This window comes from Eleginops maclovinus, chromosome 2 (assembly GCF_036324505.1).
Source record: "Eleginops maclovinus isolate JMC-PN-2008 ecotype Puerto Natales chromosome 2, JC_Emac_rtc_rv5, whole genome shotgun sequence".
Classification (NCBI taxonomy): domain Eukaryota; kingdom Metazoa; phylum Chordata; class Actinopteri; order Perciformes; family Eleginopidae; genus Eleginops; species Eleginops maclovinus.
Window position 1 is genome coordinate 8,672,975 of NC_086350.1, and position 240,478 is coordinate 8,913,452.

General features: G+C 40.4%; 16 protein-coding genes, 2 long non-coding RNA genes and 1 other non-coding gene across 39 annotated transcripts; 13 read left to right on the top strand and 6 right to left on the bottom strand.

Moving 5' to 3' along the window:
• Positions 1 to 15,241: 15,241 nt before the first annotated feature.
• On the top strand, positions 15,242 to 19,849 carry tmpob (thymopoietin b). Its single transcript, XM_063912564.1, has 6 exons — positions 15,242 to 15,875; positions 15,994 to 16,111; positions 16,846 to 17,001; positions 17,085 to 17,194; positions 17,282 to 17,385; positions 17,941 to 19,849. The coding sequence occupies exons 1-6, from the start codon at positions 15,642 to 15,644 to the stop codon at positions 18,323 to 18,325; spliced, it is 1,107 nt and encodes a 368-aa protein (XP_063768634.1). The 5' UTR covers positions 15,242 to 15,641; the 3' UTR covers positions 18,326 to 19,849.
• Positions 19,850 to 21,947: 2,098 nt separating this feature from the next.
• Positions 21,948 to 28,392, top strand: ldhbb (lactate dehydrogenase Bb). 3 transcript variants are annotated; one of them, XM_063876252.1, is made up of 8 exons: positions 21,948 to 22,172; positions 23,923 to 24,059; positions 24,881 to 24,998; positions 25,173 to 25,346; positions 25,437 to 25,610; positions 26,305 to 26,422; positions 26,756 to 26,879; positions 27,422 to 28,392. In XM_063876252.1, the coding sequence occupies exons 2-8, from the start codon at positions 23,931 to 23,933 to the stop codon at positions 27,587 to 27,589; spliced, it is 1,005 nt and encodes a 334-aa protein (XP_063732322.1). In that variant the 5' UTR covers positions 21,948 to 22,172; positions 23,923 to 23,930; the 3' UTR covers positions 27,590 to 28,392. The 3 variants fall into 3 exon arrangements, with proteins under 3 accessions (XP_063732322.1, XP_063732314.1, XP_063732305.1); XM_063876244.1 differs by having other exon boundaries at positions 21,952 to 22,182; XM_063876235.1 differs by lacking the exon at positions 21,948 to 22,172 and adding an exon at positions 23,390 to 23,572.
• A 3,260-nt stretch (positions 28,393 to 31,652) lies between these two features.
• On the bottom strand, positions 31,653 to 33,883 carry LOC134882441 (vesicle transport protein GOT1B). The gene is made up of 5 exons (XM_063910125.1): positions 33,721 to 33,883; positions 33,004 to 33,095; positions 32,739 to 32,917; positions 32,557 to 32,638; positions 31,653 to 32,191 (listed from the first exon to the last, which is right to left on the bottom strand). Exons 1-5 carry the CDS (start codon positions 33,743 to 33,745, stop codon positions 32,153 to 32,155), a joined length of 417 nt encoding a protein of 138 aa, XP_063766195.1. The 5' UTR covers positions 33,746 to 33,883; the 3' UTR covers positions 31,653 to 32,152.
• A 452-nt stretch (positions 33,884 to 34,335) lies between these two features.
• slc35b4 (solute carrier family 35 member B4) lies at positions 34,336 to 38,777 on the top strand. Its single transcript, XM_063910113.1, has 10 exons — positions 34,336 to 34,760; positions 35,244 to 35,357; positions 35,456 to 35,558; positions 35,664 to 35,713; positions 35,824 to 35,905; positions 36,026 to 36,086; positions 36,480 to 36,589; positions 36,697 to 36,772; positions 36,849 to 36,924; positions 37,416 to 38,777. The coding sequence occupies exons 1-10, from the start codon at positions 34,684 to 34,686 to the stop codon at positions 37,663 to 37,665; spliced, it is 999 nt and encodes a 332-aa protein (XP_063766183.1). The 5' UTR covers positions 34,336 to 34,683; the 3' UTR covers positions 37,666 to 38,777.
• A 959-nt stretch (positions 38,778 to 39,736) lies between these two features.
• LOC134879759 (proline-rich protein 36-like) lies at positions 39,737 to 45,737 on the top strand. Its single transcript, XM_063906262.1, has 10 exons — positions 39,737 to 39,938; positions 41,038 to 42,830; positions 42,919 to 43,104; positions 43,377 to 43,469; positions 43,764 to 43,944; positions 44,052 to 44,066; positions 44,289 to 44,372; positions 44,582 to 44,652; positions 44,995 to 45,130; positions 45,216 to 45,737. The coding sequence occupies exons 1-10, from the start codon at positions 39,867 to 39,869 to the stop codon at positions 45,237 to 45,239; spliced, it is 2,655 nt and encodes an 884-aa protein (XP_063762332.1). The 5' UTR covers positions 39,737 to 39,866; the 3' UTR covers positions 45,240 to 45,737.
• Positions 45,738 to 47,886: 2,149 nt separating this feature from the next.
• LOC134859439 (uncharacterized) lies at positions 47,887 to 50,885 on the bottom strand. Its single transcript, XR_010165101.1, has 4 exons — positions 50,762 to 50,885; positions 50,524 to 50,621; positions 49,228 to 49,256; positions 47,887 to 48,778 (listed from the first exon to the last, which is right to left on the bottom strand). It is a non-coding gene; the product is annotated as an uncharacterized LOC134859439 (long non-coding RNA).
• Positions 50,886 to 56,058: 5,173 nt separating this feature from the next.
• On the top strand, positions 56,059 to 59,615 carry LOC134875044 (uncharacterized). The gene is made up of 2 exons (XR_010167157.1): positions 56,059 to 56,173; positions 58,447 to 59,615. It is a non-coding gene; the product is annotated as an uncharacterized LOC134875044 (long non-coding RNA).
• A 1,710-nt stretch (positions 59,616 to 61,325) lies between these two features.
• LOC134858703 (neuroepithelial cell-transforming gene 1 protein-like) lies at positions 61,326 to 68,605 on the top strand. The gene is made up of 12 exons (XM_063874732.1): positions 61,326 to 61,622; positions 63,566 to 63,632; positions 63,730 to 63,789; positions 64,256 to 64,363; positions 64,466 to 64,633; positions 64,724 to 64,786; positions 64,885 to 64,981; positions 65,631 to 65,707; positions 65,798 to 66,055; positions 66,192 to 66,362; positions 66,453 to 66,639; positions 67,640 to 68,605. The coding sequence occupies exons 1-12, from the start codon at positions 61,483 to 61,485 to the stop codon at positions 67,969 to 67,971; spliced, it is 1,728 nt and encodes a 575-aa protein (XP_063730802.1). The 5' UTR covers positions 61,326 to 61,482; the 3' UTR covers positions 67,972 to 68,605.
• A 2,822-nt stretch (positions 68,606 to 71,427) lies between these two features.
• asb13b (ankyrin repeat and SOCS box containing 13b) lies at positions 71,428 to 80,322 on the bottom strand. Of its 2 annotated transcripts, XM_063906928.1 has the most exons (7): positions 80,167 to 80,322; positions 75,697 to 75,767; positions 74,639 to 74,838; positions 74,399 to 74,549; positions 73,494 to 73,628; positions 73,021 to 73,212; positions 71,428 to 72,927 (listed from the first exon to the last, which is right to left on the bottom strand). In XM_063906928.1, exons 2-7 carry the CDS (start codon positions 75,737 to 75,739, stop codon positions 72,779 to 72,781), a joined length of 870 nt encoding a protein of 289 aa, XP_063762998.1. In that variant the 5' UTR covers positions 75,740 to 75,767; positions 80,167 to 80,322; the 3' UTR covers positions 71,428 to 72,778. The 2 variants fall into 2 exon arrangements, with proteins under 2 accessions (XP_063762998.1, XP_063763007.1); XM_063906937.1 differs by lacking the exon at positions 75,697 to 75,767.
• tasor2 (transcription activation suppressor family member 2) lies at positions 78,496 to 97,704 on the top strand. 2 transcript variants are annotated; one of them, XM_063906908.1, is made up of 22 exons: positions 78,496 to 78,998; positions 79,247 to 79,395; positions 79,722 to 79,817; positions 79,910 to 79,982; positions 81,647 to 81,738; positions 82,109 to 82,246; positions 82,403 to 82,536; positions 82,657 to 82,673; positions 83,147 to 83,246; positions 83,362 to 83,456; positions 83,593 to 83,699; positions 85,264 to 85,336; positions 85,449 to 85,520; positions 85,627 to 87,768; positions 88,174 to 88,921; positions 89,121 to 89,574; positions 90,376 to 93,939; positions 95,622 to 95,744; positions 95,827 to 95,980; positions 96,081 to 96,186; positions 96,484 to 96,665; positions 96,943 to 97,704. In XM_063906908.1, the coding sequence occupies exons 1-22, from the start codon at positions 78,965 to 78,967 to the stop codon at positions 97,038 to 97,040; spliced, it is 8,751 nt and encodes a 2,916-aa protein (XP_063762978.1). In that variant the 5' UTR covers positions 78,496 to 78,964; the 3' UTR covers positions 97,041 to 97,704. The 2 variants fall into 2 exon arrangements, with proteins under 2 accessions (XP_063762978.1, XP_063762986.1); XM_063906916.1 differs by having other exon boundaries at positions 78,499 to 78,998; positions 88,609 to 88,921.
• Positions 97,705 to 101,359: 3,655 nt separating this feature from the next.
• Positions 101,360 to 109,733, top strand: taf3 (TAF3 RNA polymerase II, TATA box binding protein (TBP)-associated facto). 2 transcript variants are annotated; one of them, XM_063910611.1, is made up of 7 exons: positions 101,360 to 101,729; positions 102,562 to 102,804; positions 103,283 to 105,114; positions 105,195 to 105,277; positions 106,082 to 106,352; positions 106,578 to 106,684; positions 108,838 to 109,733. In XM_063910611.1, the coding sequence occupies exons 1-7, from the start codon at positions 101,564 to 101,566 to the stop codon at positions 108,950 to 108,952; spliced, it is 2,817 nt and encodes a 938-aa protein (XP_063766681.1). In that variant the 5' UTR covers positions 101,360 to 101,563; the 3' UTR covers positions 108,953 to 109,733. The 2 variants fall into 2 exon arrangements, with proteins under 2 accessions (XP_063766681.1, XP_063766690.1); XM_063910620.1 differs by having other exon boundaries at positions 106,082 to 106,337.
• A 3,984-nt stretch (positions 109,734 to 113,717) lies between these two features.
• LOC134879881 (CUGBP Elav-like family member 2) lies at positions 113,718 to 142,174 on the top strand. 14 transcript variants are annotated; one of them, XR_010167881.1, is made up of 14 exons: positions 113,719 to 113,947; positions 123,979 to 124,175; positions 127,412 to 127,494; positions 129,121 to 129,169; positions 129,636 to 129,770; positions 130,644 to 130,723; positions 131,917 to 132,078; positions 132,589 to 132,652; positions 134,741 to 134,881; positions 135,527 to 135,649; positions 136,318 to 136,524; positions 136,982 to 137,128; positions 137,479 to 137,657; positions 138,540 to 142,174. XR_010167881.1 is itself a non-coding variant. In XM_063906458.1 (13 exons), the coding sequence occupies exons 1-13, from the start codon at positions 113,835 to 113,837 to the stop codon at positions 137,604 to 137,606; spliced, it is 1,626 nt and encodes a 541-aa protein (XP_063762528.1). In that variant the 5' UTR covers positions 113,718 to 113,834; the 3' UTR covers positions 137,607 to 142,174. The 14 variants fall into 14 exon arrangements, 13 of the variants coding, with proteins under 13 accessions (XP_063762528.1, XP_063762509.1, XP_063762520.1 ...); XM_063906458.1 differs by having other exon boundaries at positions 113,718 to 113,947; positions 134,744 to 134,881; positions 137,479 to 142,174; XM_063906439.1 differs by having other exon boundaries at positions 137,479 to 142,174.
• Positions 142,175 to 145,017: 2,843 nt separating this feature from the next.
• dhtkd1 (dehydrogenase E1 and transketolase domain containing 1) lies at positions 145,018 to 157,053 on the top strand. Its single transcript, XM_063906428.1, has 17 exons — positions 145,018 to 145,281; positions 146,076 to 146,228; positions 146,880 to 147,091; positions 147,587 to 147,781; positions 147,955 to 148,224; positions 148,982 to 149,153; positions 149,313 to 149,511; positions 149,863 to 150,175; positions 150,815 to 150,899; positions 150,979 to 151,118; positions 151,252 to 151,402; positions 151,489 to 151,595; positions 152,078 to 152,242; positions 152,325 to 152,407; positions 153,169 to 153,335; positions 155,788 to 155,873; positions 155,964 to 157,053. The coding sequence occupies exons 1-17, from the start codon at positions 145,110 to 145,112 to the stop codon at positions 156,063 to 156,065; spliced, it is 2,772 nt and encodes a 923-aa protein (XP_063762498.1). The 5' UTR covers positions 145,018 to 145,109; the 3' UTR covers positions 156,066 to 157,053.
• Positions 157,054 to 158,154: 1,101 nt separating this feature from the next.
• camk1db (calcium/calmodulin-dependent protein kinase 1Db) lies at positions 158,155 to 179,865 on the top strand. Its single transcript, XM_063912652.1, has 11 exons — positions 158,155 to 158,841; positions 168,401 to 168,532; positions 170,352 to 170,426; positions 172,634 to 172,772; positions 173,531 to 173,657; positions 173,910 to 173,985; positions 175,314 to 175,426; positions 176,113 to 176,191; positions 177,256 to 177,343; positions 177,447 to 177,603; positions 177,974 to 179,865. Exons 1-11 carry the CDS (start codon positions 158,744 to 158,746, stop codon positions 178,120 to 178,122), a joined length of 1,233 nt encoding a protein of 410 aa, XP_063768722.1. The 5' UTR covers positions 158,155 to 158,743; the 3' UTR covers positions 178,123 to 179,865.
• ucmab (upper zone of growth plate and cartilage matrix associated b) lies at positions 179,397 to 188,071 on the bottom strand. Its single transcript, XM_063912662.1, has 5 exons — positions 187,956 to 188,071; positions 187,765 to 187,827; positions 187,587 to 187,682; positions 180,819 to 180,917; positions 179,397 to 180,736 (listed from the first exon to the last, which is right to left on the bottom strand). Exons 1-5 carry the CDS (start codon positions 188,014 to 188,016, stop codon positions 180,639 to 180,641), a joined length of 417 nt encoding a protein of 138 aa, XP_063768732.1. The 5' UTR covers positions 188,017 to 188,071; the 3' UTR covers positions 179,397 to 180,638.
• Positions 188,072 to 189,440: 1,369 nt separating this feature from the next.
• LOC134874807 (cyclin-dependent kinase 17-like) lies at positions 189,441 to 221,075 on the top strand. 2 transcript variants are annotated; one of them, XM_063899020.1, is made up of 18 exons: positions 189,441 to 189,777; positions 200,783 to 200,931; positions 206,238 to 206,402; positions 207,315 to 207,448; positions 211,799 to 211,924; positions 214,056 to 214,112; positions 214,237 to 214,351; positions 215,121 to 215,215; positions 215,500 to 215,562; positions 216,020 to 216,143; positions 216,400 to 216,520; positions 217,046 to 217,143; positions 217,303 to 217,408; positions 217,569 to 217,619; positions 217,844 to 217,886; positions 218,062 to 218,152; positions 218,309 to 218,386; positions 219,700 to 221,075. In XM_063899020.1, the coding sequence occupies exons 2-18, from the start codon at positions 200,805 to 200,807 to the stop codon at positions 219,735 to 219,737; spliced, it is 1,632 nt and encodes a 543-aa protein (XP_063755090.1). In that variant the 5' UTR covers positions 189,441 to 189,777; positions 200,783 to 200,804; the 3' UTR covers positions 219,738 to 221,075. The 2 variants fall into 2 exon arrangements, with proteins under 2 accessions (XP_063755090.1, XP_063755098.1); XM_063899028.1 differs by lacking the exon at positions 217,569 to 217,619 and having other exon boundaries at positions 189,444 to 189,777.
• elk3 (ETS transcription factor ELK3) lies at positions 221,063 to 229,067 on the bottom strand. Of its 2 annotated transcripts, none has more exons than XM_063899046.1 (5): positions 228,677 to 229,067; positions 225,802 to 226,010; positions 224,723 to 225,466; positions 222,828 to 222,950; positions 221,063 to 221,819 (listed from the first exon to the last, which is right to left on the bottom strand). In XM_063899046.1, the coding sequence occupies exons 2-5, from the start codon at positions 226,006 to 226,008 to the stop codon at positions 221,721 to 221,723; spliced, it is 1,173 nt and encodes a 390-aa protein (XP_063755116.1). In that variant the 5' UTR covers positions 226,009 to 226,010; positions 228,677 to 229,067; the 3' UTR covers positions 221,063 to 221,720. The 2 variants fall into 2 exon arrangements, with proteins under 2 accessions (XP_063755116.1, XP_063755109.1); XM_063899039.1 differs by having other exon boundaries at positions 228,673 to 229,065.
• Positions 229,068 to 230,405: 1,338 nt separating this feature from the next.
• On the top strand, positions 230,406 to 236,994 carry hal (histidine ammonia-lyase). The gene is made up of 20 exons (XM_063876055.1): positions 230,406 to 230,795; positions 230,973 to 231,033; positions 231,328 to 231,355; positions 231,443 to 231,517; positions 231,598 to 231,670; positions 231,787 to 231,853; positions 231,951 to 231,988; positions 232,104 to 232,229; positions 232,782 to 232,921; positions 233,101 to 233,148; positions 233,375 to 233,522; positions 233,620 to 233,715; positions 234,138 to 234,196; positions 234,380 to 234,460; positions 234,639 to 234,704; positions 234,783 to 234,948; positions 235,212 to 235,346; positions 236,075 to 236,183; positions 236,316 to 236,385; positions 236,464 to 236,994. Exons 1-20 carry the CDS (start codon positions 230,549 to 230,551, stop codon positions 236,593 to 236,595), a joined length of 1,965 nt encoding a protein of 654 aa, XP_063732125.1. The 5' UTR covers positions 230,406 to 230,548; the 3' UTR covers positions 236,596 to 236,994.
• A 1,218-nt stretch (positions 236,995 to 238,212) lies between these two features.
• trnay-gua (transfer RNA tyrosine (anticodon GUA)) lies at positions 238,213 to 238,299 on the bottom strand. Its single transcript is given in 2 exon segments — positions 238,213 to 238,248; positions 238,263 to 238,299. It is a non-coding gene; the product is annotated as a tRNA-Tyr (tRNA).
• Between the last annotated feature and the right edge of the window lie 2,179 nt (positions 238,300 to 240,478).

Sequence of the window (240,478 nt, forward strand, 5' to 3'; positions counted from 1 at the left end):
TATAATTTGCAGTCTATTTAACATTTTCTTAAAAGGAGCTGGTGGAGACCAATACAGAGCTTAATAAAACGTGACTCCTAATGGACGCTCATATAGCTCCTCGTTTGCTAATGTTCATAATACAACTTTACTGGTACATTGTCACTTTAGATCAGTTAATGCAGCTTAATGTTATTTTGATTTTATTTTAAAAGGCCACAAAAGAAAAATTACAAGGAGGGTTAAAACAGTAAAAGATGTTGAAAGATTTATTTTAACACCTCCACAGATGTAGATTTCTGTTCCCAATCAGGGATTTTCGTGTAAGAGCACACCAGCTCTCTTCTACAGTAATGAACCACAGCGAGAGCAGTCCTGTGCTGTTTAGAAGTGTGTGTATGTGCGTGTGTGTGTGTGTGTGTGTGTGTGTGTGTGTGTGTGTGTGTGTGTGTGTGTGTGTGTGTGTGTGTGTGTGTGTGTGTGTGTGTGTGTGTGTGTGTGTGTGTGTGTGTGTGTATGTGTGGGCGGGCATACCTGAGGTTGCTGAGCCTCGGCCTTCTCCTCAACATTAATAAGGACTTCCTTCCTACCAGACAGAGTCAAACACCTGATCACTTACCAAGTAGGACATGCCCACGCATCCCTCAGTGCTGGCAGCCTTCAGCCACTAATAAGGATCGGCCTGTGTTCTTTAGCTGCCCATCAATCAAAATGTTCACATGCCGGACATCCATACACAAATCATGTTTTCTCTTCGTACTCCACCCCTAATGTGTGAGAGTGTGTTTATGTGTAAGCTTAGCGTTACATATCATGGGTGGCGACTATATCCAGGGAGACAGAGCAAGAAATAATCCCACTTACACACACACCACTTTAAAAAAAAATACATCTTTTCCTCCAATGGCAATAAAGTTTGGCTTCTTTTTAAAAGATGTCGAGCCAAAACACACCATGTGAAATGTGCATTTTCATGATGTGCATAACTTCTTATTTTTCCTCCAAATATCAGGTTTTTGAAATGTTTTTTTCTGTAATTGAATTAGAGTGCCTAGTCAAAACTGACTCAAACACACATAATCAGCCCAGATGCTGTCAAAGTATCACCTGGCCTGAGCAACAGAACAGAAAATTGTCTTATTCACAGAGCCCAAGCTTGACACTGTAATCAGAATTACTCCAAAGAGTCTCTCAACTGCAATACAAGGATTCGATTATCACTTTTCTCTAGATATTAGATTAGGGATATGTGATATCTCAAGTGTGTGGGCCACACATGCTATCTGTCAATAATCTGAGGTGTTCAGAGTAGTTACATGGTTCATATTCGGTCGACATACCGCACAAGAACGTTATGTTTCAGCAATAAAAGCTACTTTAATCAGTTTGTGCTCAGCAAAGCTAACAGGGAACAAAATCTAAACCTCCTTCACTCCTTCAGCCAGGGAGTTGAAGCTCAATATAAATGATTGGCTCCGATATAAATATTACAGAGCTTTTTTTATTCATATTTTAGTGTCATCTGGTTTTCATGTTCTGAACACATCAGAAACATAGCAACACATGCAGTTGTTTTATTTTTGTGATGTGATGAGAGCATTTATGTTATGGTTGGACATATAAAGCATACAATTATTTGGCCTCCTCATGTCTCATTTTACTGTTGACGTAACTGTTGTTGCATAACAGAAGGGTGGTGTACATTTAGCCTCTCATTTTAAGGACACAGTACATTAAGTTAAGTATTGAACTAAGATTCCTTGTTTCTGTGATAACGTTTTTGGCACAGTCATTGCTGTTACTAATGTTTGAGTTGTTGCTTAATATTCAATTTTTCTTATTCATCATACCTCTATTTTAAACACTGTTTTATACCACGTCTGCTGTTTTGTCCTCAAGTCCTAAAAAATTACATCTTCTCTGTGTTTTACTATTAAAGAAAAAAAGTGCTCTTTTATATAAGCAAGCAGGTGTGTGGCAAATGTGAAAATGTAAAGGACTAGACCCCCCCCCCCATTTCCACCATTGGGGTTGGTGCAGCTCACGTGGTAGAGCACAGTTAGGGTTGGTGTTTTGATCTACATGGTCGAGGTCATTGAGACAACATGCTAAATAAATAAGCTGCTTTGGAGAACGTTTTTTGCCAAATGGATGTTTTATAATATAATGTAGACATACCTTATCTCGCATTTGGTTTGCATAGTGGAAAAGCTTCTTTACAATAAAACTGACCATCTTCTTCACCTGCGTGCATTGAGCAATCAAATCTTGCAGCAAAAGAGAAACTTTATTAACTTTCTCCAGCAAGGAACCTCCCTGTCCGGAGAGACCTGGGCATGTCGTCACTTTGGAAAGCATTACAGACGACAAATATGTCACATCATTTGTGAGGAATTAATTTTAAATCCTTCCCTTGAGCTGCTTGAAGTTAGATCTTCCTTGGTACGTGCTCATTTTATGTTCAATCTAAAACCACAAAACTTACTATCAAAGTGAACCAAAACAAAACTTTTATCAATCTCTGTTTCCATAATGTACTCTGTGTGGGTTTTCTACAGTACAAGTCTGACCAAATTCAGGCCCGGCTGTTCTACGGTGCTAAGGTCCTCAGCGCTGTTTGATTAGGGCTACACACAGGAGGTCCACTGCACGGTGTTTTCATTACCTGGGCCCATAACTCTTAAAAACACACAAACACTTGGGTTGTAAATGACCTGTTCATCACACAGTGACAGGAGAGGTGATTCTGGACTCTTGGTGGGCCAGGTGTGCAGATCAGGACAGCCCTGCCGTGCCAAGACCTGTTGGCATGGCGACGCGGGACCATGGAAAGTTCTGGGATCTGTCGCTGCTGGCAGGCCCGAGCTCCTGAACGGGACTGGTGTTGGCTTTGCCTCCAGCTGTTTCTTTACAGACATGCTCAACGCCAGCAACAGCCGGGGGCCAAGATCAGCCCAGCGAGTCTGGCCACACACAGGCCACTCACTCACACACACACACACACACACACACACACACACACACACACACACACACACACACACACACACACACACACACACACACACACACACACACACACACACACACACACACACACACACACACACACACACACACATACACATACACCCCCACAGTTATATAAGCCTACACAAACAAACACACAAGCATTTTTTCCAGAGCAACAAGATGCAACAGACATTTTCACACATTTCATATTCCCCTGTCATTATTATTTAATGTATACATGTACTTTTTACAATTGATTAGTTCTTTATCCATTCTTTAATAACTAATATGTTTGTATTGCTAATAATGATATCTTGGTCACGCATAGCTGCCTCCCAGATCACTTTTTCTCAAATACATTTTAGTATCGCATCTTTCTGCAGATTGTGTTTTAGTTCTTATATAAAATGCCATAGTTTGGATTAAATATTCATTCTTATTGTATCACCTATTATGTAGCTGAAACGCACTTCATAACTTGGTACTAAGTGCTTTATAATTACAGTTCAACTGACGTACTTTTTTCCTGTTTAGTTTGTTTTTTCTTGCTACGTGGTGTTTGCTAGTAATCAGACGAAATTGACATTTGTTTGCACTGAATCACTGAAATAATCTTGGCCAGCGATTCAAAGTTGTTGAACCAGCTGAACTGTGTGCTGCTGAAAAAATATAATCTTATCTATGATTACATAATGAACAATACGCTTCTTTGTGTACAACTGCTTTAGAAAAAACGACTATCATAAACACATTAGTAGCTTGAAATCATACATTTAAACAGCTTGCCAATCAGCTTGCCAACAGCACTGAAACCTTTCTTGGACAAACACTTTACAGGTGTTACTTTTTCCTGTGAAAAAATATACAAAAGATACCCTTCCAGTTCTTACCTAATTATAATGTGACAATGTAATACACAGTGCAGGAATGTTCCCGCTGCAGCTCAATACCATCAATGGTGCTTGAAAGTTTTGATTGAGGAACCTTTGAAGGTGGTGTCAGTGAATAATCGCTCTGTTGAAACGGCCCCACCACAGGAAAATAAACTTGCCATCTTTTATTTTCTTTGTGTGGTCGAAGGTTATTCATTGAGTAAAGAGAAATGGGAGAGAATTCTTTCATGGCTTTTGTTCGGTAATTCATTATGTTCAAGAACGGGAAAGTGGCTGCGGAAATGAAAATTTATTGAAATCTATTTCAGTGGTAAAGTTGGCCATGCTTCTCAGAGAGTCTGGCTCTTTTTTTTACCTTGCACAGTGAGTTTTGGTCAATGAGGAGGTGAGCTGCTTTTGTGGCTTTCATTGGAGGGAGAAACGGGTAGGTTTGTGGCCGGTAGAAACCTGCAGCTAGAGGAACTGTCGTAATGGGAAGGTATAGACTGACCATTCATGTTTAAAATGAAAACATTGTGATTTTTATTCCCGTGGATAAGTGACCAAATAATGTCCAGCAGAGCTTTGAATTGACTGCCAATTTGACTGGATAATGGAGTATGACAGCACACATTGGGTTGATCAAAGGCATCAGTAATACAACATGAAGTGCTAGGGTACAACAACTATAAATCCATTATCAAACAATGAGCTCTACTGTGTTTCACTAAGAGCCACAACAGTGCCCATAATGCATTGCAGCTACTGTTTTGAGTGACCCAAAATGCTTTTCGTCTTGCTTGTTCTATCACATAACTGTAAAAGACTCTCTCACTGATATTTAAGGTAATTTAAAGTAAGGCTGAGCTTTGCAGAAACTGCCATCATGTCATAGCAGATTTAACACAATTATCGTAAGAGATTTCCGCAAAACAATCCTTGTTATCAATATTGACGCAGATAAAATAAGTGCTGTTTTGTGGTTGGTCCGCCTCAACCTGCTATGTTTGCATTGTTGCTCTCCTAACGACAACCAGGCTTTCAGTCAAGCTGTCCACTATGTATTTGAATGAAAATAACAGTCAAATTAATATTCTTTCCTCAAAGTTTTCTTTTCTATTTACTGTCTGTGATATTGAGCACATTTTGGTTCACACAACTGTAACTGTATGTGCTGTGCATGCATGTTGCGCTTATTAGTTGTGTAGAAAAAGAAAATAAGGTTTGTTTCAACAAAATGTTTGTGTTTCTGCACAAATTTCTTTGGTGCAGAATTCTAGCCATACAGAAAAAGCGCTTTGTGCTTTAGATTGATCACATCTGTGTGTAGTTGGTTGGATAAAGTGCCTTGTGCTGTGAATGAAGTGTGTGCCATTTGGTGCAAAAGTTTGGTTTTGGTAAGTGTTTATTTAGTTTTAGGTGCAGTGCTTCATTTTGCAAGATATATGAGGTGTTTTGCACTTTGAATATGTGGTTTTGTGAATCGTGTTTAGTGGTTTGAGAAAATTAACCCTGCTTTCCAAAAAAGTGTTTTAGCAATTGAACAAAAACTGTAAATAGTATCATCAACAACAACTGCTGTTTTAAGAGTCATTTCTGCAGGTTGATTTACAACAACCTGTATGGTTGCATTAATGTCATTCACGCTTGTAACCATGTTCATGGAAACTTTTCTGTCCCTTTTTTTCTGGCTCTGACATAGGAAGGTGACGTGGCCACTTTGAAACCCACCTGCAAAGCTTTTTTTGGCCCGGAGCCGTGGATCAACCAGAACTTCCTGGTTGTCTGAAAAAAATGTAGACAGCTATTCAGAGGTCTGAAACCACGCTCATTTTCAGCTTCTAATTTTGGTCAAATACTCTGTACTCAAATGAGTTAACAAAAGGAAATGCCTTGTTAAATTGTGTTGACCTCTGCAGGTATTCCTAATGTACAATGACTTCTTTCCCACCATGCATTGTGTCACCAGCAGGTTTCAGGAAGTTTACATTAAAGCTGTCCATGGTCCAGCAGCTCAATAGCCTGCTGAGATGAAGTACGACCTGACTGACTGAAAGACTTCCTCTCCGCTGTCCCCCTCTCTGGGCACTGAGTGGGTGGATATGGTTAGCAGCAGTCATAACAAGCATTTTTCAAAATGAGTTTCATCTGATGACAACCACGGACATATTGAATGCTCGACAGTGCTTTCCTGTCCAAGTCTCTGAAGATGTTGTCCAACAAAGACTCAGCTCTCCAACTTTATAGATGGAGGAAATCAAATAAATGTATATCTTTTGGAGAAATGTAGCAGACATCCAGGACAATAATGTCTTAAGCATCTTACACACAGCTGGACATGTAAGGCTTCCTCAAGCTGCTACAGAAATGTTCTCTGAATTGACCTCGAATCATTATGCTGTCACTTCAAATTCAATCTCCACAAGGCATTATACGTCTTAATGCATGTGGTTACTACATTTATTACATTAGCAGAGTGTGTCCATCAACTCGCAAAGCTTCACCAATTAACTAATTTCCATTTACTGTCTACTGCTGATGTTGTTAGTAGCTGTACGTTTTTGCTTTTCATATCCATGGTGACTGCCAGCACTTATCCAACCCACCCATCTGGTCTCATTTTGACACCCAAGGTTGCCATCTTGTAAGTCAAGAAAAGTAAGAGCTATAGAGAGGTGACAACAGTTTTCCCTCCTAGCTTACCTCCCTGCACCACACTGAGTCTGACAAGCTGCTGAAAAATAGGACCGGGTCACATTTCAGCCTCTAAAGAATGTGCAGGGGCTGTGAGTAACCCTGTGGTCTGCGTCGGCATGTTTGGTCTGGCTCTTCATAATATCATGTAGTGTGCCATTGAGGGCCGAGGGCATGAACACCAAAGAGAAATGCCCAGGGCGTTCCTACTTTGGACCAAAATTCAGGCCAAAACCTAATAGAAGAACTGTAATCAGTCTTACCTCTAATATTAGCACCATGGCTTTTTTCTCCGGGGTGGCGGTTGGTGTGATGGGCTCAGTGCATCCTGTGTGACCTTAAATTCAGTCCTGTGGCTTTATAAAGCACCTCTTGGCATAAACAGCATTCAGCACATTAATAAAGTTCAACATTTACCTTGAATTGGATACTTTTACCAAAAAATAATGATACTAATTATTTCAATAACATCCTTAATTTAAATTCTAAAGCTCTTTAACAACAAAGCGGATTACTAAATTGATCCGTTATGCTTCTCAGCATGTCAGATATATTAACTTTTGCCACATGGTTTTATCATTGAAGTCAGGAACTCTCATGAAACTAGTTTCTCCTTTATCAAAGCCAGAAGTCTTGGCGATGGTGGACTGAAGCAGGCAGAGTCCAGTTACAGAGAGGAAAGAAAGTACAGGTCCCAAAAGGGCTGGACATGAACATAAAGATAACTCAGTCAATGCTCTTCAAGTCATGCTTGATATTTAATATCACCCCCACTGGCATTTGTCACAACTCTCACACTGCAGGGTTCCCTTCTACTATCGCACCTGTGCTGAATCTGCAGGAAAACTCAACCAACAGGAGAGGAGTTTTTCAATTAAACCAGAAGCCGATATCTGGTCAATCAAGCCACCCAGTATGCGCTCTCACTGTGAATTAAAATAAAAATTGATATCCCCAGCAAGGCCAATATTTTTTGTTCTGCCACTAAATGTCGGCGATTTATCATTCAAACATCCTAGGGTTTTGTGTAGGTACTTTTGGACCTCAGGTTCAGTGGGTTTGATGCTCAGCCAGGTACAATATCGAATCCATGCCAAGAGTCCAAGCTGTGAACGCTTGTCTGAGAGTTACCGTAAATCCTTCTGCTCGCACCGCTAAGAAGCTCAGAAAGCCACAGCCCTGCTATTTGCCACCCCTGTGGTCCTTACAGGTAGCCACTGAGACTCCCCAAATCATGATCTTCGTGTATAGGGGAGCAAAGCAGGAACAGAGCTCAATGGATAAAGGCCTACCTGTTGCCCCTTATTTTCCTCAGTGGATAAGGCTGTCAGTTTTCCTCTGTGTTGATTAATACGGCTCTTTATTGGATATGATACTGATGATTAATGGCATATTATCTTGAATGTGTTGCACTGCTGCTAAAAACATTGAGATTTGATGAATTTCCAGGTGAAACATGATATTTATGGCTGTTATTCCTTAACACACTTAATGAATTGAATGTGATTTACACACAATATCTCACTGTAGAAAAAAATATTCCAATGTCCAATTGTTTTATGTAATTTCATTTCATATTATTTACTGTCTTTAAACTTAGAAAATCAAAAATAAATTGCCCACAACATGCATACAACCTTTTGATTTTTCTTTCATCTAACCATGGTAATTTAACTGTAATTTGTTTAATATTTTCCTATATATATTAAATCTTAAACAATTTACTGATGGTCAAATCCTATCAATCACAGCCTCATGTGAACCATGGTTATTGAGATCATGCATCCTGACATGAATTTGCATAGTTCCAGTCAACATGATTATGTTCTCAATTTAGACTTCTTTTTTCAGATGGAAAATGCTCCGTCAGAAGGTGAAGTCCAACACTGCCCCCACCAGGAGTTCCCAGCAGGGTTCTGGGATCACACATCAAGGTCTGTCGCTGGCCCTCGACCCCTGCAGAGGCCTCTGTGACGGGGAGGAGCCCAGATTGAGTGGGCCGGAGGAGACAACACACCATAGCTGTGTGCAACTGCACAGTGAGTCCTTTCGCCCGCTGCCATGCTGTAGCTGACCGCAGGATTGTAGTGTTTACTTAAGAGCCGGTGCATAAGAGAAAGACGGACCACCGGCAGTCACCACCCGCCGGGCCCTGGGCAGGACCTGGGGCTCATCTTTGTTGAAAATGGCTCTGGAACCTGCCACCTCCCACCGGGATAGCCTATATTTAGCAACAAACTGAAAAACCTCTTCATTCTTAAAAAGCTGTTTAGGTTTCCATTGAGTGGGGGGGTTCAGAGGAGGACAGGCGGAGATGCTGTGGTCTGAGAGGTGCTTCTCTTTGCCCTGGACTCACCTGTACAACATATTTATGTTATTAACTCACCTAGGATAGAATTTGGCCTTTTTTTCCAAGGAAAATGTGGTATAATAAGAAAATGGATCCTGGGAATTTCAACAAGAGACACTGTTATCATTACAGCTAACCAGCGGCGTAAAATCAGAAGGTGAAAAATATAAACACATGTGAGCACACTGCCTATGCACTCCCTTTCTTAGACTATTTAGTCTGTGCATATTTAAGTCAAATTACCCATAAAACAACTCTAAGTCCAGACTCACAACACAAACTGATGGAAAAGGTTAAATATAACTATATTTGTATATACTGCATATAAGGTGCAGGTGTATGGAAAAAGGAATTCACATTGAAAAGCAGTTACATGAAACAAAACTAACCTTAACTTAGAAATGAATAATTAAATATAGATATATTGTCAATGATCCTACTTTTTTTTTTTTAACTATAATCTAAGATGTCTGTCCTAGGTCCAGGTTTCTGCTTTCTAGATTTCCTAAACCAATTTATTTTACTGGTCTGAATGTTAAAGACTTTTTTTCATAATTTGCTAAAGAAATCCTTATAAATTTGCTGACTCTGACTTTTTCTGTTTGCGTGCTGTTCTCTTCCCCACTTCTCCACGTCTCATTGAACTCGGGAGGAGGGCAAATCCAAGACAGGACATGCGTATTACATGTTTTCATTTGCCCTCATATATGCCTGAATAGTGAAACAATCCCTCTTTTCATGCCCATGGTCTCATTCAGTGGGTGGCGAGAGCACCACTATGATTGAGGATGAGGGAGCTTGGTGATTTTTTCCAAGGTGAGCACCTCATGGGAGATGACTGCTCGCTGCCATTAGTTTAAGTGCAGGAGTGTCAGTTAACCCGACACTGGCACCAGGAATACTTAATGCCAGATGGAGGGAGCTGTCCTTGAAGTCGTAACAAGCAGGCACAGAGAAACAAGCCTTTATTCAGTGTGAGAGAACATAGAAAAAATTGATAACTTAGCAAGGTTACCACAAAGTGTACGTTAAATCCCACATAGGAAAGGGAGGGATAAAGGAGATTGAAGGGGGTGGGGAGGGGCAACAGTCCAAAGTGGATAAAAACACAGTTTAGATGTTGCTGACTGTAATTTTTGATTGCGTTCAAAATACGCAGGAATATAAAACAAAGCAGCGGTTGTCATGCTAAAGCTGCTTAAGAGGTGTCAAATTATTGTACCTCAGCTGGATACATCAGTGTTGGAAGCCAGGGGGGGAGAAAAGAGCCAAACCCAGCAAACTTTGGCACATTTGTCCTTCACCGCTGGCACGGATGAGACACGCTGTGAGGCTTCAGAGCATCGATAGACCCCTGGGGTTTTACTACCCAAAACTATGAGCTGCTACACGAGCCGAACCTTCAACGCTACCTCCTGGAAGGACAGTAAACATGACGACAAGTGCTTTTTCGACACCGTGCGCCTCCTCGTCCACTGACCAAATAGTTCTGATGTAGGTCCAGCCTAAGAGCGGTCCATTCGGGCGGGCGAGACACTATGAGGCCTAAAAGTTTCAATTTTCAAGATTGAATAAATAAGATTATATCAGCTTGAAGTACCAGGTTTTTGGGGGAATGTATCCTGGCTGCAGCAGAGACGGAGCTGAGAGCTATTACTTAAAATAACTCAACACCAGGACCTCAAAACGACCAGTAAGGAAATTACAAACACAGTCATGTCAGTCTATGGAAGCACCTCACACAAAGGTCCCCAAAGAGCTTTCTTTTTGTCAGCTTTTATAAAATCTATTCCCTTTTCCTTTTTGATACCTAATTGAAAATTGAGCTTGAATCCTGCCAACAATTGCAATAAAATGCTGAATGCACTGAGCTGTTGGCACGTCCCCTGACCTGGCACTTCCACCCAGGAGAGCTGCTGAGTCTCTGTTGATTGTCTACTTCTCGTTCATTAGGGTATGGTTGATGCTGACGCTCCCTAACAGTGACTCCTCGCTTGAGTGAGGGTCCTATGAGCTCAGAGCCCAAGCATCCGACTAAGAGAGGAAACATTCGAGGGGCATGGCGGTGTCACAATCGACACATCACTGGAGGCTTTTGAGAAGTAGTTGGCTCTTCCCATACTGGTCCGGTACCAGTGTTCAGCCATGCGGACAGAAAAACTAAGCAGAGGCAGGTCTGTTGAGAGCTTCAGCCAAGTTAAGCACGGAAATATTTCTTTCCTGTTAACTCAAGAGTCTGGCAGTCACCTGTGTGAGGTTGCCCTTTCTTATAGTCGCCACCGGCCATTCGGTTCACTCGTGTCAGACGCGTGGAAAAAGGTCAACCCGGTGATGAACCATGAGCAAAGTTAAATAAGGGGTTTTTGAAATTGAACAGAGTTTTAGTATTTTGACCCCGTGCTGCACTGCGTATCGTTGGAGAAAGTGTTCTGTTTGCTGGTTGTGTTGGCTGAAATAAATTACCTTTGTTGTTAAAGGGTAGAGTTACAATGAGTTCCTGAAGACGCTGTCATGCAGGAGCCAGGTCTGCATTCAAACAGTGGATACATTTCTGTTTGGGCAAGGCTTGTGATTGTGTTTGGCGCACTGTAGCTCAATAGCACAAGCTCTACTTTGAATTGCAATAAAATATGTATTTTCCTCCACTTGGGGGCAGCAGAAACGAGCTGAGAAAAACATTAACATCACCTTGTAATGTTTATCTAGGGAACTTGTCAGCAGACATTGGATTATTTGCATTTCCAGTAGATGTGTTTCTGGACAGTTTCTGATGAATTGTCGGTGTACTATTCATTCTCTTCCTAACTCCTGTGGGAAATATCTGGCTCTTCAGCTGCTCAATGCTGTACTTTGTTTTGTTTTTTGTTGTTTGATGCAAACCAGAAAGGATGTTTGCACCATGACGGGTATTTGATCCATTGGAAGTATAACATTATTGATGATATCCGCTTTAACTATCCACACAGGGTGAATAAGTGGATAATGCGTTTTAGTGCATTTGCAGAAGAGGCACTTTCTGTCAGTGCATTACATTTTTAGGAGATGGATCTCCTACATTAAGTTTTCCCCCCAGTGTTCCAACATGTCGTCCCAGTGGTGCCTCACTGTGGAGCCTTAATAGAAATTCCTCATTCACTACCTGAAAGTTCACACACAGTAATTTTTGCCTTAAGTTCAGTGAGGACATGAGCAAGAAAGGCTCTGTACTGTCTCAATGGCCAAATAAAACGGGAAAAGCCCAAATCATAATAGTAATGCAAATATATGGAGGAGTACTTATGATACAAACAGGCAAGCGGCCAAATGGGCATCAACAAGGGCCAGAGAGGGAGTCTCATTTTTCCTTCTGACAGAAATGTCTACAACTAAGCTTGTGTCCTTTAGGTAGAGTTTGGATTGTCAACAGATGAAAATATACTGTGTGTGAGCACTACTGGATGGCTGTTTCCAGGCCAGGACACACAAATCTCAGTTCCTTTTGAATTACACTGCTCCCACTGCCTGCATCCTACCCTCCCTTTTGTACAGGAAACTGCCCAGGATTTGATCTTAATTAGTTTGGCACTGTGTAATAACATATTCTGAGGATTAGAGATTGTTGTAATAGACTAGTACAGGAAAACACACCTTTTCTTAGTTTTGGATGGCACAACAAAATGCTTTGGTTATGTAAAAACTCTTAATGTGGATTTTGTCACACTAAATTTAATGAAAATAAATGAAATATACAGCTGAGTGTTTAGTTATAATGTAAATCTGGACCATTCAACAGATGTGTGGCCATTAGATGATCATACGATGTGCTGAAATGTCATAACTAGGTATAACTAAGTACGTGTTTTGTTGTGTCAGTGGAATTGGATCAGACATCATCTGGGTGGTAAAGGTTGACTTTTCCTAAGCTACTTCTGCGGTTGGCTCAATTGGGATTTAGAAATGTTTAAAATCCAAGATAAACTTTACTAAGGAGCCTGTGTTCAACATTTTTCTTAGTGATCAAGAAACACTTTTAGTACATGGAAGTTTTAGTTTGAGATGTGCCGTCTTTCCAAACGCTTACCATTTAACAGCTCAATCCAACTTTCTTTAAGCAACTGGCGTTTATTTTTCCATAACTTGCTTTTTGTCTTTCACCTGCCAGTTGTTTCATTTGTTCCCTTGACTTATTTTACAATCATCCGTCAAGAAATGTCGTTGATTATACTGACCGGTCAACATCAGGTAGAGCGGTTCCATTTAAAATGAACTCATTCTGAAAACGTGAATGTTGACGATTAAAGAGCGGGCTTTGATCATTTTTCAGAGGCCATGACTGTTATGCTTAAAGAGGCACTCTCTATGATTCTTGGCCCATGCCTTATTTTCTGTATAAATTACATACAAAGAAAGCTTAAGAGGTGTTTCTCAAGGGCTCAACCTTTTTTATGCTTACACTCCATTGGCAAATACACTATGGAAAAGCTGAACTATACTTGAAGTGCTGTATTTTAGTGTGGTTTGGAACCGAGGTGGGGATCAATTGCTTGGTTTCTGCAGCAGCATCCCAGAAAACCCCAGAGAGGCAGGTCTGAAGGACAGGTGGGGAGCCACACAGTGCCACCTCAAACCGCTGTCCCCACGGTGGGAAGGGGGGGGGGGCTTCACCGCAGAGTTAGAGGCCTGAGACAGGCAGGAGGTCAAACACTGCCATGTCTGTGTGCAAGTGTGTAGGGCTGCAACTTAAGAATATTTTCATTATTGATTCATCTGTCAATTATGTGCTTCTACTTTTAATTTGGTCTTTTATTACTGACTAAAGGTATAAAGTTGTCAATAGTATGACAAAAGCAGGGACTGGGAGAAAGGTACTTTTGTGTCTTCTGTCCTTGATTTTACTTTTACTTCTATTACTGTAACATATGACTGTTCAGGTATAAAGATGGACCCAGGTCTAAATTAAAAAACAATGGTAATCTTGCTGATGCCATTGTGTCCCCTCAACTCTACTACTTTCGAAACTACTCTAAAACAAGTCTTGATTTTATACGTTTTATCTGAAGGTTGTACGCTCATTTCTTATTCTGTCTTTTACCATTTCCTTCTTCCTACAAAGTACGTATAAACTTCTTAGCGACATAGGGTTAGATCAAGTTTGCTTTCTGGCTGGTTTGATATTGAACTTGAAAAATCCCACAAAACTTGACCCATATTTCTTTTGAATATTGTGGCTCATGCTGCCCTCTTCTGTTATGGAGGCAAACTTCGTTTCAATAGCTCAACATTAATTCACTACTACATGATGTTATATCCTTGGTTATAACTTATTAAAAACACTCCTCAGTTTCCTTGGGACATTTTTTGAATCAACAAAAACATTTACAAAACGTTAAGGGCTATTCTTAAATCAATCTGTAAGAGCAGAAATGAATGGATCATATGCAAAATCCTGTTGAAACAATACAAAGTTACACAGTTACTGTGTGTACGAGATGGATTTCAAAAGATTGGACAGGATTCACATTGATGCCTTTACTGTTTTTACTGTAAACTGTCGACAGCCCATTGCAGTACAGAAAACCAAAAGATAGGATTGTTTAACAAAACTGCAAAGCCCACATTTTAAAACATACATACAAAATATAATAGCAATAAATCAATTCACAACATATTTAGTACATGAAATGACTTATGGTATACTATGAAGTGATCGCTAAATGATATTTGGGCTAAGGCTTTTGAATGTGTAAAACAGAAGTACATGATAATAATAATAATATTCCTTGATGAGCAAAGGGACTTGCAATTTGTTTTTTACAACAGATAGTATACACCATAAACAAACACATGTTGACTCTTAACACACCCACCCTCCCTTCTAAAAGTGTGACAAAAAGTTAAGGAAAATAATAAAAGGTGAAATGTAATAATGGACACAAAACTACAAAAGGGCATTCGAAAAATGATTTTATGATGTGAAGAAGTGACAAGATGATGTGGATGATAAACAAATTGGGTTGAGAATTGGAATGGTCATCTAAGAAATGCACTGAAGTGAAATGAAACATTGCTAAATGCTACACAGACTGAAACTCCCGGTATCAACCACTACAATCGAACCACTATTAGCATTGTTCTGGCGTCAATCAATGCTACTCAAAGGAATTATTTAAACTCGTATTTGTCTACTCCTTCAAAACACTCACGCCAGTTAAATCAAATACTAGTGTAAATAGCTTCTGCGGGATTTAACGCCCATTGTAAGCACACGGCCTGCTGCTGTTTCTTTGTGGCCTTCTCAATCAAAGCCAGCCAATCAGAGCGCAGCTTACTGGCATGTCTAGTCCAATAGCAGGGTTGGTTGTTGTTGGGGCCCTGTTGAGACCGCGGACAGACAGAGCACAAGTAGACCGGTGTCAAGCTAAGCTAATTCAATCAGATTTGCGCTTTTTTAGTTTTGATTGTTTGCATTTGTCCCGACTGCGGCACATGATCGTATCAGAATAAGAAATACCAAAGCTACCTGTTCATATATCAGCCAGCAGGCTAACACTTAAACCCGGTATTTACTTTGGTAAGCCGCTTCTTTGCTATCGAGCTAAATTGGCGCCAGTCGGGTGTTTGACAACAGCGCGATTCTGTCACGTTTCCCGGTGTTGTTGTTTGTAGCGGCTAAAGTGAACTGAGCTAGTTTCCGTTTAGGCGCAAACTGCAGAATAGACGAAAGCTCCACGATAGCTTAAAATAAAAAGTTGAGCATGGCTGAATTTCTGGAAGATCCGTCGGTCCTCACGAAGGATAAGCTGAAGAATGAGCTCACAGCCAACAATGTGGCACTTCCCAGCGGAGAGCACAAGAAAGAGGTGTACGTGCAGCTGTATCTGAAGAACCTCACCGTGCTGAACAATAAGAAGAGTCCGCCTGTAGACACCTTCTCCAGCGATGAAGAGTTACCCACTCCCGTGGTGTCCAACAAAAGTCGATCTGGAAGAGTAAGTTTTATTCAATTGTTTCCTTAATTCACGGATTAACTGTGAGGTGGTGCTGAATGATGGAATACGTTTAAATGACGAGTTGGTGAATGAACTGCAACCTAAATCTATCTTGCAGAAAGCTACCAAGAAGACAGATAAGCCTCGCTCAGAGGAAGCAGAGGTGACAGATCTCACGGATGAAGATTTAAAACAACAGCTGGCCAAACATGGTGTGGAAACGGGACCCATTGTTGGTGAGTTCATGGAGCCCTTTCTCACTCTTTTTCGGAACAAATACTTTTCCAGTATGGGTTTCGATTTCAGTTTTTTTTTTAAATACAAAGACATGAAATAAGTAATATATTTATTCAGCACTTGTGAAATCAGAAGTCCTTTATCCCACAGCGGGGACATTTACATTTCAAAGTAACAAAGCAATTTGCATAAAGTAAAACGGAAAATTAGTACTTTTAACTTTGTGTGGGCGTTTTTTAGATCTAGTAACCCGCATCAGTAAACAATACATTCACATTTTCACCAAGATAGTTTTAATAATGTTTTTTCAGAAATGTTGTGTGCCAAAAAGGTTGAAAGTTTAGACAATGCTTAAATTTAACTGTAGATTTTCAAGGCTAGGAATATCTTTGTATATCATTTATGGAAAATCTTGATTTTGCAACATAATCTGGTGTCTAATCTACATAATTGCATATGTAAAGCATACTAGCAGTGTTAACATGAACAGCCTGTCAAATAGGTGACATCATATATTGACATCTTTGGGCATTAAGACATTCTGTACACTTTGATTTTCAATAATTGCATTTGTAGTATTTTTTTAGATATGAGGAAAACTGCTTTTAGACTCTTAATTTGGTGCAAGTTATCAGGTTTATTGCATATAACTAATATGAACCAACTTATATAAAATCCTTCAATGTGTTACATGTTATTCATCCTTTATTGTCCCTTCCTCCTTTCCATACAGCCACCACCCGTAAGCTGTATGAGAAGAAGCTGCAGAAGATTTTGGAGCAGCCTCCAGCTGAGCCTGAAGCTCCTACAGCGGTCACAGCTCTCCCCAAGGCCGACAGTAACCAGAACGGAAACACAAACTCTGACCAGTACAGTGACAAGGAAGATGGTAAGCTGAGCTGTCAAAGCTTCACTCTTGTTGTTTATTCACTTAAACTTTGTTGTTTGCTTAAACATTACGTGTGTTTTCAGAGGAGATTACTACCCCTGAACCAGAGCCCATTCCTGTGGTGGAGAAGTCTGTGAGAAGCCGAGGGAAGGTTCCAGTCACGGCCAGAACCAGCAGCAGACGACAAGCTAAGGTGAGACATATTTAACAATTTCCAATATTAGAAATAGGAGTGTATTTTAAGTTTGATTTAACACTACCTTTCCAATGACACTGACAGGTGGTGGTGGAGGAACTTCTTACTGAGGAAACCCCGAAGAAGGCCAGCGAGGGTGTGGTTGAAGATATCCTTGCCAATGAAATAAACACACCAACAGGCTTGAGGTAACGGGCATGAATCATTTACTGCACATTGTTTGTTGTGATCCAAGCAGGGTTGGTCTTTGTGCCAGATGTGACTGCTAACTCCGTGACAACTGAGCAAATGTACACTTCAGCTCTGTATGATGTGCTTGAATGAAGAGCTGCTACAATTAGTTGACATATGAATATACAGTATGTTTTATAATTGGCAAACCTTCATTAACTGCCAAATATTTAGTCAATTCTTAAATTAATTTTTCATGGAGAAATGGCAGCTAATGCCTTTTTCGGCCCCTCAGATACGAAGACTTGGTGCCTTTCTCTGTTTTGACTCTTGAGTATGTTTTGGTTTTGATTTCGCAAAAGAAGACCGCAACTATGCTTTCAGAAATAGGGATGGAAGTTTTTCAAATGTATTTTAGAAGATTTTCTAAAACAAACGATTACTCTGAAAAATAAATGGCTTTATTATTTGATAACAAACCTAGTTTTTGGTTACAAACCTAAACAAAAGCTCCAGAAAATCTACTTTGTGTGTCTCCCCTAAAAGATTGATTCTCTTGTTTCCCTGTTCAGTGCAACCTGCAGGCGTCCGATCCGAGGGGCAGCTGGTCGGCCATTGCAGCCAAGTGATTACTGGCTGGATGAGTCCCGTGTGCAGCGCAGCGTCCACTCTGAGACCCGCTCTTTCTCCGAGTCTTTCTCCAGGGGGGGCAGCTCCGTCTCCACGAGCAAAGCGCCAGCCCAACGAGGCTTCCTGTCCATCTTGCTCAAGCTCCTGCTCCTTGTCGTGGTGGGTGGTTCTCTCTTCTATGCGTACCAGAACCTGGATGCAGACAACATCAACACCCTCAAAGGTCTCCTGGACAGCGTTATTGTCCCCCTTCAAGGCGTTGTGAAGAACGCAGCCAGCTACCTGGGCATCGGCAGCAGCGGTGCCCCGAAGATCGCCGGCAAGTAAAGACGCTCAGCAGTCTCTCACACCCACACCACCTCCCTGCCGCCTGCCACACACACCACAGCCCACGCAGTAAACTTGGCTTCTCTTTACCCATGTGTATTTGGACAGAGGTTACAGATTTAATTGTAGCCATGAACTTTCTCCTCTCTGGACTGCAGCATCCTTCACACCACAAGAGGGACACAGTAGCTTCTGGATAACACTGTTTTGTGGCAGTCAGAAGAGACTCGTTTAATGTTGATTTTAATCTGTGAATTGTTTGTGTCTGTGTGTATTTAACCCCTTGTATGTAGAAAAACCGGTGCAAAATGGAGAGGCCAGTTTATCCATGCATGGTTGTAGTTTATGAAGGTCATACTGTAGTTTCTAACTCTGTGCCAGGCTTTTTTCTGACTGTGAAGTGCCTGGACACGCTTAGCACGTAGTGCCCTCCCAGTTTCAAGCACAGAGCAGTGCTCCTAAACCAGAATGTTTTTGTGTTTCCCAATTAATTTGAACACTTTCTCTGTAGCCATACAGTTAGGTAGTGACTCATTATTTCAATGGTGCTCAGGTCAATTCAGCTCATAGTTTTTAGGGGTTTTTTTTTTATGTGGGCCGCGCTGGGTGGAGACTCGGTAATCAGGTTGTATCACTGTATGAGGAAAATCCGCCCAAGTCCAGGCTAAGGTATATTTGAAGAAAAAAAAAACCAACTGCTGATCACAGCTGTTATCATTGTAAATGGGGCTCTCTTTAACCATGAAAACAAGTATTTTCTGTTCACTTCCTTATCATGATTATTTACTTTTATCACAATATTCTCATCAAGTTCTTAATGAAACGTTTGGTTATTGATCATGTACCGCTTATTTGACATTTCCTCCTTAGGGAAACTGAAGTTGCTGTGTTCAATTTTTTTGATTTGTGATTTTCCAGCCCTGCCAGTGTGCTGATTTGAGTTTACATGCTTTGGGTTTTAGTGCTTTTGTGGTGCTTTCTTTGTTTTGTTTCTAGATTTCTGATCCTTCAGTCCTTGGTGCAGGATTGGCTGTTTATAGAGCACCCACATAGCCCCCCTCAATCACTGCATGTATCTGCAGAGGCGACACATGGAGAATGTGACTCCTTTTTGGGACAGTAAATCAATGTATCCTCTTCAGACCTCTTTGACGACTTCTGCCTGAGCAAATACCCACGATGAAGAGACTGTTTGTTACCTGCAGGGAGGGAGGATGCGTTCACATGAAGTGATGATGGGCGTGGAAAGATTTCTGAGGCATCTTTGTTTCTATTTTGATATTTTTCTAAAATGGAGTGTTGAATTTTTTATAGCACATTTTAAGGTAACATTTGAAAGCAATATGTAAAACATGAAAGTGATACTGTATTTTAATTTTGCTGACTTAACGCGAGTGATTAATTATCAGGCAGCTCCCACAAAGGACAGAAACAACTAGGGTTATGTGGTTAAGGATTTTTAATCTGTTTATTTATGATGATTATGAAGCATTTTATCATAAAATAAACGTGGCTGTTACCAGATATGTGTTTTTCTTTGTCTTGTTTAATCCTGTCTGGGAACCCCAGCGATTTGTGTGTCTTGTAAAACATCTATACAATGCTACGAAACATTTTCCACACTCATCTATTGTATAGGCAGCGTGGTGTGGTTAGGGCGCCGGCTGCTGGAGTGGCGGGAATGGCCAGACAGCTGATCAGAATCAGGTAATGAGTCACTGAATAAAAGCATGGTTGTAACCTGGTTCTGGTATTTTTTTTGCAGTAGACTGGGTCCTGAGAGCGGACTGTCTCCCCTCCCACGCCCGACGAGAGCGACCAATTCTTTTCCTGATTTAAATTGCCCGTTATAAATGTACACAAACAATGTCATGCTACTATTTACACACTACTATTCAGGGGTTATGTAGAAGATGCGTCTAAAAGTGGAAGTGTCGCATGCCATCTCAAATCAAAGTTCATTTAAAACCATTTCAAATACAATTTTAAGAAATCCTCTTAAAACAGAATATTAATGAAGCCAAGAAAATGTTGTTGAGGGTGATTAACTGTAAGTAAGGTTTCAGATCACATTTCCTCACTGTGCTACATTTTATTCTATTCTTATGACCTCTGTCCACTTTAAGGTTATCTAGCATGACAGCTTGACCGGGCAAATCTTCAGCCCCCCGCTGTTCACCCTGTCGGGGGCTACCGAGGCAACGGCAACATTGAACGTATCAGTTTATAGTGAATTTAAAGTACTGTTTAATCTCTTAATGTCACACATTTCTGTTTCTCAGTGCCCACTAGTGTCTCCTGTCCAGTGATTCCCTCCAGGTGCTGAGGGAAGAAGAGCTGCTCCTCTGCTTAATGTGAATGAGACAGACCTCCATTGTCTTTCCATCGAATACTGATATTAACGTAGCTGTGGGACCGACTACACACACTGCTGAGGCCTTTCGTTAAGTCTCGGATGGTTCAGGTTGACCTTACATGACCTGGGTCACATAGCATGAATCTCTTTGGTCTAGTCTTAGCGTTTTTAAAACCATGAAATAATAATCTAGAATATATTTAAATACCATACTTAGGTCATTGGATACTAAATTGAGACCCAAATACTATGTTTTTGTTTTACCTGTGGGCAATTCCTGAGTGCAACACGTACAATTGAATCATTTTTAATGAGACGAAGGAACTTTTGACTATTCTGAGGTGGGCCACATGATTTTCCTCAAACACTAATAGCCATTATTTTTGCAATGGAAGGCTGACAGCTATCTGAGTGTTGCTGTAGAGTTCATCAGATGTTTGTTCTACACTTTCCTCTGCAGTGGTTGTGCTCTAACTTGGATTCTCCCCCTGCTGGCTCGGTGGTGTCTCTTCTTTACTCAGAAATGCAGCTCAGCAGTCAGTCTCAAGGCGCTCAGATTTCAGGGAGAGTAACCGGATGAAACCTTTTATCCCAACCTAAAATCCATCTGTTCTGGAGGAGCTGTTGTTATTATTATTTATTTTTTGGTAAGAACGCAATAAATGCAAACTGCAGAGCACATTTTAGAGCTGACATGATTTAGCAAAAATAATGGTGATGGCATTTTTCTCAGGATTAATGTTATTAGAAAAATATGAAAATAATTAAGTTATCCTTTTATTTTACAATGTTCAAATAATTGAAACACTTAACCCACAAAAAAAAGTAACAGCATCCCATTTTTACATTTGATGTTGGATGCACCACTGTCTAGACTTTTGTTTGGGAATTATTGATTTGGATCCCAAAATGTCTCTCTTTTATTTTAATTTCTATGTCTGCAGTCCTTTTTATACAGATTGGCAGGGGGCCAGCAAATGAGGAACAATTGGAACATGCTTTCATTACAAGGACAATGGGATTCATCTTGATAACACAGATACAAACCATTCTGCTGTTCGTTACACATCATGAAAGTCGATTTTCTTAAGAACCCATTGAAGAACAGATTTAGGATAGTACTGGTGATTGAGGCCCAAGCAGTATAACAAAGTAGGTTGATGTGTTTCTATGTGGGTTTGCACAAAAGGCACACATCTAAATGATTTAGTAGTGTGTGGGACCTTTGTTTAACCATATTCTTTTTTCATTCTGTTTAACAGGAACTATGTGTTGCTTTTGGTGGGCGTTGTAAGCAAGGTGACCCTTGGATCTCCAAACGGAGACTTTGTAAAGGATGGAGAGGCTTAGTCAATTAAATCCAGTAGGCTGCAGCCTGATCACAAAACAGGAAGGGGAACAGGCACAAAGTACTTCACGCTGAGGGTTAGTGTTACCGAACTGAAGAAAGGACAAGGACTTGAACTCAAGTGGACCCTCAACACAAAACAGGTGAACAGAGGTGGGTTTCTTTGAAAAAATCAGCATGACACATTTAAAGTGGATTTAGGTCTGTTGTGTCTACCTGTGGGGAAAGTTATGATGTGTAATCTTCTCTTTATAAAGTGATAACAGGTACATTTCTAGAGACTGTTTTCCATGCAGATTTGGTCCTTTTTTGTCTTTGTAGAATTCAAAGGAAATCTATCCATCCACTTTCTATGATAACACCCTCTCAACTATGCAGAAAAATGTAGAAAAAATCAGAAATGGATTCACAAAAACAAATAAAAATATCTCGTTTGCAGGTTTTTGGGAATGCATCTTTCTTGTATGTATTTGGCTTTAAATGTAGTTTATCTGCAGCCCTTTTCACTCATCCAATAATTACCTATATAATAAAAAGGGGTGTTTTGACATGTTAAAATATAGTTTTCAAAGTGAATGTATTGTCCCTTTATTGAAGTGGTACTAAGAGTGTCTGTTTTTGGATTACAGTTCTTAATGTGCCCTCTTCTCAGCGCTGTCTTAGTTCAAGTTCACTTAGGTCCCTTAACTTTCTTAGTCGCATACAAACAATCGGCAGCTGAAACTTTGGCTCCTCGATCATTATTCAGGTACCAACAATGTTTTCACTTTGCCTAATTAAAGGTTATGACACATTCTGGCCCTTTGGTGAACTTGCAGGCTTAAGCCACCTTATTACCTCCTCATGTTTACTTGCTCTGAGTCCATAGCGCTTTCTCCTGCTAATCCAGTTTCACTCAAGGCTAATGAATGTACACTGCTAGTGGGACTTGTATTTTCCTCCAGAAATGTTTAATTATGAGGGAGATTGCTGGTTTTTGCAGATGTGCAACGTATCATATAAATATTTCAAAATGTGTAATGTGCTAAAGACTCAGTGGCTACCAGAAAATACATCATTCAGATTTCTGCCTGTTCTTATTAAACTGTGGCAATATTATAGCTGTAAAAGAGAAAGTGCATTTTACTCCACATTTGTAAAATACTTCAAACAATGTGTGTGATGTAAGTAATTTGTTATTGTTCTCTATAGACTTCCTATAAGAGGCAAGGTGCTCATCTGTAGTTCAGGTGCAGCAGATGGAGGCCGCGTTAACGGATTACCGTAACTCCTTTAACTGTCTGCAGTCAGTCAGTGAAGTTCAGCATCAGATTACAGTGCTCTGTCCTAGGTTTGGGGAGGGGAGGCGGGAGAGAGAGGGGGAGAGGAGAGGAGCCGGCCCTGAGTCACATGTGCTACCACTGCAGCTGACCGGATTGCAGACAGGGAGTGTGGGAGGTGTTGTGGATGCAGGCGGTTACACACCTTTAGGTATCCTGTCACTCTGCCATGCTGATTACATGCTGGTATTTATACATCTCAGCTCGGAGCATCGCCAAACAATGCAAGTATTGCTGCTGTTTTTCTTAGTCAGGCTGCTTGGCATTTCAAGGTGAACCCTGTAGAAAGGTGTAAAGGAAAATGTGTTTGCCTTATTTGTTTTGTAATGGATTGAGAAGATAGCAACGTCAAGCTTCTATTAGAGCTACTAAGATCAATGTCATCCCTCTACACTGGAGTCATCCTGATTCTAAATGCAGTATTTATGAAGTTAAAGCACGCAGCCTGCTTTCTGGATGCAGGACTGTTCCCCTTACTTGTGTCCTTGCTTAGTGTTCCTCACTTCTCTGCAGTCGACATGTTTTTTGACCAGATGCATTCTTCTCTCCCCTTATATTATTTTACCTTCCCCAGATTTGAACATGGCCTCAATTATGCAGAAGCTGATCACCCCTCTGTTCAGCGGTCCTCCTGAGCTCCCCAGGAATAAAGTGACGGTGGTGGGAGTGGGCCAGGTCGGCATGGCCTGTGCTGTCAGCATCCTGCTCAGGGTAAGAGCCCCGCTGGGTTTGCAGCTGCTTTGATTACCCTCGCATCTGCTGGTGTGGTAGGACAGGGTAATAACTCACAGGCACCAGATTATGACTGATCTCTGGGTGTCTGATCTTGTAGAAAAGGCTATGGACTTTTAGGTTTACAAGTGGTTTTCCCTGTTTATTTAATGCAGGTTTTAGTTTGATATGTTACAATTAGACATAAAGGTTTATTTTATCTGAATTAAGTTTGAGAAATATTACAAATAATAATAACTTTACTTTGAATTAAATTCAAGTGTTTACAAACCGAAAACATCAAATACACAGTTCAATTACAAATAAAATAACAAAGTAATTTCAAACTTAGCCTAAATAGAAACCTAAATGCCAGCAATTATATCATTTTTAGATTAAATAAATCAACAAAGGCATGAAACAACAATAATAATATTATTTTACTCAAAAGAAAGCTTTTTAAAGAGTTTATTTTATCCTTTTTTTAAGAAACTTTTTTGTTGTCAGCCATCTTGTCTTGCATTTTCACACAGCAATCCTTCAGTGAAATAATTATCACAATTTGTGCTCCATATATAATTGAGTTTCACCTGTGTAAAAGTTTCAAAGCATCATAAGCTGTGGCCTTATAGGAGAACAGACATGCAGAAACAGGGTTTAAATGAGCAGTGGTTGTGCCAGGTGGAGGTTATACCATAACAGTGGGTGAGGTAGATATTCAGTCCCTAAAACAGACTGAGTCTGAAACTTCCTATTGAGACTTTTTCATTGATGAATGAGTAAACTGTGAGCTGTTGTTCTGAGCTTCCTGGTGTGTGCAGGAGCTGACAGATGAACTGGCACTGGTGGATGTGATGGAGGACAAGCTGAAAGGAGAGATGATGGACCTGCAGCACGGCAGCCTCTTCCTCAAAACCCCCAAAATAGTTGCAGACAAAGGCATGTTTATACGTCAGATACCCTATGAATGATATATGAACAAACTCCTCTTTAACATGTTTTCATTCTACTCACGAAAAATATCTTTTTGCCTGTAGTATCTTGATAGCTGGGATTAGATATTCATCTGAGGACACTTAAACATTCACATCATGTACCGCTCCTCTCTTTCAGATTACTCTGTGACGGCAAACTCTCGCATCGTGGTGGTGACGGCTGGAGTTCGTCAGCAGGAGGGGGAGAGCAGGCTGAACCTTGTCCAGAGAAACGTCAACATCTTCAAACACATCGTCCCTCTCATCGTCAGATACAGCCCCAACTGCATCATCATCGTGGTTTCCAACCCAGGTGCGGTCCACCACACATTTCTACATCCTGTTTTACTCTCTCACACAGCAGTCACAGTGCTCAGCCTCTAATGCCAACTCTCTTCTACAGTCGATGTGCTGACCTATGTGACCTGGAAACTGAGTGGCCTTCCCAAGCACCGAATCATCGGCAGCGGCACAAACCTGGACTCGGCTCGCTTCCGCTTCCTGATGGCGGAAAAACTGGGAATCCATCCCAGCAGCTTCAACGGCTGGATCCTGGGAGAGCACGGAGACACCAGTGGTGAGGAGGCAGAGGATTTTTGATTGGTCAACCCTCTGAATGCTTTTATGTCGTTGTGAAACACTGAAAGTTATTATGGTTTTGAAATTTCCATTTGTGTTCATTTTGTTTATTTAATTTTAGTTAGCTTCCAGAGTTTTAGCCACCATTAGTTTATTTATTTAGTTTGATATTTTTAGTTTGTTCTTTTGTTGGGGATAGGTATAATGTCTCAGAAGTTTGTAGCTACTCATACATACAAAATACATGGTAAGAGAACTGTGTATTAACAGCAGTAGTTTTTAATTATTTTAAATTAGGAAAAGTCTTTCTCTACCACACTCTGAATAGTTTGGTTAAATAATCTCCAATAAAATGTACATCATGTTCTTGTTTTCACACAATTAGACTTCTAATGGAAAACTTGGGGATCAATTGGTGGGTTATAGCATCATAATGTCATCTCCTGTAATAGCTCGTCCATTCAGTTTTTGAAGAGTTGACGAAAATGTTGTCCCCTTTCTTCATAGTAGAGAGATATTATAGGTTAAAGATGAAATTCATTTACGATCATGCTGATTTTGTTTAATTCCCTCTTTAGCTAGATGATATCCTTTCGGTAGAGTTTATGATTTTCTGGAAGGATTTATAATCCCTGTGCAGAGTGTGGCTGTGTGAATCGATGAACGGAATTTGATGGTTGTGTGTGTTTCAGTTCCTGTGTGGAGTGGAACCAACGTGGCCGGGGTAAACCTGCAGACGTTAAACCCGGAGATCGGCACTGAGAGTGATGAAGAGAACTGGACGGAAACACACAAGATGGTGGTGGACAGGTCAGTGTCTTGTCTGATTGGATGGTTTTAATTGTGATGTGCTTTAAAAAGTAGTTGTAGTTTAAAGAAATTAAAATAATGTAAGAGAATTGGATGGTGAAAAGATATTAAAGAGTTCACTATGCATTCAGTGCTATCTCTCTCTTGATGTCTTTTTCATCAGTGTAGAGGACAGAAGCAGCTTTCCCCAGGGAAATCAGCTTCTTCTTGTTGCTTCAGTTTAGTTTTAGCATGTCTCATCTGCTTTATCCCCATAACTTTAAAAAATCCAAACTTTAAGCAGTCTGAAATCTCAGCCCAACCTTCTCTGTTTCTGGGCCTTGTGCCCCTCAGTGCCTACGAGGTGATCAAACTGAAAGGCTACACTAACTGGGCCATCGGTCTGAGTGTGGCCGACCTGACAGAAAGCCTCATCAGAAACATGAACCGGATCCACCCGGTCTCCACCATGGTGCAGGTAACAGCTTCTCACACTCTTTCAACTTCCCACGACACAGCCTGAAGCAAGCTGTGCCTTTACGTCTCAAACCTTTTGTATAGTGAATTCATGTGTGAAGAAACAAATGAAATACTTATTATTTGTAGTTTCAAGCCTTTGCATTCAGACTCTCATTGTGGCTTCCTTTGCAGCTTACATTACACAAGTTGGATGACAAAGAAATGTTCACTGTTTCTCCAATTATGTAATTGTTTCTGTGTAAATGAAGACACAGTATAGCAGACAGTGGACATGTGTGTCCTCTGTAATCTTATAACAAAGCTTTGTTGAGTATGGGTTCATTCACTCTCACTGGGGGAAATATGTAGTTTAGGATTTATCTGATAAATCTATTTACTTTGCCCTATAGGTGGTTTAACAGCTGGATAGATTAATCTCACTTCTCTAGGTTCATACTTTTTAAATATGAGCATAAGGTTTAACATTGTTGTTTCCTCTCTATCTGACTTTGGGCTGCCTGTTCTCATACAGACACTGACGTTGTGTTTCATTATCTGCAGGGCATGTATGGCATCAGTGACGAGGTGTATCTGAGTATGCCCTGCGTGCTGAACGGCGGCGGCGTGGCCAGCGTTGTCAACATGACCCTGACAGAGGATGAGGTGGCCCAGCTGCAGGAAAGCGCCAGCACACTGTGGGACATCCAGAAGGACCTGCAGGACGTCTAGCTGCACGGCAGGGGGCGACGTAGCTGAGCCCTCCTGCTGTGTTAACACTCTGCGTTCACTAACACAGCTCTACCTTCAAACCACCGCCCACTGTAGACTCACAGGGATGTTAATCCCGTCAGATTTAGCTGTAGCTGTAGCTGTCATTGTCTGATGGAGGGGAGTGCTGCTCTGACTCATCTGTCCCCGGCTGTGCTGCTGTGTGGGAACATGTGTCACTCGTGGCGTTTCGATGTTTTATAAAGCAAGTTCAGTTATTCAATAGTGAAGGGAAAACCAAAAGGTTTATCTAAAAGGGTGAAATTAATCCTATAATGCTATGCACACAAAGCTCATGAAGGCATTTCACTGATTCACTCCCTAATAATAGTTTTATTTGGACGTAATATCACCGACAGAAATCCTATGAGTCTTTATGTGTATAATCCAACGAGAATAAGAACATTTGGACAAATATTAAAACAGCTGTACAACAGAATAACGGAGGATCATGATTAAAGCTGTGAACAGGCATGCTGCAGCTATTTCTACAATGATATAGTATATATGTTATATTTCTGTACATCTTTAAAGATAGACATTTGCATAACACCTGCAGTGGAAAAGTGGCATTGATCAAACGTAGAGGAGACACTGTTATGAATAGTGTGTTTAATGATGGGATTGTCTGGCACAGATATTTATGCACACGGTGCAAAATAAAGTTGATACCATATTTCCTCCCACATTAATCAGATCTCACATGTCTGGTAAGTTTATTGTATACAAATATACAAATAAAATAAAGGTGTTTAAAATACTGACCCTTTATTGTACTTGTGTCTTTTCAATGACAATATGTAAATGTTTAGCCAGGTTACTTCCTGTGTGTCCTCCAGTCAGGTGATCATGTGGTAAACATAGGAGGCATATGCATATACAAATTAAGTATTATTCAGAAATATATCAGTCTAAAAAACATGATTCAAACTCTTCTCAGCTTGTGACCTTTGTTTGACTTCAGGCTGCCATTTACAATACAACTAATTGTGCCCCTTCTCTCAGAAGGCGTGATGATGAATGGCTGAATGGTGTTCATCGTGGTGTTGATCGTGGTGTTACTCTCTTGTGGAGTGTGAATTCATTAGTTGTTGCCCCAAGCTGACACAAATCTGTTTTATAATCAATGGAAAGTCATGCAACGGTAAAATACGCCCACTCTATGTCACCTCACATACAAGGCAAGGGAATTTTATTTATTTCACACGTTGAATTACAAGTGAACTCAAACAGTAGTAACACATAGAACATCGTAATGAAAACAAGACAATAAAAGGAGAAATTGTCTTCACAAATAATTCAGATTCAGCTCTTGTTCATCTGGGTAATTATATGGATTGCCTGTACCTGAGAAACACAAAGAAAGAAACAATTATAACCTAAAATTGCTCAGATGAAGTGATTTGGCGGTGATATCTGTCAGGGTTTTACCTTTCTCCACAGCTCGCAGCAGAAGCTCCAGAAACATGGAGGACAAATTCAAACCCAGTCCATCTCTTTGAGGCACTGCAGAGACATTGTGACACAAACCAAGATAAGAAAAACATGCCCTAGGAAGGAAAATTTCACCAGCATAAAGATAGATAAAGATGCAATAAATCTGATTTATACTCCCTGTATATGAATATTAACATGAAGTCATAGTATCGAACTGAAGCATGTTTTTAGGTGACCACTTTCTGACAAATTGTTATAAATAAAACATGTGTAAGTCCATTTAATAAGTGGCTTTGTTCATTGTTAATAAATCATATACCAACTAGAACAGTCAGTTACACTATTAGCCATTAATAGGAACACATTTTGAGTAGCCAGGTTATACAAAAAAAGCTGCTCGCTCACCTGGGTGTAAAGTCTCTCCCTCCTCTCTGCTGGTGCGCTGCAGAACTGATCGAGGTCCTTCTGCAAAACATCAACATCAAACACAGTTTCCTCCCAATATGACAAAGACCTCTCAAAATCAGACAATTGTACATTTGTCTCTCCTTACTTGCTCCGGTTAGGTATAACATGGCCTGAGGAGTCCAGTTTCTCTGCTGAATTTTAATGTAAAAAATGTTTCCATTATAATTATATTCCTTAACGTTTGAATATAAAAGTAAAATGACTTTGACCCACCTGTGGTGCACTCCAACACTGAGCAGCCAAAGTCACCACAAGCAGCATGACAATTAGAGACATGGTTGACCTCTGAAATGACAGGATTACAAATAATATTACTACTAACAATAATTGAAAAGAAGAAGAGGAAAGCCACGCCATCACCATTATTACAACATGATGTAGTTATAAGCAGATTTTAGGACTTTTAGGGAGCTTATTAATGTAAAAAATACTTTATATTCATGAATATATCTTTAAGATCACCTACAGTACAGTGTGATATAAACAGTTTCATATGCTTATGACAATAAAGGGGCATAAATCAAAGCGTATAAAATTACTTATTTTAACACTAAATTTTCTGATTCATTGATATTTTAAGGAAAAGTACAATCATATTTTTTTTACTTGTGTGGCAAATTTCAAAACTGACATTTATTGCTTCATAATAGCAACAGAATCCAATAAATATCTTTATAAAAGCAGCATAAAATTAACTTTAAAAATCAGTTAAATTATAAGATATTAAAATAATAAAACTGTATTATTTATTAGAAGAAATACACAGCAGGAATTTATCACGTAAGAATACTTACACCCATACACAGACAACATCACCAATACTTATAATAAAAACAGTAGGACAAAATAAGAAGAAGCTTACCTTTGATTAATTAATGGGATATTAATGTTGTCGTGCTCTCCTGCAGGATGTGTGATTTGTGCTTCCTCTCTCACTTCTGTTACTTTATAAAAAACAATCAGCTCATTAATATGCAGCGTCGTCACTGAGGCTAATTGGTCTCATTACGTCTCACATGACGAGAGTGACAGGGGATGTTGAAACTGTCGCTGGTCATCAATCGCAGACACACGAGTGATGGAAACTTTTAAAGGCTCCCTCGAGCAGGGCAGGGTCTTCCTGGGGTCACCTAATGAAGACGACACCGGTCGGGTTTTTATGAATGAAAGCTGAAGTGATGACAACGTGTCAGTGGAGATTGATGTGGACACCTGCAGGAGGCCGGAGGCTGAGAGGAAGTGAGACTGCAGTTGAAGTCAATGAAATAAAGTGTTGATGCTTTCCACGAAGAGCTGCGGGTCATATTGTACAAGTGTGTCTTTCTCTCCTCCAGTGCATGAACAGGGATCTATTTTTATTCACTGAAACTAACAAGTTAGAATCTTTTTTGTTTTACTAATTTAGGCTTTGTTAATTTATAATAATTATTTGCCCTCTTGTTGCAAATCATAAGGGAAGATATGCCATCTTCCACCAGCTTTCATCAACCTCACAAAGGCCTTTAACTTTGTACCCTAATATGCTCGTTTTCAGGTTCATATTTGTATGTTGTGCCTCTACTGTGACATGTTTACATACTTTAATGTTCAAAAAGGTCTTTATTTTCCTCATACTGCCTCTGCTGCAGCACCTCTTTTCACCCTCTGTCTGAAACAAGAGCCCAGTCTGCTGTGATTGGTTAGTTGGCTGGTTCTGTTGTGATTGGTCAACCATTTTGAGACTTCCCCGCACCTTAGGATATCACATATAATTAGTTGGAGCGTTAGCCAATATAATCGTGAGTGTTACATAGTAATGTCACTATGGCTATTGGAGGGAAACTCCCTCTGGAGGAAACAAAGGGATTTTAGCCTCTGCAGACCATTTACATGCACAAAAACTTATATAACACACTACAGGAAAAGGAAAACCCCAATAAGCATAATCGGGCCTCTTTGAGTCATATGTGACTTCTCAGATATTTTCAGGCAGGATCTAATATGTTGGTGAATAACAACAGAGGCTGTTGATTGAGAATATCACCGTACCCTAATGGGAGAAAGTTCAAACTGAATCCAGGGTTATTATACATTGACAGATTATCCTGGGTGAAAACTGGGGGGAAATATAACAGAAATGTATAAAAGACACACTTTATTCCAAGTATGCACTTACAAAACTTACAGTAAAACATTTCCAACACAAGCTTCGTAAAGCTTTTCCACAACAGTTCAGGTTTCTTTGCCCGAGTAACATTTATCTCATCATTAGTTTCTTGAATGTACAAAGTTCCAGTAACACGTCATCGAGGGACTCGTAACAAAGCTCTCAGTGTCTGTCGAGGCACGGTCTGGAGTAGAGGACCCTCAAAGAGCCCCTGACTCTCCGCAGAGTCCATCCAGTGGTCCCATCTTATCAGTCCATAAATATCAGACAGGAATGGTACAAAATAGGAGACCTGCTTCCAGCTTTTTAAAATAAAAAAATCTCTTGGCAGTCAGATACAAAACATTACATGTCAGTCAAACATACATGTTGTTCGGATTCACAGTTCTGGAGTGGCAATGACCAAAATAAACAGTCACTATTAGAAGCTATGATAAATACTGAATCTCTCCTCTAAACAAACACAGTCTCTGTTATACCATGTTGTTGCTCTCCCCAATTTTATCCACCAGCTGAAAGAGAAAAAGACAGGAGAGGTTTTTATTAGCTGCATGTCTTGACTGCATGAGACAAAAAATAGCTACACTAACAATCAATGTTTTAAGTATTCTAATCCAGTTTCAAAATGTAGGCTTTTTTGTGAGAAAAGACAGAAGCATTCTACCTGACATGTAATTTTAACTGTCCCATGACTACTTGGAGACATAACGTGAGTGACAACAGCTGATTAATACAATATTTTTTCGAATATAGTATGAAGTTGCAGTTTTAGATACACATAAAGACATTATATATATATGTCAGACGAAGGCCTCTGGAGCCGTTTCGAAGCATGCAATAATTTAAAGGGACATTTATTTAATGTTATGATACTTACTCGACTAATCCCTGGTAAACTGAGCAAAGAGCCGAGCACAGGTACTCGTCTGATGAAGCCCACTGCCACCGGGAAGAATCCTCTGTTACAAAGAGAGAGAAGAAGACGAGGATGAGTCACTAAATTCAGATTCTGAGATTCTGGATAATGATGAAATTTGTTTTCCTTTTGTCTGAGCTGACCTGAATAAGAGGAAGAAACCATAGATCTCCAAAACAACTCCAATAATCGGCCAGCCGATCAGGACCACCAGCACTCCTCCCAGGAAGAAGCTGGTGGCTTTCACTTTGTGTCGTTGGAAGAAAAACTTGAACGTCCGCTCCAGGCCGATGACGAATGACAGGCCGGCCACAAACAGGATCTGCACCACGAGAAAAGACATGATTAGAGCTGAGGGAGATGATTGAATGTCATGCAGTGTTGTTAAGGGATTATTTATCAACTCACATTTCCAATGGCGAGGAGAGCTTTATCAAAAAACAGCACCATCCCAAAGAAGAGGAAAAAAACACCAAACCCTGTCAACCCCATCCCGATTTCTGTAAAAGACAAAAACATTACAGATAGAAATACTATAATGGCTATGTGCTAATGATGTTTCATCAGTTGCTAAGATAAGAGATTATTTTCATATAATAAATAATTAATCATTTCAATTATCTGCCCATTTCTTTCTTGAGTCAACAAACAAAAAGTTATGTTGCCAGAAATCTCAGTATATCAACACAGATGTCAATATTTTAAACTAGTTATTGAGGTAATATAAACAAATATATTAAAAGATAAGTATTAATATATCAAAATAAAGTATTGATATCAAATATTACAAAGGGAAGGGTATGTGAAGAAAATAAAGTTATTTCTTCATTAAATCTTTTAACAATATACTTATGTTTATAAACTGTAACACTTTCAAATAACAGACATTTGTAAATACATAAAAGAAAACCAAGGGATGAAAATCAACGCAATTAAGAATATGAAGAACAGTCTCCCGGTTTTAATATTACAAATGCTTCATGTACGTGCAGCTAGGTGACGTCATGACGCTCTCAGCCAATGGTGTTTGAGACGCTAACATCATCCATTCCGCTAACAAACCGGGTTTTAACACAGAATGAATACAGAGACAGAGAACAGCGGGGAAACATGAACAGCTCTTACTCTGTGAATCCGTGAGGGAAATCATGTTGGCGGCTGCAGGAGGATATATCAAACAACAAAAAATTCGTAACGATTAAACCTGCGGCTTTCTGCCGTTAGCACAAACTGATACAACAGGAGCGGAGTTACGCCACGTCGTCCGGATACACGCAGCACGCATTACAACAAAGATCGTATATTGGAAAAGATGAGACAACAATATTTAAAGCCTCAAATATTTACTTTTCGACTTTAGAGATTATATATTGTGTAAAACTAATTATGATATAGAAACTAAATGTTAACATGTCCTTGTATATTTTATGAAATTATACATATATCACTGAATTTGTTCTTGATTTATTAATACAACTTGAATGTGGAGTTTAAAGAATATACATTAAGAATAAAAACTAAAAATATAATATATAAACGTTATTGTCACTTTTTCTATGATTTGTAGATGTGACTTGGCCTTTTCTGTATGTATTTGTTTGTGAGATAAAAGGTGTAGTAATATTATCAAGAGTGTTGAGAGGAGTGAGACCTCTCTAAATATTCTAGTGCCATCTGATCTGCGCATGCGTTCGAATGTTTTTGCGCTTCACGGTTGCGCAGTCATTGCGCTGTTAACGCAAAAATGTACATTTTCAATTCATTCTTTTTCACATATTTTACCTATATTTATTCGTAATTTGTTGCCCAGACTGTATTTTAATTTCTATCATAATGCTTCACTAAATACAGAGAATATTAAGGACAATGCGTATCTTCTCCCCCGCCCGTGATGCCAGAAAATAACTACATCTCCCATGAGCCCATGCCATAAGGAAGTTTCATTCTCAGACGTGTTCAGAGTCAGTGTATAAGCAGAATAGCTCTTGCAAGACAACAAACTGGTGTGTATTTGCAAATATGCACCGATCAGAAATCCGCTTTATTAAGTGACACTTTTCCCACAGAGTTCCTGTCTGCTTCTCCAACATGGGGACTGCTTTCGCGATTGTTCTGGTGTTTGTGGGATGTTGTAGTAACGTGGTGTCTCTGGAGCTGCTTGTAAGGTCAGTGACAAACTTAAGAGTGTTTATAAATTCGTGTGCACTTCACTAGATTTAAGTTTTCACAGCTGTGTTTGCTTTGAGTGTGTGTTCGTGTATCCAAAGTGTAGCAACTGAAGAGTCATATATTATCAAATTGTCAAAAGAAGGCTTCTCATGTAACTGCCATTAGGAGTTTACCTTGTTCTTGTGTATCGCTTTTTATAGATGAAGTGCTCTAAAGTGACTGGTGCCTTTTAGAGTAAGATAAGAGATAAGTTCATTTATCCCAATGGTCATTTTTGTGGTAACATCTCTTCATTTTTATCATAGTAGAAATACATACATGTATATACATATTTATTATATGTTTCATTAATAGAAATGTAATAAGTAATAGTAGGAACGTAAATACAATCCTAAGAGCAAATGTCTTAAAAGATAAATTGAAGATTAACATCTTTAAATCCGTTAAACCTGGATATTTTCTGTTGTTGTGTCCTGCAGACAGTTCCCAGGATGTGGCAACATAGTCACCTTCGCTCAGTTTCTCTTCATCGCATTAGAAGGTTTCATCTTTGAAACTAAGTTTGGCACGAAGAAACCAGCGATCCCTATCAGGTAAAAACTCATCCATGAGGTTTGAACATCCTGCTGCAGGAAAAACTTGTAGAACGGACAATAAAACAAACCTGGCATATCACATCTCTTTTCCCCAGCAACTATGTGATCATGGTGACCATGTTCTTCACCGTCAGTGTGATCAACAACTACGCTCTCAACTTCAACATCGCCATGCCTCTACACATGATCTTCAGATCGGTTAGAGCTGCTTTTAGTCTGCTTTTAACCTTTTGTTTTTGAGTTTCTTCTTTATGACATTACTTGACATCGTCTGAGTCTGATCTCCATCTTGTTTCCTTGCAGGGATCACTAATTGCTAATATGATCCTGGGAATAATCATCCTGAAGAAAAGGTACACCAGCTTCCTGAAAACAATGATACTTCAGATATTATATATATAAAGCCATGTCTTCAAGTTGAAAAGCACTAAAATCTCTGTCTCCCTTTCTTCTCCACCTGAAGGTATACAGCAAGTAAATATATGTCTATAGCTTTAATTTCAGCAGGTATCTTTATCTGCACCATCATGTCGGCCAAACAAGTGGTGAGTCCTCTGTTGCGTCTGTTTTTCTTTGCAGCATGTTTTATCAATACAAGACTTCTTCTCTTTCAAAATGCACAACATGAAATATCATTTAAATCCATTTTACTTTTGTTTCTGCAGAATTTGGCCACCGAGGGATCAGAAGAGCAAGGCTTTTACCCACTGATTCACTGGCTTATAGGTGAGTTGCACTTTCAATTAACAATTCAAAATTAAAAAGACTGCTACCATTGATTATTGTCATTACATTGTGAATTATTTAGTCAATACAATGACAAGAGACTGTGTAAATCTCCATCATAGCTTACCGCAGGCCAAAGACATCTCATAAATTTCTTATTTTTTCCAACCAACAGTCCTAAACTCAAAAAATGTAACCAAATCATATCAATAAACCTTCTGTCGATTGAGTTTATTGGAATGAGTGTGACAAAGCGTGCAAAGGGCATAATTAGATTAACAATGAAAAGGTACAATCATAACATCAAGAGACGGATTGAGATTAAACATCTCTTCCATCACACATGATCTTGTAAAAGTGATTTTATTTTTTTGATGATGTCTGTCCCTTCAGGTATCTCCATGTTGACCTTTGCTCTGCTGATGTCTGCGAGGATGGGCATTTTCCAGGAGACGCTGTACAAGCAGTACGGAAAACACTCCAAGGAAGCCCTGTTCTATAATGTGAGTTTTGTCCCTGCTCCGACATGATTTGGCTCTTAGTAAATATTATCTCTTGGAAATCAATTATGGCTTCAACGGCTATTAATCTATTTTATTTCCATCCATAGCACTGCCTGCCTCTGCCGGGCTTCCTGCTCCTCTGCACCGACATCTACAACCACGGCGTTTACTTCAGTCAGAGCAGTGAGTATTATTATGTCAGGAGAGCTTTGCATCTTTTCTCACAGAGGAAAATAAACTTCTCTTTTCTCCTTCTCAGCTCCTACAGTTGTTCCTGTGGTCGGACTGACTATGCCAATAATGTGGCTCTACCTCCTGATCAACGTCATCACACAGTATCCTGAAAAACAAGTGTATATCACTGGCTTCTATTTATCTAATTAAAAAGTGATTACACTAGTCTGCAACCTCTGTAAGATGTTAGAGGTGATTAAGAACATAGAAGGCAAAAGTATATATTTTTATGTCTATCTAATCTCTTGCTTTTTTTTGTAAAATATTGTATAGTTTTGCTGTTTTGGGCATCTTATATTATCCTATTTTTCCACAAAGTGTCTAGTGTATGTGGGTTGCTAGTAGACACACTGTTTTTGTCAAAATTAGCACTGGATATCAAACATTTTAATAACCATTGTTTGTTGGTTGTCTGATAGTTTGAGTGTCCCAGTGTCTGCGGTAGTGACAAATATATGTAAGTATTCCACTAGAGAACAGACAAAACAACGAAATATGGTTAAGGCTGTCCAAGACTTAAGCTTTTATGTTAATTGCATTCATTTTGCATTGTCTCACCCTCTTGTTACAAACTTTAACCAGTTTTTTCCAGGTATGTGTGCATCAGAGGTGTCTTCATCCTGACCACAGAGTGCGCCTCGCTGACCGTCACTCTGGTGGTGACTCTGAGGAAGTTCCTCAGCCTCATTTTCTCCATCATGTACTTCCAAAACCCCTTCACCACGTGGCACTGGGTGGGCACGGCGGTCGTCTTCCTTGGGACGCTGCTGTACACCGAGGTCTTGAGCAGTGTGTGGGCGGCTCTGCGTGGATCAGGCGTAAAGGCGAGGAAGGCCGAGTGAAGAAGAAAAAGAAGAAGAAGAAAATGATAAGGGTCTAATGGTCGGATAGAAACACAGCCACTTTGATTGACTTAGAGATTGTGTTTGGTCAAACGTCCTGCAGCCATTTTATGCAGTTATGTCATTTTCTTAGGCTGTAGTAACACACACACACACATACACACACACACACACACACACACAGTTTAGAGGATAAGACTGGTGATACTTTATATGTTCATTAACATCAGAAAATCCCAAAAGGAAACTGAAATAGGAGAATTTGCTGCTCTTTGGATTGGTCTAACATTGAAGTTAATTCAATATTTTTGTGCTTTAAACTGTTGTTTCTGATCTTTGATAGACCATAATATTAATCGGTAAAATCAATCACAGTTTAATCAACACAAGACAAGAATTGTTGCTGCCTTATTGTAGATTCTTCCCCCAAGTAGCCAATTAAAATCTGTAATTGCAGTAAAACGTGGTCACATATTTTTCAAATGTTAAATAATTTCCTGAAACAATAAGTCACTGAATTTTTTGTGAACGTTATTCAAACATGAGACTGTATTGAATTTGTTAAGGATTATTTTCAGCTGTGACTTAATACACAATTTGTGCAATAATGGAGGGGAAATGTGTTTTTAATAGTTTTTGGAAAATAATGAGGCTCTAGAACACAGAGAGAAAGTTTTGCTTACATTTTGCCTACTTGTTTAAAGGGTTCTTTGGTTGTTGTTGTTTTTTTTTTTATGGGATTATTGATAAGAAAATATCACCAGCCATATTCTTAAATATTAGTACCCGAGTAGTATTTACAGCTGCAAAATGATGGTGCAACTTTCTTGTGTCTTTAACAGTTTTTAATATTTATTTCTCAATGTGACAGCTCATTTACTCCATATTAGCACTGATACCAACGTTCATCAGTACAGTGAACCCAAGTATGTGCTGTTGGATGAAATGTTTAGGAGCAGCTGGAAACACTGTTTGTATACAGAGGGATAACTTATTTGGATGTAGATGCTGTAATCCTTTTTCCTCATCTGTCAAACTGTCTCAGGTGTATTTTATCAGTTTTTGTCAACAGGAAACATCGCATAGTACAATAAACCTTTACACTCCCTGCACACTCTTTTAAAATGACAACCTGCTATAAATATACAAAATATAATAGAGTATCTGTAGCGAGCAACAACAACAAAAAAGGCAGAGGACAGAACTGTACGATTTTGAAGTACTTGTATTAATAATTGAACCTCTATATTTCTACTCTTCTGCATTCTGAAGGAAATAAAGTTCTATTTACCCCTCTCGCATTATCCACAAAATATAATTAACAAATCAATTACATTGTATTATTATAGATGAGCAACCCAGCAGTAAACTATAATAATATACATAATTATGAAATGAGCCGTTCTGCATTAAAAGTGCTTTTACTTTTTGTACTTTAGGAATATATTGTGACATTTTACTTAACATTTACCTTAAGTACTACAGCATTTCTACATGCTTTCATTGCTTCTTTTACTTCAGTAAATTATGCGTACTACCACTAATTTAAAATAAACTTAAAGTAGCAAAAGTATGCAGAAAGCCCCATTTCAGAATAAAAATATATCATAGTTTTGGATTGTAATTTATATATTGCATTTGATGGATCAATGCATGTATGATGTTAACCTTGCAGTAAGTAAAGGTGAGGGCCATTTTAAATGCTTTAAATAATGCTGTGTATCTATAATAAGCATAGGCTTTATGATATTATGTGTGGATTTTGTATTGAGGATTTTAACCTAGTAACTAGTATCTGAATTTAGAAAATATGTAGTAGACAACATACAATAAGTAGTCATAAAGTCACATACAATATATATACTCAAGCCAAGAACAAGTAATTAATAATGCACTTTCAATACTTGCTTAATGTACTTAGTCATGCTACTTTAAAACACTGATAAATTGTTACTTTCATAAGTCTTGTTTGCTGGGACACAATGTTCCTTCACATCTGACACGCTGTTAAGCAAATGGACCAATCAGGAGCCGCGTTGTTCAGCCGCATCCAATAGCAACAGCTCTTGCTGACAGTCGGAGTGGGAAGGGCAGATTGTTGCAGCTGTACAGTTGATATCACTGAGCGCTCATCCACCTTGTGGATTAAATAATATCGTAAATACTGAAGGTAGTGAATATCTGCTGCTGCGGGAGTGTTGATGGGGGGAAACAGCCCGAGTCACCTCCCTGGAGAGGAGGGTGGAGGAGTTAATTTTGTGAAGGGCATTCGGGTGAGTTGAAAGCTCAGGGAAAATGGATGGGTCTGAAAGTGGGAGAAAGTATTCAAAGAATGACTGCACACTGTTTCAATGCACAGACCCTCGCTGCACAGTGCACGTGTGTTAGGTTTTATTTGCAAAACATGCAGATTTTTACTTTTCAGATTTTTAGATATGTAGTATATATTGAACTGTCCCTCGTGTTTTTGTCACTGCAAAAATGTAGGCTTTCACACTCTGCTGTGGTGTTAAATCTAGAAAATGGTGGGCTGTAACATGGACGACCAGGGAAATACAAATACTTTGACCCCTGCTTAAATAATCTGAGTTTGGACTGAGTTTTATTTACTTAAATTCAATTAAGTTTTTAATCATAAAAGGTTAAACAAATATTCAATTAAAGCCACTTCTAAATTTGTGATGAGGTATTTTTACAAGCCCCAGAAGTTATTCTTAGGTGGTTATCAAACTGCGACCTTTGTTGATAGACCACTATTGGTGACCTCATGCAACATCAAGGAAACCTTAAAACTCTAAGGACCGAGGGGCCAAAGTTTTTATTTTTTTAAGTAAAGAACATAAACCTGGTACACACATAATTATTTATAACTAATCAGCCACAGGGAGCGACAGGTTTGGGCAGCTCCAGATTGTGTAATAATTGAAGTGATTGTAAGACATGTTTATGTTTGTTCCTGAATTGTGTATTTTTCTTTAAGATTACACACTGAAACACTCCTACTGAATTTCCTCTCTAGGGATCAATACCTTTTTACCTTTTTGTTTTTAGTATTTGGAGACTTTTTTTGTTTGTGGCCATCAGATCTCAGTTAGGACATAAAAATAATGTAATAAGTAGGACATCCTTGGCACCTGCGTTATGCTTCTGGACCCAGGCCCCTCTCTTAATTTAAGAAATACATTAGTAGGAACTAGAACTGAAGCTGACACATCCCCATTTCTTTTGATGGATGTAGTCTGGTCTCATCTCCCGCTACTCAAGCCAGACAAAGAAGAAGACGCCAAAGGCACTTAAAGAAAACCCCTTAACTATAAAAACAGATTCTTAATAAATCCATTTAATTTAAGTGTTTCTCTTGTTTCTCTCCAGCTGTCAGACAAAGTGATCCACCGGATGAAAGAGTCTAAGGTTGTCGCTCCTCCGCCCTCACAGAAACCACGTCCTCCTCAACCTGAAACACAAACACCACCTCCCATTCCCCCCCCCTCTGTCGAACACTTACTCCCTCTTCTGATACCTCCACCTCAGTTGATGCCTCCCCCACCTCTTGAAGCCCCACCCCCTCCTCTAAAACTTGTCCCTCCACCTCCTGTGAAGTTTCACTCTCTGCCTCCTTCCTCGCCAGAAGCTCCACCTCTAACCGACCTTGATGTCTCAGCACCAACTCCACCTACTACGCCTCCACAAGTACAGGCACCTATAGAGTCTCCTCCTCCACCCGCTGTAGTGGAGCCAGTAGTCCTGGCTCCTTTGGAATCCTTCATCCCACCTCATGTACAGCCAGAAACCCTGTCTCCATCTCCAATAGCAGAACCTGTTGTACTACCTCCACCTGTGGATTTGGCTGTTGCACCATCTGAGCCTTTAGCTTCCACTTCGCCCTCTGAAACACCCATTGCTGTATCTCTGTCTGTTGAACCTCTTGCTATACTGTCTGCTCCACCAGTGGAAATGGTTCAGGCTCCACCCACTGTTGAATTAACATCACCCTGTCTTGTTGAGGCTGCAGCTTTCGATCCAATGCCTGCATGTGAAACGCTTCTATCTCCACCTCCTCAAGAGCCGCTGGCAGCACCCACTCCTCTTTTTGAGTCAGTGGCAGCACCATCTCCTCCACCAGAGTCCATGGTAGCACCTTCTCCTCTTTTAGAGTCCATTGCACCACCCTGTTCGAAACCAGAGCCAGTGATAGCACCATCTCCTACCTTGGAGTCGCTGGCAGCACCCTCTCCTCCACTAGTACTTGTGGCACCACCACCCCCTGCCCCGGAGCCGATGGCAGCACCCACTCCTCTTTTAGAGCTAGTGGCAGCACCATCGTCTCCCTCTGAGCTTTTGACACCACCTGTTCCTCCTGTAGAGTCTTTTGCACCACCCGCTCCTCCCTTAGAGTCAGTGGCAGCACCTTGTCTTCCACTAGAGCTTGTGGCACCACCATCTGCTAACCTGGAGCCAGTGGCACCACCCACTCCTCTTTTAGAGTCTGTTGCATCACCCGCTACTCTACCAGAGCCAGTGACAGCACCAGCTCCTTCATTAGATTTGGTGGCAGAATCAGTTCCTATTTTAGAGTCGGTAGCAGCACCGTCTCCTCCCCCAGAGTCTGTGGCAGCACCCTGTCCTCCACTAGAGCATGTGGCAGCACCCTGTCCTACACTAGAGCATGTGGCAGCACCCTGTCCTCCACTAGAGCTTGTGGCAACACCATCTTCTTCCCTGGAGTCGGTGGCACCACCAGCTCCTCTCTTAGAGTGCGTTGCACCTACCACTCCTCCACTAGAGCCTGTGGTAGCACCTTCTCCTCCCTTAGAGTCGGTGGCAGCAGCATGTCCTCCCCCAGAGATTGTGGCAGCACCCTCCTTTACTCCAGAGCAGGTGGCACCACCCTCTCCTCTTTTAGAGTGCATTTCACCAACCGCTGCTCTAGCAGAGCCAGTGGCAGCACCTCTAGAGCTTGTGGCAGCTCCATCTTCTCCCCTGGAGTCGGAGACAACTCCAACTCCTCCCTTAGAGTTGGTAGCACCACCTTCTCCTCCCCTGGAGCCAGAGGCAACACCCTGTTCACCCTTAGAGTCGGAGACAACACCATCTCCTCCCTTAGAGTTGGTAGCACCACCTTCTCCTCCCCTGGAGCCAGAGGCAACACCCTGGTCACCCTTAGAGTCGAGACAACACCATCTCCTCCCTTAGAGTTGGTAGCACCACCTTCTCCTCCCCTGGAGCCAGAGGCAACACCCTGTTCACCCTTAGAGTCGGAGACAACACCATCTCCTCCCTTAGAGTTGGTAGCACCACCTTCTCCTCCCCTGGAGCCAGAGGCAACACCTTCTCCTCTTTTAGAGATAGTTGCTGCACCCTCTCCACCCCCAGAGCCCCTGGAGGCACCTTCACCTCTACCAGAGCTCACTTTCGAGGAGCCCCCCCCACCCTGTCACTGTGTGGAGTTGGCCGTTATACCCTCTGATGCACCTGTAAGCGAACCCTTCTTTGAGTCTCTGGCACCACCTCCATCTGCTGAAGAGCCCACCATGACGGCGTCTCTTCCCCCTGTTATTGAGGCTGAAGTTCCTGCTGTCACCACAGCAGCACCACCTGCAGCAGGTAAGCTGATCATCTTGATGAAGATTGTCGCCAGAGATTTAAATAAAAATAAACATTTTCCTATCACTGCATGAATGTGTTTAAAGCCCCACCTTTTGCTCCTGAAGTGGTGGAGGAAACCCTGAGGCAGAAAATCAAAGAGAAGATGCAGATGAGTCTGGAGGAGGAGATCTTCAGAGGAGGCAGGAGCTGCAGCGACAGTAAGGAACCACTGTTTCTGTAGCCTGTCATCTTATGTGGGAAGACTTTGTGTCCTGTTGTACAGGAGAGATGAGCTCTGTGTTATTTTCAACTAAAATAAGATGTTGGATTAAAATCAGAAAAGTCTTTCTCTCAATAGAAATAAAAAGTGGGGAAAAAGATAAATAGATGAACTGAAATTGCAGTTGTTGAAATGTCTTTTTATCAACATATAAGTTATTATCTGTTCAATTGCTTTAAACAAATGAATGAAGGATGCACGCGCGCAACCAGAAAATGTGATCTGTGTGCAGGCTGGAGGAGATGAGGGCTCAGGCTCATGCAGAGGCCCAGGCAGCCGCTCAGAGTCAGGTGGAGGAGCAGGTGAAGAAGACACTGCAGGCGGAGAAAGCGGCATACGTGGAGAACCTGACGGAGGCCATCACGAAGGAGCGAATGAAGACTGACGATGAGAGGCTGATGGTGCAGCTTTATGTAAGCAAACGATCTTTACATGCGACAGGATATCTCGTGTAAATGTGAAAATCCTTCCTCCTCTTACTGTGAATCTCTTTCTTTGTTGCCCTCTTGTGTTGTTTCAGCGGATGGAGGTGAAGGTAAGAACTTTTATACGTGCATGACTCACTTTTCACTTTCATTCTACTCTAATTGCACTGAAGCTGCTGTGTTTGTGCTGTGCTGCTCTTCATTTCTTTGATGAGACAAGGAAAAAAAGTTGTATCACATATTGGAATTCTGTTTGCCACCCACAATATATGAAACCATGAAAATGTCATTTTGGCACTCTGATTTAGCTCTAATCAAATGTAAACTCACAGGCTCATCAGCTGGAGGAGAGGGAGAAAGAGTTGAGGAAACGAGACGCCCTCTACAAGGAACACGTCACAAAACTTGAAAAAAAGGTGAGCACTATGTAGAGAATCACCTGAATCTGAAGATCTTATTTTGTATAGCTTCAGATCGAGTTTTTGGTCATTGTTTAGCTGTCCAGAAACATTCACCTTCTATAGCTCTCATTGTGTCGTTGACAGCCGAAGCATGCAGCTTAATATTTCACATTTTGTTATATTTGACCTTTTATGGTAATTTTGTGAGTTTGTATGTTTGACAGTGCACTGAGTTTTATAAAGTGACGGCTGAGAGCTTCCAGAAGGGCAAAGAAGACACTCACAACCGTTTTGCGTAAGTTTACAATCATTGTATTTGTATGAATGCAAGGATGATGTTCAAATGTGCGTGTCTTAATCTAGTCTTAAGGCGACATGTTATGTTCATCATCACTTTCATATTATATATTGTGCCTCTACTGTAACATGTTTACATGCTTTAATGTTGGAGCGGTAGACAATAGATCGCAGCTGTTACGTAGTGATGTCATTATATCAACGAAGCAAACAAAGGAGTCCAATAGAGGCGTTTCAGGCAGGGGGTGTTACGATTTTAGCCTTTGGAGTCCATTTACATGCACAAAAACCTATTTGTACCTAACCAACATGATTCTTTATTATTGCATGTGTCTCTCAGGCGTGTTGATATCCAGCCGGTGTGCGGTGACCTGCAGGGTCAGATTTTGAAATGCTACAGGGAGAACACTGGAAAGACTTTGTCCTGCTCGACTATCGCCTCGGCCTACATGCAGTGTGTGGACAATGCCAAGAAGGTAAATCTACAGCCTTCAATCTTCAAGACATTTCACAATGATTTATTGTTGGTAACTTTTGCCCCCCCCCCCCCTCCATGTACAGAATAAACTGAGCACAGGAGGGTAATCCGGAGACTTCATGAGGAAGACATCGGACGATGGAAGAAAACTTGATGAAGAGAATTCAATTAATGAACAATTTACTGGAAACACAGGAGAATCAACTCCAGCCTTTACACTAGTATGGAACAAGTGCAAGTAGTTTGAGGATCATCTTAAGTCCTATTGTGCCACAACAGTAGCAAATGGATCAAAACAGTTGCAGAAAATAAGGCAAATCACAACGGAGCAGACAATGAAATCTTCTGAATTCAAGTAAGGTATTTGTATAAGCTATAAGAAGTGCTGTTGATCATCATGTGTGTGTGCCTTGAAGTTATGAAAGCTATTATTATCAGATTGCAGCTGCATGAAACTATTGTTCAATGAGCCGAGTGTGAAGTGACACACACCTGTACGTGTTTGAGGTTATTGTACTGTACATAAATTATTTCACGGGTTATTTCTGGTGCACGCACACAGATATTAGTACAATCTCAATAAACTTTGTTGTGGAATCACAAAATTGCTTCTCTTTTTTTGAGTTTTAGACAATATTGGTACGTGTTTGCTACCCTCTTGTGGATAAATCATGTTATCAATCTGGAGTCTATAAATTACTGAAAACATTCACTTGCAGGAATATTTAAATGAAATATGTTTTCTATAAGATAACATAAAATATGAATTATTTAAAAAGTAAGATATTTTTTAATGTTCATAGCATTTCACTTTTTTGTTTGCAGTTAGTACAAACTGTCAAATAACATATCAACTTTACAAACCTTTCAGATGACACGACTCCCTGTGTTTGGTCTGGTTTATTTCCGTCATTCACACAAAACACATGTGCGTTTAAAGTATACTGTCATTTTCCCCCTCAATGCACAAGGATAAAATGAGCTGAAAAAGAATACCTTAGTACTAATTAAAGCAACCAAAGAATTCAATGTGAGATCTTTACAATTATATGGCGCTCTATTTTAAAATGACTGACAAGTCATTTAAATTATAAAGAAAATGTTTTTAACAATGTACAATATACACTGCCGATTACTTAGGAGTGTACTGTGTATGTATACAATTAATAGTATTGAATTGAGGACACTTTGTCTGGCACAACCTGCCCTTAACATACTATTTTTTTTGGTCATAAATATTACTCTTACACTCAACATCAGACAGGACACTGATATTACCAGTAGAGGTCCCTCCACCTTCAGACTGCTACTCAAACTGTTTCCGTATCCATCCGTTATTGATTAAAGGGAGGATGGCCTTCCCTGTTGTTAGTGACTTATTAACCATTCTTCAAACAACATGGTGGGTTTGTTGACTCTAATTTGAACTGTTTAACATGTGCACTGAACTTTTCTACACTAATGAACTGTCTTTGTTTTTTTCTTTACAGCCAGTTGCATAAATTTGCCAGTTCTCAGGTGAAATAACGATTTAAAAGATGAGCTATGGGTCATGCTGATGTAATTAACATGTGTTAGGTTGAGACGTGGAAATTGATTTATTTGCAACTGTATTAAAGGGAGGTACATTTTAAAGTGGTTTAGTTGCATTTCTTATAGATCTCGAGTCTTTCTGCTCCTAATTTCTGGGAAACCACAGTGCTACTAAATCAAGTACTTGCGTGTCTGTAAACATGTGAGTGTTTGTCTCATCTAATTTTAGTTCCTCAATCTCCTGGTTGATTTGAAGAGGAAGTGAGTGTTTGCATGCATGTGTCGCTGAAAGAAGGTTCAGGCATTGACCGAGAGATGGTGATGATCATTTTTCAATTTTCATGCAAGAGATTACAGTACATCAAAGCATTTGCTCTTTGCTACATGCAACTTGTGTACGGTGAGGAAGTTCTACAGCCATGGAAACTATCTGGAAAAAAATAGTTGCTAAAAATAAGGCCGCTTTTGTTGGTTTCTTAAATGTTTAACATTTTGGAGGTACTCGACTGTGTTTTACCCTTCTTATATTCAGTCTTACTGCATTAGTCAACTTTGCTTTGAACTCACATAGACTGAATTTGATTTGTCAAAACTTTTAAAAGCGTATTTATTTATTTGATGTTAAGATATTGTAATAACTTCCCTTCACGCTGAAGCCTAAAAGGACTTCAGACATTAAAGTGTTTTTTTACACCCTTTCAGTTTACATTCTCATCCACTAGATGTACAAAAAAGTCCAGGAAAGTAAAACCAAGGACCAGCTTTGCTCTGCAGACCAAGCCTGAAGTACAAGTCTTTCATTAGCCACAGAGGAAGCAGCTGCCACAGCCACTAGTACTTGTCTGTGGCTTTGTGTTTATGCACAAGAGTGGTGTGTGTACTAAACATTATGAAACTGCATTTGAGTACACATGGTTTTTGACAAAGCACTACTCTACAAGCATATGTGTTTTTTGTGTGTGTTTGATCTGTTTTTACTATCAAATGAAGTACAAACATCCACGGCAAGTGCAAATATAAAGAAATGCTCCTCTGTTTCCACCTTCTCAAGAACACAGTATGTTGTTAGTTCTGCTAGTTTTCTCACTTCACAGGAGTCATTGATTGATGAATCTTTCAACAACTGTTTATTGGATTGCCATGAAATTTTGTACAAATAACATGGTAAATATGCCAGCTATAGGCTACATGCATTCTTGTTGTTGTTGTTAGCATGATGATATTAGCCTTTAGCGTAAGTGCAGCCTTGCCTAGCTTCTATGCTGTAGCCCTTTTGTCTTACTTACTATTCTTGCTCTTCTCTGGGATAATAATATATTTCCTTTGGGAATTTGTGAAGAACCAAATAAAACTACAAGGATATTTAATTTAGAAAATCCTGTAGTCATGGATGAAAACACAACTCCAAAAAATGCTTATGTTCCTTGTGGCTTTTTGATGTGTAATTAGGCGACAGTTTGCAAAAAAGTTTCCTTTACACATGTCAAAGTTGTGCTTACAGTTTGGTCTTGTTGCCCACAAGTGGCCAAAAATAAACACACAAAGCAGGTTTAATAATAAGTAAAATAGTCATGTTCTCTGAGTCTTTGTGCAGGGGTCGTCGACTCTGACTGCCAGCTCTCTTCACATTTCGATAGTTCAAGGTCCATTTTCAAGGTGCAGATCACAGACATGATCAACTGGCCCTCAAAATTATAGTCAGAAACTTTCCATTTGTTCTTACTCTGTGCTGCCTCAGGTAATTGAACCAAACAGGTGACTCTCACAAACTCTCTCCCCTCAAACTGTATCATTTTAAAGTGATTCTTGGTGTTAGCCAGTGTCGGTATGTCGATCTGATCAGGGTGGATTTGGGTCAACAGCAGCGTCATCCGTTCACTTTCTTCTTCAGCTTGTGCTGCTGAGAGTGGGATTATTGAAGTTGACCTTAACTGGCCCACCACTAAACTTTCCTTGCACCACATTTGGTCAAAACTCAATTCATCAGTTTTCGACCCACACTGGAAGGAAGGTAAGAAAAGCGCCAACGCTGTTATCTGGCCTTGAGTCAGGGCCGACGACTCGAGGTTTGTCACTTCCATCTTAATGATCCTTCGCATTGGCCTGACTGAACCTGTTGCCAAAACAAAGAATGTAAATTTGCCTAGTATTACTTACACGACATTTCATTTAGCTGATGCTCTTTTATCCAGAGAGGCGTCCAGTAAACCATGAAGATACAAACGCAGCATGAAACATATACATTTCCTTCAAGTTAACCAAACCATTTCTAAGTGCTAGTGCATTTGCTTCAAATGGGCTAAACCTTTTAAGTGCTACAATTATTTAAAATATTTGTGTTGGGGTTAAGGGCCAAGGTGTAGACGAAGTGAAGTTTTGGAGCCAGAGTAGCTAACAGGTGTGTTTTTATTTTACCTGAGCCCACCTTGCAGTGATGGAGCAGTGATCTTATTACCAAACGCCAATATGTCTTATATTGACCATTTTCAACATGTTTCAAATAATGCATCACCCAGAGAGTTTGGATTCTATGTTAAGTGTACATAGATAACATAGGCCTACCTGCAGATTGACCCATGTTGTTGAATGTCCTGTAAAAAATGGTCAAAAGATTTATTTCGTCCTGTTCAGATATAAAATGTTCATAAAAATCTGCCATTTTACTTAGACTAAACAGATCTCAAGATAACTTTATTTGCATCTGATTCAGCACAGTATGTTGAATCAAAACAATGTTAACATTCTGAATTCTCACAGTCGTTTCTAAAATATACGCCTGTTTTTTCCTACCTCATCGTGTAGCTAAGATTTTAATGTAACAATTGTAAATTGAACTTAGTGTTGGTTGAAACAACATCATTTTCAGTGAAAAAGATTCAAATCTTGGGGGCAAAACAATGTTGACGCTTGATATTTCTGCCTTTTGAGATGTTAGCAGTCTGATATGAACCCTTCTGTGTGCTCTGTCTGCCCACCATGCAGGTAAAATTTGAGAAAATGTAGCTTTGAAATATTTATGTAGGTAAATATCTTTGGATAAAGGGTGAGTAAATGAATGTAAGTTAGTCAAATGAGTCCTGTTGGTTCCACAGAGAAACTCCCATACTGTTACTGTCACACAGACTTTGTATTCTCCTTGTCCTGGCCCGTGTCTTTCCTGCTCTTTTCCCTCAGGCCGCGTACCCCTCACTCCCCAGACCGACCATTCTCAAACGATCCAGCAGATGCCCTCAGACTCACCTCCCACCTACACACCTGCTACCATTTCCCTCATCAGCTCTGCCTGGCCTTTCAAGCCTCCTCACCTGTGTCTTATTTACTCATCAACTGACATCACCTTCCCACCAGAAAACGCCTGCCTGTATTGGACTTAGTGGCAAAAGTTCAAAACAACATCCTGCGTCATGGCTATCATAAGAGAAAAGGTGAACAATACAAATGATTATGTGCTGAAATCAAAGGCAGTTGGACTCAACACAGATTTTTACACCATACAAAAGAACTAGTTGTCAGTGGATATTGATATGTGGCCAGGAATCGGGTTTCCTGACATTTATGTGTGCCTGATTACGATGCAGGGGAAATCCACAAAGCAAAGCCTGAAGTCTACAAAACGCTTGATGCCTCGACGACTTCAAGGCAGGATTTGTCTGGGAAATTTAAATGACTAGGACATGATTAATATTCTGGCTGTTTTACCACACCTTTTTCATTTAAAGAATTGTACACTTGCTTGGGCCTAACCAACACTGTCAGAGAGGTAGAACACCAAACTGACAAAACGTTGCAGTTACACAGAATATACTTATACACATCGAATTGGGAATAGTTAACAATATGATGTTATATTTTACTCACCTGATGCAAAATGGCAATTGCAAATCCACATTTCGCTGACTGGATCCCAGTTGTTTTTGCAGATCCATTTAAATCTGTTTTCTTTAGCCTTCGACAGCCTATTTGAATAGTGAAATGCACATCAGCTCTTTCCCTTTTTAGATGAATGTTTAAAACATTCATGCTGAACTGCAATTACTTCTGCATAGGGTTAAGTAACGTGCATTGAATACACTTGATGAATGTGGTGTTTTGTTACCGGTTTTTCCTGTCCCCCGTCTAACCTTCTGCCTGTTAGAACCTTAGCCACCTGTAAGCTCTACTTTTTTAAATAACTTCAGTTATCTTGCTCCAACATCGTGTTGTATTTAAATGTGATTCGGTACAGTAGCAACCTCGGCCAAGTCTCTTTCAGATTTTTGGTCTCAATGGAATTTCCTAGTAAAACAAATTGCACACATTCTCCTTATGAAGGGTAACTATTCATCTCAGCTGCTGTTAGTGTGGGCGGTGTGTGTGGCTTTGATGAAATAATTTTCATTTTGGGTACTGAAACATATACAGTGGGGCAAAAAAGTATTTAGTCAGCCACCAATTGTGCAAGTTCTCCCATTTAAAAAGATGAGAGATGCCTGTAATTTTCATCATAGGTACACTTCAACTATGAGAGACAGAATGGGGGAAACAATCCAGGAAATCACATTGTAGGATTTTTAATGAATTAATTGGTAAATTCCTCGGTAAAATAAGTATTTGGTCACCTACAAACAAGCAAGATTTCTGGCTCTCACAGACCTGTAACTTCTTCTTTAAGAGGCTCCTCTGTCCTCCACTCGTTACCTGTATTAATGGCACCTTTTTGAACTCGTTATCAGTATAAAAGACACCTGTCCACAACCTCAAACAGTCATACTCCAAACTCCACTATGGCCAAGACCAAAGAGCTGTCAAAGGAGACCAGAGACAAAATTGTAGACCTGCACCAGGCTGGGAAAACTGAATCTGCAATAGGTAAGCAGCTTGGTGTGAAGAAATCAACTGTGGGAGCAATTATTAGAAAATGGAAGACATACAAGACCACTGCTAATCTCCCTCGATCTGGGGCTCCACGCAAGATCTCACCCCGTGGGGTCAAAATGATCACAAGAACGGTGAGCAAAAATCCCAGAACCACACGGGGGGACCTAGTGAATGACCTGCAGAGAGCTGGGACCAAAGTAACAGAGGCTACCATCAGTAACACACTACATGGAGGTGGAAACATCATGCTTTGGGGCTGTTTATCTGCAAAGGGACCAGGACGACTGATCCGTGTAAAGGAAAGAATGAATGGGGCCATGTATCGTGAGATTTTGAGTGAAAACCTCCTTCCATCAGCAAGGGCACTGAAGATGAAGCATGGCTGGGTCTTTCAGCATGACAATGATCCCAAACACACCGCCAGGGCAACGAAGGAGTGGCTTCGTAAGAAGCATTTCAAGGTCCTGGAGTGGCGTAGCCAGTCTCCAGATCTCCACCCCATAGAAAATCTTTGGAGGGAGTTGAAAGTCCGTGTTGCCCAGCGACAGCCCAAAAACATCAGTGCTTTAGAGGAGATCTGCGTGGAGGAATGGGCCAAAATACCAGCAACAGTGTGTGAAAACCTTGTGAAGACTTACAGAAAACGTTTGACCTCTGTCATTGCCAACAAAGGGTATATAACAAAGTATTGAGATGAACTTTTGTTATTGACCAAATACTTATTTTCCACAGTAATTTGAAAATAAATTCTTTAAAAATCAGACGTGATTTTCTTTTCTCATTTTGTCTCTCATAGTTGAGGTATACCTATGATAAAAATTACAGGCCTCTCTCATCTTTTTAAATGGGAGAACTTGCACAATTGGTGGCTGACTAAATACTTTTTTGCCCCACTGTACATCCAAGCAGCAAATTCTTTGTATCACCTGGGTTAGTATCTGCTGCATTGAGCTGGCATTCGAAGGCATTGAGTTTGTCGTTATGCAATCCTGTCCTTTTCTTTAGTGGTGCTATAGTGATTGTTACCAAGGATGCGTCTGAAGCCTGCAGACTACTTTGTTAGTTTGTTACATAACAATATTTTCTGTTTTTTTCATTGGTTGATTTCTCTTTTTGCCTGCTGCTCTTGAAGGTGTGTAACATCTTTTGAATGCAGGACATTGGTGTTATATAAGGTATAGGTGCAACAAAAAATACTCTGTAATGCATAGAGACAAATGATAATCATGCACCAGTTTCTTTATTACAAACGGCAAGGTTTTCTGGGTAATATAGATATTACATAAGGGTTCATATTTAACAGTCAGATGAGAGTGGCCTCAATTTTCTCATCTTGCTCTCTGCCGGAAAACCAGAAAGCATATTTCCCAACATTTCAAACTATAACTTTAGTTCCACATTTCAACTTGTGCTTTATGTTCTTCACACAAAAGTAACACCCACCCAGGCAGTCAGGCTGTCTTGATGTCTCTCTAAGTTCAGCGCAGTCGGAAAAAGTTAATCTGAGCATTTGACAGTTCAGCAGTCTCGATATAGCTCATGTCTGTTTGCTGGTTGTCAGAGTAACACAAACAGAGAAGAGAAGAAGAAGGTGCAGGGAAGCTCATTATTGCCAGGAAAAGTAAAAAAATAAAATGAAAACATGGCCTTTTGATGAAAAAAAAAAAAGATCTCAGAAAAGAAATAAGAAGTATCTCAAAGTAAGTTTGCCTTTACGCCCAACTCCAAGTCATTACTTTGAGAAACTATTTCATTATCTGGGAATGAAGTTATTACTATTTAGAGAGAAAAAAATGATGTATTTAGTCATATTTGAAAAATATGTATTTAGTCATATTTGAAAAAAATTATGTAAATATTTCCAAAGTATTTGGAGATATTTAGTCATATTTGACAAAGCTTCCCTTTTTGATTTTGAGACGGTTTCTCAGTCATTTGCAACATTGCGCCAGTAACTTGGGGAAGTGTCTCATCATTCTGACTTACAGGGTCTTTTTTAAATCACATTGGCGGATATGGTCTGTCATATGCATCAGACTGAACAGAGGAGACATATTTTCTGTTTCTCTGACTCTTCATAGATTACTCCTACAATACTCCCCGGGCGGCGTACATATGGCAGCCCATTGCTCCTAACACTAGGATGGGTCAAATGCAGAATGTAAATTTCCCTCTGTGGGACGATTAAGGGTATATTCTATTCTATAACAGATATGTCCTGTTGTCAGGATGGTCAGGATGTTAGGTTAGCGGGCGAAGGGCAGCTGCAGGACTGGGAACATCTGGAGTTGAATCCCTTTAATGCGGCGGCTGTGGATTCACACACAGCTGGAAGAAAGCATTAGAGCAAAAGAGAAGAGGGTGGGAGGTCCGAGGAGGAGAGAGTGGCAGCAGGTGCACACAGCGCTGCAGGAGGATGCTGGACTGCTGACAGCAGGATCAAAGTGTGGATGTTGCTGTAAAGATTATGATGATGAAGAGGAGGGAGGAAGGGTTGATGTGACTCAGCTCTGAGCCACTTCCTTTGGCATCTTCAGGATGGATAGATGAAAGGTGGAGAGGGAGCGACTCATCTTGTGGTCATCTGACTCACTATATAGGAACGGATACTGGGAAAGGAAGCTTGGTGATTGTGGCGGTGTGGGCGGGGCTTATGTATACATGTGTATGAGTGCTTTATGCCTCTGGTGTTTGACAGAGGCGCAATTATTCCTTTTCCTGTCACACCAGAGGAATGCAGGGTGAGATTCCTGCTCTGTGAGTCGTGCCCTCTCACCTGCCATCCCCATACGGATACTATTTCATCCTTCCCTTTCCCCCCTCGGCCGGGAAATTCCCCAGTGTGTGTGCTTTTACTCATGGAGGAAGTTACAGGGCTTGTTTTAAGCTGTGTTGTTCTTGCAATCATTACATACAAGTTGCGGCTTGGTTTAACAATATGTTCCTGTTTTCTCTACACTCTTCATTCAGCTCAGAGGACAGGAATTTATTCCAGTGATTAAAATGACTGGAAACAAGGACAAATAGTGAACATGTAAGGCTGATCACTTACAAGCATGGAGAAAATAAAGCATGAGGATCATGCCGATGAAGTGGGAAATGGAGTAAATTGCATGTTTGCGTTGCTGAGAGAGAAAGGATGCTTTGTCATGCTGGGTGTGTTTTGTTTGTATAAGAGAGAGTGTGATTTAATGTAGATTCTATTTCCTGTATGGTTAGTTATCTTGTGAGAACTGTTTTGAAGATAATTCATTTTCACTGTTTATAACTGACTGTTACAATGGATAGTGTGTGTGTGTGTGTGTGTGTGTGTGTGTGTGTGTGTGTGTGTGTGTGTGTGTGTGTGTGTGTGTGTGTGTGTGTGTGTGTGTGTTCTCATGTTGACTCACAGTTACAATAGTGACTCTGGCAGAGCATTTGAACAGCTCACACTGACTGTAAGGAGCAGAGAGAGAGGAGAGGGGGCTGTGCTCTCGCTGGCATCTCCATCTCATTACTCCTCTGACGCCAAGTGTGTTCAGACACACACACACACACACAAAAATACACACATCCATGCAGCCTGGAGATCAACCCTGAGGACTACAGCACCTGTACAGTTCAGGATAAAAGACTTCAGTGGGAGCAGTGTGTGTGAAAACATCGCAAGGAGGAAATAATGAATCGTGTGGTAAGTGACGGATCATTTGCAACAGGTTGGTGTTTGTTAATTACTGTGATCGTGTGTATGCTCATGTCTTTGCAGTTTAAAAAAAAAAAGATTTTACTTACTCTTTTGTGGTTTTTCTGTTTGTATGTTATAGCATAATGTTATGACGTGTTACTGAGAGTGACGTAGCAGTTTCACTTTCAGTCTATTTTTGAACCACTGTCAGTCACCTGTAGCCAAGCAGAGTGATTGCTTTCTGTCATCTCTTGAAAACTTGTTTGGCATCAAATGTATTTTTCTTGATAAACATTTACTAGGAAAAAGTGAACAACTGTGCCAAAATGGGTATGTTTTTGTTGCTTGGTGGGAGTGCATTAATCAGCTGGCTTACCAGGAGAAGAAACACCAAGGAGGTTTCTGTCTAGGTTAACGTTTAAATTCAACAACAAAGTATTGGTAGTTCTCACTGTCACTCTGTCTGCATTCACATAAAAATGTGATGATAGTGAGATGGATTTTCAAGGATAAACATCTTTCTTTATACTGAAGTATCTTATGTGTACACCTTTCATTTGCTCTCATTTTGAAGTATTATATATGTGAGTGCCAGGTGTATATATATATATATATATATATATATATAAATATATTTAAATAGAATTTATATCATTTATATTTAAATGAGATACATATATATACACATACACCTGGCACTCACATATATAATACTTCAAAATGAGAGCTAATTAAAGGTGTACACATAAGATGTGTATTTTAATGACAGAATGAGGTTTGCAGAGAATATGCACTGTAGCTATATTGTATATTTAGCTACAGTACATATTCTCTGGAAATCTCATTCTGTCATTTGAATCCTGCGTGTGATGTAGTGTTTCTTTGCCACTGCTCTCAGGCAAGGCGATAAGGTCCAGACTCATTAACGGCAGACTGGCAGGCCTCTAAAATCCCCTAGTGGTTACCCATCCTCCAACATCAAATAGGGTAACTGGTTTTTCCCTATTTTTGGACATAAGTGACTCAGTTTTTGATTATTTTATGCACTTGACTTCATACATAACCATAGCCGTGCAGAGACTGATATATGATTTAATAAACAGGAGACCGTGGCTGCCTTTTGAAAATGAAAAGCCCAGGGAAAAAAACTCATCTGTCACAAGATGAAACACAAGTTTAGGAAGCAGAGCTGTTGTGTTGGTACATGACGCACAAGTCAGTTTATCAAGTGTTGACATCATAGACCCTGTGGAAAAGGAGCTGGACTGACTCATCTGCAGCGCAGTGTCATAAAGTTAATGACAGTTTGGTTTCAAAAACGTTACTGTTTTTTGAGGTTTAATACTTAAATTTGTGGCACCCAAAGGTGTGCCTAGTCTGTGTAATCCTATCCTGCTAAACTTCTAGAATCTCAATGTCAATTCAGCTTCCCTTGGGTCAACAAGCCTCCGTGTCCATGTCCATGATGAATAGGAAACCTTTCCTCTAGATTCACTCCCTCTTCTCTTCCTCATCTGTCTTCATCACGAGCACATGATTGCACATATTCAAGGGGTTATACCTTCCACCATTAAGGATAATTGCCTGCCATGCCCTAAGCGTGAACTCACTTAAGCATGCTGGAGAGCATGAGTGCAATACGAAAATCAAGTTGCAAACAGAGACGCAACAAGCCTCCAAGAAGAGCTCCAATAGAGGAGGGGCATATGCATATGGGAGGCCTGTATGTATTGTTCTTAAAGTAGAGTAAGCCTCTATCCATTAAATATGTTGTTCCTTTTAAATCAATGTAACCCCTCAAATACAAAGCAGTGCATTTTTCTTAAGGAATGGGACAAATAGCCACATGTTTATACAAATAGCTAACACATACAGAACAAACAGGATTGTCAACTCTACTGATATGTCTATTCACAGTAGATAATTAGTTACATTCACTGTGAAATCAAAACCAAAGTACTAGTGACTGATTTTATAGAGCTGGAGTGAGGGGCACCTTCATAGCCCATCTGATCTGAGCAATGCACAAAGTCTGAGTCTTTGCAGCATTGGCTCCTAGATCAAAACTGACTTGTGGTTCTTTTGCATGTCATCCTGTCTCTCCCCCTTTCCCTCTAAGACTGTTTTAACATTTAGAGGCACAAATGATGGCCAATATGCAACAACGACATGAAAGGAATTTTCTGAAATTCAGTTATGGCTTTTGGTTTTAGTGTGCCAATATGAAAAATGTGAAGGAGCTCAGGGTAATGATATCACACATCTTGTCTCCCTCCATGAGACTCCACTAAGTTCAGCTCCTCATATCCAACTGACTCATGCCTGCTCTGAATTATTGGATGCTTAATGACTGCGGACATGCATATTGATGTTATGAGAGATAAATTGATGACTAAAGTCTCTATGGATGCCTACTGGGCTTATTCTCAGTAAGCTGCGACTCAGTCATCATTCTGGTTTGATGATGCATAGCATTTACCATCAAACCCAGAGCTGGGTGGAATTTAATTTCCTTTTACTTAACTCTTCCAGGATTGTATTATTTATCTAATACAGCAAAGATTGCACTGTAACAAACCGTCTCCTGGACTGGAAACATGATTTATTTTGCATCTTTTTGTCTCTGCCTATCATTTTATATTTATTTAGATGGGATTTGGCCCATGAATGTGGTACAGTAGGAAGGGGAAGAGGAGGTGTGATGAACACTGTGTCATATGATAAACCTTCACCCCCTCCAGCTCCTGTTCAAATTAAGCCATCTGGGAACAAACATGAGTCACAGCATTATTTATTAGACCTGCTGGACCTGATACAGTTTATGCTGCACATTTATTGCCAACAATATCTCTAGAGCTCAGACCTCAGAATTCAGTCATAATGCGCGATATTTTTCCCACATGTCTCTTCTTTTCCTGCTGTTGGGTCTTTGCAATCATGTTTTATTAAAAGAATATTAAGACAGTAAATTTAACACCTTTTTTTTAAACAGGGTTTACCTTAGTGGTTCATTTGTCCTTGTAAGATTGTGACTGAAGCACTGCCCTGACATGAGAGGTGCAGCACTGAGGTGTCCATCCTACTTCTCCATTTACTTTTACTGCAATGTTTGTTTGGGCGTGTGAGGAGCTTGGTCTTTTAAGGTGGAGTATTGGAAGACCCTAAATAAATATCCCTTTGAACTTTACTTTACTCTTCCACATGCTCCCTGATTTGGCTCTGTCTTTCAATGTAACCACACCCTCTGCTGTTCACTTTAGGCCATCGTGCAGAGGGAGGAGCAAACACAGGACGGCCTCCCTCTTCAAACAACAGCTACTTTTGACCTACATCTGCAACCAGTTAGCTGCACAGGTCCACGTTACACAACATTAGGATCTCTTTTCTGTGTATCCAACATGTTGCATGCATCAAGAACAAAGCACTGTCTATCAGAAGACTGCACTCAGAAACTGATTTCATTTGGTGATGTAGATGTTTGTACCCAGTGTCTAGCACCATATGAAATCAGAGTTCTGGGAGGTGGATGATCAGCATGTTCGGGCGCTGTACATGAATTAAACTGTAATATGAGATGCCACAAAGTAGGTCATATTTGTAAAATGTACCCTCTGCCCCCCTTCATTCACTAACTGGTAACAGCTGCTGCTCTACTTCTTGTTGAATGTTGTTTCTCTCTGATTGGCTCAAACATACTTTCATCATGAATCCAGTTTCATTGATACATTTTAACCCATAAGCTTTGTCAGAGGCCGTATTGTACTTTTGAGGTTTTCCGTTTCCTGTAGTCAAAGTCAAAGTCCACTTTATTGTCAAAGTTTCCACATGTGTTATACATACAGAAAATTGAAATATCGTTTCTGGCAGTCCCACCGTGCAAATACAAACAAGAACATATAACATAAAAACATAAGAGCGTACGTGTGTTATATAAGATTTTGTGCATGTAAATGGTCTGCATAGGCTAAAATCCCACAGTTTCTCTCCACCCCTGCCTGAAACGCCTCCATTGGACCCCTTAGTTTACTTCAGTAACATAATGACATCACTATGTAACACTCTCACTTCTGTTGGCTAGCACTCCAACACATTGTAGGTGATAGGCCTGGGGGGGCATCTCTTAGCAGCTGACCAATCACAACAGAGCTGGCCATACACGACCAAGTAAGTTATGTAGCTTTTCACAGTGAGACAAATTAAAAGGTCTTTCTAAAGCTATCATTTTTTTGTTACACCTACTGGCATGCTTTAATCAGCTCACTCTACTTATGTGTAGTAGAAGTTTTGTTTTGACTGTTTAAGAAATCTACTGTTTAGAATTGACAGTTATCATACTGGGATTTTGAGGCAAACTGGATTTGCTTCACATACTGTATGTATAAAATACTGAAAATAACCTGTATTTTGTGGTAATAAATTGTAAAATGAGTCTGTGTGTGTTGTGTCTTTAATAGACCTCAAAGCAACGGTCACATAATACCTCAATCCGATGAAAGCTTTTCATTGCAGCTACTGGTACATTTTCACTCATCTGTACTCAACTGAAGATAACTTCTTTGCTTCTTTATTAGTGCTCAAGGTCAATTGAAATGTCTGAATTGAAACCATTGGCCTCATTTAACCATACTCAGTCCGATATATTTTACATGAGAAAGCCTGAAAAAGCCCTACCATCCCCCTTTGATGGGTTTTAACAAAAAGAAAGGACATGCAAGTTGAGAGTGCAAGTTCTCCTTAACATTAAAAATGTATTTAGTGGTTGCTTTGGATCACTCAATCTGAGTTTGCCCATGTTGAATGGCTGCACTTTTCTTCTTGGTTACAAGGTGAGATTAATTGTATTTGATTAAAACAGGCTCCAGAACAGCTACTGAATGGTTCTTCTAAGTCTCAGCACACAAGGAGTCTATGAAAGAAGAATCTCGGATACACACTCTTATATATGGTATGGAAGCACCCCACCCCTGACTTCATGAAGACACTATGGCAGTGACATCAGGCGCCATTTCTCATGTGACTGACTGGTATGTTGATTAAAGTGAAACGGATGGCTGTACTGAAGAGATGATGTTCTCCTGAAGGACAGAGCTGCAGGATCTCACCACATCCAGTTGACTGATGGGCAGGTCGTCTATAGGGGACGGTCTAATAGGTTTTCAGAGTATACATAAAATTTGAATCCTGATCATTATATTTTAGTCAGTGATGTCCATTAAATTCCTTTTTAAAACACACTTTTAGGAGAGCCTTTCCTGATTTAGTTTGAATGTATTTTAATTCCATGCCGTTTTTAAAGCTGTTTTCTGTTTAAGGGAATACATATGATGTTTTATTCAGGTTTATATTTCTATTTTGTGTTTTCATTAGAATATGCTTCAGTATTAAAAAATATATATATACTTATCTTGTACCATATTTCAAATATAATCAAATGTAGAAAAAAAGCTTTATTAGTCGCTTTATACTGGCAAGAATGAAAATAAATATATGTATTGAATCACTCTTGGAGATATAATATAGAGCAGCTATACACGGTTCAAATTGTTAGTGTTTACATAAGGTTGTGGTCTGGTTGTTAATGTGTTGTAGCCGTAGAGTAGTGCATGGCTAATGGAATAACTATTGTATGAGAATGCAATAAATGGATCTATATTCAGAAGTGGTATGTGCATTATTTGATGTATAGAGTTTATGTAGCAAATTATGGATGCCTTGTGTTCTTTCTTAAGAGGTTCAATATGTAATATGACTGTAAGGATAAATTAGAAATGTCATTTGAAATGTCCCTGTTGCATGGTATTATCACTTTTATTTGTGTGCTTGTTATCAAAATTGTTAGGGGCAGGAAAAAACATGATCAATAAATGTAATTAATTTCAATCTCATGGATCTGATTTTTTTAAAATCGAGTATAGGTTTGAGAGAATAGGTTGTATGCAACAAGCTGCTGTGTGTTATTATGATTTAATTAGTATGCATATATTATAACATGACTCACGGTAGGTTGGTTTCCCATCATCCCCGCTGTTAAAAACAAGATTATTCTACATTCAAGTCCGATTCGTCTCACTGGCCCCTCCCACCTTATGGTATCCTAGCAGCCGAGCTGTGAACCCTCTCCTGATTGGTCCGTTTCACCGAATCCGCCATATTCAAACTTCCGTCGTAGTGTGTGATCTGTTGTCATCGATCCTCCGCTTTCTTTGTACACATCGGGCCAATTTTCATACGTCTGGAATTAGTTTTTTTGTTCGGTTTATCAATAACCACTTCTCGGTATAAGTGGCTTCTACAAAATGGAAGAAAATGAAGAAGTTGGTGTGACGACGGTGGGTAACAAAAAGCCGAAACTTCGCAGGATGTCATCGAGGACGTCAACCACATCAGTTATCAGCGCCGCTTCTCCACACACACTGCGGAGAAACAATTCCAAAAAGTGAGTCGAAAATACGTGATTTTAATATAACGTTATGTATTTATTTTATATATGAAAGCTCGCTTTTTTCTGTAGAACGAATTTAGCACATTTCGAGCTAACGTCATCTGGTTGGGCCGACCGACCGACAGGCTGTTATTGTAACTGGCAAAGGCTGCATTCAAGTGCACCTCGGAAGACATAACGTCGGATTGTGTCACCGCGATTTGCCATGCTTTAAGACTTTTGTGTTCAAAGACTTTATCTAGTTTGATGAAGGAGAAATGCCGCAAAAGTTGTTCTGATTGGTCTGTAGACTTGAAATCTGGTGTGGCCATAATATGGGTAAATAGCAAACAGTATCACTTTGATATTTTGAAATCACATGACAAATCACTCTTTTGTCTATGGCGGAAATCAGGATTAAAAAAGAAAATCCAGCAGACTATATTAAGCCTTTTGGCACACAGGACTACTGTTTTTTTTACTACAAATAATAGGAACTGTATAGAAACTTAATATAGATTGATAAGAAACGCTTTATTTTCAGCTAAATGTTCACCAGAAGCTAATTAAACTCATAAGATCATAAACGTCTGTTTTGTAGCATTATTTTGTTTTAAGTTTAAATGATTACCACAACAAGAGGCAACATAAAGGCAATTATTTCTGAATCTGATAGTAATTTGTATTACTGATTAATAATACCAATACTAATAAAGTCTTTTAAGCTGTGTAAAATTATAAAATACCACACACCATCCCAAACCATCTGTAACTAGCAGATGTTGTTGCAAATATGACAATATTGCCTGATACATTTAAATAACATATCAGTCACTTCTGTAAAGTAAAAGATTAATTGAATAGTATTTTCAGCACTAATGTAAGATGCAGTTATCATCATTGCCATTTTGGGATTGTTTTATTATGCTGATACTGGGCACTGTGGAGTTGGTATTCAATGTTTCTCTTTAATACCAACACAAAATATCTCATAGTCTTTCTTAGGGACACTCAAAAGGCATGTTTGCATAGTTAAACCTGTACTGCACCTGTGTTTGTTTTTTCATGCTGGAGATAGGGTTGTAAAAGTACTTGAATATTTGTGTTGGCTTCAAATATACAAATCTCAATGATTTGGCTTTCATATATCATGTAACTTCAATTTTGAATCCTGGTCACTTTCTTTTATATTTTACACCCCCCTTCCTCATAATTTGGTTATTATGTGCCTTGAAAGCAGGACAACAAGCCGTGTGTTCAGCTGACCTTGGCCGACAGCAACCTCAGGGAGTGTTTCACATAGAAGAGGACATTGACATTAACCTCTTAAGCTGCAGTGTGTTGTCAGAACATTACTGACTTTTTTTCTTCAGCAGAAGGAAGACGTCCAGTTTCTTTTATGGTTCAAATGTTAACGTCCCGCAGGCGTCATCCAAAGTGTTTGACACATTTGAAACATAACAGCGATAGGAGCAAAAAAGGCAAACAAAACGCAGCCATCATGAAAAAAGAGCTGACATTGATTCCCTGTGAAAACAAGGATTCTTTTAAGCTGTGTTTGTATTAGGGCCGCACAATATATTGCATTTTTTATCGTCATTGCGATGTTGACTTATACGATATACACATGGTAAAACACTGCAATTTTTTACTTGTATTCTTAAGGTTAGCATTAGAACTAAAAGCGGTAGAATTTAGTTCACATTTATATCTGTTTCGTTATCCTTTATATTATGACATTGAGAAACGTTATCATTGTGCAGCCCTATTTTTTCATATTTTAACTGCTATTAGTGGTGCTTTTTAGCTGCCAGCATTTGCACGTATGATCAGAGTCTGTAAATATTTAATCAATAGAAAGAAACATCCTCAACAGAGAAGCAGGCAGTCACACTGTCATTTAGATTTAACGTGTTGTCATTGTGCGTGACCGATGCTTTTTGTCTCTTATCCTGTAGACCTCCACTGCAGAGAGGAGGCTCCTTCACCTTTCTCACGCCTGGGACCCCGTGGGATTTCAGTCTAGTAAGTTAATTAGTTATTAAACGTGTATCAAAAATATGTGGAAGTATTTTCCAATGGGTTGTGAATGTAACATCTTTTGATTTTTCTTCTGCTGCAGAAGAGAAAACGCAAAGAGAAGGAAGATGACACAGTCAGTCTGTCCAGCTTCGACCTGAAGGTGAGAGTCTGGGCAGCTTCCGGTCTGTCTGTTTGTTGTGAGACTTTCCCCTCATGCTAAAGAGCCCAGAGAAGACAGGATGTGGATTTGACATTATCAAATGTCACACTGTGTGTGCCATCATGGGTAAAACCGTCATTTGGCACGCATGAATAAATGTAAAATCGCATATGAAACCAGTACCTGTCATGGCTGGCCAGTTTAAGAGGTTTGGTTGTATTGCTACACAAAACAAAGGCACTGATTAATACTATACTGTTGTATAAGTAAGAAAATGGACACTTCGTATTTTTTATCAGCATTTCTATCCGTTGTTAAACAATATCATTTGGTAAAAGATTCATTCATAATATTTGAGAGCCTTGTATCAAACTGTTTTTTTCAAGGTATTTTTTTACATCACTACAGTCTACATCTCAATACAATCCATGGAAAGTGAAGACTGCTTTTTCTCCTTTATTCTCAGGAACCAAGTAACAAGCGCGTCCGGCCTCTAGCCAAAGTTTCGTCCCTCGTCAACTTGATTTCTCCTTCAAAGAATGGAGCTGTGCGGCGCTTTGGCCAGACCATCCAGGTGAATGCCATACTCTTGTGAACCCCAGTGTACTAATGTACACGTAGGTTTAAATATAAATAATTAGTGTTTGGATATAAATGATCTTTTTTTCCGCCTTAGTCTATGTCATTGCGTGCTGACAGTAAGTCACCAGGGATGTCTCTAAGAGGTGGGAGCAGGTATGCAGGTCCGACTCCCACTAAACGCAGGAACAGCACGCTGTGGTCCGAGACGCTCGACGTCCATCAGATGAGCACGTTCTCCACCAAAGAGATCAAGAGACAGGAGGTGAGTCAGTTCAGTCTTTTTAAAGTTAAAGAAAAAAAACAGAGAGCATAAAACTAATATCTTCTCCTGCTGTGTGTGTTTCTTCTTCAGGCAATTCATGAGCTTTACAGGGGAGAGCAGGATCTCATAGAAGATCTCCAACTCGCACGAAAGGTTAGAAAATCTTTATTTAAAACCATACAGTACTCAATACATTTATCCTGCAGTTTAAAGAAAATGTGTGATGACACTGCTACTTTTCTCACATCTAGGCATACCATGATCCGATGCTTAAACTCTCCATCTTGACATGGGAGGAACTGGCTCAAATATTTGGGGACTTGGACTCGTACATCCCCCTACATGAGGGTACATTACCATTAGCCATTCTTTGCTTAATGTGTTAGCCATCAAAGCTCAATGCAATGCAAATTTAAGAAAATGCATTCAAATGCACTCAACACTAGCAAATGAGGAAACACCCATTTGACGAGAAGGCACATCATTTAGAGAAATCACAGCTTGTTGGAAACTGTTTCCAGGGAACACTGCAAGGTGAGGCATATGATAGGGTGACCTAGTTGTTGCCCGGATTTCTGGAATATGACATTTTTGACACCGGTTATTCATTGATGTGATTGCATTATTCATATTATATAAGAAGAAAAAGCCTAATATACGTTTTGCTATCACAAAGTTGAAATAAGATAATAAATCTTAAATGTAGGTCATTTTCAAAACCACTGACAGAAAGCTGACTAACAATTTCCTGATCCATAAACGGCAACAACAAGCGCTGCATTTCTCAGCCGTGTGCATCACTTTTAGGAGTCACTTGGTGTGTTGTGACCTTCTTGCAGTGGTTTGTCTAAAAGCTTTGCCTGTTCGTCAAATGGCTAAAGATGCTAACTCATTTGCATGTTTATTGACTGTTAGCATGGGTGTTCGCAGTGCATTGAGCTCTAGGATCCACCATAGTTTTTGACTGTGATTTTTTAATTTTGTTTTCTATCTGCAGACTTATTGATGAAGCTGACAGAGGGAACTGGCCCAGATGGAACCATAGCTCAGATTGGACAGATAGTTATAGACTGGGTATGTGTGTATGTTATTTACACACATTATCTTCAAATATGACAAAATTCAGAGTGTATAAAGGTTGTTACTGTCACTGTGTCTTCTCAGCTGCCTGGTCTGAATGGTTACAAAGAGTACTGCAGCAACCAGCTCGCAGCCAAAGCCCTGCTAGACCAGAAAAAGCAGGACAGGCGGGTCCAGGACTTCCTGCAGCGCTGCCTGGAGTCACCCTTCAGCAGGAAGCTTGACCTCTGGAGCTTCCTAGACATCCCGCGTTCACGCCTGGTGAAATACCCTCTTCTGCTGCGAGAGATCCTCAAACACACTGCTCCCGATCATCCAGACGTACCCAGTCTGGAGAGAGCTGTAAGTTATCCTCATCACAGATAGTGCTGTGGCTTTTATTTTGCTGTTGAATCTGAAATTAATATGGCTTTTATTTCACAAAGGTTTAAGACGTGTGAGTTTTTCCATACTAATTAGTCTTCCCTTGATTATCTAGATCACTATTATCCAGGGGATTCTGTCAGATATCAACGTGAGAAAAGGGGAGTCTGAGTGCCAGTACTATATAGACAAACTGGAGTATCTGGATGATAAGCAGCGAGACCCTCTCATAGATAACTGTAAGTCCCTGCTCTGTCATGGCGAGCTGCGGAACAAGAGTGGCTCGGTGAGGATTACGTCCCTTATTCTAATCATCTATATCCACGCCTTTTTTCTTGTAATATGTTCAATTCTTTACTAATGTGTTTTTTCGCAGAGGCTGCATGTGTTTCTCTTCTCTGAGCTCCTGATCATGAGCCGACCGGTGACCCGGAACGAGCGGAGCTGCTTTCAGGTTTACCGACAGCCCATCCCAGTTCGGGACTTGGCTCTAGAAGACCTGCAGGATGGAGAGATCCGCATGGGGGGATCCTTCAGAGGAGCTTTTACCAATGGAGAGAAAAGTGAGTTCAGTTGATTTTCACTCCGTCTGCTGGCGAAGTGTGGCTGAGGCAATTTGTGTCACCCATTATTTTACACAAATTGTGCTTGGTTGTTTCATTTATCCAGAAAAGATTCTTAACATTGACCGAGTTCAACCTCTCCGGTGTCAATTTTTGCCGCTTTTGTGTGTTTTAATGTTGAACATTTAATTTAATTTTGTGTCTTTTACTATAAGTCCGAAAGTATATTTTGAATATATCATTCTGGGCTCTGAACTTTGACTAACTAAAGGATGAACAGAACAGTTATTCACAGATACATTTATGATTAAAAACCTATCCAATTTTCAGTGTTTTTAAGGAGTGCTGGTTAAATAGTTACCCTCTGAAAAAGGCACTGCCGGATGGGGCAGGTCTTAGTATTTCACAGTAAAATAAAGCTTGACTTTGATCTTGTATAAGCTGCAACACTGGATTTGTTGTTGCACAGGCAGGTCTAAAGACACAGGGATGTTTGAATATTTGTAGTTTTGGGAATTTAACTTTACAACTTGACATATTTCACAGTTTTCACTACATATCAGATCAAATCACAACAGCTGTTGGCACATTATGAGCAGCAGAAATGAATTCGCTACCATTTGAACAATAGCATAAAAAAACAAAACAATCAAGAGCCATGAAAAATAATTTACCATCCACTTAAAGAACATAACCTTATGCATCAAAAAGTCTTATTATGCATTCTTTGTTCTCTTTTGTTCAACAAAAAAATATTTATGTAACCCTTTTAAATAATTCTGTAGAGAGTTCCACAGTTTAATGCCAACCACAAAAATCTGCTTGAAAGTAATCTGATGCTGAAAATGAAATACCCTTCTATGGTCCTCTTAAAATCAAACAACAATTTATTATATGACTCTGTACATAGTTATTAATGTCTGCAACTCAACTAAATCTTTAAGTATAGTATAATAGTCCTGACCTAATACAGAATCTGCTGACTTTTGTGTCCCTCTAGCTAAGAACGTTTTCCGTGTTCGCTCCCTGGATCCCTCTCATGGCCAGTCCCACACACTGCATGTCAACGATGTGTACCACAAGCAGCAGTGGCTCAACTGTTTGCGCACCGCGATGGCTCAACAACAGGAAGCGGCACCAAGGGTTCAGCAGGCAGAAGTTACCAGGGCCAGGCGTCGCTCCTCCACTGTTTCAGCCAGCATCTCTGATGAGGAAACTGACGAGAACTGTCCACCTGTCTCTGGCCCTAAACTCAGGCCTCAGACTCTCTCCAAAACCAGACTGGACCAGAAGTTACAAGGCTCGCTAAAGAGGAAGGAAACTGGAGTGTAGACATTGAACCCGTCACAAGGGATCCTCTCAGACAGACACATGTACAAGTCCTGTTTAGTCACATGTCTGTCAATGAATTTTCATACGACCACTGTTTTTATGCTTTTGCTTTGTCCTTGTCTGTAGCTGCACTGAAAAGGCCATTTCAATCTTCTCCGTCCAAAAGTTTTGTCGTATTCTAGTCTTTAAAAAGTGTAATTAGTTTACAAAAAAAGTGATTTGTCAGTGTGACTGAGATGCATGTTTACATCTGCTAAATGTGTGGAATTGGGGTTTTATGTGTTAACCTATCTATGTTTAAACAGCTTTATACCACTTTTAGCTGAAGTGTTGTTTAAAATGTCATTCCAGTGTTTTTCTGCTGCACTCAAAATGCATTTATATTAGGCTATAGGCAACATATGTGCAGTTGTCAGTTATGGTGAGTATTATCTGTGCCAAGAAAAAGGGATCAAGAAACTGTGAGACCAGAATTGTTTAAGATTAGATAAAAGATAATGAGCTAATGTTGAGCAACAACACAACCATGAAAATCATAAGGTAATTTCATTTCTTGGATGAAAAAAAGGATATAGATGTGCTCATTGAAACATTGTAAAATAGCAAACGATAAAACATTTTGTACGTTAAAAGACTCCAGAGTATGATTGTTTGAGATTGTATGTTCCAACACACCTCCTCTCTTGGTTGTACTTTGAACCCCTCAGTCATTTCCGCTTACTGTTGACATAGCTGTCCGACAGTCTGTCGCAACATTTGTGAGGCAAATTGAAAAAAAGGAATACTCTGAAGTGTGCTCCTTTCCAACTAGTGTGTTGAAATTCTGCATATCCTTTTTGTAGTTTTTATTAATTTCTCAATCCAGATTGGTACGGTTGTTAAGGCCCTTTGAAATAACGATAAAAAAACATTTGAAACCTATTGAAAGGGAAAGAAGAAACGTTACTTATTTTCAGTTCAGGAACACTTGACTGCCGTTTTCTACGTTCTTACTGTAGTGCTTACAATGGTGGCTGCTTGATGAGACTTGTGGATATAGGATATGCCCTCCGTACCACTCAGACTTTTAATACTGAAGGGAGTACACAAGCAGTGCTTTGTAATCATACTTTCAAAGCTATATTTACACATGGCCCAAAAAGTCCTTTAGTTTAATGTTGAAGAAGGTGGGGAACCATGCTGTTTACAAGTAAGTATACTACAGATAAATATCTCTGTTAATGCTTGAGTTTGTCCTTGCGGTAAAACCACGATGATATCAACATTTCCTTGAGTGACTTACTAAAACTCCAGATACAAAAAGGAAATGTTGATTTAAGAAACCTTCATAATGCAAAAACAAAATTTGTTTATATTTGTCTTAAATTCATACAGACAACTAAATAAATAAGAGTTTCATTAGGAAATAACTGACTGATGTTTTGTGCATTTTCAGTTCCACCAAAACTGAAACTGCACAAAGAGGAACGACATGTTGAAATACTTCTGTCCTGGTGCTAAAATGGGGTGCGAGTGCTTGGGTCATAAAGTAAAACCAACAAGTGCTATACTTGACAGTTTCTTTTTGAACTTGTTGCATGGCATCTTCCTTTTCACTATTGCCTTTGTCCTGATGCCTGCCAGTACAACCATGACGGTGGCTGCACGCTGTCAGTTGCTGAACCTGCAGTATTTATAGCTCATGGTAAGCCACAAACACTAACTGCCTATCAACAATCTAGCTGATACCATCTTCCTCAAATGTATTTTTCTGCCGAAGTTAGATGTCGTTGGAGTCTTTGTTTTAGAATATATACACAGCCTTAAGTTCATGGAAAACCAACTGACATTTAATTCAATTCACCATCCCTGATTATTCTTGCTGTCAAGCATTAGTTCAATGTTGCTCCAAGATACATTGGAAAAATCCCCTACAATCCCCGATACCCTTCTCCAGTAAACATTAACACCTGCTTTTCTAGAGCTGGTCAAAAAAGACAGCTGACAGAGCCACTGTGGTTCATGTAGGATCACATTACAAGCACAGGGAAGTGAAAATGTTTTACATTTTCAACACCTTCACCAGTTTTCTTTTTCACCATCAAGCCCTGCCCTTGTACAATAACTTCCCAACTTTTGAAGTGTTAGCCCATTTCTGAAAACAATTAAACATGTTGAAGGTTTTAGTAGAACTGGTTTAACAGGTTGTTGTAGTTAGCCGTGTAAAGAAGAAGTCGAATCGGGCTGAGGCTAGCCACTAAAGACACAATGGTATACCCAACGAGCCCCACCCATTTACTTAACTGTATATATACGATAGGGTTTAAATGTTGTTATGTTTGTTTAGCAGTAGGTTTTTGTGTATTTTCGTTTCAATATTAAGGGCTAGTCAGAACCAGGGACACACTCCTTACCTGCCTTAACACACATGGCCAAGCTGACTGAGTCTAAATCCATTTTCAAAAACTTTTATGAACTCAGGAATCAATTGGTGTGGAGAAATACTGCATTGTTTTTACGACAACAGATTCATTTTGTTAAATGAATGTTTCTAATCACCAACATTTCTATTGAAAGTTTAAGCATATATATAGAGAATACCCTCTTCAAGTCTATATTTGTAGAATGTTAACACCCCTAAGTTGCGTAAACCATTAAATTCCAATGAAGCATTACTGCATAAAGATATTTATAACTGTGACTTCTAGAACACAGTTCCAGTTCATTCAAATAATCCCCATTAATAGTGTTTTTGTTATGGTCACTTCTTCAAATTATATTGGTAATTTTCTATTCTATTTGTATGTTTTGACTTTCTGCAGTACTATGCCAGTATTTCAATTTAATTTCAATGTGTTTATTGTATGCACCAAAAACCATGTTAAGTGAATAATCTATTGAGCAATAAACCTTATTCGGATTCTGATCAGTACAAAACATTATACACCTGAAACCTGTCAGGCTCTACAGCAGCGGTATATGTTCAGACATGTGTTTTGCACAAGTCATTCATCAATGCATTCCGACTTTAGTGTGTGCTTCTCATGTAGTGTGTTGCTGTCATCTAATCTTCAGTAATTTAATCTCTAACTCACCACCCTGATATATGCACTGAGTCCTGGTATGATCTTGACATGGATCGTGTTTGTGTCAGTCTGTTTTCTCCTTCTTCTTTTTTCGGTTACCTTATATTTTCGCTCCAAACTAATCTTTGCCTTCTAACTCTGTGGATAGGATTTTGGACCAGCCAGTTATACTACTATATTCAATGGTTTTACAAACAAAGGGCTTTCAGAGAAGTCTTGGTTTTAAGCCCTAGTTTCCGCTATTGAGATTACAGCAGAAACTGCACTCTCACAGAAGTTACACTGATTTGTTTCATGCATTGATAAGCAGCCCGTTTGAAGCAATATTTCCCAACAATAACTAACTATACATGTTGATACTTGTAGTTCAGGTACAAAAGAAACACAACACTTGAGAATTATCTTTAAAATACTGAAGTGGTCTTTTCACTTAGACACATTTGATCGAGGTAGAACCATCTGTATTATTTACACATTTACATTAAAAAGTAATATGCAAGTTATATACAAATACATACAGTGATATAACCCTAGTTATAAAACCACTTCATGTTCCCTCTGAGTTTAGCTAAATATTACAGGATCTATAATAACATCACACTTACTTGATCATATTGAGCTAGATCAGTTCAAATGTATACATTTTATAATATATAATGTCCGCTTAGGTGTGGCTGAAGAGGAATGTGCTCAGGGTAAAGGTGGGCTGTGCTCTGTTGGCCATCAGAGTCGCTATAGTTACAAAGATAAAAGTTGTTGGTGTAACAAGTGGGTGGAGAATCTGTGGGTCTCTTCAAAATCAAATGCCAAATTACTATTCATACTGGTATGATGCAAAATGTATTATATTTATGTTCCACCTGCATAGTTTGTGTATTTTGTTTATGTGAGAAACACCAGGATGTTTTCTAGAATAGCAAGAGTAAGAGACGTTAGGTTACATACCTGACTGACCCACAAGTTATCAATAAAACACTTAATAACTTAAATTAGCCTTAAATGTATGAATATTTTATATAGAAAATATTGAATTGAGTAGAAAAGGTGATGTCGATTTACATTTGTGAAAAACTATTTTAATCTGGAACGCAAGTTCGGACAGGTAAAGTTGTGACCGTTAAGTCATGTGATGCAAATAAGACGTATTGCTCGAGTTTACTTCGTGTGAACAGTCTTTTGGTCATGGCCTACCTGATTGTTAATTTAGTAAGCAGTATGTAGAACATAAAGATGGACGTGATGTGGTATGCAGTAAGTTTGTATCAAACACAGCCCAGGCCTAATCTTTCTTAAACACCAAAAGTAAACCTTTTTCATCCAAACAGGCTTATGACAAACAGCAGAGTTGAGTTTGAGTAAAATAATGGCTGGTTAGAACATTTTCTGAGTCAGTAGATACAATTAGAGTTGAATGCAAGTAAATAATGGGTTTAACATTTACTCCTGTTCCTGTATGTGTTCCGGGGGTGTAACTAGGCAGTGGTTTGTTGACAGGTAAACCAGAACTTCCTGATGAAATTATGGTACAATAATCAAAGTTGCCTTAATTTGATTTAGTAAACATTCTGATTATTGATGTTGTGAAATCCCTCTGCACCAAACTAGTTTGGCAGGGTTAAGACAACTCATCTGTGCTGCACTTCTGCCAGCTTCAACATCTTGTCATACGAGTTTCTAAGATCTGCAGTCAGCAGATATAAGCGCTCCAGATTTTTCTGGAAGCTAAAATTTCTCATTGCTAACTAGATTTCAATAACTGGAGTTGGCATGTAAGAAAGGAAACTTATGATGCGATTGGGCAGGTCCAACTTGGAAACAACTTCACATGCTCTTATGCCAAGAGCCCCTCTCACAGCCACTCTGCTGATCTGCTGTAGACTTAGAGGGGTATCTATGGAACAGAAAGCAGAAGAGGTGACATTTTATCTGTGCTCTTAGACCATCTATATTTTTAGCAGCGACAGGATGCACACTTCAAACTCACTCTCATAGTACTCAAGGCAGAGATAAGAGGGAGACCCCTGACTGGTGTAGTGGATGGGCTTTTTTTTCAGATTATCCCTCGCATACACGTTGCCCCCAAACTCCACAAGTAGATCGATCAATTCAACACTCTTTGTTTTGGCTGCGTGATGAAGAGTTGTCTCGTGTAGCTTGGCAGCATTCACATTTGCTCCTTTGGGAAAGAGAGACATGCAAAACTGTATGTAGAAAACACTTTACTTGTCAATACAATCTTTGACCTGACATCCAGTTAAAATATAATTGGCTGTAAGCATGACACGCCAAGGTGCAAACAGTTTTAGGAAATTGTGTACATCTCAATAAATGTTAGTCAATAAGAGGTTTTACAAGATAAATCCTAAATAAACTGTATTTTACAGTGATCTAATCCAGGTTTTGACCCAGAAATACTGTTACACTTACCCAGCTCTGGGGTACGGAACACAGACTCACCTGCATTGAGGAGAACTTTGGCGCAGTCGTACTCTTGCCTTGCACAGGCTACATGAAGCGGTGTCCCATAGTGGCAGTCATGAGCATCGATGTAAGCTCCTTGATCAACCATGAACTGGACACACTTTGAATTACCTATTGTGAAAAACAGTACAAATTATGTCTACAAGATACATTGCTCCACACCAAGTATTTTAAGTATATAACAATCAGTTCCCATAGGCTTTAACGGTGTCTGTTCCTTTTGTTTCATCCTACCCAGGGAACTGAAGCTGTTACTCAGCATTTATTGATTTTGGATGAAGCCTTGTCCTTGCAGTTTTTTTTTTAATCAATACTGTAATCAAACAAATGTGTTCCAATGCTTAACAAATTATAGTCATGGCCGTCGTATAGCTCAGTGGGTAGAGCAGGCGGCCATATACTGGGGTTTGATCCCCATGCGGTGGACCCGGATTCGAATCCGGCCTGGGTCCCTTTGCCGCACGTCTTTCCCTCTGTCTCCCTGTTTCTGACCTGCACAGTCACTATATTAAAGGCACTGGTTTCCCAAAAAATTTATTTTAAAGAAAGTATAGTCAGTGCATCAGTGCAGTAATAGTTTACTGGTAATTGTGTAATTTGGTTTCCGTGTTATTGTTACATTTAGAAAGGTCTATAATGAATATTCAAGAGTTCTGGTACTGCGTGCTGCGTTCTGCTTCTGGCACTATAGAAGAAGTACACTGAGGAACCTAGTGTAGCCAAGGCCTGCCTTTATAATTAAATCATTCACTATTAATTATTTCACTCCCGCCAGCATTTAAACACTGTTTGAACAAAGACATATTCGTGGGTAGATACTTGGCTTAACCTGCAGTACATACAGTACATTCCTATGTGATGTAGTTTATAACAACACGCACCTCCCATGCAAGCTTCATGAAGCGGCGTGAAGGTAAACATTGGGGGATTAACTGTTGCTCCGTACTCCAACAGCAGCTTGACACATTCAAGGCTGCCGGCTGCACAGGCATCACACAGCGGGGTGCTGCCATCAATGTTCCGAGCATCTACCTGAAAGACAAAAGGCCATAATGTAGTCAAAGCTAAAGTAAATAATGCTCTGATGAAAGGAAATATCCACATCAATCATACCATCTCACCTGTGCACCAGCATCCAGCAGCAGTCGAACACATTGGGTATGTCCCTGTATACATGCCTCATGCAGGGGGGTTATCGAACTGACTGCCATGATGTTAACTGCTGCACCCCCTTCAATCAGCTGCTGTAGCTGGAGGGTCCTGCCCTGCGCAGCTGCCTCATGCACAGCGGACCGGTCCGCCCAGAAGCCAAGACCTTGAGCTGCAAATAATGTGAAACCAGACAAGACTTAACCTTCACACTCATGTTTCTTCATGATGATTAAAAAACACTTGACGCTGTCTTTCCTTCCAACAACTATAACACTAGTTAAACCTTAGTTATCTAGTTAACAAAAAAAGAGGCCCCGTTTCATATAGTTCTACGCATTATGAATTTATTTAATGATTTCTATAATGTCATTTTAAGCTAACAAAGCATACGTTATATGCTGCCCACTCTGACTAAAAGATCATTTTGGTTTTAACTGACTATTCAATGGCTGACTCAATTTTAAGGCCTTTGTTCATGGTAAACAGATAATATTATATTTAGTTTGTTTATTTACTTCTTTTTTTTATCATAGAACATACAAATACATACATGCATAAAAGTACTTTACCTTTAAGTTTGGACAATTTAGAGCAATTTGCACATGAAATATAATAAAACCAGTCATGTAAACTACAACAGGATCAAAAAATTACAAGTTATAGCAAAAGTCTATTGTGTTTCATTGTAAGATGTGTGTTATTGGGCCAAATGACATGCACATTCAAACAGTGCACATGTTTTGTAATGTCTTTAAGTATGTCACATTTGCTGCTACAGAGCAAAGCTAGGTGCATGAAGTGCCTGCTGGCCTCCCTAACGAGCTCACAGCCTGCTGTCATGATCTTGAACATCTATTTAGAAAATGTGCTAGTTAACGTTGACCTAGCCTCTACCTCTGAAAGACTCTTAAAAGAGATAGCCACGATTAAATGAAATCGGAAGAAAGCTTGACATAGCAGCAACCAGCTTTATCAGGTCAACCTGTCGTCCTGGGTTACTGCTGGTCACCACCGGTAAGCTACTTACCGATTTCTCCATACAACGACGGTCTGGTCCGAGTCATCTCCATTTCATGGTACCGTTTTCTTCTCCGTTCACTGCGTTTATTTAATCAAAACTGTTATCCATCTTTGAAGTAAATTAATAAAGACTGAAATGGCTGCATTACGGTAGATTCTGTAGAACACTGTGGGGCATCATGCTGTTCATTGAGTGATGGCAGCGGAGGCGGTTCAGTCAACATAAACAAAGGCCTGGAATTCTGGGATATGTAGGCTACGGACCTAGCAGTCATTGATACATCCGAATCAGAAATCCTTTATTCGTCCCGCAGAGGTGACATTTACATTTGTGACAGCAAAAGTGGCATAGCAGATAAAAACATAAATATTTTATTATGTACATTCTACATTCAAGCAGAGGTGGAAAGTAACAATGTACATTAACTCAAGTACTGTACTGAAGTACACTTGTTATGTACTTACTTGAGTATTTCCATATAATGCTACTTAATACTTCTACATTTAAAAGGGAAATACTGTCATTTTACTCCACTACATTTACAGCTTTAAATACTTTCAACAAACATTAAACTAGTGGACCTTACAGTCAAATGATTTAAATATTTGACAAAAAGTCAATCAGAACTTTGTTGGTCTACAACAGTAAAATTCTACTTGATGCAACAATATTATCTAGAAATGTCACATATATAAATATAATTATATACACACATAACGCAATTTTTATGCACAGTAATTCCTTTTACTTTTTATACTTTAAGTACATTTAACTAATAACACTTTTTTAAATTTTACTTTAGTAAGATTTTGAATGCAGAACTTTTACTTATAATGAAATATTTTGACCACAATGTATTGTTACATTTACTTAAGTAAAGCATCTGAATACTTTGTCCACCACGGCATTCAAGCTATACAGTGGAGGAAATAAGTATTATCTGCCAATTTAGTTAGTTTACCCACTTACAAAGAAATGAACAGACTGTCATTTTTATGGTAGGTTTATTTTAACAGGTCTTCCAGCATGACAATGACCTAAAACATACCGCCAAGTCAACTAAGGAGTGGCTACAGAAGAAGCCCATTAATGTGATGGAGGGGCCTAGTCTCCGGACCTCCATCCCATAGAAAATTTGTGGAGGGAGCTGAAGCTTCCAGTTGCCAAGCGTCAGCCTCCAAACCTTAAGGATTTTTGAGAGAATCTGCAGAGAGGAGTGAACCAAAATCCCTCCTGAGATGTGAGCAAATCTGGTGAACAACTACAAAAACCATCTGACCTCTGTGCTGTCCAACACGGCTTTCTCCGCCAAGAACTAAGGCATGTTTTGCAAGGGGATCAAATACTTATTTCCCCCAATGAAATGCAAATTCATTTATATCTGTGTACATTTCTGGATTTCTTTTTTGATATTCTGTCTATCACTGTTAAAATAAACCTACCACAACAATTATAGACTGTTCATGTCTTTGTAACTGGGTAAACTAAGTAAATTGGCAGGGGATCAAATACTTGTTTCCTCCACTGTATATTTGACTAAAATAGACAAAAACGAAGACTATAACGTAAAAATGTATTTAATTATTTGTTAACCTGTGCTAATCTCTCTCTAATGTTAGCTAGCACAATCAGTTGCTAAAATGTTAACATTTCACCCTTTAAAAGAAAGCTTTTTAATAAAGCTAAATCATACATCCCTATATTGATGATGTTTCCAAGTATAAAGGTAGGAATCTTTTTTTGTTTGCATGGTTGGACCATACAGTCTATCGGTTGAACTAGGTAACATCGCTAACTTCAGCTAGTGTTACACTAATGCTAATCTTGATGTGTTCGACTTGGATTTGTTCTGGTTTTACCATAGTTGGAATACAGGAATTGTATTAAATGTTCGATGTGAATGTGATTAGATTTACAGACTGGTTAATCAAAAAGAAAATGTCAACAGACATGGACAGTTACTGGTATAAAAAACCTCAATCAGTTGTGCGATCATTTTATGCATGTTTTCTAAACTCTTCAGTAAATACAAAAAGACTTCAAAAATATTACCATGTCATTTAGCTTACTCAATTGCCAGTATGGCTGGGCAGTAGACTCTAACCAACATTTTTTCTTACATAAAGCCTACTGAACTTGTCTTATTAAAATACAATTCAACATTGTCCCATATGGAAAACATGAGAACATTTATAACTCTGGTGGAAAATAGTCAAATCTACATCTTTTGAAGACAGGGATTGATCAAGATCGAAAGACTAATCAAATATCCTTTTTTTTTATGGATGTCAATGGGGAAATATTTTCCTTCAGGTCCTGAGTGTCTCTGCTACAAAGTTGAACAATCATTCAAAGTATTTTTACATAGCCCATTATTACACAAAACAACATTTGACAAAATCTTTAAACTTGGACTGAGAAACTGAGATACACATTGTCCAATACTTTCTAGACCAAACCATTATTCTTGAAAATAATGAAATAACTGATTGCACCCCTAGTTTATATTCTTCACCTTGAATGATATAACTAGCAGAGATAAAATGGGGAACAGCGTGGTGCTGCTTCAATATGAATGCTAAACTGTGAAAGTTAAATATGTGTTAGCAAAAACAGCCAACTTCCCCTGCAGTCTGTAGTTACACTCAACTAGGTTCATTGCAGCCTACTAGCTTCCATATATAGATACCACATTATAACCTCCAAACACGGCCAGGTTTATCGTGTTGTGGGTCTAAACGTAGTCCTTCTTCCATGTTAGTACGTTTAACAGTAAGCGATCATTAATGTTTCTTCCTGCAAAAACGAAAAGGTATGGGAGGAGAAGCGAGGAGAAGCGAGCCGCAGGCGCAGAGAGGCTTTAACAAGCAGCGCCACAGTTTGGTGTTCCACACTTTCAAGATGGATGCTTTCGCCCTCGATAGGTTTCTGTTTCTTTTTCGTGACGGCATCGTGTGGGTCGGTCACCCCTTCGTGAAGAACTGAAGATCTTTATAAATAACGAGAATTTACTGATCTGTTGAACGGTTAAAAAGTCGATTTGAGAGGATATCTTTGTGTCTACGTGTTCGGTCTGTCGCTTATTTTGTAACTTCCTGGTTGGTGTCGCATAGATAGTCTATCGGAGCTGCGGCGACAGCTCAAGTTACTTCGGAAGCTTTACTGGACACAGGATACATGGGACTTTATATTTCTGTTGATATGTATAAAACCAGATACAACTATCGTCAACGAAGGGCAAAGGGAGAAAGACCGATTTCATAAGTGCTCAGCAATGGAAATTGGGAATGCTGGTGCCTCGAGTAAAGGTGACGAGCTTCTTCAGTTTTTTTCTCCTCGTGTCTTTCACTTTTAGGATTACCAATATATGTGGATCGTATATACTTCCTGATAGATATACTGGAGACAAGTTGTTGATGATTAGACGGAAAAAAGGACGTGGAAATATAAGTTACATCTCACAGTACAGATAGGCTAGTCCTCCGAAACTTTTTGTTATGATGTTCGCATTGTCGATTAGATTTGATGCTCATGGTTGTTTTTGTCTCACTTCTAGGTGTTTTAGTACCTGCCTCAGAAAGTTCTCTCGTCTTTCAGAACAATATTCTGGCTCCAATTAAAAGTGCGTACTTGTATGAGGAGTCAAATCAGTCTTTTAGTTATAAGTCTGCTGCCTTGGTAAACAATCCTGCACTGGAAGAAAAGGTTAGTCAAAATCTCATTTTTCATGTCCCAACATTACATTTCATTACATTTTAAACCACACGTAATTCTACACCTTAAATCTGGTTACGTCTCATAAAAGCTGCACAGGGCTTGAAGCCTTTAATAGGAATGATAATTAAAATATGTCCTTTATTAATACTGCATCCTTTAAACATTATCATTAACTACTAGGATACTTAATTTGTATACTTTATCCTTCTGTGTAAGAAATATAAGGTCAAAGAATAAAGTGAATGCATGAACACAGAAACTGCCCTTTAAAAAGGACATCACAGGACAATATGTTTTTTCTTCTTTCACAAAAGTATTATGCCTTCCGAGCAAAGAGAAGAGAAATAGGATATTCAGAGGAGGATCTGAAGGAATCCTATGGGTTTTTGCTGTTTGACGATGTCAACAAGGTAATACACTTGAAGCGCTGGCACGGCTGGCAAAGACATGATCCAACAAATCTACAATCATGTCCGTAACTGATTTTTGTATTTATTAAAAGGCTAATGCACTTGGGGAAACTGGTGTGCTCACAGGAAACGGCACATGCACAACTCTGGGAGATCCTTCAAAAGGTAAAATACAATGATTTTGTTTCTTCCCCTCTGATACTGCCTCTATGTTAACCAGCAGTGAGATCACAGTGACATTTCAGTATGGACAGCTCAACCACGACCAACAAACATGAGGTCATCAGAAAAGTCTGAGTTGAGTTTTGTACACAACACTTTCTGTGAAGTATAACATAGATATACTTACTGTAGTTGGTAAACAGGCAAAGAATAACATTAAGTATATATCCCAAGGCGTTATCTGTCCAGTTTTGTTCATTTCATTACATTGCATGCAAACTATTCAAATGATTTGTAGTTCAGCTCATGCTCCAAGAAAAAACGTGTGTTGTTGTCTGGTGCTCCCTTGCCTTTTGAAAGTGAAAGCAAGTTGAGGCTGTACTAGTTTATACAAATGCAAATGAAAGTGGAATCATTTCTTAAGGGAAACAGAAACTGTAAGATAGTGCACAGCAGTTCATGATATGCATTGAGACTAAAGCAGTTAGACAATGAATCCAGCTGTATTTGCTGCTACTTCTATTCCTGCAATATGGAAATGTTTCCTTTCAGAGATATTGTCTGTTTACGCTCAACCCACCTTATTTTGTGATTAGTGTTGAAGGCAACATGTATAAATATTAGTCAAAGTCCCAGGTTTTTGTAAACATTCGAATGAAACCACACTCTATTGGCACATGAAAACAAGAGCTCCACTGTCTCACATGTCATTGCATGTAGCAGTGTGGCATGGGGTCGAAATCTGTGTTATACTTCACATCCGTGCCTGTTTCAGTGTGCTTCCTGTACAGCAGTGCTGTTATTACATATTTTCTCATCAAAACATACACAGTTATCCTTAATGGCAGAAAGAGACATTTGGAAAGCTCATGCAGTTAGTATTTCGGATATGTCGTATATCACTTTGTCTGCACATTGCTGGTGGAGGAGTATATACCTACCAGACTGGCTCATTGTTTGCCACCCTTTGTTCAGATTTTCAAACTTGTCAAGTGACTTTTACGTCTCATTTTTAATCTCAAAAATGTACCTTTTTTGTAAAAGAAACTGCAATATGTTTGCCAGACATGAACATGCCTATAAAAGTGTGTTTTAGTGAGGAAGCAGCAACACCGACAGATGACCAGCTTATGTGAACAAGATTTAAATCCTTACTGAGATGCATTGAAAGTAGTGAAATGAACTAGTATAATACCATCATTACAGGTGGTTCGTGCTGCGGGAGGAGTGGTTTCAATAAAGTTTATTGATATACAATGCAATACAATTATAAAAACAAGCCCAGAACGATATATTAAAAAAAGCTTTTAAGTATCTAGAATGAAAACACCTTGAATTTGATTTTTAACAAAAAAACTTGAGTAAAGTAGAATAATTCATGTATATGGTTTAGAGAGAACATTATGTACAAAAAAGCATAATGTAACATTGTTCAACTGCAGGGAGTGAGGTTATTCAGATAGTTGTCAATCCTGTTGTTTCTGACTTTGACCGCCCATACACTTTAAGGTGTGGCCTCGCTGCTGTAGGAGTGTCAGTTGTTGGGATCAGCCTAAGTTAATTATTGTAGTTGCCGATGATGTCCTTGAATCTTGATAAGAAACCTTTCCTCTAGTAATTTTTTACCGACCGCACATTAAGTTAATCTTTTCTGTGTTTTTACTCAGGTGTTTACATATCAATGTACTCTGACTGTTTGGATCTGAATCGCTGGTATCATGGGAAATCTGGATACATTGCCATCATCAGGTTGACAAAGGTATTAAAATAATACAAATGAAAGTGGAATCATTTCTTTAGTGAAACAGAAACTGTAAGTTAGTGCACAGCAGTTCAGGATATGAATTGAGTCTTAAGCAGTTAGACAATGAATCCAGCTTTTTTATTTCCTGTTACTTTTATTCCTGCAATATGGAAATGTTTCCTTTCAGAGATATTGTCTGTTAACCCTCCACCCACCCTATTTTGTGATTTAGTGTTGAAGGGAACACGTATAAATATTGGTCAAAGTCCCCGTTTTTTTGTAAAATACAAATATGAATCCTGAAAGGGAGCATAATAGGGCCCCTGCTCCTTTTTTCATTCAACAAAAACATGATCAACATCATTGTGCTTTCCTTTTACCACAGGGTAGAGTTAAAACCGTCTTAGAGAACTACACAGAGAATCTCACTGCACCCACTGCAGGGTTCGACTGTCATGTGTCAGAGCAGTTGCCTTCAGTATCTGCTAAAACCAGCTCATTTCTCGCCTTTGAGAGAACCCAGGTAAGAATGTGACTGGTGATGAAAATCATCAGTGAGGATAATGTGTGCATTTCTTATTTTTCTGTGTAGATTAATCTGTGCGAGCTAAATCTCTTTGAGTTCCTATTGTAGAGTTGAAACAAGGCATTTCAAGTCTGTTTATTTTTGTCTTTGCAGTATTACATGTATGAGCTGCTAAATGATGAAGCCAATGGTACAGCTCAATCCCTGAGCGGTGCCTGTCCTTTTGCTATTGTATCATTTTCATATGCGGATACCAAAGCAACACCTTTATCACCCCAAGAGCAAAGGTACTGTGTCGTTACAGCAAAGCATTACTCAGCCCTGAGTTATATACTATACCAATTCTTACAAGTTGAGAATATTTAAGTCAAATCAATTAACTGTTTCCCTGATTTCTCATTTTTTAGTGTGGAAAGAAAACTTGGTAAGTCATATGTTATCAAAATAACACATGATAGTGTTTCTCCCTACATATTGAGGTCAAAAAGAAGCTCAAAATGATTGCCCTAAACTGCCATCAAGTAGTTCAATATAATAAACAGCTCATATTGACCACTGTTGAAACGTTCCATTCGAACACTTATCTGAAAGCTGGGAACAATTTTTTTTAATTGGGTTCATTCATTGGATGATTGAGTTCTAAGCCAACATCTTGCCCAACTTTGGCGCCTGACAAGACAGCATGACATTATGATTACCAATTGATCCCTTACATTTATTTTGGTTTTGTTGTTTCCCACTTTACCAGTATTTTCACTTCAGTTATAAACGTGAGCCTACTAAAGCCCGTGGTAAATAATAGCTGAGCCTGTGGGCAAGCTTTCAGATTGAAAATGTAATGTCATGAATATCCTCCCTTTTTAAAAATAATTATTGTATTGTTTTTTCTTCCTCCAGTTCCTCATTACATTCCGTGGAGGGGTCAGCTTGAAATAGGGGCCCAGTTTTATGAAGTTGGGCTCAGGTCTACAGCCGGGGCCTTGATTCCTGCAGAACTGTAAATTAAATGTGAAAATAGAAAAAACATACTTTTTTTATACTGAAATGTCTTTGAAACGTTTCATTCTATAGTCTTTTTTGTTGTGCTTTTATCTTTTCTTTCTCCATTTAAGGCCACCAGTGATAAACATTGGTAAAGCAATATCCATGTCAGATCTGAGACAGCTGTTGCCGAAGGCTGTCTTTGAAACATGCTTCTCTGGTGAAGGTGTGCTTTTAGAATACATAAGAAAAACACAATCTTTTTGTGCAGAGTTCCAAATTTCAGTGTCATTTTGCGTGTCTCAACACATTGCTTAGATTTTCATTCGATTAATGAATTGTGTCTTTTGTATGTCTCTCAGTCTTTCTAGATGGCTTATACTGCACTCTGTGTGAGTTTGTCTCTTTGGGGGCAGTACAAACCCAGTCACTTTCTCTGCTTCTGCGGGAGGTCAAAGAAAAAGATCTTGTGAGTTTCTGTTATCATTCTTCTAGAGATAGTGGGTCTTTGAATTAAAAAGTAAAAAATGATTACAAATGTCAATTATAGTTGATCAAAGCCAAAAGTGGCTAAAAATCTAATTTGGGTTGACTAGTACTCGTAAACCTATATATGGACCAAATCTGATATCCCGGTATTTTTAGTCCGATATACGATATATATCGGTATTTTAAACAAAACGTTTTTTTGTGTTTAGTTTTAACTCATTGCCACAAGTAATCATCATAAACTTGTTTTATTTAGACTATCAAAGTCAAAACCTTCCAGGTTTTCTTTTTCTGCTCAAATAACAGATATATAAACGAAACATGCACAGTAATATGTTTAAAAATAAATGAAATCTATTGTTCAAATAGCCTACGTTTTATAACAATAGACATAATTCTGCTCTTACAGAGCTGTGCAAATAACAAAAATGTACCCAGTAGTACAGGCCTGACCTGTTTGGAACAGACGCACAGTAGTATGTAAAAAAAATAAGCTCTTAGAGAGTTGTGCAAATAATGAAAATGTCAACAAAATGCGTCACTTCAGCAAGCCTTTCTGCTAAATTCTGTCAGACCGTCGCGTACATTTTGGGCAGAACTTCCCTGGAAAAGTGATGACGGCTGGGCAATTGGTATCGCGGGTCAATTGCTTTAAGCATATTTATGAATCCCTTCTGTTTGACCACCGATATAGGGACCATATCCTTGGCGATGTGATATGCCACGGCCTTGGTTATGTCGCGTCACTTTGTGCTCTTTCGGTCGTAAGGCACAACACTACTAAATGATGCTTGCAATGAGCTTTGTTTTGAGAGAGAGGCCGACACATGCTGCGACACCTTGGCCACAGCAGCACCACGTAGTTTAATACTCTTCATACAGCAGTTGGTTGTTCTGCTGTAGATGGCGCAACAGATTTGAGGTGCTTCCACCTTTTTTAGACGCGATCAGTTTTCGGCATGATTTGCAAAACACGTCAAGTTGCTCGACATCTGCAATACGAAAGCCGAAATGTCTCCAAATGACAGAGCCACTATTTTTTTTCTTGGGCCCTAACTGTTCGCCGCTATCCGCCGGCACCGTGTCCACCATGTTTTCTTTTAAAAGTTGGTTGTGATGCGTCGTTGTGCGTACACATGCAAGGGGCGGGGTTGAGCAGCAGAGTTTTGTGCTGGCACAGAGGAGCAAACGGCCTTACAAAAAAGCGGTCGTAAACCAACATCAAAACATTCTAAATATCGGTATGGCGCTATTTTCTCAACTACATATCTCTTTCTAAAATACATCGGTATAACTCCTAATACCGATATACCGCCCAGCCCTACGTATAACAAAGCAAACATTTACATTTGTACAATCGTAACCAGCAAATTATTGATAATTTTATATCATAAGATTAATTAACAACCAAATTGATCAATGGACTAGCACTGGAAATGTGCTTGAAACAGATGTGTTCCTCCTTCAATGACATTTTTGTTTAATGTTACTTGCTACACACCATCCAAAAACGTTATCTGACAAACTCGCTTATTTATTCACAGGCTCTCACTTTTCAGCTGCATGATGGTGGTTCTCTTGTCCTGTTGCACTCTTCTCATTTCCTCACATATGATGGTAAGATATTGAAATTGATGAACGTTCTAAGTTTTCAGTCCTTTAACAAAAGATCTTTGTTCATAATTTACCTTCATATCAGCCTTATACAGTATCTGCGTTTATTTACCAGATACTGGGTCCAATGGTACTGATGTCCTGCAAGGCATGTTTGTGTTTCCAGTCTCACAAGTTATACGGAGAGGTGAATACAGCATATGTTTAACAGTTGATATTTTCATTTGATATGTTGAAATGGTCACGAATACAAAGAAGATATCAAACGATTAATCTTTCTTGAATTTCCACAGACACAAAATTTGGACAACGAAAGCCTGCCATCTCATCTGACATCCTGCAGGTTCTACCAGTGCTAAGTTATGCAGAGTGTGAAGTCGAGAAAACCACCATTGACCCAGGCGAAGAGTTGTGTGAAGTCTTGGCGCAGTATATGCAGAGTTACGCAGCACTAATAAATCCTGGGTTGGCATTAATTCCGTCAAGGGAAGTCAGCATCTTTCCAGATCAGTATGATGTACCGGATGCCCACAAACACCTCTATTCATCCCCGGAGTGGACTAACAGGGCATGGCAGAGCTTAAGGACTTACCTGAGCAAACCTGCCTCTTTTCAACTGCCAGTGTCCAAGGCTTCAGAAATCCTGGCAAGTGGACTAGAGGATCGAATGGAAGACCTTGATGATGATGTCTACATCATTCCCTCATCTCCTGAAGAGGCACCAGCTAATTCTGTTAGCATGGAATCAGTGGATCACTTGAAAGAACGGAGATCTCCTGTAAATGTTAAAACACTTGTTGACACTTGTATAGAAAATGCTGAAGCACAAGTTGATTTTACAGATGTCTCTCAAAATGTTCTAGCAAATGATTTGCAACCTAGAAATGCTACCAAAGACACTGGCAAATGTGACCTGACTGTGCTGGTCAAAGCTGATGAGATGGCGTCAAAAAAACTTCTGACTCCCTCTAAATCGGATGACCTTCCTGCAGAGCTTATTGTAAGCATCACCTCTGCTGAGGGAACTGTCACTGAGGAAGGTTTAAGTATAATCCATACTGTATCTGCAACAAAGCACAATGACTTTCACCTGTCTGGTTGTACAACAAACAAATTGCAAATGGCAGGAGTGAACTCTCTGAATGATGAGACGGTTACAAACAAAAAGATTTTGGATTTCCAAGAAGTCACCAATCTCTCAAAAGCTGAACGGAAGAAAATACACAGGGTACATTCCAAAGGTTGGAAAAAAGTATCTAAAGCTTGTATTCAGCTTCCCAATTTACAAATACCAGAAGAGGATGACAATTTGAAGAGTCAGAAGGAAGGCCAAGCCAAGGAATCATCAGCCCACCCACAGTTAGGTACTTGTTCAAAAATGGATTGGAGGAAATTTCGGCAAAAGTGCAAATTAAGAAAACTGTCAGCAAAAAATGAAAAGGTTATATCTGCTTCTGTTGGATTAGCAGCACCAGAGGAGAAAAAGACAGATCCTGGACCGGAGAGCTTGGAAAGCAACATTTTAATGGAACTTCAAGCTTTCCCTTTGAGAAAGAGAACTGAGCGATGGGACTTGAAGCCAGTCATCAGCGAATGTGGAAGAATCCTGGTTCCTCATGGTTCTGTTGATATTGCAGATCACATTAGGTCTTTAAAGGATAAATATAAATCTAAAAAAGATGAACCCATACCTGAAAAATTGTTGGCTGGGGCATCTGTGATTGCTCATGACAGAGTCGAAACAGTGGGCAAAACAGAGGCCTCGACATCCAAAGATGGAGGGAATCTTCAAAGCGCTGCTGACAATGATGTCAATCCTGAACACAATATCTTTGGAGCATCGGATGATGGCAATGGTTTATTGACATTGAATCCAGAGAGTAGTGACCATTCTTCAAAGACTTATGGCAAAGCAACCCCTCCCTCAGAAGCTGTTAAAAGGAAATACACTCATACCCTTTCCCAAAAAAAGATTGCCACAAAGGGTGCATCTCTGTTGAGTAAATTAAAGTCCGTTCTTCTAAGAGGAAAGAGAAAAGCTGCTCTTCTATTGCCAGACGAAATGACTGCAGGTGGTGCCGAAAACAGTGAGCCCTGTCCCAAGAAGGGCAAATTTGACACTGGGGGTAATAATGCAATAACAACTGTCCAGGACACCACTATGGATGCTGGGGAAGTTTCAAAGAGGCTGTCAGTTGACCCTCTGTTTGCATATGCCCTAGGCCTGACCCCTAAAGAGACACCAGATAAGATACAGAAAACAGAGGATCAAGAAAATCAACAAAGCAAAGACTCATCAGGGACCCAAGTACGAACTGTTTTGGACAATCAACCTCAAGTCCTACAAAGGCCTCCATCAATCTTTCCGAGAAGGGGAAGGATTAAAATGCTCAAAAAGCACCAAGGCATCCCCACAGAGTGTGTTAAAAAGAAATGTAAGTCTTATTTCAAAATTCTAAAAATCTAATGTTTGTTTTTTGTAAATAATGGGAAACATCTCTTCAGTATTATTCACACCATTTAAATTGACTCTTTTCTTGGATCTTTCACCTTTTGCATCTGTCCTTAGCATTCTTTCGCTGCCTTTTGATAAGTCTTTGCTAGTTCTTTGTTTGTTTATGCTTTTCTTTTGCTTGTGCCTCATTTTTGCCTGTGCATCTGCACCCAAATGTGGTGGTGTTGGCCAAATAAACAAACCCCCTTGTTTGAAATAATGACCTAGTTTACAATTTGGTGGCAGGTTCCTAATAGATCTACATTGGTATGTTTCAAATGCTTTCAATGTGCTACTTTTTATTTTCATGCTGTTTTCTTTTTTCTCCTCTGTTTTGTCTTCACAGGGTGGTTGCATTTTCAAACCCCAGCTTGTTATGCCAGTGAACTCAAATACAAAGAAAGTACTAGGGATAAATCTGTCAGGAAGACTGTTAAGGAAAAAAAGAAAAGTACTTGCTCATCTACAGATGCTTTGAACTTACTTGCTGACTTGGCACTCAGTGTCAGTAATGACCAGGTTCCACCACAACCAGATCCAGCTCTTGAGAGAAAACAAGAAACAAGTTTGAAGAAATGTGACCTTACAAAAGATGTTACCAGTGCTGAACAAGAGTCAGTTCTTCATGCTCTGCTTAGACAGCCTGCTGCTAGACCCGTGCAACCTCTTGAGTGTCCTTCTCCAAGCAATCCTGTGGGATGCACTGAATTGGTTGATTTGGTATCTAAAGAACATGCTTACTCATTGCCACCGTCTTCCTCTCTACTGTTGGGTCTGCCAGGTACACCCTTCCAGGTTTCACCTTTAAGTGGTTCTACCAGACTGCTGCACCATCACCAGACAATGTTTGGCGATGGAATTAAAACACTACACCCTACTGCCAAGAAATTAGGGACAGAACCAAACCACAGAACTCCTGAATATCTGAAAATGAACAAGGTGTGCAGAATAAAATTCAGAAACTCCCGTACCTTTGATAACAAGGATGGATCTATCCAAGTCACAAAGCATTGGAAAGAAAACTATGACTTTGATCTGGACAGCAAGTTTACAAATGACTCAAAGGATAGAACTATCATCCGAGCCTTGCACGGGTATGTACATTGTTTAACTTATTTTCTTAAGGAATATCAACATCAAAGTAAATGTTTCCTTTCACAGTTTAATTTCTATACATGTATCTTGCTAAGAAATGTTGGCTATGTACTTTAAAGTGTTATTTTAGTTCTGATTACATTATTATCAGTTATTCAATTGAAAGTGTTAATTTTGGTACATTTACATCTTCGATAGCCCATGGAATTTCTCCATTCAAGACACCAGTGAAGAGGTGCGACTGATCGTCCACATGTGGATAGGTCTGTTCTACAGTCGGTCAACAGCCAGGTTTTTTAATATTGACCCATACCCATGTCCAGAAGAGAGTGATTCTTTGGAAAGGTCCTGTGGAATGGTATCAGCAACAGCTCAGCCTGAGCTCATGGCCAACTCATTGGTTCCTCTCCCAAATGTAACAAACACTGCAGACCCAAAAGCTTTGGATCTCAGCAAAAAAGATGACTCTGTGTTACAGCAAGGATCTGTGATTTTGGACTTGTCGCTGAGAAACTCCAATGCAGAGATTGTCGCTTCAGATTCACTGATCAACAGAAAGGAAACGTTTGTATCCAGTAATCAGAAGGAAATCAGTGATGCCTTGAACCCATTCAAGGCATCTGAGGGACGAGAGAAGGCCATCACAACTCCGGTATGGTTCTGATGTTATTGCTTCTGCAAACTAACCTGCATTTGATGTTTTTGTCATGATTTATACATGGTCTTAAGAATAATGAACCGTTAAACGATCTGGTTGGTGTGTTTGTCATGTTATCATAGACATACAAACATAGTAGTTAGAAGGGACAATCTACTGTTTTACAGCAGAATGCCTTTGCAAATGGCTTCTTAATGAGAGTCACAGGCTATCTTAAATTTCTCTGAGATCTTTTGGCCACAACTCCAAACCGTTTCAATTGGGGACTTTGGACAGACCTCATGTCTCAAGCCTCCTGGCATGCTGAAAAATCTGAGGTTCTGGACAGACATTCAAAGATCAGAGATTTAATCCTGATTTTTCTCTTTAAAACTATGGTTTTGTTCCACTAGGGAAACATATGCTGCTATATACAGCTGGAACTGCAGTGACAGCAACATAACTTTAAACTTAATATTCACGGCAGCACCCGGTTGAGGTTTTGTTGCTTTGTAACCGAATCTTTTACCAACTAAAAAGTAATGAACTGAAACATGATGCATGTCAGGTAGCAAATATTATTTTTAATATCTAACTTGTTACAATGCTGAAACAGGCTCTTTTAGTATTTAGATTTTCAGTTTTTATTGTTTTAATTGCCGATGTATTAATGGCAAAATTGAGCTTGAAAGATAATGCCATTTTTTTTTTATTATGAAAGACTTGCAAAGAGAAATCTATTTCACAGTTTTCACTGAATGAAAGGTATTGTTATAGATAATATTTAATTCTTACTCTGTTTTCTCACATTTGCAGTGTTACAAAAAGATGGTACAGTCCACAATGATTGTCAATGAGATAAATGATCTCCGAAGCACTCATGAAAATAAGAGGACTTATACACCTTCGCAAGAGACCCTGGAACACAAAGTTCTACACATTTTTCAAGGTGATGGAACATTCATTCCTGCACAAGAGATGAAAATAATATTCTTCCAGCCAGAAAATGATAACAATGCTCCACGAATTGGCCACTTGTTATTTGGATGCCAAAATGAGAAGACCAACGTCATAGATGGCATTGACAATTCAGAGGCTACAGAGATGAGTTTCGTGCAAAAACACGGAAAGGATTCCTACAAATCTGTGAGGGATAAAAAGGTGGACCTTAACAAAAAAACATCTGATGTGGGTACTAAAATTGAGCATGATGAAATTAAAGCCAAAGAAAGAAAGAAAGAAACGCCATGCCAAGAAAGCAATGAACCTTCTCCAAAAGTAATTCATTCGAATGATGGTTCTACAAAGAAAGAATCAGGTATAGTCTGCAATGGAAGTCTTATAGAACATGAGAAGCAAATGTGTGTGAAGGAAGCTTTAGTAGTCTCACCAGGCAAGGATGAAAATGTTAAAGATGTGGAATGTTGTACTGGACAAAAAGGAAAAGTGATCGAAGATGCCTCCGGAAAGACGAGTGGACTTGATCAGAAAGACAGTTGTATTTCACCTGTGGACTCGGTAGAGAAGGATTGCGTCACAGAGTGTAATCACAATCCATCATTGGTTGAGCAACAACCTGAAGCCAACCAGGTCTGCCAGGATTTGCATTTCAGAAAGCTGTGGGGAAATGACAGTGCATTGATGGGTGAATATGCAATTTCAGAAAAATCTTCTCTCGCTCAATTAGAAATTAAGTCTATTTCTAAAGATCCTACAATTGAGGACAATTCTGAAATTGATATTGGTTTGGAAAATAAGGTGCATTATCAGATGGCAGCATTACCCAGTTCTGATGAGAACAACTGTTCATTAGATGGGTCTAATGCAGAGAGGCAACTTTTACTGACAAAAGACCAATGTAAAAACGGAAGCAATAACAAAGTATTAGCAAACTTGACTCTGGGTAATCACAATTATGAAGACCAAGAAACCAAATCAATTGAGGCAGAGGAAAAGGTTGTTAACACGACTGAAAAAGAACTACTTCCTCATCAGTCTCAATCCCCTCAGTGTGAAGCGGAAGTGACACTGATAAAGGAAACAGGTGACAATCAGATCTTCAAAACAAATGAGGGATTGGAAAAGATCTACAAGGGAGTTGTAATTCCATTTATTGGAATCGACATCTCCCAAGAGGTTACAGAACAAACACACAATTCAAGCTCACTAGACAATATTAAAGAAGTTGTCAAGGAAGTAGTACCGATTATCAGTGTAAGTACCTACCCTGAAACTGTCGTTTCCAAGGGGGTATGCAGTACATCTAAAATGAACAGTAAAAAGGCAGTACTGTATGCTGACAAACTTTCCACACTGCTTCTTGACGTAATCAGTCAGACAGTGGCTTCTGGAAGTGAATCTGACGACCGGTGCCCTACCCCAACTATGGATGAGAAACCATATCAGCACCTAACCAGCTCTGGACCTAGTAGTACTAGTGTTTCAGCTTTTTGTGGCAGTGCAACCTCCAAAAACATCACTCTGAATTGTCCTAGCAGAAGCTTAACATCCTTACAGAATGAGATGCCTAACAGGTCTACAGTTAACAGTGATGCCAACCGACATAATGACCTTGACCCTGATGTTGAACTAAGAACTCTTAGAGTTTTAAAATGTATAGACAAGTTCTTCTCCAAATCAAGCAATGTTGACACATCCAGCCAGAGTCAAACAGCTGATATGAAACACTCTCCGGATAAAACCTCTGACCTCGGAAGCAATTATATTTCCTCTGGCTTAATGCCAAGCCACACCTCATCTGACTTTGACGATAAGAAAATAAGCAATACAACGCCAACAATGGCGCCAGCCTCTACCTCACGAGAACTGCACACAGAATCAACAGGTCACTTTCTTATTTCGCCTTTCAAAAGCAAATTAGAAGGAGTACTTGGAGTAAAGTTGCAGCTACAGGAAACTGACTCATCAGTTCAACAGCATTTCGAAAGACCGGATAAAGTACAAGAAACCTCCGTAGAGCAAAACTATTGTCATCCCTCCAGATCTGTTCCCTCTGCTGAGAGTTTGCAAGACATTAAACTAAATATTGACCATGATGGACATAAAACAACATCCCAGACCAATTTAAGTCAGGAACCACGTTCATACAGTCAGCGTCCTATCATGGCGGTGAAACCTTCCAAGAGTGATGAAAGTAAAGGAGATTACATTTCTAAAGACAGGCAAATTGAAAACACTGCAATGTCTATTATTTTGAAAAATGCAAAGACTCAATCCCCAGTAGTCTCAATCAACAAAACCACTACAATGCTCTTGGAGAAAAAGACAGAAAGTCTTAAAAACAATTCTGAAGGACTTAATGATGATAAGCAAGAGGTTAGTGAGCTTTCTCGCAGTTTGTTATCAAGTGTTAGTGACAGTAAGCCCAAATCAGATAAAGCTGAATGTATACTTCTAGATTCCATAAGTCAGCACCAAGGAAGTGACATAACACAATTCAACAAGATTCCTTCACCATCTCTGTCTGTGCACTCTTGTGATTCTGAACAAAATTCTTCTGGACTTGTGACACATGTGGAGAAAGGGGGGCAAGCTACTCAAGATAGCATTGAAATGGATCAGAAAAACTGCTTAAATGCATCAATTTCAGATGCAGATTCCAAAGAATGTGGCAAGCAAGATGACAGTCTTTCAATGGGACCTAACAGCTCACTAATGTGTACGGTCTATAACACTAGCCAGGAGAGACCTCATTCTTTTCTGGAGCAGGTTTCTCATAGGTGCCTTCAGGATGACCCTACCGAGGGGTCAATGGAGAAGGAGTGCCTAATCTTCTCAGAACAAATGAAACAGCTTTTAAAAAGGAAAAACAAGGAACCCATCTGCCAACAGGACACACAAGATACATTGAATGTGTCATGTGTCAGTCCCATGACTGTGCACTTTAGCAGTCTAGAGGAGCAGGAAGATTTTATCGATCCCTTAATGGCACATTTGGATGCTACGTCATTTATTGGACACAAAATCAAGGTGGACCTGTCTGAGAGGAAAGATATTGCAGGCTCTACTGAAGAAGGAAATCATTTGCATTCTCAGAAATTATCTCAAGGAACAGAGAACCCTATGAAACATCCTGGAATTTCTGGTTTGAAATCAGATTATGCCAGACTGTACAAGACAATGATGAATGAGGTCTGTGATTCCAAAAAGGTCCCATCTAGACCTAAGCACTTCAGAATGGATAGAGGATACCCAAAGACTGAACCAAGTAACCATTTTGACTTCTGTGATCAAATGAAGAGAGAGGTGGATGAGAGTTTTCGCAGCAGTCTGAATTCAGTGGTGAAGAAATCCTGTAAAACAAAATACAGATTCTACATAATGGTGACGTCAGAGGATGCCTTCTTTGAGGAAACCAAGGTAAGACTCATTTAAAAAAATGTCCAATTGAGTATTTCTATAAAGCTTCCATTTACTATATTTTTTCAAAGGTTTGATTCTCATCTAACTAAAGTGGTAAGCTACCCAAACTTTTTTTTTGGCAATGTAAAACTCATCCCCTGTTAAGAAAATGGCAGTAAAAAATATTTTGAGATGGGAAGTTTGGTCAGATTGGGTTCAGCTTTGCAAAACTCAAAAGTCTATACAAACTGTAACTCACTACCTCACTACCCCAGAACACTACTATGACCGGCCCAATGCTACTCGCTCTATTGTACTTTCACTCAATTTGTGAAAGTACAATAAACAAACACTAAATAAGCAAAATCATGTAGTGTTTCGGACACATTCTTTTGTCTCCCAGTCCTGAACCTTCAACACTAATGAAATGCCTTACTACTATGTTCCCAGCAGTCCATCTGTCACTAACCAGTGTTTCATTGAGACCCTTATGTTTCTTTGTTGTTAATTTGAAACAACAAAACTAATTATTTGTAAAGGCACTGTTAATAGCAATTCAAAACAACAGTGACAATGATGTTCTAATGTGGCAATTATAAGAATATACTTAAAAAACTAACTAAATGTGAACAATATCATCTAGGTAAGCTACATAGAGTGCCGCAGGAACGAGTCCTAAATCCCGGAAGTAAGTTAGCATTTTACAACTTCCTGTTTCCTCGTCTCAGAGTCAATGCGATTTCTCAATAGGATTTTGGAAAATAGCCCGAAATAAGGTCTGTGGTTGACACAAATTTATGAGAAGGATCCCGTTTTGTTCTACGACATTAAATACATCAGCAGTGATCTGGTGATTAGATTTATGCTTCGAAAATTATAAAAGTAGGGTAGGCATGTGAAGATTATCCGGCTGAACTAAACGTGCATTTATCAAACAGGTTCGTTTTTTACAATACTCGAAATTGCATTGCTTTTTTGGCGAAGGAACCCATGCGCAGATTACTTCCGGGTCAGCCTACAAAAATAGGTCATCCCTGTGGCGCTCTGTTATCTAACATCATAAACATTATTTAAAACTGTACAGAGCATGTTTGATTACTTTGTCTTATGTTCCCCTACTGGTGCTCAGCCTGTCAGCCCCTGTCAATTGAAGACACTAACTGAGACAAAAAGGAACATTTCTCCAATCTGAATCATTTTTATGATGAAGAAATACTGAAAAAGCAATGTCTTAAGCCATAATTGTGTGAATCATTATAACACATGTGAGTATTATTCATGCAGGGTAGGCTGAGGAAGTATACATGTAATACCTTTTTACACGTCATGTCCAGTAGTCATTTCTAATTTTAACAGAAGGACAGTTCATTTTGTGAATGAGTTTAGTTTTTTCTTATCACGCCTATGGTTATGAGTGTTTCAAAACCAAAAAGATACTAATCCTCAGATGGTTCTAAAACGAGTTATGATCCAGACACATTTTCAGCATTTCATGTCTTGTTTAATGTAGTGTCTACATTTATTGTACCGGTTATGGTTGGTCAAGTGGTCACTTTAACAACCCCTGTACATATATATGCCTTCAAAAAAGATATTAGAGCAAGTAAAGACCAGACTAATGTTTATGTCAAAGCTGTGTAAGACTTGCTAAAGTAAATTGCATTTTAAAGTTTGGGTGATTTCTCCTCGATTTTCAAAAGGTACAATTGCAGGCAGAGGGTCACACTGCTGTACAGCCAGCCGAGTTCTTCCTTGGGGAGGATAGTCCTTCACCTCTACTCATCATCCTCAGGAATGAAGACATTGCAGAGCACATTTGTGAGGTAAATGATCCCCTGGTAAAAAAAAGATCATGACAGGACTTTTTCAACAAGTATTCACTCATTGATGACTCTGTTATTTCAGGTCCCGCATTTGCTCGAGCTCAGGAAGTCCCCAGTTGTGCAGTTCGCTGGAATCGACGAACCAGATGATGTTGTGAATCTAACCCATCAGGAGCTCTTCACAAGGGGTGGCTTTATAATGTTCGACAGAGCAGGCCTGGAGCACCTGAACCTTTGTAGGAGCACTTTTCACTGAAACCACATTTTTTGTGTTTAAAATTGTGTCGTGTAAGCAGACAATTTACCTCATGATATAAACTTTGTATACATTTTAAGGCAACTTCAAAAAAATGTCGGAAGTTTTGCAAGGAATGAGCAGAACGGGGAAATGGAAATGGATGTTGCACTACAGAGACAGCCGTTGGCTGAAAGAAAATGCAAGGTAGGGGTCAACTTTTGAAAAAATATCTACAAAAAATGTCCGTGTATATAGTAATATTCAGGTGCTCCAACTTGTTTTGGGATCATTTATACTTTATTTTGCTGACCAGGCACTAACCGTGGTTTCCCACAAATCCTCTTCTATATTTGAATTGAGATCTCTTTCACAGATCAGCCTAATATTTTCAGTTACCATGATGTCATTGTGTTATAAAAGAATAATACTGAATGTGAAGTTTAAAACAGCTCTCGTTTCAAATGTTGCCTGTGTGAATTTTGCACCTCCTATCATGTTCAGGTTGAGTTCAGAGGGAAAAGAGAAGCAGAACTTCCTGAACTGTTGCCAAGAAGCTGGAATATTGGAGGTCTTGCCTTATCATGAGTGTGATCTCATGTCAAGAGAAGGGCCAGACTACCTTGCTTGTTTGGTCCGTTTGCAGGTCCAGAATATATCAGCACGTTACCCTGTGTTTATAACCGGTGAGAATCTAAAAATTCATTAACTGTACCTTTTACGTTCAATGAGACTCATGATATTGTGGTTTAATTGTGAAGGAGTCGTTTACAAGAACTCAACAATTAACATCCACAATATATAGCTTGGAGTGATTGCTTTCAATGCTTCAGTTTACTGGACTTTGAAAAGATCCTTGAAAGTCAACCTGCAGAGGTATTAGTTGGTACAGGGAAGTGGAAATGGATGTTGCACTACTGAGACCGCCAACAAAAAAATGATATGTTTTTCTTATTCTTACAGACACGACGACAGACAACGCATTTGGAAAGAATGGAATATTAACAATGACTTTCGACTCTTTCCTGACGTATTTTCCAAGCTTAACACTTACAGCCTAAACTGGAGAAATTTGGATGGAGTATCTAAAGGTGTGCAATTCAAGAACATAACATGACAAACCCACTTAACCATGTCATGGTGATTTCAAACCTACTACATTTTAATAATATATTTATTGATGAGGCCTTCATCAATTCAGCTCTTTTGTTTGGGTCAATAACTACTGATTCATTATTTGACATTATTTTTCTATCATTTTAATAAGTTATAATTCAGTTAATGGATACAGGTACACATATTTGGGGAAATAGGCAGGTGTGTACTGTACGCATTTTGTATATTTTGTAGATTGTATTTTCACCGTTAAAACTATGTTATGTTGACTTAATTCATTTACAGCACAATTATTATTACCTCAGCCAAGGAGGTGATACTGTTTGCTTTGGTTAGGCAGGGTTTTGTTCGAGCATGGGTCAAAGAAAACCCAACAGCTACAGCCTTGGCATTAGGGTTTTATTTTAGTTACAACTTGTCAACAAAGCCAAATCAGGCTGTTTTAAATATGTTATATATTAAAGTATTCTGACGGTGATATTGAATTTTGATTTTGTAAAATACTTTGAGCAGAGCAATTTAATGTTTTGACTATGCACTTGTTTTGTTAATATTTCATGACTGTATAGAGAAATTTGACTGAGAATAAAGATGTTTTTTTGTTAAGAATTGTTTGGGCAACCAGTGCCTTTTAATATACTGCAGTTCAGAAACGGGGAGACGGGGAAGATGCGCAGCAAAGGGGCCGGATTGAACCTGGGTCCACCGCATGGGGATCAAACCCTGGTGTGTGGCCGCCTGCTCTACCCACTGAGCTATACGACAGCCGAGAATTAAGATTTTTGTTGATTGTTGGACTTTAAGTAAATAAATAAAAAAAGGAAACATCCATTAGTGAGCCCGACTGCTCACTAGACCTTGCTTTCTGAATCACAGACCACCCTTAGAAAAAAAGGCATAAGATAGTTAACAATCGAAGGAGGAAGTGGCCTCCGTTGTGCTGTAAAGGGAACAGACTGAAATACTTGAGGTATATGTCTTGCCTCAATTGAAAACAAAAGAAAAAGATGGAGTGTAAAATTATATGTAAGAACTTTAACCAGGACATTTATTCGACAGGATTGCATCTATTCAAACACATAAGGCTCTCAAAACATTAAACTTATTAATTACATAAAGCTCTATCGGCAGATATGATAAGAAGGATAACATAAACTATTCAAATAACAGTTCATATAACAGTACATAACGGGATAATAACATGTTTTTGGCTTCATATTAATAACAATGAAAGCTTCGGGGGAAGTCTTAGGTTTGGAGATGCTTTCAGTTCATTCACACATTGGCAATAAAAAGCAATTCATAAATGTAAAGTAAATAAATAATAATAATGAAATATATTACCTGCAAATAAATCCCAAGTGCTTTTACCAGATCCTTCACCATGTTATGCAATTTCTGGAGTTTAAGTCTAAAATCAGGTCCCCGGAAGAAGAAGAAATGGATAATAATGCCTGAGGAATTCTGAGGTGAGGGAGGTGGGAAGGTAATGTAATAAAAGAAATGCCTGACTGGACATTATGGCACATGCCTTTGTTCTGCTGACGTATTATCCAGCTCATAACCTCTTTCAGTTCTGTTACTTTCTCTTTGAATCTCTTCCTGACTCCTTTGAACATGGGGAACAGCTGGGCCGTAACTGTGCCTGATATACAGTGGCTTGCAAAAGTGTTCACCCCCTTGACATTTCTCATGTTTCTTTGCCTCACAACCTGGAAGTAAAATGGATTTCATGAGTGTTTGCATCATATCATTTACAGAACATGCCTACAACTTTGAAGATGTTTTTATTTATTTATTATGAAGCAAACAACAAAAATGACAACATAACAGAAAACTTCAGCATGCAAAACTATTCACCCCCCTAATGTCAGTACTTTGTAGAGCCACCTTTTGCGGCAATTACAGCTGCAAGTCGCTTTTGATAAGTCTCTGAGCTTGCCACATCTTGCCACTAGGATTTTTGCACATTCCTCATGGCAAAACTTCTCCAGCTCCTTGATGTTGGATGGTGTCCGCTTGTGAACAGCAGTCTTCAAGTCAAACCAGAGATTCTCAATTGGATTGAGGTCTGGGCTTTGACTAGGCCATTCCAACACATTTAAATTCTTCCGGTTAAACCATTCGAGTGTTGCTTTAGCAGTATGCTTCGGGTCATTGTCCTGCTGGAAGGTGAACCTCCGTCCCAGTCTCAGATCACAGGCAGAATGAAACAGGTTTTGCTCTAGAACAGAGGTGTCCAAACTACGGCCCGGGGGCCAAATGTGGCACGCAGGCCATTTTGAATCGGCCTTCTACAAATTCTAAAACAGTGGTGTCCAAACTATGGCCTGGGGGCTATTTTGAATCGGCCCTCTGCAAATTCTAAAACAGGGGTGTCCAAACTATGGCCTGGGGGCTATTTTGAATCGGCCCTCTGCAAATTCTAAAAGTATAATACGATATGGCCCACAAATTAAACTTGAGCTTGTCTTATATTGTACTTCTCAAATATATATGTTCAAATATATTAATGAGCCCAATTTTCAAATAAATTTAGTCGTTTCAAATTTTAAACATTTTCTAACAAATCTTAGTTGATAAAAAAAAAACCCAATCACTTATTTCTATAACAAGCTTGAAATTGAACCTATATATTTACTCTTATTATAAGCAATCTGAGGCTTCTGTTTGAAGGAAATGAGCATCCAACAAAATAAATGAAACCCTAAGACGATGTAGGCAGTTTTTTTCTGAACGCGTTTTCAAGTATTGTGCATTATTCACCTACATTTGATGTGTTGCTAACTTATAACTTAACTTTTGAGACAATATTCACCTCTGTAAGTGGCCCAGCTCTCCGTATATGTTTCTGTATGTGGCCCTCAGTGGAAAAGGTTTGGACACCCCTGCTCTAGAAAATCCCTGTATTTAGCACCATCCATCTTTCCCTCGACTCGGACCAGTTTCCCAGCCCCTGCTGCTGAAAAACATCCCTACAGCATGATGCTGCTACCACCATGTTTCACTGTGGGGATGGTGTTCTTGGGGTGATGGGATGTGTTGGGTTTCCGCCAGACATAGCATTTCCCTTGACGGCCGAAAAGTTCAATTTTAGTCTCATCTGACCAGAGCACCTTCCGCCATACATTTAGGGAGTCGGCCACATGCCTTGCAAAGTCAAAACGTGCCTTCTTATTTTTAACACACAAGTAATGTTTTTTTTCTGGCCACTCTTCCATAAAGCCCAGCTCTATGGAGTGTACGGCTTATTGTGGTCCTATGCACAGACACTCCAGTCTCTGCTGTGGAACTCTGCAGCTCCTTCAGGGTTACCTTTGGTCTCTCTGTTGCCTTTCTGATCCGTGAAAGCCTTCCTTAATAATTGCTTGGACATGAGGCAGACATTGATGGAGTATGTAAAACACAGCATAAATAGTAGCACACAATAGATCATTTGAATTAAAATTGAAACAACTACATGCTAAACTAGTACCTTTTGAGCCCTCCTTCACAACATAAACCCTAAAATAAAGCTGAAGTCAACAGTTTCTACAAGATTGCAGTTGCAGGAAAACAGCGTTGAGGGTGTTTTCTCCACCAGCATGACACAGCGGATGTTAAGCAAAAACCAAGTCAGTCGGTGTGTTACCTTAAAAAAAAACCTCCTACGCAAATCGCTTGTAAATCGTTTAGATCCAGTTCCCTTCAGCCACAATTTAAGTGAATAGTTAACCAATCCAACAGATTACCTGCCTCAGTGTGTGCTACATATCATGAACATCATTTATTGGACTAACGCATGGATGTATAAAGAGAACTGGATACAGCGTTGGAAGCGGAGCACCGTTTATTCCTGAGAGTTGGTCCGTGGCGTATGAAGCTCAAAATATAACGACTGATTCACAAAGTACCCGGATCATCCGGGGCCTTTTTGCTTATAGAACATGCGCACTTAAGTTTTCCTTAAACCCAGTCTCCGATCTCTCGGCTCTGTCAAATTAATGGAGGTGAATGATTTAAATAAGTGCTATACAAATGTGAGTGCTAGGTAGTTTATTAGGCTACAAAAAGGAGTGTGAGGGGGAAACAGTTGAACTGACGTCAAGGACGCTGTAATAACAGTTGCACTGTTTGGCCACTATGGTCATTCCAGAAATCGGCTTCAGACGCACGCGCACTTCCTTGGGTTTGGACAAGGAAGTCTGCGCAACTTCAGCGGTTGGTGAACCGCTCGAACACAGCGGAGCCGCGGAGGCGGGTGCTAATTTCTGCGCATGCGCAATCTGAATTTCGGGGATGGGTCTATCGATGGAATCAAGATGGCGACTCTGGCGAAAGCGCCAATATATTTACTGAAGTAGATGTCCAAAATCAACCGCGGTAGCGTGTTTTCTCAAGCCCCCGAGGGGTTCCGTGAAACATGAAGACCGCAAACATGTTTTGGGAGAGAACTGACCGGGATTAATACCGTAACAAAGTCAGCGAGATGTGCGAGAGCTATGCCCGCTCGCTGCTGCGTGTTTCGGTGGCGCAGATCTGCCAGGCTCTGGGCTGGGATGCGGTTCAGCTCACTGCGTGCGATCAGCTGTCCGATGTGCTGCATCGATACATCCAGCAGCTGGCCAAAGTCTGCCATCGGTACTCTGAACTCTGTAAGTGCTCTGTTTAGTCTGCCGATTACTTTTATTAACCCATAAACCTGTAGAAGTCGATCACGTTGTTGTGGACTGGTTCTGTGGCTGGCGCCCCCTAGCAAAGGTTGATGTGTCAAAAAGTAAAGTAGCTACAGAGCTAAATAGCCTTCATGTTATTATTATGGCTATAATGCCCTTCAGCTGTGTTCCACAATGTGTTAGTCGATTAGTTAACTAAGTATATTGTACGTATCTGTTAAATGACTCACTCTTTCAACCTGTTGAGTATTTGGCTACTTTTTCCTTCAAATATTCAAGATTCAAAGGCTTTATTGTCATATGCACAGTAGGTACAGTGTAGTTATGGCAATGAACATCTTAAGTCCTGGGCTCCTCCAACAATGCACAAATAAATAATATATAAGACCTAAAGTACACAGTAAAGATAATACAAGAAGAAACAGATTAGAAATGAGCAATGCAGAAAAAGTGATCTATAAACATGTCAAATTAAACACAATAAGCTTTATGTTGCAACTCACCATGTAAATGCAGGATTCTGTATACATGTGAAATCGAATAAGATAAACAAGGACAGCATGTAAAATTAAATACTGTACATTGAAATAACTGCTGCTTATGGTATTATGTAGATGCAAAAATACCAATGCTATATGTTGAATGTTGTTATATGTTGAATGTCAACATCATTCAGGGCACATCACTTACATATACAATCAATCTTTTTGCCTAAGACTATCATCAACCCTGACAGAATAGTTTAGTGAACGAGAGGCATGTAGAGTATGTTTGCAGTGGTTTCATGTCTTGTTGTGCTGCTGCATTTCAGATGGAAGAACAGATCCAGTCCTGGATGATGTCAGCCAGGCCTTCAGACTGCTGGGGGTGAGTCTGAGTGAACTGGAGGACTACGTCCACAACCTGGAGCCTGTGGCCTTCGCCCAACAAACGCCACTCTTTCCTATCAGCAAAAACAACGTCTTGCAGTTTCCCCAGCCTGGAGCCCGAGATGCAGAGGAAAGGAAGGAATACATTCCAGATCACATGCCACCCCTGGTCTCTTTACAAGAAGGTCAGTTCATATATTGTCTAAAAAAATGTGCACATCTGTACATATAACAAGGTCATAACATGGCAATCATACGTTTTCTTTTCTTTGTTGCAGAGAACAGAATAATAATTGTAATCAACAGAATCAACATAAAAAACTAAACCATGCAAAATTATTTATTTTTTAACTACCAACGTGGAGTAAATATTAACTATAATTACTATCACTATTCTTATAGGTTATATGTGTTTAAAATGCTATTCTACAAATAGAAAGAGGGGCTGGTACAGTTTTATTGATAATTTATTATCATGGAACATGTGGATATTCTTGACCACACTACATGAGAATGCAGTTTTAGGTTTAGCTTACCTTGTCAATCGATTTGGATTTTTCTTCAACGTATCCGATTTATTTGTTAGAACAGGGCCTGTGTATGTGAGAGTCATTGGTCATTAATTGAAAATGCTCAACTTATTTTTGTCCTTTTCCTCTCCAGAAGAGGAGGAGGAGGAGGAGGTCCTTGCTGACATGGGAACCTCAGCCGAAGCTATGCAGGTGGCACTGGAAGAGGATGAGGAGGAACTGGACGAAGATGAGACAGTCAATGATGAGAACCACCCACTGAAGAGGCACCGGGACCTGGACAGTCCGGATGCAGCTTTGGGCATGATGCCTACCTCCAAGAGACCCCGCATGTACCCCGGCCACAGCCCAGAATGGGGGGTTGAGCCTAGGGAGCCTCTTACCTCTCTCAACGCTCAACGTGTTCCCCCAGGCATGCTGCCTTCTCATGATAGCCTTGACCCCATGTCTCCTGAAACACCTTCTGGAGCCCTGCCTTCGTTCAGACCTCAGCCAGTAGTACCAAAACACTCTGATCAAAAGGGCCTCACCACTCCAGGAAGAAAGCCTAAGGTCTCGTCACCTGGCAGACAACGGACTAAGTCCCCAAAAGGGGTCCTTCCTGTTCCGGTGGGTGGTAGTCCCCTCCATTCACCCAAAACATCTAAGGAAAGGAAGAAATCCCCGGGGAGAACGAAGAGTCCTAAAAGCCCAAAGAGCCCAAAGGTGGGTTCAGCCAAAGCATCCCAACCCCAGAGCAAGTCGGATGTTGTGCACAAGCTCCCGCTGTCTGCGCTGAGCGAGAGAATGGGCAAAGAGAACATTCATATGCGTCAAAATATAGAAGACAGGGAGTTAGATGAGGGACCCTTCAAGACACTAGAGCCTGAAAGTGCGGACATCGAGGACTCCATTGATGCTGTGATTGCAAGAGCGTGTGCTGAGCGAGAGCCGGATCCTTTTGCTTTCTCCTCGGGCTCTGATTCGGATAGCAATGGAATCTCCAGCCCCAGGAGGCTGACCATCATGGAGCCAACTACGCCTAAACTCCATATTGGGATCTCTGCTAAAGACACGTCAACACCACTCCACCTACAGGCACACGCAGGCCTCGGAAAATGGACTATGGATGATTCGATCAATGAGGTGATCCGAAAGGTCAACCAGGGGGGTCCTTCTGCACCCCAACCAAGCCAAGGGCAGTATGTCTCATCAGGATCAGCCTCTCCGCCTACACCTGAACCTTTACTCAAGGTGTTTGAGGAGAAGAACAAAATGGTGCCATCTGTAGATGTCAAGAAAAAGCTGAAGAAGGACCTCAAAACTAAAATGAAGAAGAAGGAGAAGGACAAGCCGAAAGACAAAGATCGGGAAAAGGATAAGGGCAAGCTGAAAGAGAAGAACAAGGATAAGAACCGGGATAAAAACAAGGACTTTTTCAAGGATGGAAAGATGCCCTGGAAGGAGTTTGGAATGAAAGATGACGAGCACTTCCTTCAGCGAGACTTTACTCTTCCTGAGGGCTCCATCAAGATAAAAACCAGGGATGTAGAGGTCCCTAAGAAGGAGAAGGAGAAACACAAAGACAAAAAGAAAGATAAAGAAAAAAGTAAAAAGGACAAAGATAAGAGAGACAAGGGTAAAGATAGGAACAAGGAGGACAGGCAGAAACAGTCTGCGTTAGCGCCCTTTGCTCTGGGTGAAATCCCCCAACTGTTCAGCCCCGCTTCCTGCCTGCGCATCCCCTCTATGCTTCCTCCTCTGGCCCCGATCCTCCAGGATAAGGAGATAAAGAGCAAGGAGAAGGACAAGAAGAAAGACAAGAAGGAGAAGAAGAAAAAGAAAGACAAGGAGAAGGATAAGGAGCGAGAGAAGGCCAAAGAAAAGGAGAGGGAGAAAGAGGAGAAGAGGAAAGAAAAGGAGAGGGAAAAGGAAAAGCGGGAAAAGGAGAAAGAGAAGGAAAAAGAGAGAATTCGGTTGGAGAAGGTAATTTTATTTGTTTGATATGTCATGATGTGTTTGTGTTAGTGTCACTGATGTTTAACTCGTCCTTCCTGTTTCCTCAGGTGAAAGTGGAGATTCCAGCAGCTCTTCCTTCTCCAGTGATCCCCAGACTGACACTCAGGGTGGGAGCAGGCCAAGACAAAATGTAAGCATCGGACAGAGTGTGTTCCTGGAGATATTCTTAGTCATAGTTCTTCCATCATCTCTTTTCATGTATCGTGAGCTCCTCTTTTCTTGTCTTTCTTAAAAGAACATGATACAGTATAATCGTGACATATTACATTAGTATTATTATTCCAATATTGAAAACTTTAAAAATGCCTTTACATTTTCTTAGTGTTTTTAACCTTTTTTTTTATTACAATAGTTCATAACTAAGAAAAAAAAAACATCACTAGTGAGTAATAAAAAAAAAATAGCTTAACTCATTTATTTATACACAAGTCTAAATAAAAATACTACATGTTTCATTGGCTTTGTCCTTCAAATGACTGACATTTAGTTATATCCGTTACATTTTACATCTTCTTATTTTTAGAGTCTCATAATATTATATATATATATATATACTGCAGCAGTATAATCATGACATACTTTTTTATTATTAACATTATTATTTATTATTTTGAGGTATTGACATTTTTATTAAAATGCCTTTATTCTTTTCATACAATACTTCCTTACTTATCAAAATGTTACAAATGTAATAAGGCTAAATGATCAGGAAAACTCATAATAGATAATAATCCAATAAAAACAAAGAAGTTCATAAAAAATGTTTCATTGCTTCAAATAGTTCTGACATTTAGCTATTTTATTTAAATGATACAGCTTACACAGAAAGTAAAGTATCCTAATGTTAATAATAATTACATTTTACATAAAGTATTTTTACTTCTTCTAGTTATTATCATTGTGTTAACTAGTATTTGTCTCTGTGGATTACCAGTGTCATCAGCAAGGTGGTTCCAAACTCCGAGCCTAGGACTCCAACACCCAGGACCCCCGCTTCCAAGTCGGGACCTGGGAATCGCCCTCGGACGCCGCCACCGCCTCCAGTCCTCGCCCCGGTCATTCCCATCCTGCCTCCAGCGCCCTCTCCACTTCCACCAGCGCCTGCCGCTTCATCGCTGCTCTCCGCTGCCCCGATGCTCTCTCCCGCCGCATCCTTCAAAACGCCGGTCCGGAGCGTAGTAACAGAGACGGTCAGTACATACGTGGTGAGTGCTTGTACGTTATTGTTAATTGTGCATAGTATAACAGTCTATGCATATGAAACACAACTACATGCATTTCCTATCATCACTTTTCTTGACTCTTGAGGTGGTCAGTAAATTAAAACACCTAAGAGAAAACAAAAGATATAGTTATTCATGATTTATTCTACTATTGTGTCATGGAGCAGTGTGTTACTTTTGTTTTCTGTTATATGCATTTTACCTTAGATACGAGATGAATGGGGAAACCAGATATGGATTTGTCCCGGATGCAACAAAGCTGATGATGGCAGTCCCATGATAGGATGTGATGACTGTGATGACTGGTATCATTGGTAAGAGACCTATTTCTCTTTTCTGTATTCAATAACATTGTTCTGCATAGTTGACAGTTATCTTGACTTTAACCACTTACATATTTCTACTTCACTGCACAATTGGGTGGTAACGGTACACAAGATTCATGGTATGTTATGTTTTCACTACAACAGAGAAAACATTTTGGTCCTTTTTTGTTGAAAAAAATGTAAAATGATGACTGAAGTGCCAGAAAACTGCTTTTCCAGCACTTTAACTGCCAGTGAGTCATCATTTTAGTAGGAAAAAATTGAAAACATATGTCAGTAATCCACTATTACACTAAAATACAAAACACTAACATGTGCTAATGTATTAGCAGTGTCCTCTAATAACAATTAACTTCTGATGGTCATGTTTTGCCTATTATTGACTGATCTTAAAATCATGTTTGTTTTCTTTTAGATTTATGCATTTATAGAGGAGTAACTATCAATGAACTGTTTTTTGGAATCATGAGTCAAGCTGTTGGTCATGCTTAGACTCAGCTCTGTATGTTTTACTGAATCTGAGCAAAGATCAACTGACAGTTTTATAGCCTGCTTCCTTTTTGTGTTTTCAGTCCTCATTTTATTTCCCCCCTTTATTATAGTAGTTCACAGCAAGGAGGACAACAGGGAAGTGAAGGGACACTCAGCGAGAGAGAGTGACAGGGACAGTCAGACCAAGAGTGAAAGAGAGATGACCCAGCATAAAGTTCATACAGTTCATTAATTAGAAAAAAATATGTAGTGTTCAGTTGAGTTCTTTTGTGAATGATTCACTTATTAAACATATTCTCTGAAACAGTGGCCTTATGTTGTTGTTTTCCAGCCTTTCTATCTATATTATACAGGAGTTATTTTCACAGTTTTATTCTCAATCTTAGGATATTCAAGTCAAAGATACCGACTAATAATTTACAGGGAGGGACAGAGCAAATCCTTGTAAAATTAGCATTCAGCAGCTTCATATATACATGCAGTAGACAAACGAATGGTGTGGCCAACCCTTGAGTTGGTTTTGATGTTTTGAGTTTGACAGAACATTAACACATAGCCACACAGCTTTCGTCCTTTCTACTCTTTGTCCAGTTTAATTCTGTCTTACAGCCAAACCATAATGCTTCCAAATGATAGATCTAAATCACGTCTAACAGCACTGGTGTCATAATTCAAGCTGTCCTGGTAGAACTCTTATTCTACGGACATTTTGTACACATGAAGACATAATTGTAAAGAATGAGAAAACAGAAACATAGGTGCACAAATAGTTCATCATACTGTGAATTAATGATCAGGGAGTACAGAATTAGTTTGTTTCCATGCATGAAGCATCCCTATAATTCGGCGACTTTCTGCATTCAGTTGCATGGGTTAGCGTTTCCTGGCTAGGTCAACTTCATGGACTCTTCAGACATTGATGAACAGTTATTCTGTCAGTTTTTTCCATTTAAGAGTAAGTATTATAGGGATTGTTTGCATTTTTGAAGTGGGGTTGTATGAGGTGCCTTTCCATAGTCAGTGCCTAACTAAAAAAACGTAGTTGGCAGTGAACACGGCCCCATTTATGGACCTGAGCTATGCAAGGTACTGATGGGGAAGGGGGAACCAACTAAACATATTGTAGCTACTTGAAGATAAATAAGGCCCGCCTAAAAAAAGCAAAATCAATTTGAATGTCTATATATTAAGAGTATGTTCACTACTTTACCTTGCCGTCATTCAGCCTTTTGCTTTGGAGAAATCCAGCTGTTATCTATGTTTTGGCCTCAAGAGTATGGAGTTTCCGGTGTACAGCTGCCTCGATCAGTTAGATTGTGTTATTGTGCGACTTTGAGGAATCCAAACGTACCAATAACAAATCAGATGATTTTTTTCCAAGGAAATTGCTTCAATTCTGGGCACACATTCCAGTCATTCATCTACTTTCAGTAATGCATTCCCCATCGATACCTCATACAACACAATACACTTGACTATATCCCTTTAAGCTTAATTAACAGTTATTAGTCAGTTTACTTTGCATATCCAAACTGAAGAACCGTTTGGGACTGTTGCATTTGTTTATAAACTCTCTTCTAGAAATGTAGAAATATCTGCATCCTGTTTCCTTTCGTTAACCTGAACCCTCTTCTCTTTTCTCTGCTCAGGCCTTGTGTTGGGATCCTTACCGCCCCTCCGGAGGACCAGCAGTGGTTCTGTGTTAAATGTTCCAGCAAAAAGAAGGACAAAAAACACAAGAAAAGGAAACACAAACTGCATTGAGGCTATGCAAAAAGCACATTTTTGAACTTTTTTGGACTTGAAGCCATCACTGAACACTCGTGGCACTGCTGTAAAATAAAAAAGAAAGTTTAAAATTGAGGCTGTTACTAACATCTGATGATTTTTATTAATGATGTCAGCCATGATGCGTTGTGAGTTGGAAGGAAGAAAAAAGGCTTTAACCAGCACATATCCAGCCTTAGTTCTCGTGTGGGCTCTGTGTGTTTCTCTTTGTCACCTCTACACCGTTTGCTTGTTGTTTTGGTTATCCAGTCGTAGGAAATCATGGCAATTATGTTAGTATGAGGAGACCATGACAATTTGAAGAGGGCTCAACAAAGCAGAAAACCAGAGAACAACTTAACATCATCGTCTTTATTTCTGTGCCCTTTGTGTCGCCACATAAGGGATGACCACCAAGTCAGACCTTTCCCCAGTTTCCTGCAGTATCATTGACCTGTCATGTATATAATGATGATGGCATCAGGTGTGTATAAATGTCTCTACCAACTTCCAAGCCAAGTGCATTTTGTTCTTAGAATTTCTGACTTGTTAAATCCATTTTCAGATATTGGTTTTTAACTTGAGTGATTTTCTGTAATTTCTGTACATTTTTTAAATTTAAAGTTTGTATTTTTATTATTTCTTCACATGGATATGTCCTGGAGTTAATACTGTAGCTGTGCTTGTAATGTAATTCATTTCACTGATATTTCAATATTAAAGATGATCGGTCTGTGTACTCACAGACTTTACGATGTAAATCTCATTACAATCAAAACTGTTTTGCTAAATTTCCATTTCCAACCACTTCTGTGCATCCTTATTTAAATATATTTGAAATCCGGACACATGTCTCTGAAAAGACTTTCCAGTAGCTGATTGTGTTAATTTGCTTGTAAAAAAAGAACAGATTGGAAATCTTTTAACAAACTGCATTTCAGATGTTGAATTTACTTCCTACTGATTTAAGGCTTAACAACTAAACTATTTGTGTCAGCTGTCAAACCTTGGATCCCCGTTTGCAGCAGTCTGTGCAATGCATTGGCCCAGATTTGGGGCTTTTCTGCCGAGTTGTCATCTTATACTTAAACTAAATGCGATTTTTAAAAGAGTGCTTGGCAGTCAAATTTTACAGGGTGGCATTTGGCAAAGATCAATTGTGGATTGTAAGCAAATATTTTTCTCATGTCTTTAGAAGTATGTCTGATTGTGCCTCCTGTTCCGTTAATCTGCAGCAGAGCAGTTTTTGCTTTCCCCTCAATGACCACACGGTGTCAATCTTTATGCACACACACTAGCATGAGGCTCATGACATGTACAGACTCCACAGCAGGCTCACACAAAAAGGGACCTCACAAACCACTTTATGAATGTAAGAAATGTGACAGGTGTCTCTCAGTTGATGCATGTGGAATCCTAATCTCACAAGTAAAACCAGCTCCAGGAGGGAGCTCCCTCACAAGTAGACCTATAGCTGATTTGCAAACAGGATTTACGGCCTCTCAAAAGGCATAGATATAGAAGAGACTGAGACAGTTGTGTCTTTCGGTGTTATCATTTTTACAAGGCAGGTTTTGCTTTTGGGTCAAAAGTTCCAGTGAGTGTTTTGCAACTGTTATGTCTATAGCAGAAGGTTTTATAACCACTGAAGCTTAACTTCACGTACCGAACTCTGAATGGTCGAGATGTTTATCAGATTCTCTGTGCTTCTATTTATTTCTTGGAACAATCAGCAGACCAATGCTGGCTGGACCTCATACGTACTATAGCATAACAGAACGTTATCTTGGTGGAAAACTATTTAATGATTTATAAACTGTGGCAGTACTTTAAAATCAATTATTTGACAGAGTGGTGTGTTGTGCAGAGCAGCATTGATCTGAATAAGATGTCAGAGAGCTCTTTGGAAAACCTGAGAAAAGCACATTAAAGTTGTTACAAAAAGGTAAAAGCATGGCTTAGTCTAATTAAATCTTGCTCAGTTAATTATGCTCTAATACTGTTATATTCTTTGGGTGATAGGCATAATTTTGTCTGTATTGTGATTAAAGAAAATGTGTTCTTAATCATGACTAAACCAGGATGTCTTTCAGTCTTTCTACCTAGGAAATGGTGGCACTCCCACTCACTGACTTTTATGGTGAGTTCAGTCACAGCTGTAATAAAAAGGATTTAGACTCCATCAAATGCCTTCATTATATATGAATGATTTACATTATCTGGAGATGAGAAGTACACCTGACTCATTCACTTCTTTGAAATTGGAGTTTTCCTTCAACTTATTCATCTCTTTTTCTCATTTTGTGTGAAGCTCCCATAGATGGCCCTAACGGAAACCTGCTCAGTGTCTTCCGATAACACTAAATCAAAGGGGAAGTGGAAAAAGTGATGTGTGACTGAAGAAAAACGAGGAACTAAAATGAATTATGCCCATGCAAAACAAGCAGACACTTCAGAGTGGTGTTGCTCTTTATCATATGAGTCATATCAGTCATTTTACACCAAATTACACTGTTAAATACAGTATATTAATACATAACTGTGTAAAAACCACTCCAATGATTAATCATATGCAAATAATTCACCAAACGGTTATTGCTGAGAGACAGATGAGGCATTGTATGAATTGAAAATGTCAAGAAGTTCATAGATTGCAGCGTCCTTTAATGCTAAAAGGCTCTCGTGCTGTCTCCCCCTCTTCAGTCGCACATGCTGGTGTCAGGTCTCGTACAGTCGAAGCTTGTTGCTAGCATCTGTTGGCTCATAAATTTCACGCCTAGTGCCGGGCAAAGATAGAGCTCTGCCATGTCCGACATTAAAAGGATTAAGTATTCATTTCTTATTAAGTACAACATGTTTTCACCTTGTCCTGACGCATCCTAACTCCCCCATAAACAGGATATAAATATGATGTAAAGCACTGTATGAATTCTTCAATGTTAAAACACACATGTGCAGCACTGCGCATTGGTACAAGCTGCAGAACACAATGTGCATCGAGCTGTAACAGTTTCAGTGTTAATCCACAAAAACACAGACATTATTTGTTTGTGCAATCACTCCCAAGGGAGCCCACAAGTGGCAAAAAGGGAAAGCTGATGGTTGCTTTCACTCATCACAAGGCCACCTGCAGTGCCATAAATATGTGCTGCTATTTGACTTGAGTGTGTTTTTGTCACGCACTAAGGCACACTAAAGCACCGACTTTGTCTTCACTGTGGATGTGAACAGGATGTGGTATTTTCTCTTACCGGTACATATTTGCCGCATTTACTTTCAGTTTTCAAGATGCTTTTTATGTAGCATTCTTACGCCATTTTGCTCTTACATGTTGGTAGGTCAGAGCTCTGTGAGATTCTGTGCTTTCCATGACGCCCGTGGCACTGACAGTCAGACTAAGCAGCAACACATCATAAAGAACTGGATTTCAGCATCAGTGTTTAAATATTCATGTCAACAGAAAAGAGCAGGGCTGGAATGAAGAAGGTTTTGTGCCTTGATCAGAGGAAATGGAGCCCTCTCATGCTGAACTACTCGGTTAGATACCAGCACACACCGACATGACCCTGTTTCAGATGACTTTCCTACTTAACGTCAGGTTCTACTAACAGAACACAACACCTATGGGAGAATGAGACCTAGATTTGACATCTCCTGGGTTTTGTGTAATGAATATTGTGACAAATTGCTTTCAAATGTTTAATCTACTGGCAAATTGAGAGCAAAACATGATTTAAGTATGTTAGTTATCAAATGTGTACTGCAGCTTTAAAACTGCTTTGCCTTCAACACATTTCGAGTTTATGGCTCAGAACACAGGCAAATTCGTTGTATCCAATGCGAGGTAACATCTCAGGAGTCTTTTACAAGCACCATGTTGTTGAGCACCTCCCAATTGATGTTAAGCAATTTTGGTAGTTAGATCATACATCATTCTGCAGAACTACATGTATTCAGGTCCATGTCATTATACAGTATATTATGCTCTAAGTTTACGTTGGTAGGCCTATTGTGTGCCTGAAGTATAGTCACAGGCAGTATTTGCATGTATTTGAGTGGTGGATTGACTGCAGTCTGAAATGGTGAACAATGGACTGTGACCTGTCCTTATTAAACAAGTATTCATGCTGACTACAATGTATGCTTATATTCTAGCAGGCTATCTTTATCTGCACTCACTCCAGAACAATAATGACATGAGGTTGTCAGCTCTCAGCTCTCTACCCTGTCACCCACTGGTTAATCATCAGCCAGCTCACTGAGGGACAGAGTCATGTGCATCCACACAGGAGCTGAATATAGAATGGTTGTGATATTTACCTACAACATGCACAGGTGCTCAGGGAGGAGTTGAATTATTAATGTTAAAAAAAAAAACGTAATGCACAGTTTTAGGATACCAGGCTTACAGGAGTGTACTTCGCCTTGGCCTTTATTTGGAGCATTTCACTGAATCATACATGCGAACACTTACAGAATGATGCCACAAAACCAGGACTAGTGGGTGAAATACTGAGGCAACAGTTTCCATGTTACCTCTAATTTATCCCAATCTGACAGCGGGAATAAATCATCCATGTCCAATTTGCTGAAGTTTTCCTAATATGGGTGTCAATTAGTGCAAGAGTGCTACTGTGGCCACAGCTTTACAGGCAGCAAACTGGGCTGCCGCAGGCAGCACAATGCATTAGCGCACGATGAGCTGTCAGAGAGGATTATTTCAGCCACGCCAGTCATCGAAGGGGGTGGGCGCCGCTCTGCTGCACTAAACCGAGGAGAAAGAGTGGGCGGGAGACAGAGAAAGGAGAGAAACACATAGAGGAAAGAGGGAAAGAAAAGAAAGTGTCCATTTCACCGGGTGGATTTTTCCAGAGCATCGATGTTGGAACACTCTTCTGAGCTGGCCCTGGTGCAGAGTTTGTATGCCAACAGCATGCGTTGTCCCCCCTCTGCAGCCGGGATCTCTGTCAGGAATGAGGACCTGCCTATGAGGTACGTTTGTGTTGGCCCCTCATTTAAATCTGGGCTAGCTTTTGTGAAGCAGCCCGTATTTGGACTGCTTCTTTGTCTGGGCTGAATATTGTCATAGGATGTATTGTTTCCAGCAGAGGCGTTCTCTCATGCTGTGTCTGTGTGACTGTGGGCAGGCTGGTGTTCTTCTGCCGTCCCAGTATGGTTTTTTCCCCCAGGATCCCAGAAACCATACATTTTAATGTTTGAATTTGGCCATTCATATCAATCCCATCTCCCTTCATCAAAGAAGTGATTAGTTTGAAATTGTATTGAAATCAATATACAGAATTCTCATGTCATTGAATTTCCTTCCTCATGCAAAGTTCAACAAGGACGCAGTTATTAACTGTTTATAAAGAAAGAGACAAAGATGTGTCTGTGATGCAGGTGTTGTTCTCTGAATTGAAAAAGACAAACCCATGTAAATACATATCTGCTGAAACCAACCCCAGCCCGTACACCCCCAGTCAAGAAACAAATAAATATATCATTTGTCTTTAAAAGAACAAGAAGAAACATCTTATAATTTGCATAAATGGAGAGGAACTGCACCCTGATAAGGCAGTGTTATCATAATTAGCCTAGGACATGTTGACCTAGTAGATTTGCTCTGAAAGGATGATAAGATGAAGTTCTCTCTCCATTTTGAGAGCCCTTTAGTTGGTCGCCATTCTGCAAATGCTTTTATGAAAGGCAGAGCTGAAAAAAAGTGTGACTACAAGTTTGAGGCGACGTGTTCAAACAGACATGATGCGACCCATTTGGGTTTGAAACTGGCCTATTTTTACACTGTGCGGTTTGTCACGAAGGGGTGCAAAATTAAATGTGATGAAGATGATGATGATGATGATGATGAAGATGAAGATGATGGGGGAGTGGAACTTCAGCTCTACTGCATGAGAGCAAATCAAACAAAAGCATTGGTACATGTATGGAATATGATAGGATCACAGCTGTAATAATACTAATCTAATAGACTATTATTAGAAGATGGAAGCAACCAGCTCTCATCTCTCTGAAAAGAAAAGGAGATGCATAAACTGGTACGAAGGCATTATGAATTATACAGAGCTGTGTATGTTGTACATACTCGCAAAACAGTAGCTGCTCTTTACAAGAATGCTGCTTCTTTTAAAACAAATCTCTTAAACAAGATCCCCTGAGATCTAATTGAGTCAAAGGAAATATGTGGCTGCTGAGGATGGGATGGCATTATTGTATTTTTCCTCCACTTTAATGAAACCTGATTCTCCAGAGAGGTTTAGATTATCTTTTTATAGCAGGCCCTCAAGCTTAATGGGAATGCATGTTGCATATAGTGGGCTTGTATGCATGTATGGCAAAATAGGTCGCATATCACATTATGCATACAAACCTCTTTTGAGCACTGTTTAATAAAGCATGCTCTGCACTGGTGCCAAGTTGCCTTGAAATTGCTATGGATACAAGGATTAAATTGGATTCCATGAATAGGATGTTTCTTAACACTCGCTATGAATAATATTTTTGGATTTTGCAGCTGCTAGGGCAATAATGAATGATTTGATAATTACGATAGGCCCCAGCCTCTCTGCTATGGCAAACAGTACTTGACAGCGGCCCCCCTATCGTCCCCCACCCACCAAGTGTAGAGGCCTCGCCCTGCAAGTCTAGCACAACAAAAGAAGATAAGCCTCCCCTCCCCCAGGGAAACAACAGCCCAGCACAAAGGGGGACATGACCTATGACCCGGGGGAAAAGAATGACTGAAGACAGCAGGGGAAAAAAAGCATTTTAGCCATTTCATTTGAAAAGATTCATGGACCTATGCACAATGTAGGGCAATAAACACGCTGGAAATAGTCATACTTATTTTTGTAATCTAATTTAAAATACAGGTGCCTCATTTGGACTCGAGGTAATGTGGAAACACGGGCAGCACCATTAAGCTAAATGATACAATCCTGGGTTTATATTTCAACAGTTTAAATTGCTCTCTAATCAGCATCATTAGTCCCTGACTCAAACATAAACTACAAAATAAAGCTCGACATGATCTGATTCTAATAATGTGCATTTTTTTCTAAGGAGTCTACATGATATCAGTCATTATACGAATAAAAAAGGGATGTCACAGCAGATAAAACATCATAAACTACAAATAGGTCACTAAAGTCTTTATAGAATACCACGTGCCAAGCCCTGTGGGACATTACAGTAATTTTACCACGGGGGTAGGGGCTCAGTTAGGCAGCGGCAGCAGCAGGCAGCAGCAGGCAGCATGCTTTCAGACTTTTGTTGAAAAGGCCACGCCTCTGGTTTGCTGCAGCTCAGTGTGACAGCGGCTTGCCTGCATTTATTTCAGTCGGAGACGAGAGAGAAATTAGGAGGAAGGAATAAAGGCGGATACCGGTTCCCTCTCTCTTTCATGCAGTTTTGAAGAAGACGCCCCCCCTCCCTGCACCTGTTCTGCTTCGTCTTGTCTCGCAGGAGTTGAGCCTCTTGCCAGTGAGAGTCGCTTCTCATTGTTAGATAGACGTTGTTTTGAGAATGACTTCGGCGTACAACATGGATTTCCACCCTCTGGCCGAAAGTCGGTTAATGACTTCGAGCGACACAATGTAAGTAATCCAGCTATCGATCTGCAATGTGTTCCCGTCTCTTTGTGAAAACGTTTGTGAGTGTTTAAAAAAAAAGAACAAACACCAGAGTTCAGGGCGAATTAGCTACCGTTAGCTTAATATGCTAACGTTGCTAATCATACGAGCAGTGACGGTACGCTCACCTGGAGTTGGAGTAGTTTGTCTAACTTCGATAATAAGGGGAAGTAACCTCAACGGAAGTCAAAATAAAGTTGACGAACACGACTTCCAACAACGAAACGTTTTGGTGCTAACGTCACATTACTGGAAGTTACTGGAAGAAAAAAAACGCAGTTTGCTAGCTATCGGATACTAGGCGCGCTACATTAGTCAAGTGACATGTGCTTCCGGAGATCACACGTTTCGGTATCATATCAGGAAAAAACAGCAGTTATACGGTTTTAAACACAACACGCCGGGAAGTGTATATGTTAGTTAACTTGTAGGGACACGGCAGCACCTTCAGAGTTAGGCGAATAACTTTACGCTGAGGGGTGCTAGATCGAAACGGTAAGTTTGGTGCAAAAGCGATCAGTTATTAACGCTTAATGGGAAGTGCGTTGAGGGGAGTTAACGCTAGATCTAGATAATATTTTTGTGGCGTTGCACAGATGATATCTGTTTTGCCTTTTGCTTGAGTCTTAATAGCAGAAGTGCAGCTTGTTTGTAGGCAGCACACGGGCTCTGCTTTGCCTGGCGCACAACCAGACCCTCCCTGCCTCTCTGCTAGCTCTCAAGCTAACTAGCTAGCTAGCTAGCCTCCCTCCCCCCTCGTCCATGTTGAATAGTGCTTACTTAACGGCAGAAAACACGTGGTTTGCTACATTATTGAGCCATTAATGGAAATCTTGTGACAGGGCATGTAAACACAAGGGAGAAGAGACATTAACCAAGCACAGAGGGGCCATATCTTGTTTTAATTTATTTCATTGAAGTACTCTCAGTCTTGCACAACCCTCCGAATATTTTATACACAAAGCTAGCTCTCTTAATATTTGCACATATTTATTTTATTAGTATTTTGTCATATTATACTGTACGGTATATTTATATTTATCCTGTATGTGTAAACCTTCTTCTCAATATATATATATTTTTTTCTGATTCTGATATTATATCAATATATCGTTACCATAGTATTTTTACTTTAACTTAAGTAAAGGATCTGTGTACTTCTTCCAACACTGACTATAACTTTGTCCTCTCCAAATGACGGCAACTAATCCGGTTGGACAAAAACATGCCCATAACCCCAAGCCTCCTTTAGCAAGACTGTTTACATGTTAACTACTTGCTATCTTTATTTATCGTTTAAAGAGGCCAACTCCCTTTTTGCTTCACGTCTTTCACTTCTCTAAATGTCACGATGCAACTGTTGTTTTGTAACAGTATTTGTTCAGACCGTTTTTTTGGTCTTATCAATAAAGCATGTCTGTGTGGTTGGTATGTATGACCTGAAAGGCCAATTCTTGATATTCTAATGTGATTTATGACTGAAACAGTCAATGAAGACAACAATAATTGACAAAGGTTTTGTAATTTTCCCATTCCTAAATGATAACAGTACCTAGTTCCATCTTGTAAAATGTGATGGGTTAATGGTTTTCTTTTTCTAAGGGGATAATAGGTTCTATGTCTTGTATGTGAATGTGTTTTAGTTTGACAAAGCAAGCCATTTTAAAATATAACCTTGGGCTGATGGAAATTGAGAAAATAATTGGTCGAATCATTTCTTCTTTTTTTTTTGATTCTGGTCGAATCATTTCTTATGAAAACATATTTTTTGAAGCTATACCTTTTGATGATTATCCCAAATTGAGGAAAGCTTGTGGAAATAACAAGGTGTTTATATCTGACTGGTTAGATTTTCCTATCATGAACTAAGGATATTCTTTGAACTTTATCTCATCTATTGGGCATGGAGATGGTAAGGTGCTGATTAGACCCTGTCCCAGCTGTATTTGATTGATTTATCTTGTTCATAGTTGACAGTGAGAGAGTCTGGGGGCTTAAGCGTGATCTTTTGGCAGCCAACAGAGCCATAGTGCTATGTCAGTAAGCTAAGCGTCAGAGTGATCCCCTTTTGTTGTGGTCAGGACGCTGTTGATCTGTGCAAAGTGTAGGATCTTGGCACAGAGTCTGGGGGCTGCCTGGACCAGCTGTTCTGCTCACTGAGGGTGGCTGCAGTTGGAGAGTGCCATGCAGCCAGATGTTGAAGGCCAAGTGTGGGAGGGCTGTGATCCGGCCTGTCACCTGTTTCTGTGCTCCTGCTGCTTGCTTGGCGCTGCAATAATTACACGACTGGCTGTCCTGGAGCTACGTGTACACACAGCCTTGGAGCACTCATAATCATGTCCCCTATGTAGGGTAGTGTGATCGAAGGTTGTGCAAATTCCTGTGCCTGCTTTGCAAACAAAAGATATTGTGGGACAGGGTTGCATAACACCAGATGATCCCACCGTGTCCATGAAATAGTAAGTACTGTGCGTCTGTTTAGTTATTAACAAAGTCTACACTAGAGGAATATTACATTCGCAAAATAGTGTAAGGGATTTCATGTTTCTCAAATTGGATATCAATTAGCATATATAGTTTTTTTTATATTATGCACTGCTCTGGTCGGCATGATTCTGACCTTGAATTCAAAAGCAAGCCCAATCGTGTCTGTAGTCCACATGAATTCAAAAGAAAAAGCACTTCTTGAGAGGACAAGTCAAGAGTAGCAGTAATCAAATTCGGATTGGATCGAAAGCATGTGACAACAACAGAACCTCCCATTTGCATTGATGATATTGTGGGGCAGAAAGTGTCTGTCACAAATGAGTTGCTATTTGTTGTATGGAATATTAGTCTCCTTTTTTTTATTGGTGTGACTTGTATGCATTACATACTGCCCTCAGAAATACCAGTAATGAAAATGAAATCGGCCACATCATGTAAACTACTTTCAGCTTATACTCGGATCAATTACGCTTGTAACAGGAATCAATAAGTTATTTTAGACAGCCACATAACATGATATGGTATTTGTAAGCATAGCCTGAAAGCACAGAATGATATGGTTAGAATGTTTTTAAAAATGATTATTAAAGATGTTCTATTGCTTATCACGGGTTAAGATAATGGATGCCGAGGTAAGTCAGGGCAGTAAGCACACTCTGTGAAAGTAATCAAGTGTAATTGCAGCGTTCAGTGGTCGGTCTCTTCATTTGTGATGCATTGGTAAGGCTGCTGCCTTTTCTCATGAGCTTCACCTGAAGATTTAAATTCAAGCTCCACCTGACACAAACAGAGGTGTGAGCAGAGTTTATTTAGTTGGATGTGCCTTTTTGTTTGTTCACAGAAGCTTCGCTTTAGCAACGTCATCCATATCCGCCAGGGATGCTGGGTGTGATTATGGAGCTAATGGGGCGGGCCTTGTCATCAGATGCTGGCCGTCTGTTAACATGAGGCCCATTCAGAGGCTGATTGAACATGTCTGTCTTCATCATAGAGAATGCAACAATGGAATCAGGCCATATTGAGCTGAATTGGAGTTAATGCCAGGAGGAAACATCATAATGACTTCTCATCAGAACCACAATGTGCTGATTAGGGTCGGCCACTTGGTATGGAAATCCAATAACACACAGCCTCCTGTTTTCGGCTTTTTAGCCTCAAGCGACATCCGTCCATAGTTGTCATTTGTTCTTTCAAACCTGGGCCACGAGTCTGACTGATTTTTCCTTAGGGGTCCGACAGAAAAGTTATGTAAATCCTGCTGCTGTCCTCAGACCAGTTTTTAAGTTGCATCTTCAAGCCTTTACCGAAGATATTTTTATGCCAAGCTTTTGAAACCTACTTCAACCCGTCAAATAATATTCTGCCTCTTTTTGTAGTACAGAAAATAGATGGTGCTAAAAGAGTGAGCCTTCATGTTGACAGCTGTCAAAGACATTACCAAGTCATTAGAGGCATTCGGTGTCTCGTTGAATCAGCTTATAAGGCCGCTGGTTTCCTGAAAGAAAAAACAACTCTTGATTTTCTGAGGGTATTACAGGCAAGCAGCTGTTTTAGTTGACTGATATCCTCTTTTCTGTGAAGCATTACGTTTGTCCATGTGATCTCTGACTTTCCTTTTATCCCCAGTAAAGCTTGACAGCAGTGTTCTGTTGGTTGCCAAAACAGCCCAGGGCTAATGAGTTTTAGTTTATTACTCCAAACAAGAAGAGGCTCAGCATTATGTGTAGCGTTGCCCTAACAAGACTTGTTCACTTAATGTTAATTAAAGAAACATTGGGGGTTGAGTACCAAATAACCTGGATAGTATTAAAATAAATACATTTAAAGCATGCTTTATTTTACACGAGTGACCACAACACTTGCTTTCCATCAGCAGTGGTTGAAAACCAAAATCATGTGATGTGACATGTGCTACTGCTGTTACCCCGGTCCAGGGATGAGTAACGTAACACAATGCTTAGCTTTCGAAATCTTGTGCATTACCAGGCAAATTGACCAGCTTTCTATTATGGGCACAGCAAAGGTGTCTCAGGCATACTTGCGCGGTCAGAGGGAGCTCACCAACAGGACAGACACATGGTCCAAATAAATCACCAGTTTTTTATGGGTGGTGCAGCAGTAAGCATGCAACTGTCGTGGCTCTGAATGACTTGTCAGCTGCTGCAGGGCGTCTCGGAGCTGCCACATCGCAGGGCTGTTCGTGGAAGCTCAGCGAAAGACCTCATCATTCCTGTCTGGAGCACCCTGCTGGGTCGAGCAAAGAGCCGAGCTGGGCCTATTGACAGAATCAATAATAGTATTTTTTTGTTATTAATGTTATCAATGATGTGCCAACATGTATTGTGTGTTTGTGTACTTTTTCTTTCTAGTGTATATTTATAATCTGCCGTAGAGATGACAGATTTAACGTCATGACACTCCAGTTCTGCTGATGGACACTATTTAATGTCAGCAGGTGTGACTTCAAGCTGATATGCAACTGGCAGATGCTATTTGGTTTCTTATAGAGGGTTAGATTTGGAGCAGGGCTATTTCTTGGCCTGTACCAATTTTAAGTGGTGCTAATTAAATGGATTGTGTAACATTTGGACAGAGCCTGGCTGGCTGTTTGGAATCTATTTCCAATCTTTGTACTAAGCTAACCGGACACTTTCTTAAGCTTCATATACCCTACCGATATCAGAATGGTTTCAATGGGTCTCCCAGTTCGAATCTTGAGTATTCAAATGTTGACCCAAATAAGTTGCTAATTGCTTGTTTTCTTCAGTTCACAAGTTGTATGATATAGGATTTAAATTACCCAAATAATGTTTAAATGCATTATACTTAATAATTATCAACAAATCAGTCTGGTCTTTAAAATAAATAAGCACACTTTTGTAACATTTGAATATTAATGGTATGTAATGCATTTTTGTTGTGATGTGTTATATGCCCCACTGACGCTACTACAATTCCTTAAGGCCAGTTCAGCTGCATGGGGACTTTTAACCTATAATACTCTTATATCTTTTTTTTTAACGTTCTCTCTGTTGCCCTTTTCTCTTTCCTTTCAACTCAAGCGGTCAATACAGCTCTTGGTGTGACTCTGCTCTCTGGTGCACTTGTCCGACTTACAATATTGTTCCTCAAGGTTAAGACACATTGAGGTAGACAATTTGAATCAACTATTTTAATTACTTGCGTGATAAAAGTACATGTATTTTGTTGTTGCAGTAAAGCTGTCATCCTCGAGCGGGTTTGTAGGAAGGCTAAAAGATTTCAGCAGTCTCTCAAACTGAAGACACAATGCACAGCTGCAGGGGGCTTGTGCGTCTAATGAATGCTAAGAAGAGGCGGTCAAAGGGAGTTGATTTTGAGCCTTAATGTTTTTGAATGCCGTGACACAATTCCAGTTTTTTTTCTAGTGAGGTTTGCTGTTTCGACAGCGGGATTTCATTTCAAAGGGCCCTCAGCAAAATGGCGTCCAAGTGCCACTGGCAATACTGGATAAATGGTGTCACCCACCAATGCTGTTGCCTTAGCAGACGTAGCCGTTGATGTGTTCCAAAGCATCTCTCTGACTTGGCCCATTGTGCTGTGGAGGAACGGTGAATAGTGTTCCCCAGCATGGGCGAACAATATGTGATTGTTCCCCCTGCTGTGGTGAAGAAGCTGTAGGTTACTCTCTGTACCATCGCCAAAGCGCCTGAGGAGATGCACCGCAAAATCTCTGCCTGCTAACCAGTGATTCTCTTAGGTTTAGCGCTCTGCGGTGCTGCTTTCCTTTAGCTGTCGGAGCTGGTGGGAGGGGGACACTCACCCCTTTTTGGTGGAGAGGCTTTTGTTTCACTGGAGCATTTTAAAAAAAACTGTTTTATGTGTCAGCGTTCAAATGTACTGACAGCCTCCAGGGGATTAAAGACAACATTCGTACCGAGGTGTGGAGCGGGATTTCAGAAGAACAAGAACTGAAGTGTGATTTGTTAGCATGTCATTTAGGTCCCTAAAGGAGTTTGGTGTTTCTGCGGAACGGTTGGGCTCAATTTGTAAAAAATGGATGGCTCGCGTCCAAAGGTCTGTGTGATATTGTTCCTACATTAGCATATCTTTTACAGTTTTAAGAATGTGGGTTATGTGTGCTAGACATCTTTTGTATTGTAGTCTGCATCTATTGACTTGTGATCCTCCTTGGTTCTACGTTATTGGGAGTGATGCTTTATATTTGCATGATTTGTCAACGCCCATGAAAGTAGCTCCGGGACGTCCTCATTCCTGGTTTGCAGCGCTTCTGCACCCGTCAGGAAATGTTTTTGTGCTTGTTTTTGAGCCTGAGTGAGACAAAGTTGCTGTAGTCGTAGATACACTGCTGGGTATTGATTCTCTGTCCCAAGGCTTGCCTCAAAGGAAAATGGCACGATTTAGTACTTCACTCATCTCCATCATTGCTCTACTACCCCCGAGCACCCAGATTGTTACTCGATATGTTGTTGACTATGCAATCCATTGTTGTTGGACCATCCATTAATGTAAACGGTATATTGTTTCACGAGCTACTTCAGTATACACATCGGGTAGTGACAATGCCAAGAATGAAATGCTTTACAAACAAATGTATGAAACCTACCGAAGCACGTGAAGATACGTTTTGAAAATCCAAAGACACAAACTCTAGCCAATCTAATGAGTCGCAAATAAACCAGATTATAGGTGACAATCGTTCTCCGAGCTGGCCTGCAATGAAATTATCTTCCATAACAGGTTGTCTAATGTTTGTATTTAGATTTTTAGGAGATTTGTGTATTCTTAATCTTTAAGACAATCATTATTCAATCACTGTTCTAGCCAAGTACTTGTACACCATATGAACCTTGTGTACTTATAACGTATATCTTATGTTTCTCTTAGCAACGGCAACGGCAGCCAGATGAACGGGTCGCTGGAGCAGTTAGACCAGCCGGATCCTGACTCCATCAAGATGTTTGTGGGCCAGATCCCAAGAGCCTGGACCGAAACAGAACTTAAAGAGCTGTTTGAGCCATACGGAGCTGTGCACCAGATCAACATCCTCCGTGATCGCACCCAGAATCCACCTCAAAGCAAAGGTACGGCCAGAGCACGCTTTGTTTTACAGTTGATTATCTGTTATTTTGTATAGTTTCCTTTTTAAGAATTTCATATTGTGGGTATAGATAGTTTTTTTTGAGTGGGTGGGGTTCTTTGTATGCAAGTCATTTTAAACATTTGTCAGTAATTTCTTTTGAGCTAAAAGACTTCTGTTTAATTGAAACCCTAGATTGTTTATTTTTTGCATTTCATTTGTGAAACCCATAATAAATGGGCCTATCGAAGCATTAGTGTTCCACAGTACAGGGAACATAGACCTTTTTTTATATGCGTGCCGTTGTCCTCCACCTGGATGTGCCTGGCTTTATTGGTCAAGCCCTATACACAAAACCCTGTTATTGCCACGTCATCTACCATCACATTTCAGCACAATCCCCCTCAGGCAGTGCACAGCATTGCTTGTCTGCACACGCAATGCAGCTGTTTGTGCTAGCGATGAGATTATTCTATAGGCTTTTGTTTCAGGGTTAAAAAGCAAGACTTTTTTGCCATTATAGGAATATCTTTTTTTCTTTGACTTAAAAGCACCACTGAATGAAGAAAGTGTTACTCTACTGCTAATTTCCATTAAGACATCTATCGATGCGCTCACCCTTTTATAAATGGTGCTCGAGTTGAGCGGTTCAGTTTAGGTTCCAATTAGAAGAGACGGTGAAGTGGAGGCCTGCTGCCTCCACCTTCTGCAGAGCACTGCAGAGAGCCACTGAAAGTGCTCAGTCTCCCGTGACTAACTGCAGGTGAATAAAGAAAGCAACAGTTTCACTGATGTAACTGTCCTTGTTTTTACGACATCAGCCACATTTCAATTCAGTTGATGGATTGCTAAAGGCACTAATCCACTCGGTGGCGGAATGATTTTTGATGTTGTATTCTGCATCTAAATGGAGTTTTGGGCTAACAATACTGTTGGAGCTGCTTGACTGTTATTAAAGAGCTCTGGCCAACCATCACTGGTGGTTTTTATAGATGTTATTGGCCTTCAGAGCCACTGTTCCACTGGCTAAGCCTGTAACAGTGTTGGTGGAGACAGGACTGAGGGAGAGTGGTGCTCGATTGGCTGTTCAGCCAAGTGAATAAGTGATTTTATCCATTTAGCAATGCTCATTTTTTAGCCTCCGCCCTTTTTTCTTTTTCAAGTGAAAGACATGCTGGCAACAACGCTGCTGCTTGGAGGCGGACATATTGCCTTTCTGCCGCTGTATTCTCCCTCCTTTTCCCCCCCAGCATTCATTCAAATGTCATTTGAATGAATACATTAGACAATGATGACTCTGTTGGCTGTTAAAATACATGGCATGCCTTTTTTAAACAAAAGGATTAGCAGTATAATTAGTTTGATTTTCATGGAATGTGAAGAAAGGACTCCTGAATAATTCCCTGGGCTCCTCTCTTTACCTTTAGCAGAGAATGTACAAGATCTTGACATTTTGGAAATCGTTAATTTCAAAACATTTTTATTTCCTGTCATAATATTTGTTTGTCTCCTGGCGTCTCCCAGCCGTTGCTGACCAAACCACAGCTAGCTTAGCATTAAATATTCATGATACAAACATACAATCAGTTTCTATGCATAGCTGGAACAATAGAAAAAAACATTGATTGCTGTGTATAATTAGTTTTTCTGTTTCTCAGCACGACATTTATAGTAATTACAATAGTTGTAGCTACCTTTTTTAAAAAAAGGGTTATGTTTTAAAAATCTGTGCAACAACCTAATGACAGCACACCATGTGACCTGGACAGCACTTAACTCGCATGATCTTTTTAACAAACGTATACACACATCTAACAAGCCCAAATATCCTACATGTATTCAAAGGTACCCCAGCAACATCTCCAGGGTCATTACAATTCTGTGTGTAAAGAGATCTACAGCCAACACTGCAGTTCATTGAGAGGCTGAATAGTTCAAAGCCTCCTTTTTTTTTTTTTTTTTTTAGCAAAGCCCTCCCCTGTTCTATGTGGAGTGTCAGCTGTGATGGCCTATTGACATGTTAATGTATTCTAATAGATAATCTGGCCTGATCACAGCGGCCTTTGGCTCACTCAGACTGTGTGAGGTGAATATGGTGCAGACCCACGCCCATTAATTTTCTCTGCTTCCTCCTTCCCCACTAGTCTGTGTGGCAGGACGGCCTGATGGTATCTGGCTTATGTTTATTTGCATGGCAAATAATTCACCGTTCACACCCTCCCTATGTCATCAGTCTTGCCTTTGTTAGATTTGTTCGTTGAAATTGCTGTAATCCCGCTTTCATTTGGGTTGTTTACTTTGCCATGGATCTATGGAGGATCCATCAGATTTTGAAGTGTTTTTTGGGTCGCGTCTACTGCAGGTCATGAGAAAATCATCTGATAATCATCACGCCTCTCTAGATGGTTTATTTAGCCCCAGTAAATCGGAGGCAGAGCTAAGCAGCAGAGAAAGGGAGGCAGAACTCAGCTGGTTGTGAGAAAGAAGAGAGCAGCTCGATGCATATTAGAGTTCAACAGCCCTCCCCGCGGCCTTGGAGCTCCAGTAACAGCATAATACACACTATGTAGGTCAGAGACGCTGCAGTGCTCCACTTCCCCAACCCAGTGAAACTGACAGGCTGGAACGCCACTGGCGGTCTGCTGGGACGGAAGGATGAGAGGCTTTTTTTCTCCCTCCCCCGCTCTTCTTTTCTTCATCCCCCTCCCCCATCTCCTCTCTCCTCCCATGGTTCCTCTTCCTTGCTCTCACTCCTGCTCACTTTAGTCTCTTTGTGCTGTTTTTATGCCTCCTGTATGTTTGTTTGTCTGTGATTGGATTCTTATGTAATGCAGCAGCATTTTCTCTGATGTGTTTATGGGTTGGTGCTGTGCCCCGGTATGCCCGGGTTCTGTTGACCTGTGGACAGTGCATCAGTGCCTCCTGACAGCTATCTAAACCCCGCGGTCATCTCCATGGCCCTGTCACACAGCAGCCTTCAGCTATTTCATTACTCCAGTGTCCCCGCTACAAGCTCCTACATGCTCTGTGTGCACAATCTAACAGTTGGTGCTAAGAATAACCTGTCACATGTTTCTAACATGTGATATGAGGAGAACATACACCCGTACATCTAGCGTCTTTCCTGCTCTGCAGTTGTTGTGGTATTGGATTCACTGCTTATATGCCCTGCGTTTCTAATGCTGTTTTTGTCTCCTTCCCCCCCGCCCATTGTTTGTCCCTATTTTTCTCTCTCTGCAGGATGCTGTTTTGTAACTTTTTATACAAGAAAAGCTGCACTGGAGGCCCAGAATGCACTGCACAACATAAAGACTTTAACTGGGGTGAGTAAGCACAGTATGGTCGTCATTTAGCTGCTTGAGCCCTTCTACAGCCCTGGCTGCAGCCTGAGAGCTGTTTGCTGGCTGATAATGAGCTCTCGGCTCACTGAACGCAAGTTTGCCCTGAAAAAAATCTGGTCCCCACTATGCACTGACATCACACTGAGGACTGCCCCTGAGTCTCAACACACTGAACTGATAAGCCAGCTGACCACACACACACACGGGTAAAAGGTAAAGTGTGCTTGACCATGCAGCAGGTTATTCACTGAGGCACAGAACCCGATTGTCACAAAGTGAAACAAATTATTAATACTTGTCTTCATGAATCATTGATGCACATCTACAATTTTATGTCCTAAAGATGGAGGAATAAAGACAAGAGGGATGAAGTCTCTTTTTAATAATGACGCCTTGTTAGAGTGAGTGTTGTCTCCCAATTCCCATCCTGATTTATATAGAGATTAAAGCCCAGTCAACTGGAATAAGTGCAGTTTCTATACGCCGTTCCAAATTACTCTCTTCCAATCAATAAAATCTATAACAACCCACTCCAGCAGTCGATTAAATCAATAGCACAGTCTATTGGAAATGGTGCTCCTGTCAGTGAGTTTACAGGTAAATATTGAACCAGGTTGATAAATGAGTGTAGCGGACTGGGAACATGGGCCTAGCTCTTTCTACTGGAGGACTATCAATCAGCCCGACATTTCAAATAAAGTATGGTCTAACAGCTCAGCTCTCGAACCACCGTCCCCGATCATACTGTTACTGGCATCGACTGCAGGTTTGGTTTGCGTGACTATAGAAAAGCTTGTTTCTGTTCCTGTTTTTTCTCCCTTCTGTGCCTCCCTCTCTCCCCGGTCAGTGACGCTAGCCAGTACCCATACTGAGCAGGCCATCTGTCGGCTTCTCTTTAGTGTTTGTCAAAAACAAACCAACCACTTTTCATTAACACAATTTGCTCACGCATCTCGCAGCTAGATTCCATTTCTTTTCTTTTTCGCGTCACACGACATAAAATATGCTACAAATGTATTAACTTGAAGTTCAGCGAGTGGCCTCGGAATACGTGTTCATTAAATGGCATGAAGTGACGACTCCTTAAGCGATTTCTCACTTAACAAACACAGCTTTTTGGAAAGGGCATTGTGTTCAGAGATGTAAGGCTGACTCGAAAGAGATTTATCACAGCTCAGATTTGCCACACATTGTTCTGTTTGTATGTGATTAAATATATAGTCAAAAAACTGTTCTTTTGGAAGCAAAATAGAACTGCCTTCTTGTCAACCCTCCTCGTAAAATTGTTCTGAAGAAAATGAGGGATGTTGACAGGAAGAGTCGATAAGTTCAATCACAAGTCTACACTACATCGAGAAGTGAAATTGGATACCGGAGAATTTGATCCCCGCCATTAACTCATAGACATTTCCTCCTGAATCTGGCCGTGGTGAGGGAGGATGCTGGTTTTAGAACAAAACACGAGGCAGAGAGAGATGCCTGAACATGGAGGGCATGAGTGTGAAGATATTAGCCTCTTGTGATGACAGATAACAAGACCAGGCACCTGCATATTTCAAAATGGTGACAGGTGCAGAGTTAACCATTTCCCTCTTCTGTTTTTTATAGATGCATCATCCTATCCAGATGAAACCCGCTGACAGTGAGAAAACAAGTGGTAAGTGGATTCATGTGAAATGTAGGGTGACATGAGGACAGGAGGGTACACAGATAATGATTTATCCAAAGCGAATGGAGTAAGAGATTTTAAAAGACGACCAGAGAGGGACTCAGTTCAGGGAATGTGCTGCAATACACAATTTCTATATAGTGTCAGGGGTTAGGAGGATTAAGGGCTTTAAAAGGCACCAAGGGGAGAAGAGTAGAGCCGGTAGAGAGGATATGGTGAGCACAAATGAATGATACAGTCATCTGTCTCTAAGTAGACGAAAACAAAGCAGCTAGTTGCAGAGATTTGTACAAGAGGCTCCCACCTTTAGTGAGAGGCAGAAAATGTGGCAGCGAGACAAGGAGGGAGCTTATAAAAAGAGAAGTGCAAGATTTAAGGCCTTGATGTGACTGCCGCTTTCATAGCGCCATAATTGTTTGTCTGAATAGCTTTCCTCTTTCCAACCTTCTTGCAGCGGTAGAAGACAGAAAACTCTTCATCGGGATGATTTCAAAGAAATACGGCGAGAACGAGATCAGAATGATGTTCTCGTCTTTCGGACAGACCGAAGAGTGCCGAATTCTCCGGGGACCAGATGGTCAGAGCAGAGGTAGGTGTGCTTTCAGCGTAGGCACAGTGTTAGCCGCCTCACAGCCGCCACCTTCAGCGAGTACAAACTCTAATCGTGTTGATACAGGCCCCTCCCTACTTCTTAATTTCAACCCCCTCAAAAACAAGTGCTATTCACCTCCAGTGGCACCCCTTTCGATCCCCACAGTCCCATCCCTGTTACACTCAGCCTCCACATCTCACTTGCCGTCCAGCACAATGGGCCGTCTCCTTGGCAACCACTGGCTGCCGGTGTTCGTGGGCTCAGCTGGCAGGCGGCTCGGCTCCTCCTTTACCGCCTCCTTCATCACACTCTACAAAGGCTGGAATTAGCTTGTCGTCGCATCTCCTACATAGCTCTCGACTGCATAAAGCCTCAGAAAGCAGGCGGCTCGAGGCTCTCAAGTTGATGTATTAGATAAAACAGAGAGAGCTGGCCTTGAATTTCTTCCCCTCTTTTAGTTAATTCTCCACAATTTAATGACATCCACCTTAAGACACCCTTTGATGTGAGCAGCTCTTTAACATTTTAGCGAATCAAAGCCTTTCAATGTGTATTTCTGTGTGCATTTTATGTGTTTTTTATAATCATTGACTGTTTCACCATGACACACCACCTAGTCAGGCCTCTTCTGGTGGCAAATTTAATCTGTCAATCACTGTGCTCATGTGACACGTGTTACTGTTCTCCTCGTTGTGTTCTTTCTCCGTGTGCTAACAGTGAGGGTGGTTCTGTGTGCTTGGGAGTTGCCATTCTTTGTATTGTAAAGTGTTTTTTGGGGTTCATAACGAGTTGTCCAAACCTTTTTGTCTTGTTTTGTTTCTTCTCGTCCCTCCCTCCCTCCCCCCCTCTCCTATTGTTCCCCCCCTACAGGCTGTGCGTTTGTCACATTTACTACCAGGGCACAGGCACAGAATGCAATCAAAACCATGCATCACTCTCAGACTATGGAGGTACTGTACCCCTTAGCACCTATTTCTCATTTCCCCCCTATCCCCCCTCATACATTCTGCTGCCCCCTTGTGTTGAAAAGCTGAAGAACATGTCCAGGCAGATGGCGTCCATTCATCACAGAGCATGAGTCATTTCCAAAACCACTCTTGTTAATTACAAAATTACATTGTCGTATTCAAATAATTGAATGAAACGTGAAACATTGCCTCTCTCATAGCGGCTAAATTTGGGGCTAACGGGACACGACAGGAATTGCTGTCATCTCTAATTTTTGGGCTGGACTAAAAGCATCTCATTTATTGATTCTGATTAAATTTTTAGAGCTTAGACATCCAAGTCTGCCATAATCAATCTATATTTCAGACCACACGGAATAGAGCTGCCACCATCAAATATAGGTTAACAAAGAATTAACCCAGACTGGAGCAGCTACTATTTCTTCAGAAACTGGCTCCATGTCATCATGTAGCCAATGGTATGTTTGTGGAAGTGGAGCAGCAGTAATTTGACAGCTAGCAGGTCAGAGGCTCCCCAGTGAAGCAGCAGACCAAGTCTAATTAGGAGCCCAACCAAACATAACCCTACGCCTACCAGATTAAACTCAGGCCCCGGTGGTGCTGCCACCTATTTCCCCCACATTTCATAACCTCCCCAATTCTCAGCTGCCATGGGAAGTGCTGCTGTTTCAGAAGCCATTTCCCCTGTCCAGCCTGGTCCCTGTATGGTGCTCAACTCTGAAAATACTTCAACACAGCATGCCAAATGTCCACGCGTCTTTCTGAACAGTGTGGGACTGTCTGTTTGTGAGATTGTGTGCATTGTAATGCATTTTCTCTGTTAGTCTGCTGTTTAATTGTCTTGTTTTTTTTATTTTTTAAGTGTTGTCTCCATCTGTTGTCTGCTTGTCTGTGGACTCAATTACGCTCAGTGCTCAAAAAGAATCACTGTCTGCAATTTTGTCCTGTGCCTCTTTTTGGAATGTGGCCTGGCTCAGCTATGCATGGAAGATGTCCTCTGTGTGTTAGATATGAGTGCAACAGGCTTAAATCAAACTGTCTTGAGGCAAAGATGAATCCTTTTTTTTTTAAGAAAAATTCCTTGCAGTCACTGTGTCTTTACATTGATAAATGAACTGGATTCTTCAGCGCGTTTCTGAGTCTGTCTAACGTCTCTGACCTCTTCATCGCTTCAGGGCTGTTCCTCACCTTTGGTGGTGAAGTTTGCCGACACACAGAGAGATAAGGAGCAGCGGCGTCTGCAGCAGCAGTTGGTGCAGCAGATTCAGCAGCTCAACAGCGCCTCTACCTGGGGAAACATTGCCGGCCTGGGGACCCTCACACCGCAGTACCTGGCAGTAAGTGTTGCTCAAACACGCAGGGCTGCACAAGCCATCCTTGTGAATTGATATATGGCATGGTTTAAGTTTCAAAATGTATTTATAGTTAAGCCATATGGCAACAATATGGGCTGCTTGACTTGCAGAGTGCAAGTTTAGAAGAATAAACTGAGCTACCTACAATATAAAGGAATACACTTATATAAATGATAAAGGATCTTTAAAGGACAATACATTAGACATGTGTAGTTTGAGACAAAAGAGGTCTTGCTTTAATCTTAATTTCTGAGGGCGTAGGTTTTGCTGTTGTATCGGTTGTGATATTAAGGTGGTTATAGGTGGAATAGAAATGCAGCAGCCATTTTGTCTACCTTTTTATAGACAGCCTCTTAGGCTTAAACCCTTTGATAAATAGTTTATTACAATTTCAGAAGGAATTAACTTTATCATATTGTTGTTAAATGATGACATGTGTCCCTGATTAGTTTCTTAAATGAATTCCTTTCTTTCTCTCTTTGTCCCCAACAGTTGCTCCAGCAGGCCACGACTCCCAGTAACCAAGGCAGTTACAACAATATGCAGAGGCTAGGAGGTGAGTGCAGCCTCTCACGGCTCTGAAGTCCTCCTCTGTAAATGAACAAGCCGCCACTTCTCATGTCAACAGCCTTGTGACTCAGTGCCTGACGCCCACATGGCTTTAGCTACCGTCAACCACATGACTCTTTCGGATCAGTGGCGTATTATTAATGGATGCCTGTGTAGGCTGCTTAAAGACACACACACACAGCACATAAGCATTACTTAGTCAAATTAACAATCAGTATAACTGAAAGGAAAAATGTTCCATGTTTTTAAATAAGATGCGGTATAACTATGGAGGGGCATTGTATGTGAAGCGTTGATACTCTAAAACGGGTTCTCTATTTCCTTTTTTAAGGCGATACACTACAGGTGAATAGGGTAATTTGTTTTAACTTTAAGACATCAGCATGAAACTTGTCCAGTTAATTGCTTACATTAAGACAATTGTTTTTTGTATTACAAGTTTTCTGAAAAAGCTTGTTTAAATAAGCAAATTAGACATATCTAGTTAAATAGGCGCACATTTTAATACATTTCGGGAACACAATTCTGAACATTGGATAAAGTCAGGTTCAAAATTCTTGTTTCACTGTGTAGTCATATTTGAATCTAAAGTTTTTACAGAAGGGATTTTGGATATCCCTTTTTATCACTCCATAAATCAGAAAATACTTTAGGTATACATGTTATATAATTCAGGCTATGAATGATATATGAACAAATCCTTATGTTAACATCTTCAGAATATTGATAGGAATAAAACTGGAAGGTTTGGTGTATGTAAGTGCTACTGATGTGGAAATGTCTTGCTCCCAACATGAGAAGAAACTCATTTAGAGAAAACAACCTTGAAAGATATCTGTTGTCAAATTCGATTATTTGTTTTGTTGTGAAGATATTCTTTACAGACACAATATCTAATGTAATCCTTGGCAACAACGATATAGAATTTATAAAACACATTACAACTGAAAACTGAGTAACACAGCATATGACCTGAACAGAATCAACCCAGTGAGCGGTTCATTCAACCTCGCTACACGAGTTATCAGCCACTGCTGTGTGGCGCTATCATAACCCTCCTGTTGTTTGGATGAGAGCTTGCGCATCGACGCACTCCGTGAAGGTATCTCATGTTCGGGGTCATTTATTTTAGTTTTACTTTGCTTCGTGCAAGTGACAATTGTTGTCGTCTTCTATGTGTGAGTTTTTTCGTTGTTCTTTTGCCATTTTGAGATTGAAATGTCCCATGGAAAGCTAAACCAGGAAGTGTCATAGCACACCACGTGACGCATCTGAACAAATCACGTTGTCAGAAATTGACACCAGTCAATGAGATTTCGTTTTTTGGTCTAAAGCCCCCTTTGTACTTTCACGATTGGTTGCTGATCCAAAGAAATGACCATATTTGGATCCGATGACATTGTGCAGGAGAAACGGAGCTTTACAACGATACCAGGGATTACATGGTGCCAACAGCGGTCGCGGTACTATATGTTGCATTACAATGCAAACTTGTGGTGAATTTAGGAGAAATCTACAGACGCAAATAGACAAACTATAGTATAATAAACACATAAATGTGTATTTTGTACGTATTCCTTCCAAAAGACTGAAAGAAAACATGTTATGGAATCAAAATTGCACAAAATCTCAAATCTCAGTGCATGAAAAACGATGTTTTTGCCGGCCGTGTCTCGCCTTAATAAAGTCATCTTTCTAATAAATCCTTTCTACCAGATATAATAAACACTGTTTGGGTTTGTTTTGGTACAGTCATGCTTTAGTCACCAAAACAAAACAATGTTGGAAGATGAAAGATCACTTTCCAAGGAGGGGTTGCATGGTAACGTGACCACAAAGCGTGACCACAAAGCAGCATGTCAATAACAAGAAGGACGAGCTGTATGAAAAATAATTGTTTTTAATTGAAGCGGTAGTCTCAAAATCCCTTCCCATCTAAAACTGTAAACATGTATTTTCCATGCTTTTATTCGGGAGAAATGTGTTCCCTTTAAGACTTTATGGAAAGCTGTGTGTGAGGTTTTGAGCATAACTTCGGAAGTCCTTGATGTTCACCTCTGTTTCTCGGTTCTAGCAGCAGGTGTGAACCCCCTCCAGCTGCAGAACTTGGCCACATTAGCGGCTGCTGCGGCTGCAGCGCAGAGCTCTGGCAGCCCCAATTCCAGCAACGCTATGTCTGCAAACAGCGCAGCCCTGGGAGCCCTGGCTAGTCCAGGTAATTAAATTCTGGCATGAAGTGTAGTATGTGCATGTGCTGCAGTAGTGGAAGAAGTACAAGTGTCTTTCGCTTAAGTCATAGAAGCAACACTTAACTTTGATTTAAAATAAAAAATGCCCTGCCTTCAGATTCTTACTTGAGTAGAAGTACATATAAAACTTCTACTTAAGTTTAAAAGTATTGGCAGCACAGGGTTAACTTTACCCCTAGTTTATCTTCACACTTAACATTTAAATCTAAGTGTAAATAAAAACCCCTTACCCGCTGAGATGAATGAGCATGTTCACAGACAGCCCCCCCCCCCCTGCTGTGGTAGCATCAACAACTACTCTGCAACCCTCCCTCGTCCCTGCCCTCAGCCATTCCTCATGTGTTTTATGGGAGTTAATCGGCCCCATATAACATTTTATGGGAGCCCCATTTCCCTTTTAATCTGTGTAAATATACATTGGCTCCATCTGTCTGAGTTTGGCATATTGCTGCTGCGGTAATCACCTCTCCTCGTTAAGAGACAGATTTTAACGGGCCCCTCGCTGCCGTGTCATCCCCTCACAAACGAGTCATATGAGGTGTTCTGAGCATGAGCTGATCACCCTTGTGGTAACACATATGTCCCTTTTTTTTAATCGTGTTTTTCATCAGTTGGTTCATCTGCATCCAGCGCCGGTGCTGCCATGAACACTTTGGCCTCTCTGGGTTCCCTGCAGGGTCTCACTGGGACCTCCATGGGCCTCAACCTCAACGCTCTCTCCAACAGCGTCAGTGGTAAGGAAGACCTTCTTTTCTTATCGCGACTAGCTTCTCTTTAGCTTTTTTAGCAATAGATTTGTTTTTTATATGGAGACAACTAAAAAGCTCGTGGGCTGCTAAGTGTTACTGACTAGTTGTCCACTATTTAATGATTTGTCAGAGAGGAAGTCAACATTTTTAACTCTGCTTTGACAGTAAACTCAATGTCACCTTGAGCTTTGGGACACACTGATCCATAATTTCTGACATTTAATGGACCAAACAACGAATCCATTAATCAAGAAACGACAACAATGAAAAGATTGTTAGTTCTAGCCCTAACTGCTGGACTGTTGCTCAGTATCTGCTGCCTGTTGTTCATAAACCCACTGGACACTTTATTAGGTACCCCTGTCAAATCTAATACAATCCAATAAAACGGCTCAGCCATAAATTCCACCATTACCAGTGTACCTCAGTAATCAAGGCAAAGTGGATTTACTGCCCTTTTGGAATATTTCACAACAAAACTGGCCCCTTAAACTTTGTAACGAATGAATTTGAGGGAGAGCACTTGTATTGATCTGTATAAGTTGTTATAGCGTGACTTGTCATAAAATGGGCTTTGTAAAAGTTAGTGTGTCTGCCCCCTGGTGGCCTGAATGTCGAATTCCCTCCTAATAATTGTCAAACTTTGTTTTCAGTGCGTGATCCCTTCGCTTCTCTCGGTGTTACAGGTATGGGGGGCATGAATGGCTTGGCAGCCTCCATGGCCAACGGATCAGCAGCCAGCTCCATGGACGCTCTGACCCAGGCCTACTCAGGGATGCAGCAGTACACGGCCTCCCTGCCCTCCCTCTACGGCCAGTCCCTCCTGCAGCAGCAGAGCATTGCTGGTGGTCAGAAGGAAGGTGAGCATTATCACAACATGCTTCTGCAGGGTGTTTTCATAGGCCTACCCTACCTTTGGATTATTGCAGGAAATAAATCTGTGCTTTGATACTTGGATAATTAAATAAACACCAATTTAAGGATTTTAAGAGTGAAATTGCAACTGGCAGGAATAGAAAGCCAATTTTAGTCCATAAATGACTTTCATGCTCTCCCACATCTTCACCACTAAAGGGAAAAGTGACCTAGCCCCCTGTTAGCAACCTCCTTTTGAGAGACATGTAAAAGCTACATAAAAATGGAAAGTGGGGTACTCACTGACCTATTGTATACTTTAGAACATAATGTGAAAATCTTAGGTTTTACAAAAAACGTTTTAATGACCCAACCCTCAGCCTTATGATTGGGTCTGTGTGTGCATCTTGATGCCTATCTAATTGGAGTGTCTGTGTTGTCTTTGTCTTTTTCCATATGGAGTAGGGCCAGAGGGCGCCAACCTGTTCATCTACCACCTGCCGCAGGAATTTGGGGATCAGGATCTTCTGCAGATGTTTGTGCCTTTCGGAAATGTGGTCTCTGCCAAAGTCTTTGTTGACAAACAGACCAATCTGAGCAAGTGCTTTGGTAAGTGTGGCGTCTCTAAAGCCCTCTTTATTATATATATCGTACAGGCTATGTTGTGTGTTTGTGTGAGGGGAAAAATAGCCAACGTTAATTACAAAGCCTGTCTTAAGGCTTTCTGTCCTGTAGACCAAAACATATGAGAAATATCGCACTGCCCATGAGGTAAAGGGCAATGTCGCCTTAACTTTGGTCTGAAGCTGAATTTAAAAAAGAGATGCAAGAGAGCATGTGACCGACAAGTAGTACAGTTTGGTGCACTTAGTAAAGATCTAAAGGGGTCAGGGTGAAATGGTGTGTTAGATTTCCTTTAAACGTTTGTAACGCGTGTCCTCCACATTTTCTGTTCTCAGGGTTCGTCAGCTATGACAATCCTGTGTCTGCGCAAGCTGCCATCCAGGCCATGAATGGTTTCCAGATCGGCATGAAGAGGCTGAAGGTTCAGCTGAAGCGCTCCAAGAACGACAGCAAACCCTACTGATCCTAGCCCCGGGGCCTCCCCCTCCCCAGCTCCAATGCTAGCATTGCTAGGGTAAGTTCACCCTCCAGCCAAGGTCACCACAGCAGAGACTCAGTGGGGCAGGGGGAAAAGGAGCCCGCCACAGGAGGGAGAAAAAAATGGTTGCAATGATCTTTCTACATCTTACTGTATTTCATTCCTGCGGTTTTATCGTGTAATTTGAGTCGGATTTAATATTTTAATGTATATGATTATTTATGACTATCACTGGAGTCGGTGTTCGCTGGAGGTATTTTGTGTCACTGTAATTAGTGGAGAGCGTCAGGTGTGTTTCCATGCCATTTCATTGCCTTCAGGTCAAGCTAGAACCGGTTGACTAAGGATCAGTTGTCGTTGAAGCCAGGCCGCGCAGACCCCGAGCTTCATCCTGTGTTTGGCTTTTTACATTTAGTCTGTTTCGTCCGTTCGTCATCCTTAATGTAAACAAATCTTTTGCACTCTAAATCCCCTGCCCCCCCCCCAACATCCCTCCTCTTTCCATCTTCCAATTTCCCCTTTCATTATCTAAGCCATTTTGAGCTAGGCTACCTCTCTTTCTCTATTAACCTCTTCCAGTCACTCCATCCATCCTCCACGTCTCCCTCTCGGGCGACTGGCTCTGGATGGATCTCTTTGGGTGCCAAGTATACAGTCTGTGCATGTTGGAGTCTCTGCCATATGTAGTGGTGTCACTTCCGTAAATCCGTGTATCGTTTTTGTGTGTCAGGTCTGTGGGGGGAGAAAGGGGTGGGGAAATGTTTGTGTCCTTTACTGTATGTGGTGATTGGCATTGTTTTTGTTGGTTTTTGTGCCTCATGGCTAAACGATTCTTGTGCTGTGGCCCTAACTTTCTCTCCTCTTTGTCCTCTCTCTCCCTATCTCTCTCTTTCTGTCGTGTTTTTGTTCCTTTTTTAGAACAAATCTCCATGCCTGTTTGCTCATCATTAGCCTAGCATGTCTTCATGATGTTGAAAGCCAAGCCAAACTCCTGGCCTCATCATCCCACCATTGTCTGTGATGTCTCTCTAAGCTCGCCTGACCAATACCTGGCCACCCACTGACCCTTGACCTTAGCTCAACCTGGTTTTTTCTGCATGTATATTCATTTTGTTTTTTCTTTCTGTATAGAAATGTGACAGGTGGGAGAGAGGTCGAGCAAATCAATGTGAAAACGTACCTGCGTTGAATTCATTTAAGAGACCTTTTTTTCTTTGCAAATGTTTTTTTGTTTTTGCGAATGTTTTAAAAACCTGTGGGATTTCTTCTTTTTAATTTTGCTTTTTTGTTTGTTTTTCTTTTTACCTCTCTCAGTAAAGTTCACTTGAAAGTTGAATACAGGGATTGGCACACAGCTGTGCTATTTGGTGCCATTAGCAATATGTTGGCTTCTTTAAAAAAAAAAAAAAAAAGATGAAATCCTACAGACCACTTTCCAACACTTTTGAAAGTCTGACCAGTGAAACCCCTCTCAGTGCTCTGTAGTCTCTACATTTTGCGGGCAGTGTGAAGATTTACACCAAGGCTATTTAAAAATATATTTTCACTTAATTTACAAAAATATCCAGTGTATTTACCTTTTTTTGAACTATGATGGCACAATAAAAGGTACATTTGCTCTGTTTAGAGAAATGACTACCTACATGAGTCAACTTTTTTAGAACTGATTCACAAATAGACAATCTGTGGTTTAAATGCACACTTAGATTACCTATATTTTATACCATTGAATCTATAGAAGTTTAACTAACAGAACCCAGGCAAAACTTTGGGTTTTTTGTAGATTATGTTGTAATGTCATCCGTGTCGTGGGGGCGGGGGCGGGGGGGGGGGGCCTTCAGTGTATTACATTTTTAAAGAGGACTAAAAAATCAGTTAGATCAGCGTGACAAAAACCTTTTAAGTCAAATTCCTCTGCATTAATTGTAATCTCAACTTCTGGGTAAAAAAATCCTTCTTCTTTTTTAAGGGTCACAGTATGTTGACTTTTTTTTCTGTGTTAAAGAAATTTAGTCTTCAACTTCCACGGTACGCGTTGTTGGCTTTCTGTGAATTTGTCATTAATAATTTAATAAATGGATGTTTCACCTTGGTTTAGTTTGGATGCCTGAAATATGAGGATTTACAATGTCTGTTAATCATACAGATGCCAGACAATGTGTGTTTTTGTTTTAATTTGTTGTTAAAGTGCCCATGTGTCAAACTTAAGTGTTTTTGAATTAACACATTTTTGTTGTGATATTACCTAGTTTTCTTTACACACACACACACACACACACTCACACACTCTCACACACACACATGCACACACAAAAACTTTCTGTGGTTGCAAATGTGGGAGCCCCTGAAGAAGAGATCACTCGGACATCACTCACGACCTGAGGGTTTCTGCACATTTTATAGACACACACTCACACACTTGCTTTTTTTATTATTATTTTTTGCTAATTGTTCCTTTTTTTTAAAGTGACTTCCAGTGTCACGTTTCAGTCGTACACGATGCACAGCACATAGATATTACTGAATCCACCACGACTAGTGTTGGTTTACAAGTACATTCCATTTTTTCAGCACAAAGTTTACAATTCTTTTTTTTACCGGGTGGTATAATGTCGGTTGTACAACACGTTTTTAAGACGACCCTGGTAAAATAAAAACCACTTCACCCCCAAAGAAGGGTTCCCTAAAACTGCGTACCTGATGGCGCTAAAGAGTTGTCAACTCAGGGGCTTTTTTGTGTGGGAAACTAGACACTCACACAGGATAACGACACAAAATGCACAATTATCACCATTTGACCTTTTTCAGTTTTGGGATTTTTATTTTATTTTTGTTTCTCAAAATACATTAATATTCCAAAAAATATATATAAAGAGGAACCAAATTTGAAACAGTGCTCGAGGAAAGTGTTGGGAGTTTTGTAAGGAAGAGTTAAGCACAATTGTGGGAGCTAATCACTTTTGCAGAATGTTGTGTGTGTGATTATGATCCCCAAATGTTCAAGGTACCACTGATTTCACTTTTTAATATGGGCATGTGCTTTTTACAGTGTGTTTTTTCTATCCAAATGCAATACAATATTCAAAGTGCCATATATACGTCTAGAAACTGCCTACACATCCTTATCAGGCCTTGGTTTAGAGATTGCTGCAGTTCGCCTTTATGTCTATTTATGCCAGTGTCATGAAAGCTCGTGTCACCTGCTCATGTCCCCCCCTTTTTCCTCCCCCACTCTGTGTTGAGTCATTGGTAAACGTGTATTGTGATGTACTCAATTTGAACAGTTGGTTTAAAAAAAATAAAAAAATGTAGATAAACAATAAACTTCCCTATACATTTGAAGGTTAAACCTCTTTCTTAGTGAGTGTGAACATGTGTACTGTAACACTTTGCGATACAAACGATCGGTAAACCAGATGTGAGGGAATTTGTGAAGTCGATAAGTTAAATTATTTCAAGAAACAAGGTCAAACTCATCTAAAGATCTTTTTAAATGATCCAATTGTGTGTCAAACACTGAAATGATTGCAGATCTGTGGTTGGTATGCAGTGTATGGTGAAGTGTTACTGTGAATGAATAAAAAAAGCACAATGTACAGTCCACCGGTCCTTACAGGAACTTGACTCACTTCAGGGGCTTCCATCACAAATCCCGCTCTAACAATCACTCTTTCTTCTGTTGTGTTCATATTCTCAAGTGCTATTTTTTTGACAAGTGTGGTAGCTTTGCATCTCTATAGATATTGTCTTGATCCAAAAGAAAAGAGGAAAAAAAAAAAAAAACTTTTCCTGTGTTATTTTTCTTGTCTGATAATCGGTAGGACTTTGTTCACGTTCCACCAATAATTTAATAGATGTTTTATCTTGTCTTGATGAAAGCCAAAGTGGGTGCATCTTGATGTGATCTGTATTATACATACAGTAGTTTTTTCTGTTCAGTCCATATCAATTTTTTGGAAAACTGGGTGGGATTTGAAAAAAAAAGAAGACGTATACAGGCTTTCCAATTTCTACAACTGGTTGTTCATATGTATTTTGTACCAGTGAAGCTTTTTATATTGGAAATTAAAGAAAAAAAATCTATATTGGAAAAAAAAATTGTCTGGCCTCTCAATGTGGCCTCGCCTTGACCCGGTCTCGAGTTTGGCCTCTTGGTGGTGTCAAGCAATTTTTTTTGTTTTTGTTTTTCTGTTTCTAAAAAGATGCCTGATTTTTGATTTACTCGGATCTCTTCGTGTTTCTCACTTCGTTAATCAGTTTCAGTTTTCGGGGGGGTTGGGATCCTCTAAATCGTGGTAAGTTTCATGTTAGTATTTGTGCTGTCCACATAGTTTAATAGTCATCAGGATTTCGACAACTTGTGTGGTTAATTGTCTTAGTTGAAGAGTTAAGTATCTGTTTAGTTTGAGCCTTGCTTTTTACCTGTGTAGAGTTTCTGTTTTTCCCATAGCGGAGTGTGTAGCCGAAAGACTCTGTGTTCTTTTTTGGTCAATGTTTGTTCATGTGTGGTGTGTTTCTTTGCCTCTGTCTCCAAATTAAACCATTTCCCCTAATATGGGCTGTGTGTCTTTGTGTGTTGTGCTTGTCCAGTGTTGTAAAGACATTTTACAAACCACCCCTCCCTCCCCCAGTGTGTCATGTCTGCTAACTTGTTTCTCTTCGTTGTGCTTCTCTTTGCTTATTTCTGAGCAGTAACAGGCAGCAGGTTTATCTTAATGTTAACCTTTAGATGTCTGATGGGGGGAAATTACACCTACAGCCACACTCCACTAAATGTAATAAGAAAATACAAATGATACACAACAATTTAAAAGGTTATTTGTTTCAAAATTATGGTCGTGAATTTAGTAAAATCAATGTTAAGTTTCACATTGTATTATACGTGATTATAACATGGGTGTGTCTGTAAACGAGACCAGTCTAATGGAATAGAAAGTCCTGAACAATTTTTTTAAATAGGAAAAAATGGGACTGTTTACTTTTATTAATTATAAAATGTGAGTCTTATCATCCGTGAAGCTGCCCCCTGAGGTGTTTCCACAAACAATTCAGTGTGTACAAGCAAATATCAAGTTTAATTAAAAGGTGCAAAGACCTTGAGTTTAGACTCTGATTGGTAGTGAATGGATTAATCAATCAGTTAATGAACAGAAGGTTAAAGCTTTTACACTGCCACATGTAAGTGGGTGATCGGAAATTAATTGGCAATCATTTTGTGTCACATTTTCACCGTTCCAGCTTCTAAAAAGTGATGATTGTAAGCCAAATTCTAATTTCCATGAAGGAGAATACATTTTTTCCAATGGCGTTTTTTTCGCAGGGGAAGATGAACGTTTTTAACATTGCATCTGCAAAAATGTGAAGAGAAATCTTTACAACCTTTCATAGACAGAAGAATAAATAATGGAAATAATTTTGTTGTTTCTACATTTTCAAATACAAGGATTTGTTTTTTTTATTAATGAATTATAGCAATGCACACATTAAAGATATATTTAGGTTTTAAACATTCTTGTTACACAAAACAAGACATTTTTCTCCATTTTTAATGACAAAGGTTAATCTGACGAAAGGAGTCACCAAACAACTATTAATTGCAGCATTTATTCATAGAAAAGCTCCAAATGCTAAACATTAAGCCAAGAAAAACTTATAAGATGAATATCTTCAAAATATTCAATGGATCACTAATAAATCAGGAGATGCAGCTTTCTGACAAGACTTCTTGATATAAAGTCGAGTCTACATTTTTTTTGTAGGTTATTAACCTGCTTCAGCAACCCTGGCTTCTACTACTACAGACTGCTTATTTTATTTATACTATTTATGTGAAAACATTACAGAAAATCTACACAATTAATTTAACGTTTGGTTAATTCCCTGTAGTAATAAGTTGCACATTTGTTTAAAATGTCCTTCACTTATTCACAAGTGGGTCGTTCTGTTTCAGGCTGTCCCTAAATGCAGACAAAACAAAGTTTTTGCTGGTCTCAAGAAATGGGAATAAAGATAATCCTGTATCAGGCAACATATAGCAGCATATATAAAGAGACAATACGGGTTTACTTTTATAAACGCATAAAGAGCTGCTACATGTCCTTTCAAATTCCTCATGTCTTGAGGGAGAAAACCAAGTGGAGTTCTGCTATACAACTTTGTGGAGTATGGAGTTTACAAGCAGCACTTGAAAGCAGCATCAATCTCCTTCCTCTACACTTGTTGCGCTACGTCACGGGGGATGCGTCAGTATTTCGGAATTGTTTTAAACCAACTCAACTCAAACACGAGGAGACCTTTAAAAGTGTTTTAACGTCAACCAAAACTACCAACCTTATGTTTGAAGAACTCTTGGAATAATAAGGTAGTAAAAAACTAAAAGAAGAAAGATTTCCTCGTGACCGTGTTGTGAAATGAGTAGGTGAACCTCAGCCAATCAGCTTCCGATGCGGCGTCTCCTCCTCTCGCTCACTGACTCTGAAGTGAGTTTGCGATTCGACAGCTGAGGGGACTGTTAAGGGAAATTAATATTTGACAAGTCTAAGTTTAGACTACTGGGTTTTGATCGGGACCTTGTAATGTTTCATGTATAATATATGTAGATGCCTTTTAAAATACTGTATGAATTACCTTGTGTCTTAATGGTATCCCATAAAATACTTCTTTTTGCTTTTGCAGTCTTTCTTGTCTGTAGTACAGATTTTAACAGTCCTTGTAAAGTGGTTTCTGATCTGAACCCTGTCCACTCTGGTCTAGAGATAAACAATAATATAAAATCCTCCCCTTTCTGTATTTTATAGAATATAATAAACCTTTCACAGAGTTCAATACATTTGTTGCGACTCGCCGGGACAATCTTATGCAGATTGGACCACTAAAGTGTTTTTTTTGTGTCAGATCTGGTCTAAATTTCACAGATTTGAAAGTGAGTTTCAGAAAATATTACCTAAAAGGACTAACATGCTTTTGCAACATTAAAAAAAAAAAGATATTAAGAAAAAGTAGACAATCTGTCGCAGAGCGATGTAGGTTAGTCCTTCTCATTGCACCATACTGTGAAATTGTGCACATTCCTATGACTATTTTGCACACTGTTTGCACAACACTTCCACTCTTAAAACTGCACAACCCCTCCACACAAAATTCTGATAAACCTTTAATGTTTTTACAGTCATTTTTCATAATCCCACTTTTATTTCCTTTTTCATTTGAAATCTTATGGAATACTTTGAGAAATGTTCTATATATATATATGTTATTTCATAACTTAATTTCTTTGACTGTGTTTATCACACATATCACAATAAAGAAAACTCTTTGTATGTGTAAATCTACTTAGTAAATACCTGATTCAGATTCCCCTTAACTTTTCCCTTAGCTGTGGCGACTCTGAGGCTAACTTCAGCCGCGTCCTCTCGGCAGTATGGCCGCCGTCCTGTAGCAGTTCCTCTGTGAAGACATAAGATTATAGCTTCAGCACTTTTAACAACAATGTCGGCGCTACTTTTCCTGCAAAAGTCTTTGAGCAGACTACCACCGAGTGTGGCTCGGCAGGTGGTCTGCTGCTGCTATCACACCGAGAGAGGAGTGTACGGGTACCGACCCAAACTGACCGAGAGCCGACATGAGTTACTGAAGGACCGCATCGCAGCGCTGAATCAAGGTCAGTATGGGGTTAATTTAAGGGGTTAAATAAGGTTTTATCACAGTAGGAACAACTTTAAGACACACTTTATATGTTAACTAATCTTTAATGATGACCAAGTTGAACTACCTGTTTGTAAAGTTATTTTAGTAAGTATTCCGTTTGTTTGTACGTGTGTAAATATATACTCAAGTATTGTACTTAGGTAAAACATTTATACTTTGACTTCAGTATTTTCATTTCATGCTACTTTATACTTTACTCCACTACAATATGTTGGCAAATGTTGTACTTTTTACTCCACTACATTCATTTAACGGATGTAGTTACTTTTTCGATTTATGGTATTAATCCAAAATACAAATTAAGTTAATCAACCCATACAAAGTTCAAGCCATCCGTCAGTAATTAAAGCAATTAAAATAAACCCCACATTTACCAAGTGCAACTTTGAAGTGATTAACTCATTGATGCACCAATAAGTACAATAGAATAATGTAAAATATAAGCTGCGTATATGTGCCATGCTGCATTATGAGTACTTTTACTTTTGGTGCATGAATTATATTTTGATGCCAATACTTTTTTTACTTACTTGAGTACAATTGTGCATGCTGGACCTTCACTTGTACTAGAGTATTTATACACTGTAGTATTGCTACTTTTACTTCTTAAATAACCTGAATACTTCTTCCACCTCTGCTAAAAAATCTCCATCCCATTATAGTTGTGTCATTGTTTAGCAGATGATGTTGTCTGCTGAGGTTGCCAGTACATCTCATCCTGACATATATCGGCCTCTTTTCTTGCAGATCATGGTCTATCCCGTTTGGTGGAGGCATACAGAGCACACGGACACAAAGCTGCCAAAATAAACCCTTTAATGCCTGAAAAAGCTGTTGCTGACAGCGTCCCAGAGATAACCATGCTGACTGACACCATCACAGGACAGCTCCACACCTCAGGTACAGGAAGACAGGTCACTTGTGTACAGGTGTGGGGAGACTTGCAGAAAGCATGCTGAAGATTGTCTCCCCTAACAGCTTTCAGTGGTGGAAAGTAACTGAGTACATTTACTCGCGTATTGAATCATTTTGAGGAACGTTAGCTATGTAATTCTAGTGTCTTTATACTCTTACAGGACAACATTCTAGAGGGAAACATTGTAATTTTTAATAGTAGTTACTTTGCATATTCAGATTATTAATACAGAATATGACCAATTGACAGATTATGCATTATTATCATAAAAAAAGATCTGAGATTAACAGTTCAAAGTGGTTCAAATCAGCTGCAGCTTTACCAGATGCAATTTTAAAGTGATAATACATTAACACATGAATGATTACAATTCAATAATATAATATGAACCATTCAGAAGTGGGCCAATCAGCATAATGAATACTTTTACATTAAATACTGGGAATTTGTTACTTTTACATAAATAAACAATCTGCGTTCACCATTAAACGGCAGGTATAACATAGTCCTGAGTAAGATAAAGTTGGAATCAATGACATCAGTGCCTCTAATTCTGAGGTGTAAAGCAAAACAATGCTCCCCTCTGCTCGTGAGTCCCTTGTTGGTGCTCTGACGCATTTATTGTATTTCTGTAGGTCTACGACATTTTGGCAAAGCAGAGGCTTCAGTGGAAGAGGTTCAGGCTTATCTGGAAGAAGCGTACTGCGGCCATCTGTCAGTGGAGACCAGCCAGCTCAGCAGCCTGGAGGAGAGGGAGTGGTTCGCCGACCGCTTCGAGGAACTCAAGAAGAAGAGTTTCTCCCCCGAGGAGAAGAGGCAGCTGGCCAAGGTCATGCTGGAGTCTCAGGTTGGCAAAAAAAATGTTTCGTATTATTTGACACATCTAATCACGTTGCGTGTAGATTTATGTTTTTCTTGGTAGATTCTGACCAGTAAGGATTTTCTTTCTTTTAATAACTGTAATGGATAGCATATTAAAATATTTCTGTAGTTGAGAGTTAGGGGGTTAGCGACCCTGCACTGCTAGCAGAAGAGCCGATTTTTCAAATATATTTCACGTCATTTCTCTGAAGGTCTTTGTCCCGTTTATAAAATTTAAAAAAAAGTTAAGTTGCACAGTCCAATCTTGTTTGTGTTTCTGTTCAGGCTGCATGAACCATTTTCCTGTGCTGTGTTCGTTCAGAGAATTTACTTTTTCTTAGACTGATAGCAGATCAAGCTAGAAATTGTGTGATTCTGGTCGTCGACCGATTGATACTGTATGTGCATCTCTACTTTCAAATAGCAAAGCCATTTTTTTTATTGTCAATCTGTTTCTTTACTTTTCTCTCCCCACTTTTAGGAATTTGACCACTTCCTGGCCACCAAGTTTTCTACTGTGAAGCGTTATGGAGGAGAAGGAGCAGAGAGCATGATGGGATTCTTCCATGAGCTTTTCCGTCACTCGGCCAACAGCGGAGTCACTGACGTCATCATCGGCATGCCGCACAGAGGCCGGCTCAACCTGCTCACAGGCCTGCTGAAGTTCCCTCCAGAGGTTAATATCCATGACACAGTCACATTTAATGAGACATGTGCAATTATCTGTGACCTGACAGGATAAGATTGTTTACTTTCCACCACTGTAATCAGCAGCACGAGTAAACAGGAAGTCACAGCCTGCTGCCAAATGGTAAACAAGGGTAACTTCAAACAACCTTTTCTCTGCAGCTCATGTTCCGTAAGATGCGAGGCCTCAGTGAGTTCCCCGAGACGTCGACTGCCACCGGGGACGTCCTCTCCCACCTCACCGCCTCACTGGAGCTGGATTTCAGTGCTGCACGTCCTGTCCATGTGACGATGCTGCCCAACCCATCTCACCTGGAAGCCATTAACCCCGTGGCTCAGGGCAAAACTCGAGCCAGGCAGCAGCTCAGGCAGGAAGGGGATTATTCCCCTGAAGACAACGCACAGCCAGGGGACCAGGTCATCTGTCTGCAGGTACAACTAATACACACATGCAGGAAAAAAGTAAAAATGCACAACAACAGGAAGGGCAGCTTCTTGTGTCTTAGTAGGGACATTTCTTTCCTTTTTAATTTAACATTTTGCAATCATTTTGGTATAAAGCGTACATTTTTGTTCTGTTTTGTTTGTTGGAAGTTCAACCTGAGCTTCAACGGTGAGTCTATAATAAACTACATACAGACACTCAGACCCTTCAGTACAAATGTCCGCTTTGAAACCCATAAAAACATAATTTTAGATACCATGGCCATAGCAGCTTGAATTAATTGGTTGCACAAAGGGAGCTCTTCCTCACTCTTTCTTATTGAGCAATAGACTTAATAAAATAAAGAAAATCTGGCACATGAATCCCATGGTTGATGGTCACTACGTGGATTTTGTTGCAGATCAAGCTCCAAATTGCACATTTTTGTAATAAAAATGTTATGGTATTTCTCACGTTCAAAGGTGTTTTCAAATGTTTTCATGTCCGTCTTAAAACCATTGTCAGACGCCCATATGAAAACAAAACGTATTAGATGTCAAAGTGGTTTGTAAACATAATACAGAGTCATACATCCCATACAGTGTCCACAGACAAACAGTCTCAATAGTAGACATGTTCAAGTCTTTGCTCTTCTCTTCAGATCCACAGTTACAAAACCCCTCTAGGCCTTGTAAAATATTGAATCAATAATCCTCATACAGTGTTACTAAAACTTAAAGACAATCCCTGTGCTCCTCTCCTCAGGTCCACGGTGACGGCTCTTTCACAGGCCAGGGGATTGTTCCAGAAACCTTGACCCTTTCAAACCTCCCTCACTACAGAGTGGGTGGGAGCATCCACCTCATCGTCAACAACCAAGTGGGTTTCACCACTCCATCCGAGAGGGGAAGATCCTCTCTGTACTGTAGCGACGTCGGTCAGTAAAACACAGGCCTAGAAACATCTGTCAATATGTATTTGCACATGTGCTTCTGTGCAAATTTGAAATACTTGAAATCAGTTTCCCTTTTTCTGATGGAAAGATATTGAGACATTCTGTTATAATCAGAAGCTAATGCCCACCTCTCTAACCCAGGTAAGATGGTGAACTGTGCTGTGATCCACGTAAACGGTGATGATCCAGACGAGGTGCTGCGGGCCACTCTGCTGGCTGTGGACTACCAGCGTATTTTCAGGAAGGACATCATCGTGGACCTGGTCTGCTACCGTCAGTGGGGCCACAACGAGCTGGACGAGCCTTTCTTCACCAACCCGGCCATGTACAAAATCATCAAGTCAGTTCAATTGACCTTTAATTACTTTGTATCACATCACATATCACCTCACATGTTAGTGTAGCAGATGGATCATATTTCTAAGGCCTCAAGCAGATTATAAAACTGTAATATTTCAGCAGGTATTTGAAAGTAATATTGTTGTAATCCAATCCCGTCGACTTTTAGCTTATGCTCGGTCAGTTTGAGAGCGACAGAGTTATAACAATATAATAACATTTATGAAAATACATATGCACAAAGCTAAATGTATACATTGTTTTATTCCCCTATAGGTATATTGCCATTTGTACATCGTGTAGATATACTGAGTAATAAACCAGATTTTGTCTCATTGTTGCGTCCTCGCAGAACTCGTAAGAGCGTCCCTGACTCTTACTCAGAGAAGCTGATCTCCGAGGGTCTGATGACCGAGGCGGAGCGTGACGAGATCAAGTCCAAACACTACAGCATGCTCAACGACAAGCTGTCCAACATGACCCTGTACACCCCCTCATCCACCAACCTTCAGGGCCGCTGGGGGGGTCTGGGTGAACCCCAGGCGAAAGTCACCACCTGGGACACAGGCGTCCCCGTCCCCTTGCTGCAGTACGTAGGAGCAAGATCTGTGGACATCCCCGAGGAAATCCAGGTGCACAGCCACCTGAGAAAGACCCACGTACAGGTACGACCATCGTCTTATTGTGTATAGTAGTGTGTACGTACTAGCGTGTGTGTGTCGGCAGCTAATCTTCCCTGCTACTGGACCCATCCACCCAATATTTTTGTGCGCATTTATGACACTTTGCTGAAAGATTTCTTGTATTTGCTGTGATTCAACTATTTCGAAAAGCCTATTTTATTGATTATTTGATATCTTAATTGAGGCCTGACCGCTCACTTCTCTTAACCGGCTGCTACTTCAGAAGAAAAAGGCTTTTGGGCAACCCCCTATGTTTCATGCCACATTTTTGCCTTACTTGAAGCTCCAAAGCTGAGAAGTATAATAAAAGTTGCACCTATTTTGAACGGGAGCATCTGTAGATTAATTCTATACTTGGTATGTTATGATCCACTAAGTAAGAGACTAAACAAAATGAATGAATTCATTTTTGTTGGTAACTAGACATCCATCTTGACTGTAACAGAGTCAGAAGGATCAACTCTGTAGGTCAATACATGTAATGTAGTAACTGCGATGGGAGAGGAAGACACACTTGGTGTTGGCTCGTACTCTATTTAGCAAACTTTAAAGTTACTATTGGATTGTCTTTTGTTAAAGTAGCAGCAGCTCAATTTGTGATGTTTTCCTTTGTGAACTCAGGCTCGGTTGCAAAAGCTGGAAGAAGGAAGCAAACTGGACTGGTCGACTGCAGAGGCTTTGGCTTTCGGTTCTCTTCTCTCCCAGGGTCAGAGGAGAAAATATATGAATTACTTCATTGTTTTGTTGCTGGATTTGGAGAAAATGTTAAATGTTTGTTGTTACAGGCTTTAACATTCGAATCAGTGGACAGGACGTGGGAAGAGGCACTTTCAGTCATCGACACGCCATGGTGGTGTGTCAGGAAACCAATGACATGTACATCCCTCTGAACCACATCAGCCCTCAGCAGACCGGCTTCCTGGAGGTGAAATCCTTCTAAACGATGACACATTATGTGTTGAAATATTGACATTCCTAACCTTAATGCTCGTTTAAAAAACACCTAAAATATCCTCCTTGCATTGAGATTATCAGTATGTCTTTGTGTGTGTGTTCAGGTGTGTAACAGCCCGCTGTCCGAGGAGGCGGTGCTGGGATTTGAATATGGTATGAGTATCGCACAGCCCAAGCTCCTTCCCATCTGGGAGGCTCAGTTTGGAGATTTCTTCAACGGAGCGCAGATCATCTTCGATACCTTCCTCACTGGAGGTAAACTTCTGACTACACTGGTGTTACCTACCGATATTTTTTGGAAAGAACTTCACTAATCAGATGTGGAACTGCTGTCTCTGCAGGTGAAGCTAAGTGGATGCTGCAGTGTGGGATGGTGATCCTGCTCCCTCACGGCTACGATGGAGCCGGACCTGAACACTCTTCCTGCCGCATGGAGCGCTTCCTCCAGGTCTGTGTGACTGAAATGTAATCCGTGTCAAACCAACTTAGCAGTCCACCATTTTCTGTAACTAACATCCATGTTAACACCAAGTTGTGATGAGAACTGGGATTTCATATGCACATAAATGTAGAATAAAAGTCATAAATGTCCACTTTGCAGCATACTGTACAAGTTAGAGATTAATAAGTAGTGTTCAAGCATAGATGATTGTTACATTTATGCAAAAAAACACAGTCATATTTTTCCAAAATACCCTGTCATTCCAATTTTGCTGCTTGTGAACTTTTTACAGACCAAGACACTCCTGCCTTTTATAGCGTTTCAAAGCACTGCTCTATCACTGCTGTTATTTGTTAACTGGTTTACAGCTCTAAGTCTGGATGTTTCTGAATCGCATGTTCTACTAGCAGCTTTTTCGTTGGTTTTGTGTTATGTTACTCATTAGCTCAATGTAAATGATCACTAACTGCTCTTGTTTTGTCTCTCAGATGTGTGACAGTAAAGAGGAGGGTGTGGACGATGACCGTGTCAACATGGCTGTGGTCAACCCCACCACATCCGCTCAGTACTTCCACCTGCTGAGGAGGCAGATGATCCGTAACTTCCGCAAACCTCTCATTGTGATTGGACCCAAGACACTGCTCAGATTTTCTGTAAGTGGTAAAAGAACATTTCCAAATCCTTTAAACTAATGTTTCCATGCAAGTTGCAGAATAATGTGTGTTGTTTTCACAGGGGGCAGCGTCCAGTCTGACTGAGATGGCACCAGGAACATCCTTCAGCCCAGTGTTAGGTGATGCTTCAGTCTCTGCAGGAAGGTACAGAAGTGGCAATATTTATATTATTGAAGACATAATACATCATTTTGTATTTCCATCTTTTGGAACAAATGAAAATGATGTAACATGTTGAAATATGAATGTATGGTATTCAAACCGTTATTCACTAAAAATCAAATGAGATAAAATGAGGTAAAATGGCTGTCCCAAATGTAGTTGTTTTTTTAGATGTTGAAGCTTCTATCTGAGTTGAACGTTGTATGTCTTTGTAAAGCAGCAACATCATTTGAAAAGGGGAGAAAGTAGATGATATTTTTGTTATTGTTGTTGTGTAAATGTTATTTGTGGTGCTGTTGGATTGTTGCTACAGCGCCCCGACAGTACAGGCACTTTTCTTGCTTTGTGAGCGACAAGCTCAATAGGTATATCTTATCTATCTTATTTAAGCAGTATCAGCTCTGAATTTCTGAAATGATTACATGTTTCACTTCAGAGGTTTTTCACTCTTTGACTTGACAACACTGGAGTTAATGGAAAGGTTAGATTAGTTCATTCAGAAACAGTCATATGCACGCAAAAACAGGATCAAATATGCAAAAAGAAAAGCTGAATCCAATGTTGATTTAGAATTTGAATGTCAACATAATGAAAGAACCCTCAAATGGTTGTTACAACCGTAAGATACATTGAAATAAATATATATATTCTTTATTTTCCTTTCATAAAAACTGCTAAAATGTTGAAGACACTTCAAAATGATAACCCATACATTAAGCCCCTTTCTCTGTAATTCCATGCAGTGTCCAGAAGGTGGTGCTGTGCTCAGGGAAGCATTACTATGCCCTGCTGAAACAGAGGGAGACATCAGCAGCCAATCAGAACACAGCACTGGTCCGCTTGGAGGAGCTGTGTCCGTTCCCTTTGGACGCCCTGCAGCAGGAGTTAAAAAAATACCCCAATGCCAAAGGTATGTGTGACACCCCCACCCCCATACTGACTGTGTTAGTGCTGTCATAACAACATCTTATTTGATATCAGTCAGGTCATTGAGGAAAAGTGAATAACCATTACTGGCCATTATTTCCCCTAAAACAGCACAATAGAGGACAAACTCACAGCCACTACAAGAACTCCACTGTAAATCCTATAACTATACAGTGCTATATACTTGCATGCACTTTCCAAACCGATGTTAAAGTGCTTTATAAGACAATAAAGGCAGCTATATTAAGCAAAAGTCATAATAAGGGTTCTATAAAAATAAGAAGCGGCAGAACAAATGAATACCTCCTTAGATGAGATGGTGTAAATGGACTCTTTGCTGACATGCTTGCAGCATTTTGCATAATACCCATGAGTTTCTGAGGCACTTCCCTCTGCCACATTATGTAATACTGCAGTCTTGACTGACTGATGCACAAGAGGCAACACAAGTTTATTTACATATAGGTTTTCAAACACAAAGGCAACGTGTAGCTGTTTACTTCAGGGTTAAAAATGCATTCACGCAACACTTAAAGCTAAGATGAGCATGACAATAGACAACAGAAGAAGTGTTATATCAAAGTTGTAGGGCAGAAATAAAAAGCCAAAATGTAATAGAAAATCCGATGCTAGCACAGATATTCTGAAGGATTGTTCCACGAATGAATGTGGTGCAGAGAAACTTGAAGCTCTCCATGGTCTATTTTAATCTTGTTTATTTAGATTTTACAAAAAGCGTAGATTGCATACACTAAGTGTGATGACTAAAGTCATTTTAGTTCTATCATTGATTACTTTATGGAAAGTGTTTGTCCTTCGATACTATTAGGATCCAGAGTGATATATACTGTACCATCTACATTTGAGTATCGGACAGGAAAACAATTTCAACTGCATCTCTTTTTGGTGAGTCAGAGGAAGTTGAATGGCATTCAGCAACTTGAATAGAAGTCTGACAGTCTCCACTTTTAATCACAGTCCTGAAGGGAACATCACTCACAAAGAAACCACTAATCTGTCAAACAAAAATCTAAAGTATGAGCTTCAGCGAAGTGGTTTTCACTGCACGACCCATTGTGCTAGGTGTTTCTGTTAATGTGTCCACCCCGTGTCGCTGAATGATTGTCACTCCAGGCTGATTGCTTCATTTCATTGAGCAAGACTTTGTGAGCATGAGGAACTAAAGGCATTCAACATCTTGTGAATTTCAACATTGATGTAACAATTTCCTAAATTGACAACATGTTTACATCCAAAACATTCTGCTTTAATCCATAGTTGTTGGCATTGAGGAGAAAACCACATTTTCACTATGGTTCGAAAAAAGTTTGCTCCCCCACTTACCACATGTAAGGGAAGGCATGCACCTGTACAAAAGGGCAGCTAACAGCATGAATTACTTTAATATAGCCACAAAAAAATATATAACGTGCATTCAAATATTTAGGAATAGAGTTCTTACACAAAGAGGGCTTTTTTCTCCTATAAGTGAGGTTTAGCATCCCTATTATCAGAGACTTCAGCATCTACTACAGCACTAAATATCCAAATATAAAAACACTATTTAAGTTTAAAAAAACTATACATTTGTTGGCCTTCACAAAGATTCCTTCCATTAACTGTTGCAAGAACATCACTGTAAGTTGTTCTCCCTTATCCATGATATCCATAAACTATTTGTTGCCTAAAAGTCGTCAGAGCTGCTCATCTTTCCCTGACCATAGAAGTCTACATCTGACCGGAAGTTATGTTTTATTTTAAAAGGCAGCCAAATCATAAATAATAGAGCCTTGAAAAAAAACCCCGCTGGTGATCCCGTTTCTTAGTCTTATGTCAATACTTTTCTTTTCTGTGTTTATAACTTCAGAACAGGTTAAAAAATGTTGTGAGGTGAATTTATTTGTTGTCAGGATAATAGTTTGTTGTTGATGTGATACTTATTTCAACCACAAGAGAATAAAGTGGACCAATAGTGCAGTATCTTATACTGTATATATCACACTAAAAGCGTGTTTTCTTCCATGTGTGTTTCAAGTCTTCCATGTACTTCCTTTAGACAAGAAATGCCTTTACGAACGTTATTGTTATACAACTTGCTCACACACAATAAAAGAAGATCAAACTTAAAAAATGATCGAGAGTTTTTTCTCCCTTGCCTCTTGAGACCTATGTTAATGTGTGGCTTCCAAGGGTGGACTTCTTTTGTTATTCTCATTATAGCAGAGTGACATTTGAAAGCTCAGGTTTCACTTCGGCTCTCTATTTTGTTGTTTCACCTCCACAAAAACACGTACTGAAAAGATCCAGTTTCAGATGTATCTGTTTGTTTAACGGGAAAAAGAGAAGACAACCGCATGAACCAGTCACATGTTTGAGTCATTTCCTCTTTTATTTTCATTGTAATTAACGATTTAAAATAAACCCCCCCCCCCCAGAGTTTATTTGGAGTCAGGAGGAGCCACAGAACATGGGCCCCTGGTCTTATGTAGCTCCCAGGTTTGAGAAGCAGCTGGCTTGCAAGGTGAGCACTCATTCAAATACTAAAATATACAATTTGAAACATCTTGGTTCTGAAATGACACGCACTAAACCGTCTCTTCTTGTTTCTCAGCTTCGGTTAGTGAGCCGACCTGCTCTGCCCGCCCCAGCTGTCGGTATCGGGATCCTCCATCACCAGCAGCAGGAGGCCATCCTCTCCGCCACCTTCTCCTAAAACACGCAACAAGACTGAAAACAGTGAACAAGCAACAAGACTACTCTACATACTGGCATCTGCTCTAATCCCTCAAACCAGCCTCACCAAATGTGTAGCACAGGAGATGCACTGGAGCTTTTTACATGATATGGATTTCCGGTTCAAATAATTAGGTATTATAAAGAGCAAATCAAAGGAAGTGTTAAAGAGAAGAAAGGTTTTTTTTAAACAGGTTTTTAATTATTATGTTTAGGGTTTTCAGGAATGACCTTAATTGTGTCTCCCCTTTCTTGTTTTGACTGCCTGTATTGTTTGTGTTCAGTGGCAAAGCACTATGGTAAGAAAAAAGACAAATGTGGGTTGGATCTGACCCAAGGCCTTAGAGACATTGGAGCACTCTTAGCTGACCGTCATATTTTCAGCACTGGAGATTGTTTCTCTTGGTACGATCTCTTAAACCAGAAAATGTTTAAGAAACAAACAGAGTTCCTTAAATACATGAAACCATACAGCATGAGGAGTTTTAAGGACTTTGAGTAAGAAACAATAAAACTAAGAGTATGGAGAGACAGACTCACACCTGGTTGGATAGGATGGTCATGAATTTTCACGATCTCAAGATTTGATGTCGATTATTTGATGGACCTGCATTCATCTCGACTCGTGCATCAGCTGCACGTTCATCCATTGACTACTGCTCGCCTCATGCATTCAGTCTCCGCTAGTTTTCCCTAGTTCTGAACAGAGAACATTATAAGTTATGGAAATGTCTTTGAAATATGTATGTAAGTACTGGGAGAACTTGAACTGGATTTCTGAAGAAAGAAAAAACACTTTTTATCCAACCTTGAGTTAGATGTGTCTGGACATTTCATGCTACAAGAATTGAATCATGGTTCAGAATAAGTCTTGAATTAAAAATAAGGCATTAAAGGGCTAATGTAAATAAACCAAGTGAGATGGATTTCAAATGGAAATATTTTCAAATAAATCTTTTTTCAGTTTATGCATTGTGCTTTTTTTCCTCCTAATCTAATGGATTACTTGGATAAGAATCTGTTGTGTTGAAATATGAGCAATGTGATCATAATATCACTCTCCATTAGCTCCTCTGATCTACAACCGTGATAAGACTCATAATCAAATTTAAAATCTGTAGCTGCTGGGAGAAGCAGGCTTGAGATGGACTTTATGTAAAAAACATATAAACTCAAAAGCGTGACATTGTTAAAGTTATGCTCATTTTGACCCATAAGTAAGAATCTGGGGCACACTGGAGGATAATACAAAGTCAAGCTTACAGCTTCTGGAGAATATTTAGCTCGGGTAAGGATAACCTGGTTCAAGAATAAGAGGTCAACGCAATGGATTTCAAAGATGAGCACGAGGAGGAGCTCCAGATCATTCTTTCACTGTATCTTTCTTATTGTTTGACAGTTAATTTACACATTTACATTTCTGCAAAGGCAGCTATCCTTAAAACCTAATAGGCCTACATCATTTGAAACAAGTAATGTATGGCTTGGATGTATAAATATACTTTTTTTAGTGAACACAACTTTACAGAAATACATAGGACTGAGCACAGCTGCGCTCGATGTGTGTTTGAGAGAGATGAAGGTGGGCTTTTTCACATTATGTTAGTGTACGTTATTAATAACGCTGCTTTGTCACCCACTCAAATCTGTATTATTTTCATGTAAACTCTCCCAACCTGCTCAAAATGCATTCCACAACTGGAACTTAAATACACCATACTTATAATATTACTGTTGCCTTATCCAATCTTTATACAAAGTGTCAGGGTTTAGACATAATGGGGCATGCAACAGCATTCTTCGATTGTTAATATAGAGTTTGAATGTCAACGTTATGAATAAATCTCTGTATTCAGTACAGCCCTAGTACATTTATGCACATTTTCGGAAGCATTTTGACATCTGCACAGCGACAAACAGACACAACATTAATGAATGTTAGAGGGGGCGAGGATTCACCTGCTGTGCACTGGCCCCCTTACTCCTGGCTACGCCCCTGCCCTTTAAATCTCACCTCCTGTCAAAATGAAAGCATGTATTTGTGCATTAACCACACACAAAACACGAGATGTAAAACACAGACTGGGGTCAGTGCAGGAGAGTTTGAACCGGGCCGGTGATTTGGTGCAATGCGAACACTTAAATGGTTCAGTGTGTGCAGGCTGTCAGACAGACAGACAGGCGGAGCAGCAGCCTCCCACTCCTCCTGCTGCTGGAGAAACACAGCAAGGTCGGTGTTACACAGCACACACAGCAGCTCGGATGTGAAGTGTCTTCCTCCTGCAGGCAGCCCGACCTCAGCTCACTACATCCCCGCTTTGCCACTGACTGAATCCCGCCTGACAAAGGGGGAGGAGGAGGAGGAGTGTTTCCCAGTCACAGGGATCTGAACAGCGGGGAAGCTCAGAGTCGGGATCCGCTACGTCAAACAGATTAGTCAAATAACCTCTCGGGGTAGGACATACCTCCTTCCTTTGGGCTTGCCTGGCTGCATGCATGGGCTGTGGAAGCTATATAGTCTGACAAATAGCCAGGAAGCCCTTGGCGAAACACACAAGTACTTTTTCTTTTTCTTTTTTTTTCTGAGGCTGGCTGTGCTTGATCCTCCAGCAGCGTCTCTTGTTCTTCTCCTCCTCCTCTCCCCACCCCTGGTGCGAAATGGCGAAAGAAAACGGCGAGTCCAGCAGTGATGGGTCCTGGAAAAAGCATGTCGATGATATCAAGAAGATATTTGACTTTAAGGAAGTCCTTGGGACGTGAGTAACCCGATAACACACAAACTTTGTATCCAGTTGTGCAAATTAGTGGCAGACAACAATGACACAATGCTTTTCATTTCCGTGGAATCGGTGGAGACTGACAGCTGTTGAATATTTGTTGAATTCACTCAGAACTGCTCGATGGAAAAGAGAAAAAAGGCCTTTTGAAGTTACAGCCGTCAAAAAGAGACATTTTAAAGATATTTAACCCTGAATGGATTGTTCAGGGAGTGGAAATTATGTTTCACGAGACAAAATAATGTGTGAAGTCAGAACCGCTAGGTACCCTTAGGTAGCTACATCAGAGTTCATTCAAAAACAGCGTGTTTTTATTCTACCATGGACCAGGGAGATACACAGAGCAGGCAGCCATTTAGTTTAGGGTCGTTTTATACAACATGAGAACTATGAAAAAGACATCAGGGCCTATTTTCTCACATAAATCAGCTCTTCAATTAAGGGACCATCTGTATTGACTTCTAGTGCTCAGTGTCTTTCTTCTCCAAACACAAGGGCAGGTTTAAGCAGAGACACATTATGTCTGGGTTAACAGATACTTGTTTGCAGATTAAACGCTCTAATGTTATATTTGTGTGAAGGGACCATTTTGGATGAAGTTATTCTCTTTCCGTTGGACCACAGCAACCAAATTCCAGTTTATTTTGGTCCCCTGTTAGTGCTGCTTGACTTCATGCGTTTGTTCCTGTTTTTGAATTAAGTTTTGCTGCAGACAGACAGCCTAATTGTTCCCCTAAATGCAAGACCTCAAACTGCTAAAGAGGTCAGTGAGTCACTATTGTGACTCAATGTATTTCTCATTTCTTCCTGCTGATCTTTAGCCCCTGAAGACATGACCATCCTCCCATAGCTCGGAGGAATTTAATGACGTTTGTATTGCTGGAGATTCGGGGAAGGGCCTCTGCGAGAAAGGGGTTTCCCTGGGGAAATATGCTTGTTTTTAAAAATTGGAAACAGAAACTGGTGTGAATATGAGATGAAGAAAGAAATGGCCTCAAGTCACCATGTTTGTAGCTAAACTGGAATATTTCACGGATGATAAAACAGACACTTTGTGGTTGTAATACATGCAAGCCTCATCTTCTGCCAACATCATAATCTGTCTTCTCATTTTGTGCTGTTTGGCATGACAGACAGTTTTTTTGGTTTGTTTCTTTACTGAGGAGCAGGATCATACAATTTCTCATCCAGATTGGTGATTCATAAAGCTCACTCGACACTTCATCTGTTGTTCTAAACAGTCAGACGCTGCTACCTGGAGGCTGTTCCGATTTCCCCTTGGGTTTCATGTATGTGTGAAGCGCTTCTGAACAACACGCAGTGAATCATCCTGATTTACTGTCCACACAATGGCCAGGTTGGAGGAACACACATTGCTCGCCCACAACATGAACACACATCTCTGAGACCAGTTTGTCACTATTCAGCCCCTTATGATCCACTTCAGGAATCGGGAACATTTAATGTAGTTCCTGTGCTTGTTAATAAATGAGCGCACAGCAAGGTTCAAAAAAGGTCAGCTAAGGGCTGGAAGCCTTGCAGCTTTGCTTGAGGATTAAAAATATACGAGAAAGAAGTGTTGGCCAGAGTAGGAGACTAGGATTATCCTCCTCTTCCTCCTCCTCCTCCTCCTCAAGCTCCTACTGCTCCACCTTCAAATGGAGCTTACTTATAAGGTCTCCCTGTCAATCCTCATTCATTTCCTTTTACACACCAGCGATGGAAGTACATGTACTCAAGTGCAATACTTAAGTACAATTAAGAGGTACTTTACTTGAGTATTTGTATTTGACATACTTACATACTCATTAAGACCTGTCTTATTTCACTACATTTATCTGACAGATGCTATGCCCTTTTTACATTAGGTGCTATAAACTGACAGCATCATTACTATAATTATTGGTTTCAGTATTATTGATCAAATTTTAATTTTTGTAGATAGATTTTGCGATAATATTGATAGAACGATTTTGGCCACGATTACCCTAATAGTGCACTATTAGGGTAATCGTGGCCAAAATCGATGTGAAAATCGATGTGACATGTGACACATTAAACCTCTGGTTAGTTAACATATGATGCAATGTCATGAATAAAAGCTACCTTCATTTTACTGTTATCAAAATTAGCTCTACTCAAAACAATAAAATCAGTCATGATAATCAAATATTAACAATACATATTCACATGGAGCTTTTGCTGCAGATTGTGTATTTTGAGAACTTTATCGGTATATACTGTATGTATTGCTTTTACCTACTTTTAACCTAGTAATCCTACATTGTGTTTTGGCTACTTTTATTTAAGTAAAGGATACATTTTCCACCATGGCTGCACAGAGATCCGATTTCATCAGCCCCCGGAGGCCTGCGTGTCTGCGTGTGAACGTTGTGATTAGATATTGACAGGAGTTGGTGGAGTAAAAAGCCTGCGGCGGTGACAGTAGAGCTTTGGTCACACTTATTCTCCGTGTTTCCTTGCAGTAGCTGTTTGTAAGCTAATGAGATCTTTGACACTGAAGCCAGTCCTCAAACCTCACCTCCACTTTGCCTTGTGGCTAATTTGAGAGCCTTAAGCTGCTGAAACTCTGTGGAAGCAAATTAAGTAACCTGAGCACAAACACCTTCCAGACCCCAGTAACAACGTACTGTCGCCGACTGATTAATGAGGATGCACTAATTTTCTTTTCTCTCCTCTAAAACTGCTCGATTACAAGCTATACCCACATTTAAAATCAGTGTCCTTGACGTGGCACGCATCAGCATTATTCTAATAACGGGTTACATGGAGATTGCTGTGGCTCCAAAGTCTGCGTCAGTGGGGCCGTCACGACTCACAAATGTAACAAAAGATTGTGGAAACACAACACTGTCAAGGAAACTGTATTTTAATGTGGGTGAGTCACATCATGGCCAATACTCCCATCTGCTTAAATAGGTCTGTAACTCATAGATACTGATAAAGTTTATCGGATCGGTGCCTCCCTGTTGATAATTGAATGCGCCGATGCAGTGTATGCACTATTGACCAGCTAATGTATGTATTTTGTCTTATTTACCCTTTGACCAGTTAAAAAGCAAACATTATCATCATTCATTTTGAGTTGTGTTTCTGTACACATGTTAAATATAAGCCCAGTATTTATATTTATATTATTGTTGGTCTCTCCCCATTCCTGGGCGAAGTATCTCTCTCTTTCTCAGCTTAGATCTCAGTTTGTTCACCAGCTGGATGTTAACTTTGGTGGAGTAGTTAGTTTACAGTGGTAGTGAACTAAAGTAGTTGAGTAATAGTCTGGACAGAGAAACAATGAGCTTAAAACACTCGTGTGTTTCGCTCTGTAGAGCCGAGGGGGACTGCTGGTTCTACACTACGAGTGACCCCTGCTTTTATGTGATTTAGAGAGGACATATTATGATCATTTTCAGGTCCATATTTGTGCTTTGTGCCTCTACTGTTTCATGTCTCCATGCTTTAATGTTCAAAAAGGTCTTTTTTTTCTCATACTGCCGGTGCTGCAGCACCTCTTTTCACCCTCTGTCTGAAACCAGAGCCCAGTCTGCTCTGATTGGTTAGCTGGCCAGCTCTGTTGTGATTGGTTATCCACATAGAGATGTACAACCCCGTAGCTTGACACGTACAATGTGTTTTGAGCCCTAACCAGTAGACGCTTGAATATTATTTAGTGATGTTACAGAAGTAAAAAAAATGGAGTCCAATTTGTCTTTACCATTAATTTCCAAACATATAATATTAATGAGATAACAGGCTTTTGTCTTATACATTCTATGATCCGTGATGCATTTAAGTGACTACCTTTATGCATTGATAATTTTCTGAACATCAGCTTCTGTAGAGACTAATTTGTTCCTTGATGCAGGAAAATGGCAGCTAGGCAACTAGCAGGTTGGACGTCCTTGGTTGCTCACCCACCAAAGGAGACTACCCACCACCGTCCTCCAGCTACAGTCACTGTGGGTGGAGATACTTTGTCATTGACAGTAATGAGGGAGAGTCAAATAAAATAATGCGTACTATGAGTTTCCATCAGTATTCATGTCTCTCTCACCACAATGAACAACTGCAAAGCCAACGTGTACTACATGCTGCGTTCAGTGTGTTAAAAGTGTAGCACACTGACCTGTTTCGAAGCACGGGAAGCGAAAATCATCCTTGTTTAAATTACTGCTGGGCGGTATGGTTAAATCAAATATCACAGTAATTTTGACCAAATCCCCCCGACTAAGGTATACAAAGAGATTTATGAAAGAGTTTTTTGATAAATAATGATCAGTAATGTAGCTATGATGACTTAGTGGCTTAAAACAAATAATAAAAAGTATCAAATGACGTCCCATTACTATGATGCAGCCTTTAAAACCAGGTGAAAGACAACACTTCTGCCATATTAGAATATACCGTTATCTGAAATCTTATATCTAGTCTTGTTTCACAAAATCCATATATATTGACAGGCATTTTGCTGATCCTTATTTAAATATCTCATCCTCTCTCCGACCGCCCTTACACAGTTTTCTGCCAGTATTTTCCCTCTATAGATGTGTTTCCTTTTGAGTTCTTTCATGAGTCCCATTACCCGTTATCACGCTGTAAACTGATCATCAGTCTGTATTGCATATTCCTGGAAAGCAGCCTCCGGTGCATTCAGGGTGTTTTTTGGGTAATGGTTTCCAGCTTTTGTCGTTTGAACTGAGAGAGCCTCTGGATCTCATTCAAGTCATATTATTGGAGTTTTATTTAATTTGCAGCATCAGGTCAGTGCTGTTTGCTACCTGGCAGGGCATGAACTAGTGTTGGTTAGTCTGGCAGTCAGCAAGGAAGAGCCAACCTGATCTGATGACATCGGTCCTCTGCAGCGGTGGAAAGGACAACTTTGAAATATGTGTACTATACTTCAGTCGTACCATTTCATGCAACTGGTGTTTCTTTTTCTCCACTACAGTTATCTAACAAGGCTAAACAATCTAATGTTGTAGAGTTGCATTGATAACTCGATTGACAGAAACTTATTTGCCTCTATTTTCATAATTGAGTAAATGTCATCTTATGTCCAAAATGACCAAAAATACAGTTTTCAACCCTTTAAAGATGGAAAAGCCCAACGTTACCCTGATTTTCTATCATTTTTGTGGGTTTTTGACTGGAAAAAACAAACATTTAAAGACATAACCTTGTTTTTTAACATTGGGATTGGCCTGAAAAACCCATTATTAGCTGGAAATCAACAGCAATTTCATATTGTTTTATCACTGATATTCCTACTAAATACTATATAAACAGGTTTTGGAAACTTCAACTACTGCCCTTTTTTTACAAGATTCTTAACAGCAGACACAAAAACTATTATAAAGAGAGATCTATCGTCCAGTATTAGTGTGTTTCAGATGATGACGATGATGTATATCAAATAGCATGCAGAAAGTAGTGCCTGTTGGTTGGAAATGTTGTTATTTTCACGTAGTTTGTCCAGCTGACTCTGCATTTTCGAGAGCTCTGAGTCGACAGAGTAGCATATCAGAGCCGAGCAGATGGTGCTGTTAAAAATAAGAAGTGCTTGTTGTAACTGTAAATCTGCTGCCAATATAACTTCTATTAACAATTCAGAGAGATCCTAGTAAAGCTGCAATCTGGCGATGACCATGCTATTTCTGATAAATATACAGATACTGCTTAAGTGCAATACATTGGTTTTAAATAAAACAAAAATAAATACCCTACTGAACCAATTGAGCTGAACAGGGACCAATGAAATGAATGATAATTTGTTTTTTATTGTCCTATACATCCAATATCTGTCTTGCTTGCTTCCCCAATTATATGTAATTTATTTATTTATTGAAAGCTTATATTATCTGTTATGTCATTGCTGTACATTGAACACAGAAGGTCACTCTGCTGATCACTCTACCTGCATTATAAGGCCTGCTCTTTCCATCCCATATGTTGCGTAACGGCTCGCTGTAATGCATCTTACACAAGACGATTCAGGGTGATTACTCAGCAGTGACACAGTACAGCCAATGTTAATAAGCCCGACGTCGAGACCCCCTCCTTTAGGAAAAGAGAAAAAGAAAACCTCTGACACTCACTCTAACAGTGGCGCTTCATTTTCATAATCTTTAAAGGACAACCAGCTGAGGTCACTGCCCAGAAATGTTTTTGATGTTTGATTCACGACTTCACTTTGCATCAGTTTCACACAGAGCACAGCTCACATTCACATTTCACATTTAGTCAGCCTATTGGCTTGATCGTGGCACACGCACACACACACACACACACACACACACACACACACACACACACACACACACACACACACACTCATCTCATACTGTCATCCGAGAGCCGTGAAGAGGTGGCTCAGACGAATTTAAAATTCAAATGTTATTATTCATCTCAGTGAGTCAGTACCGCTGGGGCAGAAAGATTTGTTCTGCTCGTATTTATCTTGCAGGATTGATTGAGATGAGTTTAAATAAAGGGTCTAGTTCAAATGCAGGTTTTCTCTCATCACTTAATGCTCATCTCCAACAGCTAGGATTATTCCAGAGATTAATAAGGTGCTGGTTGTTTCATAGGTTGTTGCAACAAACCATTATTTTCATCATCGTTGAACCAATTCAGTTTTTTTTTTAAAGAAGTGTTTAAGGGGCGAAGGACCAGCTTCTTATTGCCTAACTTTCCAAACCATTGTATTACCATATGACAAAATAATCACCAAATTGCCCCATTTTTAAAGCTGGAATCAGAAATTGTTTGTCATTTTTGTGTTGAAATGATCAATCAATCAACACACTGACACTGAGGAGGCTGGTGCCGCTCACTTTATTTAACAACAATTGAAAGGACTTCCCTATCGAATCCCATCTATCCGCCCCCAGTTACTCACCTGGTAAAGCCCTCCTCCAGTTTACAGAGGAGTAGCTGCCTAACTAATGGTTGTATCACTTGGGTTGTGTGTGGAGGTGTTACTGCATCTTTGTGTGTATGTGCAAATAGATGGCATGTGGGTAGTACCATCACCATATGTCTCCAACAGACATTGCACCTTCTCTTTTCTGTGAATTAGGAAAAATAGATTCAATACTTGCAGCTCATTTCTCAAGCTTAGTGAATTGACAGCGCCAGATTCTGTCATTCATTGTCATTCACAGGAAGTGATGTTGCTGCTTGTTAATGTGGTGAGCAGGGGTGGGGAGTAACGGTGCTACGCTCTCTAAACACCCTCAGTGAGTTCGCAGGCTTCCTGTGGTTTTCATCAGCACGTTTCCCCTGCTGCAGAAAGCATGCTCTGAAAATAAAACCAGCTTGCAAGAGAGGCATTTGACAGTGGAGGATTTTATTTTCCTGCTCATGTCCACACAGCTGGGGAAATGGGTTGCAACAGCTGCAGTTGGAAAGATAGTGCTGTTACATGCCATCAAATAAAGCAACAACTTCCTCACGTACACGATTTGCATATTGTCCCAAGTCATGTAAGAACGAGGTCAAAGTCAGAAGGGCGCACGCTCAAAGCCCCCGCCATGACACCCCGGGGCCAGCTTTGTGTCCAGGTAGTGTGTTTGTGTGCAGTCTGTGTTCATGTGCTCTTACTGACCCTCCCCCCCGTGATAGGCTGGAGTGGTGAGGGATTAGCGTGGATTTGAAGGCCTCGCTGGGATTTAATGCAGCGAGTGGTGCTGAGGTTAGAGCCCGGTGGGAGAAACTGATTACACTCTGAGAATATAATGGACCTTTTGATGTTGGCCGTGTTGCCCTTTTTTTAATTTAAAGGCGAAGGTCATTTAAGGTGTGTTTCACTACGTCACTGTCATCCAATGTTATTTCTGCAATTAAACCTTTTTGTCAGAAAGAGAGGCTTTTTAAAAAAAAGATTTCCCAGCTTTGTCCTGTCTTGGCAGGAGATTACTAAAGAGATGCTGGTATAGTGGATTGCTCCTTTGTAACATTATACCCCTTTTCCTTTAAATACATGTGGCTGCTAGCTAGAAAATCCATCAAACTGAAATGTCTACCAGCAAACACTACAATGGATCCTTCAATCTATTGAAATAAACACTATGGAAAATGTGCAATATTGTATAAAAAAGACTATATAAAATATACAGTGTATGTGGCTGAATGGCGTTTTAGCGAGCCTTGTGTATGCTTTCAGGATAAGGTTGCAAAAAATACAAATATTTAAACTATTATAAATTAAAACCACTGAAGGGAGAAAGGATTATAAGGAAGTATAAAAGCACAGAGCTTTATTTATTTGAGTATAAAATAATGAAGTACCGCCCGGCTTGGTTAGCAGTTTATCAAGAATTTATGAATTGAAAGAAGAGAGGAGATATAAAAACACAATCTCACTTCTTTAGCCTCAGGCTCAGATTTCGATTGTATTCCTTCGGTTGCGCTGCAGCAAACAAGCCTTCGTCAGAGCTCATGAGTGGATGTAATTTGCGCCTTTTTAAAATCACATTTGTTGTTTTTCTCCACTGTACAAAATCAAACAATCCTTTTTTAAAAAAACATCTCCACATTCTTCTAAAGGTGCATTGAGGAGAGGAACGCCTGTGAAGGTGAAAACAAAAAGGATGATGATGGGGGGGGGGGGGGCAAATCACGCTGCCGGCTCAGCCAGATTTATTAAGGTGGACTGAATGTGGTATCATAGCAACAGATACAGATTGCTTGAGCAAATATTCCTTTAATTCTGTATTTGTTTTGTAAAGGCTCTCATGTATGGAGACAGATGGTCCTGAGGAGGACACGCTATCTGCCGTCCTAAATGGGTGTTTTTTTAGAGGTTTTAAAAGTGTTTGCTGTGCTTTTGGCTGCACACGAGCACCGAGCTTAAGCCAACACAGACGGCTGTCGGCCATAGTCAGGGACTTTGGCAGTTCTCAGTAAATATTCACAATATGCTGTTTGTGGACTCTCGCCTGAGTGCCCTCTATCTACTCACTGACGATGAGTCAATATTGACTAGGGTGCATATAAAGCAGGACTAACACAGTAAAGTAGCGCAGTACTGTACTTAAGTACAATTTTGAAGTACTTGTACTTTTACTGCGTATGAGTATCTCCACTAATGATACTTCTACTCCACTGCATTTATTTATAAGCTTTATCTACTTTTAACAAAATGCCTCTCTAAAAATTAAACTCTTTGTCACAAAAGAGTCAAATTATTTTAAATGTTTACAAAAAGTCAATCAGAACTTTGTTGGTCTACAAAAGTAAAATGCTACTTGATGCAACACTATTATCTAGAAATGTCACATGTATAAATATAATTACATACACATATAAGGGCAATTTTTCTTCACAATGTTAACCTTTACATTATTTATTTGAAAGCATTTTGCTGATTCAAACTTTTGTACTTTAACTTAAGAATGATTTTGAATGCAGGGCATTTACTTGTAATTAAGTATTTTGACAATCAATGTTTTTGTATTTTTACTCAAGTAATCTGAATACTTCTTCCTACGGCTCACGTATTTCTCTGTCTCTGTTGCAGCGGTGCGTTTTCTGAAGTGGTGATGGCTCGTGAGAAGGCCACAGGAAAGATGGTCGCAATCAAGTGCATCCCTAAAAAAGCACTAAAGGGGAAGGAGACGAGCATCGAAAATGAAATCGCCGTTCTTAGGAAGTAGGTACCGTCTGAGTGAGCCGCGGGGGAGTGTGCAGAAGAACAGTACTTTAGAAAGGGTCAGCACCTCGCGGCGTCCTTAGGGAAGCTTGTGTGTGTCTGAGTGATGACTCAGAGCCAGGAGGCTGGTGCCGCTCACTTTATTTAACAACTGTTGTCGGGCTTAAATGACTTCCCTGTCGAATCCCATCTATCCACCCCCGAAAGCTCACCTGGTAGAGGCATATACAGCTCAAGAGGAGTCATTTCTCCCTCTTCCCCTTTCATTATCATTAAGCTATACTGTCATTAAAGGCAATGTCAATATGTCACATTTTGAGGTGCTTTGCAGTAAAAAAAAAGAAGTAAGAACAAGTGAATATATTATAACAATAACTAACCTAATTATTTTTGATCGATAAACTCAATGCTTTAGAAACTCAAGTGTGAGGATTTTAGATAAATAAAAGTCTCTGAGTTGGATTCAAACAAGGAGTTTATTTAAGAGTTTTGGACATTAATCACCTTAAATGTTAAGGCTAAATCTGGGAATTTTGTTGCACGACAGAGGGTTAAGTGCAGGAGAAGGAGACATGTCTCTCTCTTCCTCTTTCATTATCTTAAGGTATACAATTATTAAAGGTTATATAGACTGAAAATGTACCACAATTATAACTGACCAAATGTATTCAGACAATGGGAAGTGTTTTAAGGAGTAGTATCAAGGTGACTATTTTAGAGTTTCGGACACAATCACCTTAAATTTTGAGGCTAAATCAGGAAGGAGTGCAAAAGAAGGAGTCCTTTCCCTCTCTTCTCCTTTTATTATCTCAAGCTATACAATTATTAAAGGCAATAAGAGCTAAACATAATCTTGCTGTTTAGAATTTGTGTACTCTTGTTTTATTTTTGATATTGAAAAAAGCAACGGTGAAATATAATATAAAATATCCACCATTTTGGGTCTTCACAGTGTACACTTGTATGATAGGATTGCACTGAAACCAGGTGATCCTCCTGCAGGGCCTGATGGGTAATCCCTCAGAGGAGCTCGGTTATCACTCACTGTTGAAACGAGCATGCCAGTTGTTGGGTGTAGTTGCCTGGTTACAGTTGCTATCCTTTGAATCATCCCTGTTTTGATTTCTCATCCCTTTTTCCTTCCTCTCTTCAATCCTTTTACATGGCTCACTATGAAAAACTGCACACCTTATTTTCATTCTGGACTTGGTATTGAAAAGGAAGTTGTGAAGGTTGTTTAGTCCTTTCAGCCTCCCCCTGCCTGCCTCCTCCTCCTCCTCCTCCTCCTCCTCATCCTCCTCCTCCTCCTCCTCCTTTTCCTCCCCCACATTTTCCTTTTCAGCCACCTGCCCTTGTGAACACACTCAGTCATCTGCATATTTCCTCACAGAGGTTTTATAAAAACCTTGTGTGTTTGGTTGCCTGGACACAGACTCCCAGCATCTTCATCCCCCCTGTATTATTATTTCCTTCAGGTGCTCCTGCTGACGGGGGTTGCCGCTTCATGACTCATTGGGTAGCATCCTCTAAGAATCCCTCCCCCCCCTTGCCTCACCTCCCCTCCCCCCCTCGCTCTCCATCACACACAAAACCTTCTCCCTGGGTGAAGGATACACTTTATTTTCCACACGTGCACAAACACACCGAGTGTAATCACAGACAAAGTGCAGCGAACCAATAGCAACAAAATGTCCGCTTTCTGTTGGCAGGGCATCATTTTAACAACAGAAAAGGCTAATTGCACCTCATTAAAGGCCTGTGCTGAAACAAAAAGAGGCTGACATCACGCAATGTGCATTTTTTTGTCCTCCCTCTGCAGGATAAAGCACGAGAATATTGTGGCGCTGGAGGATATCTATGAGAGTTCGAACCACCTGTATCTCATTATGCAGCTGTAAGTACATCAACCCATCACATCGTTAGTTTAGGTCATCTCTGTCTCGTTTTCTTGGAATACACGTCGGTAATGTACCTACGGTATTTTTGGCCTCAGATGAACGTCTGAGTGAATTCAGCGGGGCTTTAAAGATGAGTGAGATAATATGAGGAATATGTTGATCCGAGGGTTATATAATAAGATTGATAGCACTCTCATATCAGTCTGTGTCATGTGGAGCAGTAAGCCCCCTTTGTGTCTGTCCAGTGTGATTATTTTATTATTATATTCGAGTCACAGAGCTAAGCACCTGTTTTCAAAAAAAAAAAATACCCCCTAATCTGTGCAATATTCAGAAGGTCATTTGAAATCTCTCTTTGCCGTTCTGAAGGTCTTTCCAGGACCCTCAAAGACTCCTCTAGCCATCTGGATGTAAAATGATTTGGTGCATGATGCAAAAGATTTTTATCCAGGTAGACCGATATTACACATGATTATATGAAGGAAATATAAACATGATAACGTGCTGACATTAGAGTGGATGTCATACTGTTTGATAAACAGCATCAACGGCAATAAGCATATTATCTTTAAGATCACAAAGTCTAAGCGTTATCTTGTGTTGAGGCTTTCACAACTATTGAGTCAAATTGCTAGGATGTAGTTAAAAGGGTTGCAAACAACTTGAAATGCATTTCGGTCAGTGCTTGTGAAAGTAAATGTGTGAAAACCTCTGGGCCGCTTTCCTGTGAGCCATATATCGTCATGATTTCTGAGACCTCTCCCCTCACCACATCATTTCACAGTGTTTGTGACTAATGCACCAGCAATTTAGGCAGCCATTATCTGCCCTCATTGTGTCCCCGAAAGGTGCGTAATGTTGCCTTGCATCCACAGGCACATTCTCATAATTATCGCTCAACCTAATATGAGTCACTTGTGTCTTGGCCTTTTGTTAATGCATTTTAAAGTAGATAAGATTAAATTGCTGATACATCCGTTGCAAGCAATTCAAAGTTACATAATGTGGCAAAGGGACAAAAGTAATGATGACACAAGATGAAAGTGCATTTGGAAAAGTAAAGTATATAATCACCACTGCCTGATTTAAACACACCGTTTAAACTTCAGCAGTTAAATGACAATTAAATGTAATCATCTAATTAATCTGGTGATGAACTGAACAAGAGATTTCAATTAATTGATCCATGTACAATACATGAACCAGTGTCATTGGGGTTTCCCACTAATCATTTTAATCTGTATTTATGTCACAATTGTAAGTGCTCTACAGCCAAGAAAGAATAAGGAAATACCATTTAAAACAAAAACACGCTTTTTGGTTGACATTTCAAGGTCTAAAATGCAACAATACCCCAAGGTTTGGGAAATTAAATGTTATAATAAAAGAAAGTCACTTGTTTTATTCCAACAAGGAGGCTGTTACCTTAATTATTTAAGGCTGAATCACTGGCTGGGTCACTGCGTAGCTCACCGGTCAGCGCAGCGGCCCCAGGTATAGAACACCCAGAGGCAACCTGTGGTATCAAGGTTCTACTCCTGTCAGTGAAGGGAGACTGACAGTGGAAGGGGAGACGCTATACCTGTTACTCCCCCAGGGCGAGCTATACGGAGTTTGTTTTGTCCAGCAGTGGCTCAGTCAGTAGGGGCTTGGACTGGGAATCGTAGGGTCGCCGGTTCAAGTCCCCAAACAGACTTGAAATATGGAAAGTGAACTGGTCCCAGTTCACCTCCTGGGCCCTGCTGTGGTGCCCTTGAGCAAAAGCACCGGACATCTCCAATCCCCCCTCCCCCATTGCTCCCCGGGCGCTGCACGGTAGCTGCCCACTGCTCCTAGTGCTGGGATGGGTTAAATGCAGAGGGCCAATTTCACTGTGTGTGCTCTGCTGTTTGCATGTATGTGACAAATAAACAGGGTTTCATCAGGAAACTTTGGTGCAGGATCAAGGGTTAAGTAGAGAAGTAACAATACTTGTATTTGTAAGGGGGACTGAAAAAGGAGCCAAATGCGCATCCACGCATCATATTTACTGCAGAGGAATTGGGTTGTAATTTGTAGGTTAACCGGGCAGCAACATAAGCCAAAAACTAGGTCCTTTTTTTGAGATGAAATCAATAATTTGTGATTTAAATACTAATATTACAATGTTCATGCCACTGGACAGTTACGTTTTATTAAATAAACCTTTCTCTTGTGCTGACAGGGTGTCTGGAGGCGAGCTGTTCGACCGCATCGTAGAGAAAGGATTCTACACTGAGATGGATGCCAGTCGCCTCATTCGACAGGTTTTGGATGCAGTCAACTACCTGCACTCTATGGGCATCGTGCACAGAGACCTGAAGGTATAGCAGGGTCTATTATATATATAGTTTAACATAGTTCCTCACAAAATCCACTACAGGAGCTAGAAAGGTTTTGCCACTCATGGAGGAGGACCCTTCAGTCGTAGTGAGAGGGAAATCCCTTCAATTTAACCTGTGAGGGAGGATATTACGTGAGCACTTCACGAGGCATCACCCACGGAGGTTAAATGTCTGGGATTTTCCTTCTTGCTGAAAGTGATGAAGCCTCTTGGATGAGCTGTAAAACCCCCCGATTCTTAAATGACAAATCTGGTGGATTTAGTTTCATATTTCATGATGTTACTGCCTTGATGACTGAAATTAATATATATATATTAATACATGAGGTCCCATGAGCAAAACTGAGACACATATATTTTGTAACTACTTTTCTTTGGTTTCATGATAAACTCAAAACACATTTGGAAAATGAAGTTTAAACCAAAACATACATAGCTTGAGGGCCTCTCTCTTAAATAAGCAACAACATCTTAATATATACAAAGAAATGTGCACTCATACATGCGTCCTTTATATATCAACAACCAATAATGATTCTGCACTTTTAGGAAAATAGGTGGGTTAGCCTTTAAGCCTTTTTCTTTTCTATTGTTTGATACTCAGACAATGAAGCATAAAGATATACATTTTAGTTTTAAATTCAAATTTTATTCCCTTAATTTTGCATTTCAGTCCATGCATTCATGTATGATTGGTATCACAGACCCAGTTTGTAAATCTTTTCTGTTTATTTTCAGCCTGAGAACCTGCTTTACTTCAGCCCCCATGATGAATCAAAGATCATGATCAGTGACTTCGGCCTGTCAAAGATGGAGGGAACAGGTGACGTGATGGCCACGGCCTGCGGGACTCCAGGATACGTGGGTGAGGACGCCCTCTGATCTCTGGAAACTTCCTCCAGGATAATTAGATCCACTAGCCGGCTAAGCGTGATTAAATCTGACCAGGCAGAAGCCACAGGTTGACCTTAGCCATCTGCCGCAGGAAAACAACAAACATTTACATTCTGCTCCCGCCTCTGTGTCATGATGAATGTTTGAAAAACTGTCTGCATTGTTTCACTATATTAATGTGTCTTAATATCTGATCATCTTTTGAAATATTTTCTTGTTGCAGCTCCTGAAGTTTTAGCTCAGAAGCCATACAGTAAGGCAGTGGACTGCTGGTCCATTGGGGTCATCGCCTATATTCTGTAAGTGCTCACGTTTCAATAGATGATTATTAACTGAGCTGAGTTGTGTGTTCATAGATTTTCATTTATTTTTAAAAACGTATTCAAACAGGCCCATGAAAAACCAGCAGCAAAATCATTTAGATTAAAACCCTCTTTATAAAGAACAAAACAAGGGGCAAAGTTACACCTACAGACAATGTAGCTGCAATGCTAGGCTACATAGGCACATTGTACAATTCTCACGTTAGCATGCTCACAATCATGCTTTTATATATCTTTGACTTTATTTTATTAATTTCTTACGTTGAATTTTAGTCTTCAGCAATGCTAGCTCTGTGAGGCACACATTCTCACGTTAGCATGCCCACAATCATGCTTTACTAAAGCTTTAGCATTGTTCTTTGTTTAGGATATTCTTACACCTCTGTCGGTTGTATCTTCTTATCAATTACTCGACTTAATCATATATTTTAGATGACTATGAATTCATTTAGAAGACCGCAGCCCTACGTGTATTTCACTGAAAAACTGAATTATGAATCTAATGTTTACGCTACAATCTCCAAATTCATTAGTGTTCATCCTCTGGGTTTCATAAATGTCTGCAGAAACATTTCGTCCCATATTTTACATATTTTAGTCTGGGGCAAAGTGATTGACTGACAAGCAGTTTGACAAAGTTATTAAAAGAGAAACACACCAGCTAAATGGAAATACTAAACACACCAATAAATATTACATAAAGGATCCCACCCTAAAGATGTGTTAACTTTAACACTGCCCACAAGAAGTCGAAAACATTAAACCTGAAATAAATCCAGATTCTAATATATGCACCATTTGCTCTGGCTACTATTTTAAAGAGACTGTAAAGCGTTCAGTGGAAAGTGTTGCGGGAAGCTGTTAAATTAATTAAGCAGTGTTGCTCGTTAGCAAAGAGAAAATCCCTGATGTCGTTAACCGCTCAATAGGTGTGAGGACATTTTAAGGTAATTGATGCAGTGTTTCTCAAAATCAGCTTCTGCTAGGTGTATTTTATGGAATAATTTAGAATAATTCACAATATAGATCACAGTTTAAATATACAAAAGGAATTTATGTAGTAGATTTGGCAGTCCTTCCCCCATCATATAACAATGAACCGTTTTTGTGCCTAGCCTGGCTCTAGTCTCTGTAACCTCCCTAACAGTCTCCTGTTGCATGCTAAATGAAAAAGCTAAATGCCAGTGAATGAGATTAGGCCACAGCTAATCCTTTTTAGAATTGGGTTAAAGTTTCTAACATCAGCTTGATGACGGCACTCACGCAGACTGTTGTTGTGTAATCCCTCATCTTCTTTTTCCCAGGCTGTGTGGTTATCCTCCTTTCTATGACGAGAACGATTCGAAGCTCTTTGAGCAGATTCTCAAAGCAGACTACGAGTTTGACGCTCCGTACTGGGATGACATATCAGACTCTGGTGAGATACTTAGTGCCTCTGTCTCTCTCTGTGTATACCATTGTGTTTACATTTTAAGAGGTAACACTTTATTTGTCAGGTCCCATCCCTTTTCTAATATTTTTCAATAAAGAACTGATGTCATCCAATTTTGATCTTGAAACACATTTTAATAATTTATCTAATCCCTATCTTTCCAACACTGCTATTTTCCTCATCACATTGCACTTTACAAATAAATGTTTTAACATAATGTGTGTACAATTAGCTTTAATTAATTCTTTTAAAAGTTGAAATAGGTGAGGTGTACTGTGTACAGTATGTATGTGCTCTAGAGAATTTAAGTAGGATACAAATGATTTCCCTACACGATCATTGCCCTGCAGCACGACATAGTGGGAATATTTCAGTCAGCAAATTCCAAGCATGCATACATTTCAAGAAATAAAGGGAATTTTGTTTACAAGAGTTCATTATTCATTTCTTAAGTTGAATAACAGTTGTTTTTCAAAGACACCTCTGCACAATGTATGTAACATGTCCTGGTTCCTATTTAAAATTAGTAAACAAACTGATATTAAGTACGCGTTTCATCTCTTTTACCTAAAATCTGTAGTAGAATGCGTAGTTCTTTTGAAGAATTTGGAAAAAACGTCCCTAATATTTTCAGCTTTACATCATTTTGACCCTGTCATGTCCCTCCTCAGCCAAAGACTTCATCAGCTGCCTGATGGAGAAGGACCCGGAGAAGAGGTTCGTCTGTGACCAGGCTCTGGAGCATCCATGGTGAGAGACAAACCCCCAGCACACTGCACCCAAAACCAGACAATCACTGGGAGCCACATGCACATTTTGGTGCGATTAAACAGCAGTATGACGCAGATTGCCAGGCTTGCGTATTTGTCATGGAGAGCATGTCCTCCCTCTGTCATCTGTCGCCATGGCTGCAAGCCGGGAACCCACCTCTGCTTGGCACCGCCAGCCGCCGAGAGAAATCTGCTGAATAAATGGCCGCCAATTAGTGGCTGGCGTCCTGAAGGATCCTTGAAGAATGTGGACGCTTTAATGAACAATTAGGATGTCTTCCCAGGCCTGAGCTCCAGCTAACGAGAGCAAGCGAGCGTGGGCTGCTGTCTCCGGCTGAGGCCGGCTCATACGGAAAGTTCTGTAAGGCATTAACGGTACTGGGCAGGTGGCCCCTCTCTACAAATATGAGGTTTGTGACACCGGTAACGGGTGTCATAACCGAGAGAAATGGCTTTCATTGACAAGGTCTCATGCGGAGATATTATGATGAATGTGACAAAGCGATGCAAATATCCCCCCCATCAATCACAGATGTTTTAGCAGAATGAAAATAAATGATCCGAGCAGATAGGAAAACAACATTAGGAAGAATCCCAGAGGCTTTACTGATACAAAAATAATCTATTTAGGTAATGCTGTGTTTGTGTGTGTGGAGTCGGCTACTTATCTTCTCTTCTAAAATTGGAATTATTGAAGATACAATCTCATTTTGCAGGACTTTCAGTATTCCCAAAGTCAGAATCCCAAAGTTTTCTCAACTTTCTGCATTGGAATAAGTATTGAGTCATTTTAAGCCTCAAAGCATGCTAACACTGAATGATTTTTAGTAATGATAAAAGGCTGTCAATGTTAAATAGTTTAATCGGATAATTTGTTCTAGTTTTCATATATGTTGGCTTTATTGTTAATAGTTTACGGCTGTTCTTTGCAAGATAGTCCTTGTAAAAGAGACGACAGACCCCTATGGGATCAACCTGCTTGATTTAAAGCTAATTAAAATGAAACATGTACATGATATTTAAGGTCTTGACTTATATTTCCAGGATTGCTGGTGACACTGCTCTCTGTAAGAACATACACGAGTCAGTCAGTCGACAAATGCGGAAAAACTTTGCCAAAAGCAAATGGAGGGTGAGTACACAAGACTTGAACACAATATTGTCTATCTTTGTGAATTGCAAATGGTTTGTTTGTACTTGGTTTACTTATGTCTGTTCATATCCTCTCTTCACAGCAAGCCTTTAATGCGACGGCTGTGATCCGCCACATGCGGCGCCTGCAGCTGGGCACCAGTTTCGGCAGCAGCAATCACAACGCCAACTCCAACCCGCAGAGCCGCCCTCCGGCCAAGAGCCAGTCTGTGGACTGCGACCCGCCGTCCCTGAAGGACTGTGAGTGACACTCAGTTCGTAGCCAACGTGTCCACGTTAGTGCTGCTGAAAATGGTTTAAAAAGTAATGTAGTTAATTATTTATTAAACAGACTAAACTGATTTGACTAGAGAAATTTGATTTAACGTAAGCTTTATCTATAAGAAGTATACATACAGCTTCTCATTGACTGTAAATGTAATCCAGCATCAAAAATTCGTGGTGTGAGGGTGTTTCCGAAGTAATTGTTTCATGACAAGCAGCATACTGACGTTAAATGTAATAATCAAAATGTCCAGACTTGACCTTTAACCTTTATTGTCCCTGCCTGTCAAGCCAAACTTAGTTAATGACTTGCAACTCTTTACTAAAACTATATTTTATCCCGCAGGTCCTCCGATAGCACCTTTGCCCTCCACAGTTAAAGTGTACAATCAGGACTCTGACACCCCCTCTCCTGTCAGAGAGGAATCCTCTGCGGTGGCCGATGCCTCGCGGCCCCGACCCTCCACCTGTCACGGTCATCCACACTGGGACTAAATGACGCCAGGTGCCGCGGGAGGTGAGCTGGGAGACCACAGAGCTTTGAGATGGGAAACGACTATCCCAGGCTTCGATGTCCTCGCCCAGTTTGCTCATCCCGCAACCTCCCATCTGATTCTGCCAACCAGGGGAGGAATTTGAGGAGCGTTGGCTCCATTTACCACGGCTCAGCACGACACCGCTGCTGCTTCCCTTCCCTCTGTCATACAGACCTGGAGGTACAGAGGGAAAGATGCTCACCAGAAGTTGTTTTTGTGAAAGCTGCGTTCAGGATCACGGTTGTCTGGCAGGTGAAAAAGCAGCTGGGAAGTGCCACACTAAAGGAAACTCTTTATTGATGCTGCTATCAGTTTTGACTGTGAGCGTCTTGAGAGAATGACGCTCCTCTGTATGCCTTGTGTAAATATCCTGCGTGGAAATGTTGAGTGGAGTCATGTTATGCAAGTGAAATATAAGCTTCAAACTGTGGTAAATAATCGTGACATCATCTGCACTCTGAACTTTTTTTCTTGTGGTTTTGACAGTTTTGGTTAATGTGTGGTGGTATGGCTCCAAACAGTGTGACAGTGTGTTTCTTATCTCTTTGCTTTAAATTGTGTGAAAAAGGAAGGTGTGCTTCAATCACGGCTGTGATCGCTGAGAGGGCCGGTGCATTGCACTAATGTATTGGATTATTTATTTTCTTACAACATATTCAGACTTTTTTGTAAGTAATGTATTATTAGACTGGACTGGAAAGCTATTGAATTGAATGATAAAAAACACAGTATCTAATAGTTGTGATTTTGTAATTTGTGATTTATTTGAGGAACTCATGATTTGACTGTGAAGTCCTCCTCGACCACAGGAGGGCGACCTCGTGTTGTTTCTGTGTGACCAGCTCTCAGGGATGTGCTCGACATGAAGCCAACCAAACCCACTCACTGCGGATGAGGACTTTGAAAAGTAAAAACCTCCACATACTGCATATTATTCTAATGTGCCATTGGGAGAGTACGACAGATGCTTTTTATTTCTTTAAATCCATTATAATTGACAGTATCATGTATCTGAATAGATTGTTTTCCCCTTTAAGAAAGTATATTTGGATTTAAAGAAAGTGTTTATCAGTGCAAATATGTCAAAAATGACCAATGAATGCAAACGTATCTCATCGCAGAACCGTTTAATCAGTAGTGTACAGTTCAATAATATATTGCTACCTGCTTGCGCTCAAGAGGAGGCTGGTGTGTGAACAGCTCCCTCTCTCTGTGTTTAATCACTGTGCTTTCATACCAGCCTGTTGAATTTAGCAGAAACACTCTTTCTCCTTCTTTCTTTTCTTCTGTCGCTCTCTGGTGACTTTCACACGGAGAGGAGACAGGATCTGTCTTTGTATTTTTCTCTGTGGTACATCTATTTCATTTTTAAATCCTTCAACATGAACGATATAAAAACAACACTCCACCAGAATATGCCCAATATCGAGGGCTTTGCCATATTTAAATATCTAAAAATGTTGTGGTGAATATTGACTTCTACTTACTGTAAATACAAAATCTCAACACAGTTAGCTTTGGTCTTTGAGTGTTTTATTTTTGTCTTCCCTATATATTTGTTCTCCAAAAAAAAAAAAAAAACATCAACAGAAAGCAAAAGATATGAAGCATTGAGAGCCCCTCAGTTTGCATGTATTACGTATTGTTGCAGAAATGTGCTTTAGAGTTGTAGTTTCCTGTATTAAAAAGAGGCTTGTCTGCATGGTTGTTGATTCTTTGAGGGTAAATATCAGGTAAGTGAGTTAGCTAGAGTTTGTACACATTTCTTACAGTAAAAATACATCTGAACTGCCACATTAAAAGATTTAACTGTCAGCTCAACTGATTATATATAGAGTAATTACAGGATGTATGGTTAGTACTATATATATATATATATATATATATATATATATATATACAGTTTATTCACATGCATTATTCTTCTGGTAATGTAGCATGAAGTCATTGCACATCTATTAACCCAGGCCCTACTTTATTAAAACATACTTAACATTATTTTATCAGCTTAATACTTTATGTTTTATTTATGAAAATGATAATGATCTTTAGTTAATTAACAGCCCATACAATATAAATATAATATATTCTCTTTTTATGCATAATAACTATGTTTTGTGGTTGTTTTTGTACCGTTTCGCCTTCGTTAAATGTGTAAGGCCAGTTTGTGGAAATTAGAAAGGTACAGTACTTCAATACCTACAGATTTGGTTTTTAATTCAAAAGTTGAAAAGAAAAGACAAAAAACTATGCAATAATTATTTGTGTTATTATTGCATTTACATTTACTTTAGCAAGGTCTGTTTAGATCCTAAACAAGGAGGATGTAAAGCTAATATCAACAACACAAGGTTGAGAAACAAGCTGAAAATCAGCTGTTATCTCAACCATCAGTGTCGGTGGAGAAAAGCCTCATGTGTTTTTAGAGTTGCTTCTCTTAAAGCTCACATCATCTCCTATCTTCAGCCCTAGGCCTCAGATGGCCTGACGGTTGTACTCCTGAGGAGGATGCATCCCGTCGTAGTGAAACTCCCTCCACTGCTCCGTGCTCTCTCGGCTCCTCTCGTTTTGTTCTGGGAGATATGGAGGATATATTAGTGCATGAATGAGCTGCTGGAGTGAATGTACTTACGCCTTTCAGCCACTCCAGCTTACCATCATCCTCCTCTTCAGCGAAGTTCTCATACCGGGTCCTCTTCTCCTCGTGAAACTCTCTCATTCGTTCATCTGCAGCCAGAATCTGCCTCTGCTCAGCTGCAAGCACATAGAAGTAGAGATCAACTGAGTGTAAAAATTATTAACATCTGTGATGCAGAGTTTATTGTTATATTAATTAAGGGCAGAGGATTAGTCTATAAGGCAGACAAGACAGACATGATTTTTCAATTGTATTTACTGATATATAAACTCTAAACCCTCTTTGATTAATCATTAGCAATACTAGCAGTCATGCTTTGTATGTACCTGATAGTTAAATAGAATCATAAAAACAATTAGCCTATTGAGAAGTACGTATTAAGTTTCTAGGACACTATGACACACTCATCAGACTTTAGGCCAAGAGTAACTTATCAGAAGCTAATCTCCTGGATGCAAGTCACCTGAAAAGTCACAAGGCCTGCTGGGGATTTTTTTAAGGTTAAATATCCTTAAATCTCGTCAGCGAGCGTCTGGTGGCCGGGCTTGCCACGGACCCCGGCCGGGCACAGCCCGAAAAAGCAACGTGGGCAACACCTCCGCTTCTCCGTCCCGCAGGCCCACCACCTACGGGAAACAACGATGGGGTTGGGTGCGCTGCCAGAAGGGTGGCAGTGAAAGCAGAGGGTCTCGACGGACCAGACTCAGGCGACAGAAGTTGGCTTTGGGGACGTGGAATGTCACCTCTCTGGGGGGGAAGGAGCCGGAGCTTGTGCGGGAGGTGGAGCGTTACCAGTTGGATCTGGTGGGGCTCACCTCTACGCACAGCGTCGGCTCTGGAACCTTACTTCTGGATAAGGGTTGGACTCTATTCTTCTCCGGAGTTGCCCAAGGTGTGAGGCGCCGAGCGGGTGTGGGGATACTCACAAGCCCCCGGTTGAGTGCCGTTTTGTTGGAGTTTACCCCAGTGGACGAGAGGGTCGCCTCCCTCCACCTGCGGGTCATGGGGGGGAAAACTCTGACTGTTGTGTGTGCTTATGCACCAAACAGTAGTTCAGAGTATTCGGCCTTCTTGGAGACCCTGAAAGAAGTCCTGTATGGGGCTCCTGAAGGGGACTCCTTAGTCTTGCTGGGAGACTTCAACGCACACATGGGCAATGATGGAGACACTTGGAGGGGCGTGATTGGGAGGAACGGCCCCCCTGATCTGAACTGGAGTGGTGGTTTGCTACTGGACTTCTGTGCTAGTCATGGATTGGCCATAACAAACACCATGTTCGACATAAGGATGCTCATAAGTGTACATGGTACCAGAGCACCCTAGGCAGAAGGTCCATGATCGATTTTGTTATCGTATCATCGGACCTGAGGCCGCATGGAGGCCTTCCGGGATATGTTATCCCTGGGTACTCCTGATGCAGTTGCAAGGTATCGACAGGCCCGGAGGGCAGCAGCCTCAGCCGTGGCCGAGGCAAAGCAGCGGGTGTGGGAGAAGTTCGGAGAAGCCATGGAGAAGGACTTTCAGGTCGGCACCAAAGTTGTTCTGGAAAACCGTCCGACACCTCAGGAGGGGGAAGCAGGGTACCATCCAAGCTGTGTACAGTAAGGATAGGGCGCTGTTGACCTCAACTGATAGTGTGTTAGGGCGGTGGAAGGAACACTTTGAGGAACTCCTGAATCCGACAACTCCGCACTCTATGTTAGAGGCAGAGCTGGAGTATGAAGGGGGATCATTTCCAATCTCACGGGGGGAAGTCACTGAGGTAGTTAAAAAGCTCCACAGTGGCAAAGCCCCGGGGGTGGATGAGATCCGCCCAGAAATGCTGAAGGCTCTGGGTGTTGAGAGACTGTCATGGTTGACACATCTCATCAGCATTGCGTGGAAGTCGGAAACAGTACTGAAGGAGTGGCAGACCGGGGTGGTGGTTCCTCTCTTTAAAAAGGGGGATCAGAGGGTGTGTGCCAATTACAGAGGCATCACATTACTCAGCCTCCCTGGGAAAGTTTACTCTAAGGTGCTGGAAAGGAGGGTCCGGTCGATTGTCGAACCTCAGATTGAAGAGGAACAATGCGGTTTTCGTCCTGGTCGTGGAACGACGGACCAGCTTTTCACTCTCGCAAGGATCCTGGAGGGGGCCTGGGAGTACGCTCATCGGTCTACATGTGCTTTGTGGATTTGGAGAAGGCGTTTGACCGGGTTCCCAGGGAGATACTGTGGGAGGTGCTGCAGGAGTATGGGGTGAGGGGGTCTCTGCTCAGGGCCATCCAATCTCTGTACTCTCAAAGCGAGAGCTGTGTCCGGGTCCTCGGCAGCACGTCGGACCGATTTCCGGTGAGGGTTGGCCTCCGCCAGGGCTGCGCTTTGTCATCAATCCTGTTTGTGATATTCATGGACAGGATTTCGAGGCGTAGTCGTGGGGGAGGGTTGTTTGCAGTTCGGTGGACTAAGGATTGCACCACTGCTTTTTGCAGATGATGTGGTCCTAATGGCTTCATCGGTCTGTGACCTTCAGCACTCACTGGATCGGTTCGCGGCCGAGTGTGAAGCGGCTGGGATGAGGATCAGCACCTCCAAATCTGAGGCCATGGTTCTCAGCAGGAAACCGATGGACTGTCCACACCAGGTAGGGAATGAAGCCTTACCCCAAGTGAAGGAGTTCAAGTATCTCGGGGTCTTGTTCTCGAGTGAGGGAACAATGGAGCGTGAGATGGGCCGGAGAATCGGAGCATCGGGAGCGGTACTGCAGTCGCTTTACCGCACCGTTGTGACGAAAAGAGAGCTGAGCCAGAAGGCAAAGCTCTCTGTCTACCGGGCCATCTTCGTTCCTACCCTCACCTATGGTCATGAAGGATGGGTCATGACCGAAAGAACGAGATCGCGGATACAAGCGATGGGCAAATGGGATTTCTCCGCAGGGTGGCTGGCATCTCCCTTAGGGATAAGGTGAGAAGTTCAGTCATCCGGGAGGGACTCGGAGTAGAACCGCTGCTCCTTCGCGTTGAAAGGAGCCAGTTGAGGTGGTTCGGGCACCCAGTGAGGATGCCACCTGGGCGCCTCCCTAGGGAGGTGTTCCAGGCACGTCCAGCTGGGAAGAGACCGAGGGGTAGACCTAGGACCAGGTGGAGGGATTATATCTCTTCGCTGGCCTGGGAGCGCCTTGGAATCCCCCAGTCAGAGCTGGTTGATGTGGCCAGGGAAAGGAAAGTTTGGGGCTCTCTGCTGGAGCTGTTACCTCCGCGACCCTGACGGAAAAGCGGGAGAAGATGGATGGATGGATGGATAGTATCACAACTTTGCATGAGCCTCACCACAAAGAAGACCATCACATGACTGGGGATAAAACTGCATCAACTAAAAATGTTTCTATTGAAAGCTCATCTACGAGTATGGACACACACACACACACACACACACTACAAGGAAACCATGCAGGTGAATCATCATGTCTGAACAAAAGTTGCTTTTGTGAACTTCATAAAGCTGGTAATTATGGTGATTCACAGAAAGCTGCGTGTTGCCAAGGCCGACGCTGTAAAACACACAAACCTCGACCCCCTGGTGACGGAACAAAGAGTAATGAGTAATGTCTCACCCTTAGATCTAGAAATACATATGTGTGGGGAAAGCAGTGGTGGAATATTACTTGGTACAATTACTAAAGTGCTCCGACATGTTTCATCAATCCCAGAAGCAGGTACTTTTGCCTTTGATACTTTAATAATGTTTCCTGTACCTTAACTTAAATAAGATTTTGTATGAATTATCTATATTTGTAATTCAAATGCTTTTTCCACCACTTCTAGAAAGACAAAACGAAATGTTAGGTTACAAGATCAATGTAACCAGTAACCTAATCTGACTATCACAATATAAAACTAATGTAACCTGATTACTTTCTGTTGCTTTTGGATTAACTATTATGTAAGACAAGATAACAATGTTACCTTAGCAAAGAAGAAACCAAGATGTTGATTATCAGAAAGGTGTCCTCTGCTCAGAGATTTTATTTATAGTCTGATTAGGTCATTTTATATGTAACTGTATGGGAATATAGTTACCTTTTTTGGTATCCTGATTATGTAATCCCGTAACATGTAATCCATTACTCCCCAAGCCTTCTTACAAGTATATACAATATGTCGGCCCACATGGAAGTCAGTGGTCAGCAGTCTGAGTTTGTCACAACATTACAGTCTCTTTAGTCAGGATGGTTTCCATTTTGGATCGGTTGCAGAGTTACTAATATGGATGCAGCGAGGCGACCTGCATGTGACCTCTGAGCAGCAGCACTGGATAAATGGAGAAGCCCGCAGCACATTAAAGTCCTCGTCGGTCATTTCAGTTTCAGTGAAGCTACCACATTGACAGCAGTGACATTAGAGAGAGCCGTTAGCTGAGATAAGAGAGGGTTGGGATAGTCGTGCTGACCTTTCAAAAATCAGGTCGCAACCTTTGACCTTTAAACAGGATTTGCAGCACGAGTCTGTGCATGCAGTGAGAGCAGGAAGCGTGGGTGGAATGTAGAGAAGTACATTTACTAAGTATTGTACTGTGCTTAAGTACAATTTTCAGGGACTTGTTCTTTACCTGAGTATTTCTATGTTTAGGTGTGTTATACTACTTCTGCACGAAATTAAATGAGTTTGTAAAAATTGTAGTTTTTACTCCACTTCATGTATATGGGGTTGTATTGTTATTTATTTTTTGTTTGTTTAAGACTTGTTATTCATTTAGTGTTACATTTGAGTAAGAGGTAGTTTAATTAGTTCCAAGCTGTTATAGACAGAATAATGCATCAAGAATCATAATCCAGTAAATTTGTATAAATGATTTTGAAATTGACCAATACGCTCAAGTATTTCAACTTTTTGTAAAACCCCCAAAAGCATAAAAAGGGCCCCTTTAAGTATTGCTACTTTCACTTAAGTATAAACACCTCCACTACTAATGCTGGGAATTTAAATCACTTAGTTATATTTTAATGGATTAACAGATAAACTGTATATCAGTATTAAAGACTTTGAACATTTGAAGGCAAACTACAATACCTGCTATGATTGATTTGTTTTCTCTTTCAGTCATAGCACAGCAGACCTGTTTCTTATGACTCACCTACTCCCACAAATGTCAGCATTCGTTGAGAGTCTGATGTCTCTGTTTTCATGTATCAACTTCGCTTCAAACGTGCTTCATCTACATACTGCAACATGTAAAACATTTATCAAATATTTCTCTAATTGTATCAGACTGCAAGCAAGAAGATGTGCTTTTGTGCCATCGTGCAGCAGGAGAGGCTGCTTGTTTGTGTCACTTTTGAACCTGTGTTTTTTCTCTGAAGCCTTTCTGCCTGTGTGTCGGCACATTCCTCATTCAACTCACAGCCGCTCACCCACTCACTCCGTCTCAGTCTCCTCATCGTGTTTACTGCTTTGTGTTCACTTTATCTCCGCTTTTAACTGCACGGAGTGTGTTTTGTTGCTGGTACACACACAGACCCCCAGAATGTTACACAACTCACATTCAGAGCAGCAGCCTCAGTGTGTGCTCTCACCTTCCTGTTGGCAGAACGGTACATAACAGCGGCCTTAAATCACTCGAGGATGTCAAACATCGAGCAGTATGTGAATTTTCGAAACACGTGTAAAAAGAATATTGACTGATTTACTCATGAGGTGAGGGTGAGGGTGAGGGTGTGTGTGTGTGTGTGTGTGTGTGTGTGTGTGTGTGTGTGTGTGTGTGTGTGTGTGTGTGTGTGTGTGTGTGTGAGCTCCATGCTGCCCTGTGGCTCCTGCTGCAGACTCCAGCAGAGGAGTTAACAGCTGCTGGCTGCCATAAAAACATCCAGGCTGTCATTAACATGTCCACTCCCTGTCAATTAAACTGAACAACAACAAAAAAATGTTTCAAGACTAATTACATCCATCACTACATTTACCTAAAACAAGAGGACATATGTCAGTGTGCTTATATTGTAAAAACGTAACTGCATCATTACAATGCAGTGCCTGTTTATGGTCAGGATGGGGACAAAAGAAACATTATCGCTTTATTTCACAAAGTATTCAGAGCTTGGACTTTTCATCTCGTTTTATGATCAATGCTTTATTTCGTCGATGTCGAGGATTTTAGTATCACTTTTTGTTTTAATAGTTATGTGCTTTATGGTTTGAGGTCTATGGCTTTTTAGAAGACTTTTGAGCAAGAGGATATATATCACTTAATTTTGATTAAATTAACTTTTCAAAAACCAAATGCTAGTGCAGCAGTATACCCTATGTCTAAATTTGAGAGGATCACACTTATTTCTAGGAAATTCCTTTAGACTGACTCTCTATTAAATCTTTTCTGGATTCATTGCATCTTTTTAGTTGTATATTCTTCATGTCTTAAGAGCTGACTGTTATGAAACGTTTTTAAACAGGTATGAAGAATCGAAAAATTTGACTGAGAGCAAACCAAACCAACTCACACAGTGTTGAACACATTTTCAATAATAAAGCGAGTGCAAGAGTTCAATGGTGTGCCATTTTCTTGTTCAAGAAAAAACAAAACATTGAACCTTGAACATTTAATGAGACTAATATTATCTAATCACCAATTTGGACGCAACAAAATTACTTCCATTGTGGTATAACAGTGAGGAATTGAGTGTAAGTGAACTTCTGCTGCAAGAATGTCCTGTGTAATGAGTCACGGATGCCATCAACTTCCACAAACACACAACAAAAAACACACACCTAGGCTGACCAGACCTCAGTCCAAGCTGCCACCAACTGTGAACTCACCATTAATCTCATCCTGAGACTTTGAGGCTCGTCTGCTGCGTTTTCTGAAGAAGGTTGCTGCATCTGCCTCCTTCATGAAGATCTTCTTCATCGGACCTGCGGTGGGGAGCAGGAGGGGGTTCAGCTCACAACATAAATAAATAAAGAGAGGGGATGAAGAAGAGATGCAGCTCCTCACCTTGTGGCTCTTTTGCGCTGCCTTTGCTGCTGGGCACAGCTGCAGAGTCGGCCTCTGGAGACACTGGGTCAAAAGACGAAACATAAAGGGTTACAATGATTCAAACACACAGAATCTAGACTCACATCCTTACCCGTGTATGAAAAGTACAAACAGATATCATCACATTGATTCTCCTGCATCAAACTCACAGGAAAGTGCCAGAAGCACAGAGAGGAGGGCCAGCATGGTTGCATAGGTCCAAGACATCATCAGCTCTGTGTCTGAATTTGTGGAGAGAAACAAGTAATGTGGAAAACGACGATGAGAGGTGGGTTTGTGAGAAGTGGGGAGGGAGCCTGAAGGAATATTGACTGCTGGAATGAGGAGAAGGAGGGAGTGACCTGAACATCTGATAAAGCTGAATGCAAGAAACAGCAGACAGAAAGGGGCTGAGGTTTTATTAAAGTTGTTGTGGGCTCTTTTATTTTTATGGCCTGTGAGGTCTATCTCTTTAGTCATAGAAGAGAAAACGTATAGGCTTTACTGTAGAAAGGACCCTTCAGGCTAAATATTCGACAATTGTCAGATTGATACCCGCACTAAAGAAATTTGATGACATACAACAAACATGACGTTTCTGGAAAAATAAATAGTGAACAAAAACAAATCAGGGCCCAGGGCTGCAGGGTTTTTCTTGCCAAATGTCTCCTTTGCAGATGCAGCCGAAAGAGGCCCCTCAACAAGGCCGCTCTCTCTGCTGCTTGCATAATGCCTTGCCGGAAAGTATGCAGACCTCTGTTTGCTTGAGTTTTTTACACACCTGAATTCTGGCTGTGCCCCAGAAAATACTGAATGTTTAAATTGTTTTGTGGGGAAATCCAAGATGGAGCAGGTTTGTTGCTCAGGGAAGTGAGAGGAAATGGGAAGGAGAGTTTCAAAATATGTGTCATAAGTTTATTCAGGTAAGTGTGGAAAGCATATAGGCGATGGAAAATCATACTTAATGTAAATAAGGACTTTGAATTCAACAAAGAGGCTGTGAGTTTTAAATTCAGGGAAAAAATAGGCGTTATTGTTTTGATTGTTTCCACACAAACCATATAAAGTTTATAATAACATGTATTTTTTTTTATAAATGAAACTCTTTATTGTTATAAATTAGCTTCATGACTGAAAGTATCACTTGTCACTTTGGGTTCTGTGTAACTGTGACGTAATTTGTCATTATTTTCAGAAGGTGTAAAATAAAAGTAAAATCTGTTATTAGTAGAGACTATATTCATTATTGATGCATTGATGTGTTTATCAAAGCTGGTTAAGGTGCAGCTTGTAATAACCTTGTATGCTGCAGGGTAGCTTGTGAATTTTACTCCAGGTTAAATTCAACATCATTAATCCAAATCTGCAAAGTAACTAAAGGCATTACATAAATGCAATGAAGTTAAAGTATGATGTACCTCATTTTTCATTTTCAAACACCCAAGTAAATTGTACTTAAGTACAGTACTACTGCAGGACATCTCCTTAGTTACTTTACACCACTGCATTCCTCCACTGATTAATGGCTCAGGTTTATTTTTGTTTAAAGGCAGTATTTCCTCCACTAAGAGCCGCTGTTGAGCCGCTATCTCCGGGCCTCTCTGCCTCTCCTTGCAGCGGCAGTAGGGGGCTCTGTTTCCCGCAGACAGCTCGATGACACGGTGGTGTGGCAGGCAGCGTCAGCAGGCAGAGGACACACTCGGATCAACCAGTAATCACTATCGTCACTCACACTGCCATGGTCGAAAAAAGCAACAACAGCGCTTCCTATTTTCTACCGGGAGTGAAACTTTAAAAGGCTGGAAAACAGACATGATGCTGGACGCCATAACCTCGCGGATATAAGCGACATTAAAAAGCGGAAAGTAGACCCCACCACACCGAAGCCACAAAGAAGGGTTTTTTTTCACGCTCGGAGGGAAAGACGGCATCCGGCCTGAGAAGAAGCTCCGAGGTCGGGGACTCCGGTCGGAGCAACGCTCATCGTTTCTGGTGAGAGTTGCACACCTTTTCGGTGTAGTTTCTGTGAATTTACTGACGGGTTCAACCCCTGGATATACCCTGGGTGATATAAGAAACATTCACACCGCCCTGCGTTGACTCTAAACGGGCTTAACAATGTTTACTTCACAGTGTGTGTGTGAATGCAGTCGTTTGTTGTATGTCCCATTCAGCGGTGAATGGCCGCATTTAACTAAAAAACAAACTGTGAGGTGAAAAACATGCTGCATAATTGAATTGCAAAGTAAGTTAAGAGTGGCTAATGCTTCACAGTTTCTGCCCTCCTGGTTGTACATGTGTGTCAGCTTCGTAGTTTAATACACAGCAATAAAAATGCTGGTTAGTTGTCGGTAAATTGTGTGAGGTTTGCTTGTAAGAGGGGAGGGCTTTGCTGCTCTGCGTGTATCGTCTTGCATAGATGTCACCAAAACATTCACTGACCCATATTTTAAAGATGGATTGTTTTCAGGACCACATTTTTCTCAAACTACTCTCAAGCACGGTGCAAACTGTACCAGCCTCTGATCTCTCTATCTCTCTCAGACACACGCACACACACACACACAGTCAGTATTAACAGCTTTAAGCCTTTTCAGCTGTTTGTGGGAAGGCCAACAGCAGACATGGGAAACAGTTTAAGAAACACTTCTGCAGTTTCTAGGAATTTCACCTCAGCTTTCATTGAATTCCTGTACTTATCTCTTCTTCCTGAGCTAACCTGTGAAGTGTGTGTGTGTGTGTGTGTGTGTGTGTGTGTGGATTAATGGTGGATGTGAAGTTGGCAGGATGTCCAAAAAGGAAGACATCATTGTTCTGGAGGGGGAGGGATGCTCATGGCAAACTCTTGAGGAAGTTCATTTTAGTGTGAAAACACCCAGGAGCCAATGTGGTTACAAATTAATTGCCACATTTATTGTTCTCATGTTGTTAACACTTTTATTCCAAGTACACAGACTTAGAAAGTGTTAAATGTTCTGTTGTATGCAACTATGTTACATTGTTGTGCACATGGGACCGAACTCATGTGTACAATAGTAACTTTAATAATAATTTAGTTTAACCTTTTTAATTATAGCATGCTCCTGTCAATAACTTTGTATTACTATCATAATACATTATTTTGCAGAATGTTTTCCTCATCAAAAGTCCACAGACAAAATGTTCAGTTTACCTTCACACTAAGAAAACCAACAAAAAAGTTCAACCAGTAAGGATTAATAATCTGTTGATCAACTAATGGATTAATAAACTTATGTTTCAGCTATTGTATCCATCGTAAATTGGTGGTATTGAATTAAACACCCTATACATTTAATCAGAAAACAAATGTTTCACTAATTTGTTTTTGTTTACTAGTGCACTACCTGTAAACAACTTCATTATACAATTCTGTATATCAAGAAGATGTGGTTTCTTTTACAGACATCTTTGTTTCTTTAGCTAAACCAAACTCTAAAAATGTAAAATGGCAACAAGCCTAAATAAATACCTTGGAAAATATAATTGACACCAGAAACATTGTGATCATATGAGCAGGAAGCAAACCCTCAGTGAGAGCTTTATACACTTTTCAAGCTGTACTATGGAAACATTGTGGTCAGCATAGAAACACATCTTGAGGTTTCATAATCATTCTTACTTGTCAGTCTTTACAGTACAGTATTGTACTCATAAAGAAAGAGCCATCATAGCACTTCCTCTCATTTCCTATGAGCAGCCACTGTTGAGCTCCTTCGATGTCCTCATGTAGAAGCTTCAGGAGGTGTGTCAGTGTTATGGGCTGAAAATACCTCGTGGTATCCTGGTACCTGCAGGATGGCAGGGGGCTGTTGGGGGACAGTGTGCCTGTGTGTGTTGGTTTGACGTGGGGTCGTTCCCTTGGTGAGGGCCTTGGGGATGGCGGTGGCAGGGCAACCTGACACGCTGTGAAACAGCTGTAGCCACGGGGTGCTGATCCCTCCAGTCCCAGTGTAGATCAAATGATAGTCTAGTATGTGTATGGGTGTGTGTGAGAATGTGTGTGTGGGAGCATACACATGATGTGTCTTTGCCAGGGATTCATTCAACATCAGCATGCAATCCTACACATGATTTTAAAACCAAACATCATAGATGTTCTTGGGCAATTTGGTGTGTGTGTCTGTCTGTGTGTGTGTGTGTGTGTGTGTGTGTGTGTGTGTGTGTGTGTGTGTGTGTGTGTGTGTGTGTGTGTGTGTGTTCATGTTTAAGCGACTGGCCAAGACAGCTGGCTGAAGGTTAATGTGTCACTGCTTTCTGGGGAGCAGCTGCTATGTCACAGGCACCACTCCTTTCTATAGATAGCCGTGAATACCAACTCTTCCTCTTTTCTTTGCTGCATTAACACAAGAACTCTGGCCCCGGCATGCAGCTCAGGCCTCTCGCATGCGGTTGCCCCACAAGCCAAATGCTGTGGCTTGCAAGTTTGTCCGTCTCCACTCCCTGATTCCCTATCTCCCTCTGAATCTGGAGAGTAAAGACCCCACTGCAACCCTGGAGCCAGCTGGCCTGAGAACCTGTTTGATCGAGTTATACTGTAATACCTAACACCACATATCTGGATCGTTATATGATCTGTTAATGTCTGAAACAGGTGAGGGACAAATATTGCCTTTTTTACCGTCACTCTTGGCAGGATTTTCGGGAGCTGTCTGAACACTTGTCTGGTCTTTATTTGGAAGCAGACGCACAAACAACTTTATCCAACATTATTACAGCCAGCACTGCTTCACATATTTAAAATGCACTGCACTGTTCATAATTAAGTTCTTACTGGTTTAATAAAATACCATTTTAAATCCATGGCTTAGGTTTTTAATTAGCTGAATTCCGAAACCCTTAGGCCCACTCTACCTGGGCTCAGTAGGTTTTTTTTCTAATCAGGGATTGAGAAGTAGACCAATGTTCAACAGCTAAAAATAAGATCCTCTCTAATGAAATCTATCCATTCTCCATTTAATTCAAAGCGTTGTGTGTGTCGCAGCACTCACAAGGTAAAAGAAAAGGTATTTCCTCAGTCATTTTTTAAAATCAAATGCAGATGTTAAATATTAGTTGATCAAGGATTCATTAATAACCATTTTGCTAATCATTTATGAAGATCCCAAGTATTAACTTCTCAAATGTCACCATTAGCTTTGTTTTTGTTTCAATAAAATTCATATCTTTGTGTTTTCCGACTTCGGGCTCTGGGATACTGTTACAAGTATTTTTAATAAGTGAAATCTGATTACTTTTATTCAATTTGCAAATAGAAGATTTATCACCCAGAGGTTTGTTATAGTTTTTCAACCAAAAAACCAACAAAAAAAAGCATGCAGTCTTAACAAGATACCAGCTTTACTCTCTGCAGGGTTTTCACCAACGTGTAAGAAACAACTGTGCCTGCCAGGCAGACTGTCTGAGTTTACTACAAAGGCTGCTGAGAGCTGTTTGTGTTTGCAGTTTGATACTGAAACTGATATTCTGATAACCCCGTCCTGCCGTCTGCCCTCAGATAGCCGCCTGGCCTGTTGTTCCCCTCTCATAGCCATGAGAAGCTATCAGGACCTGCTGGGGGTTCAGACGAGCAGAAGAGGGGGGCTAATTGTCGCTCTCTCTGATGCTAATGTGCTGCTCACAATCGTACGCCAGGTGACTTGACTCAGATCAGATGATTATCTCCCTAATGAGTCAAACAGGAGAGTGATTATAATGCTGCTTTTTATCCAGAATAAATGAGGACAATCTCTCTTAGTATATGTGTTTCTGAGGAGAGAATAACACCTTCCAGGGTCCTTTCTGAAAATGTGTTTTATTTGATCCTCATTGTATCTGCAAAATGTCCCAACCGCAAAACCTTTTGATGATTTACAAAAAAGACAATTGTTTTGCATTGTAGTGACAGAAATGTGCTGCCTGCCAGATGATATCAGGCTCTTTCTGTCGATCTCAGCTGTGTCCACAGCTCCTATCTGCGCAATCATGCAGGGTTTTTATCCCATTCAGAAACTGTTATCATGTGAAGTGTAAGTGGCGCCTTAAATGGTTCGTTTCGTATGAATAGTGTGTCTAATTTCATGCTATTCATCACATATTTGTGAAGGGAAAATAGTTTCACTTTATTTTTCTCTTATCAAAAGGAAGTCCAAAGTGTTGCTGCTGGAAAAGCATTATTTCCCAGGACCGATCCAATGCCTCTGGTCCTGATTGCAAATCTGTCCCTCTTAGTTTCCAGCCTTAAAGAGACAGAAGACCTCTACAAAGATCTCATAATTTGTCAAGGCTCATAAGGGATTAAAAAGGTATAAAACAGAATCTGGAGCCAGGTCAGGAAGAGGTGTAAATGTTATCAAAAGGACCCTGAAATAAATCCTAAAACAAGCAGGGAGCCACTGTAAAGACACTAAAACCAGTGTGTATCTTTGGTTTACCAAGGATTCATGGATCATTTATTGTCAATAAGCAACAAAGCATTGCAAAACCAAAACGAGTTGTAGCTTAGTCCATTATGCTAAGCAAGACAACTCGACAAAACAGAACAACAAGAGAAGTGCATTCCTGTAGGTCTAGTGCTTTGTTTGAATTTGCATCTGAAGGACTGTAAAGAGCAGTAACAAAAAACTGGTCTCTAGGGGGATAATATAACCTACATGTTGTCTCTGGAAACAATTTCCATCAACTTTGAAGTTTTCAGCATCATTCATGAAAGCATAAAGTGTTCGTATCATCTCATATCATGTCTTTCTCTGTCCTGCGATCGCTTTAAGTCCTAGATTTATCTCCTTCGCTTCCCTCTCAGCTCAGCTGTTGTTTGGTCGGGCAGGTCTTGCTGACTGGCAATGTGCTCAGAAGATGTTGTGGACGCTAAATCTGCCCAAGGTTTTTGGTTTATTGCTTGCAATAAGGTCGGTGATTAACACAAGCTTAAGACATTTCAATGTTCTCTGCCTCAACATAAAACACTTCAGTATATACCATACTTGTGAATTTTGAAGCTTCTATTAGAAGGGTTGCTAACAAGAGACTTGAAGACACTACTAAATGCTATCGCCGGAACAATATAGTCTGAGCTTAGTTTAGTAGTGTTTATGGTAGTTAAGCTACTGGGATGTAGATCATTAATAGGCTAACTTTAGTATTAGTTTTCTTTCTGCCGTTTGAATTAATTGCCTCAAAATGTCTAAAAATGGGTTTCATTTAAAAAGATTACTTTGTAGAGCTCTAATCCAAAAGCCAATGGAAACTTGACTTTTATATCATTGCAAACTTTAGAGGGCCTATTTGGGATTTCCCTGTCCTGTAGCGTGTTATCTAGGTTTTTGTGCATGGTAATGTTCTGCAAACGCTAATATTCCAAGGTTCCCTTCAGAGGGAGTTTCTCTCTCTCACACTCCTGAAGAAACCTGAAAATTAGCATAACAGGGCCCCATTGAGGTTGTCCTACAAAAGCGCATCATATCTGCTGTACTCTATAAGACCTGTTTTGACCCCCTCAAAGAAACTACCACGATACAAAACCCTAGCTACGTACCTTCAGTATTGTGTGTCTACATGCTCATCTGCTGTGTACTGCAGGCAGTATTGGGCCACAGAGGAAGCTTAAAGAGGAGCAGGCCTGTCACTCAAGCCACTGTTACCATGGCAGCAGTGTTAATCAGCTGGTGTTGAATCTTATTGCTAGTGAGATCTGTGGCTGTGCGTCACTCGTTTGGCCTCCTCCTTCGGCCAAGGGCTCTGGCTAAAGTTTCTGTTGTATTACACACACACACACACACACACACACACACACACACACACACACACACACACACACACACACTCACACTCACACCAGTACTGACCCGTCTGTCAGCACCAGTCAGCCCTACGGACACAGGTGATATGTGTGATGAGTGTGAACGCAGCAGGGTGAGGAAAGAGTGTGTGTCATTGTGACTGGAAAAGACCAACGAAAAAAGAAGAATCTGATGAGACTTGTTGGTGTACCTGCTCTTCAACACCTCTTTCTGTTGAATTAATGCCTCACCTGCTGCAGTGCGTAGGGGGAGCCTGGTTGTCAAGCTCAGCTCAGCACAGCACCACGCAGCACAACAACTACCTCCTGCGTCTCTCGAAAATGAGCCAACTTTTTACTGCGCACAATGCAGCCTTTATATAAGGGCCCTATAATGGAGCCAGCTCCTTCAATCATGTCCTCATTGTCTTGGCTAGGATGAGAAAAGGCTGCTCTTTAGAAAATCTAGGCTGAGCTCACCCGTGAATCATGCCAACAGTCACGCTTGTTCTCTGTGTGTGAGGGGAGGAGCAACAGACGTTTTTCTAGGACCCTCATCCTCCCGAAGGCAGTGACGTTAGCTGGTTTACTGAACCCTGTAGGGGGGGGTCACACAGAGGTTGCGACCTTGCTTTTCCTGTTTCTGTGGGTGGCCCACACAGCAGGCACCCTGTGGCAGTGATGGCGGCTGTGGTGCGATTGGTTCTTGTAGCAGAAGTGGGACAATCGTCAGACCGCAGCAGTGATGGTAGCTCGTGGAGTTTGGCATTACAGAGCTGCCGTGAGGGGGTAGTTGTTCCTCGCAGTGGGACCTCTTACCCTTTAGGGAGCCCGCAGTTCACCATCAGAGCAGTCGCTGTTTGCTTGCAGACAGAATCCATACGAAGCATGTGTTTACTGTCACACTGCAGCACCCATAGTGCTCCTCCTCTCTGCTGTTTCCCTCCCCCCACCCCCCCTTACCTCATGCACTGCACTGCCAGATACAGCTAGGGATGTCAGTTTGTCTGTGAGGGGGGAGTCGTATTATGGTGGGTATTGATGGCTGGTTTAAGTGGATAAAAATGCAGACAGTCGGGAGTGGAGGGGGGGTTGGGGTTGCTATATGGTGGGACATGGTGGGAGACGGAAAATCAGCATGCAGGCAGTCGCCTGCCGTGCTCTGCATTTCCAACAACATGGAAAAAGCAGTGGGGTTGCCATGGGAACAAATCCAGAATCAGCGCAGTATTTGGACCCCTCTGCGGTAACCCCCCACAACACACCCCCAAACTCCCCCACGTCCTCCCCACGTCTCCCCTCCTCTTCCCTGGCCCCCTCCCTGCAGATCTGGAGCTCAGACCTCAGACCGGCCTACTTATGGGAGAAGGGATAAGGCTCGGGAAAGGGATCATGTCCAAAGCTCCCCACTGGATCCCAGAGCAGGAACGACCGTCAGCGGATATGGGTGCACAGAGCACACTAAAAGAACCCCCCAACCCCCCCCCACCCCCAAGCACCATCCATCTCCTCTAAACTGCTGCCATTAACTTTCCATTAAAACTCACAGAAAGTGATTTGTGTCTGGTCTGCTGGATAGGAGGTCATATCCCGGGTTATTTATGAGATGTTAATGTGCCCCCTCAGATCCCCACCATATACATTTATAATTCAAGAGCGGATTCTAGATATTGCTATGGAAACTAAAGAGAGATTAACTGCAAAAACCAACAGTGAATGTCCTGTACATTTAGAAAAAATCTGGAGCAAGATAATCCTGATTTTATTTGCTCATCCCAAACTTTGGAAACACATTTTAGTGAGTTTGTAGAGAGTAATATCAGGGATAAAACGAATAACCATACTTTTTTCGATTTAAAACTACATCCGAGTCCTTTCCTAGAGTGTGTTGCATGCTTTGGGAAGAATCAGAATCCCTTTATTGGTCCCACAGAGGGGAAATTTAAATTTGCTACAGCAGCAACAGAGCCAAAGACAGCCTTGCAAAAGAAAATATGCATTTAAAAAATATTAAGATTAAGAAAAACACACAACTCACAAAATACACATCCTGTATTGTGATATAGCAGCCAGGTAAATATTGCACAGTTATTAATAATGGCACACAGGAAACAGTTGGTGAACTGTGTCAGAGCACCCGTTACCAGTTGTGATTTAAAGTTTTCATCATCGTAATGACTAGGGAGGGACTGCATGATAAAGGACAATAAATTATTGGTATTGGGTAGTATTTATTATTAGGTCTTTTATCCACAAGGAAATTGCAGCCGATAAATTATCAGCAGATAACACAAGTCCAAACAGCCTTCACAGACTTAATGAGCACCACATCTAAACTCTCTGATACAGTAGGAGTCAGACAACAGAAGTGCTGGGACCCACTAAAAACAGCAGCTGCAGGGTAAGGGTAAGACAACACGATTGACATTTGCACTAGATGTTATTAATCTTCTCAATTAAGCAAATCTGTTCTTTTCTTTGTTATTGTTGTTAACAATTGTCTTGTTGGTCGGAGCAGATTAGGTCAGAGCAAGGGAGTAAATTAGCCATCTTTGATCACTACATCTTAACCCTCAGCTGTGCTTAAACATACAGGTTATTTTGAAAATACAAAAGGAGGAATAATCAGTCAAGTTATTGGTTGAAAATGTACTTTTCTTATGCTACGCACATGTTGAAGGCTGTGGGAAATGCTGCAGCAGGAGTGTGGGTAGGAAACGCAGCAAGCTGTTCTTGAGACGACAGACTGCTCCCTCACGCTGCAGCTGATATGTCATGAGGCGACTGATGTGAAGCTGCGATGACAGTCCACTTCACGTTCTGCCTCATCGCAGCTTCTGGAATAATTAGATTGATTCTTTCTTCACTTGGAGCCGAAAAGGGCAGTATGTAGAAATGAACACAAGACGAGTGTTCCATTCCTTGTACTGACCCTCTTTGGCTCTTTTTGCCACATTAATCTTTGAGGTTGTCACAAAAATGGTTGGCAGAATCAAACCAGGAATGTCACGTCTACATGGTACTCTGCCAAGACCACTCACCCGACAAGATGCCCCTGGATGCATTTCACCGTCTTGTTACATGATTCTTGGGTGTTCAAGTTCAGACCGCTATCTGAAGCTGTGAATTTCTGAAGTTTTAGTTTAAGTTCTCATGATCGAAGGTATAATATTCAGCTTTGCACTGTCCCAGTTTGCTTTGGCCTTATGCCAAGCTGCTGCTTTGTGAAGAAATAGGGGCAGCCTTTGGGACAATTAAAACTCTGTTTGCAAACGTTTGCTTTAAACTTAGAGTTGCTGGGGTGTGAAATAGTCCCTGCCTCTGCAGAGTCCTCTTATTAGATGAGGTATGTTTATGTCAATTTAAGTGGCATGTTTCGTTGACTGAATGGTGGCTGATGTTGTAATGTTTTCTGACTTTTCCACCAATCTTCAGGTAGAATCTGATTTGCCTGTTTGGGCTGGTGCTTCTCCCATTCCTACTGCAACAACCAACAAACAACTTTAACCATTTAAGTAATTTTTTAAAGCAAACAAATCTTTGTTTTCCGGCTTATCAAATGTGAGGAGCTGCTTTTTTCTGTTTAAATATTTTGTAAATCTAAGGTTTTTGGATTGGTGTTTGGTAGAAAACCAGGTATTTGTTGACATGACCCTGGGCTCTGGATACTAAAATGCATTGTTTGCTATTTTGTGAAATGTGATATTGTAAGAAATAACCAACAGATGAATTTATGTTAAAAATGGTTCTTAGTTGCCCCTGAAATGTTGTCGTCTGTCATGCACTGTTGTTTGTTTTTTGATTGCTTGAACTGTTTATTCATTTCAATGAACTGTTTATTCCAGCCAAAATTAAATCCCTTGCCACTGCAAATCCAATGAAGTGATGAGGAACAGTTCTCTCTCTGTGTAGAAATACATTCTTACGTTAAGCTGAAGATTATATGAGGATTTCACTTTCTTAGTTACAAAAACTAAATAGGTATTTGCCTTTTTAGTTTGGTATTCAAGTGTAGTTATGCAACAAAATGATGTGTAGAGAAGCACAACGAGGGAATTTCTTTCTAAGACTACAAAGACTTTGACTTTGGAAGATCCAAACTTGATTCGTCACGTTTCCCTTTTGCTGAACTTTGAATGCACTTTTTCACAGAAGGAGGACGGTGTATTTTGTCCTCCATCACTGATATTTAAATCATACATCTTATTGTAGCAAGTAAGGACAGTAAGAACAACTACGGCAACCAAAAACCATTGCATAGCCGTGGAAGGATTGTTTTTATGTAACAACCTTCCCTTTACCTGATGATTCAAGCATCAAAGGGCGGTCTTTACTTTCAGCCGTGCCCTGTTCCGGTATATGTTCTCATTATTTGTTGTTGCGTCTCTGGACAGAATTCAGGTTATGACAGATATTTGGAAAACAAAAGGCTGTCAGTATGGAAAACCCCTCAGGAGCTGTACTACTCATGTGTTGTCATGTCTGGCTTTACTCATCATCGTCTCAGACTGACACATGTCCAGATCTGCAGTAGTAGAGGAGTCATGATCTCTCTGTATCGAGGTCACAGGGAGAGGCTGCTTATAATCTGCCAGAGATTCACAAATGTGTTGATATCTTGATTTGACATACATTTTATAACTGAATATCCCTCACACACCTACTGTCTGTGGCTCTCACCAGCGGTTACTCTCATGTACACAGTGAATGCGGCTGGAATGTGTAATGTGGACTCGATGCGGCCCGGGCTCGTCCTGCTCCATTCAGTGGCAAATCCCCCGGGTTTAGGATTTGCTTTTACAGTCTGCTGCGCCCGAGACCGTCCTCTAAACTCACCCGTAAGAATCTCTCACCAACTCGTAATGTTTTCACAGGGCCAAGAATGCAAAGCAATGTGCCCGAATGAGCTGAGTCATAATTAGCGCCAGAGTGCGGAGATGTTGGTGGCATTGTTCGCCCCCTCAGATACCTGGTGATCTCACAATGTCTTTGATTTCACTTCGACTGTTGGGTTGTGAAACATGGCTGCAGGCCGATGAAGTGTATTCTTTTGAAGTAAAGGCAGTTTACATTACAGTCGGCGAAATGTCAAGGCCTCCATCAACACTACAGATAATGGTGTTACTGTTCTGTAACTAACAACAAGCTGTATCTGTTCTTATTGTGTCTTACATTGGTTAAAACCACAACTCACTTGTGTATTGTTTTATTTGTCCTCCTCAGGCCTCCCCTTCCTGAGAGCTCAATGGAGAAAATGAAGCGGTTCAAACGGCGTCTCTCCCAGACGTTACGAGGCAGCCACACCATCGACGAGTCGCTGTCCGAGCTGGCAGAGCAGATGACCATCGAGGAGAATGGACTGAAAGACAGCGGTGAGTTTTAGAAGCAATTAATAAAAGTTTCTGTCTATGAGAAGCAGGAGGAGTTGGATGTTTTTTCCATTGTCCTTTTAAGTGTTGCATAACAGCTTTCATAAAGCTCTTGAACATTATTACACACTGATCTCCTGGAGAATATAAAGGTTTAGGTTTCTCTTTGTTATTAAAATGTCATCAATTTGGCAAATGCCACTAAGTAATACGACACCCACAAGCCAACGCTTACCAATTTGAAGCAAAACTCTGCAAGTCGTTTTAAGACATGGCATCTGTGGCTCCATTAAGCTGTTAGTATTTATTTGGCCATTTGGTCATATAGGGTTTAATGACATGGCGATTAATACATTGCAATCCATCCAGTAGTTGTTAAAACATTCACTTCAAACCATACATTTCAACCTTAAACTGGTATTAGAGGAGAATATAAAGCTAATCTTTGCTTCCCCTCGCTGTGATATGCAATCTAAATGATCGGATTTTCCTCCTGAATGCACCTTAAGACTCATGGTTTACTTCAGTCCTTGACCTATTTGTGCCCGAAGACTATATTTAGAGTATAGGATTATTAATGGGTAATCTGCAAAGCTCACATGATGTTTGGCTAGTGGTGCTGCTGGAGAATGAGTTGGAAAATGATGTGGTTAAAAGAAAAGATGAAATCAGTAATGGATTTGGTTCACTTTTTTCTGCAGTTGTATTACTATTTGTCTCCATCATTAAGTGAATAAGGGACACTGTATTCTAACAATTACCATTAGCAACCAAGATGTCACATTAGATTTTTAGATTTTGTAATAAAGTGCATGTCTCAAATTGGATTTAGTTCCTGAAATGGAATGGATTATATTTGTATAACCCTTTTTATCCAAATCCAAATTGTATCTAATACTGATGCAGAATGTGAAAGTGGGCAGGGCTTAACGGCTGAATATGTCCAGCAAAATCTTCTGGTGGAAAAAAGTGAAGGGGCCACTTTTATGTTTTGGTTTTCCCTTTCCTGTAGTGTGTTATACAGGTTTTTGTGCATGTAAATGGTCTTGAAAGGCTAAAATCCCCAAGTTCCTTCCAGAGGGAATTTCTCTCCCACATACTCCCCCCTTCCCCTGCCTGAAAAGCCTCGATTAAACGACTTTGTTTAGTACTGTAACATAGTGACATCACTATGTAGCACTTGCATTTCTATTGGCTAGTGCTCCGATACATTATAGGGCCCCTTCAAACTGCCAGTCACCTAACTTTGACGTTTTAGAAAGTTAATGCGACATTTACAGATCCAACTTTCTTTTCCCCAACTCAACTCCTTATTTATGCTCCTGTAGAAACACTCTGTTCCTCGCCCGCAGATATTGATGTTGGTTACATCATTAATCTTGATCCCTCTGAAGGTTGTGGCCTCCGAGGTGTTAAAATCAGAGCGGAGTGGTGCAGCAGCAGCTTATCTCTGCTGATATTCACAAACCTGCCGCAGTGAGGGGAGGTAGCACGACTCCGAGCTCTACCACGTTGTTACCATGGTGCCCAGGATCTGGAAACATTCTAGAGTTTCCATGACATTGCCACGGCAACTTGGATGACTTGGTGAAACCAGCCAGGCATTGATGCATTTTACCACTTGCTTTTCCCTTTTTTTTCATCTTTCAGCTCTTCTTCCTCTCTTTTGACCACCCAGAGTCCCCAAAACACCCCCCCCCCCCTACAGCTTCTTTCAGGTCTGTCCTCAGTTTTCCTCTCTTGTCTAAGTGAGAAGTTTCCCCTTCTTCAATCCATGAGATAGTCCAAGACCCCCCCCCTTCCCCACATCCCTCTGAGAACTAACTGGGCTTTTCTAAAGAGCTTTTTGTATAGTGACACCACGTTTGGCCAGAGTGTTCTGTGCTTGGTGCCTGGGTACACAGAATACTGTTGTGTATGTGTGTATGTGTGTGTATATATATATGTATGTGTTTGTGTGTGAGAGAGGGGATTGTAGCAGCCTGTGAAACAGTAAGTAGGGTAGAGAGGAGGCAGAACGAGTGGCCAGATGAGATGTGATCTGAACTCTGGGATTGGGTAAAGCGTTTTGGTCCTGATCTGATTATGAAACGCGTATAACTCAGGCCTGCAGCAACAGTAGCAGCTGCACAGAGATAAGGGAGAGGTGGCATAAGGGACTGGATATTACATAGGGTCTGTGTATTTTCAGTTTTCACAGGAAATCTAGGAAATCCCTCATTGCTGTAGAAGGGATGTATGCAACAAAAACAACACATTGATGAAATGGCTCGGAATAAAGGACATACCAAATGTTCCAAACTTTTGACATCTGCTCTTACAAAACTGTTATGTAGTGAAATCTGTTTTTTTAAAGGCTTAACAAGACTCACACGCCCACAGCTCTCTGAATCGGCTTGAAAGGGCAGCCTGAACCTTGTGAGCTTAATTTTGTCAATAATATTTTATTCTAAAAGATGTGTGTGAGTTGTTGACCCTGAAAACTAGCAGCCAAACAAATCAGAAAGCGCTTTTAAATGGGAATGTGGAGTGCCTCCTCTTAAACCTTCTCTGATCTTATTAAGTATGAATTATTAGGCTTTTCAGATATAACATGAAGCATGACTCGGCAACTACTGTTCTTATTTCCTGCCCCAGTTTATACGAGTTTAAGATACATTTGACAGAGCAATCGCCTTGTTTTCCAAGCTTGAAAATCAGAGGCGATGGTTGATGACAGCCCAGTGAGGGGTGCATTTATCTAATCTCGTGTGGGAAGGGTTGCTGTGATGTCTCAGTGAAGTGGAGCACATTCAGTCATCTAGAAAAACAAATCCATATTGAGGACACTAAGGACAACACTAAGGTTTAGAGTGCCTCTAAACCTTAGTGTTGTCGTTTTTTTTCGAATTCTAACTATCAATGAGAAACATAAAATTCTTATTATTTGTATTTTGACCTTAGCCCAGAAACTTCAAAAAAAGTCCATTAATAAAAACACAAAGAAATGTTGAGTTGCACACCATCCAACAAAAACTGCACACAGCAACACTGTGAAATATGAAAGGAAAAACTATAACCGGCAAAACATTGACTTTATCCAAAGATAGGTTATAAATGAACACTGAAGCTACATTATTTTGCATTTTCTACTCTTATCATATTTGGGACCTAAAGTAAATTAGGATAGGGTAATGGATACTCAGTAAACTCATACTCTATTCACAGTTAGCATGATTCCTCTTTTGTCCTGTGTACTGGTCTGTTCTCTAGGCATAAGGGTTAGGGTCAATGAGGTATTGTACTGTATATATGATATTGGATAAAGTAACAACAGAAGTTATTGGATATTTAATCTGATAGATTCAAGAAAACCAATCAATGTCTTCCATAACATTGAAGCCAAAACCTTACTAAGATATAGCCCATCAAAATGTTCTATCTTACCCCTGTTTCCAGAGACAAACCAATGAATGTGCTCGCTTTTCTTTTCTGTTAGTCTATAAATGTCTCCTCCATAATATTTGCCACTCTTGTTTCTGGTCTTACAGTATCCCTGTGTCTGGGCTCCATTTCCTCCCCACTTTCACAGTTGGTGTTTTAGTTAGTGTACAGAATAAATCTTTCACCTCTGTCAGCTCCATTCTCGGTTCAAGACAAACGCTGCTCTGTCAGGCAGTTTAACACCCTTTTATTCCAGACAAAATACACTGCTGCTGATTATACAAGACTTTTTGTATTCACAGACTCGAGTCTCTCCCTTTTCTACTTTTGATATGGGGTATTTACAGTATAAGGGTCACACTGGATGAGAGAACAGCTCTGTTTATAATCAAGTAACCTTTGTTTCAGTGGCAGGAATGTGATGTTATGGAGAAATTGAACACAAAAATATAATATTGCGCCAGACATGGGACAATGTGAGAATTCGTGTCAAGATTATCCTGGCTAAAATCATTTCAATCTACAATATGATTTAGATAATCATCCAAATATTCTTAAAACATCCGTCAATCCATTAAACATTCTACAAATCATGTGATCGCATCACAGAAATGAAAAACAACCTATTTGGTCAGAAACAAACAACCTCTTGAATAAGGAAATCATGATGTAAACCACTGCATGAATGAAGGATATAACATTAAGTGAGTCTTTTGTTTTCTTTTTTCCGTGCGTGTTGAGCTTGCTATCACAGTTATTTGTACCGATTTGTTCTTGTTGTTGTTTTTCAGAATTGTCAGAAGATAAAAAGCATTTTTCTTGTTCAATCCCATTTTCGCAAACACAACTTTATGTGAAATAGCTGTGACAGCCGTTAACTGATACAACATGCGAATCTATGCATTAGTAGATTACGAGTTTAAACCTCTTATGTAATGCCGATTATTTGATGCCGTCTGCTATGTTAACAGTAATGAATAGTTAGTGCAACAGAAAGCTTTTAGTCCGCAAAACGTTTTAAATCTCCCTCTATTAGTAATAAAAGTTAAAGGGGCCCTAATATGCTCATTTTGAGGTTCATATTTGTGTTTTGTGCCTATACTGTGACATTTCATGCTTTAATGTTCAAGAAGTGCTTTGTTTTTTCTCATTTTCAGCACTTCTTTTCACCCTCTGTCTGAAACTAGGGCCTAGTTTGCTCTGATTGGTTAGCTGGCCAGCTCTGATGTAATTGGTCAACCTCTTAGAGAAGTCCCACCCCTTAACCTATCACAAACAATGTGTTGAAGCACAAGCCACTATAAGCACAATTGTTACATAGTGATGTCACTATGATACCGAATTAAACAAAGGAGTCCAATGGAGGTGTTTCAGGCAGGAAAGGTGTGTGTGTGTGTGTGTGTGTGTGTGTGTGTGTGTGTGTGTGTGTGTGTGTGTGTGTGTGTGTGTGTGTGTGTGTGTGTGTGTGTGTGTGTGTGTGTGTGTGTGTGTGTGTGTGTGTGTGTGTGTGTGTGTGTGTGTGTGTGTGTGTGTGTGTGTGTGTGTGTGTGTGTGTGTGTGTGTGTGTGTGTGAGAAACTCCCTCTGGAGGGAACTTTCGGATTTGAGCCTTTGCAGTCCATTTACATGCACAAAAATCAATTTGACACACTACAGGAATACCCCAAAAAGCGAAATAGCTCCCCTTTTAATGAACTTTCAGATAGCTACATTTTGATTGATGGTTACCGAGAGTAGTGGATAGTTGTAAATGGAACCATGTCATACACTCTGAGGCAAAAACTGGAAAAGAAAATGTTTCTAAAGGTTCCATTGGTTCTTTACATTGATCTTATCTCAGGCAGGCTCAGTCATTCATGATCAGATATGTATTTTTTTCTTCTGCAGAGCCTATAGTAAGGAACGGTCGTCCTCCGTCCGCCCACAGTGTCCACTCCTTCCTGCACCAGTACACGGGCTCCTTTAAAAAGCCGCCGCTGCGACGGCCTCAGAGCGTCATCGGAGGAGGTCTGGGCTCTCTCATGGTAATGCCTCGCAACGGCAGCCGCCTCGGTAAGAAAACACATACACGTTAACTTATTCAATATCTTATTCAAACACACACACACACACACACACACACACACACACACACACACACACACACACACACACACACACACACACACACACACACACACACACACACACACACACACACACACACAATCACGCTGTGATCGCTTTTTATATTCTTTTCTTTGACTTTCAACAGAGGTTCAGCTCAGAAAATGTGTCATTTAGTGGACTCTGTATGAAAGTTGTGGTTAAATTTAATTCCGTTTCTTAATGAGTAAAACCGCTAGATTAAAATCCACATGGAAGATAAAACTGCATGTAAAATCATTTTATTTTATTATTTGTACATTTCTACTGTGTCAGCTGAGCCTCACACACAGCGATATGTTATGTGCTCAAACAAACCTTTGCCAGAGGCATATATTAGTACAGACACGTACATAAGTAGCAGTACAATCCTTCCTGTGTTACATCCAGTCAAACAATAAGCCATTTGTTAAGAAATGTGTCTAAAAATAATGTGTTTGAACACTGCCATCAAACCAGCGACCAGTGACTTTGCAACCAGATCCAATATTCAAATTCTCAACACTGCCTAATATAAGCAAAAGACCTGGAGGAAATGGAGTTTGTTTAGGTATTGGGAGATTACAGTGTGATGTGTAGACTGTCTTGTAATGCCCTGTGGCAAAGAAAAAAATTCAATCTATCTGTCAAACTTTTTAAACCTGATACACTTGCTGTGTTAATCTTCCTTTCAACACAACCAGAACTATCATAAGAACAGAGGCGCTCGTAAAAGTGTCCAAGAGTGTGTTCTCTTTTCCTGTCCAGTGTTGCGCCCTGCCCTGTTTCCACTAACCCGCTCCATCTGTCAAACTCAAACTCTTATCCCTTATGCTCCAGATATCGTCCATGAGAACCTGAAGATGGGGTCCGACGGGGAGAGTGACCAGGCATCAGGGACTTCCTCCGATGAGGTGCAGTCGCCCACGGGTGTGTGTCTTCGTAACAGAGGGAACAGACGCATCTCTGCAGAGGTAGGGATTGTTTCTTTGTGTGTTTGGGTGCAATTTATCCCTGGAAACCTTTTTCTTCAAATGATGGATATCTTGTGGAGGATATGAATCACTACTTTTAATGTGTTACGTTTGTAAAATAAGTGATGACACATTTATTCGTCCTGGGTCGTACCTGGCTTGGCTGTTCTGAGGCATTCACTGGGAAGTAAATGAAGCGGAGTGTTTGATAATGGTCCTTTTACTCGGCAGGAATTGCTATTTAATGATGTGTGCATTGCAGCACTGTGCTGTAACTCAGCGTAGGCAGATTATGAAAGTGTGTCAGGAACACGCTCAGCTGCCCACAAAATCTGAGAAGCGCGCACACACACACACACACACACACACACACACACACACACACACACACACACACACACACACACACACACACACACACACACACACACACACACACACACACACGCTATGACTCTACATGTAATGTACTGCTGAACATACTTTTAAAATCTGATTAATGCACTTTCACTATTGGTAGCACCAACCCCCTTTCTTAGTTTCTCCCTCTCTCTCCACACACACACACACACACACACACACACACACACACACACACACACACACACACACACACAAGCACACACAGAGAGACACAGAGTTTACAGATTGTTTCATTCCTCTGGTGGTTATATAATGTCAACTCATTACGGAAAGACTTTTCTCTCGCTGCGAGTATTATTGTTTGTTCTCTAAGAGGGATTTCATTTCGCCACAAGCAGCTATTGAATCCAGGGCGTGATTATTCAGCGCAGCATTGTTATTATTCCAATTTCATAAAGTTCAAACATCTGAGAACAAAAGCAAGCCTCTGTAGAGATAGAGTGATGTCTTGCACCACAAAATGCTAAGTTTTTATTGAGTAGATAATATGGCAAGACAGGTGTGCACACAAATGCACACCTGTTGATGCTTCCTTCATTTGTCAAGTGTTTAACAAAGCTTGGTCTCTTCAATCCAACTTAATGGCCACTAATGGGATTTAAGGATGTACAACTGACCTTCCAGCCTCATAGTGAAAGTGATCAAGAACATTACTTCCTGCCTGTTCTATTTTCTTTTCTTTTTTATTACGCTTAACATTTTCAGAAGTAATTACAGAAGAGGAATAGAAATATAATAATATTTTGGTAGTGCTGTTTTACACATTGCAAATAGGAGATGGGAGTACTCTCAAAATATAGTGAGGTACTATATTTATATAGTTAAAAACTCTCAAATAAAGCGAAATTATGACCAATTTAAAGCTTTGGTTTGAGATTAGAGAAGCAAGCAATTACAACTTCATTTATATCATGGGTATATATAAACCCTGTCCAACTATGGCAACTCTTGTCCTTGAAGGTAAAGTGAAATAAACACCCTTCAGGCCTCCTTTATCTCAAGACAGTGTGTTTGAATTGTTTCCTTTAGATGGAATGACATGTTATTTATCAGAGTATTTTCTGTCGAGATGTTGCTTTTTTTCTTCCATAGTTTTTCAATAAATATATTTCAAAAACATATCCTAAATTCAACAATCAACCCAAGTTTGTTTATTGTAAAAATAATCAGCAATAATAAGCGGAAACATAATTGTCTCTTTTTTATTTTTTTACTTCACTGTTCGTGTGTTTTGCTCTGTGGTTGACGTTGACATCCTGCCAGTGCACCACATGTTGCACAGTACCTGCTGGGTGATCATGCGAGGAACCATCTTGTGATTGAAGAACACACACTTCCCCTCCCTCTGACATGCTTTATTGGCCCGTTTGATTGCAGGACCTCTGGGGGTTTTACGAGCAGATACAAATAGCAAACCAAACATGCAAGGCTGCACCAAAAGAAAAACTTTAAACTTGTGGTTAAGCAGCTAACTCCATTTAAAGCAACCCACACACAGAGACACGACACATCATCTCTAGCTGTGCATTGACAGAGTGTTCAAGAAGCGGTCCACCCCCACTTCCTGTGACTGTTTCCCAAGAAGAGGGTTAGTTGGACAGAAACACATAGAAAAGTTCTCAGACTTTTATACTAACAAACAAACAAAGCAGCGTGATTGATGGCGCTGTAGCTGACTTTCTGAACATACAGTATATCACCATTATCTGTGGTTAAATGCAACTTTTTATGTTGTGGTGATTTTTTTCCTGTGGTGTTTTACCTTCACACCAACATAATAACAGTAGGACAGTCAGTTTGTTGCCGTGGTAACGTTTTTTATATGTTGGAGTAACTTAGCAACAGTTGTCTGGCTGTGTTAATAGGGAATGGACCTGCACAGCTAACAAATTAGTATAACTTTTTTACTTTCAACTTTTTGAACACGATCGGTAGGCGCTGTTGTCTCACTGATTGTAACAGCCACTCAAATGACATGTGAAAAAACTAAAATAAGTCCATGGGATCACATTTACACTGTACTATTGATACTAACATGGACATTTAGCAAACATCAGCAAGAGATGCCAGATTGCAGAGAATTGAGAATATTTGATAGACGTACATATACTGATGGATTAACTCTGTGTGATAAGTCAACGTTTTGTTGGCATTCAGTTAGCACAACATCAGCCATGCTACCTGTGTCTGTATGATTCAATAGTTGTCATTAAACCTGTAGATTTGAAGGTCATGTATCCATCCATTTATAAACTCGAAACAAGCCTCCATTTTTTTATACTTTTAAATTGCAGATGGTTGTAGACATTAACTCGAAACACCAGAGAGGCACCGACATCAGTAATCAGTCCGTTCTTCTATGAATTGAATTCAAAGTGCAGAGGTCGTTAAGTCACTTTTTTTTAAATCTCGTTTGTTTCACCTCTTTTTCTATTTGTAAGAACATTTATATTTTGCACATACTTTATTCATTTCGGATGCAAAACAGCTGAGAGTTGACCAGGGAAAAGTGATCCAATAGCTACATCACTGTGTCTTCATTCTTTGCCTGATGTGCTCAAGTGACATTCAGGTGAGAAGGAGTGGGGAAGAGGAAATCCCACCGTCTGTGTTCAGGTGGAGGACCGTAGGTCTCTCACTGGAGAGAAAGCAGTGCTGTTTCGGGATTACACCACAAGGATTACAGTAATACGCTCCAGATGGGCCCCTGTTCTGAGAGATTAGGATGGGTTGATTGGACAACTGTTGGCATGGGCGGGGTGCAGAGTGGCTCCGGGGACGAGACACCAATCCTGACTCAATCTGGAAACTACAAACTGAAAGTAATTTCCTTCAAAAATACAGATACCAGTACATCAATGCAGCGTAGCAGTTATTTGCATGACTTGAGATGTTGATTTTTATATGCATTTAGATCTGAAACGATTAGACAGAAGTTAATATACAGCCATTTTAATAAATAATATCATAATAATAATAATAATCATTTTTGCTAATATTAGAATTGGCTGTTTTTCTTTGTCTTATTTGATAATAAACATATTATTTTTAGGTTTTGGGATGTTGATTGGACAATAAGCAATTTGAAGAGGTAAAGTTGGGTTTCAAGAACCTATAATTGTAAACATTCAAAGATACAGTATGTCCCACTTATTAATATCTTCCTATAACCTTAGGTCTGAATCTGTCCACCATAGGCAACAAATTAGGCGAATTCCTCGTACATGTTGACCTACTTGGCAATAAACCTGATTCAGAGTCACTGTTGTGGTTTAGAAGGTAAGGCTTTGGGGTCAGTCACCTTGGGTTACAGATTTATCCAGGAGCTGGTTGTTGAAATGTGGAGGGTTCAAAGTTGCATATTGTTTTGTTATGGTGAGGGAGGGGATGTTACTTAGTGTCCAGTGTTACCTCAGAGGGAGTGGAAGATTTAAAGCAGCAAAGAGAGAGAGAGAGAGAGGCCGGATTAACAGTAATCTAACAAATGGAGGAAATGCATGATGGGATGAATCCAGGCGTTGCATTGTGAGCGTGTTTGATTTTTATGTAACAAGTCATAAGGATCATGCTTCAGTTCTTTGTTGCTCTGGGAATGAAAGTCTTGCATTGCTCTACAGTAGGTCTTTATCAAGCACACAAGTCTGCTACACAAACTGTGTAGCCGCATGCTGCTACACGTATGCATACACACACATTTACACACACACTGGCCTCTCTGTTGACCAGTGAGGCCTAAAGCTGGCCGCTTATTACAGTTTCTACTTGTTTACTCTGGGTTTCCGCCATTTTGTTGGTATTTATTCAGAGTTTACGCTGTTTGCTGAGGGTTAACTCCTGTTTTTTCATGGTTTAACAGCAAGTTGACACTGTTTTTAAATGAGGTGTGTGTGTGTGTGTGTGTGTGTGTGTGTGTGTGTGTGTCTGCAGGACCTGAACAAACGTCTGTCCCTGCCGGCCGACATCCGGATACCTGACGGCTACCTGGAGAAGCTGCAGCTGAGCAGCCCGCCCTTCGACCAGCCGCTGAGCCGACGCTCCCGCAGAGCATCACTGGTGAGACCGAGGGAGGAAACTGGGTTAGGAACAATGTGGTCAAATGGATAGTAAACACAATGGAAATCTTATTCAATTTTTAAACTCTTATGATCCCACTGAACACTTTCTGCTCAGTGTCTCAACACCAGACAAAGTTAGTGACTAGCGGAGCATTGAGTAGCTGAAGAGCCACATATTTTTCTCTGGAGTTTATGGACACTGTAATCAAATCTAAAATGAACATCTATATTCGACTTCCAGTCATCAACGTAAGTACAACTTGAGACCACCTCCCCTTTTATTTATCTATCTCTGGATTAACATTGTCAACTTCTGGAATTATAAAGAGGCTCATTTTTCGATGTAGTTTCATGGACAATAATCGAAAGTGCATAGGTGCATCATATGTGTTTTTGTTCAGATATAACTGAGCTATGACTCCGAGGATGAATGCCATTTCAAATTAGAATTTTGGAGTTTAGCGTTCATGTTGCATCTTTGAACTTTATGTCACAGAAGCTGCTGATAACGTTAACTGTGTTGGTAAAAGGTCAAAATCACAAGTCCAAACTGAAGAACAATAACCCACTTTCTGTTCTTATCCTCCCGTCCTTTTCACCTTCTCATATTTATCAGTCGAGGATTGCCTTACCTGTTCTGTTTATTAGATACCTGACAAATCAGAGTACTTCTGCCTGCCTATTGACTGTCAACAAGGCCTGAAATGGTGGATAGCACCCAAAGAATGTCACGCTTGAAATATATCAATCTTTCATGTCAGATATTCCTTGTATAATCCAACATTTATCTTATCTAACTATGTGCAGGTAAAATCTGGATCTGCACCTAAGCTCATAGCCCAAACTGGGAGATAAATGTAGAGAATTAAAGACTACAATGCTTCCCTGTGATATTTAAAAATAAAACTCAAGTGCTGATGCCTCCGAACTCTGCTTATGTAAATGTGCCGTAGTTGCTGCCCCCTTCTAAAAGAGAGTGCAGTTCAAATTTGAGAATCAGCAGTGGAGGAGAGCTGGGCAGAATCAGAGGCAGCATAAAGATAGCTGTGAGAGATATGTTTTATTTAAAGGCACCTAGAAACGGAAGCAAGAGAGCTCACGCCTTCCTCTGCTGTCAGATCTCGTCCTCTCGGCCTGTCCTGTGTTCATATTGAACTCGAGCATTCAGGGTGTCAGCAGCTTCAATAATTAGCTTGTGGTTTTACTTTGAAAGCACATCTGACAAAAGCAGAACAGAGGAGAAATATGAGCACTGCCTCGCCCAGTCCACTGCATTTGCATACACGCCTGCTCCCCTGCAGAGTTGTTTATAAAACACTGAAAGGCTTTGGTCAATTTGTTTTCCACCCGGAAATCTCCACTCATCTGGCTCTGGCCTTCATGCTTTAAAGAGGGTCAGGTTATGCTGAGGAAGGGTTCGTTTTTATGCTCTGAGTTAATGGCCAATGTTTCCTAATGACTCAAGATGACCTCAGATTTCCACTTCCCTTTTATAATTAATATTGCATCTTTATTTATAAATAGTTTGCTATTTCCTATATTTTATTTTCCTAAAGCGTAATAATGTTGCAACCAATTAATGTTCTTTTTCAATGAATCTCCAGATTATTTCTTGACTATTGAGTGTTTGATTAATCTATACAATGTCAGAAAATAGTCCCACAGCCAAATGCAATGTCTTATGCTAGCTTTTTTTGACAAGTTACAATCTAAAACATAGATATATTCAGCTTTACATTTCACATTTTTAAGAAAAGCATTAAATCAAACATTGGAGAAGATTTAAAAGACAGTTGCCAATGCATGTTTTGTCAATTGTTCAGTTGATTAATTGACTAATTACTAGAGCTCTAAAGCACATTAGGGTTTCCCATTGTGTCACAAACATGCTTAATAAATTACGTTGGCCTTCCCTTTCCTATACACAAACACATCGTAGAAGCCAAAAGCCAGCAGTCGTTTGTCGGAGGAGATTATCTGTGACGGTGGTTGGGGGGTGTGTGACCTCTTTACTCCCCCCCCTGTTGCTGCGAGGCCGTCATAAGGATTTGCCGTAGTGTCAGTAAGCTTGTCAGTGCTAATCAAGATGCCACCCTCATTAATGCCTCTTGTCCCTTTCTCTTCTGCAGTCAGAAATTGGGTTTGGGAAGCTGGAGACCTACATCAAACTGGACAAACTGGGGGAGGTACGTGAGCGTGTGTGTTTACCTTCCCCACAGGTGCTGATGTTCTCATAGAGTTAAACAAAGGTATAGAGTTTGCTTTAGCCCCTGACAGCCTGACTCACCTCCCTGTCTTCCTGTCCTCCAGGGCACGTACGCTACTGTCTTCAAGGGGAGGAGTAAACTGACGGACAACCTCGTGGCACTGAAGGAAATCAGATTGGAGCACGAGGAGGGGGCGCCATGCACCGCTATCAGAGAAGGTATGAAAGTTCAGTGTTGCACAAAGACTACAATACATTACCCCCAATAATGATAAATCACTAGGACTATGTCACTCTTTTCTCTGGGATCTTGCAATTTCCTGCATACAGAGCTTTATTATATAAAAACAAAGTCCAGATATGCAAAGAATTTAAGGTATTCTTTCATATTAATTTGACTTTTGTGGAGGTATAACTCTCAAAAGTCTTGCATTTGAAATAAAAAAGACCGCCAAGTATACAAAAGCATTTCATTTGGATACGGTAAGGAAAAGTATTGGCAGTATAGTTTGAAGTTTTGACGAGTTGTCTATGTTTCAACACATGCTGTTAATTCGTTCTGGCAGAAAAACAACAAATCCCCTAAATCCCCAGATTTGGCCAGACAACACCGGTCACTAGTGTTGTAACGCAAAATATTTAAACCAGGATGTTGCACAATAAAAAAAATGTTACAGAAATGCGTGAATATGCCGATTACCTCCATGTGGGGTAAGTTCGGAGAAATAATATGACAAACCTCTAGTTAATTACAGAAGGTCTTTCAGGAGAGTCATGTCTTAAATCTGTGTCCCTTCCTTGTGACTTAGTAGACTACATTTATGAAGTCAGAGACATTTGTGTCTATGTAAATAAATCTCACTTTTCCTGATCGTTGTAAACTCAGAGACATCAAGAGTCACATACGGAGCAAAACATGGTTAACAGTTCAGATAAAAGAAAAAAGGTGTAAATACATTTCCTCTGTTTTCTCTTTCTTTTGCTGTAGTGTCATTACTGAAGGACCTGAAACACGCCAACATAGTGACGCTGCATGATATCATCCACACAGAGAAATCACTCACACTGGTCTTCGAGTACCTGGTGAGACCCTCACTTCCTGCACGACTCGCATGTTATTCTGTGCACTGATTAACTCAAAGGAATACATTATCCATCATAACTATTCATGACCCTCTGCAGAGTTGAGGATGATAATGTAGGAGCAAAATAGTTGCTATGCTTTTGTCCTTAACTGTATATGCTTCTAACACCCTCCCTCTCTCTCTCTATCGCTCTCTCTCTCTCTCTCTCTCTCTTTTCTCTTTCTTCTTCTCTCTCTCTCTCTTCTCTTTCTTCTTCTCTCCCCCTCTCTCTCTTTTGTGTAGGACAAAGACTTGAAGCAGTACATGGATGACTGCGGGAACATCCTGAGCATGCAGAATGTCAAGGTGAGTCTCTGCAGGCGGCCTGCTGGCCAACTTAATGAAATGCCATGACTTTGTTGTTGCTTACATCGATGCATGAAACACTATTAGTGTGCCCCCTGGTGGTGGAGCAGAGGCACTGAAGGGAAAAGGGACATTTGTTTTAATAACCTTACTTTTCCACAAAATTGTAATGTGTTTCTGTGCATTTTGTAGCTTTAAATATACGAGTTAAGAAAACAATACTTGAACTTCATATTAAAAGTAAACCTTGGCTGTTAGAAAGGAGCATATGTAAATATTATGTTTCTAAAAGCAAGAGTCCAGAATTCCTTGAGATTATTCTTCTAATTAAGTCTAATTTTTCATATTTGGGTGAAATTGGATTTAATGTAGCATCAATATTTATTCAGCACCACTTTTTAAAACTGATTTTACTGATATGATGATAGTTGCTAATCTAGAATATATCTCCCCCCAGATTTTCCTGTATCAGATCCTGCGAGGCCTGGCGTACTGTCACAAACGGAAAGTTCTCCACAGAGACCTGAAGCCCCAAAATCTGCTCATCAACGACAGAGGAGAACTCAAACTGGCTGACTTTGGTAAAAAAAAACTTGAAAAACTACTTAGACCAATCTGTTTGAGATTAAAAATGTTATGCCGATGGATTATCTGCAATTTGGATGTTTAAAAAAAACCTTCTTTTTAAAAAATGTTAAACTGAATTTATCTATAATTTACAAAAACTGCTTAGAACAATTGAGAAATTGATTAATCTTTTGGAAAGCCACACTTCAGTTTGTACTCAACGTGCCTCTTGGATCTGTTTTTTTTATTTCTCATATTTCTGCTCCACAGGCCTGGCGAGGGCCAAATCAGTGCCTACTAAAACATACTCTAACGAGGTGGTGACTCTTTGGTATCGGCCCCCCGACGTGCTGCTGGGCTCCTCTGAGTACTCCACGCAGATCGACATGTGGTGAGTGGGCCGCACTCAACGGGGATGCTTACAACTGTTATAAGACACGTTTTATAACTCTCTGTATGTCCATATGACAGGGATGGGGAAAAGCAAGTGTGATCCTCAAGAAGAAAGATTTAGAGTTTTCTTTTCCCGTCGGTGTGGAATTAGCGCTGCTGTTTGGATCTTCTTTTGAAAAGTTGATGCTTTTATGTTGAGCAACGTATGAAGTGCAGCAGCAGACCAGTGTCCTAAGCTTCAGTAAAAACACTTTGATGTGGCAAATTGTTGTAAACGACTGAACAAGCTGTTTGTGAAATTAACGCATGAATTCAAATGACCCCGCTTTCTAAACTTAATCCGGCCTTTGATTTTTCCTTCGTTGCACAAAGTGAAGTTGGCCATATAATGTACGACTCATGGAGTTGGATCAAAAAAAACTGCTGTTGTATAAGCACAGATGACCTGTTGGAAAGATTAGTGATAGATCTTCAGTCGGATATCTTTTCATGACCTGATCCCACCTCTCTGTCTTCCTCTCAGGGGTGTGGGCTGCATATTCTATGAGATGGCTGCCGGCAGGCCCCTGTTCCCAGGCTCCACGGTGGAGGACGAGCTGCACCTCATCTTCAGGCTGCTAGGTCGGTGCTGCCCCCTGCTGACCGGGGACCACTCATACTTTTAATATGAGCTTTTAATCGCATTAATCCTGGCATGCAGCCCCTGTGGCAGCGCGAAAAGCCCCTCCAGCTGCCACTGTAACACCTGACTAACAGTGTCGATTGAATTTCCCTCAACAGGCACTCCCACGGAGGACAGCTGGCCCGGGATATCCTCGATGGACGAGTTCAAGTCCTACAAGTTCCCCAAGTACAAAATCCAGCCCCTCATTAACCACGCACCCAGGTGAGAATTACACCTTAAATGTCCACTTTGTCTTCCAAAATATGTACTGTCTATTTGTTTTACATCAGATTTACCGCTCTGCCGCTTATTTAATCTCACATCAGATATTTCTATAGCATTTCTAATGTTTTTTAACACTCGTCCTCACTTCTCCTGTTAGCCCGGTAATCATTGAGGATGGAAGTGAGCAAATGTTTCTAAACAGACCCAGGTACGAGAGGAGTTATTGCATGTAGAGCTTTTCAGATTTTAGAGATGTAGTAATTTAGGTTTTGTTTAGTTAGCAGTGTGTGCTCTTTGTCACTTCCTGTAAGGAAATCCTGTGGAATTGTTGACTGTGTTTCCTTCCTTACACTCGCCAGCATCTGTGAGTCACCCCCACCTCCACTGACCTCTGTCTCTCTCCCCCCCTCCCTGTCCATCTCCCCCCTGTAGGTTGGACACTGATGGCATCGACTTGCTGATGTCATTCCTAAAAGTGAGTATCTCTAATTCTGCCAGACATGCCTGCAATGTTAAAAGCAGTGTGACACATTCAGCAGCTATGTTAGCGCAGTATTTTTGGACAGAAGTAAATCAAGGAGCAACAACACATTGCTGACCTCCTTTATTTTTTAATAACTGTGTCTTTCTCTCGCTACCCCGATTTTCAGTATGAATCGAAAAAGAGGATCTCTGCTGATGAAGCAATGAGACAGCCGTACTTCAGGAGCCTGGGGCCACGTGTGCACACACTGCCAGAGAGTGAGTAATGAAACACCGTAATGCAGACTTGGCAGGCTACGAGTTGAAGGATATTGCAGTGAACAGAGAGGATAAGTTACAGCCTCATGACAAAGAAACTATTTTCTTGGCAAGACGTGATTTCTGTAGCACTGACTGCCTCTTTGTGTCGGACAGGCATATCCATATTCACACTGAAGGAGGTCCAGTTGCAGAGAGATCCCGGCTACCGGAACTCATCATACCCTGAGTCAGGTGAGGGATGAATCATGGATGAGCACTTTGATTGCTTTTGTATTCACTCTGAATCAGAGGTTTTAATGATGCGCCTCCCTGGGGGGGGCCAAGGGAGAGTTGAAGGGGGTGCTTGAGGCTAAAACACTGCATGAGCAGGAAGAGACAGCTGCATGCTAGGGTTTTAAAAACAACAGGAAGTGAGTTTTTGCATTTAGGCCTGTTCATGAATTTGGCAAAAAGTTTTGGCAGTGCCTGTGCCCCACCTTATGGAGGCAATTAAGGTAATTGAACTAGTTATAATATAACAAATATGCATTTTCCTTCTAAAAATTAACTCTTTACAGGCAAAGAGTGTTTACAGTGAGTCAGACTTATGAAGATGAAGATGAAGATTCAACTTTATTGTCATTGCACAGAGTACAAGTACTAGGACAACGAAATGCGGTCTCTGCATTTGACCCATCCTAGTGTTAGGAGCAGTGGGCTGCCATTATGTACGGCGCCCGGGGAGCAGTGTAGGTAACCAGTGTCTTGCTCAGGGACACCACGGTGGCACTTGGTCTTTCGGGGACTTGAACTGGTGAGCTTCCAGTTCCCAGGCCAAGCCCCTATGGACTTCGCCACCACCGCCCTTTACTTACAGGATACTGAGGACTTCTTTTTTGCTGACTTCCAGTCTTAAATCCACTTAGAAATAATAGAAAACTGCTATAGTAACTGTAATAACTATAGTAACTGCTCCTTTAAGTAGCTTTCTTCTGCATCAAATAAACCCATTGACTCTGGTCTATAAATACATGGTCACATTGCATACAGGAATTGGTAATACTTAATTAATGACACTGTTAATGTCACCTATTTGCCAGAATGTATCAACAACAACAAAAAAGGGAAAATGAGGCCTGTGTTAGGGCTGGGCAATATATCCAAATTGCGACATGAGAATACACATTTTCTTAGACTTTTGAGAAGGTCAATTGATAATTCTGTTATTATAAGTTGTATTATACTGAAGACTGTTCTAGTTGTTGTTTGCCTTTATCCACATTCTGAAGATTCTTTATTATATTTCTCATTGTGTTAGTATTCTGTGGAAGCACCAAATGTCCACCCTAAAATATCATCACAATATTGTGATATTTGATTTGTATTATAAGGCTCATACTATACTCCATTGTACTTCCTGTTAACAAGCATTATGGGAATATTTGTTCTAAACCTTAAATCCAGATTATCCATCTATTTCCATTTAGACTCTGGGGTTTGGGATCCTGCTGTAAACTGAAAATAAAAACAAAATAATTGATGCTCTTCTCTGTGTCTCCTCTCAGGCAACGGAAAGAGCAGAAGACAGAGCATGCTGTTTTAGATTCTCTGGACTGTATTTTTTTATTTGGGAAGGATAGCTGTACAGTCTCGCTGATGGATCAGTAGCCTGAGATGGATGTTGGCATGGAGCATCATCTTCATCATCATGATCATCATCATTATAAACCCCCCAAGCTACTTGGGGAAACTCGTCCACAGTGCTACCAGTCCCCTTTCCAGGTCTGGCCTGAAACTGGCCCATGAGAGACATTTATATACTGTACATCTATATTTATTGAGAAGAGAATTTGCTGCTAAATCCAACTACTGTCTAGAATTCTAACTGGCTCAGTCACTTTAATGAGTACATGCAATGTGTATAGATTTTTTCTTTTGAAGTGGTGATATTTTAAGTTTTTTTTGTCATTTCCATTTTCATACATAAAAAAAACTCGACCTCGATGCTCCTCAGTGTGTGTGGGTGTGTGAGGCACCCAGTGAGCAGAGGCATGTTTCTGTAGCAACTCAATAGGGTTTGATTTCTGTCTCTGTTGCCACGGTGCTGTTCCTCAGCTGCACCCATCATTTGTGACCGTTTACTCCGAGGCTGGCTTTGATATAACTGATCATTTTATCCTAACTGGAGGCTAATATGAGAGCAGTGCAGCCAAAAAAAGATCCCGTTCTTGTCAGTAGCTGGCATATCATTCCAGGATGCTGCGGTTTCTGTCGTGACCAAGGAACACATGCAGGAGGGAAAGCAAACGTAGAAATAATGACAAGGGTATTACAGGATTAGTAACGCCTCTTAGCTCTGAATAAAACATAAATATGTAACTGAAGTGAACCTTCTTCTCATCCTTTTTCCATCTCAATCTGACACTCCTCCAGTCTGTTACAAAGGGGAGGTGAACGTGAATCCCCAGTGTTGGACTCTGCTGGCTTAGTGCTTTGCAGATCTGTTCTCCTCTCTGCCATTCCCATCTCCATCAACTGTAAAAAAAAAAAAAATGTATCTTTTGTTTCTGGATTGCCTCCATCTTTGTGTTGCATGCCTGCTCTCTTGTATGAGGAAGCACACAGCCACTGAGCTCCTGATTCAGGAGCGCTAGCTATAGTCCTGCCCCTAGTGAATACCATACTGAGTCAGTCTATTTAACAGTGTTACAGGAGATGTTTTGTATGATACTCTTTAACTTTATTTGTTGATAATTGTTATTGGTGTGGGATTTCATTGCAGATGCCCTCCCATATTTGAGCTTTTTTTTCCAGAGTAAAGAAAATTAAATCTAAAGTTTAAACAGAATTCATGTGACCTGGTTGTGTTTCCCTCTGCTGTACGGACACTTCTAGCTACTGTAAAATGTTGGATTTAAAGACACTGTGTTTAAGCATTCAATGCTTTGTTTATTGAAAAGGACAAGACATTCTTCACAATACAAAATTATACAGAATACAAACTGTATACCAAGTCCAGTATAAAAAAAAGAACATTACAAGTGTTACAAAGGTTTTTCATTGATTTGAAATCTCGTCTTCATTAAAAGGTTTTGGAAAGAGAAGAATAGGACAACAAGGCACAGCCGGTACTATCTGAGAAGCATAGTGCATACATTACATAGAAAACCACACAAGTAAAACAACAGTTTCACGTTGTGATGAACACTTATGGAAAACAAAGATTTTTTTATTTTTACAAGATTAAAATAACAAAGCTCTCTGCGCAGAATGAGCGCCTGGCTAGCCGTTTGCAACGATCTACGCGCCACTGTTGTCCAGCGCGGACAGGGTCATGTCGAAATGTGCTGTACGTTATAAAGAGCCAGACGTCTCTCAGACATCGCAGCGTATGGCTTTTACCAAGTGCTTTCAACCACTGGAATCTAAAGCAACTCAAGTGCAAAAAAGTGAGGTCACAAACCGTCTCCTAGGACTTTTTTGAAGCAAAATCTAACAAGACGAACACGGGATGGTTGCTGCTGCTGATGATCGGTCAGAACAAGAGATGCATGAAGATGGGAGGTGTTTCTTTGCAGACCCTGGATCAGGATTTGTGGGTAGTTGGGGACAGGAGCAGGGAGGAGGGTGTTCCTTCCAGGTTTGGCAGGGGGATAGGCATGTGTCCGTTGATTAGGCTGGGGAACTGTGGAGGAAGAGAGAGAGGGAGGGAGTTAGCGAGGAGGGGACGGAGGCTCTATGAAAGCTGCTTTCCGCAGAGGAACTGCAGCATTGTCACTGCTCTGGTTTCCTGTTTTTTTTATTCATTGTGCCTCTTCCTGTTCGTCTCTGTCCCCCTCTACCTCCACAACAGAAGGAGAAGTCAACACTATTTCTGCACAAAGAATCCGGTATGGTGTATGGTGTGTGTGCGGCTGCGGTGGGGGTGTGGTGAGTGTGTGTGTTTTTCACAAATGAGGAGCAGCTCTCAAACCAGTCCACCCTGTTCAGACTGGCTCCCCTGGGCTCAAACAGGAAGTATTCACAGGATTTCCTCTCCCTCTCACAAGCGCTGAAACAGGACACCTCTGCTGGACCTGCTTACTAACTCGACTAGCTTCGAGTGTCTCGCTCCTTTGCAGATCTCAAAAACGTCTTGTTTAAACTTTAGCATATTCTTTGTGTTAAGTGAATACCTGCCTGATTTGCATCATTTTAAAGACGTATATATATCAATGTTAATGCCCTTTATAGGTATAAGTATCCCTCATATTGTCTCAGTTTCTTACATTTATATTTTGTTAAAATATTGTCTTTAATACAATTCTTTAAACAAAAAATATATAAAGCTATATTTTGCTCCTTTCTTTAAAAAAATGTATGTCTTTGTGCGCACCATTTACACCAAAGCAAATTCCTCGTATGTGTAAACCTACTTAGTAATAAAACTGTTTCTGATTCTTAAGAAACAAAAGATTCTATAAAGTCTTAGGCTATAAAAACAGGAGCCAATCTCTTCCTGGCCTGTAAAAAATACTTGAAAATTCCTTTATCTTACCCAGCTGATTTTAGCAACTGCTGGGAAGATAGGGTATTTTTCAGCAGAGCTAATTTCACCTGTGCAGCCTCTTAGCTTCCTCCTCAGCTTTCAAACAATACCGGTAAACACGTAGGAGCACCCTCCCTATGTGTCTCCACCTGTTTGTGCTTTTACCTGGAAGAGGGAGCTGTGGCCCTGCAGCCGGGCGGGGCTGAGCGGAGCGACTGGGCTCAGACTGCTCCAGAAGTGGATGCCTGACAACAGCGGACTGTGAGCCAGCAGCAGACCAGAGGGAGTCTGCAAGGGGGGGAAACACAGAGGGAGGAGGGGAGGCTTTGTGTAAATAACAGAAACCAAGTGAAGACAATATTTCTTTTTAAATAAAAACACAGAGACCCACTGGTGGAAGAGCATTGCTCTGAGGGCTTGGGTAATGCGAAACATGCTGTAGCGGTAAATGGACGAGTATTGGCGTTTGGAAAAACAAACTGACAGAGCAGGAAGGAAGTCTGTGGTTTCTCCCCAGAATACAGGGTGACGTGGGGAGGAGGTGGGGGTTATTGTTGATTGGGGGGACGAGGGGTTGGGGGTCCTCAAGCACTTCGAACTCCGGGCAGAGAGAAAACATATGAAATCAATTTCTCCCTCTCCCCTGGCCTTCTCTCCCCCTCCCCCCCTACTTTCCCCTGTGTCACCTCAGAGAAGTGAGCCAGTGTTGCAGAGGGACCCAGCCCTGCTCCCATTATTAATGGAATTATTGGAGCATATGGCATCACTTAGGGCCTCTTCCCCCCTCTCATAGGTTGGACTTGCCGAAGATTCCTGTAAATTGCTTGTTTTCCTCTGATCTCAGTTTTTGCACCCCCATAAACAGACAGTGAGAGTTTGGTAATAATGGCTTTCTCAAAGTGTGGAAACACCTTCTGATGTGGCTGAGTCACTTTTGCTTGGTAAAAACTCCAATTTACGCACATTAAACAGATTATTAAATACCTTTAGGCTTCATGGCAAAGACCAAAACTTCACAAAGATGTCCAGCTGGAATAATTTGGCTCTAAATGTGTGTCAGAACACTCTTAAAACAGTACCGTTAAAGCTGAATTCACATTTAAGCAATCATATTGATTTACACTAGACAATGAAATCTACCACAAATTGCTTTTAAAATCTACATTTGCTTTTGTACTGTAATTCCTCAAACTTTAATTTTAGTGTAGACATACTTCCATAAGGCCTGTCATTTGCAGCACATAAACATTCTGGCAGTAATTTTGGCTTTTGCCCCACAGAACTGTTTATTGAAATGATCTGAAGGTTAAATCCCAAACACTGACAGTGACGCATTACATTTGTTTCAATTTGCATTTGTTCAAAACTGTTAAATTGACATGAAAGTGCCTGTGCACATATTACCCTAAAATCATGCCTATTTACCTTTTTTCATACCTTTTCTCTGCCTGTTTCTTAAGGACATTTTGGCTCAAGTGACTACTTAAATAAATATAGCAGTAGTCTTTCCACAGACACATGCCAGGCTGTGTCAGATGTCTCTTGCTGCTCTCCGAGCGCTTTGGGGGCACTGACATCATACCCTGGATGGATCCCATCCTCTCTCTGTAGCCGGCCAGGCCACCACACAGAGGACACAGATAGCATCAGAGAATTTATTCTCTTTCTTTCAATAGATTAGGTTATTACTGGTGTCACTGTACTCCAGCTGTAGCTGGCACAGAATTAGACTATCTCTAATCCACCTTCAATTATTGAGAGCTGAAAAGCAGAACTCATAGGGTGTGTAAACATGTCTGGACTAGATAGATATGAAGCTGGTTTTAGAGGAGTCACAGGTGTTGAACCTGTAAACCTGTCATGCTTAAATTATGTAACATATTTCAGAGCTTGGGGAACAACTTGTCCCCCAAAAGTGCTGACAAACATAACTTTAAGAGTCTGTAAACCATTGTGTGTCAGAGAGGGCAGGAAACACACACTTCAAACAAACACAAAGTGCAGTCATGTGTTCTGGCCGTGCTCTCCCAGTTATGGATCATTCAGATAAATGGTCTCACCTGTGCAGTGAAGAAGGCAGGAGTAAGGGAGCCAGACGGCAGGGCCGGGCTGTTCAGGGCGATGGAGCCGATGTCGCTCCCTGCCAGCAACAGAGACGGGGCGGAGATCTCCAGAGCTTTGGGCTTCTTACTTTTTGGTGGGAGTCCATCTCCTTGGTAACTACTTCTACCAGCGCTGCTACTCCTCTTCTCTGTAGGCTGCAGGGCGCGCTCCCTGTGCCCGGAGGAGAGGTTGAGGGGCTGAGCGCTGTGATCAGAAGGCTCCTCTTCCTCGTTGGTGGCGGGGCTCCAGCTTCGGGATGTTTGGGTGTGGGGGGAGGACGGGGACCGGTGTTTGGATGGCCTGGGGGGGATGTAGGTCTCGGGCTTAACAGAGGGAGGGGAGCTCCTCTCGTTGGCGTTGGTGCCAAAGCGGATTACGGAGCGCGGCTCCTCCTGGTGCTCCCGCAGGGCGCGCAGCAGCTCGGGCTGGTTCTGCAGGGAGCTGATACTGAATGATGAGTAGAGGCCTGAGCGGAGGTAGTCGTTCCTACACTGCTGCGCCAGGGTTCTCCTCTGGATCTCCTCTTCCCCTTCTTCCTCCTCCTCCTCCTCCACATCCAGCTCTGAGGCCTCTCCTTCCTGCAGGGGAAACCTGCCAGAGGCCAGACCCATCTCCACCGCCTGAGGGTCCATGTTCAGGATCTCAGGGAAGGACACAAATTTATAGACAAACTTCTGGCCAATCACCTTCTTGATGATGTTCTGCAAAACACACAAAATGCATAAATGATTATACATTTTTTTTAGGGTAAGCAAACTGATATAATATAGAAAATCATAATAGAACATAATCACATGCAGGGAACACAGTGAAACAGCTCTGTGTTAAGAATGGTAAACGACAACCGGATTTCTACTGTGTGTTTGCTGACAAAGAGGAAGTGGAAGTGTCTACCAGGGGCGATTGTGGTTTTTAAGAGAAAAACAACATTTGGTCGATGTACTTCAGATCCTTTCAGTTACAAAACCTGCAATGAAAAGATTACTTGAACTACAACACTAACGCGGCCCCTTCATATGACCCAAACTCTCCTCACCTTGTCGTAATAGTAGCGCAGGGCTCGGCTCAGCTTGTCGTAGTTCATGTTGGTCTTGTTTTTGCGTAGCCCCCACAGCTTGGCCACTTCCTCTGACTTCAGAAGCTTGAACTCTCCATCAGTGGACGTCCAACATATCAGGTGCTTGTGACTTTGGTCCAGCAGCAGCTGCAGCAGGAACTGCCACAGAGTGATGGCGCTGTCCATACCTGTAGCAAGACATGACCAGCGTGAGTGACAACATTGGCCTGGAAACGAGCACTCGACATAAAACGCCATCATCTGTGTTTTTTTTTATTATGATAGGTTGCGTCCCCTGTAAGTCAAATTGTCACCCAGCGAAAACAAAGCACCAAAACTTCCTACCTCTAACTGCCAGATGCTAAAGAACAGAATAAGCACAAAAGGCAAACCCCAAAGGAAAACAAGCCTGTAAGCTGTTTGCACTCCACTGTGCTCATTATTTCTATTTTCTAGACCTGAAATAATTGCGTGTTTATAATAAAATCCTACCTTGTGTGTCTAGAGAAGCTGTTAAGAACAAGAACTGATGCTTTATCTTCATTTAAAAGCCATTTTCCTGATTTCCATCTTTGCCAGCCTCCCTTTACTGCACACAGACTAAATGAGGTTGCTGGCTGAGAAGGAAACGGCCTGTAACATGTGGTGTAAGGACGAGTCGACCGGTGATGAATAGAACAGTGTGTTTTAAAGAGTGTAGTGTAATGTAGCAGCAGCAGAAGAGAAAAAAAAAAGAGTATAAGGAGGAACAACAGCTCAAGCCAGAAATATGCTGCGGTTCAACCTGGCCCTCGCTCCACAGGAAGTATGACGGGCCCAGGGTGGGTTATTCCTTTAATAGAGGAATGTGCAGCCTCGCAGCTCCTGTCTGCCTGCTAGGAGCTCACGTATTAATAGTGTGTGTGTGCGTGTGTGTGTGTGTGTGTGTGTGTGTGTCGGGGGTTTCTGTCACCATGGATAGCTACACCAAATTAGTGCATAATGGATTAATCAATTAGTTGAATTACAATGAATACATTGGCAATATTTGAGGTAATTGATTAATTGTTAGTCCTTAATTAAGCTGAAATGACATGCTGTTTTCCCAACATCTCAAATGTGAGCTTTTGAGGCTTTATCAGTTCATTTTATTGAATTATGTTGGAGTTTTTTTACCTTTTATTGGACAAAACCAGCATTTTGAAGACATTGCCTTGGAAGCAGAGAAACTGTGATGCCCATTACTTTTTTTTCTGACATTTTAGAAATGTTTAAGAAGTTATTCAATGATGAAAAATCACTGGTTATAGGCTGACACCAGAGAGACAAATGTGAGATTAGAGTCTAAACTTTTGGTAACTAAATCCGTAACACTTAGTACAAAAAGGTACCAAAAGTTGACATTAATGCCTTATCGGGTTAATAGTAGATGTGCAGTCTTTACTTATTCTTTAAATAGATATTTACTGTTATAAATCCAGTTTTACCTCTAATAGCGTCAATTATATTGTTCTTTTGCTATTTGTTGTGTTGTTTGGCTTTTTTTCTTGAATAAAAATAATTTATACTCAAAGTAAAGTATTGTTTCGGCATTACACAGCCAACTAGATAGCGATGGAGGAACAATAAGTGACTGATGCTTCAACACAATGATAACACTTTGGCCTTTAAACTACATATCTCTGTCCGGAGAGGAGAGAGAGAGGGAGAGGGCTGAACTAATTTCCGACACAACGCATCCCCTGAGTTTTCTATCTTCCATGTGAAACTACAAACCTGTCAGAGTCAGGACTTCCTCCCATTCTACTTCCAAGGACAAATGTTGAGAGAGAGGGGATCCCACAGCAGGGGAGCATTTCCCCAGTCATGCCACACTTCCCACAAAAATCCCAAAAGGGAGAGGGTCACAAGATCAAGTCATTGTCATCTTTCCACAGATCCACCCTTTAAAAACCCAAACCAAAGTCTGGGTTCAGATTGGTTTGGACACTTTGAAGCAAAAGGAAAGCTGGCCACTGAACTGACAGGACTACAATTAGGTCACTGTGACTTGTAAACATTCACCTTTGCAAGATGCCACAAATAGCACAGAGGGACTTTAAAGTATGGAGCAGCTCCTGTAGGGCAGACATACCTCCTACATAAAACCGATTTTATATGTAAAGTAAGGTAGATGTAGTGGAATGTATACCTCTTATATTTGAATATAAGAGGTATACAATCCCCTACAACGAAGTAATTACAGACACAGCACAGCAGACATGTTTTGACCACTTTCTAGGAATATTACAGGGACATTGTGGTGGTTTTTGTCCAGATTCGGGAGCCTTGTTGTGGATGCTCGGCTGAGAAGTCTCGCTGTGCGCACAAAGCCATCCAGTGTTGGCTGAACGGAAACTGCTAATGAGATTAGATGGTGTGTGCAGACATTACTTAGCCATGACTAAATCTGCTCTCTTCCTGTTCGTAGACGGTGGAAAATTAAACAGGGGCCCTCAAATAAGAGAAGCATCTCTAAACAGCCGCCGTGGACTAAATTTTGCATCGCTCCTCGTTTGTTTGCGTGTCTTTTCAGGGGAGGCGACAGTTGTATCCGGGACTTGAAAGTAGCCTTTACGCACGCTCAGAAGTTTTGGATCACTATTGTGCCACACTGACTCATATTCAATATGTGGCTCGGACCGGAAGACAAATGTGTCCGCATCTAAACATGTACTATTCTGGCGTAAAAGTACAAAAAACACACGATACGAATAGTTTAACACAACTTTAAAGGAAATACACGTCATGTTGTTAACACTTCCAAACATGCAGTTCCCTCTCTAATACCCAACAAAGCTATGTTCATAGAAAGATTATTTGTTACTTTACCTACGATTTCTGCCTCAGTGTTTTCCCTCTGCGAAACTTTACGGTGAAGCCTGAGTGATTCCTTGTTTTTCCATGCTTACTTCTGGTCTACACAGTTGTGCTGGACTGAAATAGGATCCTGTGCTTTTTCTTTTTCTGAGCAGGAAGTTGGAGCAGGCAGACACAGAGCCGGCTGACTTCCTCTCCCCGACGATTCCCCAGGCGGTTTGCCGTCTGTGTAAACACACTTTTCCTCCCCTCCTCTTCTCCTCTGCCTGCCTGCCTGCTGACGGCCAGCAGAAAGGCCTACTCTACGTCCGCCGCACACATGGGGATGCAGAAACTCCTACAGCCCGTAAACTGACATCATCCGTCCGCAGACTGGCGCGATGCGTTCAGGTGCGCCTTGTTAGTTCTGTCACTTCCACTAACAGGCGAAAAGTCATGTGATTTGAGGTCTCATCGTGTTACGTTTTCATTATCAGAAGCGGTGGAAGACGTTTCCAGATATTGTATGTAAAGAAACGTAGAAATACTATGGGGCCATTGTGCAGGAAGAATTCAGATAATATACTTGATTAAAATTACGAACACCCGGTTGTGGAAAGTAACTAAGTACTTTTACTCAAGTAAAGAATCTGAAAACTTCCCCCAACACTGCAGACACCACACTGAAAACACAAGTCCTGTATTGAAATGTTATTTAAATAAAAGTAAGTAACTAAGTGAAATTCAAAATATGTAGTCAAAGTATCCAAAGTAAAAGTAGTATAAAATGTAATAAAAATGGAAGTACAATTTTCATAAAAACGTCACAGTATAACATGTAAAAAAAAAAAGCAATACAGTCCTGCATTCAAATGAGGCAGCATTACCAGCACCATTAATCAACATTTATCTTACTTTGTTAAAGGTGAAGCTGAGTTCTAATATAATAAATGATATTTATAAGGAATAATAATTAATAATAATGCATCATTAATGCATACATTTTGTGAATTAAGTCTTATCCGCAACGTTATAAGTAATATTTCTCGGTTAGCAAACTTAAGTTAATGTTTTACTCTGAAGTAGAAGTACAAAACAAATAAGCTGTTCAATTATAGTGCTTTGGGAGCCTTCTGTAAGTTATGTTGGGGTATAATGAGTTACAATAGCAACAAAATTCAACTTTTTAAATCATATCTTAGCATCATAGAAATGACTCAGTCATGGCAGGTGTAATCTTCAGGTCCCAAGGAAGCGTATAGTTGAGTTTTGAGTTTTGTCTGTCAATGAACTGATGATGTTGCAAATAAATGTTATTCACCTTTGATCACTGACATTAAAACCCATTTTAGTAGCATTGCATCAGAACCCAGTCATGTTTTATTTGGTAAATATCAGCCATTAAAGATTTTGTTTTATTTTTGGTCAGGTTCATAATTGTATTTACACTTCGTATGAGATTCACAGGCACTCAAATGTCTGACAGCAACTTAAGGCACCAGCAAAAATGGGATACATCTTATTAGAATAATTTCTTATTAATATGTCATTTTGGCAATACGATTTATCTGATCTTGTTGTTTGAGGCAAAGCAAACATTTTTAAACCTTAAAACAATTCTGGCATGACAAATAGCACAGCAATAAAACAAACTCGTCGCGTTTGTCTCATCCAAACACCTAAAAACTTCTATTTTTGATGTCATTAAATCACGTGAACGCATTTCGGTCAGTAGGTCCAAATGTCTGTGTGACCGACCTGTGCAGGTCACTGACCCCCAGAGGTGCAACACCGGCGAGGCATGGCTCTCAAGCGGAGCTTTTGATTGGCTGCTGGACTTAAGGTGCTGAAGGTGCTCCCTGGGGAGAGCAGAGCAGCCCTCACTGCTGCAGACTCCCGCTGAAGTGCAATGCCTCGATTCACCGTACACATCCGAGATGAGTGGCTGGCAGTGCCCTGCAGGGACGCCACCAACACCATCCAGTGGCTCGGACAGGAAGCCCTTAAACGCTACATTAAGAACAAACCGGACAACGGCGGCTTCAAGGATGTAAAGAACGCTCGGTTCGTGGTGCGCAGGTGCCAGGGTCTGGGCTTGTTGGACACCGATGACACCATAGAAGATGTCCTGGAGGATAATGACTTTGTCGAGCTTGGTATGACTTTGTGCATGTCAAATGTTAGAAATGCAAATTTGCAATTTTAAATACATTTAAGGGACACTTGTTGTGTGTAATTGTGCATGGTTAGTTGTGTAGAAACGTGACACTAAATGTAGGTAAACTGTCGATAAGAGTAAACATGTGATGTCGATTATTATCCTGTACTTCCAGCTATCGCAGGAGACACCATGTCCCCTGACTTTATCCCGTGTGAGCCTGGAGTGTCCCACCTGTATCCTTTTGTGTTTGAGCCATATGTAAGCTCCCAGCTGTGATCTGTACAGCACGTCGGTCAACTGGCTTGCTTTAAAAATGTTCTTTAAAAATAAATGTGACTAAAGTTGATATTATTAATAGTGGGTACTGTTGTATTTTTCGTTGAGTTAATGCCATCACACAGTTTTCTAAACTAAGTCATTTATTTGATTAAATACCATAAAGTTCTTGAATTTTTGTAACACAATAATAAACTATAGGGCAAACTTGTGTTTGTGGAATGTTATCCTTGATTACAAATGTGAAATAGCACTGCAGCATACAAAGAACCCAGGGAGGTAGGAGTTTATTTTACCATTTCACTAGCAGAACTAAAATATTTTACTGATTGCTTCTGAGTAACACAGCTTTCCCTCCCTGTGCAGTTTATTTCCCTGGATGGCAACAGCCTGACATCGACAGATCTGGTTAACTTAGGAAGAGGACTCTACAAGATAAAGGTGATTATCAACAAATTGTATTTGTTGTCATGACTGGTCAGTGTAATCTTTCACTTAACATAATCATTCCTTATTTTCAGCTGACTCTGGAGGCCGAAAGAAAGGTGGTGCAATCAAGAGAGCTATTGGACACCATTGTTAAAGAAAACAAAGGTTAAGATACATTTAGGAATTGATCTCAATGTTAACCAGCTACTTGAAAGTTGGCACATTTGAGAAATCATTAATCCAATGTATTGAGTTCTCTGTATCTCTCCTGTTTCCTCCAGTTGTTTATGGAATCACAACAGGTTTTGGCAAATTTGCCCGAACAGTCATTCCTGTCAGCAAGCTCAAGTAAAGACAGTTTTTCACATTTTCTTTGTCAACGTTAAATCTTCTGTTGGAGAATGAGGTTTATTTTTTGTTGTGCTGACATGTGTTTGTTCCACAGGGAGCTGCAGGAGAACTTGGTGCGGTCACACTCAGCAGGTAATAAAGTCAAATTACTGGTCTAGAATTAAACATTTTCAGAGTTCCTTACGACATGTTTAGATTTTGCTGCATTTAAATCAGCACCACCAATGCTGTGGTGTGCTTTTCGTAGGTGTTGGAAACCCGCTTAGCCCAGAGAGGACGCGCATGCTGCTTGCTCTGAGGATCAATGTTCTTGCCAAAGGGTACAGTGGAATATCTCCGGAAACACTTCATGCAATGATCCAAGCCTTCAACGGTGAGCTTCATATTACCTTGTCTAACTGGTGATATCAGCTTCAGTTATGATAACTGAAGCTGATGTATAGGAAGTGTAGGAATACTCTGTTACAGATAAAAGTCCTGTATTCAAATTGTCAAACATCAAGTAAAAGTACCAAAGTATTGGGATATAAATAAGTCAGAATCAGAAATCCTTTATTTGTCCCACAGCGGGGAACTTGGCCCATTTAAGAATCATATGTATTATATGTTTGCATGATCATAATTCATGTATTAATTTGTATATAAAGCTTATAAAGGTGGAACACATTTTAAATACTTTATTTACTGCAGGGTAGCATGTGAATTTAATCTAGGTGTAACTGAATTGTTATTTAAGTGATGATTATTAATCCATATCTGCAGAGTAACTAATTGTACTAGGTAAATGTAGATTTACCTCTGAATTGTAGTGGAGTAGAATAACAAAGTACCATAACATGAATACAGAAGTACAATGAGTAAATGTACTTGGTTACTTTACACCACTGGTCATATGACTAATCTCAATCCCTCGCTCACTCTGCAGCATCCTGCCTCTCCTTCGTCCCAGAGAAGGGAACAGTGGGTGCTAGTGGAGACCTGGCTCCTCTTTCTCACCTGGCCCTGGGGCTGATGGGAGAGGGTAAAATGTGGTCTCCCAAGAGTGGATGGGCAGATGCCAAATATGTAAGATTTACCTGTCATACTGACTTCCATGGTTGTACAACAATAACTTGCCCAATGCTGCAGGAAATGTGCTTTTTGTTAGTTTCGAGTGACAGGTTGCAAGGTCCAATAGAATAACATGTTTGCTTTTGATGACCCTTGACATTTTACATGTTTTTTCTCCTTTCATCTCTGACTAGGTCCTGGAGGCCCATGGACTGAAGCCCATATCACTGAAACCTAAAGAGGTAATGTTTAAAATCAGCCATGCTCTCATATTTGATTTGATTGAACTCAAAAGCCTGACCCAGGGTTCACTGGGGACATGTTTTGCACTCTCCTCAGGGTACAGAGTGTATAAGATTAATAACAGTGTTTATATTTACAGTTATATGAGTGCTGAAAGCATTGCATTCTTCTAGTGGCTTTTAAAGTGTAAAAATGTGCAACTCACTCCCAGTCTTTACCTCCCAGGGTCTTGCTCTGATTAATGGGACCCAGATGATCACATCTCTGGGGGCGGAGGCTGTGGAGCGAGCCCAGGCCATCGCTCGGCAGGCAGACATCATCGCTGCTCTGACCCTTGAGGTGCTAAAGGGAACCACCAAGGCCTTTGACAGTGGTGAGCAGCAGCAGCGGTGGAGGCGAACAAAATAAAAAAATTACAGTGAAAATTCAATATCTGTTCCACTCCTCAATTCTCTGATCGCATCCTGCAGACATTCATAAGCTGCGGCCCCACCCCGGACAGATTGAGGTGGCCCTGCGCTTCCGCTCGCTGCTGGACTCTGATCATCATCCATCTGAGATTGCAGGTCAGGGGACAGGGCCATATCCTAAAACACAGAATACTAAAATCACATAAAATTGTTTTATACACTTACATCTGGGCAGCACAGTTGCATCACATTAAGAAGTGTGTCCTGGTTTTTAACCTATCCATAGCTTACAGAGCCACAAGGAGTAGAGCTTGCATGTTAGTCTTCAGTATCTCTGTGGTTCCCTACCAACCAAAACACAAACATCTGTGAAGAATATTTCTACCCCTGCTCTCGATTTAGGTTCTGCATTCACCCTGGATGCCCACAGCTCGTAAATAGCTAGTCTGGTTTAAATGCAGAGGGTGTATCTTCCCAGAAGGATTAATACATTGTGTCTTTGGTTAAATGAAGCCTGTAACGCAACATGTAATACTAGTTCTTAATGTGTGTCATCTGGTGTTGGTATGTTTTTCCAGAGAGCCATCGCTTCTGCGACAGAGTGCAGGATGCCTACACAATGCGATGCTGTCCTCAGGTAACCTCAAGTCAAGTTTACTTATTTATCTCAAAATCACAAGTTCTTCCCTCAGGACTTACTGCCGTCTTGCACCACACTTGTGGTGTGTTGTGGTAGATACCATGTGCAAATCAGATTACTCGAATTGAGATTTAAACTGTGCTAAAAGTGTTATTCACTTTACTTACCTTACTGCTACAGGTCCATGGAATCACCAATGACACAATAAACTTTGTCCAGAACATCATCAATACAGAAATCAACAGTGCCACTGACAACCCTGTATCCTTCCTCGTCGTAAAAATGAAAACTGTTTCATAAATCCAGAAATATCCCTTTAGTCTCTGCACTTAACATTGTATATTGGTTCAACCAAACAGTTTATACACTCTAATACAAACTGTTTGTTGGCTTTTATTGCAAAGCAGATGTCATTTATGTTTCTTAACGGCCTTAAAAGATGGTATTTTCCGAAAGGGGAGAGACCATTTCAGGTGGGAATTTCCACGGCGAATACCCAGCTAAGGTATGTAAGATTTTTTGTTGTGATGTTTGGTATATTTTGTTGTGCTGACTCTCATTGCCGTTTACATATTTCTTTTAGGCTCTGGACTTTTTAACCATTGCAGTCCATGAGCTGGCCTCCATCAGTGAGCGGAGGATCGAGAGGTTGTGTAACCCGTCTCTGAGCGAGCTGCCGGCCTTCCTCGTCAACGAGGGAGGACTCAACTCTGGCTTCATGATTGCTCACTGCACTGCTGCTTCCCTAGGTTAGTGTGCAAAGAAATAGATAGGGATTAACAAGTACACTGAAGGATCTTACCATTATGTTGAATAAACAGATATTTTGGGAAGTGTTTAATACATTTTAATATTCAAAAAATCAATATTGGGATTATTTTTAACAAAAAGATATATGTTGTTTAAATGTTTTACAGCCTTGATCATTATATATTGTATTGATTTGTATTTATTTCAAATGTTCTCACTGTTTCAGTATCTTGACTCTAATCTCAATTTTTGTACCGTGTAGTTTCAGAGAATAAAGTTTTGTGTCATCCATCGTCTGTGGACTCTTTGTCCACCAGTGCTGCCACAGAGGATCACGTGTCCATGGGAGGCTGGGCTGCGAGGAAGGCCCTGAGGGTCGTGGAGCATGTGGAGCAAGGTATAAATCTGGATTATTGTTACTACTAATATTCAGGTAAACAACAGCATCCAGTTACAGTTATAGCAAGGCCTGAATATGGGCTTTAAACTTACTCCAATGCAAAGACTTCAGTCAAGTCTTTACACAAGCATCAAATTAACTAGTCAAATGACTGAAACAGCAAATACAAAATCTGATGACCACCTCACATTATAAAAGCTATCTTTTGTTGAGTCCAGTGGCTGCTCTACATGAATATTTGAAATCTATTCTATTTGATATTCCTTTGCAATTAAAAAAGTCTATACGATTTAAAGGACACGTTAAACACATTGAATGGGCTTCACAATCTCACACAGTTTAGTACATTTATATCATTTCTAGAGTATAAGTCTTTCTAAAACCCTATTTCTGATCTCATAAGCTGATACTATACATACTCTCTGATGCGTTCAGTATGCAGCAGTCTAACCTCACAGCAAACACCGGATTGTCACTTAACACGTTAAAAATAGTGACATCAGACAGCCAGTTCTGGATCTATTGGAGCTTGATTTTATACGCGACTGGGTTGGATCAGTTGTTGTGTAACATTTACATTTTTTTGTGGAAATTGAAACCACTAAAAAGAGGAGATATCTATATACTGTAAGATGGTTTTCGGAAGATAGTGTCCTTAAGGGAATAATATTAAGTTAGAAATATAATTAATATTGTTAAATCTAATGTTTTTCCTCTCTGCTCAGTTCTTGCTATAGAGCTGTTGGCAGCCTGTCAGGGTATCGAGTTCCTCCGCCCTCTCCACACCACCACCCCGCTGGAGAAGGTCTATGAACTTGTGCGCAGTGTGGTCAAGTAAGTCAAACAGATGTGGCCAAAGTACACGGCTCTCAGTCCACTGAAACGATGCACAGGATGGTTAATATTTATCCAGTGTTCCACTTCTGACTCTCTCTGTTGTTCTCTCACCTATTCTGATATTAACAGACCATGGATGAAAGACAGATTCATGTCTCCGGACATTGAAGCTGCTCACCGACTTTTACTTGACCAGAAGGCAAGTGCCAGTAAATTCTGTCCAAGGTAAGTTAAGTTGAATTGTAATTTTTTTAACATGTTTATATTTTAAACCCAGGTGTGGAATGTGGCCAAACCTTATATCGAAAAGTATAAGACCGAGGTCATCCCAGAGTCTCGTCCAGGCTCTCCGACCGCCTTCTCTCTGGAGGCGCCGGCATCACCAAGGAAGCGCTGTCGTCACGAGTGAAAACATGTCTGATTTTTGTTATTTTTAATAGAAATATACCCTATGTCTTTGCATTCCAACCATTGACTTAAAGATGCAGCATTATTTTGACTATTGTAGACTTAATTCATAAATTGATTTCTGGCCTTTTTTTAATCCTTGGTGTTTAAGTAATTTAAGAATTGGTGACGTTTCTCTAGTCATTTTTGTGGGTAGAACTTGCATAAAGCTTGAACACCACTGTGCACTAGAGTTGTATTTATCTAGACTACCTCAGCCATTGTACCATTTTCATATCAAATAGTCTTTAATGATGTAACAAACAATACTATGATAAGGTTGTGGTTTTTCTGGTATTATCATATGAAATCTCAAATGATTGTCATCTGTGTATGTCCACTAAAACTTTTGAAAGCTGCATTCTTTAATTGTTTGTTTGATCGTGTAATTCATCTTTTCTGTTAACTTTTCCTGTTAATATGTCTCTACATTTAAGGTGAATTTGTGTTTGACAGACACTGATACACTCACTTGTTTCTGGTTTCAAATAAAATACATTTAAAAAATCACAGAAGAAAATGGGCATTATAATGGACCAGCCCCCGAGGTGATGTGTTAGATGTCAATCATGCTCAAAGGTGGTCATTTTACCATCATACTTGAAATAGAAAATAATCCAAAACCCACATTTAAGAATCAGAAACCAACAAATCTTTGGTGTTTTCCTTAAGAAAATCCCGGGAAATAATTGATCAAATAGTAGCCTATTTTCTGCCAACTGCTTAATTGTTATCTGTGACATAAAAATGTAACAATTATGATTAGCAGCCAAATAAAGATGTCCCTAAGTAGGCAAACCATAAAAACAATAAAGTAATGATGACAGTGTACGGTGAAAAGTGGTTTATCTGGTTATTCAAAGCAGATTTGTTCACCAGAATCAATTTAGTTATCTTTCAGTATCTAAATTACACACGCAGTCAGCGTTAACAGAGAGGAATGTGTTGTTGGGTTTGCATTCACTCTGCTTTGGTATTTTGTTTACTCCTACACTTCCTAGTGCAGTTCAACGGCACCTACCTGTCTAGGTGGATGAACCACGCTGCCCCCTGGAGGTGCTGTGATGAAAAACCTGAGGAAGATAAAGTGGTGCATCAAAGACTTGCAAAAAGCAGCAAAGGTCAACAAATTCAAAGGTTACAAATCACAGATTAGAATAAAGCCTTTGTCATTGTGTGTTTAGCCTCACTGGAAAAGTCCAGTTGCAATCTCAGCAGACATAACCTCAACATTTTGGTGCTGCTGAATTTAGTTTACTGCATTATTTGACCGAATTGTACTGGTGTAAGTCAACTAACATTAAGTGGAGGAGGGCAATATTAATAGGTCTGTGGTTGTTCAGAAACATGCATTCATGGATCAATACAATCAATATAGTACTACCACGATTATTGACTTTATTTTGTCAATCTTTGCTGGACTGCAGTACATACTGTGTTAGCCTAATGCTCGATCCTGCATTATTTCCTATAGTTTTGTAATCTTCAATTTGTTTAATCAATAAATATAATGTTTCTTGCAGCTAAATCAATCACTTTACAATTGCGTTACGTAACTCCGTAATTAAAAACATGTGTCTCCTTCGAGCCGGATTTGAACCAGCGACCTAAGGATTTCAGCTCATGCCTCTACAGTCCTCCGCTCTACCAACTGAGCTATCGAAGGGACGATGTCAGAGCGTAGCACAATATCCTTATTAAAGTTCACCTTGTGACATAATGTATTGGTAAAATGTTGGTAGTTCCTTTCAACAAAGCCAAAAGCTAATTAAAGCATACAAACACACATAATAGCCATGCGCTAATGTAAACTGACGTTAGCGAACGTCCGTTAGCTAGCTAGCTAGCTCAAGTGACTTACTGTCATTCGTTTAGCTTCAACAGTAGAGTTAGCACTGCGTAAAACTCTTTTGGAAGAAATACACTGGACGTAAGTATATAGCGTTTCGACCAAACTCTCAAAAATAGCAGTAGTTTGGTGAAAAACACTGATAGGGCTAATGTTAGGTGCTACCCGAGTTAAATGAAAGCCCAAACTAGCTACCTGTTATTGATGTCAGTGAGTTACGTTCTTAAGTTTCGTTCCTCACGCTCACAGTTGGCTGGGTTGCACATCTTTGACCCTTCTTATTTTTTAAACAAGCTGAACAACACATTAAGCTAAAGATGGGTGCATTGATCGGTGCTTTTATAAATCTGCAGTTTAATCGTACCTTTGTTGCCCTGTAAACAGTAATGGCGCTTGCTAAACATCCACCTCAGGAGTATGCCCACATTTACTAGTCCAATGTGTTTTGCCTTTAATTCACACTGAGCTACTTTTTTTTGCTCTGAAACAATTTAACATTGCCTTTTTGCTTGTCTGATAATGCATTACAAACAACAAAGGTTTAATAGACAGCCAATTGAGGTCTGCAACCTGGGTCAAATTACTTCAGGGCTTATGCACAATTGCAACTATATGAATGAATGTATTTGTGTGTGTATTTGTGGTAATGTGCTTTGTGTGCTGGTTTTACTGTAAAGAACCTGGGATGCACTCAGTTATAGAATTGAAGCTAATAATAAGAAAATAAAAAGGTAACGCTAGAAGTTAAGCTAGTAGGCCCAATACCATACGATACATGACGCACCTAAACAGGTCATTGCCATTGATAAGCTTAGATCTCATGTTGATACGAGAATGAGAATATTTAACATGAAATATGGAATTAATATACAGATGTTGTGGTTCTTGTTTTTTTACAGTCTTGTGTTTGTTTTGTGTTTGTATGATCAGAAGATGCAGGACAAAAGACTTATCTGAAGTGATAGATTGGTATTTTCCCATAAACAGATCCATCATACAGCAAAAACAGGACACATTGGACTTTCTTGGAAAACAGGTTTAACTTTTAAACGCAGCTATTGCAGTTTCTACCACTAGGTGGCACTATCGCGCCATTCTCTTCTTTGAATCAACACAATGCTATTAGATATTTACTTACTTTTGAAAATCAGTAAATGTAGGGGTCGTGTCAACTATTTTAAAATGTACTTACTTCAAATATATACTGTGTCCCTGACTTCAGTACCTTGTGATGGGTTTGAGTATCAGGACATTATGGTTTTACATTGGATTGCATGTGATGTAACAGGTAATTGCAAGGGGAAATTACATTTTTAAACCACCAAGAAAATATGATGCATGTTACAGTGACACGTACTAAATATAGTTAAAATGACACCCCACAGCTACATGCAAATTGAAGCTGTGTAATGCATCAATTATAGTAATGTAGTAATATACCAAAAAAACATTGTGTATAATGTTAACTCTTACTTTTAATATATATGTTACTGATTACATCTGTCTTTACTTGTAGGTTTTTTTTTCAATTTTGCCACTTTGACCTTGTAAAGGATCTGAGTACTTTTAAAACCATTGGGGAAGGCTCAGGGAGATGCAAACCAAACATCAAGGAGTCGGTTGAACATAAAAGAGACGACAAAATTGCTTTCAGCAAGGTTTATTAAAGGCTTCAAATGATAAATAGCAATACTTGCTGTCAGTCTACTCTGTGCAAATGAAGATATATTCATCTTGCCCTGCCAGACAGAGAGGCAAAGTGTTGCATGCGTAGTTGCTTTAACATACATTAGATTAAAACAATATGGGGGCAGACATGGAGCCTAAAGCAGGGTCACGCTAGTGAGGCAGCAGACATTCCTCTCATAACACAGGCAGGCTCGAATCTTCTCTATCCCTTACCGAGATTATCATCCTGTCTGCCCCTCCACTGAGAATCCCCTGGGAGCTACTTAACCTCACCTGCCTGAGGTAAAAGTCTGGAGGGTAGATCTTC

Bases quoted from the DNA above. Each gene is read 5' to 3' on its own strand.
- dhtkd1 (XM_063906428.1), top strand. From the start codon at position 145,110: ATGTCGGCGCTACTTTTCCTGCAAAAGTCTTTGAGCAGACTACCACCG. The intron at 149,154-149,312 runs GTCAGTAAAACA...TCTCTAACCCAG, and splicing joins TCTGTACTGTAGCGACGTCG to GTAAGATGGTGAACTGTGCT. The intron at 151,119-151,251 runs GTGAAATCCTTC...GTGTGTGTTCAG, and splicing joins AGCAGACCGGCTTCCTGGAG to GTGTGTAACAGCCCGCTGTC.
- taf3 (XM_063910611.1), top strand. From the start codon at position 101,564: ATGTGCGAGAGCTATGCCCGCTCGCTGCTGCGTGTTTCGGTGGCGCAG. The intron at 105,115-105,194 runs GTAATTTTATTT...CTGTTTCCTCAG, and splicing joins AGAGAATTCGGTTGGAGAAG to GTGAAAGTGGAGATTCCAGC. The intron at 106,685-108,837 runs GTAAGAGACCTA...TTCTCTGCTCAG, and splicing joins TGTGATGACTGGTATCATTG to GCCTTGTGTTGGGATCCTTA.
- LOC134882441 (XM_063910125.1), bottom strand. From the start codon at position 33,745: ATGATTTCCCTCACGGATTCACAGA. The intron at 32,918-33,003 runs GTGAGTTGATAA...CTCGTGGTGCAG, and splicing joins CTCTCCTCGCCATTGGAAAT to ATCCTGTTTGTGGCCGGCCT. The intron at 32,639-32,738 runs GTCAGCTCAGAC...TCTTTGTAACAG, and splicing joins GGTTTCTTCCTCTTATTCAG to AGGATTCTTCCCGGTGGCAG.
- asb13b (XM_063906928.1), bottom strand. From the start codon at position 75,739: ATGGAGATGACTCGGACCAGACCGTCGTTGTATGGAGAAATCG. The intron at 74,550-74,638 runs GTGAGATGGTAT...TTTGTCTTTCAG, and splicing joins TGCTGGATGCTGGTGCACAG to GTAGATGCTCGGAACATTGA. The intron at 73,629-74,398 runs GTGCGTGTTGTT...TTTTCACAATAG, and splicing joins TCATGAAGCTTGCATGGGAG to GTAATTCAAAGTGTGTCCAG.
- LOC134879881 (XM_063906439.1), top strand. From the start codon at position 113,835: ATGTTGGAACACTCTTCTGAGCTGGCCCTGGTGCAGAGTTTGTATGCC. The intron at 113,948-123,978 runs GTACGTTTGTGT...TGTTTCTCTTAG, and splicing joins AATGAGGACCTGCCTATGAG to CAACGGCAACGGCAGCCAGA. The intron at 136,525-136,981 runs GTGAGCATTATC...TTCCATATGGAG, and splicing joins TGCTGGTGGTCAGAAGGAAG to TAGGGCCAGAGGGCGCCAAC.
- camk1db (XM_063912652.1), top strand. From the start codon at position 158,744: ATGGCGAAAGAAAACGGCGAGTCCAGCAGTGATGGGTCCTGGAAAAAG. The intron at 173,658-173,909 runs GTGAGGACGCCC...TTCTTGTTGCAG, and splicing joins CGGGACTCCAGGATACGTGG to CTCCTGAAGTTTTAGCTCAG. The intron at 177,604-177,973 runs GTGAGTGACACT...TTTATCCCGCAG, and splicing joins CCCGCCGTCCCTGAAGGACT to GTCCTCCGATAGCACCTTTG.
- slc35b4 (XM_063910113.1), top strand. From the start codon at position 34,684: ATGGGGACTGCTTTCGCGATTGTTCTGGTGTTTGTGGGATGTTGTAGT. The intron at 35,358-35,455 runs GTAAAAACTCAT...TCTTTTCCCCAG, and splicing joins AAACCAGCGATCCCTATCAG to CAACTATGTGATCATGGTGA. The intron at 36,590-36,696 runs GTGAGTTTTGTC...TTCCATCCATAG, and splicing joins AGGAAGCCCTGTTCTATAAT to CACTGCCTGCCTCTGCCGGG.
- tasor2 (XM_063906908.1), top strand. From the start codon at position 78,965: ATGGAAATTGGGAATGCTGGTGCCTCGAGTAAAG. The intron at 83,700-85,263 runs GTGAGTTTCTGT...ATTTATTCACAG, and splicing joins AGGTCAAAGAAAAAGATCTT to GCTCTCACTTTTCAGCTGCA. The intron at 95,745-95,826 runs GTAAATGATCCC...CTGTTATTTCAG, and splicing joins TTGCAGAGCACATTTGTGAG to GTCCCGCATTTGCTCGAGCT.
- hal (XM_063876055.1), top strand. From the start codon at position 230,549: ATGCCTCGATTCACCGTACACATCCGAGATGAGTGGCTGGCAGTGCCC. The intron at 231,356-231,442 runs GTAGGAGTTTAT...CTCCCTGTGCAG, and splicing joins CATACAAAGAACCCAGGGAG to TTTATTTCCCTGGATGGCAA. The intron at 231,518-231,597 runs GTGATTATCAAC...CCTTATTTTCAG, and splicing joins GAGGACTCTACAAGATAAAG to CTGACTCTGGAGGCCGAAAG.
- ucmab (XM_063912662.1), bottom strand. From the start codon at position 188,016: ATGATGTCTTGGACCTATGCAACCATGCTGGCCCTCCTCTCTGTGCTT. The intron at 187,828-187,955 runs GTGAGTTTGATG...CTTTTGACCCAG, and splicing joins TGTGCTTCTGGCACTTTCCT to TGTCTCCAGAGGCCGACTCT. The intron at 187,683-187,764 runs GTGAGGAGCTGC...TCCCCACCGCAG, and splicing joins CAGCGCAAAAGAGCCACAAG to GTCCGATGAAGAAGATCTTC.
- tmpob (XM_063912564.1), top strand. From the start codon at position 15,642: ATGGCTGAATTTCTGGAAGATCCGTCGGTCCTCACGAAGGATAAGCTG. The intron at 15,876-15,993 runs GTAAGTTTTATT...TCTATCTTGCAG, and splicing joins ACAAAAGTCGATCTGGAAGA to AAAGCTACCAAGAAGACAGA. The intron at 16,112-16,845 runs GTGAGTTCATGG...CTTTCCATACAG, and splicing joins GGAAACGGGACCCATTGTTG to CCACCACCCGTAAGCTGTAT.
- LOC134858703 (XM_063874732.1), top strand. From the start codon at position 61,483: ATGGAAGAAAATGAAGAAGTTGGTGTGACGACGGTGGGTAACAAAAAG. The intron at 64,634-64,723 runs GTGAGTCAGTTC...TTTCTTCTTCAG, and splicing joins AAGAGATCAAGAGACAGGAG to GCAATTCATGAGCTTTACAG. The intron at 64,982-65,630 runs GTACATTACCAT...TTCTATCTGCAG, and splicing joins GTACATCCCCCTACATGAGG to ACTTATTGATGAAGCTGACA.
- elk3 (XM_063899046.1), bottom strand. From the start codon at position 226,008: ATGGACAGCGCCATCACTCTGTGGCAGTTCCTGCTGCAGCTGCTGCTG. The intron at 222,951-224,722 runs GTGAGACCATTT...CCCCCCTTGCAG, and splicing joins CTGCCTTCTTCACTGCACAG to ACTCCCTCTGGTCTGCTGCT. The intron at 221,820-222,827 runs GTAAAAGCACAA...CTTCCTCCACAG, and splicing joins GCCACAGCTCCCTCTTCCAG to TTCCCCAGCCTAATCAACGG.
- LOC134879759 (XM_063906262.1), top strand. From the start codon at position 39,867: ATGGGGGGAAACAGCCCGAGTCACCTCCCTGGAGAGGAGGGTGGAGGA. The intron at 42,831-42,918 runs GTCGAGACAACA...GTTCACCCTTAG, and splicing joins ACACCCTGGTCACCCTTAGA to AGTCGGAGACAACACCATCT. The intron at 44,373-44,581 runs GTGAGCACTATG...TATGTTTGACAG, and splicing joins TCACAAAACTTGAAAAAAAG to TGCACTGAGTTTTATAAAGT.
- LOC134874807 (XM_063899020.1), top strand. From the start codon at position 200,805: ATGGAGAAAATGAAGCGGTTCAAACGGCGTCTCTCCCAGACGTTACGA. The intron at 215,563-216,019 runs GTGAGTCTCTGC...ATCTCCCCCCAG, and splicing joins TGAGCATGCAGAATGTCAAG to ATTTTCCTGTATCAGATCCT. The intron at 217,620-217,843 runs GTACGAGAGGAG...TCCCCCCTGTAG, and splicing joins ATGTTTCTAAACAGACCCAG to GTTGGACACTGATGGCATCG.
- ldhbb (XM_063876235.1), top strand. From the start codon at position 23,518: ATGCTGATTACATGCTGGTATTTATACATCTCAGCTCGGAGCATCGCC. The intron at 24,060-24,880 runs GTAAGAGCCCCG...TGGTGTGTGCAG, and splicing joins CTGTCAGCATCCTGCTCAGG to GAGCTGACAGATGAACTGGC. The intron at 26,880-27,421 runs GTAACAGCTTCT...CATTATCTGCAG, and splicing joins CGGTCTCCACCATGGTGCAG to GGCATGTATGGCATCAGTGA.